The sequence below is a fragment of the Syngnathus floridae genome, chromosome 12 (genome assembly GCF_059516105.1).
Source record: "Syngnathus floridae isolate MCC-2025c chromosome 12, RoL_Sflo_1.0, whole genome shotgun sequence".
NCBI lineage: Eukaryota > Metazoa > Chordata > Actinopteri > Syngnathiformes > Syngnathidae > Syngnathus > Syngnathus floridae.
The window spans coordinates 7801654-8090011 of record NC_142424.1 but is presented as its reverse complement, the minus strand read 5'-3'; the positions used below and the strand labels follow the sequence as shown (position 1 = coordinate 8090011).

The following is a 288358-nucleotide window of genomic DNA, read 5'->3' as shown; positions in this document are numbered from 1 at the left end:
TTGAACATGTACTTGTGCACAACCTCAAAGTCGCAAATGAACAACAACTAAAAATAATTTTGTCCATTCTAATCTTAAGTAATTCCATTTACTGCTTTTGTAATTGACAAAAATACCAAGACAACTTTTCCATTACGCTCTGGTCTGAACAGCTTCATGCTATGATGCTGCATGCTCCATGTCCGGAAATACTGTCAGCGCTAATTTTATCCCACTGCTTCAGATGACTCATATGATTAATTATTGTTCTTCACCTCCGCAGTGTGTGTATGTGTATGCATGTGTGTGCGTGAATATAGCACTATTATCTATGTTATCTAATCTATCTATAAACGTATATACATATATTTTTAAGTACAAATACATAAATTGAAACATGCTTGACATACACTGGCTCTTTATTAAACTGGTCACATAGTCAATACTGAAAAGGTAATGGTCAAAGTTCTGAGGGAAAACACTGAAGTCACAAAATCTCTTGTTTCTTAGAAATGTGTAACATCTATAATACTGTAATACTTACCACAATTTTATCAATGGATTACTGCACGCTGCTTTTTTTGTTACTCTTATTTTCAGATCTTTGTTTTTTATGTATTTTCATCGACACAAAAAATTAAGGAAAGCATTTACATGTTTATATATGAACAGAATGTGCATGACCAAGAGTGTGAAAGTTGGATTTTTCCTGTAATAGGACATCAGAATATTTCACTTTTATTTACATTGCGTGGCGATCGACAAGGGACAGCTGCAAGCCATGTTTTTGTTTATTATTATTATTATTCCTATTATTATTATTATTATTATTATCCATCAATCCATTTTCTATACCGCGTGTCCCCACGCAGGAGACACCCTGAACCAGTTGCCAGCCAATTCCAGGGCACACAAAGATGAACAACCATTCGCACTCACACCTAGGGACAATTTGGAGTGCTCAGTCGGCCTACCAAACATGTTTTTGGGATGTAGGAGGAAACTGGAGTGCCCGGAGAAAAGCCACGCGGGCACGGGGAGAACATGCAAACTCCTTACAGGGAGGGCCGGAGGTGGAATGGATTCCGCACCCTCCTAACTGTGAGGCGGAAGTGCCACCGAGCCAGAGTCAAACAACCATCCCCCAACCTCCTCGTCTTGTCATTTACCGCATCTCCACAATAGCCTTCTAACAACAAACACAACTGTAACAGTGTTGTTCATAAAACATAATACGCAGTACACACATAGAAACCTAAATAAAATATTATTTTCCAAATTAGGCTGTATAACAGCTCGCTTTACTCTGGCATTTCGCACATAGGAGGGACCGTTTTATACCCTGTATAAAGCTGTTAAATAGGCGCAAAATTGAAATCTTCCGAGACCAGCATAAGGGCTCGGGAATGATAGATGTCGATGGCTATGACACTAATATTGTAATCTTGCGCTTGCGTGTGGTATCGCTCACGTTTGTTTGCTACAAGCTGAGGTTGAAAGAAAATGATAAACTAGTTTAAGGAAAGATTTGTTTAATTCCCCTAGCCCATCTACGTAGTTGTCCCTCTTACTTCATTTACTAGATTTTTGCATCAGAAGATGAGCAGCATTCTTGTTAACGGGCTGTCAATTTAAAGGCACCATCATTAATCCAGACAGTAAACAATAAACATACAAGGTTGGGCCTGTTAATTTAAGTTTCAATATTTTTACATGACCTCACAATTTTTTTCCACACCTAGAAATATCAGCTATATATTTCACATGAAATCAAGAAGTGTATGAACCAACTCCCACTAGTGACAGTGACTGTCTCATCTGTCGCAGTAAAAGGTGTGAATGACGCCCGAGGCTTCCCACAGATAGACAAACACAAGCAGTGGCTCGCAGTGCTCATCTATGCCCAGATATCACTTTATTGAGGTAGATCGCAGATGAATAACTGCACATTTTTGACTCATAAATTCATTAGGTCACCTCCTACTCCACGATTGCTATGGAAACCATTGAAATGATTACTTTGCCCACCAGCAAAGTGCTTCTGATAGTGTCTGATCATTATGCATGTAGTAAAATGGGATTTGGTACATGATAAGAAGTAGTGCAAATTGACTGAAATGAAGTACCACTTAAGGTTTTTGTAGATGCATATTTTTTTTGAAGAATATTTATGTGCTATATGCACAGTATTTGGCTTCATTAGATTAACATCTATCATTAATTAGAACAAGTAATTAGATGAGGCAGGTTTACATATCCTGATATTTATGTGCTATATGCACAGTATTTGGCTTCATTAGATTAACATCTATCAATAATTAGAACAAGTAATTAGATGAGGCAGGTTTACATATCCTGATAAGTATGGGAATATATAGGCAATCATTTCCACACTAATTTACACCTAGTGCCAAATTTAGAATCTTGAATTAATCTAACTTGTTTGGTAGCATCAGAAGAAGATGCAAACACCACACGAGAAAGCCAAAACCCAGATTTGACTTTCAGATCTCTGGATTAAAAGGTTGACGTTCTAACCACGACTTTAGCCTGTTGTCGTAACTGATGTTTGATATGTGTTCATTTTATTAACAGAAAATACTACTGATTCATTTCCATAGCTGCTTCTCAATGGACAGTGGACAAAATATTATTATTAGTTAGCATCGGTACCCTTCTTGATAGCACATGACCATATTGTGTTGATTTCATTAGCTTAAAATGGATTTCACACACAAAATTGCAAGCATATTTAACCGAAAATAACATTTCTTCTCAGGTGTACACAGCTTCCAACCCCAATGGAATGACAGCAGGAAAAACCTTCAAGGTTCACCTACAGCTCTGGGACACAGCTGGACAAGAAAGGTGGGCTTCTTTATTTGTCAAGATTGAAACCGGTTTTAAACCAGAGCAGATGACTCATGGATAAATGACTAGATTTATAAGTATACATCATGTTTGCTCGTCTATGTTTATGTTATGTTGTGTTTGCTTGTACACAACTTCATTTATCATTGATGGCCACTATCCATAATGTATGTCCATGGTCTTTACTCAATAAAAGGCTTGGATCAGTTAAACCTTTACCCCTCCCCCTAAGGATGGATGACTCACATTAGGATGACTCAGACACTTATATAAGTTTTTAATTTTCTTTTGTAGAGCTTTAAATCAAGAAGACAAATAGCTAAACTAATCACATGGAATAAATACACCTACATACAGTATGTGTCATTTAGTGCACTGGCTCTGCTTTAGTGTTTACATTTAATGTATCCAAGACGTTTACATGACATACAGAGTTTTTCTGTATGTAAATGCACTTTTTATCACAGTCTATTTGCATTTGAGAATATAAAAGTCCTTGAATGTCAAAGATGCACTTTAATACAGTGGCGTCTTGAGATACGAATGGCCTGACATACTTGGTTGTTGTTATTGAGAGACCAACAATGTTACTTTGCCTTTAAGCCTGCTGAAACAAAGTAGGAAAACAACATAGGCATGGGCTAACATTTTGCATCTATGTTGCATCTATTTTATCTTAACCCCAATGGCTATTCAAACACAAACAGCGCAGTAATTAATGTACACAATAAAATGTATTAATGGACAATATAAAAATACTCACAAGAATTTGTTATTTATCCTCTGCATAGAATTAACATTGATATTACTGCTATACTGAGAAGCAGTTGTACACTACACGACAGTATAACTATACTGCCCCCAGGTGGCCAAGGTGCACACACCACAATAAGTGGCACAGACGTGAACTGAATCAAACCAGACAAATAGAGCAACATTTATTTTTGCTATCAGATTTTGAATTTGAATTACTAACTGAATTGCGTTACTATTAACCTTAAGCCTAAAAAATTCCAGCTATGAACTCAACATATGGTCATGGGTTTATACACGAACTGTTTTATTTGATTATTATTACTGTCTGCTTTTAATAAGTACAGATAGTTGAGTGCATCCAAAATGTGAACATTTATCATAAACCCTTATTATGTTACAGGTTCCGCAGCCTGACAACAGCATTCTTCCGAGATGCCATGGGGTTCCTACTGATGTTTGATCTCACCAGCCAGCAGAGTTTCCTCAATGTCAGAAACTGGATGAGTATGTTGTTGATGTCACAGTTATATTTATTTAAAAAAAAACAACAACAGCAGCATTGCCTTTGTGTATAATCCCAGTTATTTACATAACTGCAGACAAATGTGGAAACGCTTGATGGATCATTGAATGAAATGAGAGCTCAGTAGGATGCTTTTTGTTGCCTTCCAGGCCAGCTACAGGCCAATGCCTACTGTGAGAACCCGGACATAGTCTTGGTTGGAAACAAGGCAGACCTGGCTGACCAGCGTGAGGTCCAAGAAAAGCAAGCAAAAGAGCTGGCAGATAAATACGGGTATGTCTAGAGTACGGCGCTCAGTAGATGTACATTTGTAGTATGTACTTTGTAGTTGATTATATTAATTCTAACACAATTACAAGCTTTATAGTAGAAGTAGAAAACTGTAATTAACTGCAAAATACATTTTGCTTGACCGTCTAAACTTGACTTCTTGCTGAAAGGATCCCATATTTTGAGACGAGTGCCGCGACTGGGGTGGAGGTGGAAAAGGCGGTGATCACGCTATTGGACCTGGTCATGAAGAGGATGGAGCAGTGTGTGGACAAACCGCCTTCAGAGCCATCTAATGGCACGGGGACCACAAAGCTCTCCACTACACAGCCCGATGAGAAGAAATGTGCATGCTAGAGCTCAGCAGCTTGTTCAGGAAATGACCAAGTGTACTCACCACTCGCCAATCTTTCCTCTGCGGTGTTTCTTCGTCTTTGCTTGCATGCTTCTTGGGTGTCATCTTGTTCGTCTCATTTTCCAGCCAAAACTAAACCGTTGTTTAGCTTCTTTATTATCTTTTCCTCCATTCAATTATGTTGCCTCAATGCCTCCAAAGGATTAGGGCAACCCAAGGTCTCTCTCTAAGGGTTATTCAAGGAACTGCAGTCTGATCATGTAAATTCTGTGTGTGTGTGTGTGTGTGTGTGTGTGTGTGTGTGTGTGTGTGTGTGTGTGTGTGTGTGTGTGTGTGTGTGTGTGTGTGTGTGTGTGTGTGTGTGTGTGTGTGTGTGTGTGTGTGTGTGTGTGTGTGTGTGTGTGTGCGTGTGTATGCGTGCGTGCGTATGTGTGTGGAGAAGAAAAGTGATACTTTATACTCTATAATGACTACAGATTGAATGGTGGCCTAAGCCTACTTATTTACATACATACAGTTTATATGCAGTTGCATTCGTTTGGATAAATTGTCAAATAAAAATCTTGTTTTCATTTTTGGAAATTGTACCAGGGGAAAAGAAAAGAAACATTTTTCAAAACAAACACACATACATTTGAAGTTAACATAGTTTATCAGTGAAGAGGTAAAATTCTACTTTGTGCTTATAACTACTGGCAATGTATCTGGATTTTTGGCTATCTCAAACAGCTGCAGAGTTGTTCATTTCTTTTTCTTGTTTGCCTTCTCATGCCAAATCTAGAATTTCTTTCAAATCACTATTTACTCTCTGATGCTTTCCATCAGCCAATGTCCGTGTCTCACAACCACTTGCCCAATCTTTTGTGCAAGTCAACCATGTACCTAAAATCATATGACACCTCTATCTGCCTTACATTTTGGAAAATGTGTGTTAAAGCGTTGACTTGCTCAAGAAACGAGAATCACCTTTCTAGCTTGTGATCTTTTTATTTATTTCCCAATGAGTCTGCAGTTTGAGTATGTTGCTGCTTAACATGAGTACTTTGACGCTAATGACGATACAAAACAGGTTCTATAATCATCAGTACATGGTGGTTGGTGGTACATGTTTTTTGTTTTTTTTGTATTGTACACAGTGGATCTGTTCAAAAGGTTTATGTGCCCTTAAGCTTTGTCACCTTTAATCTGCCAATGTGCCAAATCCAAATAAAAGAGAAACTTCACCCACCGTTCACATGAAAGCATTTTTATTTTCAACTAAATTAAACCTTTCACATTTTGTGTGTGTGTGTGAGCGTGTGAATGCGTGCCAACATCTGATTATGAGTGCCATAGAAAATGAACCTTTCTGAGCAGATGGGATTCTGTAGTTTCCTAAAAATCTGCTTTTATTTTATCTTTTAATTGGCCAAAATTTGCTTATGAGTCATAATAAATGTCCTGCTGCATCTTATAAATTCCAGTATCTTTTTGGTGAGTTATTTGTGTGAGCTTCCCCAATTGTTTAACTTTATCATTTTAACTTATTTGTCAAATACTTTTAGTGTAGGCTTTTGTAGTTTTACTTTGTCCCACTCATAATTGAGAACCCCACTCCCCTCCCCCAACAAATCTGTTCTATCCAAGCCTTCTTTCATGTATTACAGTATTTGTTTACTTCTAGTACCTTCATCTTATTTGTCTTCTTCTTGAGTGATGTATTTGATGCATGTTTTCCATACATATCAAACTTAAGTGTAGTTGGAATATCCACTTGAAAAGTTTACAATGTATAAGGAGTCATTTTGTGCCTGTTACTAACTCTGTTCCCTCAGTTTCTCAGTAATGTGTGTGAGCTACTCAATAGGTTGATGTATTATTCGTTTTGAAGTACAACACAGAAGGAGAGGATAACATTGTTTTATGTGACAGATTTAAAAAAAATAATCAAAGTACCTCTAAGAGCTTTTATTTTTGGAACTCTGTGAAATGTCTCAGATGACTGCAATTTGTAAGTGTTTTTGTTTGATGCTTGTATGTGATTTCTTTCTATTTTCTTTTTAGGTTTGTGGCACCACCAGGCAGCATGTTTGAAACCATTGAGAATGAAATGACTGTGATGCATTTAGTGTGGCAAATAAATCTGTTAGTTTTAACCTGGGTGTCATTTTTTCTTGTTTTTTTCACAGGCAAAGTTCCTGTTTTATTTTAAAACTACACTTACACGTCTAAAGTTAGAATTCAAAGTTAGAATTAAAGATAAACATACCCCCCCCCCCAAACACAAACACACAGAGCTGGTAAAACCTGTTAAACCACACTCATTGTTTGTCTTGCGTGGTACAGGTTGCTAAAAATGTATGAAGGGTGGAAGGGGGACAAAAAAACAATTCCAGTCATAACTTGTTCACAGATGATGAACCATGCACAACATCCCATTCATCTTACAATTGTCTGGTTGGATACATCATTTGGATAGATCATTTCATTGAAGCAGATAATAAAATAGAAAAATGACCAGTGATTTGATTATTATATGAAATAATAAAACGATATTTTATATATATATAATTGCTATTATAATTATTATAACTATTGCATATAATTTTTCTCATCAGCAAACAACAACGATACATTTACAATGGAGAAGAATTTATTCAGGAAACTTCTCACCGAAGACAGAGAATGTGGAAAAACAACAATAAATATCCAACATGAACAGCAAAATCTGAATATATGTTTCCTAGAAAAAAAAACAGTAGTATGCTTTTTTGTTGTTGTAAATATTGGTAGTAGTTTCTGCTAAGGCCAGCAATGAAATACAGCAGCAATGCTATAAATCAAGTTTACAGAATTCCTAACAGCATGTAAAGTAAATAAACCAGCAAATGTAAACAAAAAAGACACAATCTGATGTTATCTGAGTATCTTATTTTTAATTACGGCTTACATACAAAACAGCTCAAAAGAGCCCAAAGAAGGCAGTAAGTTAAAGTATTAAGGAACACAAAATACAATGGCCAAGGTTAAAATACAAGAATCGTCATTTTCATAAGATTCAATGGATCCATGCAAGCCTCCTCGTTTTTTTCACGTTATTTCCGTTTTAAAACTTCATGTTACAGTCTGGATGTTAGAAACATCAATAAGCACATTACGCACGTTGATGCTTAAGGCACAGCACGTTTTTTTTTTTTTTTTAAATTATTATTATTTTTTGCATTCAGCAGTACACCTCCCAAAACACTTAAGACACAGCATTAGAAATCTACTTTTCACTTTTTACAAACCTGTTTTGCCCAACAAGTAATTAACAATGCAAAATGAACACAACTTTTATTCAATATAAATTAATTTGTAAAAGCCCTTGGGTGACTCTTGGGCTCTACACTTTTATAGTGTTTTGTCATAACCCTGTAATGTGGTAACAACCAGTAAGACCAATATAGTGACAATATATGAACCACTTTTTAACACAAAGCTTAAAGATTGTCTGCAAAACTCCATAAAATCAACACAAAACACTTGTATATTATTTATACTGAGCTCATTATTTTCTGAGACAAATGTCAAGTTGCAAATGCAAATTTTACTCAATTGAATGAACTATTAACATTTTCATGGTGACTTGTTTAGTTATTTTTTCAAACCTTCCAGCAGTCAGTTTGGTGATCAGAACTGTAATAATGAGACTTTTCTGAGAATATTATTGTGCTGGTACTCAATTTGTCATACATTCCCTTCCCTACTAATTACCCTTACCAATTAATCATAAATGAGTTGGTGGTCTTAAACATTCAAATGTGGCTATAGAAGAACATAAGGAGAATAATTTTAATGATAGTCTTCTCACACTTGCCACACTCACTGGCCACCACTTTAGGGGCACCCCCTCAAAAGAACTGTATGAACAAAAGAGCTCTGTTCAGTTCCTCACCGTTAGAAAACACAACCACAATAATAAAGATGTTTTTACCTCACTACTTTAACAATCAAATTTTTCAATCAAAACTCAGCATTGTAGCCTTGTGAAGTAGCTCATGTGTTAGAGTTTGTTCTGGTGTACCAATTCAAGCTTGTGAGTTTATGGGATGATTTCTTTTTCCTAACAAATGATATTTTAAAGATAATGATCTGTAAACAAAGTTACTGATAGTGATATGGAAAATTAAAAAAAAAGGCATATTTATGGTACATGTTCAACATGTAATATTCTGTGCAGCTGACTGATTTATAAGACCTGTGATTAAACCATGCGGTTGTCAAGAATTAGCCATATTAACATCATACATTTTACTCTATCTGCGATACAGCTAGAGTTTGTTTACAAATGTTACACATAGACAATCTGACTGTGCTGTCTGTGTGATTTTAATTGGAACACATGTGTGCTTGCAAAGATGTAGAATAAAGTCCGCCCTCCCCATAAATATGCATAAACTTGATTCAATAGAACATGTAATACGATGTTCCGATTGTGATACGTGCTTACTCTCTAACATATTGACGGTGGTCTTTTAAACCTCAGTGACCTTATTGATCTGCCCCGACAACTGCTCCGCCACCTTCTCTTCTTTCACTTCTTTCTGTTGTGGCACTAGTTCATCTGCATCATCAACGCTGAGGTCCAGCCGCAGGTTATCAAGAGTCTGGCGAATTGTCAGAGTCTCCTTTCGCCTAAACAGGGCGAATACACAATTGTACTTTTTTCGTTTGTTTCAAAACGTGTAGAACAGTCATATAAACCAAGCGGCTACAACATTTTGACATATGGACAAAATTGTTCCTCTCTGTGAATGAAACATACTTTGTTTGCAGGTGTTGGTCAAGCAGCTGTCTCTGAAGCCGTCCGTTAGATTCTCTTTCCTCAGCCAGTTCCCGTTGACAGTGACGGAGTTGAGCGTCCCTCCTGCCGGCCTCCTCCTCGCCCTCGTTCAGCTGACGTTTCAGTGAGCGGATTCTCTGGGCCAACTGCATGACCAATCACAGAGATATTGAGCACGTTTGTGTAAAAGAGAGTGAGTAGGTCTTGACTAAAGTATGTTGGAACTAGAATTAGACACATCTTTGGTAAAGCCAGCACAGTATAATGAGAAACAATCGAAGAGCCAATCCTGAGTGTTATTAGTTAGTATTTTGGTGGTTGTATTTGCAGTGGTTTCCAACTGCAGTCATGCCATGTGGTGTTTGCTGGTGGTTACTTTATCAAGTGAGAAATTATAGTGCCACATATACTGCATGTTGGAAGTTTGGAATGGCAAAGAAGTATGTTAGAGGAGGACATATATGAGGGTAGGAGAACAGTGGAGAGGTAATATGCAGGTATAACAGAGGTGGAGTGCACATCAGAGTTCCGCTTAAAGCCCCTTCCTCTTTGCAAATGTCATTGATAGGCTGACAGACAAGGTTAGACTGGAATTCCAACAACCATGTTGTTTACAGAAGCAGTACTTTAGTTGCATAGGATCAACAGTTTAGATTGGAGAGCAATGGTGAGTGCAAAGAACAAACAGGTCCAATCTGGTTGGTATGGGTCAAGTGTGTTACAGGTATATGACGGACTCTACTAAGGTGAAGGGGAAATCATTTTTCAGACAGTGGTGAGGCCACTGGACAAGACAAAAGAAAAAAGAACTTTCAAAATATCAGACTCATCTTTTGAAATAAAGCAGTGCATAACTGTTAATGTGTGTTTGGGCATGTGCGTGTGTGTGGTTGTGTTACCAGGTCATTCTGCTCAGCAGCTATCCTGTGCTCTTCCTCCATCTGATCGTTCAGCTCACTGATCTTCCTCTCCAGCTTACCAATGGTGTTCGAAAGAACGGCTTTGTTCCTGTTCATAAGACAAATTTAAAATAGGAATCACATAAAGCTCTAGCCACATGCAAACACACAATTGATGCAATTCTTTTAGGGCGATACAAATCCATTGGTACCTTTCTGCGGTTATCAGAAGGTTCTCCAGCTCTTTGACACGACTTTCTGTCTTGGAGATGACATCCTCCAAAGGTTTGGTGCTCTCAAACGCATCCAACTCCAAACGTAGATCACGATACTTCAGATAGACACAGAGACTTTTGGTAATGACTTGCCTGAAGCACACACATATATAGCCCCACACACACACACCTGTCTCTCAATGATGGCCTTCTCTGTTTCCAGTTGGTCGTTCAGATCTTTCTCCTGAATGAGTTTCAGCTGCAGCTGCTCAGTCTTGAATGTGTGAAGATAAAAGAAAATTCCATTCACCAGAGCAAATACAATATAATAAATGGTGAACTTCTTTCCATGTGTGCAGTTTGTGTACCTGTTCAATAGTTCTCTTGTGCTTGGCGGCCCATCTCTGCTCACTATCATGCAGCTCCTCAACATCAGTTTCTAGGTCAATTAATTTCTCCTAAGAGTAAGAAATAAATAACAAGTTGCTACACGACAAACCTTTTCAAACTAACTGTGTTGCGTTCATGACATGACCTCATCGACAGAACACACCGATGTTCTAAAGAAATGGGACAGATTAAATATGTTCAGAAATAGCCACATGATGAATTTTAAATCTAGTGGACATCTTAGTTTTGAATCATTAGGTCATGCATGAACAGAATGTCAGCAGAATCTCATGTCACTGTGCATGGCATCACACTGAATCTGATGTGTATTAATTACATCAAACATAAAAGTGATCAGAATACCTGGGCCTGCTTGAGTTGTTTTGCCAGGTCCTCTTTGGTCTGGATGGTGGTCTGCAGCTCCATCTGGAGGTCATCCACTGTCCTCTCCGCCTGCTTGCACTGCAGCTGGAGTCTCTCTCTCAGCTGGATCTCCTCCTCCAGCGTCTGTTCCTTGTCTATCAGCTTACCAGACACCTGTATCACATTATCACGCACAAGTAATATGGTAGTTATAGTAGCTAGCTTTTCATGTCCAGTAAGTAGTACATGGTGACTCACATCTCCCTGGAGCCTGACGACAAGTGCCTGGAGTCTCTGCAGCTCCTGCTCCTTCTCCAGCAAAGACTCTTCCAATTCTTCCATCCTCAACTGGGCATCCTGACGCAATTTCTGCTGAAGATTCAACTCTGCTGCAGATTGGGAAGACATCTGCAGGGCATCGGCCAGCTAGAGACACAAGTCACACATATCCGGATGTCATTGTATTATAATTTTCGTATTTAGTATAATGATAGTAATTGAGTAAGGGTGGACTTATATAAAATCTATTTGGCATATAGAGGTAACAATGCAACTCCATACCAATAATTTATATGAGTTGAATTTAAACTAGTTTTATGTTACGCCAATACTGTGTAACATAAAACATATTTAAATTTGTTCTGAACAACAAGATATTGTACATAACTGAACAGTTGAAAATCTATTCTGATACAGAGCGTTGGCTTCATTTCTTTTTATTGCTTAGATATTATTCAATTTATTTTGACTGGACCTTTTAACATCACCATTCGCAAATTCATTCAAGACGATTCCAACACAAGTCTCAGATTTCTGGCTCAAGAAAGATTCTTTCCCTTAATAATCAGAAAACAATTATATGAGCAAGGTATCCAAAGCCCAAACTAATACTGCAAGTGTTCAATCAGACTGGGATGTCAATCCACAACAGTCTTTTTGACATATTTTATTCCAAAATAATCTCCATAATAATTTTTGTTAGTGGATGTTGAAAGCCAGCTGATCGACAATGAGAGATAAAAATGGATAAAATGGCTACGATTGTGTCTTTAAGTTGTTACTGCACCTCTGTCTCCAGTCGGAGAACAGTGCTGCTGAGTTCAGACGTCTTCTTGCTTTTGGTCTCTTTGTCCACCTCCAGCTCCTCCAGTTCTCTCTCGGCCAGCCATAACTTCTCTGCCAGACTCTGAGAGTGCAGCGTCTGCTTCTCAAGGCTCTCCTACATGCGCACACACAAAACTATTCATTCTCTTTACTCTTTAAACATAAAACTATCTTATTTGCTTGGATTCAATTGAACAGATCTGTAGAGATTAATACCAGCACAATCAGAACAACGTAGTTCACATGGCGTTCAAGTGTACCTCAGCATCCTGAATCTTGTTTTTAAGAGATTGCTGGAGGAAGCCAAAGGCATACTCCTGAGTATTAGCCTCCACCATCATGTCGCGGGCCTGCTTCACCTCCATCTGCACCAGTGACCATCAGTCAGTCAGTCACCACAATTGTCCGTCGAATCACATTTTCATTTTGTACCTCCATCTCTCTCTGCTTATCGACCAAAGCCTGATGGGTTCGCTCCATCTCTATCATCTGCTCTCTCATTCGCTTAATTTCATTGGCCAGTTGAGTGTTGGTCCTCAGTAGGTCTTCGTTATTCACCAGCAAACCACGCATTTCAAATCTGAAGACAAAGGAAACAATGGGTCGATTTTTATTTATTAAATAGGAGTATATGAAGTGACGAGCTTGGTCACCAAATGTTATTATACAGCTATTATAAAACAAACGAAGACATTCATGCTGACAGTTCGATGACATCACCTGATCTGGTTCCTCTCTTTTTCCATCTCCACACTCTCGGCCTCGAGGAACTGGTTCCGCTGGAGAGGACATGATTTTTTGTTAGACCTCAAATACAGCAAACACCAGGAAAATGGTGCAGTGTGTTTTCAAATGAAAAATGTTGTATGATACAAATTTAACACTGTGACTGCAGGATGTGTTACCTTCAAAGATCAAAAATATTAGAATCACCTCTCAATGTGATGAAGTGTATTTTAAAATGCTTGAAATCTTTTTTTTTTTCGTATAATGAATATTCTGATTGAGATTAGGCCCACCTTCTGACAGTTATCCAACTGCTTGGTCAATTCTTCAATAAAGTCTTTTCTACTGAGGCCTCCCAGAGTGGCACTACGCATGGTGTAGTGGGTTGATATCACCTACAGCAAGGGAGATGCATATTATCATGACAAGAACTAAAATCTTATTTCATGTAGAGCGTGTTTCTTCAGAAGCATACAGGGTTAGGAACGTCGTTTCTCCTCTTCAACAGAGAATTGTAGGCAGAATATTGCCTGCGAGAGGGCATGAGAGGCACAGGACTGTCACTGCGACTGTTGAAGGTGTGCAGGTTCAATTCTGATGTGGCCGGAGATATTCCACTCTGGATGAAGAAAAAAGTGACATTAAGTCCTCAGACCTCCTTGAAATTTAGGTCATGGTGGAAAACTTTGCTTCCAAGGTTGTGGGAACAGTGCTCTTTTAGGTACGTATTGCTCAAAGCATGTTTGCTGTGTGATTTGAGCTAAAATGTAACTAACCTTAAAGTCATTTGCTCGGTATAGGGGGTTATAATCAGCAGATGCGTTCACATTCATGGTATAGGGACTGTTGAATACTCGAGTGCTTTCAACAAAAAGTGTCTGAAAAAAAACACATGCACATACAATTGTTATATGGTAGGTTTTTGACTTTCTACATTTTTCATCGAATATTGTATGTCTACATTTCTATTCATGGGAAAATGTTTCTACATTGCACTGGGAAAATGGATGAACGGGAATAGCCAGAGAGCATGTTGTGTATTTCTACCAAAAGATGGCGGTGTTTGACAACAAGTTAGTAGTGTGATGGTTAGAAAAATAACGTCGAATAACCCATCCATCTATTCTATACTGCTTGTCTTCTTGGGCGGCCCATCAGACCTGACCGCTGAGAAGCCTAAACTGGTCCACAATCAGATTCAGTCAGTTCAAACACTCACATTAACACTTTGCAAGTTTTTTAGAATTCGAATATCTGAATAAAACTCTTGCTAAAGGGCATTGAAATACAGGACTGGGTTATTGTTGTTAATAAAAACTAACAAAATAAGTAAAAGGAAAATTACATTAATATGCTTTAAAAAATATGATTGGCAAATACTAACATATGTTATCAAAACTGAAAACTACTATAATGAAGCATTTTTGAGAACAATAACTAATAAAAACTACAACGAACTTGCTTTCAGCAGCCCCACCCACCCGATCAGTTTCTAAGTCCCGCGAGGCGACTGACTCCATGGACCCTTGGAAGTTGTTGACCCCTGGCCGAGTGGTCTCCCACCGGGACAGCCTGGGGCCGTCCTCCCCCGACGACCCTCCACCTCCCGAACCATCTGCATCCTTGCTACTCAAGCCGTTGGTCTTCAGATCGTTGTCGAGGAACAGCTGATATTTGGGGCTGGGTCGCACAACTCGGGGAGTGGCGGGTTCTTCTTCTGACAGGCTGTCCGACTGCTTGTTTGATTCATTTTCAGGCTCCTGGAAAAAAAAAAAAGAGGATCCATTTCAGTCATCATATGTCTGGATGAACATTTTATCAAGCACAATGTTGCTGATGTTGTTCAGCTAAAATGAACACAGTTGCAATTCTTTCTAATTCGTTCATACATAGTCCGACTGCAGGACCTTTGTTATGGGGCTGAATCCCTTCTCATGGAGATCCTAACAAATTCAGTCATAGATAAACAGAAAGCCTGCTTTATGAAAACAGCAGTATGTCACTGCTTGTATAGGCACAAACAGGGAATAGGGATTAGAGCACTCATAAATGGATAGTCAGCGATGAACTGAAATTTAAGAATGCACCTAAAATGCACTTTTAACCCTTGGGAGGCTTCAGATCTTCTCAGATGGAAGTACTGTAGTGGGATTTGAGTGTCACAAAAGAGTTACAGAGAGACTGGAAGACTAGTCGCTGAAAGGTATTGATGTAGATGTTAGGTTTATCCCCCCACAAAAAACCTAAATATCCCTAACATTTTGTGAGTAGCGTGAATTTTAATTTAAAAACTATCCAAAATCAAAAAATGCACACACATAAAATAAAGGGAGCTACAACTTTGCGACTTCACCTGGCATTAGGGCTTTTGAAAAATATTATTCTAACATAGATTTTATATTGAAATTAATTTTCTGATGCTTTTAATTGTTTAACAAGATCAATTTGCCTCTGAGACGAGAATAAAAATAATGTACATGACATTTAACTACAATATGCATCATTTGTCTCTAAGCCACAATAAATTGATGCTTTGCCACAAACATTGATTCAACAAAACTCCAATCAGGATCTTCAAATCACAAGGTCCATTTTACCACATCATATCATGCAACAAAATCAGTCATTTGCAGATAATCTACAATAAAAACAAATCTACAGGAAGGACAGAGGTGAGGAAAGACAGATTCTAAAGTTATTTGATCAGTTTGATTACCAAAGACATGCTTGCAATTTCCTTTGTCCATGACACTTACTGCATAGACTTTCTTTTTAAATCGTGCATTTCAAGAACATGCAGTGCCATGCTGTCATTTTGTCTTCATGCGGAGAAAAACACGAGCTTTTCCCGTGCAAGATTTTTTTTTTTTTTTGCTTACCGATCCCATGCCTGAGTCCGCCACCGAATCTCTACCAGAGTCTGACGTTTTGTTTGAATCTGTCCTCTGACTGCTGCCTCCTACTGGACAATCAATTTTTGCAGTTATCTGGCTAATTCCAGCATCTTTCTGAGCAGATCCATTGGATCGCTGAATTTCCTTCTTCAATAGAGGGGTCACAGAAATGCTTGGCAGCAGACAGTCTCGACCGATAACGGTCGGACTCAACTTGGATTTAGGAGGCAGTAATTTCTGAGAAGAAGTGAACTTTTGAGTTCTTCCTGTTCCTGAATAAAGACTCAAAGAAGAGCTGAGATACAAGTCCTGCTCTGGACCAGAGAATTTACTGATAAGGTCTTTGATGCTGCCGGCTCGCTGCAGATTTGAGAGGCCTGCTTTCCTCTGACTGGCTCTCCAGTTCTGTTCTGCTTCTTCTTTGTTGGCGGTCTGCTGCGGACTAAGTGGCGATTGGGAGGAAGAAGACTCAGGTGTATGCTGAAAGAGTCCAAAACAATAACAATCCGCCAAAATCAAGTTAAGGAGGAGTAGCAAACAACACTGTGCAGCATTTGAAGTGCAGGCCACAACCATCAGACAGTTTTTAGTAAGTTAGCTTCAGTATTATTCTGTGTGTGTTTCCAATGAAGATTTGCAGATAAAAAAATAAAACAATGTTTTTTAATTATAATGTGATTTGCTGGAGAGCAGATCAGATTGTGACACTGCACATGTGTGAGACAATGATTTATTATTTCAACTTTACATATATAAAAATTTAGGGTTAAGTGTTCATTCTTGGCCACCTGCTTTAAGTAATACTCCCTCACCATTTCCCCCAAATTTTGTGTTGCTTGTTACGGTTTTGCTGTATGTACACTTGATATAAAGTTTATTTTGGCACTGGTTGGATCTTGAATGAATTTGCATTATCTATCATGAGAAAAGTTGATTCAGAATTTTGGCAAATCAGTCAACCAACCTCCGACAATATTTGAAATACTACTATTTAAATACTATTTCCATTATTTTCAGACAAAAAAAAAGAGTTTTAGAGTTCAACCTCAGATGTTGCACCCTATTGAGAATTAAAAGAAGTATTGTACTAAATTGGACAATATCAAATTTCTTAACCAGAATCTCTAACTTATTCTTTCAAGCTTTACTGTTGTTTGATTGAAAAATAAATTTATAATGACATGAACCCAAAGTGTGTGCATGGGTCTTTGTGTGTGTGTGTGTGTGTGTGTGTGTGTGTGTGTGTGTATGCGTGCATACGTGTATGTTCTAATCCTGACATAAATCCCTCTTGAGAAACTGCAACATCTGCTCACTCATCTAAAAACATCTCCCAGCGAAACAAACACCATACTGTCTCTCATGGAAACAATTAGATAAAAGATGTAGACTCCAAAGTCCACTTAACTTAATAACACAACAGAGAGAAGGATAAATGAATATAGCAAAAAAAAAATTCGACCAACCACTTGACTAAATCTAAGTTTAATTAACAATCATGACAACAAGGCCAATGCCACTTAGAGAAATGAAGTGGCGGGAGTCCAAGGGTTTAAAGCATCGTGTGGCCTTAATCCAGCGACTGGCCTGTGTTCCGTCCCCGTGGGAAGGCGAGTTGAGGCTGGGGTGGGAGAGGGGGCAAGCCCTGGAAGGACTGAAGCTGGGGGCAAAAGGGTATCTGGGGTTTGGAATCGCTGCTCAGTATTAATGTGTTTACAGGATGCAATAGGATTAGTTTGAAGCTGATTATTTTAATGTTATTATTTTCACCCAGTAAACAGAGCAGTCGTTTTAACGCGAACATGAATATGATTTTTGATGTTCAGACCCTCTCCCCCCTTTGAGAACACATATGTTTTTGAATGTACCCCATCCCAGTTGGCTTTGAGAGGCGAAGTCCACCCGAGACTGACAGCCAATCTCAGGCCACATATAGAGTTAACATATATCTTACACACAAACAATTTAGAGTGTAATATTAATCTACAATGCATGTTTTTGGAATGTGACAGAAAAATTGAGCGACCAAAAACTCTCCAAGGATATGAAGAGCCTGGTTTTCAACACTTAATCTCAGTACTGTGCGATCTATTAGTCCACATGAACCGCCAACCAATCTCATCAAATCTTTAAAATTCATCTCCTACCAATAATGGCTAGAGAAGTCAAAGGTTTATTGCTTGACCTAGGCTGGCAATTTTTTTTTTTTTTTTTTAAATAAGACCGCATTCTATTGGGCATTTTGTGGGAAGAAATTTGTGCATCTTGTCTAAACAACCACAGCCAGAATGCCTTGTACAGGTTGTGAAGAATCCTTCAGGCGATGTAAGTGTTTAAACTGCTGGCGAGCCCTGTTAACTGCATGTTCTGTCCTCATGTCGTACCAGCCGTGATTGGAGTGAGTCAAATTTAATTAGGTAGCAAAAGTGATGGGGATGTTTGCAGAGATTTCTTTTGATGGTCGACTTTGTTTACGAGGCAGCCGCAAAAAGATTAAAGTCATCTGAACAAAGACAAAAGGAACTATAAAACCTTTTTTTGAAGTTAAAAACAATCAATTTCATCAACTGTCAGGGCTCTTCCATCTGTAGCCAAATGGACTTTTCATTATTTTGGTGTTTGTGGCCACCTGACTGATCCAAAATATATTCCAACTCATAAAATGGATTTACTAAACTGAATTGATGTTGTATCTTTTTTATCAGGTTGATTTGTGTTTTATAATATCAGATATTTTATAATATAATATATGATATATATTACTTGTGATTGATGCTCTCAGACACTATATATTTTTTCTGTACTTACTTACAAATCACATTTAGATGTGTTGTATTTTATTGCATGCAACTCAAAATTCAAATGCTCACAGGCCATTTTTGTTTCTGTGTTCGTATACACACGTCACAATCAAGACTTTTGTTTTACTCTCTTGATGGAAACCTAATCAGTAATATTTGTTACCAACTAGGACAAAATCTGGTCAGATATGTTCTTATGCTATGTGGGAATAATACAAATGATTCTACGTTCATTGGATTAAACCGATTTTACTAAGTCTATGTAATGAGATGAATCGCTAAATAATAGGTTTAATAAAGATCATTTAAACGACGATGAATTTGATTACTGGAAAGCTTAACTTCACATCAGAGCACAAATTAGGAATTTTAAATAAATGAATACATTAAATCTGGTGTTCTGATTAGGAGGCGTTCTTATTGTTTCTTGTTTTTATTATTTTGGCTCTCAGCTCACAAATAATGAACAAAAGCAATTTACAACTTTGACAGAAGGATTCCTCTGACTAAAGAGGGATATAAGATGCATGTTATTTTGTCCTTTATATACATTCTTATACTTTGAGTGCCATTAAAATATTACATGTACTTGTAATATTACATATTACATATAACGTATTGGTGTTCGTGCATGTGTGATTTGAAGGCACATGTGGTCTAAAACAAGTCCACAAATGCAGAATTTGTATCACTGACAAAGCTTTCATTAAATAGAATTTTAATATATTAAGTTGATCTCCAATCACAGTTATGTGTGATTACATGAATCTTGGCTCATTTTCTGACAGATCAAGGCAAAATAATCTGATGAACTGCTAACAAAGCCTCTCCGAGGACGGGATTGGATCATCTAGATTAGTACGCGCAAGCGTGACAGTGCGAGTTCCAGTGCCCTGAGCTGCCATTTCCACTCAACTGAACAATACGGAATCATAAGGCTTTTACGTTATAAAAAGCTATTTTGGTATTTCAATACAAACATCAACAGGACAAATCATTCATCATTCTTTGTACAGTGTGTACTTCCTATGTCCTCCAAATCAAAATGACTAAGCTTTAGTTATGTATTTTTTGTTTTAATTTTTCTGAAGATGCATTCAATTTACCCTAACAAAATGTTGACAAAATAAGGCACATGGACTAAAAACATTCTTGTCTTTTGTCTGCAGGATTCACGGTGTTGTTTGTCTTGGCAGTCAGTTCATCGGCTCTTTGCCTTTAAGCTTCTCTCCTCAACTCTGATGACACTTTGACAGGTTCCTCCATTTTAATAAGACTCAAAACCATCTTTTTTTTCTCCTCATCGTTACCTGTCACAACTGTGTTAGTCTATTACCATCTTTTCGGGGAAAGATGCTAAATGCGTGCGTGTGAATGCGTGTGTTTGTTTGTGTGAGTCAGACAGAGCCAGATGAGCAGGCAGATGTTTCCTCTGTATCTACTCCAACTGTCTAAGAAAGACTGACAACAGCTGGACCCAAGCCAGACACACACGTATGCACACACACACACATTTCATTTCGAAGACGAATTTTGTGGTTCATTTATGTAAATACAATATTACTTTAAGGCAGGGGTGTCAAACTCATTTGTTTCACGGGCCGCATTGTAGTCATAGCTTCTTTTGGAGGGCCATTATGACTGTCAACTCAAACAAATGTACGAGCACCTCATATTATATACTGTAAAAGCTACAAAACAAACTAACAAATAACTTGTTTTCAAATCAGATGAGTAAAAACTGGTCAAATATTTAACAAAAAGATATTATTAAAAGTGAAGACAACTTGCAATTCTAGTATCACATGAATTTGATGCACAATTTGTCTTCGTGGGCCACATAAAATGATGTGGCAGGCCGTATATGGCCCCCGGGCCTTGAGTTTGATGCCTGTCCTTTAAGGTATTATTTAGCTTCAACTATTTGTGAATCCTTGTTCTGGTGGCTGTCAAATAATTGTGAATGTTCATTCATTTGGGGGGAAATCAATGTCTGTTTTCTGCATAAATGTGCCCCACTTATACAAAGCAAGGTCTGTAAATGCGCGATTGAATGTGTTGGTGTTGTAGTATGTGAGATACCTGACCTATGTACATCCCAGCAAACATCTGAACTACAACACAGATGGTGTGCCACAGTGAGTGACCTCTGACCTGACAATCAAGTACCTTGTTATTTTTTGCAATGAAATTCACAGACGTGATTTAACATATGATTTGAGAGATGAAATTAAATGGTGAGTTTTCCATCATACCATGGTGTTTGTCTCGTTCTTTTCTTGCATGCTGTGGCCACAGGAGCTATTGTTGGTGGAAGTCCTGTCTTCCTTTTCTGGCCTGAAGGTTGAAGATACAGAGACAGTTTCCAAAACATCATTATCAACAATATTAGCCCGAAACCAAATTGAAATTATTCATCGGACTTGAACCAATCATGTTTAAATGTTTAAGGATTTCAGTCCAAGTTATAAGACTGTTTTTTATTGGTCAACAGAGGGAGTGTGTTGAGAATCCCAACTAGCACTGCTGTGCTGTTTACCTGAGTTTGCTTATTTTCTGTGTGAGACAGGTTAGTCTCTGTGTTTCTTCCTGGTATCTTTGTAAGTCTTGTGTCAGAAGGTAATGGAGCGTGCTCAGTGCCTCCTTCTGGAACACAAGCTTCTCCAACTGGACCAGACAACCAGCAATAGAGGGCTGAAGCTCCTTACAAGCCCTCAACTGCAACTAGAATATAAGCAGTATTACTAAAAGTGTAGATTGAATGCTCGTCTCTCCAACACTTTGTCAGAGGTTGGGAGCATATGTGGTGTTACAACACTTCTTGCACTACAGGTTTACTATTCAGCAAATCAGGACAATAATAAATTCGACTGTTCTCCCAGCAATGTTCACTCACGGTGGACGTCTGAAGGGTGGGGCTACTTGAGAATTCTTGCTGGATTTGTTTCTTCTTCTCTCGCAGAACAAACAACTCAGAGGACAGCTGCTGGAGACGGCCTTCAATGTGTAGTTGTCTGACGACACAAAGAGGTACCTCAATCAATTTTTTATTAAAAAAACAAACAACTGTAATTAAAGTAGATTTTAGATAATTCAGGACCTTTGCCACCTTAATATTTGTATTGTGTGTTAATGACTTATTGTGACAAAAATCCTTTATGTAATTTTATTTCACTATACATGTTACTGTCAATAACTGTAATCTATTGCTGGAATAACTGCTATTAATGGAAGATGGTATTGTAACTGAAAGAGTTAAGTATGAATAGGGCGCGAGAGAGAGGGGTGTATTTTATATAGTTTTTTTATATCTCATTTAAGTTTTCATATGTCAGTCAAAATTGATCTTAACAATTCAAGTCTTCATTAAAAATGTGGAACGTGTGACGAGTGAAGAGGAAAATTATAAACCCCATGAAAAATGCCATAATTAACAGTGTGTGTGTGTGTGTGTTTACACTTATACGTGGGGACGTGTCAGTGTGCTGTTTCCAGTGAGATTATACGCACATTTACATGAACAGATAAAAACAGGGGCATATGCCACACGGTAAAAACAATGCATTTAAAGACACATGTACACATACTCACACACGCATGCCTAGTACGTAAATACACACACACGCATGCACACACACGCGCACATGCTCACACATGCACACACACACACACACACACACACGCACACACACACACACACACACACGCACACACACACACACACACACACACGCACGCACACACACATACACACGCTCACACATACTCACACTCTGCCAGCTGTCAGTGTGTTCTGATTTGATGCTTTCGTAAATAGGGCTCCATAATTATATGAACGTATGTGACAAACACCATAATTGCAGGTGAAAAATATGTGGGTGTTGCTTATTTCTTCATTTTTATGCACTACTGTTGGTCTATCTCACCACTTGCAGCCTGTAACAGGAATGGTTTTTACCCATGGTAAAAGCGTTGTGTGTGTATTCATGAATTTCATGCTACCGTAAAGGAAAAAAAATATTTTTTAAAAAATTCCAAGGCAGCTGCACATCTTGATAAGAATGTCTTTGCCAAGGTAAAACATTGGCTTTCCATTGTTGCTGTTTATTTCAAGTTGTGTCTTTATTTGGAGTGAATAAAAGTTGTTGCAGTAAATACCGTGCAGTTTGTGGAGATAAGCTAAAATGGAATGGGTCTCAAAATATGGCCACTCTACTATTATTACACATTGTTAGAAATATATAATAAGTTAAAAAATAATTTACTGTATTTACAATTTGATACACATCGGTCACCATGTTTTCCCGATCACATTGCATTCTCATCGCACTCCACATTGCTGCCTTCTGTTGAGCAAAGAAAAATAATTACTACAAGCATCAGCAAATAAGTTTCAGAACGCCAGACTGTTCGTCTTTTAGATGAGCGAGGTAAGCCTCCATAACTTTGCTAAAGAAAGAATATTGAGAAAAATGTAGGAGGAGGCGAGTAGAAGAATCCATCTGCCCAGGGACCCACGGATGTGCTCTCGTCAATTTAGCCCAGACACATTCGAGGACTTTCATCGCCTTCGGCTAATGAGAGAGCTCACTTGTGTGTCTGACGATAAACAACAGTTAAAACCAAATGCGGTCCCTACTATATTTCCTCACAAGGAGCATAAACACCCATGTGACGAGTGAAAAAAGTGTGAAAATATGGTTGGTATTCGGTTGGTATGGATTTGGGGTTTCAATTGCTCTTTACAGCAGCTTTCTCCGTCGGCATCGGCAAGCGACTGCCACATGACACCGCTGAAAAAGACCAACTCTAGCTTCTGGCATCTGTGACCTCCATTTTCATCACACGCTTCTCTTCCATTTTACTCGTGTCTTTGATCACGCTCTTGCTTGAATTGAAAAGGCTGAGCAGAAGAGCTCATTTCTACTAAATACAACTCACAACTATGTAACGTCACTACCCAGAATGCCTTGAGACATAAACAACACAGGCGACATATACAGTGTGAAAAAAATGTTTCTGCAAAATGTATTAAACTGGGAAAAATGCCATTATAGTTATCATTGTTCCTTTTGTACCAGAGTGAATCATTGGGACTTTAAAGAACTCACACTTTAAATTTAGTCTTAGAGTTAGAATTTAAGGGAGTATTCAGACCAGGAAAGTCCCGTAGTCCGCTTGTTTGGTCCGAACCAAAAGCGGACTTGATTTTTTTCGTTTGATGCGGTTCCTATTCAGACTGTACATTTTTCAAGTGAAGTTTATTTTGTAAAACACCTGCGCTTGTGACGATCTGTGCTCCCATTGGTCAAGAATGACCAGGGCGGCATACAGAGCACAGACCCGGAAATTGAGGAAAACATGTGAGTCCTAGGCTCTGCATTTCTGCACTGCATATTTGTGCTGTTGGTTCGGATCTACGCTGTTTGTAATCACACCTGAAGCGAACCGCACCAGAGTTCGTTTGAAAGCGTCTGCACCGGGATTTGTTTGCATGTATTCACAGCTGCACAATAGGTTCGGACCAGTGTTACAATCGAACCCTGGTTCATTAAAATTTGATCAAACAGTCAGGTCTGAATACACCCTAATAAACAGAAGCTTGATTTGGGTGTAAATTGACATAATTTGGGGTTCATATAAATTGTTACTGAATTGCTGTTGTTTCATTTGGCAGTGACTAGTTATGTGGTAAGTCTTGTACGTACTATAAACACTAACATAAGTTTCAAGTCACACAACACAGACTAAGTCACTTCTTCCTTAAGGCTTAAGAGGCCTTATCACCCCTACAAAGAAACTAAACAAAGTGACTTATGAAATGTGTCGAATGGGATGAAGTCACAGGATTACACCTGGCACCCACAACTCAAGTGCACACAAAACTCAAAATGTTCCACCCTTCCAAATCACTCTAAATAAGAACCAGGATTAATGCTGTAAATACGACTGACTCATCCTTAAATACAGAGAAATACTCCGGGAAGACACTTGAATCAGTGTATAAGGAATGGATATTCTTAGGCGGGTCATCGTTATTATTACAGTTTCCACTAAATATATCGTTATGAACTTGTCTGATCCAGTCTGAAAGATTATGTCAGTGCATTCGTTCATGTGCCAAAATTCCAGGGAAATTAGGAGATTTTCAGGAAGTGTGACATCAAACTGGGTGAGTCAGATGGACACACTTTGTTGGCACACCTGAAATCCAGAGCTGTGTTTTAGCCTGCCGTATCTGTCAAGCTCTGTTTAATTGTTGTTCTGCCAAAGTACCTGTCATGGCAGGAGCATAGAGAAAGGAAGCAAAAAGGGTGAGGCAGACATCAATAGCTAACACCAGAAGATTCCCATTTTACACAATGGTGCCAGTAAATTCAAAGTTAAATAAACATGGGTTTTACCATTTTCATTATGTCTAATGGTGTATCTGTGGTGTCTTTCATCTCCAGACTCAAACACTTGGGGCACTATGAGATTTTAATTCTACACAGAATCAGTTTTGACCTACAGTTGGTAATTACGCAGATGAGCTCAGGCCCACGGATCTGCAAGAGGGCGGGCTACGCTGCTGTGGGAATGGTCACAGGATGCTGGTCACACACTAGAACTTTAAAATGCTGGAAGCACATCTGCGCCAGTCTTGAGCTTAAAACGAAACTTGGGAATGTATTTCTTCCTATTTTGTTAGTATTTATCCAACCACAAGTGATTCCAGTTATTCCACATTGCAAAGCACCTATGGTAATTAACACAGCTATTGGCCAAATAAGGTTAAGAACAAGTATGAACATGGTTCATGCATTCAATGTGTTGCTATGCAGTGTGAAAAATGCCCAAAAGAGATGATCATGGCCTTGTTTTCCTTCCCTCACCTGGATGTTCATTTCATAATGACAGTTTGTTGGATACAAAACCGCTTTATTTTTAAAGAAAGAAGGTGTGGGGGAGGAGTGTCAGATGATCCATCCAATGTATTCTCTATATAAGTGCTAAGAAGCTAGGACTCTATGTTCCTGCATAGCACAAGCCTAGCACAAAGCTTGTCTAACTGTAAATAGAGTTTTTCTTTAATTTCAGAGACAGTCACGGTTAGAAAGGGGTGTTTGCGCAACTATGGGAGTGAACACAGCTTCCCGGCCAATGAGAGCAGCTTCTCCAATCCCTTTGAATTCAGTGCAGGACAGACACATACAATCTTTTGACATGGCAGGAGCATAAACAGCCTTGCTGGACTCCATGCAGAAGAACAAAGTGTGCAAAGTACATTTATAAGTTATATAAGATCTCCACTTGTGGATGATATTAAGTTAAGCATAGCTGTGATAGATCTCGACTACGAACTCCAGTCCACCCACATAGCAGCGCTGTGACCCAAGAGAGTCTTTTGAAAAACATAATTAAGATGAAGAGTATGATGATAAAAATAATGAGGTTAGGACAGAAAAACTTTAGGTCATGTAAAATGTGTTGTAAGAACACAATGTTCAAAAACAATATTTCACCCACTATGCTTTGTTTCAGTCAGTCAATTTTGGAGGTTCAGTTGAGCTTTTTCTTACACTTCAGTCATTCCATGTGAATTGCAGGTATTTTTGGTCTAAATTTCCCCCAGTACTGCTCCAAAGAAACAGAAAATGACATTAACAGTCTTATTAAAAAATCTAATCTATTACTAGAGGGGAAAAAAAGGAAGAAACCAATAGTTAAACGTGAAACCTGGTATTCTTGATGCACAGTTTGCTATTGCAAAATGTACCATCTGTACTATTGTTAAGAACAAAGAGGCAATAAAGGCAGCAGATGTGGCTAAAGGAATGAATAGTTTGACAAAGTAAAGACCAAACGATAGAAGAGATAGAAAACTCATTGCTGGAGAGAATAAATAAAAAAAGAGCTGGATGGTTAAAACATTGCTCAGAGAGAACCCATTATTTCTTAATAACTTTTTAATTACACACAGATTAAAAACAAGGTTAACAACTTAATCCCGATTAGGTCTATTTCCATTCATTTCAATGGCAAATGTTCCTGCGATTGTTGAATCAAGGTTTCACTATTGTTTTATATTTCTTTTAGAATGCTATTTGCATTATAAAGTGTATGATGTAAATTGACTGATGCAAAATCTTTATACATGTATACATGTTCCCTTAAGGTATCCAATATGATAGTCTTATCAGCACTACTGTTGAGAAAATACGTCGAGCTCAGAACCTAGAGAATGCTGTATGGAAAACGTGATCATTAGGTGAGATTAAGGGGATTGCTTGACGAGATAATGGAGTCTAACATTCAACCACTCATCCTGCAACGCAACAACGTCAATAGAAAGTCTGACCAAACCGCACAATATCAGCAATCCTAAAGCATTATCTGTATGGTCAGCACATGGAAAGTAGCATTTGGAATTTTAGGAATTCACTACTAGTACTTGATTGTTTCTTATGCGACAAAAGGTCTACACTAGGTGTGTCAAACTCATTTTTTTCACGGGCCGCATTGTAGTCATAGCTTCTTTCGGAGGGCCATTATGACCGAACCCAAATAAATGTATGAGCACCTCATACTATATACTGCGAAAGCGACAAAACAAACTGACAAATAACTCGTTTTCAAATCAGATGAGTAAAAACTGGTCAAATATTAAAAAAAAAAAAGATATTATTAAAAGTGAAGAAAATTTGCAATTCTAGTAATGACACGAATTTGATGTACAATTTGTCTTTGCGGGCCACATAAAATGATGTGGCGGGCCGTATCTGGCCCCCGGGCCTTGAGTTTGACACCTGTGGCTCTGCACAAAGAATAAAGACCAAGAACTGAAATTAGGCCACAGTACTTCAATTCTTTGCCTGGATTAGAACACGAGCAACTAGAATAAATGTATTTAAACTGCAAGCGGTATCCTGTTAACTTTTCCAAGGAGAGCATAAAAAATGCTGTGGTTACCAGATATGGAACTTGCCCAGTCGTGTGACGAAACCTTACAAAGCTGCTCTAAGCTGCCTCCTAACAGGTTCAAACAAAACACAACCGGTACTCATCTCAGAGAAAATAATCAGGGGTTTAACTGAAACAGAACTGTTTTCCAGCAGAATTTCTATTACCCCTTTTTCCAGAAATATATTCATGTTTAAATTCATACAATTAAAGTTATGTACTCACTGTGTCTGTATGCAGTTGAGCTCGTGTTCAGTCTCTGTCTGCAACTGCTGGAGGTGAAAGGTCAACTCCTTACTCAAGACAGCAAACTTCCACAGTCCTCCTTCAGTGTCTCCCGCAAACGCCACACCCTGAGTAAAAGAATTCATGACTTTCTACATTTCTTAATGGCAACTAATCAAAAGGTTGAACTTTTGACATTTAAAGTAGTCCATAAAAATACTTTTTGTGACAAACTCCATAGGGCCCAAGTCAAGGTCACAAACAAACAAAATTAAACATACGCTACACTAGAAAATGCAAACCGCTCATTTTCAAGAAAAACAGGAAGGCCAGGCTACAATACTGAACCAAGAAAGGAAATTGGAAAGTTGCAAATACAATTTTTGGAATTGATGACACAGATTAACATTTAGGTATACAAAAGAATAGAGATGAACACTATGAACCTTAACATAGTACACGCTCATCTGAGAGACACAACGGCAATGTCATTGCTGTAGGCTCACGCTGCTTTTTCTGGAACGGGCTTTCTTGATGATGGCAGCGGAAAAGAGCAGAAAAAATATAATTTCCTCATCATATTAAATTTACAAAAAAAACAATTGGATGACTGGCTTTGAAATCTGAAGTTATTTTAAAAAAGTGTTTTGGTTGTAATATAATTGTAAGAAGTGAAAACAATTTGCAACTTTGGTAAAGATTTCAGAAAGAAAAGTGAGGACAATACATATGATATGACTGGCCAGTATTTCACCAAAATAGGGTGATGGAATTGATCTCGAAATGAACAAAAGAGGCTTTAGGTGAAAAAGAAGAAGGATCTCAAACACACCACTTTCCAAAAACGCCTACAGAATTATTATTCATAACAGTAAATGAAAGTGAAATTGCGAAACATTTTCACAGACAAATGTGTCAGATTGCGAGACATTGGGCAACATGGTGAGTAAAAGCAAAAGCTTGCCATGAATCACCAGCTGAGGGAGAAGAGAGGAGAGGGCAGACAGACTGTGGAGGCAGGAGGTGATTGCAAAGCCCAGAGAGCAGAGGATCGAGATGCACGAGGACACGATGTGGGAGGATTCAAGTCGGTGGTGCTAGCGTGGGCGTGTCTGAGCTCGTTGCAGTGACGGAGTGCTTCCATGGCGGCTGTGCGCTGAGAGACAGCAGACTGGATGAGTCACCCTGGCAGAACATGCTGATCACGCTCAACACCTGTGACTCGTGCTCAAACATGAGTTTCCAAAAAGATCTCACACCGAAACTGATCGATTTAGTCATATTACTGGTACTGCTATTCAAATAACAAAGTATGAAAGTGTGCTTTCATTGAGGTTAAATGTGCGGTCTAATTAGATTTTATATACCAGTTGTTTTCAAAACTTTGACCACCAAAAAAGTACTTTGTGCTGTGTATTTTTTTCAAGAAATGTTTTTTTTTTCATGACAAAAATGTCATGGTACTAGTTTGAATTGTATTTTTAAGGTAGAAGAAAAAGTTATATATCTTTAGGGTATTTATTGATTGATTATACAAAAATGTCCATGTCTATTGAGAAATAAAGTTGAACTTTTATGTGTCGCCAGAGAGAACCTAAGCACCCATGCAAAAGTGGTACCACACTCGTGCCCAAACGATATGGTCCAAACATGTTTTGAACCTACTATACTTTAAGTGATGTCATCACACCACACATCATTGAATCAAGTCCAACCAAATGATAGGTGTACCTATACACATACTTGATCTGTGTCATACTGACTTACAATATACAGTTTTAATTGAAAACTGATGCGCTTAAGAATGAAAGCGATATCTTGCCCCCAGCATAAAAAGTCAAGTCAGGAAAGAGAGCCAATGAAGATACATGTCAGACACTAGCAAGTGTGACGGTGATAACCCAGTATGATCTTGCCTGAACATCCAACGCTCATAGTGTATCTCCCAGCTTTGGAGTTGAAGACAAATACCACTGAGCTAAAAGCCCGGGCCACTAGCTACGCAGCCAGGATTAATTGAATAATTGCGTAAAGTTTATTTTGCATGAAAGTGTGTTACAAAACCATTTTTATCCATTCATTGTTTATTTGGTATTGTTTAGCAATAATAAAATAGACTAGCAAATGATAAAACAATATCACACAAAAGTGATGAGCATTCTACTCAACAAACGTTTTTATACTGATTCAGTCACTGGTGCGGTTATTGTTTTCCGTCCTGAAAGCAGACATTTGCAAATATCTTGTTTTGATCTAACGCAAAATATAATCAGTTTGTTTTCATGAATGAATACAAAAATGATTGTATAATTGATGGTTAGAGAATTTGGACAAAGTGAAAAATTGTTCTAAACGATTACTTGATTATTAAAATCGTTGGTGATGAATTTGATGATTATTTATTGAGTGAATGATTGATTGATTTTCAAAGCTATTTTTATTTAGTTAAAACATAGATTCCTATAAGAAAAATAAAACTGACTGAATGACTTCAAGAAGCAGAAATTACCTGTCCGTCCTCTGTGATATCAGAATGTACAATATGCACTTTGTCTTCTATTAGCTGTCGTAGTTTGCTGAGAGAAGCTGGGAATTCCCCTCTGTTTTTTTCAAACTCTGGACACTATGAAAAACAATTAGAATACTTTATTTCAACCACATTAACTTAAAAAATACTTCAAATATTGGTTTGTAGATTGCAGGTGTTCAATCACAATTATTTCATTCTGAACCAACAATGGTTTCCGAATTCATAAAGTTGTGAACATTTCTTGTAAAGATACCTATTAAATCCCTTTGTGGTGTCAAGTTATGAAATTATAGGGAAGCTAAAATGCAGCAAATCCCTATCTCCAAATAAAATCCAATTTTAATTAACACTAAAGAGGATGTCTGGCATTAAAGACCAACTTAATAAATTGTTTACTGTCCTTTTGGTGAACTGTTTACTAAAAGACAGAAATCCATCAGGCTATGTACACAAAAGTACTAAAACAAATGCTATACAATCTTAAATGACCTATAAAGTTAAATAATTACATTGTATGCAGATAAGCTCTTGCTTTATGGCAAACATTTAATGCCAGCACAAGATCTTATTATTCTGAGTGTTGATTATATAGCTGATAATGATCAAATCACAGTATAGCCAAGAGAGTCTTCCTATAGGATCATCTTAAAGAGGAAAGTAATTAATGTTTATTTATGCAAGACCTACAGATGGCAATTCACAGTCTGAGTGATGGGATTCAAAATATGAGTGGGCCGGATAGTCGTGACACATTGAGATAATGTCCAATAAAATGCACTTGAAAGACATTTTTGGTATTATTAGGTATATATTGTGGGATACGTACATAATGTAAACAGGTATTTATGGAATAAATAGTATGTTTCTCTGCATATATTTATCTTGACAAGGAAAATAAATAGTATGTTCCTCTGCACGTGTTTATCTTGACAAGGAAAACTTTTCTTTTCCCCCAAGTAATTACTTGGATGATGTATAATATTCAAATATACGTACTGATGTCCAAAGAATTGTGTTTTTGCTTCAGGCCTGGAATTTGGATGTTCCCAGTGTGTTTTTAGAAACGTTGCCAAGTAACAGTAGAGGGAAAAACAAATATTTCTCTTCGATGGGGCTGTGTTGATAGACTGAAACTAAATACTACCGCAGAATTCTCAGACATTCGCATCAAAACTTGCCACTGAAAATACCAGTCATTTTTTAACAGATGAGAAAAATAAACTGATTCATATATTCTTGTACTACTGCTTCTTCTCATGGATGTGTGAGAAATGGCAAAAACACAGCCACTAGAGTCTGGAATCTAGTCACCCATTACATTTTAACCTACAGGATTAATGGGCCATACCTAATCTGCCTCATGCCACATAATGAAACTCGACGCAAAAGCAACCCCGACACATATTATGACAGAAATCGTTTTGCCAATAATATTCAAATATGAATGTGTAAAGTTTTGTTTCAGAATACTCACTAGACGAAATGGAGCGAGTGAAGAATTCATGGTGACAGGATGAGTTAAAACTAATTTCCTGACTGAGCTCAAACCACAAGGGGCTTGTCTTTGCGTGTGTGATAGTGGGTGGGCTGCACTACTGTGTACATGGAGATGACCCTAACGACAACCACTACTGCAGTTAGAACGGATGAGCAAATAGAACTAGAGACTAACTTGGAGTTTGTTAATATGAGAGTAACACACCATGACTTTTTCTTCACTGACAAAATCGGGAGATGGTACTGCTCATGGAAAAGAATAAGAAAACTCAGTGTTTTGTTTTTTTTGGGAGCAGAGTGAAAAACTGATGATACTCGTTTGACCATTTGTAGTTCATTATCACTCTTGCAGGAATGAGTCAAATCTGACTCATAATGAATGTAGTCTCGTCAATTGAATAACGCTTAGTTAGCATCAATTACGTAATCAAAATAGATGATAATCACTGTTTCTTTTAAAAGAGAAAACAATGGTGTGACCTTTTTGGAAAGGTTACGGTACCATGGTCAGCACATAAATAATTAAACACGCACACAAAAAGAAATCAATCAATACACAAAGTAAAGTTAAAAAGTCAGTCCAGCAACTGTCCAGCATGGATCTAGTAGTTGCCATTCAACTCAAACAAACTAAAACAAAAACTAATAAAACCATATAGTTTGTCACAAGTACACAAAATAAAGTAGAAACTATACACACTACTGTACAGTATATGCAAGTGTTCAAATTTGTTTAGCCTCACATTTGCTATTTTATGTTCACATTACCTTTCTACAGAGAGGAAATGAGCTGTACAGAAAATAAAGTGTTATATAATATATAAAGATGAACAAAAGTATTCCCTTGTTCTTTAATGACTTGGAAAGGTTACGGTACCATGGTCAGACACAGAAATGATTAAACACGCACCAGAAAAAAAAAAAAAAAAAAAGCAATCAATACACAAAGTAAGGTTGCAAAGTCACCTAGCAACAAAATGTAGTATCAATGAAAATGTTTTTAACTTATAGGCTTAAATCACATCTAAGTTATGTGAGTTCAAATAAACCATGACCATACTGGAATATAATGTGCATCACAGTTATCTAATACGCCCCTACCCGGTAATTCGGATCACCACCCCAGGGTGTGTCTTCGTGCAGCCGGATAACTGCGGCAGGACGCCAGACCTGACACACCTCAACAGGCAAGGTAGCTATGGCGTGAGCATTGCTGCGGCTCTCCCTTGCCTTCTTTGTTGATTTTTTTTTTTCTGTGCTCATAGTATCTGTCTCTTGATCAACATGCCCAATATGAAATGAATACTTGGAAGATTTTGCAAGATTATGAAAGTTGCTGCTGCTGGCCAAAACACTCACCTACAGTACCTTTCACATTGTACCGTATTTTCCACACTATAAGGCACACCTAAAAACCTCAAATTTTCTCAAAAGCCAACAGTGCGCCTTATTATCAGGTGCGCCTTATATATGGACCAATATTGAGCCACTACAGCAGGCGTGTCCAAAGTCCGGCCCGTGGGCCAATTGTATATATCTTATATATGGACAAAGTTTTAAAATGGGCCATTCATTGAAGGTGCGCCTTATAATCCGGTGCGCCTTATATATAGACAAAGTCTTAAAATGGGCCATTCATTGATGGTGCGCTTTATAATCCGGTGCGCCTTATATATCGACAAAGTCTTAAAATGGGCCATTCATTGAAGGTGCGCCTTATAGTGCGGAAAATACGGCACATGGAATCGTATTAAAAGTGCAAAATTATCTTGCTGATTAGACAATGTTTGACGGTCATTTTTGTTGGCACTGCATTGCAAAAGTGTTCTCTTTGTGAGCTTTTGTTTTGCTTGCGCTGCACTGCTTTTATTCTAGAAAACAAAGATGGATTTTTTTATGAACACAGGTGTGAACAAGAGTTTTTATGAATCCTCAAAGAAACATTCTAAACACGAAGCACTTGAATTTGGGAGGGAGTTGAAACAGGTGCCCTTCAGGGTCATTGTTAGATGACAGTACTCTTAATAATTCATACCAAATGTTCTGTTTAAGATGTTCTCTCAGTTTGAATCTAATATTTTATGTGCAGAGTTATTATTATTCATGCTTGTTTTTAAAAAAAACTCTTCATAATACAAGGAGCTTCAACAAAATGCATTTGTTGCCCCGAGTTGTCCATTCCACTGTCTTTCTTTTCCGTTCCTCATTCAACCTTGTGAAGTGTGGACGTGTAAGGCACTTTTCAGTAGTCAGTGCACACAACAAAGTTCTCACGGTTGCCTAATGACAGTTTGGGAAGGGGGGGTGCATAAGAACCTGCTTTAAGCAACACACTGTGTAGTACTTACAGACAGAAAGAAAAAGCTCTGACAGAATTTGGCTTTAGCACCTGTGGCTAAAGCCAAACTGTGGCAGATTTTTACTTTTGGGTCTTGGATTCAACATCTCTGAATATAAGATGCTGTGTGAACTGACACAAACATTAAAAGCTGTGATTTCAATCTACCGTGTTTTCCGCACGATAAGGCGCACCTAAAAACCTCCAATTTTCTCAAAAGCCGACAGTGCGCCTTATAATCAGGTGAGCCTTATATATGGACCAATATTGAGCCACTACAGCAGGCGTGTCCAAAGTCCGGCCCGCGGGCCAAATGTATATATCTTATATATGGACAAAGTTTTAAAATGGGCCATTCATTGAAGGTGCGCCTTATAATCTGGTGTGCCTCATATGGACAAAGTTTTAAAATGGGCCATTCATTGAAGGTGCGCTTTATAATCCGGTGCACCTTATAGTGCGGAAAATACGTAATCAGTTCAACTGTATTAACCAGGCACAGTATTTGCAAAGACTGACCCTCCAGAATAGGCAACAACACACCAAACAGTTGTTAGGGTCCTTAGGGTCCTTTCAATTTCTCAAACTCTGTCTAGTTTATTGTATGTTATTTTTTTAATAATATAAAAGTAATCAATTTGCGGACTAGGTGATATTGCTTCACCAAAGCCTAACAGTATGGTACAGATTTTACACAGGGTTTTAATTAAAACGTAAAACATTTTAAATATTCCTGTATTGGTCTCACTAACTCACACACAGTTTCATAATCAGCCAAAACAAGAAGTAGCGCAAAATAACTAAAAATGGCTCCACTTGGTAATCATGTTTGATTAGCAGTAGTATTGCTAATGTATACAGAGAGTGGGTTCAGACATGCATAAAAGATCTGTTGTGCATTTTAAAATCTTTCACCTTTTCATCTTTTACATCACTTCAAAAAGTAGAACATGGACAAACAACAACAACATCTACTCTCCAAGCACTGCAGCTCCCACCAAGCCTGAACCACTCGGCCCTCTGACGAGGCTTAATGAGTAATAAGCACTGGTTGACCACAGTTTTGGAGTCAAGCCAACACTCCCAGATGCCAAATTGAAGCCTGAAGGTACTGCATAATGCAAAACAACACTCATTAAAACTTGAAGGGAGGGAAAAAAAAACAAGGCGCTATAAAATGCAAAAATTCACCAAGATGCATTTCAGGACAAGCTTGGTGGCAATTTCTCCACAACGGAAATGAATAATTAGAACTCTCAAGCGTCCATTAGGAGAAGAAATTACAACACGGTAAAATGGGTTTCATAAACTATACTATATGGTTTGAGAATTATGTTGAAGGGAATAGAGAGATTGGAAATTGGGAGAGATGAAATAAAAGTCAAGGACAAGAAATTTGCAGCATTATTCAGGTTTGGGGTCAGCAGATTTTTGTTTGCATTTTCAGTTTTGCAAAGATGAATTTAAAATATTTATGCAACGAAATATAGTGTCCATATGAAAATATGTCTGAATGAGCAACTTTGAATCTTCAATCACAAAAGGTATCATCAGAACCTGTGAGTGGAGCTTGTATGTTTTCCTTGCATGGGTTCCGGCATTTCGGTTTCCTCCTACACTCCCCAAAACATGCCAGTTATTTTTATTGAAGACTAAATTGTCATTAGCTGTGAATTTGTCTCTATATATGCCCTGAGATTGTCGCATCCAATCCAGGGTGTACCCTGCCTCTCACTCAAAGTAAACTGAGATTAGTCGCAGCACAGCTACGTGATGATAAGCGGAATAAAAGACGAATGGTGTCATCAAAATTTGGAAAATGTATGTACGTAAGACCGGCTCCACGACATTCTCTACCTATGACTTGGCAGTAGAGATTGAACTTGCATCCAAAAGCCTCTATGATATCGGAGTGTCCACCACTAGGCTAATGTAGCCACGATATGTAAGATATGTAATGTATCTTAGGCCCAGATGTATCAGCCGAGGGCACGAGCGGCAGGTGACCCCACCGGCCATTTTTCAAGGCAAACTAATTTTGGGGCTAAAACAGATTATTCGTGAACTGAGGTGCCACTGTACATAAATACATACTGTACGTTTAAACAATGACAACATTACCACAGAATTTGCCAGAATTGTTGGGAAGTAATATGATTATTAACCGGCTCGCTAACTCTTATTTGCATGTAGCAAAAACCTAGCAGGAAGAAATGTTTGGCTTCTGACTGACTACATGGTAATACAAACATAATATAACAGGTTTGGTAAGTCAAACACACTCTAGGTATTTAGGATGGCCTTTTCGGAAGGCTGTCATTTATTTCCTACATATTATATTTCTGACCATGCTCTAACAGAATAAAAAATCATCCATTTGGGTGAAGTAATTACAACACAGGGAAGAAAGTATGAGACTGAAAAATGGGTCTCACAGGGTGACCATGCTCAATCAGGCAAAAGGATGAGGGGCGAGAAAGTGGCTTTGACATCACTGCACATTTTAACCTAACAAAACAACACTACGCATTTTAAAAGTGTCCCAATACTTTTGCTCGTATAATGAAACGGTGTCATGGATGTAATGTTTCCATCCATCCATTTTCTGAACCGCTTAGTCCCCACGGGGGTCGCGGGCGTGCTGGAGCCTATCCCAGCCGTCATCGGGCAGTAGGCGGGGGACACCCTGAACCGGTTGCCAGCCAATCGCAGGGCACACAGAGACAAACAACCATTGGCACTCGCACTCACACCTAGGGACAATTTGGAGTCTCCAATTGGCCTACCAAGCATGTTTTTGGGATGTGGGAGGAAACCGGAGTGCCCGGAGAAAACCCACGCGGGCCGGGGAGAACATGCAAACTCCGCACATGGAGGGCCGGAGGTGGAATCGAACCCGCACCCTCCTAACTGTGAGGCGGACGCGCTACCCAGTGCCCCACCGAGCCGCCTATGTAATGTTTCATTCTTCTCAATGAATGTCAATGAATGCATGAAGCAAGTTAAATATCATCTAAGTAATTCTTTCATCCAAGTGGCCTTGCCTTCACAGGCCAGTTAGCACATTATCACAATGTAAACAAAGTCTACTCTTGGTTGGTTTGTAGATTTGCTGCGAAAACGTTTTCTGTTGACATTAGAGACCTTTGCAGCCCTTTCTAACAAGCAGCAAACTAATCTGCACCTAAGTTATCTCCAGTGGCTTGCTTTTAGATTAGTTCTCACCTCCTAAATCCAATTCAATCTATAAACTTTTAACCTCTGCCCCACACAGAAATCCTAAATGACTCATGGGTGTTATTGGTAATAGAAATCAAATTAACTCCCTTCAGATCATTTGCCAGAGATATATAAATCATAAATTCTCAAAATGCATTACATTCCAAGAGTTGTTTCTTCAAGCTCCGCGCCGACCTTTTATTTAGAAAAGCTTTGGAAAATAGCCACGGACCTTGGGAAAGTTATTCTTTTGAGAAGATGATCTACTAATTTTGCGAGGGCAGAGAACCTTCAAAGACCGTACACAAGGATACTCACATTAGATCAACATAAACAGTGACATTACTGATGCAAAATGTGTAATGGTAGTCTGATACGTTATTTATTTGTTGGAATGCTAAATGAACAAATCGTCCACCAAGCATGAGACTTTTTCCATAAATCACTGTTTGCATAGATCACAGCGTTTAAAAGCTACCGAGCTGTCAACATAATAACCGGGTGTAAGCATTAATGAGTGATGGACTGCATTTACAGTCAAGACAGGAGGAATTTTAGCAATGTTTTGTACATACTGTGCTCTTATCTGACCCACCTCACAGGATGACAATGCTCAATCAGAAATGAGTGGCAGAGAAAGTCGATTTGACAACATCATTGTCCGTTTTAACTATATACAACAACACTTTGCATTTCATCGCGCCAGCCTTTGTTTAAAGGTGATCACATGCTCACACACACATGCACAAGTATCAACCATTCGAAATATTTGGAGGAACACTATGTGACGCTAGCGATCCAAACTATTTCATGTGTGTTACCATTCTACTCACGCCCTCATTTCTAACATACCGAGAAGCTCCATCCACCTTCCTACTTCCCATGATTCACCGTTGACTGGTAGATTGGACCATGTCAATTTCAGTCAGACTGTGATTTCATTAGTTCTCTTGTGCAAAGTCCAACAGAATAATATGAAAGAGATAAATCACATTAATGACCTGGAAAACAGTTTGGGTACAGTTGGATTTTGGGCACAAATAGACAAACAACTATTCACATTCACCCGCACTGAGTACCCGGAGGAAACCTACCCAGGCATGGGGAGAACATGCAAACTTCACACAGGAACGCCGCAGGCGGAATTGAACCCTGCACCTCTGAACTATGAGGTGGACATGCTAACCAGTGCCCCACTATGCAACCCCGAACCAATTTCAGGTTATCTATATTTTTTAGATACATTGTGCAGCCATAATAATTTGTTAATCAATAAAGCTATTTTGCAAATAAATTCATAAGAATTCAAAGTGATTTGTGTCATATTTGTGACTGAAAAACAGCAGTACTTGATGGTTGGCTTGAGACAAGAACATTCTCTTGCTCTACACGAATTCCACAGCATTAATGATTGATGGGCACCAAATGCCACCTCAGGGTGTTCCTCATACCAGAGGACTTGACATTTGCAGTATAATAGGAACTGATGCAGCACATAATAGGGCGGCTTGTTCAGTGTTCACAAAATGACCAGCTCATCTTGGTGATACGACGTATGAAAATAAGTATAGAGGAAAGTCCTTCCCAAGGCCATCCAATGATTATTGAGGAACTGCACAAATATACAATAATTATGTTGCAAACATCCTCGATGGCAGAGACTAGAACTTCCAAATTTATATGATCTAAAATTTCTACGTACATTTTGAATTAAGGTCTTTTTCTCACACTCGCAAAAAAAAAAAAGTGTATCCATGCCCATGTAAAACACAATAGACCAAGAAGAGGAGTTACAAAAGTAACAATGACACCTGAAGTCATCCTGATAGTTGACTGACACCACCCTGAAAGAAAAATCCGGAAAGAGGTAACTCTTGCACGCCTCAGCAGAAAACTGTTCGCGTCACGATTACAGCAGATACTAGAAAATGGTCACACGGGTGGCATGCAAGACAAGCACATTTGAATGACTTACTCACAATTCTGCACCAACGTTTATATAATAGTTGTTCTGCTTTACACACTAATTGGAGTTGGAGGTAATTATGACAGTGACTCCGTGATGCAATGCAGTGCAGTTGATCATCACTAACCTACAGCTACAGAAATAAACATAATGGCCACAGTTCAGCACCAAGTTACATAAATATATTTGTAAATGAATCATGTTTGAAACAGCTCTTGTGCAGGCGTGCCTAATGATATTGTAAATGTGTCCTTAAATTGGATTCTTACCTGCAACACGCGGATTGAAACCCATGTGAATTGATTACCAAGTTTTTCGTGTTCTATAAAAACATGCAGCCAGCTCAACTGTGATCCAAAACAGGGTGAAACCATTGACGAATTCAAACTGTGTAGTTTCGCAAGCCTTTTTGGGCAATAATGTGGCACGTGTGTGTGAGAAGGGAGAGAGCATGGCAGAGCGAGCAAGGGAGCAAGAGAGCGAGAGAGGACGGGAAGGACTGACATGGAGGGAGTGGAACATGAACGTAAAGAACAACAAACAACTCATGTGAATTGAGAGACTTTTTCACAATGTTCTTGCTTTTTTATAACACCGAATTATATGCAACGCTTGATAAGAAAACTCATTTGGATTAAAACACAGTGGCTGCGTGCGGGCCAACAGTTGTGCTTTCTTGTCGGTCTGGTTGGTTAACTGTCTGTACTGAAGTCAAGGGAAAGAATGCGGGCCCATTAAACACAATAAAGCGACAGTGAGAAATACTGTGAGAGAACGAGAGAGAAAGGGTGTGTATGTGTGTGTGCGTTTACGTGTGCGTGCTGTGAATGAGGACCAATCCCTGCGCATGAGCAGATATTTCAGTGACTCTTTAGATTTTACTTTAAAAATATTTTTCCAGTCTCAGAAAACAGCACTGCATGAAACAGTAAAGTGCTTCTAATGTTCCAACTTATTCAATGACGTGAATGCAAAATAATAACCTTTGATACAGAAACAGATTAACAGTGTAAAATAATGTTAAGTAAATCATATGAGCCTTATTATTTTTGTAAAAACAACTTTCACTGTTTGATCTAGCTCTTGTGTTGGATTTCAGTGGATCAATATTTCCCAACATGTTCTATGCAGAAGCCTTTGAATATTTGCTTCTAGTACTACTACAACAATTTATCCCATTTCAACCTTACACTAGTTTTCGAGAACTTGCAGTTAAGAGCCACAGGTAGAATTTTAGATGCTAATAGCTGATACTGAGTTGACTTTCAGCATTCCCCAACTTGGAAAGACACTTTCACTTGCATGACTGACTGTATGCGCCACTGTGCGAGAGGACACCCTACAATTTTTCACCAGCAGAATGCCTTTACACATAGCAGCATGTCAGCTGTTTTATGATAATCATGATTGTTTTACAGCCTTTTGTAAATTCAATCTGTGGACACACTGAAGCTGTGTGCACAGTAATTTTTTTCTGTAGCATGTTCAGACAGAACCCTGTCATGGCATCAGTCTCAAAGAAAAAAAGAAGTGAAATTAAAAATGTCAAAGATGGCTGCATTCTTGACTTGACTTGTCTGAACAACTAACCGAATTCAGAATGATTGTTTTATCTTATGTGAGTGTGCCATCAATGGCATAAGAATGGGATTATGTCTATGTGTAATACAAGAAAATACACAAGAATACATTATACTGGTGCTGATGCCAGATATCCACAATGAACTCAGATTTTTGCATCTGTTGTATAACATGTCCTTTAGTCACACGCATTTCAGCTCAAAACTTGTCACAAGCCAACCAAGAATATTTATGGCAGTTGTCATAACCTCAGTATACATATATGTATGGCTTCACGTGAGCTCAAGTAGGGGACATAAGCAACCCTCCACCCAGCTGCGATAAAGTTTCTTTTCGTTCGGCTTCTTTATCGGAGCATAGTGCATAGTACAGTCAGACTCGCCCTTTGACTCAACATAAGGTTTCGCTTTAAGAAAACAATAACCTACTGTATATTTAAGCTATTGAACAAATGGAAATGATACTTGAATGACACAATGGCCTCGGTAATCTACAACTCCTAACAGGACGTAAAAATGTGCAGTATTAAGACAAGGCATGGTTTGTTTATCTTTCCCTTTCCTATCTGTTCATTATCATTTCCCAACGATGTCCCAATCATGACCCTTAGTTACAACACAATCATACTAGTATGATTTAAAGTGTATGATGTTCTGCTCTTGCAGATAGATCTTGGGGCGGCTATTAGCTTGTTTGCTGAGATAGTCTTCCTTGTCATGTTGGAGAAAATGAAATAAGTAAACATTCCACAATGCTATATTAACACCCCATTTATCAAAACATACAACCTTGGATAACTGTGGTAATACACATCAATATAACTCTCAAGTGCCCTACAACAACAACAACAATAATAATAATAATAATAATAATAATAATAATAATAATAATAATAATAATAATAATAATATTATTATTATTATTATTATTATTATTACGTGTGGAGAAACATTAGAGTGAAACAGCAGTCAGGATTATGCTGTTCTATGTAATTCAGAACATAACAGTGTTGACTGTCAACCAATGGTGAATGTACTTGATGGGATTTTTTTTTTTTTTTAAACAAATTTCTTGCACTGGATCTTATTTCACTCTGCAGGTTTTATGGTGTGCCTGGTAACACAGCATTGGGACTTAAAATGTCCGCGTCATATTGTATTGTAAACTGTGCAGTTTATAGTACACAATGATGTAATCCTGCCGCGTAAATTGTGAACAAAAATAAGAACTTAAAAAATTCAGTAAGGCTTCTCTTGTTTTTAGCAATTTGGAAGGCATCTGCGCCTTCATCTGTACCAGTAACCAGTCATGACCACTTGTTGGACGCTGTTTTCATAGTTTGCGATTAAATACTTTTGCCTGCTCAGCAGCTGTTTATCCAGAAAACGTCTCCAAAGGTTATAGTCACGATCGAGTCACTCCAGCACTAGTTCCGCCAAAATGAACTTCAGTTGTCATGTGAAAACTTCGAGTGTCAAGTTAAAGCGTCTTCAAACTTCTTACCTGTTGCCGATCCCTGTGCGGTGCTGGTCTGCACACTGACAGCCAGCTAGCCGAGACTACTTCGCTTGTCAGGAGTTTGCCTGGTGGGTGTGTCCCAGGCTACACCTGCCGCATTCCGCTAAAGCGTGCGTAAAGTGCGTGTCCACGGAGGGTGATGACGTCACTAACCCACGCTCCGTGGTATTGCTCAACCAGGTTCCAATAAAAAAAATAGTTCTTTAAATACCGCCATGGAAGGGGAATTCCTTCATTCTCTAAATCTCCTGCAGCAGTAAATAAAACTCTCGTTTCTCCATATTGCTGCTGCCACCCTCCTTTGTTTTATTCTCTTAATCTGAATTAATGAAGATGTCAATAGTGGCAGAGAAGCTCACTCAGACATTTTCTCGTTGCCTTGCCCACTGTGCATGGTAAAATGTTTTACTGCACACTATAAGTAGTTGTGGTGATTCGAGTTATTAAGGCCAGAAAAGAAACATTCTTGTAAAGACAGTTTACAGGTGAGGTGTGGAAGCTCCTGTTGGTTAAACAGCAGCAGGTTGCTATGATGTTGGCCTGAACACAGAATTGCTTCGTGTTGCTAAAAACTGGTAACCACGCCCTCACATTCTTCCGTGCATGAGCTGGAAAACACACCCATTGAACAGGTTGCATATTGCAGGTATGGATCTTACTCTGAAAGACACCTGTGCAAAATGTTGCCTCTGAAGAAAAAATAAAAACTTGTGCCGAGGTCTTGGCAAGTCAAATTTACATCATTTTGCTCATGAAATGTGTGATTGAAAGAGCAAAAATGTGGCAGCACCTCAAGGTACAATCTTTGATGTTCTGTATTCTATGGCGACTGACAACGCCTCATAAATGACGTCACAAACTTTGAAAGTGGTCTACCGCATTTGCTCGCATAAAAATGTATTCCTTATCATTTAATTGTGGAGTTTGGTTGGGGAAGTTTGACTGAGGACTTGTAAGGACAAGCTTCTAGTGTGGTCTACACAATGTCTTCTAATGTGGTCTACGGTCATGTTTCTGGTCATGTTTCTGCGGAGGAAACAGAATAACTTATCTGAACTGAGGTAACTATTTGTAGGGTAACTTACTCTAAGATGTCAGATAATTGGGAATTATTTCAATTTGATGTGTTGATTATTTTTTCATATTAATGCTCTTAATAGAATTATGCTTATTAATTAATCATCTTTCTATTGGTTTGAAGCACACTGCTACTACACATGGCTCTGTGTCACCAGTTGTTCAGGGTGTGACTGGACTGAAATTCTGAAGATGGGAGCGTCCTACAAAGACAACCTTTACTCACACTGATAACTCCCTCTGCTGCAATAACTTAAGATGAGATAGCTGACTGATTCCCTTCAACAGTTATGCTTTTTGAGCAATGCTCAAAAGTGCTTAGTCGGTATCTTCTGCTATCTTCATCACCTCTGCGATGTAGAGTTCATCTGTTCGTTCTTGACAGTTGTTTTGGTCTTGAACTTGAACCCTACAAAAATAATTCCAGGAACCAAAGCTTAGTTCAAAATGAGACTGAACCCATTGGCATGGAATTCACACGTTCCGATCATTTATTTAGTCAGGTGTCTCAAAAGGATTGACATTTTTTCTTTGGAATTAATTCGGACAAAAGCATATAATCCGGCGACCAACCAAAAGCTACAAAATTCTATCCATCAATAATGTCAGCGGACATAAATGCTATCATAATTAAACAATGACGGCATGGTAAACCAGAAGAAAATTTGCTAAGGGTTCTACTTCTCTGTAGATGAGCGCAACAAAAAGTCGCAATGTTGTTTAATGGTTAATACAAAACAATACATTCATTTTGTTAGCTTAATTAAAAATGCCCTTTTTTTACAGATATAATAACAGATTGAGATGACTACACCTACTATTCACCCTTTAATCAAGTACTCAAGGACTGGAATGACAGTATGCAATCACTACTTGGGCAGCCTTATCTCTAACAAATCAGTTGACTGTTCAAACAAGATTTGGGAAGCAGCAGAAAAACAGCTATTCATTTGAAAGGTGAGAAGGTCAGTAGATGGACGGTAAGGCAAACATTACTCATAATGTCGGTGAGGTCACCATATTTGTACTTTAGAGTGCTTTTGCAAGTGCCTCGTCCAATCCAAACACAAACAGTCTTCCGTAGAAAACGTATTCTGTTACCGTAAACTGGCCCATTGAAAAGGGGAAGCTGTTGCGATGCAGTTGCATTCGAACAGCAGCGACATAACCCAAAGTTGTACAAAAAAAAACTGGAGTATCACTTACGTAGGCTAACACAGTAGTCAAGTCAGAAATCAATCCAAGGAAAAGTGTGTCCAGTCGCATCTATAAAACAGAATATAACCAACAACGTTTACATTATTTACTGTAAATGATTGTTGTGGCATTTAAAGCACTTGTTGCACAACGAGGATGGACATGAACTATCACATTGTTCTCATTAACACTGTAGGCCTATAGCAGATAGATGATATTGGATGTTAACTTGCTGTATTTTCCACATTATAAGGCGCACCTAAAAACCTCCAATTTTCTCAAAAGCCTTATAATCCGGTGCACCTCATATATGGACCAATATTGAGCCACTACAGCGGGCGTGTCCAAAGTCCGGCCCGTGGGCCAAATGTATATATCTTATATATGGACAATGTTTTAAAATGGGCCATTCATTGAAGGTGCGCCCTATAATCTGGTGCGCCTTATAGTGCGGAAAATACGGTATACTCACTTTGCATCCATTGCAGCCTGGGCATCCTGTGTCTGGGATCTGTGGTAGAAGTTCTCTTCTCAAGTGTAGTTGAATGGGTTTAGATCGGTGGATGTAACCCTAAAAGTTGTCAACTTGTGAAGCCCTTTGAGACACTTCTGTGATAAGAGCTATACAAATAAATTTGCTTGACACGATATATGTTTTGGGATCCTGTAAGAATGTACAATAGTATAATCTAAAGAAAAACAAGTACTAATGTTATTGACAAATTACTAAATGATTTACAACAAGCTATTTAATTGGACTTGTTGGATTGTGTTGGTGGATTGCAGCGGAACCCCAAAGGAAACCTCTCCTCTAAAATTTACCAAATACACTTGACCATTATTTTTAGTTAATCCCTGTTTTTTTCCTCACATACGGTAATTGATTACTTTAGGAAGTTTCACAGTCCCCCAAGTAAATTTAATATCATGTTATTGTTGTAATTTATACAAAAGGTTGCTTTTTCCACACCAATGTTTTCTATCCTCAGTTACTATAAGAAAAAAAATACTCAAGACTTGACTGCATGCAATTTGTATGTTTTTAGATTAACTCAATTTTCCTATGAAAATGCATACAACAAAAATCTAAATTAAAGAACCACATTTAAAATGTGATTAAAAAAAGCGATTCATATATTGTTCAGTTAAATGTTGATAAATCCTAATTAATTGTGACAACAAAGGACAATAGTGAAGCTTTTTGAATTCAACTCATTATTGCAGTAAAACTGGTACAGAGTAACAGATTACAAAGCTCTTGGCACAGTCACTGAAAAAGAGAAATGAGATGTGTATGTACAACAAGGAGGGAGAAGAAATAAAAACACATTGGCTAATAGGGTAACATAAAATGACAATAATGTGAAATGATATGATCATAAAACAAAGAGTAAATATGAAATTAAATGTTGCGAAAATAACATTATTTTAAAAAACACATTAATTGTACACTGACAGACTCAACCTAGGTCCGATTCAAAGCAGCATGGCCTTTTGACACAACAGTCAATTGTATTGGCAAACACTCAAAACAAACTGAAACTGCCTCGCACACCTACTGAAATATTTTTGGCCAAATAGCTGACACGATTGTTGGCAGACACTTGCTTCATTTATCTAAGACGACTCCAATGTAATTTTTTTTTTACAAAACTTGATTTGGAATTGTGTTCTGCGGGACTATGATTTAAATCTTGAATAAATAAATGTACAGGAGTCAGAGCAGGCCCATGGCCCTAAGAGTCCCTTGACTATATGGACTTTCTTTGGATGCACTTTTGTTTCCAAACACTTCAAGTAAATTAACATCAATGTAATTCAATACACAATCAAGGTCCTGTTGTGACAAATATGTCTGAGGGTAGCCCAATTTTACACAACAGAGCAAAAGTATGCTTTTTTGCACATTTTTTCCCCAATGCAAATCCAACTCCCCCATCCCACCAAATGCCCTGGGCTGGCTCTGAAAGAATTTGCTCCTGGTGGAGGTACAGACAATAATTTGAGTTACACTTCTGCTGGTCTGCAATCACAACAACAGTACGATGTAAAACTGACAATGCAGAGTTTGGAATGCGATGTTTTAACCAGACAAATACTATTTTATTAAAAACTGCTTCATCATCATCGTCACATCTCACAGGCATGTCCTCACCCCACCGAAACCTCACAGAATTTGATTTGTAACTATTTACAACTATTTATCTGGAAAAAATACAATTACAATGGACATAATATGAAGTTTGGGGATTTGGACAAATACCATACTGTATATGTATTTTGATCTCATCAGCATCATTGTCCTAACATCCCTATTCCATCTTCAACATGATTAAAAAAAAAAAAAAATCTTTAATTTCTCATTTTACAATGACTTCAACGTGACAAATTTTAAAAACACACTTTTTTTTTTTAAATACTAATTCCTGAAAAAAACAACACATTTCTAGGAACACAAATAACATCTACATGTAAAAATATAAATTTTACATACACAATTTCAAAATATGGGTTCGGTTTGCTGTTTTGTTACATACAATTTACAATGTCTGTGTGTCACTGCCATGATGGATAGCAGTGTTGGTCCTCCTGTGCCATTTTGTCCTGTGCGGGGCGCCATATTAGAGGCAGAGGTTGTCATGGCAACATAAGAAGAAATAAGTCTGTCGATGATTTGTAACACTGGGGGCCTGACATTTCAGTCTTTGGAAAAATAATTCCTCCCCAAGCACACACTTATTTGCAAAAGAAAAAAAAAATGGAAAAAAAATCACCCTCCTTATATATGTATATATTTTTGTACATTTATATATAAATTGATCTATTCAAATAGATTATTTTTCCAGTTTCCGTGCCTTCCTGTTGATTGAGTAGGATTTTTAATCGTGCCAAAATTGTCGCTTGTCAGAGAACAACACTAATGATAGCAAATTGTGTTGATTTTTTATTTTTATTTCTATTTTCTTACATTTTCTATAATAGACATGTAAACCAGAACATACAAATAAAAATGAACAAGAAAATTATTTTCCTTAAAAAAATAAACGGAGGAAAAAAGCGCTTTACAACATACAACCACACACGTTGTACTGGAGACTACATTGGCTCAAGGAAAAGCCCATCACATATTGATAAAAAGCGGATCAGCTATATTACAAGAAGAGACGTGTTCACCATATAAACTGGGCTGGGTTCAGGATAGTGGATTTCTTCCAAGGGGTAGGGCAAACGGGGGCGAGGGCTTGTTTTGCTAAATCAAGTGTCTGTCAGAACACGCTCTAGTTACACATAAGCATACAGTACATCAAATACACTTTTTTTTTTTTTTTTTTTTTTTATCCAAAAAATACTATTTTTTAATTTCTTTTTTTCAAACTTTTTTTTTTTTTAAATTCCCAGGTCTGGTACAAAAACCTGACTGCATAGAACCTAAAGACCAACAACAGGTTTCCCTAAGCTTGCAGCCTATAAAAGACCAGCTCTTCCTCTGGCGACTCCAATGATATGAACTCTAAAAAGGCACATTGGTAGACGTGTGAATGTTCAAATTGCATCACTGGGACCACTCTGAGGGTTGGTGGGGTGGGGGTGGGGATCCTAAGGCTTGGATCAGCAGAAAGAGTAGCACTGAGATTGAGAAGATCTAAAACCGGTGGAGGTAAAAGATATTTTTATCTTAACCCTGGAATAAAAATAATATTCTGGTTCGCTTTATCTGTCAGATTTGACCTCTGTTTTAATATTCAACCTTATACCATCAGGCACTAGCCACGACTTTTAATCACCGCTCAGACACTTTTGATGATTCTTTATGAAAGAAAACCACAGGACTTGCCCGTAAAAGGGGTTGGCTAAAAAATACAGTGGCCCCCTTGGACATTAAACAGTTTGATGGTCTAAATTGAAATTGAAACAAAATATGGTCCAAAAGTAGAAAAGTGATCTCGAAGCCAAAAAGGAAATGGAAAAAGGTGACGAGACAACAAAAGGTAACACACTATCCGCAGAGCTTTCTCACTTTCCAGTCTATATTTCTTTAGGTTTCAATATGTACTTTATGCCTCCCTAATAAACCACAGAGGCAAAATGTAATGCTGATAAAACTACGTCAATTGATCATAATCAAAGTCATTTAAAATCTGAAACGAAGCCAGAATTAACACTCAATTCATCCAGAGGAATTGTTCAACTAGAAAGCCCACTCATTTGAGGTATTCGGAATACAGGAGAGGGTTTAACTTTTGAGATTTGGGTTCTCTTATGAACCAATCAACAAGGCATGAGAATGTATTCAGCCCTGCTATAGCGCCAACAAGATGATTGTTCGTTTGTCTTCCCTTGCTGCATAACAATTGCCTCAATGTGATCTAAAATTCTCTTTTTCCATTCAAACCTATATGGAAGTTGGTCCATTTTACTCCTGGTCGGAATTCCTCAGCACTCCTTTGAGTGGCGTTTATGTGGAATGTGCATAATATGGATAAAGATACACTTCATTACTCAGCCCTATTCCATGTTGTTTTTTTTCTATCATTTAATGCAAATATATACAGTAAATTGGGATATTTTTGTCGAGACCTTGATCAGCAGCTTTTGCATTCTCATCAATCTTGATAAATGTAATAGTATTCTTTTCATGTCGGCATGATTGGTCTTTTCTTTGTGCAATTTCCAAACTGAGTGATTGAAATACCCCAGTTCCTCAGTAGATTTGTTCCTTAGTGTGTGAGCCACGTTTGCCCTTGTAGTATTGGAGTTCAGGTTAATTATGTTCAAGTGGCTAATAGATTTGAATTAACTCTTCAAAATGGTTTTCCAATTTTTCAAGTTGGATATGATATGCTGACCAATTGGGGGTTTATTTAATTATGTTCAAGTGACTAATAGATTTGAATTAACTCTTCAAAATGGTTTTCCAATTTTTCAAGTTGGATATGATATGCTGACCAATTGGGGGTTTATTTCACTTCTCGCCCAAAGTCAGCAGGACTTTGGTCCAGCTCGCCCACAACCCCAATGAGGATAAGTGGTACAGAAAAAGATGGATGGTTAGGAAATGGAATGAAACATTGATGAACATCTAGATATTACATTTGACCTGTGCGACAAGGGTTTTTTTTTTTTTTTTTTTTTTTTTAGTTCTGGTTTAATAGGGATCATTTAGTTTAAAAAGTACTTTTACCATTGCCATCGCAAAGATTTTAGAAACCTAAGAATGCCTTGTTTTGTACCCATACTTAATTTATAATCCATAACCGGTAATTTGTAAGAAACTTTGTTCGTTTTATTTTGTTTTATCTCGTTTCTACTTGTGTATCCATACATCTGACTGTTTTACTGTTTTGCACCCAAGAGGATGTCAGGCACAGCTTCATCCACAGTGTGGCATATGTTTGCCATTCAGTCAGAGACATGCTGAGGCTGCACAATGTTTCTCAAAAAAAATCTCTTTGAATACTTGATATGTTTTGTTTTGCGTAATTATTCTCTATACTCCCCACTGCACGAGTCCAGGTGTTTTGCTATTATATTTATACATAGACAGTACTACACGTATCATATCGAAGCCCAATGTTCTTAAAACTGGGAATGGTGATAGTAGAAGTCAAAGAATTTCTTAAATGACTAATCAATCCATAGGTTTTCTCTCCCTTTGCAGTAATTTCATGACAAAATCTCTCGCGAAGAGACGCTTTAAAATAGCCTCTTTGCATCGGCCATTGGGCGTCTCCGCACAAAAGGAGTTCACTTCAGGTGGAGATGCAAAGCAACCAATGACTGTGCAGTTTGTTTTCTTGATAGAAGAAGGAGGAAAAGGTGATGAGGAAGATTAGAAGCCACAAGAGGAAACACTGAGGCTGATCTGATTGGTCCGAAAATCTTGATTGGTTTGGCCAAGCAAGACTGGGTTTGATTGATTGCTAGGTGCTCATATAAACACTGTCAGAGGAAGTGGTCACTCATCATTTTGATGAACTCTGGCACCTTGGACCTGGAGAGAGATAAGAGAGAAAACTTAAAAAAAATGAGTGTATATATCTATATCTAGCTCTATATATCTATATCCATCTATATCTATATATTATACATATACTGTATAATAAATAAATATATACATGAAATGGAATTAATAATTCAGTTTTTGAAAAAAAGTGCAAAATGATTCAAGAACAGAACCATTTTAAAATGAATTTTGTCATTTTGCAATCCAACACATAAAAGCATTCCAAATCCCAAACCAATCCAAATAATTGAATTTGAAGAAATAAATTATCCGGCCAGTATTGCAATAAATATTTTAACGACAATATTTGTATTTTCACACAGGCAACCATAAATATAATTGATCTTGTTTTCTGGTTCCGCATGGCAACATATTCTTACGTCGCTGCGCAAACAAATACATTGTGTGTCATTCATAATCCCAAAACGTCGTATGGTAGCGCCGTTGTACTAGGAAGAATCCCTGTACATGTCGGTCTGTTGGACAAATCAACTTTTCATTGGACCGGGAATGCATTTTCGTAATCACTTCAAATGATTAATGTTGTTAAAAATCAATATTGGATCAATATTGTAATGTATTTCTGTATGATTTTCTTTTGTATTACTCTGGTGTTTGGACCAAGGGTCTCTAAGTCCGGTCCACTTGAGCCACTATCTAGCATGTTTCATATATTACCCTGTTCCAAAACACCTGAATGAAATAGCCTGGATAGGCTTCACAAGGACCGGACTTGGGGATCCCTGTTTTTTTGGACTCTTTCTTTTTTGTTGGTTCTTTGTCGAAAATGTGTTGCACAGCCAAGAACAGAACTACAAATAAAATAAGACAATAATAATGAAGACAGAACATAAAGTCACACATCAAAATCACACTTATACTGCCAATCTGTTGTTACAATGTACCCAGACGAGACCAAAACTAGTAAATCATGACTGGTTTCCTTTGTCCAGCTGTTGTATCATCAGCTCTGTACACATTTACTTGTCAAGAACTGGAAAGGTTTATTTAACTAAAAGGTGAGATAACTTTGGAGAATGGGCTTTTGACTACTGACTTTCCATGCCATTTTCTGGAATGCTTTGGACTAGGAAAATGCATCAAACATATTTTTACTAATTTATTTTTTGGGGGGGTATTTTTATCCCAATAACTGTCCAAAAGCCCAAAGACAAATTCTATATCAATTATAACTTTAATGATCCTTTTTCAACTTGTTGGTTTCAGATCATTCTGGACACTTTTAACAAGTATTCAATTTGGCTTTGAGTTGAAGGTACAACAGCAGATTAGTGAATAAGTGAAATCTTCTGACCATTTATGGGGGAGAAGATGTTGCTGCATTTTACATTTGTCCCAGTGGGTTTGACCCATCGCCCATGGCGGCATGGTGTGCTGCAGCTAGCGAGAGGGGAGTGCCGTCTGAAGCCACGGTGACCTTCTCCTCCTCACGGCGTTTCAGGCAGGCTGCCTTCGGGTTCAAGTTTCTCTCTGGAAATTGGAGGAGACACAAACTGTCAGATGGATTTTTCATGCTTAAACACCTCCACCAAGTCAATGGTGACCTTGAAGCTAAGGAGCAGAAACCGTGGCAGAATATGGCATTGCTGCCATCTCCTGGTACAGTGTGTGTTACCAGCCTAACCTAAGAATATTTTAGTCTTTCAAAAGACATTTACTACTACTTACTTGAGTTTCTGAGCAGCATCCCTCAAAATTTACAATCTTTGTGACTGGGTTGGAATGATCTAGTCTGTGTTATTTTTTTTTTCCTCACTGAAAATGTAATTTTACCTGGAATTAGGGAATAAATAATGACAGGAAAAAGTGTGTTACAAAACGATGGATTTTTTGTATTGGACAATTTACTTTTTAGCATAAATAATGCACAGCTCTATAGACATGCATCTCAGTAAATTTGATAAAATCAACCCGATGCAACGTGGCCACCCACAAGGACTGCATAAGTGGCTCGCAGGCCAGTTCTACAAATAGCTAAGTTAGTTTAATGTTAGTGGTTTGTGGAAATCAAATGTGATTTCCACGGAATGCGAGGATTTGAAAATAAAAACACTTGCATGGATTTAAAGAAAACAAGTCGTGCAAATTGTTATCTATATCCTCCTACTTTGTTGAATTATATGATTGTCTTTCTACAGTAGCTTTATTTTATTTTTTCAAACATCTTGGTCATGCACTGCATGTTCTGCTTCTAAGTAAACTACATTTTATTTCCTGTCTTAAAATCTCCAGTGTGTAAATGCCTTTGAACATTGTATTTTTAACTACGTGAAGCATATTGAGCTACTTTGTGTATGAAATGTGCCATAGACACAAAGCTACCTTGCCTTGCCCATTGTTGTTAATTACAAAGACAACAAAAGCATCACCACCATCACAGGAATATTTGCTGTTACGTTCGTAAATTAGTGCCTATTGTGGTCCAATTCTGTGCATACTGCTGGAAGGTACACTGACCTCTGACTTGTTGCTCCAGACTGAGGATGACTGCCACGGCCTGGTGAAGGATTAGTAACTTTGTTTGCGGCTTATCGCTCTTTAAGTGCAACTGGACCATCCTGCCCAGCTCCTTGAACGCCTCGTTGATGTCGCGTACTCGCAAGCGTTCTCGAGCATTGTTGGCCATTCTCCGTTCTCGCTCCCGCTCCATCTTCTGCTCTGGAGATAGATCCTCATCGTCGTTGTTGCTATGGTAGCCATTGATGTGGATAAAAATGAGGGGGAGGGGAGGGGCGGAAGGAGTCGGGGTATGGGAGTAAGATATGAGGATGGAAGTTCAGCTTAAAGGTAATTTCTTTTCACCCGGTGGTGAAAATGATAGAGATTGTGACATCATCGATTTACATCATCGATTACATGACCGCCATCATCATGTATCAGTCTCTGGGTTTGGGATCCAAATGGTTCAGATTTCATTTAACCTCCAGGGAAAAAAAAATATATATTGCTGGAGGCTTGAAGGCTGGTGAGCTGCATCCAGGGTGGGAAACAAACATTCAGATTTTGATTGTGATTAGTTCAATCACACTGATAATGTCAGTGATTATTGAATACTGCATTTTTTTTGGATTGTGCAAATACTTAAACAAAACAATTGCACAATTGAAATGACTTTTGTTCTGTAATGTGAATTGTATTATTTACTACCACATTAAAGAATAAATCGATCCATTCATTGCAATAGAATTCTATTCTACTTAAAGAGTCCAATACCCTGAATGCAACGTAGCACTTCTTTGAGAAAATCGGTGGTGGGTTCTACTCTGTGTGTGAGAGAAACAGTTAAAACCAGGCTCAAGACCATGGAGAGTCAAACGGGATCAAACAAGAGCTTCTTGTCCACCAGAAACCTCTGTTTTGTCTCAACCGTGCTGCTGTGGTTGTCTGCCAAAAGCACTGGCTTAACTCAAATCAATTAGCAGCGGCCATGTTTCCAAAAACAGAGCTGCCTGGTGGCTTTCGAGCAAAACGCCGCAGTATTAGCGGATTTATTTAGCTGCTTCTCGTCACACTTGGTCACTTCATCAAAGTCTAGAGGCTGGGTCTCAAAACCACTCACTACTTCAAGTCCTTCCTTGTTTGAGTCTTTTCGAGTCTGAAAACATTTTCAGAAAATACATCACAAATCAATCAATTCTTTATGCAAGATCCTTATTTAACAGTGTTTGTCAACTCAGGAGGGTCTCTCGGTAGTGAGGTGATTTGGGTAACCAGCCTAATGAGAGTTTTGATAGAAGCGAACATCTAGAGCTTGGCGGGTTACCTAGATCTTGACCTATCAAGTCCTTTGAGATCCTTGCTGTCAATGTCTTCTTTCTTTGGGTCCAAAGGTTTGGAGTCCTGCAGGAGGTTCTCATCTCCCTCGTCCTCAGACTTGATCTCGGAGCTGATAGAGGACGTGCTCTGGCCCTGAAGGCCTCCGGACAGAGCTGCAAAGAGCAAAAAAAAGAAAAAAAGAGGTGTTTGAATGATAGATGCAGACATGGATGTGTGCACAATATTTCTGAGGCTGGTCTTGAAGTTTATGTTCACATTTGCGCTTTACAGATGGATCATTCATTTTCTTGCAGTCTGCTCCCAAAAAAAAAAAAAAAATTTTAAAAACTGGAAAATTTATATTAGGCGTTATTTTAAATTAGAAATTTTGCAAAAAATATCGTCTCATCTTGTTCTGGATTCGATTTCGAGAGACCGTGGGATTTGTGTCTTGTCCCATTCTTACTGAATATATATCAATATATTATTGCCAGCACAAAAATGCTGGAAAATGAAAGTGTGAGTATAAGTGTTTATATATTTTTGGTAAGTCTTATTAAAATGATTAAATCGTAGATGTTGAATGAAAGGAGAGTATTATGAAATGGACAAAGATCTGACAGAGAGCAAGTTGACTGCATGCAAGCTGTAGTGCAAATGTAAATGCTGCTCGAGCCTCCTGTCCGTCTCTCTCCTCAGTAGAACAGTTAAGTCTTTATTTGACGTGTGTATGAATCGGTAACTGGGAGGCTGCCAACTTTTCTGTCAACACAGAACACTCTCCTCTGTTCCCACACATACACCGCCAACTGTCGGCCATTTTGAATCTCCGTCTGCCTGACTGGAGGCATTTTGTGCTCATTTTTGAGTGACAGCCTGTGTTTGGCTTGCATGTGTCCGTCAGTACAATGACTGTTAGTTTGTGGACAAATAGATGCATTTCAATGAGCTTAATGTGAAAGAGACTTTGTGTGTCTCAAAGTGTGAATAAACCCAGACATGGGTGGAGACTGAACACGTTTGTGAGTTTGTGGATATATGTTAGTTTCAAGAATTCTGTGTAGCCACTATTTTGATGAACACTTTCAGATGAATAGTCTAGGTTTTAATGGTTTTTAAGGAAACAAATGAAGTGTACTATTTTGTTCATTTTTATTATGTATTATTAAAGCTCGTAGATGGAAGTCCAGTTTTGAAACTGTGACTGCAATTTTTTTAATAGACCACTTGTCCTGCAAGACCGAAACACAAGTGCTCTTTGAATAGGAAATAGCTCAGGGTTGTTGAATCAACCAATAAAAGGATCAAAATCCTAATTCATTTCAGAATATTTGGCATTTTACATTACATTTGAGTATATCTGGATATAAGTCATACAAAGAGATTGCATTAGGAGTGTGAATAATTTATTAGATATATAATATAGTTTATTAAATTATGTAAAATAAATAAATATATTAGAAAGACTCATTGTTAATCACTGATTTCGAATTGTTGCCTGCCAAAATATTTAATAGTCCTTTTTTCCACAGCCTTGAACACCTCTATTACCACCGTGTGTGTGTGTGTATGTGTGTGCATGTGTGCGTGTGTGTGTGTGTGTGTGCGCGCGCATGCATGCACACACGTGTGTGTTAAAATGAGGCGCAATGTCTCTTTTTTTCTGCTTGAGTGTGTGTTTCACTGTCTCTCACCTCATTACACACTTGGCTGTGGTTGCTGCTTGCTGAACTTTGCTGCCAGCAAACTCATTTGCAGCCTTTAAAAAGAGCTCAGGGCTAATTTGTTTCACGTTGCGCTCATATACACTTCTCACACTTCTCTCCTCCATATTCATACCGTATATATATTTAGTGTTTTAGTACTTAGTAAATGTGAGCTTTGCTAGCCGAGCTCTCAATTATGTATGCCTACTTTTGCCTGAAATGACCAAATTACAAAGTGAGTTTTTGTTTCTTCTCATGATTTGTTGTTAAAACCAAGAATGTCACAGAAACACAAACGTTTGATGATTATTTGTGTTAATTTGTAATATGATGGGACTTACCACGATAAGGGTCTGGTTGGCTGAGGTCCGGCGAGGTGGCGGACTGAGCAGGTAACTGAGGCACCTGACCTGCAGCCATCGAATGTCCACCACGTAACGGACCCATACTGCCGTCTTCTCTATGAGAGCTCACCTGGGAGACAGACAAAAGAAGGAACAGTTTGAGATTGCTTGGTCATGTGGGCGATAGATTTTTAAACTTTTCAATAGGTCTTTGTTTTGTTTTGTTTTGTTTTGTTTTGTTTTGTTTTGTTTTGTTTTATTACTCTCACTATTAATGCATTTTACTCATGCCAACAAATACGAATGTATGCAAAAAATTCTCCAAAAATATTTCAGACTAATTTAAAAAATATATTTAACGTCAACTTTGCTAGTTTACTCAACCAGGCAAGTAACTCCTCTGTGAATAAATAGTATATGTAAATAGTGCTTCACGTTATCTAAATATTCAAAGCGTTTATTGTCACGTGTACAAAAGGAAAGCACTTTTTCTTTGTACAATGAAATTCTTTTGCTGTCCGTTAAAATGCCAGACAAGGTAAGGAAGATTAAAAGAAGATTAAAAACAAAAACAAAAAAAACCTTAAACTTAGATTTCCTATCAGAAGACATTTCTGTTTTGTAATTATGCCATAAAATGTAAATAAAACTGAGTAGAATTATTCAACATCTCTTGTTTAACACTGCGAATTTAGCATGAATAAATAATCCTCATGATTTTTCTTTGTCTCAGTTCATTCCACTATGACTGACAACATTAGTTTCGGTGTACCCCCCTATATGTATTTTCTTCGATGTGTTTCAAAACATTGACAGTTTTGGAAAATGCTAAGAACCTGCTTCTATAATTCCAAATTCTTGTAATTCTGTCATTGGCCTGTTGGGGGCATGATCTACCTTTCTAAGAGCCCAAACTAAAAAGGGCAGCGTGTGTCACTGTCCCATCAAATCTGCCTGTCAGGACATGTGTGTTTTCGACTTGTGTGTGGTCTCTTTTTGTTCCTTGGTGTTTTTCAGGGGCATATAGTGAGTGGGGTGCAATTGTGTGAATGAATATGAATGTGTATGTGTATAAGTGTGTGTGCACGTGTGCTTGACTGAATCCTATCCATCTGTCGGACACGCACGCACACTACAACACAACAACTGACAATTATCTTAATGCCCATATGTTTGATTGTGGGATTTCAAATTCCCAGGGCACCAAGCAGCTTCCAGCGGGGATTCACAGTTTTGGCACGAGATGGGCCCTCTTTAAGTGTGCCCGTGCCTGTGTACATGTGTCTATGATGCCAGCTTTGTCGGCATCCTTAAGAAGGTCTTACATCCTATACTTTTAAAGATCTTTGTTGTATTTTGAGCAGATCAGCAAAACCATTGTTAGGATTCATAAAGCACGATGTACAGTACTGTAATGCATGGAGGTGGCCCCTTCTCAATGTCACAGATGTATAATCTTGTTCTCATAAAATTAGACAGGCTACGGTGGCGGGTAGCAAACAGAGGACACTAGGACATTGTGCCACCACTCACATGAAAAATTAAAATAAAATAACCACCAATATATATGGGAAAATATTTTGCATCGTCTCAACTTTCCATCAAGACTTTAAATACTATCATTTGTCTAATTGTTTTAGGTGTGTTTTTGCATCTCATTGTAACCTTAATAAATTATGAAAATAAGAAAAACGTGAAATAACTTTGCCTTGATTCCCTGCGCACTCTTTGACAATGAGAGCGCCACTGCCACCTACTGTAGTGGATGAGCACTTAATTTTCGTGCGGGGGGGAGAGTTGGTGAGATCGAGTGACCTAAATCCTAAGGCCTATGGTGAGACTTAATATATAATAATAATAATAACAATAATAATTATAATAATAATAATAATAATAATAATATAGCTATGCCCTTATAAAATAAATATGTAGGCTAGCTTAATTGCTAAAATTCCCTAAAACATATTCATTTAGTGTGACTAATTTAGTGGCCAGCAGTTTAGGCCTAAGGGGCTGTTGCAGATGTTATCCCAAGGGCAGACTTGGCTCATTGGGCAAACCAGCCACTGAGCGTGAAGAATGGAGTGGTGAAGGAGAAAATAAGACCATTTTTAAATAATGATAATATTAACATGAATATTTTCGCTATTTCGACCACCCGGGGCATCAAGCAGATCAGTTGCAGTAGTAGCTTGGCAGATAGCTAGATTCTAAAATCTAATCAAACATATTGAACAAATAATAAAAAGGTTTTTGATATGAATAAGGATCTAATGACATATTGGCATGCAGATTTTTAAAGAGGTTAGTGCATGTCTTGCATTACAACCCAATTGTGAATAAAATTGAGGTGAAAAACAAATCCCTCTGTCTGTTTGTTAATCCCGCTGGCTAACAACATAGTCTTGCCAACCACATGCCGATGTTCCCTCGCTGCATGCACAAAATGTTTCGTAGCACAAAATGTCGGCCATGATGAGTATCTGTCACTGTTTGCGTATATTGTCTTCCATCTGTCCATCCATACATTTGCATGCTTCCTTCCATGTAATTTGCCATTCATCCTTCTTGTCTTTTCTTTCCCCAATCACTGTCTTTCATCATTGCCTGAATCCCCAAATGTAAAATGGCAGCAGTGAGGAGAAAGAGAGGGTGGCGTACATTTTTAATGGCATGCTTTTATATTTTAACAAGCCTTCCTTCTCTCTTCCTTAATTTAGTTCAACGAGGAAGGGAAGATGAGGAGACAGACGGCAGTGAGAAATATAAATAAATTACACAAACTGATCTGCTGCTTGAGAGGCGTGCACTGTTGCCATGAATTGGAGCCACACCCTCAAACCCCATCAGGTTCAAGAAAGACATCTGATTATATAAATGATAAGCCTGCTCATGCACTACAATGAAACAGGTATCATTCAAACTTTTTTTGTTAGCAATTACCAGTAAGTGATTGCACAAATGATGTGCTGAAAACAGCTAAGGTGCTAATGATGCAGGCTCAACCATTTTGCAGTTTAAAAATGTCACTTAATTGTCTTCAAACATATGTCAAAATTATATTCAAACAAATATCATTTTCATTTTTTAAAATAATTCCCAACTTTCCCTTTGTTGACCAAAGAAATTTCAACAATTCCCCTAGTATTTTTACTGAATAAAATTAAAAGGTTTACAGGAAAACCCTGGCAAAATGCAGAAAAGGATATTTGAGCAGTCAACCAGCGCAGACAAAAGTGGCATGGCGGTTGATGTTTTATTTAAAAAAAAAAAAAAAGGGAAAAAAGGGAAATTCTAGTCGCATCTATGATGAATACCACAATGTTAACCAGATAGATAGAGCCACGCCATTCTTTTTTTTTTTTGTTACTCTCTATACACATAGAAACTGTAGAACAATATGTCCTCTGTGCAACGTTGTAAACTGAAGGAAAGCACCTGCACGCATAGACACACAGACGCATAGAGACACTCATACACACCCATGCATACCCAAACTCAGGGGAGAAAAGGGCTGGGACATTTTCCGTTTATGTCATTTGGATATTTCGGTCATACAAAGTATATGTCATTTGTGTAAAAAACAAAACAAACAAAAAAATGCGTTACATAAACAATTAGTTGCCTATTGGAACTCATTGTATGTAAATATAGTATTTCTGAATATTACATGTTGGATTACGTTTGTTAAAAAATATAATAAAAATATAATCTTATATCTTTTCTTACAACCCTTTCTTTCTCAGTGTTCAGTTGTTTGCGCATTTGTTCAGAGTTAAACCCATGTTACACAATTATAAAGGCTGTGTTGAAGTTAATTCATATTATGGATCTCAAAGACTATAAGATAAAAAAATGTCAAATGACCCACACCTTCTTTTGTTTATAAATATTCATTACTTACAAATACAAAATGGTGAGTCACTGAAATGGCAATATTACAATACCACAGAGATGTATATTTACAATGTCCTTTCAAAGTATTTCTGTAAATATGGTTTAAATCATTAAGAGAATGTTAGAAAGTAGAAAGAAGATCCTAGAAAAAGCACAGTTGGACTTTTGATGAAGACATTATTATTGGCATTTTATTCGGAAGTACAATTACTGAACATACCTCACCGTGTACGGTTAAATTGCAACAGGCTTCATGGCTGCGTGGCTAAAAGTATATGGGCAACCCTTGCTAGCTTGCTTTGGTATAATTAATAATATAATCAATAGTAATTAATAATAAAACTTATAATTATCTACAGGCCCAATAGAGTGAAAATAAAATAGTTCTTCTAACGCTGCAAGACTTGTGATTGTCAGGAACCTCAAGCGGATCTCAAGACTTTGAGCAAAGGAATACTGGTTTTGCTTTTTCTTTGGCCTTTTGCCACAGCCGTTGAAAATATCCGGCAAAAAAGAATGGACAATGAAGTTAGTCTAATTAAAGCAGTCATGTGAAGTGTTTTATTTGTATTTTATTATGAAGTTTCAGAATTTTGCTATCATCCTTTGAGCTTGTCACCTTTAGGTGTCCATGTGGCCCGACAAGACCTGACAACATGAACACATTATGCCCATTTATGGGTATTGGCTAGGCATGTAGCTAAGTTAATTATGAAAATCTCACATGTGCTTCCATTCACGAGGGCAATGAGATAAGAGCACATGTGGTAACAATCATGCAGTTTAACAATGTGTCAGGATTCCATTTCTTTAGTACATTTAAGAACACATTTAAAGTAATGAAAGAAGAACAGTGGTCTTAATATTGTCCACATTTCAATACATTGTCCATATAAAAATAATATTGTGTTAATCAATATTGCATTTTGCCCTCACTACTTTTCTTTTATTGGTTTACAAGTGTGCAAGTCTATGACATTTAAAAAAGAATGGCAACGCACTGACTATTTGAGAAATAGGATATGCAGTAGTTGTGTACATGTGAAATGTAGTATAATGTATACGTATGTATCCAAGTTGCGTTAATGGAAAAGTATTAGTCCCTTGCTCTTTTCTCCTTCTCTCTCACCCACATCCGTCTGCCACCTGTTTTCCCAGAGTTATGACCTCAGTCTGCAGGCGTCTCTCCCAAACAAGGCCAAACTACATGCAGCTGTGTGTGTGTGTGTGTGTGTTGGGGGGGATGGGGGGGGGGGGTATGTGAGTGAGACAGAGAGAAAATTAAATAAAGTGGTGCCTTGAGATATGAATTAAATTTGTTCCGTGACAATGCTCCTAAATCAAACCTCTCGTATGTCATCTCATCTTTTTCCATTGAAACGAACGGAAATGCAATGAATCCGTTCCAGCCACCCACCAAAATAACAACAATAATTATTTTAATGTTGGAATGATTTTTTTTTAATGAGGGAAAACAGCACTTAGTTATGTTTCTATGTTATATAAATACATATAAATAAATATATAACTATATAATTGTTAGGATATTATTATTATTATTATTATCATTAGTAGTAGTTGTAGTAGTAGTAGTAGTAGTCGTAGAAGTAGTAGTAGCAGTAGTAGTTGTACGAAAATGTGTTGTACTAGAGAAAAAAAAACAAGGGCAGATTTGGCATCAGTGCCCAAAAAATTATTTGCACTTCAGATTAAAACATTTGAAGAACAAGATCACAGACCATATTTGGGTCCAGTGGGGAGTCATCTAGGGCTACATGGTGCCTATAGTACATAATTAATCAATGTATTTCAACCTAACCTCAGGCCTGTATTGAAAAATAGAAGGCATTGAAAAATATCCCATAGATTTGTATCCACATTTGGAAAAAAAATATACATCCAATGATATAGAAATATTTTTAAAAAAACATGTTACCTCCACTTGTTTTGCTTTTCATTAAGTAGCACTTCCTGCGATTATGTTTTAATGAACCAAAGAAAAGCAGTAAGGTAATCATAGCAGCATCCTGTCCCAACTTTAACAATGCAACTCACCGAGCGCTGACATAACATGCATGACGTGTCGTGCAAAACCACACCCACTGTGGGCAGATTATCATGCACAAACATCTGTGATGAGAAAACCAGGTGTTTGGGTGAGTCTCAAGCCAGAGCTTTGTGCTTCCGCATCATTTTAAACCTGAACACATCTCTTTAATATTATGTATGCAACAGAAGCAATATGCTTACTACTTGGAATAAACACAGAGGTGACAAGAAAATGTGTTTGTTTGTGACAAGAATGTCGTACTGGGGTCTGGGTGTCACACACAAATACACGCACACAAGCACATGTGCACGCCTCTACAGCAGGTGTTTTCTTCATTAAGAGAAAACGCTTCCAAGTAAATACCACCACCTAGACCAGTGGGACTGTGACAAAGCTCCTGAACTATCCCGTCGAGAACAGTGCGGAGTGTTGCTAACGTCACAAGTTGAATGCATTACAATGTAGAATCAGTAGGTCTGCCAAAGCTGTTGAAAAAATTGACAACAAAATTCTGTGTCTGTTCACCTCAGAAAAACAAACCTCCTTGGAATAGGCCGGACACTTCCATTTATTTGTAATATTTAAAATCAGTATAAGCCAAATCAGTAGAGATTTTGAACCAAGGCAGACAAACAGCGTTTTATTTTTTAACCGCGGTAAGGAAACTATAAGAGCGACGCTGTTATATTTAGAATTGTTTTTATGTTTGAGGTTTGCACATTTCATTTGATAACAGTGAAACGAATATGCACTAAAATTTAAAAAAAAACTCAGCCTGAATAAACATGTTCAGACATCTGAAAGTGTTTTAGGTGTTTTGTAATGTTCCAAACCCTCCCACATCCCCTTATGTCACCCAGCTGTTTTGAGTAGACATAAAAGCCAAAACTCACCCATATTTTCTATCAGCACACTAACTAGTTATGTACTGACTGGTTATGTACAAATGAAGCTTCATGAAGCATTTGTGATATTTCTGACTCCTCTAGATGGCATTCTTTGAACTAAGAGTGCCATCTAGAGGAGTAAAATATATCACGACTGCTTCATGAACCTTCATTTGCTCACCACATTACCGATGCATGATCAGTATATAAAAACATATGAGGTCCTACCATGAGTGAGTGTCTGTTTCCCGACAGCAGTCCTGTCCCATAGCCGCTTCCCAGAGACCCCATCGCTCCGTTGTGTGTGTGTGCAGCCCCAATAAGGTTATGCATGTCACTGTGCCCACTGGTCATGGCTGTTGATGGGCCTACAGCATGGCTTCGCAGTACATGGATGGCATCATCCAAACGCTCCAAACGGTCCTCGATGCGACTTTGCTGCAGGTTCATAAACGGAAGACGAGTTTAGAAACCTGACAATTTATCATAATTTTGTACCAAGTATACCAAACAAGCTTCTTAAATCAGCTCAAAATATTTTGTTTACTGTGTAAGATTTTCTGAACCAATTTTAAGTTGAAAAAAAGCTGTTGTTGGCTTTTGAAGCCTTTTCCTATTCTCTGAAATGGAATTGGTGAAAACGTTTTACTGTGAAGGTGTGCATACCAGCGAGTGCAGTGGAGCCTCATAGTTTGGCGACGATGCTCCCTGCCCGCCGTTTCTGGACCAGACAGCTGAACTGGCGGCTTGGAGAGAGGGAAACAGGAATTTTCAGGATAGGATGCCATTAATTTGAAAGTAATGCAGATGAGGTATGAGTATAACAGATCTAGTCAGTCCATGACCGCTTAATGATTTGCTGATTTGTCGATAGTATTATAATCATTATCTTTTTACAATCAATACCTCTTATGTTCTTCTAAATCTCATCGATTCTGACCACGAGATAGTGGCACACAATTTACTCTGATATGAAATTTGAAAGAGATGCATGACGAAAACCAACGAAAACAGAAGTCGTCTGCACCCACCTAGTTTCTGTTGCCAGGGATTTAATGCCATCCTCTATTATCCTGCTTTTAAAAGCTATAGGTAGCAATTGCAATTTATATATTTGGGCATGATTATTGATGTATATTGAGAGGTAAGTTATATGTATCATAAATAACTAATAATAAACTAATGGCATTCCTTCAAATGCCCATCCCCAATGTAGATTATGAATGACATGTATACAAAGAATGGTTTTGCTAAACAAAACCTCTACACGTAAGAGGTCTTGTGATGTTGGAACATAAAAGAGAGAATGACAAAAAAGACAAAAACAAAGCATCTCGTCATAGCATGCAAAACAGCAGAAGTGTCTGTCTGATTAGCATGGGTCCTCTGCAAGACAAACACCCTTTGTGGATCTATTTTGTGTATTATTTCACTTTCAAAAGGTTGTATCCAAATCAACAGGTCTCATTAGCTGGTAGAGTGAGATGAGAGACACTTGTTGAATTTACATTAACATGAGCCTTTGAGAGATGGCAAGCTTCCACAGCACTGAGTGTGAGATTATTATTCTTCAGTTCAAGTAGCCCACAAATTTATTTGAAGGGGGGAATCCAATTAAATTGCTGAGGAACAACATTTGAATTGATAAGGATAATTTAAAGTCTCCAGTTCATGAAATGTGGAAGGAAATTGCAGTACCTGGAGACAACACATATAAAAGCACAGGAAGGACATGTAAATTTCACACAGGAAGCTAGTAGAGCCTAGATTGGAACCCCAACCAATGGTTGTTTGTATCTGATTAATTTCCCATTTTTACATTGAGTGTTTATGTTGGTTACACATCTAGCTAGTAGACAAATTGATAAAAACTCTTAAGTTGGAAAGCACAAATCAGAAATTGCCATTGCAATGTCGGATGAAGTCCTAAATTTCGCTCCAATTCTTATTCCTTCCTTATCATTCATTTATTATTGCTAAAAGAGAGTTTCGGTGTTGTCTCAATAACCTGAGATGACATTTTATTCATAGTTGCAGGTTTCCTGGCACTGCAACATTCGTGTCTGGGCCATCACTAGTTTCTGTCTTAAATATTTACTGCAGCAGTATACAAAACATACAATTTTGCATATATCAAAACGGGCTGAAAATCCAGGAAAATTAGTTCTGAATTTTGGATCACAACCACGCAGACAGAGCTAAACAAGAACAACATAACACTAAGAATGAGATATCACACAGGCAGGTAAACATGTTTGCTCTCAAAATTCTGCATGACAGACAAGTGTATTAATAATTTACAGTGAAGGGAACAATTGGGTTTGAAGTTTACTTAGTGGAACTCACTTCCCTTTAATCTAAATGTTTCCTTAAATCTCTTTTATTTGCCTTGATCCATTTCTTGTCCAGCACTAGCACTGCTTCTTATATGATTAGTTGTTTCCTGTCTTTTACCTCGGTCTTGCCTTTATATCGCTGAATTCATCTCATTAGCCCATGTATCCCTTCTTCTTTACTCTCCCTTTGCCTTTATTTAGATCACATGCTAATTTCCACATGCTAATTAATATACAATCACCTGGGTATATTCATGTGCAAATACAAATATCTATTAAACGCCAGGGTAAATTGTTTTCAGTCCAACACTGTCAAACACCCTTGCAGCATTATTAGCCTTGAATATCAATTTGCATGTAGTTTGCGCTAATAGGTTTCAATTCTAATTTGTAAAAAGTAGAGTGACTTTGACACGATCATAAACACCAATTATGGTTATGCAAGTAGGAGCCCAACCGGCTATAATAGTGAAGAGGGGGAGAGAGGGAGTAAGAGGGGAGGGTGTGCTGTAGCTCATGCTCACAGAGCCTGTAGGTTTGTGAACAATTTGTCAAAGTGGTGCTCGTAATTAAAGCTATCTCTCACAAAGCTCGGAGGAGGAATATAAAACGATGTACGTCAGTGCGACAATTAGAGACAAATTCAACACAACTATTATTAGGAGTCATTTTTCACTTTAAGCAGAAGGAGGAAGCGAGGGAGAGAAAAGACACAAACAGGTAAGCTGATTGTATGCTTATTGTTTTATTTGATGCCAATCTTGTTTGTATCTGATAGAACATGATTAAACAAGTTCATGTCAATTACAATGGAGTTCTAATACTAATATAAAAATAAAGACTGAAACACGGTTTCTCCCTTGTCTGGTTATTTGTGTTGTGATGTCGCTGGTGTGTAATTGATGGATGTCAGACTTCATGTGTCTGTCTACCTGTGAGGGTGGGCGGGGAGCCCACTGGAGTTGAGGGATTGGATGAGTAGCTGTTGTTTGTGTGGTCTGGGGAGTAGATCTGAAGACAAAAAAAGAAAGATAAGTGGATTTTAAAACCTGTAAAGAATAATTAATTAAGTGTATAATTATATTATAAGATTAACGAGCAACAGAATAGGTCTGTTGTAAGGTTGTGTGTGTTTTTGTGCTTAACTTACCGATGCAAGTGCTTTCCCTAAGGCGTCTCCTGTCTGAGAACTACTGGCTGCTCCACTCTGTGCTCGGTTAGCTGTGGCATATACAAATACACGCACACACACATGAACAGGGGAGGATGAAGGATAAATTCTTGCAAATAAGGATGTTACTACATTCAAACTAGCAACATCCTTTGTATTACCTGAAAAAGATATGTATGTACGTTACAATTAACAGGTCTGCAAAACCAGAAATGTTGCTGTTGTAAGAACGGAGTATACATTTGTATATAGTCAGTTATTGAATTTTGTCACAAAAACACTTTTTTGTTTTGCACTACAATAAGCTATGATTTTGTATGATAAGGTACTATGCAAATGAAGATGAATTGGATTGAATATGCCTCAACTTTGTTTTATTTTTTAATCAGCTATACAAGTAGACTTTTCTAGATTAATTACTTTGAGCTGATTCTTGGTTTGCCCTTGTTTTTTTTTTCTTCTCACACATTATTATTATTATTATTATTATTATTATTATTATTATTATTATTATTAATTACGTTTTGGTTTAGTATCCGGGAACTATTTTCTGAAATGTCAAAGCTTCAATGGCCAAACTTAAAAACAAAATAAAAATATCTCAAAAATATTATGTGCCAGAAAAAAGTAAAGACATCTTTTTAAACCTGCATCAAAAATAGGCTTAACACATACAGCCATAATTGATTAAAAGAGGCTGTGAGCCAGGTGTTTCCAAAACAATTTTTTTTATGTGAATAAATGATGAAACCAATGACTTCAATAACATTTTTTTCTTTGCATCATAGTATCAAAATGAAATGAATTCAATTGCATTGTGCAGGATGCAACGGTGCTGAATCACATCGCATAGTGATTAGGTGGTGAATTGTAATGTATCAAATCGGTAGTATCTTTACAGTATCAGGTCATTAGTAGTTTTGAGATACGTTTGATATTGGCCTCCGACCGGAGACGCTCAACCCATACTAACGGCAATCCTTGGTGGAGGGTCTCGGTCCCTAACCCTCACAAATAGCAAGGGTTGACTGTACTACTAAATCTGTTTCACACACTTTCAGTGTGCTCATGCCAAAGAGGAAGGATGTGACCTCAATGTCCCAGATGAACTTCCACAAAACACACACACACAAACACAAGAACACACATACACAGGCGGATAGAGTTTGACATGCTCACAACTCATATCTGCCGATAGCAGATCCCCAGATGGAAAGTTTACGCTCATACACACAAGTTTGATAAAGGCTCACGCACAAAAACATACAGTAAAGAGCATTTCATGGCAAATAAATGCATTAAAAAGATTGGCAGCACAGTTACAGACTAAGAGAAGATATACGGAGAGTGAGACGGGAACAGATAAAGGAAGCAGCATATGTTTCAGGGTTAAAGCCTGTCTCACTCGTGCCACACTACTGGCCTAGTAAACCATCTGAGAGATTACCAACATAAACCTCACACGTGAACTTTGATCTGGACGATGCAAAATGTAGAACATATGCAAGGGGAAATCGTTTTTCATAAATGAGAGATTAGAGTCGCAAAGGAGGAGATGAAAATGGCATTTTTCTGTCTGCCTACCTGATCTCTTCAAAGAGAAAAGGGAAATGTGATTCTATTTCCTGCCTGCGTGATTTATTTCACCAAAAAATAAAACAAATTCTTTTGACATGACAACGTTGAATGATTTTCAAGTTTCCAAAGTACCTTAACTCATTGTTGCTTATGTAAAAATGCTGCAAAAAGAACCTTTGGGGAAGTAGAAGTTTTTCCTAACACAAGAAAGAACTCTGATGTTTAACAAACAAATGTGTTCACTAAGCTGGCCATGTGCCTTATCAATTTAAATCCACGGGAGACACAATAAATGTATAAAACAGAAATCTATTAGTCGCCCTTTTTTCTTCGTCTTAGACACAAATTATTTATTACATTGGCAACACAGCACACGTCCGTCTCACAGCTCAGAGGTGCGGGGTTCGATTCCGGCTCTGGCCTTTCTGTGTGTAATTTGCATGTTGTATGCGTAGATTTTCCTCGGGTATGCCAGTTTCCTCCCGTACACACACACACACACACAACATGTACATACTATTCTTGTTTCCTTCCAAATTACTTACACTGAGCTGTGCGTGTGTGTGCGCACGCATACTCCCGCGCAATAACTTCCTGGAATGTTGCAATGTTGCAGATGTCTTCCCATGAAAACAAACTTCTTTAAATCTGTTTCTTATTGCTTTCCTATTTGTTCTACTGGACTCAAAGCAATATGGCATGTTGAGCATGCGAGTGTGAGCGCATGTGCATAGATGTCAAGATGGAGATATAATGGATCTTTCTCGGTGCAATTAACTCTTACCCATAATGCTGTCTGTGCCGTTGGTGGGAGCGGTGGAGCAAGAGGCGGTGCTGTAGTGATTGGCCCCGCTCCCGGCTCCTCGGTGGAAGCTGGACATGGGAGGAAGGCTGGAGTTGATGTCTGCTGATGAATGTGCTGGGTAGCTCTGCACAGACATGTCAACAAGACAGGAACTCATTTGATTAATAGAGCAGGCATGTAAATATGAAGTTTCTACAGCAAAGTGAAGTTATTTCAAATATGTAGCAAGTAACCAGTTGTAGGTTCTGAACGTTTTCTTGCCTTGTGAGAAATTGTCTACGTTAAAAAAAAAAAAATCAAATTATTTTGCCGTTTTGAAGAAGGGCCACAAACGTAAGGTTCCTTTGATTTGTTGAGTTTAAAACCAAATGACAACATGAATGCAGAACACATACATGTGAAATAATAAGCTGAACTTTTTCAATTATATTCCTTCGTAGATCCCTTTTTTTACCAGGCAGAAACATTCTCTTCAGTTCACTTGACCTATTTTTGATTTTATTGGACCAGTCAAGTACCTGCAGTGTGCCATGAAAGATCATCACATGTCCCATGGAGAATTATTCAATTTCAATATTTAGTCTTAAAATGAAGATATATTTACAACAAAAATGTATCTTTTGCCACCAATTTGGATTGACAGTCACAGCAAATATTCATCCACTATAATGCATGATTAACCTGCCTATCAGAACAGGGTAGGACGAAAATTCACACTAATCAAGTTTGTGAGCAAATTATTATCTTTGTGATTTTTTTTTTTTGTTCGGCAGTGTCAGATTTTTACAATATGTGCCTTTGTTCAATAAAGATAGAAAAATACTACCCAAACAGAAATACGCTAAAATGTAGAATAGGAAAATTCCAAAGTGAACCAAACGGTCTTTGGTGCAAATTGGGCTTAATGGGTGTTTTGAATACAATGTAAGCTATGTGATGATTAGATTAGTGTCTGGAAAAATCCCGACAACTATTGTAATGTCAATAACATCTCGGCTCACCAGTCTGTCGTGAGGGTGAACCCCGCAGTAGGAGGAGCTCTGAGAGGGGCCATGGGCAGAGTTCCCCCCTCCCAACATGCTGCCGTGGTAACCCTGTTGGCTTATATTGCTGCTACTGCTGCTCCAGTGGTCGGCACTGTGGTGACCATCTAAAGAAGAGTCAAATAAAACGTGATTGTAATTATGGGCTTCTTATAATTTCAGGTCAGTTCAATCATCTATACTCAACATACTATACACAGGAAAATACAAAAAATAACTGAGGCTTACAAAATGCTTTTAACCTTAAAAGCAGTCTTCTGTAAATGTGCGCTTAAAAATGGTTTGGGAATTTTCCATGGCTGTGGCGATGGCAAATTTAAGCAAATTTCCATTAAAGAGAATATGACATTTGTTTCTACAGTGAGCATACCTGGCATAAAGAATGAGCTTGGGAAGCCAGAACTCGTTGGTTTGGAGTTGGGATAGCCCGGTGAATCCCTGTTGTAGTCGGCTGTGCTGGCAGATGGAGCGTATACCTGCAACAACAACAACACACAAACATCTCAGATATAACCACCGCCACACAAACAGTATGTCCTTTCGGTTGGGTGATGGCACATGATTGACATAGCTTGTTCCTTGAGGGAGGCTTAATGATACACATTTTCCTGGGGCCTATGCCGCTTGTACAGAACATACACTCAAGCCTTTATCCGCCGTCCGCCAATCAAGCCATCCATCAATTTTTGACACCACTTATCTTGTTCAGTGTTAAAGACAGAGCCCTAATGCCAACTGACTTTTGGGGGAAAGCTGGGTAACAACCTGGTCTTGTCACGAGGGAATCACAAGCCACAAATTTAAAAATGACTGTTGACATTGTAAGCGAGTGAGAAATATAATTTCAGAATTTCTCACTTAAATATTGCTGAATTTCATAAACTGATGAAATAAATTGATAGAATTACCTCTTACCGAAATTTAATAGTAAATTTTAATCCATAATTACATATTGGAAAGTGGCAAGCTATGACTTGAATATAATATATACAAACTCTTTTCATAGGAATTTTCTTGAAATGAATTGGTCACAGTACAATGGTATTCACAAAAATGTCTTAAGTATTAATACTTATTATTAGAACGATGCATATATGATATTTTAAGCCCTATACTATTAACAATGGTGTAATCACAAAATGCAATAAACTGTTACAGGGTCACTGGCATAAATAGGGTATAGAGGCCTTCTCCCCCTTTAAAATACACTTGGGCCACTCCAGGTGCAAGGCTAGATAATTCACATTGGGGTATTTTCTAATTTTTCCAGGATTTTTTTCCCACTTTTCCTCGTGTCCCTGTAGGGAACATACAAGGAACGTTTCTCAGTGTTTTCTGAATAATTATTTTAGGTTTTGTAAAATATTGAAATGTTCTAGGCTACTCCAGCCCCCAGGAAAAAAAATCTTAGCTCCGCCAGTGTACACATTCAATGAATATACACTTACATAAATACAAGAACAGGAATGTAAAAGTTATATGGAGTCTTCCTGAGACAAGATACATTGGTGAATGCCTCATTGTTTTTGAAAAGCGTATGGTGGGATCAAGACTGTTTACAGACTGTTTATGTCTACGGACTGTGTTGGACTGAACGTTTTTCCCTCACAGTGGGGTTTTTGTGCATGTACACTAACCACACCCACAGTGAACAGTTCAAACACAATATAGTGTTTAACTTATGATTTGCTTCAAACTCCTTTTGAGAATAACCATTCACTTGACCCACCTGACCCAACCATTACTTCTGACAAAAACTGTGTTTAACAAAGCAGTCACAACACATTTCTCCCCTCCCCTTACACGGACGGGCCTGGTTTGATGTGCAAATGAGGAACAAAGCTGTGATTTTCTTCTCAGAGGGGGAGCAGCAGCAGAGAAGTCTTACAACCAAAAATTCAGTCAAATGTGAGACTCTGTGCCGAAGTAGAGGCCTGTTATCACTCAAAACAGGTGACGTTCTTCCCCACTAACAGCGGCCACATGAGAAGACAAAGGGGGCTCCCTATTACATTCCTCTGCTTGTGCGTGTTTGGAAGTGCGTGCGTGTATATAGCGTGCAAACACTCAGCCATGACACTACCTCGTGCCGGATGACGCAAGGCCTGGAACAACTGTTAGACGCTCTCCTCTCAAAGTCACCCCCCTCCAGCTCTGACTGCATAATTCCCTCCAAATCATGAACACTTTTACCCATAAAATAAATATGTGGTTGCTAGCATTTTTAACTTTTGAATGTTTGCATGTGAATACACAACAAATGGGCTACAGATGCAACAATGAAAGACGGACACATGACCTTAAAATGAAAAAAACAAACACTTGGGGGCACTACAAAAATCTCTTGCCGTCCGGAGGATAAGTATTAAAAACAGAATTTGCTCGAAAATAAAACCTGCCAACATCTTTCCGTATTAAGAATCGGTCTCATTGTTGATGCTTAAACGTCTTGCTTTTATGACTGCAAGGGAGAACTGGTCTCAATTTATTTTTATTAGCTGTGTGCACAATGTTTAAAGGATAAACAATCTAATCGGAGGCATGCAACAGCCATACGTGCACAGGTGTATGTGTGTGTGCAAATGGATGAAACAAACGGCTCCATTAAGTTATTAATATGTGATTTCATTACGTGGCGTTGCATCAGAACCCTCTAGAGATGAAATTTGAAACATAAGCCCCTCTGATGGAAGCAAAGGAACAAAGTGAGGATTAGTGTGACCCTGACACCCAATATAACAAGCTTTAATCATGGGTCAAGCATGGCCTTGACACATCAAGGTATTGCCGGCATGCAAGGGAAAAAAGGAATGTCAAAATGTTGCTTTCAAATTGTGTTTCAAAAAAAAGAATCTGAATAAACTTTTAAAGTGAAATGTGATCATAGCATTCATGAGAGCTTGAAATACTAGGACTGCTATTACTAGTCATGATAATTATGCTTTGGATTGGATGTCACAATTACAGTGTATTTTTTTCCACTAAATTAATTATTTTACTTCAGTCTTTAGGTATTGTGTACATTGTCTGGCATTTTGGGCATACTGCATTGTAGAGAATGCAACTATTTCTTGAAAAAAACATCTATTTAATCCATCCATCCATCCATCCATCCATCCATCCATCCATCCATCCATCCATCCATCCATCCATCCATCCATCCATCCATCCATCCATCCATCCATCCATCCATCCATCCATCCATCCATCCATCCATCCATCCATCCATCCATCCATCCATCCATCCATCCATCCATCCATCCATCCATCCATCCATCCATCCATCCATCCATCCATCCATTCGAAACCTCTTTCCAGGCCTTTTTAGTTAGCATACAAACTAAAACATGCAACTGCTGTACAAGAATGGTGATGTTTGCGAACCAAACTCGAGTATATAGTTCCCATCTTGGTGCAGTTCATTTGGACAAGGTGTCAACGCAGCATAAGTCAATCGTTTAATCGACTGCCAGACAAAAACAACGAACAAACAAAAAAAACTTTGAACTGAATGGTCACATCTGCCTATTTACTGCAGTGCTTTGTTCAAACAGGTCTTCTTTTCATTGGGTGAACAATGTCTTTGAGTTGTGCTTTCAAACTGCAACCGGCCCCTTCAGCAAACCTTCCTGCATTTTACATTCTCGTAACCAATAGAAGCACAATGTCCGTTTTTTGTAACACAATATTGTATGCTTTAATTGTTGTACTGTGTGAACACATTGAACAATATTGTATGTATTATTTTTTCTTTACTGTGTGAACACATTGAACCAGGAGGACTACATTGTTCCAATTGATTTGGATCTGAGAAAGCCAACTACAGGTGTGAAGGCACCCTTAGACACAAAGCGGGAAAAAAAAAAACCTAAAAAAAATAGATGATAAAGAGGGCTGGGAAAGCTGCTGAATTGTTTTTACTTCCAACAATCACGTACACACATACAGGCAGGCACGCACATAAACACGCACACGGTCTGTAATTGAGATTAGAGCTGAACTTGAATCCCCTCAAACCCCTTCCTCCTCTTCCCCTGTGAGAACTGAAATCTCTGAACATAAAAGCACATTTATTGACATAAATGCCATTGAAAAAAAACACACAGACACACACGCACATACAGGGACATGTTTTTGCTGCATTTAAAATATTTGAATTTATGTCCCAGAGACATATTTTCCCATTGAATATGCTGTTTCAACTGGTGACGAAAGGATGTGATTTGTGTGAGTGAGTTGGACATCCAGAAACAGGTGCAGAGTGTGTTCAAGTATAAAGAATGCAAAAAGACCCAATTACAAACTCTTTTCCAATGCACACACACCCACACACAGCGGTATCAGTATTCCCACAGTAAGCGGATCCGAAGCCAGTCAGAAAGCTCTTAATAGTGTTGTCACTTCTTTTACAACTGGTGAGCGTAAGACGTCAAGGGAAAAAAAAAAAAAAAATCTTAAACCTCAATGGGAACCACTCAAAACAACAATAATAGAAATGTAGACAGATTTATCACTAAGCATTACTCTTTAACTGCAGACATTTTCTTCATGTCTACCATTCAAATTCATGTCAAATCCGGTGTGATGAGTGTATCTAAAGTATTTAAAGACAAGAAAATGGTACATTCATAAATATTGCAATAAAGAGACACTATTATAATGCTGAATATGTTCAGAGTAAGACAATTGTTTTAACAGGATGTTTTTTGTGTTTGATTTTTTTCCTTAATGGCTAATAAGGGTCTTGGGAAAAGTCAGAGTCGTGCGACAGAAGCACTATGGAAATTCAAGTCAAGAGGTTTTTTTACCCCATAATTATGCAATGGAAGATAATGAAGTTAGGGTCCAGTCAATTACAAATGAATAAAAATCAACCAAAATGTAAAATTATTTACTGCTTAACTCCAGAAGGCTGAAAGCAGGGATGAGCATCATCACTGACCAACACCTGGTTTGCTGGGAAATGACGGAAAACCAAAAAAATGCAATATATATATACATATATACCGTTTGTCATTGTTTGAGGAGAAAAAGTGTCTTGCAGTGTTTAAGAGAATTAAAAGTTTTTAAAAATCAATCTGTCTTTGCAAATACCCCATATTATAACATCTTAAGCAGCTAATGTGTGTAAAAAATTATAAAAATATTATATAAGGTGCATTTTGTAGTCTGGAATCAAGTGCTCCAGCATTGTTGTTTTGACTGTGATGTCACAAATCCGGATGAACCGCACATGCTCTGCATGTCCTGCATTTTAACAAAAGTCAGCACAAGAGCCGCTTGGACTTGAGGATTCAACCTGTTGCACTCCATGACGGACCAAGAATACAAAGCCTAATAAAAAACAGTGAAACCTGTGTTCACAGAACATCACAGATTGCATCAAAGCATCGCCCTAGGTAACGGCGGGAGAAAATAAAGACACATTCCACTGAAAACTGATTCCTCATGGGCTTCAGACAGCAGCTGTGTGCTCACTAATCTGAATCACAGGTAAAAACAAAACAGTTCCGAGTGATGCCAAAGAGTTTCACGACAGTGACTGTCATGTTTGCGTCTTGACAAATGACTCCTGTATTTTGGTCCAGAATTTGCGATCATACTACTACACTGTACTGGAATACAATAAACACAAGAGGGTGGCAACAATACAAGAGAGTGGCCAATGTCTGCACCGATATTTTGAAATAAGCCTGGTGTCGGGACCGATACCTGATATTGGTAATCTCCAAGTTCTATACCACAACTTGAATAAGCATTCCAATGCACTTTTTCCTAGTGTAAGTTCTGAAGTGAGTTTTCTGAAATACAGCATTGTTATCAAGTTTTCAACTAACATTGCATCATTTTTGTTTTGAGTCCTGCTAAATTCTTTGTGAAAACAGAAAATGTTGAAAGTGCGTGTTTGAAACTGACTTTGATGTTCTCATCTGTCGTTTAGTGCTTAAAACACGCCACATCTCGATCTGGATTCAATTGCCCTGTCCTCTTTGGATATGAAATCTATTTATCATGAATATAGGAAAGAAAATGTCTTTTTTTTAAAAAAAAAAAAAGAGGCAAAACATAGTACATTACCACATCCAGCACGTTACATGTAAATCAGGCAGATTTCCCTTCGTAACCACCTCATTCGCTGAAAAACACACACACATACACACACATATTTTACCACGCTTCATCCAAAGCAGATGTGCTGGAATGTGAACACTCAAAGGAGCAGTCACGAAACCTCTTGACAGACACACACACACACACACACACACACACACACGCACACACACACACACACGCACACACACACACACACACACACACACTCACTTGCATGCACATCCTGGAACACAAAACACACATACACACAGCCCGCTGCACCTGCACCGAACCATTTTTTTCTCTTTGTTTCTCTCTCTGCAGCCTCCTGCCTGTCCTCTGCCTCTCATTCCTAAATGGCTGCGTTCTCTTTCATCCCCCACAAACATTTCAGCACCACAGGGGTACAAACAGTGGCCATATCTGAATAGAAGTGTATTGGTTTCATGTACCATTGCAGGTAATATTTTTTTTCGAGTTGGCTTGAATATCTTAGGACACTGACCTGACCTATCTGTCTACCTGTCTGATTCACCCCCCCCGACACACACACACACACACAGACACCATAATTCTGCTCTCAGAACCAGACCTGAGGCAGACGTGGTTAAGTGACTCAAACATGCCGCAGACAGATCAAACATATTTTTGGGGGGCTTTCTGTTTTTTAGATGTATTTTTATAGAGGAGATCTGAGCCACGGTCTCAGAGCCCTCTGAAGGTTAATTATGTCCCTGATTCAAAACACATGGAAGGAAAAATTGTGTGTGCACGCGTGTGCGTATGCGCACGTGTTTGTGAGAAAGCGGAAGGAAATCCCACCGAGCCGAGCCTTTTATTCTACCAACCTGCAATTGGGCTAATGTGAAGCAGATGTATATACACACACACACACACACACACACACACACACACACACACACACACACACACACACACACACATACACACATTTTCAAGTTTGAGCATGGCTGCCTAATTGAGTCCATATGAAGGAGCCCAGAATGAGGAGGATTTTGGAAAGAAAAAGAAACAAATAAAACACAAAGTCAAGAGGCAGAGGAAAATTAAAAAGCAAGCAAATTAATTCATAAAAATTTCAAAGGTGAAAAAAGTAAAATATTAGGTGATAGATGATTAAACAGGACAGGAAGCAATCAAATACATTGAGAGGTAAAGATGAAAAACACACTCATAGATTCACACATCTGCAAAAAATACATGTGAGTAATTGAAAACATGTGTAGACTCACACACTTGCGTGCACGCGCGCACACACGCACACACACCAACACACACACACGCCCGTTCTATTCCCCTCTTCCTCTTTCCTTGTGGAGCTTCAGCTTCCTGTGGATTGATTAGAGCCCCCCATGGGAAGATAAGTGGACTCAGCATGTGTGTGTGTGTGTGTGTGTGTGTGTGTGTTTGTGTGTGTGTGTGTGTGCGTGCGTGCGTGTGTGTGTGTCTGTCTGTCTGCATGCATGCATCCGTGTGTTTCTAAGTGTTTGGCACCTGTGACTGGGGGGGGGGGGGAGTTAGAAATCAGTATGGGGGCAACGGAGCAAGAGCAAAGGAGAAAGGTGTGACACAAGTGAGAGTGAGCTCAGGAGAACTGACTACGTCATGCAGTGTACCGGCATGTGTATGCGTGCGTTAGAGATTTAGCTTGAAATTTCACTTGATTTCAGCGAGTCCATTTCTGTTTCTGCAAACACAAACCCTGCACGGATTCCTGCAACATTCCAAAGACATCTTATATTGCTAAATTGTCCATAGATGTGATTGTGGCCGCCCCGTCCGTCCCAAAATTATTCAGGATTAAATTTCAGCTCACCTGCCACCTGAGCAGGGATAGCATAAAATAACCAAATCTATTTTACTTTCAACTGATAATAAAAACAACGCAAGTAAAATGCTTGTTAAGGATCAAAGATCTCAACTCAGCTTCTCCTCGCCTTCCCCAGTCTTCTCCTCTCTCGTGAGGCAGCAGACTGTTTATCTATTATTTAGTGGCGTTCTCCAGCACCACTAACCTATTTAGCAGCTCCTCTTCCATCCCCGCCAAAAGTTATCTGGGTTCCCTGTTGAGCTAACCGAACAAAGTACTGAAACCCCAGCCCTTGATAAGCCAAAGGTAATATATTAGCATAATGTTTGAGTTGAAACAAAGGTTAAATATAAAGTCTCTATCAGGTAGAATAAAGACAATGTGGCATGTAAAAAATGGCTCAGAGAGAGAAAGACCAAAAACGAGGCCAAAAACTCCCAAATTTAAGCAACCTCCACAGATCTCTTAAAAGTCACACAAAGAAGAAACAGAAAGCGAAAAGTAATTGTGGCGTGCGTTTATATTGCGGCCCACAGATGAATTCAAGATGGCCTTTTCTCTTCCCAACCTCCACAACTTCAAAGATTCAGACAGCCAGTGACGTTGCACCATTTAAAATGACCACTAATTACACATATTAGCTCCAAGAATCTTCTGCTGCCTTCTCTAGATGTACAGTACTGTGGACTTGGATAAATGTGACTTATGCTGATGAATATCTTACTTGGCTGGTCTCTTAAGCCCTTCCAAGAATTTCATATAATTTAAACAGTTTGAACAATTTCAGTTTCATTGTATTCAATGAAAACGTCATTTATTTAGTTTGTCTTTTATGTCCTTCTCAAATGTATCTGAACAACCAATAAAATCGTTTTATTTTACAACTTCATGTTAATAAACAAGAATTTCTGCCCTCGATACTTCCACTTTAGACCACACCTCCTCCATTCACTTCATTTCGACTCACAACAGAAGAAACACAACCGTGGATAAATAACTTAACGTTTTGTGCAGATGATTGAAACAAAAACGTTTTTTTCCCCAGCATCAAGATTTATTGAATCACGTAGTTTAAGCTTTGTCATCCAAATTAACCATCCAACTATAAACTACAAAAATTTCTATTCATCCATTTTTGATAAATCTCACCCTGCTTCAGGTCAAGATGAGCCCACCTAAACATTTCAACATATTATACATGTTATACAAATACATTTGTTTTTATGTAGTGTCTGAAAGACATCCACTCATCCATTTCGTTCGCATGTGCGTGTTTATCTGTGTGAGATCATGGTCCTCCACATCATCTTTCTCAGGAAATTGAGAGGACTGTTCTCAACACACACACACACACATGCATACACACACACACGCATGCACACACGATTAAAAAGGTGGGGAATATGGAGGCTCATAGCGAACATAATGTGACTTTATAATGCCCCCCTGACACAGGAAATAGCCAGGGGTCTGGGAGTGTGTGTGTGTGTGCGTGTGCATTTTTGTGTGGGTGTTTATGTGAATGTCTGAGGAGCCAAATACCCATCAGAGGAAGGAAATAACGAATCACACTGTGGCTTTTCAGAGCACCAAAGGCTCCATTAAGCTCTCCCAAAAACATGGCAAGGTTAAAAATCTCTTCAGTCCTCTCTTGTAGACACATATTACAGTATAATTTATTAACAGGTGAATTCACATTTTAGTTGAGCTTCATTATGCTGTTTTTGCTCCAAGTAATAAATATGTGTGTGTGTGTGTGTGTGTGTGTGTGTGTGTGTGTGTGTGTGTGTGTGTGTGTAGCTGCTTTTCCACATCTGTGTATGCACAAGTGTGTGTCTGAATGCCTTCTCCATCTGTACGAGTGAGTAACGAGGTGGTTTTGCATGTCAGCCGGCACACATGAGAACCTTGCTGACTGTGTGCATGTGTGTGTGTGTGTGTGTGTTTGTGTGTACATGGTTTTTTTGTGTGTTTGTGAATTCTGCTTTTCGAGCCGGAGAACAAAAACCCTTCTCCACAGGTGATGGCTATTTACAAGTCTCGTCCGTACTCATTTTATTAGGCTTCCATTTTCCTTTCAACCACCAGGACTTTTTTTGGCATAGAAATCACACGGGTTTTTTTTTTCCACTTCTGTTTCACCAATTTCCTTTGATTTAATCACTGCCACATGCTGATGACTGCCAGCGAATGTTTGCTGGAAAATTGCTCAATACACACACGCACACAAACACACACGCACAACACACACACGCACACAAGGTGAAGTCTAGTATACTTCATACTCCTGCAACACTACCTGCAGGTGTTTTTTTTTTTTCCACTATTACTATGCTCGATACACACAGATGTGCATCGGGGCTACAGGGACTGTGTGTTTGTGACGGAGGATCAAAAGTTCAACATGTGTGACTGCTCCTTTAAAAATAGCCATGAAGACATCTGGCCCATTTTGGAGGAATTTCTTTTCCTCCTTGAGGATCTTGACCTCATAAATACCAAAATTCAAGTAAGGAAAAGACAATTGGGCCTAAAACAGACAAGACCACACAAGAAAAGTGTATGTGTGAGAGAGAGAGGGAGAGAGAGAGAGAGAGAGAGAGAGAGAGAGAGAGAGAGAGAGAGAGCTGCAAGCAAAAGAAGAACACTTTTCCACGTGTCACATTCTTTGCAAGGTCAGAGGTCTACGTTAAAATTTTAACATCAAATGCCAGATTTTCAGAAAAAGTAAAGAAATCCTGCAATTAGAAATTCTTCTCTTATTTAGCCCTCTCATCTATCTGACAATTTGCATTAAACATAAAACCATTTGAATGATGTAAATGATTCATTCATCCATTTTCTGTACCCCTTAATTATCGTCATTACGTTTATGGATGTGTTGGAGCCTACGCCAGCTGATTTTGGGTGAGAGGTGAGATTCACCCTGGGCTGGTCGCCAGCCAATCACAGGGTACATTTACACAAACAATGATTGTCAATCACATGAACACCAAAGAACAATTCATTGAACAAGAGGAAATACACACAAGCACTTGGAGTGCACACAAAATACGAGGATTCAAACCCACAACCTTAAACCTATGAGGAGGATTTGCTACCCACTTGTTCACTGCGCCACTTGATGTAAATTAATATTCAGCATATTCCTTGAGGTTGCTTAGATGCGAGACATGAATAAAAGGTCAAACTTGTGACCCTGCGATGAATAAAACTATGCCTCCTTACTCATTTGCTTCTTCTGCGTTACGGTCAAAACAGGACTCAGAAATGTGGTGCGTATCATACAAGTAACAGCACAACATAAAAAGCCGGTTGTAGGAGACATTTGCAAAATGAACAGTTACTGTGGCCATGAATAAATATGCGAGCAATGTTTATCTTGGATTAACAACAGGTGGTACATACACAGCACAGCAAACCATGTTTACAATTTGTTGTCAACTATATAGCGTGATCACACTTTACAATTAAAATGAACATATCTTCCGATAATTTTGAATAAATGTGTGTAAAAGGTGAAATGTAAATATCTGGACAGAAAAACCTAAAATACCTAACCCCTGATGAATTCTAAGAATGGGAGACAAAGGCAAACATATAGTTGCAACTTTGATGGGGCGTCACTACATTTCAAAACACCTAGACGCACACACACAGTCTTCCTCGCCATGATGACAATTGGACTGAGAACCAATCACAAAGCAAGTTACGGGGCATGCAGCCAATGAGATCTCTGCTCTCCCCAGCACTGTCAGGGTGAAAAGAAAAAGCGGCAGCGTGCACATTAACTCATTTACAAGCACATGCACAGTGTGCTGCAGGTTGTCAGTAACTTCTTCAATGACATAATATGAGTCTCGAAAAGAGGAGTCTTATTTTCCTCTAACAAGATATTCTTTCATCATGCCTTTAAAACGTAGTATATCCAACTACAGGTATGTCGTTGACATCATATACAGAAATATATGCTGAAAATGTATGTAAAAACTTCCCTTCATTAAAAAAATACAGGTTGACATTTCATTCAACATTCTCCCTGAGTGTAATGCCACTGATTTGACACAAGCATCATCATTCTCAAAGGGTTACAAAGGATTTTAATGTCTTCCGTGAATGCAAGCTCCAAAAGTTTATGTAGTAGAACGTGACCAGTGTCAGTGTTTGGAAGAACATTGTTGCCAAGGCAACACACTAGCAGGCAACAAAACGCAGCTAAGATGGCGGCCGCGACGTCAATTATTGAAGAGACTGCAGAAGGCGTGTGGGGAGCAGTGAGCTGTACCCTGGGATGCTGGGTCACAGTGAACCCATTGCCATAGTGACGCAGACTGGCAACATGTGCCCTGCTCACATTCACCATGGCAACATGGCAACCATAGAATTTGCAAAACATACCAGATGCCACATACACTAAAATGGCTGCCATATAAAGTCCAGATTAAAAAATAGCTTTGAAAACGTTTTACAATCATCTCTAAAGAAAGGAAAGGTTGATTCGGACCGAGTTTAAAGAAGCCAATTTTAACAGCAATCAATATGCATTGTTGTCATTCTTTTACCCAGCACAAGAGAATAGTGATAAACATATCAACATTTAATCCTTCATCTCCATCATTTTGGCTTGTAGGGATTTTAACCCCTGACCTGTTCATGTCGAGAGAGCCTGTCCAGCTATTAGCTCATCCGGCTGCTGGGTTACAGGAACGGATTCTTACCACGTTCATGATTCATTTCAGAAGAACTGTTGCTCACTTCAGTGGTGATGACAGACAGACAGACTAAAGCTCAAGACTGCTCATGCTGGCCGGCCCTGGACTGGAGCATTCATCATATGTGCCAAAAGCAAGAAGGTATGGAATGGAGTGCACATGTGATAGATACCACATGCTGTCTAAAATAGTTTGTGAATAAAAAACATGGGATTTGTTGTTTGAAAAAGTTTAAATTAGATTATAAGAGAAAAAAAGAACAAATTGTGAAATCTGGAATGGTACTCTTGTGTTTGTAACTATACAAAAGTACCATTCATGATCAGCAATCAACATCTGATCTGAATTTTGGAATCTGCTTCTGCAAAGCTTTATCCCAGTCCAACCATTATTAGACCGAATATCAAGCAGAAAAGACAGAAGGGAAATTGATGAACGAAAGCCAAAGGATATGACGCACTCGTTTCTCGAGAGATGCTCAAACTTTGCACTAACAGAAGCCGTTTCAAGATTTTGACACTTAAAAATCACACACACCTCAATCGTGCTCAAACATAAGAATAAATGAAAAAGTTGACTGAATGGATGAATGAATGAAAAGATAAATAAATCAGCCAGCAAGGTGCAGTGTACTTCGACTGCCACTATGAAATCCTAATAGGGAACACATGGAAGCTCACTTGCTGCCAGCAAAACAATCAGGACTACGTTATTAGGCCCACACTGCAATAACAAAGGAAGCGGATCAAAGAGCTGATTAGTGCAACACTTCTTTATTTTCTTTCTCTTCATTTCGTTCTTTCAGATCAAACCTAGACACGCATCTCGCAACGCCACATATCACACGTAGGAAGCACCTGTCTGACTTATATGCAAAAACGACATTGCAGGCCCATTTTATTGTCCCGCAGCACGTTACAGTTTTGTTGTTTTTGTTTAAAGTGTGACAGCTGTCCAGTGATTATCTGTGAGACCATACAGGCTCTGTAACTGCTTGCCACAGCATGACTGACCCATTAAACACACTCACTAACACGAAAACACACAGACGTATGCTTCACAAAACAATAAGGGGACCATTTTCCACGTCGACAATAAAAAGTGGGAATGTTTCATGTGTGCGTGCCCGTGTGTAGTTGTCCACACTGTAAACAACACAAAGAGACACACACAGCTACGCTTTGTTCTTGAGCCAAAATGTTAACTTACTTAAGCATGCCTTCCTGCAGCAAAGTATGAGCATCGTGTCCACACACTGTTCTCACTTCAATGGCAGTGTGACACTGCTGTACATTAAAAACAGCCTTTGTGTGTGTGTTTTTTTTTTAAATAATTGTCATATTGAATATATTATTCAAGTATCAAAATTATTAACATACTCGAGAGAAAAAAATGCGAGGCGCAACATTTTAACTACTAGCACATTCATACAAAAAGAGAGAATGGCAAAAAAAAAATTTCAAAGGTGGAATGACTAGATGTCCTATATTGATGAAGATTATCAATTGAAATCATTCATAGTATTGCACCAATAAAAAAACTAATCTAAGCTTTTTGACTTTGAGTGCACAAGTAATATGCCTTTCAATAAAAAGGAAAGGCCAAATAAGCAGTGCAAGATTGATAGGTGATGCCAATCACGTACAGCAGGGGTGTCAAACTTTTTTTTTCCACGGGCCGCATTGTAGTCATAGCTTCTTTCGGAGGGCCATTAGAACAGTCAACCCAAATAAATGTATGAGCACCTCACATTATATACAGTAAAAGCTACAAAACAAACTGACAAATAACTCGTTTTCAAATCAGATAAATAAAAAGTGGTCAAATATATATATAAAAAAAGATATTATTAAAAGTGAAGACAATTTGTAATTCTAGTAATGACACACAAATTTGATGCACAATTAGTCTTCGCGGGCTACATCAAATGATGTGGCGGGTCGTATCTGGCCCCCGGGCCTTGAGTTTGACACCTGTGATGTACAGGAATGCAAGTACTAGATACGTAGCCGAAAATTGACAAAAAATTGGCGGGAGGTGTAATAAATTTCTCATTAACAGTGAATGTATCTGATCACTGCATGTGGTTTAAAAAAAATCTGTATGCAGACACTTGGAGCCACCATTGAGCAGGTTAATGCAGGTGTTATGAGATCCACAATGGCAGGCACAGGGCTTGTTCCATGCCGTTAAAAGTCCTTTGTACCTTGATGGTCTGTGCGCATCTCCGGTCAACCAACCGGATAAATGAACGACCATCATCATCATCTGCTTCTGCCGTCGCCTGTCTGCGTCTCCCAGCTGACCTTGATTTTCAGAGCGAGTTGGCGGACGCTCAGTCAGTCACTGGGTATCAAACCTGTCACTCCCAGAAAGAGATTCTGTTCTCATTGGACAATTAAAGGTGGAAATTCCTAGCGATGTGAGGAATGCTGCTCTATTCTTCTGTTTAGTCTTGTGCGTCGTTTCCCTGCTTTAAAATAAGTGCAGGTCGTCTTGTCTGTGTGGGTGTGACTGTGTGTACATGCCACGCATCATTTGGCAGTAGTGACCTTACACATTAAAGTCAAACAATTGTAAAGACAGTGAGCGAGAGAAATGACCAGAAAGAATAGGCTGAAAAGCGCAAGTTACACAACCTACACATAGCAGACTGTGCACAGTCTGTGCACTTTGCATTTTGTTTGTCAAGCAATTATAAAAATTCCATTGCAATTGAAAGGAACACAAGCATAATATTATTAATAATAATAATAATAATGATAATAATTAGCTACATTACTTTACCCGTTTTCAAGCAAATTACAAAGACACGAAAATACGAAATACAAAGTCTCATTATCTCCGACATCACGAGCCATTCTGACATTGGCATTTGACAATTACTTGTTACTAATGATATTCTAATGACCCTTTTCTCAACATTACTAATAATGACAGAACAAAATCACGAGGGAGGGAAGTAATGTCTCATTCATCTATGAATAAATATTGCATAATCACCTGATTTGTTTGCTAAATTTTTTCAACTAGAACAAAAAAAGAATCTGAGAATTATATATATATATATATATATAATATTATATGTAATTATATATATATAGATATATAGATATATATACACACGCACGCATGCACGCACACACACACACACACACACACACACACACACATACTGCCTCTATCAGCACCATCACTGTCAGATAATCTAAAGCAGGAAGGATTACTGTCTAATGTAGTGTATACACACACACACACACACACACACACACACGCTAACACACACACACACACACACACACTACAAAACAAAATGAAGACACTAGTGAAAACATAAGCGACTTTGAATCAGATAAACCGAAAACTGAATTTTACATCACAACAATGGTGTAAAAACAAATCCAGAGAGCCCAGATTGCCTTCCACACACAATACATATAGTCACTAATAAAATTATGATGCACAAACAGAAACATGTCTAAAAGTCTTAAAAGTAATCTTCTTTCTTTCTGGTAGCACTGTTGCCCGATTTTTCAATTTCTAACTTGCACATTAACATTTTGAAAATTAGCTGAATATTTGGAGTGGTACACCCTGAACAAGAGAGACAGATGGAGTCAGAGGTCCGCAAACATACACTCATACACCCGCACGTACAAATGTTGCTATTTATAAAGTCTGCATAACATGCTGTGCTCTAATTCCAGCGTACCACGCACACAGGATGTCCACAAACGCTATGTACACGATGACGAGCACATGCGCACAAAAATACTCATTAATGTGAATAATTAAAACCTACGAATAGGATAAGCGGTTGTCAAAAAATTAACGGATTGATAGAATTATCAACATATGCTTAAAGGCCCATACGCAAATAATTTCAAAGGCCTGCTTTCCTTTGACTCTTTCTTAAAAATTTCAAATATGATTATACTTGTTTGTTAATTGATGTTTGTGATTCAATTAATCAATTTATTGAATAAAAAGTAATTACATGGGAGTAGTTGGACCTTGACCTCTGACCTTTTTCAGAACAAGCACATTGAGCTAAAAGACTAATGGTTCAAATATTTTCAGGTAAAAAAAAAAAAAAAAACGAGTACATAAAAAAATATTTTCAATTTGATTATCAAGGGGAGACAGCCAAAAAGCAACGGATGCAGTAAACTCCAGGCGTGTGGCATTGACAGGGAAAGTGTTAAAATTGTGTTTTTGCTGGAGCAGCACAGCGACAGCGGACTGCAGAATTTTGGCAGGCTGTTTCGGGACCCTCCTAATTAAAACTTACTGAATATTCAAATGTGGTGTTAGCATAACAATAGCCTGCTGGCCAGCCTGGTTTTAAATGAGGCCTTTTGTTTTATCCCAGCTTTCTGTTGCCTCATTAAGCTGCTGGAGCTTAAGTTAGCGAGCTGACAGCCGCTAACCGAAGCGCAGGCCTCGGCCCTCACCCTCCTCTTCTCCTCCTGGCCTCTCCTCCCCCATGCACACTCCCAAGCCAAAGCCCCAGTTCCAGCTCTTCAGTGTTTGGTCTCTGCGGGCCCGGCTTCGCGGCTGCTGCAGCACATCCGTCCAGGCATTTCTGTCTTCTGCTCTCAATCCCCCGACAACTCTGCCCCCCCTCCTCCTCCGCTGCAGACTACAGACTAGTCTCCACGCAGCCACACTGTACCCAAAACCCAAACTCGGCCTTCTGAAAACCTCCAAATACAAGACACAAGACAAACAACATTTGGTTATCACAGTGTTTCTCTCTCTGATTTGTGTGTTTCTCTTTTTGCCAACAGACATGGAGTGTAAACAAGCTGCGATACAGACAGTGAGAGTGAGACAGAAAAGGGGGGGGGGGTGTATAGAAAGGAGCTTGGCACCGGATCAAGACCGTCGGCACAATGTGCCATCCAACAGCCAGCCACCAAACAAAGCGGTGCCACACCGAGCCCTGTGGCAGCACTGAGCTGGAGAGCTCTGAATCCGAGAGAGGCCGGTGAGATAAAAAAAAGGAGGCTGGGCGCTGAAAGGAATAAAGAGGGTATAAAAAAGTAGGAGAATTCAGGAACCTGCGACTATAAGAAATGACGTTCCGATGGCTTGATGGAGGCCGAAGACCTGCCAGGCATCAAGCATATAGGTCGAGTGTTGGTGAGTATTTATACAAGCAGAGGCTTTGTGGAATCCCTTCCGAATTTACTTATGCTGGTCAATGAAAAAATGTCTTTTTTATTTTAAATACACAGTAAAATAACAAGCCTGAAATAAATAAAACTGTTACTCCATGGAAAATGTACTAATAAAGAGAAACATTAATTAGCATAAAATATTTCAATTGTCTCCTATATACTTTTTTGTTTTATTGTGGTCTCAATTTTTTTTATTATTTCTTTATTTTGGGCATTTGACAGGATGATCTCAGTTCACATTACAATGCAAATTTAAACAATTATTATTTTTATGAATGATTTTGAACATTTTACTCGAAACAATTTCCTTCCTTTTGACATGAAACACGACAATACGAAAGTGACATAAAATGCACACAGACCTGAGGAGAACTAACACTTCCCTGACAGGTGAATCTGTAGGAAATTACAAGCTTCCATCTTAATTTACACCTTGCTTCTTTGCATTCGTGGCTGTTCCATTTAAGGAAACCTGTGAAATTCATCTAGTTTCCTTTCAATTTGTGCCATGTTTTTCACGTCTGCCCCCTCCCCACTGCTCGAAATCAACCCCATCCACTTTCTGTTTTACGGGTGAGGGTCAAGGGTGAAGTCTGACAGGTTCACTAGAGTTTGAACACCTCATAACCTTTTTAGGGGCTTTATTATAAATATATATATATATATATACAGATAAGTAAAAATTAAAGCAGTGGGAAAAAAACAATGTGGATTAACTAAGCAGTATGTCTTCTTATAAAAACGTTGCAAGGACAATAATAAAATACAGTACACATTACAGACATATTGTGGCATCATTCTAACGTCACAATTATTTTTAAATAGTGCACTTTTGAGGCAATGCGAAAATATATAAAATAAAAAATAAAATAATGCATTTAAAGCCCTGATTGAATTTATTTTAACACGCAAAAATTGTCATTTCATCTTTGCCAATTTTAGGAAAAGAAAATCAAAATACGCGATATGTTTTACACGCATGTCAGTCCACTTGACAGCAACAAACGCAATACCTTCTTTGACTAATAAGGCTCTTATCTATTTTCACGTGGACATCCATTTGGATAATTTGAAATAAGTGATTGAGAGAACGAGAGACACGCAAAATAAATCTGCGCGGTGGATTATTTCGATTGAGACTTGAAAGCTTGATGGCAAAACTGCTAAATGATCAGGAGAGGCGATCGCACGCAAGCGCGTATTTTGTGTCCTGCTATACCTTCTCAGTCATACACGTGTGCGCGCACGTACACGCGTGCGCGCACGCTTGCATTTTGAGCGTGTTCCAAGGCAAGGAGCGACTGTCGCACCTTGACGCGCTCGAAGTTGGAGCGTGAACTCAGCACACTTCACAATCACACCTCATTGCTCATTCTTTCTTCCTCCTTGGATGCGCACAGAGAAGTAAAACGAAGACAGAAGAGCGCTTACCGCTTTGCCATTGTAGTAGTACATCAGTGAACTGCCTGTCATCCCCGGGATGGTGTACGCACAATACATCGTTCCTGTCCTCCGCAGAAACCCGAAAAGGTCGACTTCTCCCCTTCTCTCTTTTTTTTGCTTGCTTTCTTTCTCTACAGATTTTTTTAGTCGTCTTTAATCGTCTGCTGTCCTCGCGCCGTCTCCACCCGAGGCTCTTTTTTCTTGTGGCGCGCGCTAACTTTTCCTCGCTCTGTTGTTATGATGTCAAACTCTTTTCCGCTCCGCTGGCGTGTCTGTGCTTGCGCGCTTTTTTTTCGGCCGACAATTCCTTCAGTTGCATTTTCCCATATGGCCGAGCCGAGGCGCGTGGAATATGCAAAGTGGGCAGGGAGAGAGAGCGCGGAGTGCCCCTCCTCTCTGCCCCCCCCTCCCCACTCCTCGCTGCTTCCACCCTCCTCCCCGTCCGTCGCGCACGCACAAGGAACGAGCGGGTGGAACGTGCACGCCAATACTCGCGGCAACGCGCGCAGTTGCCTCCACTCTTTCAACTTTCCACAGCGAAATCTGGAAACCTCCTTCTCACCCCCCCACACGCCTTTGAAGTGGGCTCACTTTTTCCACTCTCCCCGTCTTTATTTACCTCGCTGCTCCGCGCCTCCAATGCCCCTTTCTCTCCTCTTTTGCTCCCTTCTTTCCTTCCACACCCCTTTCTCTTCCATCTATTACTTCGCCTATTTTTTTTGCTCTTATCCATCCACTTTACCCCCTCCTGTTTTACTCCGTCGTTCTTTCTTCCACGTTTTTCTCATTTTCTTCCAATCCCCCCTTCTCACTCCCAAAGCATCTTCCCTGAACTTCTTTACCTATTTTTTCTTTTTTGCTATAATTAATTTTATCTCACTAATTTCACAACTTGTTCCCTTTGCTCCTCAATTCTATCCGCATTAAGTTTTCAAATAAAAAAAGACTACATTCAAAGTCAATTGGCATTTTTTTTACTATTTGGATGCTAATCTGAATCCCTGTAAATGGAAAATATTCCATTGCCATTTCTAATATTTCGTAAGAATATTTGGAATTATATGTCATCAAAATAGCACCAACAAATCATATAAGAGAGCTTTTCCCCACTTTTGTTTTCATCTTTTCTTCATCTACTTGAGCTACTGCCAATGCCAGGGCATTCATTATTTACAATCCCTTGTCGACAGAAAGTGTAATTTTTCTTCATGTGATTGTTCAAGTGAGAGCAGCATGATGGCACAAAGAAAAGAATAGCTTCAAACATGACAACATGCTATTTATAGAACTGACATGGACAGTAGCGAAAAAATACACCACAATCTCCAAAGTTAATTGGGATATTCAAATTCATACCAGCCTTTTTCGGCATTATGTCTTGACACAGTTAACTTGTTTTTAAGTGGATTACTTTTAAGTATTGTAAAATAAAATAAACTGTCTACCTTTAAGGATTTTGGGATGGAGAAATTTTGATACTGGGATGCATTCATATTTCTGGTCATATTTAACATTTTATAACACCTAGAATATTATGAAGGTGCTCTGTTTGACGCTGGTTAGAAAACTAACATTAATTGTGATTGAAGCCAATGAAGATTCTTTTTGCTTATTGATTTGCTAATTTAAATCTCATTTATTGGATGAGCCGTGAAGGGTCTTGTTGGGTTCTAGCAGGGATAGGTGGGATGTGGTTAATAGGAAAAAGGTGCAGTTATTGACTTTTGAAGAATTACTCACAAAACATATTAAAATTAATTCACTGTGAGGAAGAAATAAATACTCAAAACCAGATTCAATAGTGCCATTGGGGGATGAGAAACACCATCTGTTTTTGTTTTATTTATTGAATGATTGTATTCTGATGTTTTTGTTTTTTGGCACAATGATGAGACATAGAGATTATTTTGCATGACCTTTGATTTTACTTTAACAGCTACGACAAACATTGCGTTTAAAGGAATATTTACTACGTGCTTAAGCTTAATTTCCATTGGTCAGATGTTTCTGTGATAATTAAAGGGAGACTTTATTCTAAGATTCCAATGTAATTATGATTAACATTCAGGGTTATTTATGGATACTAGAAGCAAATAACACCAAATTTACTACAACAAAAGTTTCCTGCAATCATAAAGGATTATTATCTTTTCACCTCCACAAAATGGTGGAATCTGGTCATGTATTTAACAATTAAATAAGTAATCTCTCGCATCACAACCCAGCAAACATCTTTCACACTCATTAGAATTCAGGATGGGCACAAGATTTATTGTTGTATATTTCATGGTTGATAACAGTTACACTTGTATGCAAGTTAGGAATGTACAGAGAATAAGTGTTTTGTGATGATTGAAACCTGTTATCGTCAAGAATGGGACATTCATTCATGCATTCATTCATTGAATTAAAGATAACTCTCACAAAACATAGGGCGCCCCAGTAAGCCATTAGCATAGTACATCTTTCGAAGTACTACAAGTCACACTGAAACGAACAAACAAAAAAACAGATCAGTTGCTCATGCCGTTTGTACACACCTCATTTTCTCACCCTATGTTAGTTTTGGAAAATCAGAATACTTGTTTTTTTGATCAACATCAAATTAATAGGTAATAAAAATGTTCTTCTTAGCCATACATCACTATTACAACAAAACGTCTCCTCAATTCTAAACTGGTGCAATTAACCACAGTTATGTGCACTCTCTTCCCACTATACATATCATTAGCTTTTTCATGTCCAATCATTTCCCGTTTCTCTCCAAATGCCTCTGAGAAGCTGATCATATGAATCAGATGCACTGATTTCACCTTGAGCTTCGGGGACTTGCTCAAATAGGAAAAGATGGGGTAAATTATAGCAGCAGATGCTTACTACTCTCTACCTATGCTATTATCCTACCTATACATGCACCAAGTTGTCAAATCAATGTATCCTACCGAGCCTCTATACATGGCTTACTTCAAACATTTTAATAGAAATTTTCCCAAAGGAGGTCCACATAATCCAAATCCCATTATATGGCACTGGTTTAATATCAGTCACCTCCCAAGCTTACATAATGCTGATGGCATCATTTTTACCACACTTAAGTCAAAATGAGGCAAAGGAGCCCCATTAGAGAGAGTTTCTACATCGAACATGAGTGGGTCTTGCCGACCAAAGATAAAAACAAGAAAATAAACAAAACGGATGGAATTAACAATTGGAGACAAACAGAAGACAGATGTACTTTCAGTCCCCACAACAGACAAGGCAGTGTATTAGTCTCTGTAAATTTCATTTTAATATTATCATCACTCATCCTATTACAACAAATAGTAGACTCCAAAACTAGCTAGCAAACCTCCCAAACCCCTCTTGCTCTCCTTCTCTGTCACTCACGGTCTCTATCGCTCCCCTCTCTTCCTTTGGCTTTAATTTGATTAAAAAGCGAGCTGCAGGAAGGGGAGGGAGGGCTGATGCACATCTAATAAGTGGACCATCTGTCTGCAGCACTGGCAGCCTCCCAGCATTGTACCCAACCAGACTGAATGGGAAATGAAGAGAGAGATGGAGGGAGGGAGGAATGAAGATCAAGGGGGAAAGTGTATAGAACCCAAATAAAAAAGTGAACCGGTTGAGGAAAAATAAAAAGAGGCATATTTTCAATTTGGTCTAATTGCTGCGTGGCGAACAAACCTGCGCGAGCGATGGCCACGGAAACAAACAAAAAGGGGAAAGGGACAAAAATGGGAGCAGGGAGAGGAGCAGTAAAAGAGGAGGAATGAGAGTGAGAGATTGAAATGAAAACAGCAGATGAAGGGAGTAAGCTATGTAGAAGTTTAATTAGAGAAGAAGTGATAATGAAAAAAAAATACTGCAGATGTTAAGAGATGTCGAGATTGCATTCCTACTGTATTGTCCCGCCCATCCCTTCCCTATCCCTCCTGTTATTGTGAGCTTCCTCAACATGCACCTGCATTTGCTCTTCTGCTTGCCCCTCATCTGCTTCCCAAGCTTCCTCTCATAGTCCGTCCTCTTCTTCTCCCTTCCTATTCTAGCATCCTCCACTTTTGCTCACTCTTCCTCTGCTGTCTCTTCCTCCTCACAGACCAAGACAAAAACACTGAGCTGGCTTGGCCTTGTTTATAGTGAGCTGACAGTTACTACCAAGTGATCACAGCCAATTATACTTTATCAAATATGCATTCACAGCTATAATACTGTCTTGCAGCAGGCACGTCCACACATAGTGCTCAAGCACCAGCTCTTCTATACTGGATCAGAAAAGTATTCTTTTGCCTACCCCCCTCCATTTATCAAAATTCAAAATAATTAAATAAATAACAAAAATGCTCTCTGTCGTCAATTCTCCTCGGAATCGTTCTGCTATCAAATGGTAATTTATTTGAGTTCTTGTGATCCACAGTGCACACAAACACACCCTATTTGAACAGGGGTGTGTAGACTTTTTATATCCACTGTGCCATCACTTTATCTTCTTTGTAAAAAGGTTTCTCAATTGTGTTGATTGGGTTAACAGAAAATAAATCTTCCACTGTATCTCTAATTGTGTGAATAATTTTGGCAATGGTTGCCAATTTTTGAGTTGGTGCTTGAGCACCTGCCCCCTAATATGGCGGTGTACGTGCTGGGTTTGCAGGATATTTTAAATGTGGTTTATTGTAATTCTGTTTCAATTTGTTTAACATCCCTGTCCTTTCTTTGCTGTAAAAGCCTATGCACCAATTTCCCCAGAAAACAACATAGTGAGTACAGTATTGTCTTTATTCTGTATTGGACTATGACAAGTAGCCCCTCAAATATGTGAGCACCAATCAGGATCCCACATGTGTGTCACACATTACTGGATCTGTAATAAAATCTGAAAATGTCTTAACTTTGCCTTTCTTGCATGTATATAATTTGGCAGAGTTAACAGGCTCACTTTAGCTGTCAGGTTGTCACAAGAAATCCAATACAGTATGTTAATGAGGTTCTCCCTCAAGCTATATGTTGGTTAATTAAAGTCACAAAAAACTAATGAGTGATTGTTAAGTAATTAATGAAGTTTTTACTTGTAGGAAAATTGTGTGCATAATACAAGTAAGTAATCGTCTATAATTTTCAGGAGTGCTTGCATGTCAACAGATGACATCAATTGGTAACGGAAGAATGTCTGACATGGCAAGTCAAATGAATTTATGTACAGTGCAAGATGGAGAGTGAACAAGAAGATTGTGTTTTGCTTTTTCTCGCTCCACTGTAATCAGGCTTAAAAATCACGTATGGCCTCAACTAATTTTGCTGGAAATATAAACTGAACAGAGTGGAAGAGAGTACACAAAGTGTTTGGAGAGGGCGGGTACGTGTGTCTGTGAAGTGAGTCTTTGAGAGTCTCAATAAAGTGTTTGTGTGCGTGTGTGGCATCCATCGGAAAACTCAGTAAGCGCAGAGCCGAGCTAGAACGAGGCAAACGCACGCTGCTGCACGCTAATTATGTATGCATGATTTAATCTGCAACTCAATAATATGCAAATATATTCATATGTTAGTTTCTTAATTAAAAATGCAAAGCAGCCCTTATGGTGATTTTGCTGTGATTTTCCTTTCAGCCTAACAAACGGAACATTTTGAGAAATTCTGCAAACTGGAGAGGAAATGCTACGATGGGGGTTGACAACAAAAAATGGAACACAACTTCCTCTAGCGACTTGTTGAATGAAAGGAAATGTGCCATAATACGCATGCGTCTATGTTAAGTAGAGTGCATGCATGACATGCATGATTCTTTTTTTTCCTGGCTTGTGACAACTTGTAACTCAAAATGAAATATACGCTTAATGCATAGTATGGCGCTAGCATGCAAAGTATTTTTTTCTATCAGGATAGAATTTTTGTAAATTGTCAATAAACCTTTCACCTACCGTATTTTCCGGACTATAAGGCGGACGAGACTATAAGGCACACCTTTAATGAATGGCCCATTTTAAAGCTTTGTCCCTATATAAGGCGCACTGGAGTATAGGGCGCACCATTAATGCATCACGTCAGATTTTTAATCCAAATCAAATAATTCTCCATTTTATCTTTTTTATTGCAATTTCAGATGCAACAAATTACTTTATAATCACAAAATAATGATCCATAGTCTCTTTGATTCATGATTCATAGTCTTCAGCGGGCAAATTATGATTGATTTCATGACACAATGCTTCGGGCCAGTTTAAATTTAGGGATTTTGTCCATATATAAGGCGCACTGGACTATAAGGCGCACTGTCGGCTTTTGAGAAAATTTTTGGTTTTTAGCTGCGCCTTATAGTCCGGAAAATACGGTAGTTTTTGTGTTGTTGGTTCCTTAGTGTGGGTCTGCCTTACTTTTTCCTAACTATTCTAGCCACCTTTCTCTACTGACCCAAGTTGACAAAGGTGCGACATTTTGAGTATTGTTTTATCATCTGCAATTAACTGGTGGTCAGTGTTTACCCTGCCCCTAACACAAATTCAGCTGGGGTAGGCTTGGCTCACCTGTGACCCTGATGAGGACACCCACAATTTAAATGGATGGACAGATTTAGGTTCTATCATGAAGGACACTGATGTTGTGGTTCTGAAAGCTGAATTTGAAATGATACAGGGGCTGAAGATCATTTAGAAAAAGGAAACAACACGTATGTGCGGGCGGCCACTGGCATAGAGTCTTTACTGCCATGTTGGACACGGTTTGTGTCATAGCTTCATATCTATATTTACGTACATCGACGCAATACACAAGAAATTTGCAAAATAATTCAGTAAGTTAAATAAATTCCCACCCATTGCTCCACCAACAACTTCAAGAAGCGACAATGTTAGTGTCATGTATTAGAACCTCATGCTATTAAAATTCTAATTTAAAAACGTAACTCACGCACGCACACGCACACACACCCAAAGTGATCGCCTAGAGAGTGTTTCAATTGAACTGCCACTGTTGGAGTCATCATTTCTTCACAAAAATACACTTGTCAATTATTCTTGCGGTGTGGCAGATGACATTGGCAAACAATCCCCCCCACTCCCAATTCCAAGGCGACAACTCAAATTAACATTACTATAGATTTTACTTGGTTATTCAATTTCACAATTTATGAGGCAGGCACTCCAGAGAATCAAATATTTGTATACAATACAAGCAGATTTCGTATATGTCCTTTAAAATGGTGAAACCTCGGAGGACTAACTAACAATCTGTTCAGAGAAGTGGATTGACCTCTGATTTTTGATAAAGGAAATAATAAAAACTGAAATAATCTATTCCAGGGTCACAGTGTCTCCATCATAAAAGTTTGATTAACTGTACGGCTATTCGTAAGTAATACTCTAACATTTGTGTATAAAATTAAGACCATCAATGTCAAAGTTGTAATATTCCCGTGATTTATTTTACAGATGTGGCACACATCCCATTTAAAAATGTTCTGGAGTTACCCACTATTACACGTAAAAACATCTGTCCTGTCATTTTCTATACCCGTTATCCTCATTAAGTTTGCTGGTCAGCTGGACTGGACAATTTAGAGACTTCATTTAAATCATGCACGTTTTTGGAATGTTGATTTACGTCCATATTTTTTAAATTCCAACTTGATAGGTTCCTCTGTATTTATATGCAATAATGTTCGTGGTGGTGTCATGGGTTGGTCTGCCAATATTATAGACACTAAAGATAGTGATCTGCTATGGCACTGGCCGATATGGCATTATCTTATTAATGTGTACCGTCAGAATGATTTAGTGTGCAATTTTAAGAATATAGTGGCTCATTGTTGATGTAATGTCTATTTTAGTCCAAGTAAGGAAGGAAGGAAGGAAGGAAGGAAGGAAGGAAGGAAGGAAGAAAGAAAGAAAGAAAGAAAGAAAGAAAGAAACAAAGAAAGAAACAAAGAAAGAAAGAAAGAAAGAAAGAAAGAAAGAAAGAAAGAAAGAAAGAAAGGAAGGAAGGAAGGAAGGAAGGAAGGAAGGAAGGAAGGAAGGAAGGAAGGAAGGAAGGAAGGAAGGAAGGAAGGAAATAAATAAAAAAAAAACACTGGCCACTGTAAAGTGGGACTCAAACATTTCTATGAGGAGACGTGAGCTGTGCTGTAAACATCATCAACTGCTTAACAAGTGCTGCAAATGATCTCCTGTTTTTTTCCTCGGCTCACAAATTCTCGAAAACAGCTTTTGACAGCTTGTCATGTTAAGATCACAGAGCAATTAGCTGTCAGCAGGCAACACTCTCCGAACACTTGCTGGTGTTGTGCGCCGGCAAGGTAACTCACAGAGAACTGATAATCAAGATAATCAACTGAAAGGGGGAGGAAAAAAAATACTTTCACGTTTAATGTAAAGATGACACTGCTGCTGATATGCTAACCAAAAATAATGTTGTTTAACAATACTAATAATCTGTGATTCACACTTTAATCACTTCTGAACATCCCAGAAAATAATACGATTACAGATGCATAGTCAACTAATTTATAGCTGTCATCACACATTTATTCATATGAACGTCAATTACTAAAATAAATATAGTTATCGAGTTAATGAAAACAAACAAATGTTAATACTAGTTACAATCAGCGTAAACACAGAAGCTTCAAGGCACTGCCCAGTTAGAATATGCATACATGAGGCATCATTTTGAACTAAAAAATAAAACATGCCTCGACTTTTTTTTCAGTTTATCGTGGTTGATTTCAGAAGATTACCACACACTACTGTTTGACGTACATAGCAACATGTTATGGCGCCGGGGAAGGTCAGACAGCCTCAGGCAGTGGGCTACTGGTCATGTTTTGTAATCCATCCTTGGCATACGCACTTAACCTTTACAAGACAAATACATCAATAATCCAATGTCTGCTACATAGATAGGACCGCACTAATGGGAAACAGCAAATAGAACACAAAGCTCCTACAAGCAAAATATTTGGATTAAACCAAGAGGGGGAGGGGGGGTCAAGGCAAAGAAAGTACCTTGATGAACAGTAGTAGGTACTAATGCTGTCATTATAGAGCTCACATACTCTTTGCAATTTGCAATTGTTGTTTTTTAACCAGACTGGTAGCTACACCATATCTCTGCCCCGAGTCGCCAAACTCAATTTTGGCCATGCAGTATAGAGGACAAGGTGACCGGAGCCTCATGAGACAGGACCGCCCACTCAGACTAATTTCAGACTCACATACATGTTATTGAGCTCCATGTAATTAATAGGTAACTTGACTCTCGCTCACAGTCAGCAGGGATAGGCACGAGATCAACTGTGATCTGTACATAAAAACATTAACATTTTGGGTTTCTGTGCATATTTTATTATTTGACCATTTTTCAAACATGTTGGCAGACATATCAAACCGTATCCGCTCTATATTAACTTACTTGGGCAGTTTCATACACTAAACAATAATAATTGGCACATAAAAATGTTATGATTTTTAAATTTTTTTAATTAAAAGCATTTGATTCGTGGGATTGGCGCAACTCTGCAATGCCTAGAACCGCCTGAGAGGGGCAGGGTGGCTCACCAAACAACAATCTGTCCTGCACCGCCCCGCCGACCCCCAACCCTCCACCATCCCTCATCCACCCGTGGACCACTGGGGACCCCTGGCTGTCCTACTGTGCCTTCTGCAAGACCTGGTTTAATTTAATTAACGCTGTCAACTTTAAACAAACACACAAATGAGAGAGAGCGTGAGAGCAAGAGAGAAAGAGAGAGAGAGAGAGAAAAGGCATAAGGTACTAAATTGGAGTTGTGATCAAGGTCAGGGTCAAGGTCTATAGTATGTCTTATCTTTCCTAGCTTTCGTTATCTACAATGATAATGTTTGCTTCTGGTATAATAATGATGATAATAATAATAAATATACAATTAAATCAATAATATTGGTATATATTGCAAATGTTAATTGCTTTATGTTTCATGTATTGACACTACTATCTTGAATTTTTGCTGGCCATTTTGCATGGTAATCTCAACATGCACTTTGTTTTGTCACATTTCAGTTTCAATCGTCTAAAATGAATCACCATAAGAGGAGCACAGCAAGAAAATTGTACAACATACTAATGTTAGCCTAATGTTAGCTTCATTTGCTTTTGATTACAAAGACATCGCACGCTCTCCTCTCGTGTGATTTAATTGTTTCTCAAAGTAAATCAGTGACTCAGCAAACCAAATTTGACAAACAAAAGTAAATGGGAAGCATGGAAAGAAGTGACAAAAAATGAACTTTAATATGATACAAAGGCAACCTCCATTGGCCAAACAACCAACGTGGCTTTTACCATCAGCAGAGTGTGCAGTTGACACACCTAACAGAGCTGAATCTTGTCTAAAAAAAAAAAATCAATGGCCCCCACAGGCTCAGTGTGCTGATGACAAGATGTAAAGATGAGACAGAAGCTCTTTCTTAAAAAAAATCCTGAGTATTTTTTGTCTAAACAGCAACAACGATTTTCCATAACATTATTGTCCAGTCAAGGTTAAGACCATTTCGTATGAAACCTTATCACGTTACAGAAAACAAATAAACACTGTGCTTCAAAACACAAAAGCCACCAAAAGCATCAATCTGTGAAACAATTTGTGCTTCCTCTTTGCTTTCCTACACTCAAGCGTGCGGATGCAAGCGCGCACACACATGCACACACGCGCGCACACACACACACACACACACACACACACACACACACACGGATGATGTAGGCCCAGAGAGGAAAGAGCGCAGGAAGCCGGGACAAAGCAGGCCGAGGTCACAGAAAGCCGGACTCCTGCTGAGCCAAATAGGCAGCTGACACCATGCGCATTCAGCAGTCGTTAAGTGATGATTAATGAGGTCAGTGTTGAAGAATAAAAATAACTCTACCAGCTAGTTTGATGGAGACTACAAACAAAAAATCTCTACATGCATAAATGATGAAATTAAATGATGAAAACGGTCAAATAAAACCGGTTGTTTCCAGCAGTCACCAGTCCAAATAAAACCGCTTTCAAATGGCAGACAACGGCAAATGTCTCTCAACACACACACACAAAAAAAAAAGCTTGCAGCAGCCACCTTTAGTTTCAGTGGCAGGAACATTTACCAGAAATACTTTCACTCATTGCTTACAGATTCACTCTCACATAAAATATAGGATTATTTTACCTGTCTATGGCTACAATGTTCACAAATTTGTGGAACCAAAAGCCCAAAAGCCAAACACCACAAGCTTTAAAACAATACAATCACCAAGTCTCTCTCGTAGAATTTTTGTCAATTAAATCTTAAAGTTACACCTTACTACTTCATAGACAAATATTCACACATCATAAAATGATCACATTCAATGCTACAATTAATTGAACTTGGAGAACAAAGAGACAACAGGATGCAGTTTGTCATCTGGACACTAACCTCGTAAAATTAGCGCGTGACCTTATGTGCTGTCATTAAAGGTTTTATGCAAGTAAATGTATTTTTTTCTCTTTTTTTGAGACTCATCTTTTTTAAAACCCAAATAATAATAAACAGCCTTCTCTCATCATTCAGTCATCGAAACAAGTCTGTGCTGCTCTCTGGCAAAAGCAGCTCAGTGATTATAAACCCCAGCATCAGCAGCTACTTCTCTAATAACACATCCTTCAAGTAGCAATCATACAGAGGATTGTTATCACTTACTGAGGATGGCAAGCCTGGAGGGACCTTCCGTACTTTTTTGGGATGAAGTTCTGAAAGGAAATAGCCAACACAATAAAACAAATAAATAAGAGTTTAACATCCGCATTTCTTTTAATAGGACAGCTCTTGTTTGGATTGAATCAATTTGGCAACGAGGAAAGAGCAAGGACACTTCTGCAACTGCCTGTCAATGTTATTTACAAAGACTGCAAACAATGGGAACAAAATAAGATGTGGAAAATATAAAAGACTCACTACGAAAAGGCAGGCTAGATTCCCCCCCTTTTGCTTTGATAAAAGAAAACAGGTTATGTTTATATTATTTTGTATTAGGACAGTGTTTTCTATTCTTTCAAAGGGAGCAAAGAAGCAGTCCATTAACTGGGAAGGGGAGACTTTGATGGAAAAATGAAAGAATGTTTTTTTGGAAATTGGCCCAGGACCATTTGTGTGAGTATGTGTGTGCATGTGCGTGTGTGTGTTTGCGTGTGTGTGTTTTCCGTGTCCTATCAAGGCAAACAATACCAAGGCTACACTTGAGCATTATTGTCCCGAATGTTGTTCCTTTTTCTAACACACTTACAAACTGACATGTCAGGGTAGCGACACATACAAAAAAATAAATACATGAATACATAGATAAATAAAAGACGAATCTCATATTCTGGCCCAGCATATTTAACAGGTAATTCAAATTGTATTTTGCATTGATATGGTTTTCATCTTTGTATTTCAAACTGGTCACAATGGAGTCAGCACTTGTTATTATTATCAACATTATTACTTGGGAAAACTGTAGCATATGAAATCAAATCAAGAAAAAAAATTCAAGCATAAAGGAAGTAACTATTGCCTTAAAGTCTTGACTCACTAAATGCTAACGTAAACTCAATCAGTGGTGTATTATGTTGAGGAGGAATTTGATTACTGAAGCATGCCCAGAAATGCCAGATAGATAAGATACTTAATTTGTTTTGATTATCTTTGAACGTGACTGTGATTTCAGAAAAAAATCTTTAAGGTAGAAAGAGGACAATTACAGAGTAAAACAAACACTTGATAGCAGAAATATAGATTTTTTTTTAAAAATTGTTTGCCATTAATATCTATGTTTTTTGCAGATCTTTTTTCTTATCCAAATGGTGATATTTTCCTCCTATTATTTGAAGAAAATGCAAGTAAATTTTTCTACTACTCATGCATGAGAGACCAGTCAGTTAAGTGATTTATGGTGATTTTTAATTATTCTTGAATGTTTTTTTTTGTTGCTGACACAATCCTTACTTTATTTACACAATTCACTTTACGTTGTGTGCCCCTAAATTCTCTACCCTAACCCTAAAATTTCAGGTAAAAAATAGTTAGACTAGATACTGCATAATGTTAAAAATATAAAAATGTCAGGCTTCATTTCAGTGATATACGATATACGCGTTTAATTAATCACGAGCAATCTGAAGGTAACCATAGTGACAGACTTTATGCTACACAATCTATATGTTGTTTTTGTTTTATGTAGAAAAAAAGTAACTTATGTGTACAAAACTCCTTTATCAAAAGCACAGTCTTACCCATAGAGTCCATATGCAGTGGTCTCCTGCGGGGGTTGGTGCCGTAATGCTGGTAGTACTGACCAGGCGGCTTGGTGGGCGACGTGGCACCGGGACTCCCCAAACCCATTTCACCGCCCAAAAGTGTCTGGTCCAGATGCAGAGTGGGACACAAAGAAAGGCAGTGTTAATCCAACCATTTTGTCTGCAGTAAAAAAAACAAGTCTGCATAACACAAAACAACCAGACAGTCCAAGCAAAACAAAAGTGTACACTTTAAGAATTGTATTAATCAGTGCATAGTTATTTGGGCATGTGTTCTGCACTTCTGTATGATTGTCCTCAATGTTATGAATAAATTTCAGCTTTAATATAAATGTGCAGACATCTAATCTCACAAGTTGTTTATTCAGACAATAACAGAATACCGAGAAATTGGACATTTCTGACCCATGACTAGCAAAAGTTCACCGGCGCTCTGAGCTCATAATTTTTGTAAAGCAGCCTGAGCTACTGCTGCACTACACTTGGGGGGAATCTGACATTGCGACAATAATGGTAAATTTTAAATTTTAATGAATATATCAAGTGTATTCATCTGTGTAAGTGATCCAAGACACCGACAACGATGCACAAAAGGTCCGTTTTTGTTTTGTTTTTTTCTTTTAAGCCTGCCGTCTCAGCTAGAAGACTTGGATGTTGCTTAGAAGTTCTAAAGGGGCTGTTTTTTAAATTGGACTGGTTGCTAAAGAGATTTTAATCTTTACCTTTAGTACTTTTAAGTTTTCATTCAAGCAAAAACATCAAAGCACTCAAACCACTTTATCTAATGCTGATATCGTTCCCTTGCCAGGACTTTCCCCCGGCAATAAAAATTGAAATCATACCACCAATACAATTGGAACATAAATGGAACAAAACAAAGTCTTTATAGTAATCTCCATTTTGAAAGTATAATAGTAATTCTATGACACAATGACAACAACTACTACTACTGCAGCTACTACTACTAATAATAATAATAGTAAGGATAAGGCAAAAAGCTAGACAAAGAAACTATAAACAACAGGAAAATACAGTCGAGCATTTTGAAACTTTTTACAGTACCTCCATGGATGGAACATCATTGCCGAGACTCAGAATCTAACTTCTCCTCTGTGCTGCTTCTTCCCTCCTCTAACTGTGACCCTGTTTCACAACTCAGACTTTCCAAACACCTCTCACATTGTCGCTCTAATTAAGTTCAATCATTCTGCAGCAACAAGTGCCGGCTGGGCTGATCAGTGGAAGAGCGAAGGCACAAATAAGACACAGAAGGAAAGATGGATGGGAACTTTTTTAGAGAGGCATAAAAAGTTAGTGAGGAATAAAGAGGTGAAAAAGTGACCCCCCTCCCTTCTGTAAATAGAGTGTTCCACTACTCTGTTAAATTATAGATCCCCCTCCCGAACGCCCGGCTTTGTCGTCAAGTAATTAGCGTGCAGTGTGTATAAAGCAGAGAGTGGAGGACTGTATTTGTGAGGTAGCAGTGGATGTTTTTCAGACTAATCTGAATTCTGATCAGCACATCGGTCCTCTCTGTGGTTGAAAACAAGAGTTAGCTTGGCACCGATGAGCCAAGAAAGGCTTTTCTCATGCTAAGCAGGGTCTAAGTAGGCCAATTACAGGGCCAGCCTCGGCCTCCGTGCCATTCTCCTGCTTAAAACAAAAGGGTCCTTGTCTTAAATAAAGTCAGCCTCACACACAAGAAGGAGTCAGACACAAAGGCCCGAACACACACACACGCGCACATACACACACGCCATCTCGGTCATCTTTCGCCGTGAGACCGTGTGTCATCTGGGGGTAAAAGGGGGTTCCCATTAAAACAAAAAGAGTCTCATTGATTGTGGTGCTTTTCTTTCTTTTCTTGCTTTTCTCCTCTCGTACTTGAGCGCTGAGCCAGGCCAGACGGTCGCCCTGGCAACTAGACGAGCTGGAAGAGAGACAAAATACCCATCTGTCTGTCTGACTGTCTCTCTTTACCTGCTTGTCTCCGTGTCCTTACTTGTAATATACTGTACTCAGTGATGTCACTCTGGATACCAAGTAACAAAAGCGAGTTAAGTGCTAAGTCAATACGTAAGTATGGCTTTCATTCACATTCTGACCAGGGGTGGTGCTAAGGGGCTGGGACAAGGCAAGCGGCTATTACTTATGGAAGCACCCCAAACGGACAGTACAAGCATCAATTGTATTTTCCCTTATGGAGACAGCACTTCACCACCAAGCCGCCAAATATCAATAAGCGTGCAGATCCATGTGAAGCACCCAAATCAATCGATACCTGGAAAAAAGGCTCACATTGGCACCAATACGTGATATCGGTACTCATTCATCACTACTCACGTATACAAAATGGACAAATTTCATATCAATAACTGTAAAAAAATAAATGATTTTGACACGGGGATCACGCAAGATAGTTACCATCTGTTAGCATAAAAAAGACATTTGGACTGTGATTGCTTGCAGTCGTTTGTATTTGTAGTCGTCGTACTTTTATAGATCCCATTAGTTTATGTGCACCACTTGCGCTGGTTCATTTGTACATGTAAATGACATCAGTGCAAAATGTTTGAGCAGTCTCCTTGTTTGACATCTAGTGCTCCAAAATATTTAGTGGAGATTTGGGATGTGCATGCATGTGACACTCATGCATATGCACATAATACACACACAACAGTGGAGTCTGTTTCTTGCAGAGCTGACTGGGCTTTTCGTGGCCAGCTGCTCACAAAGAAGGAAAGAACTAAGATAGATTACCAGAGAGTCCGGGAGGGAAACGCACAAATACAGACGCACTGAGAGGGACACAGATGAGTGTCTCTGCCATGACACTCATCAAGACATATGGCTGAATGCAACTCTCAGAGTTCTGTGACTCTGACCTTCAGTGATTAGGCTTGTCATCTTGCTGAAGCAGTGAGAATACTTGATGGGTGTGGTTAGAGGAATAACAAAAAGAAAATATCCGGAAATCGCTTTTGGCGATACTTAAACTGATGAATTTCTCTCTGTGTTTTAAGAAGAACAGAATTACAATTTGCCAAAAGCAAACCTTTTGGCAGCTATCACTGTAATGACTGCGGATGCACAAATTTATCGACCAGACCTACTTTTTTTTTTTTAATGTCACCTTATGTTGAATATGCAGATATAAACAAAGTCATTTGTCAAGTTGTGCAGTTCAAGTAAAAATAATGTTGAGTCTTGAATTCTAAGTCAAAGTAAAGTCTAAAGTCAAGTCATTCATAAATTTTAGCCAAGCAATTTGAGTCCGAAGATTTTCTGACTTAAGTCAAGTAACGTGTGTGTGTGTGTGTGTGTGCGTACGTATTTATACTTTTTTTTTTTAATGTTTCCTTATGTTGAATATGCAGATATAAACAAAGTCATTTGTCAAGTTGTGCAGTTCAAGTAAAAATAATGTTGAGTCTTGAATTCTAAGTCAAAGTAAAGTCTAAAGTCAAGTCATTCATAAATTTTAGCCAAGCAATTTGAGTCCGAAGATTTTCTGACTTAAGTCAAGTAACGTGTGTGTGTGTGTGTGTGTGTGTGCGTACGTATTTATACTATATATATTTTTTTTGCATGAAATGTTGAGAGTGAGAGAAACATTTCAAGGAAATACTGGTAAAGCATCAGCACACCTGTATGCCAGCTTTACTCCAGCTGACACACACTCGCGCGCACGCCCCCCCCCCCCCACACACACACACACACACACACCAGCACACACACGCACACACACACAGGTTCCTGAGGGATCCAAACCCTGAGGCATACCAGAGACATTCAAACCAGCAGAACCCAACAACTCACCATACTCAGGGCAAAGACTGTGTAACCACAAATCGTACCCAATTTGCCACAACCGCAGTTTAAGAGCTGATTTAAATTAATTGAATTCAATTGATTCAGTTGATTCAATGACAGCACAGTGTGGTAGCAGTTAGCACGGATGCCTTACAGTCAAGTGGTCCTAAGTTTAATTTTTGGCTGGGACAAGAGTACAACTCTATAGTATGGCAGCCTGACTCACATCTGAAGCGGTCTGGTTATTTCTGGTTCCTGCTTTACTTGCCTCCTTCTCCCCTACCACATCTACCTTCTCCTCTCTCTCACACCAGCACCACCTCATCACTGTCATGACTATGGTCACCCAGTCCCTCAAAAAAAAAAAAAAAAAAAAAAAAAAAAAAAACTATGCTAGTTACCTTCATCACTACTCGCACTGCTGCTGCTTCCAATTATAACAATGATGGTAAAATACTACATATTACTTCATCCAAACATAAAGGCAATCTATGTAAGAAACTTAAAAAACATAATAGACCAAGCATTTTTAAAAAACATTTTCTGTACTGCTTGATTGAGTTATTTTGCTTTAAATTATATGTTCAACAACCAGTTCAAGGCGGCTTGGTACTGGTTAGCACGTCTGTCTCACAGTGAGGAGGGTGCGGGTTCGATTCCACCTCCGGCCCTCCCTGTGTGGAGTTTGCTTGTTCTCCCCGTGCCTGCGTGGGTTTCCTCCGGGAACTCCGGTTTCCTCCCACATCCCATAAACATGCATGATAGGCTGATTGACCCGTAGGTGTGAGTGCGTGTGTGGATGGTTGTTCGTCTCTGTGTGCCCTGTGATTGGTTGGCAAACAGTTCAGGGTGTCCCCCACCTACTGCCCGATGACTGCTGGGATAGGATCCAGCACACCCGTGGCCCCCATGGGGACAAGCGGTACAGAAGATGGACAACCAGTTGAAGTTTCAAAAGGCTGATGAAGACTTGCAGCTAGTAGTACGGAGAGAAGTAACTTTTTTTCAAACCTGTTGACACAAAAGTGACAATTTGTGCCACCCCTAGCTAACACCCACAAACACACACATGCCCCCCCCCCCCCCCCCCCCACACACACACACACACACAAGCATCAGTTCAAAGCATTATCCTTAATAAGCACTCAATGCTTGGCTTGACAAACACATAGCAATAATTTAAGAACACTTAGAGAGGAATCAGACAGCACATTACACCTCACCATATCTGGCAGCTTTGTGCATGCAATTACAACTAAAAGAGGAGGCGGGGCAGTGGGAAGTGAAGGAGACAATATGGGTATCGAGGCAAAAAAAAAAAAGAAAAAAATGAAGGGAGTAAATGTAAATGAGCTAAGCCTAAAATGTTTGACTTTATTAGTGCTTCGATTTGAGTTACACAATAAGATATATGCAATTTTGATAATGACTCAAAGAGAAATGATCAGTACATAATGTATAATAAAGGTGGGTTGGATGAAACTTGGAACCTAAGGATCAGATTCATAAGAAAATCATATTTAAACATTATCTTAATAAAATATTAAGATAATATTTATCTGTTTTTTGAAGGGGCTTAGATAGCAATAATCACTATATATAAACGTTGCTGCATGATTAATTTAATGAAGATAAATGTTTGTTACGTGGTTGTAACCGAGACTAGATAAACAGAATTGCTTCAACCCGCTTCCCTTTTTGAGAAGTCATGTTAAACATAATGTGAAATGAAGCTGTAATAAGTCTGTAGTTTATGTACTTGCCAAAATAAACAAATCAAATCAAATCATAAATGTTTGTTTTAAAGTCTTACATACTGGAGTTCAAAGGGCATTCTAAACTTTACTCCAATCATCCTTTCAGTAATGCTTCTCCAAGCCAGAGTTCCATTTCTGAATTTAAATATAACATGCACTACTCAGTACAAAAAGAAAACAGCGGAAGAACTTTTTGGTTCGAGCTGTTTTAAACCAAATTTTGTTTCGCATGCAGTTTGTCTCTTCTGTAGAAGCATAAAAAGGACAGTGAAACTCAACAGGGAACTGGGTGGCCGTGACACTCCTAATTACCAATAATAGAGAACATATAAATGTTGTCTTGTTGTTCTCTGTTTTTACCATTTATGTGCTATCTAGTAGGCATGAGCATGTTTGCAAACATCCTAACCCGAGAGGTATGAAAATAGAATGGTTGGACTCGTGGAATCGTGACGGTGAAATGATTTGTGATAAAACAAAAATAGAAGTAAATGCTTGGTTTGTACAAAATCAATGCAAAAACAAAGAGATAAGGTTAAACCATTTTGACAGGGTTAAGGGGGTGGGGTACCTTGTTTTGGCAGAGGTTCAATTTTCCCAGCCCCAAACAATAATTTAAAATCAGAGGACTGTACTATACGTATAAACTCCAGCATATAATGAAAACTGATAAAAGCTGGACTTGCACTTTGGATTGTAAATGACACATGTAATCTACTGGTAAATCTTTTACAAAGTGATTTCATGTAAAATTGGGTCCAGCGAAAAGCTTCAGATGAAAAAGAGGTTCACAACATGAAGCAGAAGACTGCAACCAATAGAGCAATTTTAAATCACAATTGACTGGGTGTTTTTTTTTTGCCTTTGTTGATGTAAAATTGCTTATTGTGATCACTCAGCCATTCATGTTGCAATCATTCAACATAAAGTATTTGACAGTGTATTACGACTGCAAATGCCGTATCAGGCGGAAAATAAAACAAACACCAGTCGGAAAATGTCTCACACTGAAAGTGATTAGGAACAACTTCAAAAGATCTACTGACACCTTTGCACTTGTATAAGATGAATATTTTTGAAACACTATACTCATTTGTGCCACTGGAGTTTTGTGGTTGAATGCATTTGTTAACATGAATTTGATTATGTGTATACATTAATACACAGTGTGTATAGCTTGCCAAAAAAATGAAATAAGCTTAGGAGCTTTAAAAAACAAAACAGAATTTAGTAGGGGTTAGATTGACCTAAAACAAACAACACAACTTTTAATGTGTAAAAAAATAAAAATAATAACTTTCACAATCTTCAACAAACACCGAAGCCAAGTGCGAAACTAAAAGCTAAATTAACCCAAAACTCAAACAGTACAAATCTATTTGACTGCAGATTAAACTGAAGTCATTTGAATCTGCCAGCTGTCACCATGTGAGCTCATCTTCTCCTCTAAATGTTATTTTACTGTTTTTTTTCTTCCTTTTATTACAAGGACAGAATTTTCACTAACAGCCAAGGATGAAGCCAAAGGATTTTGGACTTCAGCCCAGCATGTAAATTTATCTGCCATTTCCAAACAATTTCCATCAAGAGCCATTCAGACTCTGTGGAAGGATAATTTGACTGCAGCTCAGCAGGAAAATGGCCAGTGATGCACTAATGTTTGATTTAGTTCATATTTTTGTCCTTTACCATTTGTTGTAACCCCACATAAAGACCACAGCTGCATATAAGAGGAGGTCGTAAATAAAATATCTGGGAATCTATAACAAAAGGCGAGATTAATGGATGAATGGTCTAGATGGATGGATAGCCTGATACATGCACTATGTGAGTGCTTGGATGGATTCATTGAAACCATCCATCCATCCATCCATCCATCCATCCATCCATCCATCCATCCATCCATCCATCCATCCATCCATCCATCCATCCATCCATCCATCCATCCATCCATCCATCCATCCATCCATCCATCCATCCATCCATCCATCCATCCATCCATCTCATCAAAACAATCTAGGAATAAAACAAATGTGAGTGACGAGATTCAAGACTGTTAAGCTGAAGTTAACATTTAATAATTTATTCAACTGAATGTAGTTGTCAGCAGTGATATGTGAATATGATTTTAGACTAAAAACTTGCCCCAAAGCTTGTTTCTTGTGTTATGTGTTTGCTTGTGTATTTTCCTGAGCTTGTCAAGGCCATCCTTCGTCCTCGCTACACAAAGGAAAAGCTCAAATCAAAGGCAGGAAGCTTTTTTTTTTTTTTTTTAAAAGAAAACCCAAACAAGCCCTTCAAAGTCCACATAGGGAATTAAGGGGTGGGAAAAAAAAAAGATTCTTGGATGAATTCCAATTCAATTGTAAACAATTCAGACTAGGTTAACGCATATTAGTAATCAACTGTTAAAAAAACGTAAAGCTGGCTGAAAGAAAGAAAAAAAGCATATTGTGCCTTTTTTCATTATATAATTATGTAATACAGTACTATTCTTATCTAAACACAGTACAGTATATTCTGGTGAATAAAGATGTCAGAGTAGAGCAGGAGTATACATATATCAGCAACCAACAACAACTACAAATCTACTCACAGGGAAATCAAGCCACTTTTGGTTGCTACACTTTTATACTTTTACAACAACTGTGTTAATGAAAACCAATTTGATTGAGACATGTAAATTACTTGGTCATATCTTCTCAAATTTGCGCAATAAAGATATGTTTAAGGCTGTCAACTGCGACGTGAGCTTTAAATAGTTAACCAGCTAAATTATAAAATACAGTTATCTGCACAAAATCACAAACAATTGTTGTGAGCCAAACTGAAAATGAGAGGATGGCTGGAGTATTTTTTTTTTCATTTGAAACATGCAGAATCCATTGGCATGGTTTATCTTATGAAGGCATTACTGCAGGTTTGTGTATAATGGCACCCTTTCAAATTACCACCACTTTCCCAGAATGGCATTCCCGCATTAAATAATTGCAATGAACAGATCCATTTTCTTGACATAGATTCATAATTTGTGTGCAATTCACTCACTTTAGGAGACTCATGATGCCAAAATGGTGCACGACTCCTCCAAAACCGAACGTAACCAAAGCAAATGGTAAATTGTCAATACCCTAACCAAAGTTTCCAAAGGAAAACAGACCTTTTGTGTGTATGTTTAAAATTCAAGTAGCATCTGTTATATTGGCACTGTTATTGGGTATAGTATTATTCTACTTTCAACCATAAAACGCTCCATTGCAAATGAAAGGTGTAGTGACTAGAGGCATCTGTATCTTTCAGTTACCGAGCGGTTAAATAAAACGATCTAATGTCCCTCAGGGATCAATGAAGCTTCATTCAAAGCGCAAACCACTGCTGAAAAGGGAGATATAATACATATTCATTACGCTTTCTAACATCTTTTCATTCCACTGACTTTCACAAGGACATACATCCCTTTGATAAGCTTTAATTGATTAAACCCATAACGTCGTTCTCAGGCAACTCAGCGGACAGCATGACTATGATGAAACCTGTGTAACATCAAACTAGCATCTGTACATTTTCTGAATTATCAGCTTGTATTTTCTAATGGGTGAAGTATAGTTTGTAAGCACTGAGCTGAATTGATTTTTCAACATTACAAGTCTTCACACCAAGAAACGGTCTTCAATAGTCTACATACAACATAGTTGCTTTGTAGTTTATATAAAACTTTCACTTATTACATAGAATCAGTGACTTAATACATAACTACAATTCAAATCTGCATCTATAAAAATACAATGTCATTTATAAAAACCAATATCTGACATGTGCTTGGCATGTTTACCTTAACATCATTAAGTCTTTAACCACTTCCATTTAGCTGTGTTATGTTTTCTTGTGAGCTTTCTTGTAATCTGTTTAGTCTATTGTGCCTTGTGTAATAGCCATTCTTTTAAATTGTTCTAGGCCTCTTGTGTAGTCCCATTAATTATTTGTGATCCCACCTTTCCAACTTTAAAGGTTTGTCTTTGTCACTGACTTTCAGATTGTGCACTTCCTTCTATTTATTTATTTTCCGCAGCAGTGCTTTAAATGATAGCTTTGGAAGTTAAGCTAGATGCAATATCCTCAATTAACAACCACAACAACAACATGTGCAATCTATACTTTTTCATACAGCATAAAATACTAAATTTGATCTCTTTTACTGACCTGGTGGCAGTGCGGGTTCGATTCTCGGCCATATGAGTAGGAACTCCTCTCTGATTTACCTGCAGACAGGATAAAAACAAAAAGAGAGTGTACAGTTAGAAGATGACACATTTTATTGTACAAAATGTAAACAGAGTGCTCTTTTCAAGTCACTATACAGTTAAAGCAGATTGACTCATTCTTAATTTAACTAAAGGGGAAAATCAGTCAAAAGTACTCCTTGGTTCCAATTTTATTATTATTTTTTAATTATTAAATAATATACTTTAAAATGCAGCAATGACAATGTGTATTGTATTTGTTGATGATCAGGTTCCAAAAGGTTTGACCTGCCTTCTCTGAATATTTTGTTGACATAAAAAATGACAACCACCTATCCCTTGGCTCCTCATATGCAGGCCAAGTCCTGATCACACGTGACAGGGAGGCACACCATTGGCAGGTAACCGACCACCATTTTTATACACAATTTCACTATGTGTGGCTGGGCAAACAGAGGCATCTGCAAACTGAGAACATGTACAGACCACCGCAGCGTATTGCCAAAAAAAAAAAAAAAAAAAGATAATTTCCCCTCAAGCTTCTGAACAGGCGTTCCTGCTCTCGTCGGAACTGTGGGACCACTTTAAGCCTATTTTTACCACGCAAACCTTTTTGGATAAAGCCTTAAATCTTCAGCCAGTCTAAATATCAAACCACTGCTAGTGTGTAATTACATTCTGTGGTTGGTGCAGCCATACGCGATGAAATGAAGGCGTTTTATAGTGAGCGTGTGTGGAGGAAAATGAAGCGTGTACATGGTGAAGGGTTTGAATCAGGCATGTATGGATGGGGCTGAATACACGCCAACATGGTAGTCGATGCAGAAGAGGTTGATAATTAGAGGCGTAGAAAGTGGGGATGTGGTTGACAGTGTGTACACGTGTGTGCATATGCGCTGCTGTGTATGTGACTGATCCAGGGGCCTCAGCTTCAGCTACCACTGATGCCAGCTGGACTGGTTTGGCACATATACAAAGACCCCCCCCCCCCCCCCCCCCCCTTACCCCCCAGCCCTTCCTACCACACACACATACTAACAATCACTGGTACACAGACCCACACATGTAAATGTGTACAATACACAGTATAGCCTGATATACAGTGTGTGTGTGTGCGTGTGTGTGTGTGTGTGTGTGTGTTTGTGTGTGTGTGTGTGTGTGTGTGTGTGTGTGTGTGTGTGTGTACATATATATATATATATATATATATATATATATATATATATATATATAATATTATTACGCATTTATTTATATTTATTCATATATACATATTTCCGCGTGGCGTAGAAATATATAACACGAGGAATCAGAGGAATCTAAAAATGCCAATTCAGGACCCCCCTGCACACACACACACACACACACACACACACACACGCACACACGCACACACGCACACACGCACGCACACACGCACACACGCACACACGCACGCACGCACACACACACACACACACAAACACTGCTATACCATAAATATTCAAAAGCATTAAAAATTACATCATTACTACCAGTTCAACACAAAGAATACATGGACCTTGAAGACAGATGTCCACATATTTATTTTATTTAATTTCTTTGCATTATTTAGATTTTGCCAAATGAATTATTTTTATGCCTGTATTTTATTTTTGCCTGCAAAAGGATGTGGTCTTCAATGTACTTATTGCACATGTGAGCAAAATAAACAACAAGAAAAAAACAAATACAAGGAAAAAGCAATTGGCAACCACCTAATCACACCCTCCCTCACAAAAAAAAACTTGAACCAACCAGACAAACATCAAAATGGAGAAAACCGATCACAGTACAAAAAAACTGCATAAACTTTGAGTTGTTTCAGTGTCAGTCACTCTTCAATACAAAACACCTGGGGAAGTTTTACCGAACTTGTTTACTACGTAGACATTTCGCGGTTCCTCCGGCTTCTGATTCAGCCTTGTTCATAATAGAAAAAAAGTGCGGTGGATTTAAAACTGAACAAAGAGTATAAAACCTCAGAATGTTCTTTGACAGTTCAAGGTCAACTTTGTGAATTTCACCCCGAGAAAATAATCCTTGACAACAAATATATAAACATTTACTGTAACGTCTCACCCTGAACGTCTCACACCGACACAAACTCAGAAGGACGACTCCAACAACTGAAATGGCTTAGGAACTTGTCTGTGCCTCTGCCAAAACCTAACACATAACAACTTAGTGCAGTCAGAACACAAAGCACGAATGAATCATGTTCCCCAATCAAGAAACATCATCATCTTTCAATGACAGACTCATCCATCATAGACTTGGCAGGACTTGTAAGAACACAACACAGATTATAAACATGCTACACTGGGGGGGTCTGACCTCAAAGATTCCTGAATAATTATCCATGGAAAAAGATTTACAAAGTGTGAGGTCCTAAAAACAATCAGGAAGTGGTTTCACATTAAAAAGCTGACAACTGTCAGTGCTTTTACTTTTTCCTCAAAGTCCCTTTATTTTTTTTTGCATGTTATTGTGACACTTCCTACCCTGTAAACTTAAAATGTATTTTGCAATTTAATTTGGGATTCAGGGAAACGATAGTGCTGGGAAAAATTCTCTTAGTAGGGGCTCAAGTGACAAGAGAAAAGTAGTTCTGTATGAGATAAACATCATTTATTTCAGTTTAGAATTTGTTACTGAAATCCAAGTTTGACGACACACACTGATCCCCCTTCCACACACACACACACATAAACACACACACACACACGCACACACACGATATATGTCATCATCATAGGTGTGCTTTCCTTTTGGGGATTCCTGGTGTTTTCCATCTTTTGACACAAATTAAAATAAAAAAATAATTAGAGCTAAGATCATTTATGAACCTGATTTTGCTAATCTTCTCGAGAATCCAATGGTAACATTAGACCGAAACAAACTCTCTGGTGAACACCCCCAGACAGAGCACTGCTTGAAAAGAGTGTGCTGGCTGCAAAGGTACAAAAGATGGAGGAGGGGAGGTCAGTCCACTGGGCTGCATAATGCCCATAGAGAAGTCGGTGAGCAATGAGGACCAAATCCCCGCTAATCCACAATGCCGGGAGACACATAAGTTCCCTGGCAAGTTGAGAGGAACCATGATACTCAGCTCGGCTATGAGCTAACACCAGACGCTCCCTGAACAGGCCTTAATTTACTAAAATGCTTTCATAAATGTGCCACATCCTCAACATAGAACCACAACAAACAAAGCAAAGCAAATACTTGATGTGTGTGAATGTTTTGTAATGTTTTCCTTTTGAACCTCAGACCATCGTCTGATATAATAATGATAATAATGAGAGAACCTGTGATGGAACTTATGCTTGTACCTTTTTCCCCCCATCTTAACAGTAAAACAGAAAATAAGTACAAATAAATCTGTTATCTAACATCTCGTATTCAGTTTCACTCCCGAAAAATATTGGTTATTGTAAATAATTTATTTTAATGGAAAAAGGGCAACAATCTTTAATGAATGTTGAAAACAATATTATCTGTATTTTACTCAATCATATTGGACGCATCTAGTTTTATTTTAAAAGTACACTTTTTAATTTCACAAGAACGCATAAACTGCACGGTAGCCCCCTCCACCCCCTTGACATTCATTGCTCTTAATCAGAATGAAGAAAAAGATGCTGCAGGATGGAATTGCTCACAGAATCAATGCCAATGTCTAGGCTCTTTCTTTCCAAGCTTGAGAGATACGTCAAGTCTTTGTTGGTGTGAAAGGAATCATTTAGAAGACATGATCTCTTTTGACATGCATATAATGAGTCGATTTGAATAAACAATATGACTAATAGTGTGAGTTGCCGAAGTGATGGCAAAAAAATAAAAAGAGTAGAGAAGAGAGATAGGGTGGTAAAGGGGGGAGGAAGATGGCTAGAAAAAGGGTTTAACTCCTTGTTTCGGTGTGTGTGTGTGTGTGTGTGTGCGTGTGTGTGTGTGTGTGTGTGTGTGTGTGTGTGTATGTGTGCATTTGTGTGTGTGTGTGTGTGTGTGTGTGTGTGTGTGTGTGTGTGTATGTGTTATGGGGGAGGGTGTGATGGTTGCTCTACGCAGACATGAATCATTCCAAGCGATTCAAGCGTTTCCATGACATCGCTGGGCACCGGTCCAGAAGTTTCCCCAAAGTCTAAAAGGTAGTGACACACTCACACGCACACACTCACACATGTGTCACGCACAAGCAGACAACCTGAAACTCTTTTGGCATTGAAATTGCATCTATGTATTCCCACAAAAAGCATAACATTTATTTGGAATCAATATTAATTTAAGAGACGACGGCCGATGAGTAACCCTCGTCTAACAGACAGCACCCCTGCACCCCCACCCCCCAATACTCCCAGCAGGCATTTTTCTCTTGGCACTGGAGCGACTGAATACATCAAACAGGAACGTATACGAGCGTCGAGAACGACTCGAAAGATGCGGCCGTTCCACGCCGTAACGACGTAGCCCCAGACTGCTGCCACTAGCCACACAGTATTATTTGGGAGGATGTCACTGATCTAGCCGATCAAATATTTCCAGTCCAGGTTCCCGGGGACCCGAAGACTGTTCCAGCTGACTGGCAAAAGGCGGGCTACCCCCTGTACCTCTTGGCAGTCAATCGTGTTATAGACTGCATTTATACTTTTTCATATACTTCCATAAAACATTTTGATCTTGTTAGAAATTGAAGTGAAAACTGAAAAGTTGAAAGGAATTAACATATATTGTCAATAAAAAAGGAAAATTGGAAAATTTTGCAGCCGCCAAGACAGTTGTTCTCTGTTTGTGCGAGAGGTACCAAATAGCAGTCCCCCCCATCCTGGATGCCAAAGAGTCCTCATTAACCATTCCAAACCTCATCCGAACACATAAAATCGACCCCTCCTCCACACCGGCAACAATAGACAAACAGCACAAACAACAAACGAGGCCACACTACACCAGCTTCCAACTATTTTCAAACTAATACTTCCAAGCTCTATTGTGTATTTTAAGAATGACAGAAAACACTGGTAAAAAATCCCCATATATTTTTTTTTTTCAAATCGACAAATATTTTTTATCTTAATTTGAATTACACATGTTTCTTACGTTAAAACAGTTTTGTGAAAATTATGTGAAAGCAAACCGTAATTATGCAGAACGGGTAAAAATGTGTCGCTGTGTGTTGCTCTCAGACAAAACAGGGCTGCTGAAATGCGGCAGGCACTGCAGATTTTTGTTGGCGGGCTGACAGTGGTGTGTCGGTGCCAAGCCCCGGCGGCGGAAACGACTAAAAGACGCATAAGGCTGGCATTAGAGCCCCAAATCTTCTCCCCCCCCCACCCTTACATCCCTCCTTCCTTTTTCTCCTTCTCTATTCTCGATCCATGGCATGGCATTTACTTTGGTTGGGGCCTGACTCCGTTTGGCATCACTCAAAGTAGTCAGGAAATTTATCAATCTGTCTTTGGTTTGCTCTGATCTTTTGGGAGGTGGGGAATAAACATGGCACCTGAAACTCTGCAGGAGGTTTAGGCAGACTATTGTGTTGCTATATATATATTTTTTTTAACTACCTTGTTTTTGGTAAATGGTAACCCTCTAGTCCTCATTTCATAATTGTTTCTGAATGAACATTTCACATGATTCCAATATTTCCAGGCTGTATATTTTCCTCACAATAATCATTGTCTTTGTCTTAAGGATTTTGGGCAGCACTTCCACCCAAACCTTGGACGCAACAGCATCTGGAGTTAACATCCACAAGGCACTAAGCCTTTGTTTCTCCAAAAACAAACAAAGAAAACATCATACTCTAATTATGCTCGCAAGACAATAAAACAGACCCAAAAAAAAAAATCTGCCATAAAACATTCAGGATTACCTAGAAATAAATGTCTGTGTGTGTTCGGAGTCTTTCTATTATTGATGAGACAATATTTAGCAGCAGAGTAAAGAAAAAGGATGCTAAATTGTGTCCTCGTATTGTGTAGCAAACAGATGACAACTGCTAATGCCGAATTGAAAAGGCTCTTAGAGATGGATTTAACACATTTTCCCTTGTCTTCGGGCTTGCGACGAATGGGAAATGATGCAGGCAGACAAAGGGAGAGGTAGCAACAAGAAGAAAGGTGTGAAATTTTGAATTAGCAGCACAATATGGTAAGTATTAAAGTGCGGCACAATGAGCAGCGCAGGCGACACGGCAGAAGGCAGCACGCTCACACAGTCTGGCTAAATAAATACACACACTTGTGACCTAGAAGCTTTTCATGTCACTAACGGGAGGCCCGAAACACGAGCGGAGCGTGTTAAACAATGAAAACAAATTCCCTTCTCATTTCATAAAATGTCCTTCTTGTATAAATCACTATGGCAGGAATTAAATCATCCATTTGTTTGCCTCGTATTCTTAAATAATATTTTTATGATTTAGGATGTATTTATTTAATATTTATTTTGTTTTTAAATGTAATGTATATTTTGGTGAACATGCATATATTTTTTGGGGGGTAACAAAGACTAATTCTCACACTTTCAAACTAGATTTTATGGTATATAGACATTATGGGGGGAAAAAGTGGTGATTCACAAAAACAAAATAATTTTGAGAAATGTACAAATCCAGTATTTTCACCCATTTAAATCGTTAACATCATTGACGTGTAATGACGCATCAATTCCTACTACCAGCAAAAGTTATTGATGCTCCCGCCAAAGACAGAAATCAATTTTTTTTAAGTTGGGGCTGACATTGTTTAATTGGCAGATGAACTTGTACGCATCTGTCCACTTATGGCCGCGTGTCGCTGGTTAAATGAGGTGTGGTCAGGTGCATAGTGGGCTCATTCTTCTTGTAATGCAAGGCAAAGCCTTCATACCAAGCATACAGTACAAAGGTGCATTTACTGTTAATTAAAGGGCACCTTATTAAGACAATGAGATGGAGCTGCACAGGCGGGTGCACAATAAGTATACACTATTTTGTTAACAAGGTCGTATAATGACTTGAGCCAGAATTTATCGGCAGAGCACACAGTCCAATGTCGTCCTGTTTAAAAACAAACAGGACCCTTCTGGGACATTTGAGTCATTATGAGGCAGAGTGACCACTATACAGGCATTTTTCTAAAAGAGGACAGGATGAGCAATGGAACATCGAGCTGACTTTTTGGAGTCCCTAGAACTAGATTATTATCATATTGTCAGTTATTTAAAGCAAAGACAGCAAGTCAATATTACACATAATTACTGACTATAGTGACAGTTAACCTACTGTGATGTTGAAAATGTTCCTCTGTTACTAATAACTTACTCACATTGTACACAGTGCAAGTCAACGAGTGAGATAATTCTAAGAACAAACACACAAATGGATTAAATTTGCATTCTGAACAGAACATTTTTGTCATAAATGTACGATTTAAATTCTAGTTCAACTAAATTGTGCTGTAGTAAATGTCTTAGTGATTACCCAGTAAATTCGTATTTGACAGTGAAAATAAAAGTACATCACAATCAAAATGGAGTTATAATGGCATCATTATGTATCAATGTAACAATACAGTATCAGTATATTTCACTGCAGCTGAAATACCAAACTGCATTTTCTTTGTGACTTCAGATGATAAAAAGAGCCTCCTTTCAAATTATTTTGCCATACTGCAAAGTATATTTTTTCATACATTGAATTATTTGGATTGTTCTATTTAAATCTTTGACCTTTGCAGTAAATCGATAATAACAAAAAATAGATTGAAAGTGCCCCATGATTCTGCTTTTTAGGTCTAAGTGGAAACAGTAACTATAGTCTTTCTTTCTCATTCAACCTGTCTGTCTATATGTGAGGAGGAGGAGGTGTGACCCAATAGAGATGGATGAGGGGTCAGGTGCTGTCAGACTAGTGGGTCAAAGGTCAGAGGATATCAGGGTTCAGCATCACACTCTGATTTCTAGCTGTCATACCTGTCTGTGTCTAAACACGTGTACTTCTCTTCTCTTGTACTTTCTCGCTCACACTTACAAATGCCCCTTTGCAATTATATTTTTACTTGCCTATTTCTTGTTTACTCACATTATTTTGTAGTAGCAGTGTGAAGATGTTATTATTATTATTTTAAGTGGTTGAAGCAGTTAACCCAAACAGTCCTTTAGTTTGAAGGTCAGATTTCACTTCACATTCCTTACAGTAAGGAAACAAAATGCAAAACATAAAATGGCTTATCTATTGAGGATCTATTTTGGGCATGTATAAATGGAACATAAAAAAACATTCCTTGGAGTATTTTTTTTTTAATAAATGAACAATTCTCAATTAAACAACAAAATAAAGTAATACAAATAAGTGACAGTGTACATCTTATATACTGTAAGTGCAACATCAATAGTTTGTCGCCTTTTTATTTAATGAATGTTAAATTAATCTTTCCTTCATCTTTTGTTGCTTCACGTTTCACGATTAAAATAATCCATGCTTTGACTTTATTCTGAAAGATAAAATTGATTGTTTCTTATGGAGTCAAATTCAACATGGCCTCCTGGAAAAGACTAATTGCAACTTCCGGTTGTCGAATGTGCAACCTAACTTTCCTCCACAATTTCAAACCGTATTGTCTCTACTTACACGCCCAGGTGCATCGGGCCAACATAATACCTGTATTTAAACTATTGTGACAACGTTCAAACACCTGCATGGCTGTCACTGGAGTTGCACATCCTCTGACCACCGCGTCACTGATATGCTTTGTGTGATTTCAGTGTGACCACCTGGCTGCACATAATGACATATCTGCTCCCACACACGGCTCGGGAGATGGTGATCAGAGTGACTTCATCGCGGCAGGATAGACTCGCCTGACGTTGTTGGACAAGTGAAATGTAAAGGGCGGCAATACACAGAATTGTCAGGGATGGAAGCAGGAGGACAGATGTCATGGAGCACATTTTAAAACTCAGGGAAGATGGTCATCACCTGATTTCAGAAGGATGCACACACTTTCTGCTTATTATTATTACTTAGTTCCCAGACCTCTCAGGTCATTTGGAACTGGCTTGTTGTGTGTCCCAAGAACAAGAACCAAGCAAGGAGAAGCAGCATTCAGCTATTATGCTCCTCACCTGTGGAACAAACTTCCCGTAGATCTGAGGTCTGCTTAAACTGTCAGCTCCTTTAAATCAGGGCTGAAAATGTTACTGTTTACCCCAGCGTATTCTTAAATTAAATCCTCTCTCCCTCTCTCGTTATGCTCTTTGTTTTTTAATACTTTTTAACTATTTTTTTATTCTTGATTTTGTATGCATTATATTCTGTATGTTTTCCCTTTTTTATGCTCTATGTTCTTTGTTTTTTAATCCTTTTTATGTAAAGCACATTGAGTTGCCTTGTGTATGAAATGCGCTATATAAATAAAACTGCCTTGCCTTATGCCGTTCATATTTTCCATTGATGCTGGTAAAGTAAAGCAAGTGGTTAAGTGGCAGTGTCTTCCTCAAATTTCTTTGTGTGTTGTCCATGTTCCATAAACATGAATGTTAGGTCAATTGAAGACTCAGGGTGAATTTAGGTGTTTTGTATAACACAATAAAGCTTTGATAATTGTTGAAGAAATCAACTATTTATTCAGTCGCAAACCAAGGTGTGAAATTAACCATTTGACTTTCTCACAGAGGGCAAAATGTTGTCTTTAGTCTTGCAGTAGCTGACCTCCCTGATGGTGTCACACTGCTTTTTTCAACCTATACAGGCATAAATCGGGAATTAAAGCGCTCAGCCACAGTCTCATTCAGAGTGTGCCAACAACTGCCATGGCAGTGCCCTGGATGCATGGGAACCATTTTACTCCCGTCGGCTACCATGGAAACTAACGGCCGGGACATAAAGGCGGTGATTCCGAGTGAAACATTGCATGCAACCGAGTCAGCATGATTGCTCTGTTGAGTTTCCTTTTCTGAGTGACTTTTTCTACTAAAATTCAATGGCACATCTCAAGGTGAAAAATAAAGAAACAATTTGAAAAAATAAATATGAAAAAGGACAAATGTAATGGTTAAATGGAGGGGAAAAGGGGTGATCTAAGAGATCATTGTAACATGTTTGTTTTCGGTCAAATTATAAATGTTGCGAGTGTGGGTGGGTGAAACTTGGCTTGACTTTGGCACCTCGGTTCTTGCATTTACACAGTACAGTTGAGACAAATTGGCATGATTTGTTTAAGCGTAGCTCAGTGTTCATGATCGATCAGTATTTTTATTTTGTTTTTGTTTATTCACATCTTTTGGCACGCCTACTACATATTCTATAATTATAGTCTGTGTGCGTGTGTGTGTGTGTGTGTGTGTGTGTGTGTGTGTGTGTGTGTAAGGGGGAGCAGGTGATTGGTTGTAACAGCTGGAGAGAAAAAGGAGAACACAGCTGCAGGGAGAGAGGAGAGGCAAGCCAGAGGAGGAAACAACAGAGGAGGAAAACCGAGCAGTGGATTGAGTTCGAGTGGGTTTAAAAAAAGAAATACAAAACAAGAGAGGTGTCATCTTGCATGACTACCATGACCACTGTCATTGACGATGTCAACGACTCCAAGTGACAAGTCACTTTTTAGCTCAAGCATTATATTACTTACATCCTGCTTTCAATGTGTATTTTGGACATAAGAAAGTTTAGATTTCAAAGAAAGCAAGTTGGATGTTGTGATGTTTAAAAGTTATATGCCATACCACAATTATATTTACTTTTTTTTGTTAGCTTCGATGATGGTTGGCAATTGTAACCATAAAAGTGTACAGCAGTCTAATTGTAAAATGGTTTTAAATATATTGTAAGTTATCCCTGTTTATGATCATCCTGAATAATCTTTTAGTGGTGTATATAATTTTTAATACTATGATGTACTAAATGACAACAGAGCCAAAATCTACAACTGAACAGTCAAGGCCACATGTTTTGTCAGTTACCCTATTAATTGATCACAAACTGCTGCTTTGGCATTTTTACACAAAATATTTGAAATGGTATTTATATTGTTGTAGGATTATTAATATAATTAATTTATATTAATATAATGAATTAAGAATCAGCTATATACTATATATGTAAATTATTTTCATATATACGCACACATATGAAGGCACTTTGTTCACAGTCTCCAATAATAAATGAAAAAGAAAATTTATCATATTTCTGAAAGGAAAATGAAGGTCGTAAAACGTTGCTCCATCGTTGATTTAAATATGCGAATGGAGTGGCCACCCAGAAGTGAGCGCCACATGAAGGAAGACGAGTGACACACGGCGTGTGAGGGAATTTTTGGGGTTGATTTTGCTTCATGATTTCTCATCCCACAGTCGAAAGCATCAGCAGCCATCATATAACACACGCACGCGTACGATGCTAAGGCAGCAAGCAGCAAGCTAGTGCTTAAAGCAAAACTGGGCTTCCATGGCCATCCATTATCAGTGACAAGCTAAATGTACCATGGTACACCATATGGTACAGAGAGAGAGAGAGAGAGAGAGAGAGAGAGAGAGAGAGAGAGAGAGAGAGAGAGAGAGAGAGAAAGAGACAGAGCGAGAGAGACAGAGTGAGACTAAACAAACTGTGGACAGTGAGTTAGATTTGAAAAAAAAACTACCAAAAAGAAAAGAAGAGACCTTAAAACAAAATAAAACAATTGACCAGGATGCTTATTATTATTATTCCTGTTTGGCTGACTGTTTGTCCTGTGTTGTTAATGAAAATAGAGCATATAGACATAGCCTGAAATTGACAAAAGTTTAGGTTTTTTTTTTCTTCTGAAATGTACAAATCGTTTGAACATTAAAGGAAATGACAGTAGTAATTGTCAGTTTGGGAGTCCCTGGCATCTTTCATTTTTTCCAAGAAGAGCAGCTCCCTGAGCTTGGAGTAAGGCTGCCACCTGGCAAACCTCGACAGGCAATCAGTCCAGTCAGTACCTGTCACTGAATTTAAAGCAGCCAGCTGGACATAATAAACGGAATGGTGCAATATGCAGCAAAATCTAAAGCGCAGAGTTCTTCGGATTGTTTTCTTTCTTTTCTTTTTTTTTACTTTGCAAACTCACACACACAAACACACACGCACACACGCACACGGTTGTTAAGACTGTTACCTAAAAGCCTCCAGCAGGAAACATCTGTGCAGACAAAACAGACATATTCAGTTTAGACAAAACCACAAACAGGACAGCCGTGTGCAAGCATGCACGCACACACATACAAACACACACACACACACACACACACACACACACACACACACACACACACACACACACACACACACCAGTATAGTGGATTTTCTGCTCAAAAAATGATCTTTGGTCAATAACTCGCATCAAAGACATTAATTTCTAGAGGGATTCGAATTGGATTGATATATGTACTAATTGAAAACGGTGTATTGTACAAAAAGTCACTTAACAATGGAGGTCAAATTTTAACCCCGTAATAAACTGATTTGTCACAATGTAAGAATAAGCTAAAGGTAGCGGAGAATATGTTTTGTCTGCACAAAAAACTACCCTGAACTGTATTGTATACAAAGACATAATGAATCTTATCCAAATAATAACGGCCAATCATTTGCTATTATCTATAAATTAAAATGAAGGAAGGAAGGAAGGAAGGAAGGAAGGAAGGAAGGAAGGAAGGAAGGGAGGAACGAAAGAAGGAAGGAAGGAAGTAAGGAAGGAAGGAAGGAAGGTAGGAAGGAAGGAAGGAAGGAAGGAAGGAAGGAAGGAAGGAAGGAAGGAAGGAAGGAAGGAAGGAAGGAAGGAAGGAAGGAAGGAAGGAAGGAAGGAAGGAAGGAAGGAAGGAAGGAAGGAAGGAAGGAAGGAAGGAAGGAAGGAAGGAAGGAAAACAAAGCCAACTGGAGGAAATGAGTACAAGTATAGGAAAGACCAAAACAAAGGACAGGAAGAATGGTTTCATGTCCAAAACTGTTGTATATAAAAAAAGACCAGTCAAGAGCAATCCAACACACACCCCCGTGGAAACATATGCACACAAATATACATACGCACGCAGTGCATTTTCAATTCCAGTACAGAACTACATTTCTTGCACACTGACACACGCAAACACACACACAACACACTTAGTTTCATTACAAAGACTGAGACCGTGCCATTCTACTGCAAAGGAGGCAATGCCACATTGGCAAGGCCCAGGGGGGCAACTGCTATCTTGTGCCAACACTCTCTCTCTCTCTCTCTCTCTCTCTCTCTCTCTCTCTCTCTCTCTCTCTCTCTCTCTCTCTCTCTCTCTCTCTCTCTCTTTCTCTCTCACACACAGACACACACACACACACACACACCACATCAGTATTCCAATACTGTTGCAGCGGCGACTCCGCCGGCTTAGTGTGACTTTATGTTCAACGTGGCGCGTTGTGTTTTCAAAACCTCTATTAGAATGTTTATATTCCACTGTACTCTCCAACACAGGGAAATATATATTCTAATATTTCCCACAAGTATGAAACTGTAGGATGAGCTTCTAATCTCTGTATTGACTTTCACATTGCGCTTCAGGATAAAGTAGCATGACACATGAAGCTCTATCAACATTCACTAAATGTCGGTAAATGACAGTAATTATTATTACAATCATTACTGTGCACATCGTTAGGGTTGTCTGCGTACTACATTCATTTTTTTGTGATTGCTCCTATGCTAAGCAGACATTACGAGGGGGTTGAAGGCCACAATGAAACAGCACTTTACTGAGATTATCCGGCTTTAACCTGAACAAACCCAAAACCGTGTAATCTGTACAGTTTTATTCTTCCTATGGATTAATATGATGACTCCACCACCCCCACCTTGTTTTATCTACTTAAACCAAAGTCTCCACATTTTAAATACACTATGCTGCTCTGTTTTCAGAAACAATGTAGATTTATGTAATTCCATGATTATTTCCTTGATAAGGACACTCCCAATTTATTTAAATATATATATATATATCAGTGTCATGTGTGTTTCCTTAGGACTATGGCTAATCATTAATCATGAAGACATGAGCGCATCCCCCCGTGTCTCTTCATGATTGTTTGACAAAGGAGACAGGCTGAAGATGATAGCAACTCATTATGAGCGAGGTGTCAGCGGTAGCAGCATTCAGGTGACACACCGCAGATACCACAGTGTTATCTGTCAGGATCATGTACAAGAACCACACACACACACACACACACATGCACGCACACACACAAATGTACACAAGCGAGCTGTGGCGTTTCTCTTTCTGTGTTACACATTCTGTATGAGAAAGTAATGCATACTGTTTGAGTCACATTCAAAAAAATTATAATGTCAATTTTTTTTATGTTTGATATCAGGTCTATCACTCCACAGTACAAAACAGAGACTGCTGTCATTAGAACTCCTTGCAAAAACTCATCCACTCAGACATAGGACAGATTATTAAGATAACATAAAAGTGTTTAAAATTAATGAATGATTGAAAAATATGGAAAAAAAAAACCAAAGTGAGATTTTTGTGTAAATCTACTGAAAATTAAATCACATATATATATATATATATATATATATATATATATATATATATATATATATATATATATATATATATATATATATATACACACACACACATATGTAGTAATTGAACCTTATGGAACAATATGAACCAATTGTATTTTTTTTTTTTTTAATTCCTCAACAACTGGTTCACAAAGCAGATTTGAAGCTTCGTTTTCCCATCACTAGTGTACAGATACACAACCACTGCCAGCAGACCCACTGGTAGCACCAACTGACCAGTGGCTAGAATGTTCTCTACTTCTTGCCCAAAGTCAGCCGAGAAACATTTTAGCCCACGAATGGAAAGTTGTATCAAAAATGGATACATATGGATGGATAGAGTGTGAATATGAGTGTATCCACTTATGATCTGATGACAATGAATAGTCTGTCTTTCACAACTTGTCCATCTTTACATCTCATCTTTCCTTTTTATGACTTTTTTTTTGTCCGTATATGTCCCTCTGTGACTGTTTCTAGTTGCGTCTCTTGTTTATCCGTCCCTTTCTTGCTGCTCGTCTTCCTTTCATCTCGCGCCATCTGCCTTCCTCTTTCTCCATTTTATTCTCTTCTCGTTGTCCTCCTCTCGCTGTGTCTGTCTGACTGTCTAACTCTCCACTTGTCTCACTCTCTCAATATGACTCCCCCGCCCCCTCCCTCTTATCTCTCTAAAAACTTGGCAGTGATCCCCGTCGTGTTTTTCTCCACTCCTCGTTTGGGGGATTGCGAATGAATGCGATCCAATCTAGGCCTCGGCTAAGAGACATGAATTTTCATTAATTACAACCTTGTCAGCAAAAGCATTATGGGATCTGAATATGAAAATGCTAATGAGTGGAGCTCATTTGCATATTTTTCTTTGTTGGAATGTCATTAATTATTACGTTTTATGATGATGAATGCAGCTGTCGATGGCTAGCCCTCCATGGCTAATTAGCTATCAGAAAATGCTCTGATCAAAAAAATGGATAGGGATGCTAAACTACTTTAATGTATAGCATTTTAACACATGGCTTACGGACTTATTGTCAAGGTTTTGAACCTGCACCTTGAGCTTTTACACTCTATATTGTTCTTATTGTCCACTTGTCCTGGAGTAAATGATCATGGTGAGGAGGGCTCCAAGTGCCCACTTTGGCCCACACAGCAAAGATAAACAAATTCAGAGGAGCTGCTTTGATTGGCCACGATTGAAGTCGGATGTGACAGCTCCCACAGTGTCGCAGCCTTCCCTCTCCTAGATCCACCATAAAGACATTTGTATGCCATCCACCACGCAGGATTACAAAAATACCATACAACCCATAATGTGATGAAGCTCAACAAAGATCTCTAAATGTCAGCTCCTTTCAAATTTTGACTTTTGGCAAAAGGAGTGTTAATGAAAATACACAAAGAGAAACAACAGCCATTCATAGAAATTCATAGAAAGGATTTGAACCCAGAATGTTAAGATTGAGGCAGACGTGTAAGTCACATCACTCTTAAATATGAACAAAGGATTGGTTTACCAATGTCACGCAGTGACGTTTTTTTTTTTCCCATAGCTTGATGCATTTAGTCACTATAGATTCTGAATAAGCATTAACCAAACGACATAAAGAAAATGATGAACATTTTATATTTGTACAGCATCTAGCTTCTAAATTCATTGAATGGTTCTGCATCAAGATGATCAGGTGTTTATTGCACAATTAACTGATCTGCTTTGCTCAACATATATCATCCTCCCGATGGTAAAGGTAATCTGACAAAATGATGACGATGCGGTATGATCTTGTCAAAGAAAGAAATGGCTGGTTCTGTAGGGAAAACTAAAAAGGTAGTCACTATGGTTTTCGAATATGAAGGTCCTTCAACATTACTTCAATGTACTGCACGGTACTGTTTCACCTCACACAATTTTGTTGCTCTCTATTGTTTAAAAAGTGCATCATGAAAAAATCTAATAAATCCCCCATTCCCCCAAAAAAATAGACCCACTAACTAACACCCCCCCTCCCTTCTCTTGGCTTAATGAATGCCAGGCTTAATTAGAGCACCATGATGTCAGAGCATTAATTATCAGTTGGCTTCATTTCAAGAAATAAACACTGTCTTTCTTTCAGATTTTTACTCTGTCTTTCTCCATTTTGCTCTGGACTATTCCTTGTTTCCTCCTGTCTATCCGTCTTGTTTTATTTCTCTCATCAGAGTAAAATTTGAAATGACTCGGTGGGGAAGCATTTCATATTTTTGGACACGCTCCTAAATCTGATATATGGATGTGATTCATGGTAATTTGATGAGAGCGGTCGTTAATTTATGTGACTTTCGCAAAGTTTAAGCAGCATTAGTGAGATGTTATATGGATAAGTGAATGACTTCTACAATCCTTCCTGTATGATCCTTGGCTTTGTGCGAGTGTCATTTGTACACCGAGCACCAGCGTTACTGTAAGAATAAACTAAGAATAAACAACACAATCCAAACACATCTGTGCAAAAGATTTCTAGGCACTAAAAAAAGAAAGCATTTTCCTTTGAGGCATGCAATGTAAATGTAGCCTCTACTCTGCTCAGATGATGAAATAAAGTTCATCGTTGGCCTTTGGGAGCCATGCTTATAAGTGAAGAGCTCTCTCTCCGTCTCTCTCTCTTGCTCTCTCTCTGTCGCTCCCTCGCCTGCTCACGCTCACAATAAACATACTGTTTCAGGCTGCACATCTCTATATTTCTCTGTCACCTCTTACACACAAACAAGCACTTTCTCTCTGCCACACACACACACACAAACACACATACTGTAGCGTGGCTGGCCAGATGGGACTCTTCCACATGACCAGGCCGATCAATCAACACTGAAGGGCCCAGGTGCTACTACGCACCATTTCACAGTCTGTCACACACACACACAAACACACACACACACGCACACACACACGGAGGCACACAAACACACGTTGTACACTCACATAACAGCACAGACATGCATAGATAAAGATAAAGGACACACACACACACTCACAGACACACACTGAGGCAGCTAAAACTCACACCCATAAACACACAGTGTAACATGTATGACCCATCTTGGTCTCTGGGGGGCCTCATCTGGATGGATGACAGACAGAAAGAAACACAGACTATGTAAATAAACAGAAATAACTTTGATTAGGTCCAGTTTGCACCCTAAAAATCATGTGATGTGATAAAATGTTTATAATGGACACTGTTGCTGTGCTGAAATAAATAATGATTTTAGCCAACAAAGTGGCAGAAATGGCAGTGAGGGTCAAGAGGACACCCAAGATTTTAAAAACTATTGTTGGACTTTTAATTTCATTTCAAACTTTTGGAAGCATCTTTGAGGATGAAACAAAACTTTCCCAGTTCCTCTTTGTTGTCTTCTTAACAAGTGTGTCTAAGGTGGCACTATGAGGACTCATATTCATCTTTGATTGAAAAATTGGTAAGACACTTGTTGCCTCATGAACACAGTAAAGGCCACGAGTTTTTTTAAACACACAGGCAAATGTCAAAGCTAAGGATGTGTCACGTCATGAATGGCACAGTGCTGGATTAAATAAATCTCATGAAAACAGAATTAAACCTTACTTAGTATATCATTTTAAGTGAATGTCCATTATCGTCCAATCAAAGACTAGTAGGGTCAGTCCTGGTTAATAGTTGGACGGAGACCACCTGAGAATGTTAGTCGAGGTTATATCACTTCCCCTAGTGAGGGTCGTGGAAAGGTTGGTCACAGTTGATTTTGAGTTAAAAGAGGTGGGGCACATCCTGGACTGGTCGTGAGCCAATCACAGGGCATCATGTAAAATGTTCCAAATAAAAGCTGTTCTCAGTATACAAATGAGCTCTTCCTCCCTTTCCTTTTTCACTCCCTTCAAAAACGGGTTATAAAAGTTCTGCAACAAAGCAAAAGCAGCTCTTCCCCGAATATCCCAGGACGTGTGTCCCAATCAAGTGATGTTTTCACGTTGTAATGTTTTACATTTCCGCCCTCCACCCTGCTGCCTTGAGAAGACCTATGATTAGGATGTCAGATCCAATTACACTGACAATTTCCATGTGAGACACAGACCCACTTCGTCATACACTACAGTGACTTTTATGGAGACTATGTTCAAAATAGCATGTGAGGGACACCACGATTGGATCATTTCAGTCAGAGACAAATCTGAATCATTTAATGATGTAAAACAACCATTTTTTTTCGAGTCACAAGTAATCATGCATTACTACTTACAAACTGATGATCCGACTAAAGTTATTTGTCCTGGTCACCGCGTTACAGAGCTGGCAAGATTCCACGTATTACCCAAAGAAAGTTATCTGTACAGTATGTTGTAATTTCATGTACAGTTGTTAAGTTGGCAAAGTTAATTCTGTAGCTTGCCTACCTTTCGTGTGCTAAATTAGATAGAATATTATACCAAATTCTGCATATTTTATATATTATCTTAGCAAGGGCCACAATATCTTGTTTTCTGATCAGTTTTTGTTTTTTAGTTTTGTTTTAGTTTTCATATCGCCTTTTTTTTATTTCTCTTTAATGATGAAATTATTTAGAACAAAAATCCCTCATTTTTTCTCTATGCAACATTTTTACACGGACCTCCTTTCAACTATTCAGATCACAAAGACCCAGACTCAGCAGGGAGTGACAGGAGCTTGACCTTGGCACCATACCTAGCTGAGCTAAGGTGTGCCTGGGGTAGAGATGGAGACAGGTGAGCCAGTTTAACATGGAAGACAGGAACACCGTGGAATGAAATAGAAGTAGAGCGAGGAAGAAAAGAAATGCTAAATGAGGGAGAGAGAGAAATAGAGAGCGAGTGAGCGTGAGAGCGAGAGAGAGAGAGAGAGAGAGCGAGAGAGAGAGACTGAGAGAGAGAGAGAGAGAGAGAGAGAGAGAGAGAGAGAGAGAGAGAGAGAGAGAGAGAGAGAGAGAGAGAGAGAGAGAGAGAGAGAGAGAGAGAGAGAGAGAGAGAGAGAGAGAGACTTCTATATATAAAGTGTCCAGATGTGACCTCTGCAGAGGGGGTCCGGCCTCTTGGCTCAACACTCATTAATAAGGTCACACAAAGGTGAGACAGGCGGCTGACTCACTGCATTTCAACAAAACAATAAGGGGAAGAGGATGGAGTCAATATCAACAAGCGGGCTCAGGTTTTTTTTTGATACGTTGCCCTTTCAGGCTGCTTTATGTGCTAGTTATAGAATATTGATGTTTGTATTCATGAAACTTGGCCTTTAAGAAATCTTAGGGTCACTTTTGAGACACATCTTAAAGAAATGGGGGAAAAAAATAGAAGAATCTGAAAGCCAGAAATTTGTATTATTCTAATAGAATTCTAATAGAAGACGCGAGACTCAGTCATCAGGAAGCACTTCAGATATTTTCCTTTACAGAATTACTTGAACATTGAAATTACTAACTGTTGAGATGCCGTTGAACAAAGTTCCATCCCCAGGCCCTCCAGCTCAGCGTGGGAATATTTTCACATTTCATTAGATAATGGAATCTTCCAAATAGGTGTTCCTAACAGAACTGTATCTAAGATAAAACCACCAAGTTTACCAAGTCGGTGGCAGTTAGGGGGTAGGTTGCACCTGTTTCTGTAGCAAGTTCACATATACCGTACTCAAATATGGTGTAAAACCACACACAAACAGGAACATGAAGTGCATCCACAAGTCAAAGAACGAAAATGCAAACAACAAAATCCAACATGTGTACACACACTCATACAGCAAATAACAAAACAAATGATTAGGTGCACACATATACATACACGACTGCATAACGACTTTCTACTGTCAAAAGTGTGACATATAGATAAATCAAAGCTCATGAAGTCCCACTTGCCCACAAACCACAAAATGATGCAACAGTCAAAAAATCCCACACAAAGACCAAATAATAATAATAATAAAATAATAATAATAATAATAATAATAATAATAATAATAATAATAATAATAATAATAATAGTAATAATAATAATAATAATAATAATAATAAAACCATTTATTCACAACGCATCACAAAACACTTGTGTATTTTGTATGACTTGATGCATTTCCACACATCGGTTTCAACGCTAGATCACTAGGAGTTTTTGTGTGTGTGTGTCTGTGTGTGTCTGTGTGTGTGTGGTGTGTAAGGCATCAGATTAATCTAGTAGGGTCGCTGAGATGACACTAATCCCTTCGCTGATTATCTAGAGCATAACATCACTCTAATCTGATGGGGGTTAAGAAAGATAGACAAGGTTAGAGTGGGTAAAGCAAAGAAAGAACAAGAGGAAGAGACTGTATTCACATTTGCAACACACAGGTTGGTTTCATTAAATTCTACAGCATTTCTCTTATTCTAGAAATATTATTTTGGGCTCAATACCAAGCACACACAAAATACAAAATGAGAGCACTGACAACCTGACTTCAGTGCCAGACATCCTTCCCTAAGCCACACCCCTTAAAGTGCACACATACTAGTGGATCTAAGTGACTGGGATTGATTACATTTTATTATCTTTTATTATGTTCAATTATACTTTTATACAATAGTGTGCCAATGTGTTTGGCTTTAGGGTACGAAAGTGAGAGAAAAGCCAACAAACTGAATCCAATCCAATATTGCAATGAAGTTATTCTGTTGAACCAGAGAACAGTCACAAGTGGAAAGTGAGGAGGATGTTTTCTATACAAAGTCGGTCGAAACAGTCTGTGTGTGTTTTCTATATCTGCGGCTGTCTCTGTCTCTTAGTGTTATCATTATCAAAGTAAATTGAGGTCCCCGTGTGCGAGATGAAGAATACAATATTTCCATTTCTAACTCGTGCTCCTCCTCGCTGCAGCTACATAGTATAATCACAACACTGTCAAAACACATTGCGCACACAATGGATCATTTCAATAAACCTAAAAGTTTAGATTTCCGAGTTGCATAGGCATTCTTAGCCATGGATTTGTGGCTTTCTAAAATATTTCAAGAATGATCATTATTACATGAGTTGTTTGTGTCACGTAGATCAATATTCCATATAGTGAATATTATTTATAATATCTACAAAAAAGTAGTATGTGACAATGAAAGGAAAGTCTCTATTGTCTCATGGTCCATGACAGAACTTGTAATAAATGTATGTTTGTAAACTACAAAATGATAATCACTGGGATTGAGCCAAAACCAAGAAAGGCAATTAACTGATGTAATGCGGCTATAAAGATCATAAACATTTGATATCAATGTTATGTGTCAAGATCATGACTTTCTGTGGTAGGTTTATGCAAATAAAATTATACAAGTATTAATGTTCATAACTTTAATCTGCAATTAATAAATGTTAATATTATAGCTGTATTAACAACTGTGCCAGTAAAGGAGAAGCGCTCAATTTGGAGTGACCTCGTCAAAAAGTATCAACATTAGCTTTGCTTGTAGAAGAGGCTTCCAGTATTATTCAGTACAGTTCTGTACCATTGTAAACTTCGGCGACAGCAATAAACTTATTGTTATCAAAAAATATTTTTAAAGACAGGTTTATGAAATGTACCAAATATTTTGGCCAGCGACTGAAGCAACAGTTAGAGTACTGTTGTTGCACAAGCATATTGCTAACATCAGGCTGAAACCACACAAAGTCACATTTTAGTGCATTTCATCTTTTTTTATTGGTCAGTCCACACACATGGGTGTTATTTTAACAAATTATCGACAAATTTAAAGTGTTGGTCGGCACTTTTTCAATGCAATGTGTAATTTGGGGTGTCCTGAAAAGTGATGGTTTTGGAGATACGAGGATTCCTCCCAACGCTAGCAATATTTCTCTTTGACTCCTCTTTAGTCGACTATAACATAGTTTCAAAAAGGCAAACAGCTATTTACCATTTCTCTCATCCAAATGTGAAGATTTTCAACACCGGACCACAAACTAATTACCCAGAAATGAGCGCATAAGAGCAATGGCAGAAATAGATGGCTGAGGACTGACATCTTCCATATTTTATGAATCCAGTCAACGCTAATTAAGCTCTAAGTGTGTGAGGGAGAGAAAAGAGAGATCGACATGGAGAAAAAGAAGGCGGGAAAGAGAGGCACATTATCTGTGTCAGTGGCCATTTGCTCACAACTGGCGCCACATCGGCAAGAGGGCCAGAGGCACGATGCATCATGGGTAAATGAGCACACACTGCACGCCGCTTTCCACACGCCGGGGCCAAAGGGGGTACGGGGCAGGAGTCAAGGTGGAGCAGAGTATGAGTTGACTTCTCCATTTGTGCATAAATCATTCGCTATCTGCACTCAAAATAATTACATTCCAAATTTTGATACCCTTGCAATGTACCTGTTAGCCTGGAGTTAGCGTACGAAGGTGAGATGCTGTCATGTGATGTAATGTACTGAGATCCTTCTGCATAGCTCTGGATAAAATGAAAAAAAATGAAAGATAGTTTAAGTAAAAGCTACATTGACAGAACACGTAAGCAATTCAAATAATTCCAGCTACACCAAATCTATATCTTGTTTCTGATGGAAAAAGGTTTTGGGGAAATGTAGCTGAGTGCCTTTACGTCAACATATTTTTTTTAATTCTAATCACATCAAACTAATTTGCAGAGTGTCTTTTTGGAATTTTGGTCCAGTAATTCTAGATCTGGATCAAACTATCTGTTCTATTTCATTCTACAGGTGTTGATTGGGGGTCAGGGCCAGGGAGGGACCTGAAGTTCTCCCATACCGAATTCACCTATTTGCATGGCCATTGCTCTGTACACTACATGGAGCACATCTGGCTAGAAAAGTAAATTGCCTTCCTCAAACTATTCCCACAAGGTGTCTAGTACACAATGTCCTAAATCCCTTGCAATTCAAGAGTGAAGATTCAGGAAAATAGGGGAAGAGGTTGACAATGCAATTATTTTGCCCATTAAATCCTTTATTTGTTTTTAATGGAGGTAGGTTCTTTGGGGTTGCACTCTTATGTGACACAAGGCAAACAAAGCATAAAGTGTTGTAATAACAACAGTCAATTAAATAAAAATCTGTTTTTCTTTTATTTATTTTTACCTTTGAAGAACGACTTCCACTCGCCCATGACCCTGCACTCGTTCTCTCCTCCATATCTGTAGCACAGTAAAAGAGGGGAGAAAAAACAAAGTTAAACAGAATTTTTTTTTTCCACTTAATTGATATGAAGAACTGCTCAAATATGCAATATTTTCAATGAGAAGACAGTAAGAAAAATCCACGGCGCATTTGGTTGTTGTTATCCAGTCACACAAATAGTCATCTGGACATTAATCCCACGTAATCAATATACCTCAATGACTTTTATCCTAAACACTCAACAACATTGCACACTGCATGTCATGTGTGTACATTTTGTGTACAGACTGAGTGTAATCAACTACATCAGAGTAAATCATCATCCCTCCTTTCTCCATGTCATTAAACATTATTGATTATGATTGCAGAGCCTTTAATGTCTCTATGAAATGTAATGGACCTTTAAGCCTCGCACAGACCACTAATCCTTGCTGCCATCACACTGTATTGCAAAGGTCAGTCCCTTGCCTGAGAGGTCACAGGTTTGAATTCACTGCCACAAGTGAATGATGCCGCAATGTACTACTTCCAGATAAATACTAACCTTGGAAACTAAAATGTCTTTCATTATACACACTTGCCGTAGTCTTTTATTCTAAATTGCTCATTTGTTTGGGCAGACCGAAATGATTTTTTAAGTGAAATAATAATAATATATGTGCATTATACATTTTGTAATTAATGGGCCAGTTGATCTGTGATTTGTATTTTTCTTAGTTGTACTATGTTCATCTTGTTTTCAATTGTCAATTATTTTACTGGTTCTTTTATCACAAACACATTATTTAGGTTTCATTATGTTTTGTTCATCGTATTTTTCTTTCTGATCTACTTCCGAACTTTTGTGTTATGACATAAAATTGACTGACACTACAAACATACAGAAAATAAGTGTGACGTATGTTAAAATTTCACTAATCAGTTCATAGCTTGGCATCAAATATACATCCATCCATCTATTTTCTGTACCGCTTTGTCCCCACGGGGGTCGCGGGCATGCTGGAGTCTATCCCAGCCGTCATTGGGCAATAGGCGTGAGACACCCAGAACCGGTTGCCAGCCAATCGCAGGCCACACAGAGACAAATAACCATCCGCACTCGCACCCACACCTACGGGCGATTTGGAGTGCTCAATCTGCCCAGCATGCATGTTTTTGAGAAGTGGGCGAAAACTGGAGTGCCCGGAGAAAACCTACGCAGGCATGGGGAGAACATGCAAACTCCACACAGGCAGGGCCGGAGGTGGAATCAAACCCGCACCCTCTGAACTGTAAGGCTGACGTGCTAACCAGTGCCCCACCGTGCCGCCTTCGAATATACATATCACCAAATGACCAAAAGACATTTGATGGGTTGAGGGTTGGGACTTAGTGGCTTTTGAAGCAGAAGCCATGTTGAAGAGGATGGGGAGGTTTACAATTAGAGAGCGATGCATTCAGTAGGGCAATTTGAGAGGATGGGAAAGCAGATTGAAGCAGAAGGACGAGTGCAAAAGAGGTGGGAGAAAGTGTGCAGAAGTTAAAAGATGTGGAGGAGGAGGCGGTAAGGCGTCCATGTGTCCTGCACCTGATAAGGCCTCCGATTGAGGGCTATAAATTACGCGAGCACAAGGGAGGGGGAACGGAGGGGGCCACACAAATGGCAAAATACAAACGGAGATTTTTTTCCCCACTCCCTATTGCCATGGCTAACACACGTGTGTGAACACACACACATGCATACACACACTTTGTGGGTGATCTATCATCAGCTAATGAACTTAGACTGACAGACAGCTCCATGTCTCACACAATGATCATATTAAGACCTGCCTGACACAAAACAGACCCTTATTAATGCTGTTAGCTAGTGTGTGTTGTGTGTGTAATTCGTGTACTACCACCGAGGAAACACAAATTCTGGCTTTTACTCCTCATCATTGCAGAAAAAAAACTAAGGTTCATGTAGGAATGTATAATAATGACTTTGTGAGTTTGTTTGGCAGCTGTAGCTGGTAGGCTTGCACGGACATGGTGATAATTGTTACTTTTCAAATGACATACTTTACATAAACTATTTAATATTTCAGCTATCAAATTGTGAGAGAAGGTAGATTTTCAGGAATGATTACCCCAAAGAAATGTGAATGTTTGAGGTTACATTTTCAACTTACCACATATTCTGTATTTTTTCAATTGTACTTAAATAAATTAAACCCACAGTTAAAGCTAGGTGATTTGATTACATAGTCAATATTAAACAACTAAGTTAGATTCACAAAATCTTCAACAAAAACCTCCCACAAATTGAGGACCTCAGTAATATTTTATCTCAATGGTTCTCTGTTTACTATGCCACTTGCGACAAATTGCTGGAAATCTGTCTTGACAGTTCACTTTCATTTAAAACACATATCAATTTGTTATTTTTTAAGATGCATACAGCAAACTTATTTTTGCAATGGATCCACTTATGCAGAATAAACACCAAGTGTAGAATCAAAAGCTAATCCTCTTTCCTCCTGTTTTTATTAGAATTGAGGATGAGCTTGAGCCTGTCCCAGCTAACTTTGTCACAGGCTCACAACTCGACTAACCATGCCGCCTGTAATCTAACATTACACCAACCGTGAGCTACGAATTTTTTAAAGCACGGCTGGGAATAAAAGAAAGAATTTCATTGAATTTTAAGTGAAACTTTCACTGAACCGCATTCACGTTATTCTCTTGGGTTATCACATACAAGCTCTAACACACAGGAAGATGAGACAGTAAGAATTAAGAGCCAGATTACGTTTTTGAATCTTCTTCTTTAAAGCCGCTTAAACTGTCTGACACCCACAATCCCACTCTTAGTGTGTGTGAGTATAGCCAAACAAATGAAGTGACGTAATGCTCAGTTCAGAATGTCATTCTTTGCCTTCTTATCTTTGCAAACTCAAACATTACCGGCTACCTCGTTTTGTTCTTCTGTGTTCTGTGTTTTTCTATTTGAGTTTCATTTTACTGTCAATAAGCAAGATACAGTATGGATATCATCTAGGCTCCTAGAACTAAGAAAATGAGATGAAGGGTGTTTGCGATACAAGTGTTAATAATGTTGCTGAAGAAAAAAATATACTCAAGAGGAAGTGATATTACTGGCTAACTTTAAAAGTAATACAAGAGCAGGCTACCAAAAGACATTATTAGTACAAGCAAACTTTTTGCTTCTGTTTTCATGTATGTCGAACTATTTATTTCATTATTTTATTGACACTTGAGAGTTATTTTGGGTGTGCAGTCATAATGCCGCTTTGTTTATGATACTTGCTCTATAAACACTATAAAATGGTTATGGTTGAATTTGTCAGTGGTGGTTTTGCACAAGCATGATTCATTTGCATTCTAGATGAGGAGGATTGATATCTTTAGTTATGATGAAAAGATAAGAATCTTCTCCTTGTTGAGAAAGTTAGATGGTAAATCATTGTAGTGAATGACCAGCCACTTAATGTGTTCCTAAAGCGGACAGTTTAAAAGAGGCAATGGATTGGAGTGGGTAGTAACTGTTTGGACCAAATTCATTGGAGGACTTATTCATTTGAGATAATATTTACAAAAAAATATGAGCTGTCAAAGTCATGCGGACTTCTGGTGACTTATGGCGGAGCTAGCAGCCGGCTAGCCTCTGTGCACGTCATGGTTGTATAAATGCTGTCGAAAGCTATGCGTGTCAAATTCTGAAAGCGATTGAGCTATTTTGACACTGATTCTAGTTTTGTGGTTTACTGCTTCTTCTTTTTTAAGGTTTCTGCTGAGGGGTGCACTGTTTAACAATCAGCATCAGTGTTACATATTGGTATGCAGAAATTATTCAAGTTTGAGGAGAAAAGTTACGAGATATGTTTGCCTGAGGATATTCTTTCCTCTTGTGAGCCACTTGCTGCAGTTCTCCTTTGATCAAACTGATCATATTCTGTTGATCAAAATATTCCTCAAGGGGATGCAAAAAGCAAATTGATATTTGACTTTCATACAGCTGTGAATGTTTTCCTTATTTTTTCCTGAGACTACTGCTATATCTGCTACTAGAACAAACTATACTATACTAACTATACTACTTCTAAAAATAGAAGCAAAAATAATTTCTGCATGTAAAATTACTGATCTAGAAGAAACAAAAAAACAGAACCTTTACATAATTTGGCCCTCGGTGCGAACTAACTGGAGAACAATGCAGTACATCATGAGGGATCAGTGTTGTTCATTTCATAACAAATTATACACACAATGCAAGCCACATTCTTGAAATATTTTTAATGCAATTTGTGATTTTCTATGAAAATTGAGCTTTATTGTCTTGTTGTTAAAAGTTGTTATGTAGACTCCTCTCAAATTGTGCACATAGTTTTTCAATTAGCAAACTGGAAGAGAATCCACGTGAATCATTTAGGACCGCAAACGTATTATGTTAAACAACATAGGTAGTTAGAGAAGAATTTTAGGAGGAAGTTAGGGTTCAAAAGGTTAATGATCAGAAACGCTTCTGTCTGATGCACATTCGATGTGTTACTATGCCTATTGATTCTCTGCACACATAATCCCGCACAACCACACACAAAAAAACACTTAAGATACACACACACACACACATGCACTCTCACACACACACAAACACACACACACAGGGGCCAGTGTTTCCTGTCATTAGGCAGCAGAGCTGTTCTATAATTAGAACATCTGGACCCAAGTAAGTTTAGTGCCAATGGCCTCACACACACACACACACACACACACACACACACACACACACACACACACGCACACACACACACACGGACACACACACACACGCACACCCTACACGTTATGGTTTATTTTTTTTACTTGTGCCATTTTATGATGCTTGTTTTCTCGCTTTTTTGTTTAGAAAAAAAGCACATTAAAGTAGCAAAACAAACAACAGCTTGGAGAGCTAATGGCACACTAAATGAATAGAGAGAGGCGCTTGTGAAGTAATAGAGGGAACGAGAGAATGGGAGGGAGTGACAGGAAAAGTAGAGAAAAAAAGATTAGCAAGTTCAAACATGGTTTTCTCGAATCAGCAGAGTTTTTTTTTCTTTAAATACTCATAGCCTACAGATGTCTTTCCAAAAGGAGAGATTAATATTGATTATAGCAGGGCACTTCCCTTTCTATATTTTCCCCTTCTCTGCAGTAGAGGAAGAATAAGAAGCCCAGCCGATTCCTTTGACAACCCCCCTCGTCTCTCCACACAAACTCATGTGAAGCCGAGCCAACTGTGGCTTAGATCTCTACACACCATTACCACCGGAGGAACAAAAGGAAATAAAAAAAGCTAAATTGTCGGAGACTAAAAAGCAGCAGAGTTAGCAAACTTTTAAAAGTGGAGAGAACAATACTCATGAAAGCACTGAGACAAAGTACTGCCTAAGAGCAATTAATAAGATAGCAAGTGAGAAAACAGAAATCATTTGCATGGGTATGTTCAGAAACAGAAATTGCAAATGCATTTTGTTCACTGTGACATTTAAGGTCAGGCAATGCTGGTCACCCTCCAGTTATGATTCAGATTTTTGATAAAATATTGTGAGCTGTCCCATTGAGAAACCTATTGGGTAAACTGTTAAAATACAATTGTTTCAAAAAAGGGTGTGAAAATAAGACAGTCACTGGTAATAAAAAAATAATAAAAAGAATAAAGAATTGCTTGCTCAACCCAAGCAGTTGTAGAAAATTCCCTGGACGCCAAAAGGGCATCCAAAAGGCAAACCACAATACAGCCAGCTAGTGATTGGTCCAATTAGTCAACTAATCATTAACTTCACTTTGTTATAACAGTGCCAAAATGACGGGTTACAAAATGGAGTTATTCATTTTCCAGTGCGGTGTCTCTTCCAAATTCACTTTGGGCTTGCTGAGCACTCCCAAAAATTTGAATAGTGAAAATACTACTACTACTACTACTACTACTACTACTACTACTACTACTACTACTACTAATAATAATAATAATAATAATAATAATGATAATAATAAAAATAATAATAATAATAATGAGCCACCAAAATTGCAAGACTGTTTTTTTTAATATGCCACCATTTTTACACCAGTTGCCAACAGTTCACGCATTCTGTCCCCTATTTAGTTAAATCTGATTCTCGGTTTTTGGGCGGCTCGGTGGCGCACTGGGTAGCACGTCCGCCTCACAGTTAGGAGGGTGCGGGTTCGATTCCACCTCCGGCCCTCCCTGTGTGGAGTTTGCATGTTCTCCCCGGGCCCGCGTGGGTTTTCTCCGGGCACTCCGGTTTCCTCCCACATCCCAAAAACATGCTTGGTAGGCCGATTGAGCACTCCAAATTGTCCCTAGGTGTGAGTGCGAGTGCGGATGGTTGTTTGTCTCTGTGTGCCCTGCGATTGGCTGGCAACCGGTTCAGGGTGTCCCCCGCCTACTGCCCGTCGATGGCTGGGATAGGCTCCTGCACGCCCGCGACCCCCGTGGGGACTAAGCGGTTCAGAAAATGGATGGATGGATGGATGGATGATTCTCGGTTTTTACTTGGTGGGGGCACAGCCAAGGTGATCCCCTTCCGAGATGCGCCTAACCCATCTCACCGGCGCATAAAAGCATCAACATTGTGGGACACAACATCAGCTGCTCATTATCTTCCTTGACGTGCTTTTTGAGAGAAACGCAACCAGTAATCTTGCAAATCCCTTAGCCAAAATGAATGTAATTACATTATTACTGTCTCATGTTATGTGTACGTCAATATCGGTTTTGGTTATTTTGAACATCATAAAGTAATCTAAAGTAATCAGTTAATCCATTAATTAATTCAAATTAAGCACCAGTCAGACAAACAGGTAAACTAGCAGACAGTGAAAGAAGAGTGAAAGAGAGAGAGAGAGAGAGAGAGAGAGAGAGAGAGAGAGAAAGAGAGCGAGAGAGAGAAAGAAAGAGAGAGAGAGAGAGAGAGAGAGGGATAGAGAGAGAGAGCGCAAGAAAAAGAGGTCTCTAGGTAAATTTGTCTTTGACAATTCAATTAAGTCTTCTTTCCCTCTAATCCTTAGAGTCTAAGGAGTTTTTTATTTTGTATATGATGGTTTTGTAAAACTCTATCTCAAAGACACCTGCCAGCTCTGAGATACTGCCAACAGAAGCATAAGTAAGGCTTAATCATTGCACAAGAGAGGAGGGGAGACATTTTCCCAAACTGGAGAAAGTCCAAGGGTTGGATGAGGGGCTGCGTAATGGTCTTTCAACAAGTGCAGAAAGTAAATCGACAAACAGTTGGGCTGCGTTAAACAAGCTCAGAAATTCGTACCTTGACATCTGCTTTTAATTACCAGTGAAAATAGAAAACAGCCCTTTTTATTTATTTATTTTTTGACTCTCGTGCTTTCATCCCGCTCTCTTCAAATGTCTAGAACCATAAACGTACATTTTTGCAACTGCTGAAAACTGTATGCGGTTTTTAGTATTTGGGAACCTTGAGGGGTCCTTGTGGAAATGATGGATCATTTGGTTTGAATATGACTAAAAAGAAGAAGATTGCTCCTGTCAGGTGTGAAGAAGAGGGCCGGTAAAAAGTAGTTCAAACTAGATTGCCGACAGTCAGCACAGATGGTGGTCATGGCTTAAAGAAACGGACTAATTTCTAAAGAAAAGATATAAACATTTATCCAAAACAAAATTTGTGCAACTGAAACATCAGCGCTACTTGCTTTTCCTACACAGATATTTCCACAAAAGAAAAAATCATGGAAACTATGAAAAGTAATTTCAGATCCGTCTCAGCAATCACAATTTAGATAAAAACTACCTGCCTTAATAACAAAGTTGGTGTTTGAGGCATGAACCAACATACAAGCATACAACCAAATATATATATTACATACGTACATATGCTGTAAATAAAACTCCCTACATCAGTGACTACATTATCTCAAAACTTCCAAACAATCACTATTATCATCATCACTCATCATGCGAAACAACAAACTGCTTTTCCCTTTAGAGCCAGCCTTAGGTAAACACAATTTCAATTTCCTAAATGGCCCATATGGAAGAAGCAACCTGAAATTGCTTTCACAAGAAAAAACTGGCCGTGTCAGATTTAGTGAGTCACTTGCGGTGTCGTGCAGGGCTGCCTGAATCTGGGCCTCGAGAGTCTCCAGTGTAGTCCACTGGCGGACCTAGAGGGGGGCCGCGGGGACACCAATCACCCCCAGAAAATTGCCTTTTGGGTATTTTCTTATTTTTCTGGGAATTACTTTTCCACATCCACCCAAACCAGCCCCGTAGGGACCACTTACTGAATCTTTATTTTATCAGCATTTTCAGAAGAATTTTTGAGGTTTGTAAAAAAAAAAAAAAAATGTTTTGCAAACCCCCCGAATTATCCTTGGCCCGCATATGCTGATTATCCACAGTATGTTTTATTTCAAATCCCTACTTGAATCAAATAAGCTAAATAAGTATGCTTCAAATTTTCCTTTCCATTAAATTCAGTTGTCAGTTCAGTGGTGCTTGATACAGTGCTACTGTGCTGCATGCACACAATCTACTGCTGGATCTACATGTCACAATAGTTGTACAAGAAAACACTTCAAGGTATTTCTGATGAATTCCCCTGGACAAAAAAAAAAAAAGTTTCCGACTGTGCCATTCTGAATGTGAGGCCAAAAGGCAATCTTGGAATGGAGCAGATACATAGCAATGCTCACACACATTAATTCACATGCACCTGTACAGGAAGAAGAGCAGACGCATTAGTTGGTTTTAGTCGGCGACAAGGAAGTGAGAGTGGGGCTCAGGTGAATTCCATCAACTTGCGCCCAAGCTGCTAATAATAGATCACCGAAACCATCACAGCATTAACAGCCATTTACTGAGAAATCAGTCACGCAGTCACTCGAAAAAAAAAAGACGAAACAAGATTCAGCTTCCTCCCACTGAGTGTCTCTCACTACCAACTGTATGTGTAAAGTGCCTTTGGACAGCTAGAAAAGCGATAAATAAATGTTAGGTGTTCTAAACATTATGATTATGATTAGAAATAGCAGTAGTAAAAAAAAAAAAATCAGCTACCATGTCTTGAGCTAACTTTGTAAATCCTTTTAAGCATGTGATATATTTATATAACACAATATATTCATTTACTTGAGACAATAGAATTGGAGCAATTTTAACTTCAACATTGCAATTGTTTGAGTAAACACTGATCAGTAACTTAAGTTTGTCATTTTTTAAAATTATTTTTAGGAGTGATTATGTGAAATAAATGAAAAGGTCCATAATTTATCCCCTGACGTAGTTGTTACCAACAGCGACCGTTATTACAGACTGGGGAGAGGTTCATCGTGGGATATTGCCACCTGGATGGCACCTCCTTTTCTGGAAGCGAGGAGTGAGAAGCCGCTAACGAGTTAGCATGTCTGCATGGGTGCAAGGTTGTAGGGACCCGCACACACTCACAAATACACACGCACACACACTTGCACATGCAACTTGACAGTCACTGACAAACAACCCTCTTGACACACACACAGGCCAACACAGCTAAACACACCCACACACACATATATATACACAAAGCAACAAATAGCGACACACACAGATAGCGCCTGCAGATATTCTCACAGTTTTTCAAGACTTGTTGATTTTATTTTTTTGCAGGAGAAAGTCCTAAGATTCATAAAGGGCATGACTTGTATTGCGTTCAAGGATTGAGACAAATCAGTTTTGTATGATTGTATGGTAAGGACATACACGTATGATGCAGTGGAAATAATAACCAATTAAAAAATTGTCTTAAAACCCTTAAAGCAAAGAAAACATAGACAATTCTACCTGCTGCTGACTGCAAAGGCTACGCTAATTCAAAATTCACGCTCAGACCTGTCACTCTTCACAGAACCCTGCAAACCTCCTCAAGTTACAAATTCCTCCATGACAGACTTCAAACTAGTGTTTGTGAGAATCCTACAAAAAAAAAAAATGGAATAGCCGGTCCATTGAAAATGCTGTCAAACTCCAAATTAATCTTTAGTTGGCTTGAAGGCTTTTAGAGTGCGACTGCAAACTATGGGCGATGTCATCTTTGCTTGTGAAGGTTTAGAATAGAGTTGCAACTGCACCACAACCCATTAGCATGAGAGACATTAGCACATCCCACTTATAATGTGGCTTAATACACAACAACTTATTTTATTTAATTCAAAATGTCGTCGTGACAAAATGTGTATAATGTACACTGCATCGTATTTAGCAAATGTGAGAACTCGGCTTAGTTATGTCACTATTCTGCCATATTACAAAGAAAGCATTGCCATCACCAGAGGTGATAAAAGATGTCAATAGTAAGATTAGAAAAGGTCAATATTTCAAGATAATTCTTTTAATTTGTGAATTTTATTAACGGGTCAGCCATTTTCATGTTCCTCCCTCCGACTGCCAAAGTCCTTGCCTTTCATTCTTTATTTACTTTTTTATCTTCCTACTGCTCCTCCTCCCTTCAGCCTTCCTTCCTTTTGTCCTCGTCTCCCTCCAGTCGCCGAGCCTTCTGTCCTCACCTCAAGAAGAGGAGGTTGCAGCTGGTGTAAAGTCACACAAGAGAATTATGACAGGCACCTGCCCACACTATCTTCAATGCTTCTAGTGTGGACGGGTAAACAGCAGAATGAAACTTGTGACAGATCTAAAAAAAAGTTATTCCCGTTTGCGCAGCAAGTCCCTTAAAACCAGCAAAAGATCCCATAGGACTTTTTGAAAAGCAACTGAAGCTGAACAGCATCGACTTCACAAGGACTTAAACGTCTTTTTTTCTCCCAAGAGAAACCTACAAGAAGAAAAACTTTCACAGTAAAGTTATTTTGAGGATATTTAATTAATAACTAACAATTTTGTTGCTATAGCACCAAATCACAACCCTTAACTAAGACCACAAAACTGAGCCCCAACTAATCCCCCCAAAAAAATCATACTTATATTCACACCTAAGAATGATTTTAGAGACTTCAAATAAACTAGCACACAAGTCTTTTGAATATGGGAGGAAGCCAGTGTACTCTGAAAAAAACCCACACAGACAGGGGCGGAGCTACGCGGTGGCCAGGCCACCCCTTGTCACTTTCTGTCCTATCCCGACAAGTAATGGTAACATACGATCGGTCAAGAAACGGTTTTAAATTTACTTTGATGTGGCAAAAGATATGACGTGATGGTCCCAGAGGAGTGACACATACGACATGCTGAAAGAACACAGCGACACTTTTGTGTGATTGAATCAACCGAGAAGAAACTGTTCAGCAGAGTGAGAATGTAGCTTGTTAAGAAAACAGGTAAACGTCTTCAGTGATAATTTGCTACACTTTGTTTACTACCAGGCCAATTTGTGTTGCTAAAAGCTCCCCACCCTGTCCCACTGCAGATGAGAATCATAAAGTGTGTCTGAAAAGACCGGCAATCCAATTAATTCACTTACAAATGTTTCATCATTTCTTGAAAGCCTTCTGTTCTTCTTACCTTATTGTGTTATGCTTGTTTCCACTTTAGTTTACTGTACCAAACAAAGTCCCTTGCCTTATAAGTGTGTGAATGTCTGGACACAACGAAAGATCTTGAAGTTCATTTTAAGAAAATAAATCTTGCTCTCTGACTCAAATACCGTATCATGGAGGCCAGTCCAATATTGGATTGTGTTAACAAATTACATCCACATCACTGCGTCAAAATGCCATATAATTTCAAGTTGTCACATTTGACTGACATTCCTTTGTGTCCATATCAGCTTGAGGGCAACATGGTGAAACCAACCAACTTGCTGACATAGCAGCCTTGTTGGGCCATTCCCCAATCAACCAGAACTCCATGTTTACCTTTCAAAAAAAACATTCATCAATGAACAAAACCATTTGAGACCACTGCAGTATGCACTTTGATATGAACATGTCTAGTTGTGTGGCCTAAGAAGTACAAAATACAAGAAATCATATCAATCAGGAAAATTAAATTGAACACACACATACATGCACACAAGAAAGAGCCCTCCAGAGAGTTCAGTGACCAGATGTCAGGAGGGCAGAGTGCGTCACTTGACTGAGAACAGGCGTGCGTGCATGCATGTGTGTGTGTGTGTGTGTGTGTGTGTGTGTACAACTACTCCATAAGTTCATTGATCTAAAAAAAAAAAAACACCCACCCACATGCACACTGGCAAACACTAAAGTGAAGGCTTCCCCTTTGAAAACCACATAAGACATGTCAGGGCACGCAGTAAGGAAAGCTCCGCTACTCTATCTGCAAGTGTGTGTCTGTGTGTGTGTTGGGGCACAGTTGGGTAATTCCCAATTCACACACTCACCTCATTCATTATTTTTTAAAAGTTAATCTGATGTGGCTTTACACAGTTTGCACACATTAATACTGTTGTTTTAGAAAGTCTTTGACTTTCTGCGACATTAATCTTATTTGTCTGTATTAAGCTTGTCTTATTTCATCACTTGACGGTTGAGGTAAGAAGTGAGGCTGAGGAAGGAAGAAATAAAAAAAACAAGAGATCGGAAAAAGGGTGCGCATTAATAAAATATGCAGGGCAAGGCGATTTCTCTGCTGCATGTGCCGCATGCATGGATCCCCCGCATCTTTTCAAATGCTTGGCGATGAAATTCCGAATGAAAATACTGTTGATGATTTACTGCCTTTACGGAGGCTTACTTCTTTATCGTCAGACTCGGGGCAGCCACTTGAGCGCAAGTAACCACTTACGACCTCCCCAGCTCCATCCTCAAGTCATCACGGTAATGATAGGATCTGAACTATACTCACAGTCGAGGAAGGTGGGGTGAGCTGCGACTTATTTGCATAAGACAGGACCACCCCCCTCAAAACTTTTTACATTACTCCAACACAAACCTTAACATGTGCCATCATTTTTCTCTTTTAACTTGAGGGTACTGTTTAAAATTTTAGGATATGGGGTAGGTGACATTTTTCAGTTATTTAGCTAGCTGTTTTGAAGAGACGTCCTCTGTAGCGATGGAAACTGTGCATCTGAGTGAATACAGCTGTCAAAGTCTATAACTGAAGTTATTATATTAACAGAGAACAGAACTTGCTGCTTCACATTTCACATTGTTACTATTCAGAGAACCTTAATTTGGCTTGCACACAAGAAAGAGCAAATGACCTCGGAGAACAATAATTGCATTCATGTGAGTTCACCACATACAAGCACAAACATACCAAGGATAAAAGAGCAGCACAAAAAGCATAACGTCGTATACTGCACAGTACGTATTCACAGTAACCAAACAAGCAGTAAAGCTGAAAGATCTTTGACGGAAACCCATTGGAGGGAAAATCCCTGACATGGCAAATAAAGATTTTCTCAGCGTGTTTTTCCCATTTAAATATGAATCAAATCAATTCCTTCTCTTTAGAAATGAATCACAAACTTAGTCACTGTTAACTGTGATGCACATGGTCACAGCAGAACATGTGCTGGACAGCCAAAGTAGCTTTTAAGAAGATCTCCTCCCTTGACTGTGCATCCTGAAATATTACAATGAGTTTCAGTTTGGTTTTCGAGCTTTTGGTTAGGTTACAGCAGTTTGCTTTCCAACGCTTGTGATAAATATGGCTATATGAAACAGCTGGTTACTCTCCATTGCTTATGTGATGAGTCAAAATCAGGAAGGAGCCAGCTGGATGGAGTCTGCAAAAGTCTCATTCTAGACCCGTAGCAAGGAGAGAATACCAGATCACAGCAACATCTGGGTTTGTCTGCCAGTAATTAACAACAAAAATACTATGGACTAAAATTAACACAGTGTCAGTGATACAGGTGGTTGACCAAGGGAAAAAAATCAGCTTGGGACATAATAATAATTGATGATTAAATTAATTGAAAAATAATAATCATTCTAATCCTGGTAGTCACACTTCAGAGCGTGAATATAATTTTTGACTAGTCTTTAGCAGCTATGTGCAATAATAAAAAATATAATGTCCAGCGGGGAGGGTGTCTACGAAAGCATTTATATGTAATATGAAATTAATGTAAATATTGTGGCATGTGGGCAAGAAGGGGCAAACCAGGAATCCATATGTGACATCTTAATCAGTTGTATGGGAACATTGTATTTTGTATCTGTGTTTTAGCCTCTTATAAATAAAAACGTATTCCTGTACATAGATGTGGAGAGAGGGACAATAGCATCTGAAATTTCCCTTAGGATCAAAACAAAACTGGTTCATAACCTTTGTGTCTCCGGAAAAACAAGCTCGAATGTCAGCTATATTCAAGTTCATCTCCCATGCAGGAAAATTCTCTTGATCTCATTACTCCCATTGACAGCTTTTAGATGATTCAGAATGCTGTCAATATTCCAGACAGGAGCAGCTTATAAAGAAAAGGCAATATAAACCATATATCCCTTGTATATTTAGAAAAAAGAATACTTTATCCGCAGTGGGTTAGTCTTTTCTATTTCATACACAACACAATTCTATGCATCTCATCGCTATCACTGACAGCTTTCAGATGATTCTGGTGCACGTGAATGAATCCAAAAGCGTAAGAAAAGGAGCAAGCAGCCTAGCCACATTTATTACCAGAACAGATGGTACCATCCTAGTGCATACTATCTTCAGAACAGAAAAAAACAAACACATTGCAGAATAACCCTCCGATTTCTACACCCACCGTACTACTATTTAGGTGAGGTGCCCTACACACTGAAAAACAATCTGACTTCATGAGTACTGCTTCAGTCCGTCAGTATGTGCCTGCAATTTTTCTTCATTTTATTTTTAGCTATAGCGCTATACTTGTTCACTGCCCTTACAATGTCACCAAAGCAAGCAGATTGTAATGACAAAATGTGCAATTGAACATGCCATGTGCTGTCTCTTGTTCTTGCTAGCTAACAAACTAAATTGGCGAACAAGCAACTCATTCAGAACATATGTGCCTGGTAATAGAATAAAAATGTCGCTGAAAATTGCAGCAAAAATGTATTCATAATTTTCTACCAAGCTTCTACCCACATGTTGGATTAGAAGTAATTGAAGACTAAAGATAAAAGATATTCAATGGTCATGATCAGGAGAGATTTTTCCCATTCATATTCTTTTTACACTTGAAAATCATACACTCAAGCATGCAGAGCCTCAAATGAGAAAGAGCTGTGTAAATGTGGAGCAAGGCTGGGTCTCTGCAGCCTTGTGAGTCTGGGCCACAGTAGGGACGGAGAACAGTCACTACTTGTTTTATTGCCTCATGATGAACACCTGCAACGACTGAGGGGGAGGAGGGGAAAAAAAAGGTCGAGGGCAGACAAAAGGCTCACATCTGTGTGTGTGTGTGAGAGAGTGAGGTACTATGGGAATGCCTGTGTGTGTGTGTGTGTGTGTGTGTTGTGTGTGTAGGTCTCAGGTTACATTCTTGTGGACAGGCTGCCAAATGAGACCGTCTGTGCACATGCTGCTCACAGCCTCCGACATATACACGCCCTCGTATGCTGGTAACTATGTTGGTAAATGTACCACATGACTAACTGTGTCAGCTCTTTCTTGCATAATTTAGATTTTATGAGTTGACATAAGTTTAGGCAAAAGGAAAAGCTAATGATACAGTACGTTTAGGCAATATTAGAGCTTATTATCTCAAGCGAAATAATCCCCCCCCCAATACCGGACCACAATGGCTTCCGTTACCTTGACATTTAGGGATGCAGCTACTTGCAGAGTCTTGACCCCAAAATGTCATTTAGATCTCGGGAACCCTAACCTTGGTACAAAGGTACAATGAGTTATTTGGGAATCCTCGAATAACACAGACAAATATGGACCCCAGCCGGACAACTATTTCTCAATAAGCATGTTTCACAGAACCTTTACTCAAATATCTGGAACTACTATGGATCTACGGAAGTGACAGTGGTGATAAAAGTAGTCTCCTTGCCTATTTCTTGCAGAATTTGTCGATGCTCTCATAGCTATAAAAGGAAAGAGAGACCTGAAAAAAACGGTCCTCATGTGGGTAAATATCATGCCATACATTTCTGAATCATTATTCTGAAAGGATGGGTGAGTTTCGAGCTTTATTTTAAGGTATCGGTACTCATGGAGACTGCCAATACCATCCACCGATACTCAAGGCAAATAAAGTCTGACATTAAGTCTACAGTAGTTGACGCCATTCTATGGCAACTCATCATCGGCTTCTCCTTTCCTGCTAAATATGGTATCATTTGCTGTTGTTTTATTTTGTGCATTTGTGTTGAATTCAAAACTTGGGGCTATCCCGTAGACCAGGGGTGTCAAACTCATTTTTTTCACGGGCCTCATTGTAGTTATACCTTCTTTTGGAAGGCCATTATGACTGTCAACCCGAATAAATGTATGAGCACCTCATATTATATACAGTAAAAGCTACAAAACAAACTGACAAATAATTCATTCAATCAAATGAGTAAAAACTGGTCAAACATTTAAAAAAAGGATATTATTAAAAGCGAAGACAATTTGCAATTCTGGTATTGACACGCAAATTTGATGCACAATTTGTCTTCGCGGGCCACATAAAATGATGTGGCGGGCCATATCTGGCCCCCGGGCCTTGAGTTTGACACCCGTGCCATAGACCAAAAGAATCCATCTCTACAGGTTAAACATCCATTCAGGAAACAGTTTATTGAGGAAACGGTGCCTGTTTTCCTGGAAATACAGCTGTGCCCTACAGTGAAGATATATTGCTGCTACCTTTTGACTTCGGCTTCTAAAGCAAAAAACCGAAAATGATTCATTCAGGACAACAAGCTATTCTAAATCACCAGTGACTATTCAAACACATTTTTCCACACATTACATCACGCAGAAGGCGGACCCTAATACAAACAGGTGGCTGAAGTAACTGACCCCCCATTATTTTGCAGACTATAAGGCACACTTAAAATTTTCTCAAAAACCATCAGTGCGTCTTCAAATCAGGTAGCCTTATGTATGGATGTTAAATTGAAGTTGAATAAAGTTTGACTTATATGCTGTATTGTTTGTTTCCTTTAATGCGCTTTATAATCATATCTGAAAAATACAGTATCTTCTCGAAGAAAAAGTCACTGTAGCTCATTAATGTGTTGCATTCACACTGCAGCCTAGTTCCAAAAAAACATTTATGTAAATTAAGCTGACACAGCAGACGTAACTGCTCTACACTCAACAATGTAGGTGGCAGTAGATAATAGACTTCTCCCCAATTTGTTGTGACTGATCTCTTGACCTCCAACCAACATTTTATGAGGCCAACTTTGCTTTCCAGACATTGAAAAGAAATGCCATGAAAATACAGAAGCCAATTCTTTTAACACAGGAAAGGTTTTTTGTCATTGTCATCAATCAAATATATGTGCCAGACTGTCATATGCACATCAAAATCCAACCAACTTTTAAGGCTACAAAATCTAAGGGTGTTTTCCAGTTGTCTTGTTTAGTTTGGCTGAACTGATCTCTGGTTCATGCAACCCCTTGGTGTGGTTTGTTTGGGCAGGTGTGGACACAGCATTTGAACTTAGATACAGACCGCTTGAAGAAGTGGTCCTGAAGTCCAGTGATTATTTGTTGTGTAATGTGATTCAGCCTTGATCTGACCAAAAAGTGTAAATGTTCAGAACAGAGTCAGACATATGCACATATTGTTTACTTACTTACTTCTGTGCGCATAAATCTTTATTTATTATTTGAAATATTAAAAAATAGTAGCAACCGTTTGGAAATGGTCGATGAATTCTTTTCAAAAGAGCCTATCATGATTGAACGTCAAACCAAGCTAATAACTCGCCATTTCGTTTTACATACGTATGTACATAACAGAGTGTGTTGGGAGTTGGGGGGGGTTAACATTACAACGTACCAGCTGGTTTTAGTATTCTGGTTTGTGGTTTATATTGACTGACCAGTTTCAACTCAAATATTTTGTAGTTTATACTAAAGTGTTCCAAACATTTTAAATAACAACAAATGATGTGTTTCATCACTGTCGACATTTGGGTCAATTGAAAGTTGTAAATTTTTAGACAAAGTGATTTCAAATTTAAGATTTAAAAAAAGCAACAGGTCTAAGGGATGCGTTTTTGCTTTGAATAGAATTGTAGCATCAGATATCAGACATCAACAATAACATTTGTCAGGAAAAGGATATTTGAGGATTTTGTTTTTCCTAATGTCTGTGTAACAACTCATACATCAACTGAGGATGCCCTTAAACGAGATGCTTTTTACGACCACTTTTGCCGTGTAATGTAAGATGGTGAAGGAGACATTTGATTCATGTTTCCGAAGTAGGTGTTATATTCTTTTGAATTATTATTTGGTACGTCTCGAGTGTAAATCTATAAGATCTACAATCCTTGGCTTTCAGTAACACAGCAGCAGGGAAACAACTTCATTATGCTGCATTTATTGGATAATTGGTTCTTCGAATGGCTCCAAGCTGCCAAACGATGGCCATCCAACAGACAGCAGGCAAGAAAAGTGGGAAAAGAGATGAAAGCCTAGAAATTGCCCCCCCCCCGAAAATAAAATCATGCCTTCTTAAATATGCTTTTAACCAAAGGCAAAAGCGCTCGCAAGTAAATGTTTCAGCCTCAAGTTATCGCCATTAAAAAAATACACCACGTAAAAAATGCCCCAAAACATTATACATTATACTGTAAAACAAGAATAGAAAAAATAAACAAGTGCAATAAGACTGGACTAGTTGAAAACGGGTAAATTAGCCAAACGTGATTTTTTTTTTTTTATAAATAAGTATTCACACAAACAGGCTACACAGAAATTGTGCAAAACTACAAATTTTTCACAGGGAGAGTTTTTAAGGGTGTAATGGTTGAAGTGAAGAGGGGAAAGCGGGACAAATGTTTATAGTGAGAAGTTCTTGCTATTCAGAGCCTTGAAAGAATGGAATGTAGCGGGAAGATCAATGTGTCTCTCTCTGTGACACACACACACACACGCACACACACACACACGTTTGCAGATGTTCAGAAGCTATGAGGAAGGAAACCTTGGCTTTCTTCAGGACATTATGAACTTGTCACATACACACACCCCTAAGATGTAAGCACAAACTTGTCTTTAAAAAACTATAGACAAAAATATTTTCTTTTTAAACATTTTTCACTTAATTTAAAAAAAAAAGGCCAACATCAGGATAGTAATATTGGTTGTTTCTTTTCTCTTTTTTGTCCACATGAGAACTATAATGCAACACACAAACCATAAAATGTATACACATATGCATATACGCAACCTTTTCTTTTCTCTCACTCCCACATGCACATACACACGTGAGTGCGAACACATACACACACACTGTCTGGCCCATCACAGGACCAGATGGCACTAGGGGTGTTCCAGACAATTTACAATCTTTGTGAGTGTGCATGTATGTCAGTAAATGTGTGCGTGTGTGAGATTTTCCAAGCAACCCCCTCACCCTTTTTGCCACACACACACACACAGGGAATTGGCACTGCCACTCTGGTGCCAGTGCAGCCAAAGCCTTAGACTGAAACAAAAGCTGGGAGAAACCATTGTGCAGCTTCCCTGCTCCAACCCACCTCTCACTCTGAACCAGATGGTTTCATCTGCTAGTCTCTGTAGTGTGAAGGTTCACTGTGTCTCTGGCAAGTCAGCGTACATCACATTAGTACATTTAACACACTCAATGAACAGATTCTCCATGCAACACACACTCTTAAATAAGAATATTTGCTTCGTGGCTGACTTTGAAATGAAATGTAGGTTGTTTTATTTCCAGCATCAATTTTCGATGCCGCTTGTCCGCGTTAAGTCATAAATGAACTGTTCACTCTGCATTGATCCCCAGCTAATCACTAACCGAAATATTTCAAGCTATAAGTATTTTTATAGAACGTGCAAAATGGAGTAAAATACAACATCTGTGCAAATCAAAATGATCAAAGTACATCTGCCCCTGTGGTGGACAGCATGTGATTTCTACTCCATTCCTTCTTTCACTTTATTTTATTCTGCTTATTTTTCCCAGCAACAAAATTTAGAATGCCACACAGTAATAAGCCCTTTGAATGTTAGCATATGTTTTGTTGTTTGTTTGCTTTGACGTTTTAGATTTTGGTTCTGTCTTTTTTTTTTTCAAATTATTCTTTTAGACACAGAACATAAACTTATGTTCCAACTAACTAATTCTAAACTAACATACACTGGCAAACAAGGTCAATCTAAGATCAAGAAGGAAGTGCAGAATAATAAGAGCAGGAAGAAACAGTTGATATTGATGGCTAGAAGGAAATGTTAACTAAAAATGAGTAAAAACAAAAACATCACATGATCACAGGATGTTTTGCACAGAAAATACCCCCAAATTGTGCTTTCTAAATTTAGAAAGGAAAAAAAATGCCCACAGAAACTGCTACAAGTATAATTCTGCAACAGTCTGGTAGTCAAGGAGTTCAAGGAAAAAATTATACTTGGCTGAGAAGGACTTGGAAAATGCCAATTATAAAAGAGATTTATTTTTTAATTAAAATAAAGAGGGAGTTGTAGGTAGAGCACACAGTAGGAGTCAGCTGTTTTGGTTATAATATTTCAATGTATTTTGAAATACACATTGTCTTTCATTTTCATCTTATGTCAGTGTAATATCGAAAAGATCGCACGTACAATTGTTCATGCACATTACATCCACCTTCCAGAATATGTTCCATTGAACTGAAGGAAAGCTGCAGTCTGGTTGAGCAGTACTGTGATTGCAAGCTAAACTGTTTGACGTTGCCTGTCTCTTTATTTTCTAAGGATTGGGTGGATTAGGCACAGGGACTACGTTTCTATCACTGCTGTTTCCGTTAAATCAAACAGGTGCAAAATGTACACCTCAGCAACGTCACATATTGACTGCAGAGCGAGGAGGACAAATAATGCGGCCTTGAGGTTTTGCAGTTTTACATATGGTGAACGATGAAGGGATACAAAGGTTAAGTAGATCAAAAGCTCAAAAATGTAGAATGCTGACCTTAAAAATCTACATACAGTAATTAGCTACAAAGTTTTAGGGTACATTAAAAGAGCTATATAATGCTACTTTTAACATTCCACAAATAATTATAGGCACATATATGATTATATATTACCTTTCCACAATCTAATTTATGATGAAATAATGAGTTATATTGGTGCCCTAGAAGTTAGAGGCCTGGTTCTCTAAAACGTCGCCTCTGCTGTACTCAAACGTTCGGCAGTAGATTCACCTAAGCGCAATGACAAGTACTTGAGCACATTGCAGAGGATACGTAGAAGCGTTTTATAATTTATTTGATGCACCAAAATCAGAACAGCCGCACATCAACTCAAGTGCAGAAACAACTGCTCTGAGAAATTGGTAATTGGTGTGTTTGGCTTGTAGGGGATGGCTCCTCACGTTGTGATGTCACAACGTGAGGACCTGGTCTCTTAACATCGCTGGAGTGTATCTGACAATTTAAAAAAAAAATCAGCACCCACTTCTATCCCAGAAAATGAAGAAATGAAACGTGAAGTACGTTACTCATAAACAAGACATATTTACCCTAAATTGTAAAGACATCTATGCACTCAATTTCTGTGCCTGTCTTTCATTCCTAATCACTCCACAGTTAATGATGGGCTTGCGTATAAATCCGACAGATTACCTGCTGCAGGTGTCCAACAGATGACTCTAAAATAGGCACTTGTGACACCAGAAATAAAAAGCTGATGAAGACCAGTAATTAAACACTGACAGTTTGTCAGACACGAGACGTTTAGTCGACTTATTACAAAGCGTATCAGAAGACAACAAAACACATATGATTGACGCAATAGGATCAGACACCAGAAAATGACGACTGAGTCTGATCTGAGTCACGGAGCAAAGTGAACAAAAAATAAGCTCTTCTAACTCTAGCCGAGCCCAACTAGTCTTAGCTGTGCCTTTAGGGAAAACATATGGAGTGCCGACTCGGTAGTAAGTCGGCTTGCCGAAGCAAGAGCTACGTCTATCTCCTGAGGTTTGTAAAAAAATAAAAAATAAATAAATGAATCCCTGCCAAATATTAACAGACGTGAACATTGAAATCAGCGCCATTATTAGCAAGTCATTATTAGCGTTTGAAAAGCAAATGGAGCTCATAATATTTGCCATTATAGCTAAAAAAACGCCTATTAATTCTTAATCCGTACCCCAATTAAGAGCATGGCTGGGAGTTTTTGCCAAGAAAAAGACAAATTAAGAGCCTCCAAGGCAGAGAGAGAATGTAGGAGGGCAAGGTATTGAGCAACCGGCTTCTGCTCGCCACCTATTTTGAAAGCCATCATCTTGGATGAGTTTGAGTGACGGGTGGAACGAAGGCTGATTTGACTGAATAGAGACAAGAGGGTGGCGGTGGGGGCGTTGTTCACCACGTTGAGGCGCATTATCTGTTTCAGTACAAGTGTATCAAATCAAACGTGAGAGGAGATATTATTAAAACGAACCCTTTTTATTCCTCTCAGCTGTAAACTGTGACTGAATAAGCTATACCAATTAGAGGAACAAAAATCCAGCATGCCGACGCGGTCGTATTCGTGGCTGCCCAAATTTCTCTGCAGATGTGTGAAGAAGCAAACACTGCTGCGGGGGATGATTTAAAAATTAATTTTCCCCCTAAGATAAAACAAAAACAGAATTAATCTGTTCCACGAGTGGAACTTTCACCACCGAAACTGCATATTCTGCTCAGTCATGGGAAAGCTAAAGTTTATCCCAACTGACGAAAGGCGAGGTACACCCTGGACTGATCGCTAGTCAATCATCGGGCACCAAAGCAACAATTAACACTCATATTGTGACTATTTTAAAATCATCCACACAGACATGACCTTGATTCAAGTTTCAGTGTTTTGTTGAGTGTGTCGGAAACTTCGATATAAGCCACAATTTAGTTCCAGCACTTTCTCAATTGATGATGCAGTCAATATAATTTCTTTGTGGATTTTCTGTGCATTGAACCAAATTTAGTAGCCTCACAATACATTCAAAAATGTCTTTTAACTCTTGTGCAATTTAACTGAACAAAGAACAAAAAAGCAAACTTTCCAACACACACTCCCAATGACCACAATTTGGACTGCAGTGGGATTTGAACCTTGAACCCCCAAAGGCAGGTGCTTATGGATTGAGCTACTATTGCCCACACTGGTTCAGTTGAGAACGTTTGCAAGATGTCGTAACAAAAATCATTCCGATTACTGTTTGCTATCTTCATCTGCTCTCTTCATCCTTTGTTCATGTATTTCACAATGAGTCTGTCCTGCATCTTTCCCTCCTGTACCAATACATTTAAACCACAGACACATGCACTATATACATGCACATGCATAATTTTGTGAAATCTCCCCAAATCTCTCATTTACACACTATCACACTCGCACACCTCAATCCTCTTCCAACACCGTTGACAGGAAAACAAACAACACATCTGAAGGGTTCGAACGGTGTTGTAGTGGGGGGGGGGGGTTCACCAAAAGCAGCCAAGACCTGAAATAGACAAGTGGCGCTGGTGACAAGCACAGTGGAGCCTGCTCTTTGAACGGCTTCATCCAGGAGGAGATTAGAAACACACACAGAGTTTGATGTGTGCATTATCTTTCCAGGGATGATCCCAAAATAAACAACAACTAGGCAAAATCTCCCAATAATTAAAATGGTTAATCCACTTCCCGTTTGCTGATGACCGTGGGCTGAGCATGTCAAGTGGGACTCTTGCACCGTTCTTGTTTCTACGCTTTTGTGTCTAAAGGTGAATTGATTTCCAAAAATATGAGGATTTAGTATCCACTAAGCTGTCAAAAATCCAAACAAATATTTGTAGATTTTTGGAAATGTGAAAAATGCATCTTTAACAAATCTGATAAGGTAAATTTGTTTGACAGAATGACGTTTTTTTATGTTTTTTCTTTCAGTGTCGCTGTCCAGAAATGTGTGACACTGCCACAAAATTCTTTACATTTATGATTTGACTTTCTGCATTCTAGCAAAAATATATTTGGTAGCTGTCAATTGGTTATTTGTTAAATGCAATAAATGTGTTTATTCATTCAGCTGTGGTGTAATATGCTTTTAGAATATGAAATATGTTCCCTTTGTCATTCCGTGTAAAGCTAAACAAAGCAAAAAAAAAAAACAGACATGAGGCAGAAACTCTTCTTACAACCCAAGCTAAATTTTACTCCAACATAAATGTTTGTTGAGGTTAGCGGAATAGAAATACTGCTCATGTAATAAATTAACCGTATGCTTGGAGCTCAAATACCCATGCAGTAAATTTTTAACAGAATATACTGTAAATATTTTTAAATACTCTCCCAAAATCTAGACCAAAGTCCTGACTGCTGAAAATAACCAAAGTGAAAATAACCAAAGATACAATGTGAGGACCAGGTTCAGCGTCAGCATGTCCGGGCTTCTGGCCTCATCCCTTCCTTTGGAAACTGCTGCTCTCATGGCTGTGCGGGTCTATAGAGTTCTAATTAGCTGCATTCACAAACAGCGCCGGGCTCATCAAAATGCCGAGGCCTGCAGAACGCCACAGCAGGGGTGAGCAGAATGTGTGTGCGTGATGAATCTTGTACATGTGGGTGGAAAAATGCGATGTTGTTTGTGTAGTTTCAAGTTTATGAGACAGTGCCGTGTTTCCTTTTTTGGGAGGGGAGGGGGTGCATGAAAATCATCACAAAGTGAAGATACACATTGACGCAGCAAACCAAAGCTTGCCAGCCATTTAAAAGTACAAAAACTGGATACTTTTTTTTTTCCCTCTGCAAATTCATAACATTTGTTGACCTGCTTCACATTTGCATACACGGCACGGGGGCAAACCACACCATGGCACACAAACAAGCAGTAAACAAAAAAGATGTTTGCAGTGTACTGTTTCTAGGAGAATAACAGAACGGCTCACAAATATGAGCAGGATCAACGGAAATGACCTACGTGTTTCTCTGCAAAAACCCCGCAGAAAGATTTTAAACCAGACCGACTGCTTCTCCTTAGATGATCGTGTATTCACTTTGGCTCATTATGGCTCAGAGGATAGAGCTATTACATGTACATTGCACTAACTAACTACATTAGGCGGGTCAATATAATATTGCATACGTTGTTTTGTAAAGGTGGTTGTATTTAGTTCAGTATTTCATAGGTAACATTCATAAGAACCCCAAAGATCCTCAACGTGTCCTTAAGTATAATATTGAACCCCAAAATGCTCCTGAAGTCACTGACATCCGTTTCCCACCATGCAGTAGGGTTACCAACTGGATTATGCAAACTTGTGTAGAATGGAAAATATTTTCAACCCTAACTTGTGGAACAAATTATGACTTCACACTTTACAATTGACTACTATAGGAAACAATGAATAAATACAGTAAGCACAAGCTAGCTGATGACAACGTCACATTTGACTTAGTACATGTGACTGCAACTTTCTACAGTATGTTGAGTTTTTTTTTAATATATCTACACGTGTGATATATCAGTATGCACAATATATCTTATTCATCAATCAAAACATTTTATATAGCCCTAATTCGCTCAATAACTGCCTCCAGGAATTCACACATGGATGTTAGCATGCTGTGCTGCTTTTGTGCATCCAGGTGCAAATGAACTGGAAATTCCCACGCTTTAAAACTGACACAATGTTAGCAATACAGAGGCAAGTATAGGTAAACAATTTGGAACCTGTTTTTTCACGTTTCTTAATTTTTCTACGATTCAGAAAGTTCTTAGTGCCAGACCTTCAATGAACATGATTCAACAAAGAAGTCAAAGCGTTTTATGAATATGCTTTACGGTGGTTGAGCTCACCAGGATGCATGGAAGGACACGTCAAGGACAGATTATTTGTGTGTATATGTGTGACAGTTGTTCAGTGACTCCCAGGCTGGTCCTTAGTAGTAGTAGGGCTTACTGAACAACTGTCACAGATATCGCTTCCCTCTCTTCTCCTTACTGTCTTTCATGTGCCAAAAAGTGTCTTTATTACAGGTAGAAATACTGGTAAAGATTAATGTATTCATTTCATATTGTTTTCACATTGTTTCATAGATATTCTCTGGACTGTTTATGTGCTTGGGTGTCTGGAATGGAATAGTTTACGAAAACAAAAACGGAGGTTCCACTCTAATTGTGTTGAATCACTCAAGTACATCTAGCTATACCATCAGTGATATCCACTTCAGGTTCAAAGGTCAACAAGAGCCTACTCCAGCTACCTGCAAGCTAGCTAATAAGCAGCTGTTCAAGAGGTGTCGTCAGCGGGGTACAAGAACCGGCACTATCTGCACTCTTATTGAGCTGATCTCAGCATGCGAACTGTTTAAAGCACAGGTGTCAAACTCAAGGCCCGGGGGTCAGGTACGGCCCGCCACATCATTTTACGTGGCCCGCGAAGACAAATTGTGCATCAAATTCGTGTGTCATTACTAGAATTGCAAATTGTCTTCACTTTTAATAATATCTATTTTTTAAGATATTTGACCAGTTTTTACTCGTCTGATTTGAAAACAACTTATTTGTCAGTTTGTTTTGCAGCTTTTACTGTATATAATATGAGGTGCTCATCCATTTATTTGAGTTGACAGTCATAATGGCCCTCCGAAAGAAGCTATGACTACAATGCGGCCCCCGAAAAAAATGAGTTTGACACCCCTGGTTTAAAGCAAGCCAAACATATAGCACATAGCCCTCTGTTGGTAATGTGCTGGAAACATCCTGAATCAGTAAATGATACAGAGGTCACGCATTATGTTTATTGTGTGCCACTAACAAAGTGACAACATGAATAAGTGACTTAGGGTAAACTCTGAAGTACTGGCACACATGGAGCATCAAAATACTGACCGCTATGGTATACCTGACTGACCATGGTGACAAAATGTATGAATGGAAAACACATTAATTAAGGAAGTAACCAACTCACTCACTCACTGACTAAAAAACCAAATAGGATTAAGGGAATAAATTACACACTCTGCTGGCATTATCTCATTAATGTCAATCACACACACGTTCCCTGACAAACTCCCCAAGTTACAACCTGCCTGTCTCGCTATCGACAGTTCAGTTCAACTTTCAATGTGACTATGTTTCGCTACTGTTTGACACCACAAGGTCCACACTGTATAGAACCACGGTGAGCTAATCCCCACAGTACATTCATAGGCAGGAAAGAGTGACATCACCAAATCAGAAAAACAGGAAGTCTCTCAGGAACGAACATGAGAAGCAGAAAACAAACTTCAAACTTACCAAAATAATTTTTCTTTTTGATATGACAATATTTGCATTCTTTTCTAAATACCTAGAGCACAGGTGTCAAACTCAAGGCCCGCGGGCCAGATACGACCTGCCACATCATTTTATGTGGCCCGCAAAGACAAATTGTGCATCAAATTCGTGTGTCATTACTAGAATTGCAAATTGTCTTCACTTTTAATAATATCTTTTTTTTAATATTTGACCAGTTTTTACTCGTCTGATTTGAGGACGAGTTATTTGTCAGTTTGTTTTGTAGCTTTTACTGTATATAATATGAGGTGCTCATACATTTATTTGGGTTGGCTCTCCGAAAGAAGCTATGACTACAATGCGGCCCGCGAAAAAAATGAGTTTGACACCCCTAGGTCCTAGAGCATCTTGTTTTTCCAAAGCATTTGGAAGAACCTACAGAAAATACATAACACAATGGGTGGAATACAGAGTACTGCTCAAAGTAAATTGCTAAGCTACATTGCCGAGCAAATAAGGCAACTCCTTCGCACCCACAAATATTGCGAATATTGTGTGTGGTTACCCACACTGAGAAGTCGTAGAGCGGCAATAAACAGGTGCATGGGAGGATTTCAAATTGAGAGAAGAACATATAGCTCATTGAAAAAAAGAGAGAAGAAAGCTGACGTACTTGAGCCGGAGAAATGTCCACTCCCCAGGGAGGTCGGTCCATTCTTTCCACTGCTAACAGGAGGGGAAAACATCTAAAAGACAAATAGAGCGCACATTACCTTCAAGAGCACAGACAGGGGTACCAATAAGAGCAGACAAAAATGACTGCAGCTACATATGAAAAGCTTCATTCCAATACACCAGGGAGACATTTGGCTGGAAAATAGTGCCGCGAGAAGTGTATCACTCTTTGCCTCAAATGTAAAGGTGACATCTGCTTTTCAAGAAGCATTCATCTTTTTTTCACAGCAAGGCCTACATGTTCACAACTGTGACAGAGGATTATCAGGTCTGATCTAAAACTTGAAACATGTTTACCCCCAGTATTGTATAAAAATAATTCAGATTTTTTTTTTCAGATTGTCCATTACCTTACAAACACTGTATTTAGGAATGAAACTCATCATATTTACAGTATATAATATGTGACCTAAATTGCAAGAGATGTCTACATGCATACTGAAGGTGAAATTGACTGCTATTATATTGCGAGCAGTCTCAGTTGTGACTACTCAACTTCACCATATTACCATGAAGTTACATTTTGCATCTGTGTAGACCAGAGTGAGCACTAACTGAGCATCAAATCTTCACATAGATATTTTACTCTTACTATTATTAGAAATTCAAAGTTATAATTGGAACCAGTCGTTGGTAACGATGAACATTGATGTCATTGTGCCTCCGATTAGACAAGAGATGTGTGTGATGGAGGTCGCACTGGTGCTGCATGGCTACAGAGATGTGATGAATCGACAAGATTTCATCATTTTTTTATTAGTGCTGTAGCAATATTTAGGAAAAGCACTTTCAGTACTCTGTCCAATGGTGGGCATTGACAGAGCTACAATTGCATAAATTAATGTTCAGCCTGCTTTAGGAGGAGACACACTGGTAGGCTTGCCGCTCTTTTTGGTCAAATCTTTATTCATATTTTTAATTAGCAAAACACTTTCCTTAAATGTTTTTAATACAACTCATTGTACATCTTAGTGAGGCCTTAAATCACACATAAAATGATAGTGAAGCATTTTAAAGCATAAACATAAGATTAAGTCTCCTGTGGTTATTTGAAAATATTGTTTGAGAAAAAGTCTTGACTTTTTATATAATAATAATAATTAATCTATTGCAGCCAAATGAGCTTGGATGCATCACTATAATGCTCAGACCATTTGACAATTTGTGAACATGCTGTTGTGTGAACCTTTACAATGTAACGTAATATATACCACATTCTATATTAAAACTATTCTTCAACTGCTGTTTTTGTCTGTGTGTAGTTTATAATGTTTACTTTGCAAATACTTCACAATAACAGTCCCACAGGACACAAAAAATTGCATTGATCCACAGCTTCTGCACTCTTATATTGGTTTTGACAATAATTCGGTTCAGAGTGTGTGTTACGTTTGACGGCTTTGAAAAAGACTGCCTTGTTTCTGTAAAACTCAGCCATGATATTTTTATGCAAGAATATTCCTTAGGGGAATTACATAAATGTCTACCTGTTTAAATAAATTAAGTTAAGATATGGAAATAAGCTTGTTATTGTCTAGGTCATTTGCATTTTTTGCTGTTATTAAGTACTGACGTGCTTTTTTTTTCTTTTGTTCAAGGATTTCCTGTCATGTTGCACCACTGCCCTTTTTTGCACTTTCTAATCTGACATATCTTCCTTTCATAGCAGGATTAATGGGAGTCCGTTTATTCTTCCTCATTGAGGGCTGTATCTATTTTCCTCCTTCTCATCCCCTCCTCCTCTTGTGACCAAACTTGCTCCCAGAGGGAGGTAGAGGCACAGAAAACATGGCCGAGAGCATGGAACACTATTTCCTGTCCCTCAAGTTCACACCACAGTCTTTTATTCCTAGGGAATGTGGGGAGAGAAAAAAAGTGTGCTACATTTAAAACGGGATTAGCACTTTGCGCTTGTAACACTGAAAGCTGCACGGGCGGGACATGCGCAACACGCAGGTTCATGCTGAGAGAGTTATTTATCCCTATCTGTCTATTTTTCCACTTATATAAATATTATAACTATTCTTCACACTGTGCACTGGACACTCATTGCATTAAATCACATTTGTTCTGTCATGGGCAAAAGGCTACACATAAAGGGGGAAGAAGGACTTAAAATGAGATATACTACCATGGATGATGGGAACATTTTCAAATCGCTGTTTCGCATCTATAAGACAACAAAATTACCAATGCAGCATCAAAAATATCTACACATACAAACAAAATAAAATTACATGAATGCTCTCACTTTTCTTTTCACTTACGCTAAATAAACACACTTTATCCAGTTAATGTTTAAAGATAGGCAGGTTATGCGCCGTCCAACTCATTAATTAAACATGTAAACTGTGAAAGCCTAACAGGACGTGCTTATTTACTTCCAGCTTCTCCTATCATCACACTCATTTGTTCCAAATAATAATAAATGAATGTTCTTACCGCGCTAAAATCCAGTAAGTCACTCAGTTCCTTGTCTGTGCCCAAAGCTGCCATCCGTTGTTGATGATGCATTTTAGCAAAATCACACGGACCTACAACATGGAAAACAAATGGAGAAATAGATGGACAGAGGAGGTAGACAAATAGACAGAATTGTTGCTGGATGGCGATGTAGATGAGAAGAGCGGAGGAAAAGACCTCTTTTGCTGTTTTACGCGCAGCTCCGCTCTGCTCTGGGTCTTCGGTCGCCACAGCCAAAATAAATCCAGTAAAACAAGCTCAAAGCCTCGATTAACACGTCTAATTTCCTCTCATCTTCAGCGCGGGAGAAAGCTCACAATCAGGTTCCTGGTTTAAAGTCAGTGGACAAAAAAAAAAAAAAAAAAGAAAAGAAGTGACAGAAAGCTCTGCGTTTTGGTGTGTGTGTTTGTTTTTTTTTTTTTTTTCCTCTCGCCCTCCAGCCAAAGAAGTCCGAGCTCTCCGCGTCAAGACGCAGTTAGTCCGCCCCGGTTTGACTGTCAGCGTCAAACAATCATACAATAAATAAAGAAAAGACCAAAACACCTAAACAAGCCCGTCAGAGAAGAAGCAAACCTCCGAAGAGATAACGACTTTTCACTCTGTGCGTGCGCCTGCGAGTCAAGAGGAAGACTGCAGTGGAAGCAGCTTGGAAGAGTCCGGGTGGAGTGTGCGCTTCTTGCGGCCGGGTGAGGGCTCCCTCCGCTCGGCTGCAGGTTGTGAAGATGCCCGGGCGATCGGCACCGTACCCATGCGCGTGTTGCTGTGAAGCCTCGGTCGCTGTGATTCATGTGGTGGTGCGGCCACCTAGCTTACATCCTCGTCTAACACCATCGCACCACTGTAGGCACTGATAATCTGCAAGAGAAAAAAACCATCAAAGTCTTTAATGCTACGTAAATTTACACAAAAATTGCCGGCCACGTTCAGTTCTAGTTGTTTGTCCTCTAACTTGTGTTTTTTGTGCAGTGTTTGACCTGATTATTAAATATTATATTATTTTTACTGTATGCAATTTTAAAGAATTTTCATGGAATTTATATTCTCAATTCTATCTTCATGACAGCAGTCACGACAGCCGCTATGAAATGTTTTACTTTTATTTTAAAAACATTTAAAAAACAGTCAATCTGGAAATTTGGTTTTCATGTACTGTACCATACTGTTACATTGAAACTTTTTGTTAAAGGTATTTGAAAAATTGTTTTTTCAGGATTTGGCAGTTGCCCATAGAGCTATATCCCACTAGACAAGTTCCGCCCCTGCACTGAGCTGGAGCTGAAAATTGGATTCTCATTCGGAACCAAAATGACAACAATCTGCAGTGAAATGACAATTTTAGATTTTTTTTTCCCCATGAGGATCATTACCTTTCACGTTTGTAGTATAGCTAGAAAAGCTCCATGTAAAACCAATTTATATACATTAATAGCAGTTGTCATAGGTGTCAAGGGCATAGCACCCATGGTTGATATTTGGGTGTCACAATCTCCACTATTTGAAGCCACTCCCCCCTTTTTTAAAAAGTAGCATTGCAGGCTGTGTCAAATATTTCTACAGTAGCATATGCCGCGGGCTGCTTAAATTGGACAGCATTTGAAAATGGCCCACAGGTTGTAGTGCGAGAACCCCTGCAACTGGCACAAGGTTATTGAAGGAATAAGCTGAAATGATAATTTGTTTGCGATTATATCATTTCAAAATAAAAAAAAGGTGTGCCATGTTAACAAAGGCAGTCAAGAGATTGCATTTGTAATAGTTACACGCTACAAAATTTGATCATTTCTGACTCAAAAAGTGTTAAAATGATTATCTTAAGTTAACTAGACTGACCAAAACCAGAACTAAATTCCAGGATATTGCCAATTTATTGAGAAGAAAAAAAAAAAAAAGAGGCGAGCAGCAAAATGTTTCAGCGGTTGAGCAAGAATAAAGAAAGTTAGCAAAAAAATATTTGGCTCATATTGCAGGTCAATTTAAATTTCTTGTCATTAGTATCTATGTATCTGTGTGTGTGTGTTTGTGTGTTTGAGTGTGTGAGTGTGTGAGTGTGTGCGCGTGTGCGCGTGTGCGCGCGTGTGTGTGTGTGTGTGTGTGTGTGTGTGTGTGTGTGTGTGTGTGTGTGTGTGTGTGTGTGCGTGCGCGTGTGTGTGTGCATGTGCGAACAGCACAATTCCGAAATTTCCAAAGCCAATCGTATTTGTTCGTATGTGGATATAAATCAGACATGCGTGATGCAAATGCAGTCTGGACGCTCACGTTGCCCTCGTCAGAAACATTCATCAAAAGTCCAGTTTTACAGAAAGCTGCAAATTTCTCTTAATAAAAAAACTCAAACAAGCGCAACCTCTTTGTGGAAGGGCTCTTAATGCAAATCACAGTCAAATAAAATAATCCAAATGATTGAAATCCACTGCCTTTCCTGAACATGGTACAACCTTGGTCAGATGTGCTTTAAAAGACTTTGGTTTACTCCAGATGAAACCTCACAAAGCTTTGAAGCTTTCCGTCCAAAGGGTAATTTTTCATGGCTTCATGTGCACACAAACTTCCTTGCTGACCAAAACCTAATATCAAAATATTATAATTACAGGTAGCTCTCATGTCTATTTATGATTAATGATACATTGACTTATATTATTGCTTTGGTTTTACTGAACCCAAATAATTATTGAACTTCAAATCATGAAGTAAAAAAAAGTGATGTCTTTGAAATCGTGATGGTCAGACAAAAACTAATCTTGGTAGTCTGTAGGTGGGAGGTGAAGAGGTGTTGTCACACCAGCCTGGTCACCAACAGCCTGCAGGTAGAAAGTGACTGACCTATTTCCACAAATTACTCTCTGCATGTGCATGTTTTTCCGACAAGAAAAAAAATGGGCACCATAAAGACAGTGCTCGTTGGTATCATGTGAAGAGGATGCACTTGTACTTCCGAGTCCCAGTTCCAGTTTTGAACGTGAGAGTGAATGGTTGTCTGTTTCTACAGTATGCGGCCTGTGTTACTGACTGGTGAACAATCCAGAGGAGGAGTATCATCTGGTAAATTTTGGAAATAGGCAATTATATTGCTTTGCATTGCATTCAGTTATGTCAAGCTGGTTGACAATATGACACCCATACATACCACTGTCCAGACTTTGCTTTCTATGGCTTTGGTCCCTGCACACTTTCTCTGTGGACCAAGAAAAACAAGTCCAGTGTGAAAATGCCTTAACACTTCAGAACAACAATGCTCTGAAGTCTCAACGCTTCAGAACAACAACGTGCTCAACGTTTTGGTGTCACCAAATGATAGTGCACCCTCTGACTCTAAGAAAGCCCTTGAGATACTTGTGCCGTATGTTATGCAATAGGACAAAATTGTTGGTACCCCTTTGTTTATGAAAAAAAAACTATAAGATTAGTAAAAAGAGGTTAATAGTACAAAATAATAATGTTGTCATAGATAAATAAATAAAATGTAACCAATGAAATGATTTGGAATTGCAGTTCAACAGAATTTTTGAACAGGCCTAAGCAAAAATGATGATACCCTTCATATTTTTCTTCTCAAACGTTTTCAGCAATTACTGCATTCAAATCAAATTTTCGCTTTTAATGAGACGTCTGCAACCGTCTGTGGGCCAACTCTTCATTAAATAATTTGCCCAATTGAATCAGGTTGTGTGGGGTAAATATTTTTTACCTATAATGTAGTTGGATTTTTACCAGAACCGGATTGTAAAAGTTGAGGTTTTTACGGTACTTTCTCCAGATCGTATGTTTTGCTTATCCTTCATAAATCTGAAATTTACAGATGAAAAGATGACAGTTCATTGGTCAATTTTGTCTTTTTGACTTTTTGTAAGAGGCACAGCCACCCATGGTTATCTTGGCCCTCGTCCTTATTTGTTATATTGTTTCTATTTGTCAGTAAAGACAAATTACACACACTAGAGGAGCAGGTGCAGCTGCACAATACAAATAATTGTACTTATCATGCATTAAAGTCACAGAAAGAAAATAAGGCAACTGATAATGAGGAGCTGTGCATAAATTGGTAGTTGTCCATATTGATTCATTATACAATGACATTTTTCCACTCATGTTGACCATTTGTATCAAATGTAAATCGGAGAGCAATAGGGTTTTTGTAATTGGTCTTTAGTTAGTGAGCAAGTGATGACAACATTTAAAGGGGAAGTCAACTCGGAAATTTTCTTTGTAATAAAAATGCAGCCCAACTAGTTCAAACATAGTGTTCTCATTAATGTGTCCTTTGTGGAATATGAATTAAACAAGCAAAATCCCCCTGATTTTATTCATCCCGGCAGGAGGACATTTTTACCACTTGCCGTCACCAGAAAATGACATCACAGTTGCAAGGTCTCAAGTCACATCCAATCACGGCTCACCGGTTTTCTGAAGCTGAGCCGTGATTGGTTGTGTTCTGAGACTTAGCGAGTGTGATGTCAATCTCAGTCGACAGCAAGTGGCAAAATGGATGCCCCCTGAGATGCATAAAATCAGGTGGATTTTGCCTGTTTCATTTATATTCTACAAAGGAAACAATCACAATGCCGTGTTTGGACTAGTGGAGGCACATTCAATATATTATTGTATAGATAATTTTGGGGTTGATTTCCTCTTTAGGATTTTATTCAGCTAATATGACTCCCGGTGATGGATTCTGCAAAATAAAATAAAATTTCACTTAGCCACTCATTTGATTCTATTCATTATCAACGTGCGAATAAGGCGAAGAGTTATATAACATGTAAACAATTTATTCTCGTTTAGTCTGTGTGCCACGTTAACCTTGCCAAAGAACAGGAACAAACAGTTATGATCTGACACAGAACAAAGTGTCTGTCACATCTGGGTCACAGCTGAGCAGCTGAAAATCATCCTTGATAGAATTTACTGTATAACAAAATTAGCTAGAGAAGAGAGGTCTCGTGGACTTCTAGTGGTCATCCTGATATTGAAAGCATGAGCTTTATCATCATCTAATTCATTTTGTAATTTGATCATTTAAGGAAGAAAGCAACTGAGTTATTTATTGATAAGCAACAGATTTATTGACCACAGGTTTTAGTTTTGATCACAAATAAAGTGGATATACAAAGTCTACACACCCTTGTTCACATGCCACATTGTAGGCCTAAATTATGATGCATGTCATTGTTGGTGCGGTGTTGTTTTGGGGAGGAGGAATGTTGCGTTTGCACCAAACCTAACTTTTGGAAGAGTGGCCAGAAATTATAACCTTCAGATGAAATTGGAGCCTTGGAAAAGCGGTGGAAATTATAAACAGTTTGATACAGCAGACAGTCTTATAAATACTAATAAAAGGAGAGCGTGTGCTGCCACGCATTTAATATGAGTTTAAATAAAATTGGTTAATTCTCATCATGGCCAATAGGCCAGTTATGAGCGGGTGTTCACACTTATGCAACAATATGGGTTCAGTTTTTGTTTGGTTTTACTTTCCATCTTGAAAAGATGTTCTAAAACACTGGTGTCAAACTCAAGCCCCGGGGGCCAGATACGGCCCGCCACATCCTTTTATGTGGCCCGCGAGGACAAATTGTGCATCAAATTCGTGTCATTACTAGAAGAGCAAATTGTCTTCACTTTTAATAATATCTGTTTTTTTAAACATTTGACCAGTTTTGACTCGTCTGATTTGAAAACGAGTTATTTGTCAGTCTGTTTTGTAGCTTTTACTGTATATAATATGAGGTGCTCATACATTTATTTGGGTTGACAGTCATAATGGGCGTCCGAAAGAAGCTATGACTACAATGCGGCGTGCGAAAAAAAAAAATGGTTTTTTTGGGTTTTTTTTTTTTTGGGTTTTGTTTTTTTAATTCAATGTTTTACCAGGTAAGCCAATTGAGAACACTTTCTCATTTACAATGGCGACCTGGTTTGACAGCCCTGTTCTAAAAGATTGTACATGTCACTTAAAGTGTGAAAAACATTTTTAAACTACAAATAATCTCAGTGTCATTTTTCAGCAAAAGAATATTCTTGGCATTTGGACAGGGTTTGCAGAAATTGAAAATTTGTATGTGTACTGAGTCAGAGGAAGGTCAGTCTGACCGAAATGTTGCGACATTAAAGAACTAAAGAATGAGACAGTGTGCGGGAATTTTCCTTGTTTGATATGTCTAGTGTATATAACTTGCCACAAACCTTTCAAATTTACTTTATATTTATCTGTATGTGAAAACACGTTGCCATGCCATTATGATGATTTCACACTGTTTAGTAGACATCTTACCGCTTGGATGTGTTATGATTTATCTAATTATACTCCTTAGGTGCATGGATACTTTATGTGATGGTATCTCATTTAGTTGAATTGCATGTGATTTACTTGTACTTGGCATGTAACTTGACGCCTTCTTGGCCAGGTCATTACAACTGGTCTTTTACCTACTTATATAGTAATAATAATTAAACCGCAAAACAATAGTCCAAAACAAGTGATTTAACCGTCGAGCAGAAATAATTCCTAAAACTAGTTCCACATTGGCCCTGAATCCTTTTTACTGAGTGTGGCTCCTTCACCTGGCTTCAAATGAAGTCACTGGTAGCTAGATGGAGGACTGGAGTGGGACAAACAATGTTTCATATGTTTACCGTATTTTCCGCACTATAAGGTGCACCAGATTATAAGACGCACCTTCAATGAATGGCCCATTTTAAAATGTTGTCCATATATAAGGCGCACCGGATTATGAGGCGCATAGAATAAATAACTCAACGTTGCTCAAACGTTAATGCAATCACAATATAGTAACACTCGAAATAGTGAAAACAATAACAATATATCCATAACTCAACATTGCTCAAACGTTAATATCACACAACACAAAATAAACACGTAAAGCTTACTTTAATAAGTTAGTCCTCATCCACGAACCATATTGGTCCATATATAAGGCGCACCGGATTATAAGGCGCACTGTCGGCTTTTGAGAAAATTGGAGGTTTTTAGGTGCGCTTTATAGTGCGGAAAATACAGTAATTATATTGCGTAAGCTGTTTTTTCATGATCCATGCTGTTTTTTGTTCCCCCCGTGGTCAATCAACATGCACGTTTGTCTTTCAATCAGCACCCTTAGCCATTCGTGTCTTGTCTAGGTGCTCTTCATCATCTCGTCCTTTCCTTGTATTTAGTCGCCTAGTTTCTTGCGGTCTTTCTCAGGTACACACACAATGAGGATGTTTTTTACTTGATTTCAACCCTTTCCTGACAAAGAATGTCAAATAAGTCCTTTTAGATAGTAATTGTGAGATAAAGCCCCATGAATAATCGATACTTTCAGCCAACAGCCATCATGGTAACATCATATAGAAATGTATCCTTGAGTTTTCATTTTGCCGTAATAAGATGTTCCACAATGCCGCAATTCAAGCATGGCACAACTCTTACTGCATAGCATTCTCAGCACATGGAAACATTCCTCTTGGCCATGCTCCTGATGGTAGAAGCCATGTCCAGCAAAAGAAAAAAAACAACATTTGGGAAGCTTGTGCAGCTGTTTGCTACAACCACTGGGACCTCGCTATGCACTTCAGAATAAACTCTTACAAAAACACTTGGTGGTTTTTCAGTAGTTAGCTGACTCTAACATTATAAAAGGCCATACTGCATGATAAAAATCACACCAACGGCTTCCACAGTTGACCCCCAGACAGCCATACTTGAAGTCCTCAGCTATTGATTCACAAGTGTGAGATGCAGTACAAAGATGGACGGTGAAAACTATAGCTGGATCAAGAATGATGATTAAAAATCACAGCTCAGAAAATAGAAAACACCGGAAGGATTGAATTTTCAGAGACTACATATACAAAACAGATTGCGTCAATGCATGCATACAGACACACACATTCTCCCGCAGGAAGGTTTTACAAGCGCACACAATCTATATATGCAACCACACATGCATATTAATCCTCTCTCCTCTCTCTCTCTCACACACACATACACACACACACACACTCAGCCCCTCTGCAGTCGCTAACAGTGTGTTTTTGCCAAACACCTGTGTAATCGTACAGCTGTGGAGAATGCTGGGAAAGGACCGGGGGAACTGAACACCGCACAACTAATACCCTTTGATTCCACCCGGATCACCGAGTGTGCGTAAATGTGTGGGTGTGTATAAGTCTGTGTGGAAGTTCATGAGTGTGCACAAGTATGAGCGGGTTTTGGAGATCGTGAGAGAACTGAAGAGCAAAGAGTTAATGAGTGTTGGCTCAACTTATGTGTGTGCGTGTGCGTTTTTGTGTTTGTGTGAACATGTTTGTGTATCAGTCCCCAGTATCAGCATTCTGGAACATTCCTCTATCCTCCCTCCACAGCTGAACTCATCAAGCCCCCCTCTTTCTAAAAACACTCAGACCATCACCAAAACTGACGAATGGACTGTAATGGTTGTCTTCAAAACTTTCCAGGTTGAGAGCATTTTTTAATTTTTTAATACTATTTCTATCAAGTGTAGGAGCCCTGAAGACAAATAAACCCTCAAGTGATGAGTTTTATGGAATTATTTACAATAATTCCCATTCCATACATTGCAGCTACATTATTTACTACTGCCATTCAGAGAAGCCATGATTTTAAAGGTTACTTCAATTGCTTAATATTAATGCTTCCACTGTCCGGTTACAGTCAATCCCTAGAGCCTGAAACTGAATATGTTAAGTGGAGTTAAGTGGAGGTAGCAATATCTTCAGTAATTACATCGTGCCAATTAGGCCTGCGGCTCATCTGCATCATCTATCATCGCTCACCACTTTTATTCATCATACCAACACTTTTACAGTTTCATTGTAATTTAAAGTAATTTTCATGAGCATCTTTGGGATCCGGTTATCAGGTCATCCCTGTCTTTAAATATAGTATCTTCATTGTCATTATGATCATCAGGACGATAATTAATGTCATAATTGACCTATACTTTGCCATTATTTATACCGTACGTGCATAACTATAACAGCATCATTGCTATCTCCGTGATCATCATCATCATCAATATCATCATCGTCTCTGTTCATTTGTTGTCATGACGATCACTATCGTTTGTATCCTTCCTCAAAACCGTCGGCCTCATTTTCATCAATATCACAGCCAAATGATCCGCAGTCGTCATCATCTCATTAGGATTTATAATGTCCTTTGTTATCAGCGCTATCATCATCGTCAGAAGTTGTACAACCTCCGCAATTATATATTTGTTCTCCTGTGAAAAAGATTCTGTTGAATATGTTGAAATGCTTTGTCTCAATATTAAAAAAAAAAGCATACTTGCCAACCCCATCCATTATGTCTGCTGAGTCCACTCTAATAATGATGAAATGAGCAAATAAAACACTGAAAATGCTATTTAACCCAAAGAACAGTTGACTATTTTTACCTCCTCTTGATTTATTTACCTCAAATGTAGGTTGCTGTGTTCGGCTTCCACTTCTGCTGACTGGACGAGGAGCTCACGAGAGGAAGTAACTACTACACTGCAATCAGATTAACGTGAAGGAAATTTCTTGGATATCAAGTCTTAATGTGAAACATGGAAACAAATGTATTGTTAAATTGAAATGTCTGAGGTGCGGCAAGGTGGCTGATTGGTTAGCATGAATTCTAAAGTTTGGGGTTTAAATCTGGACTAAGGCCTTTCTTTGGGGCATTAACCACTTCTCATGTTCTCCCATACTTGTATGGGTTCAGTTATCTCCAGGTACAGAAACTATGGATGAATTATGCATCTCTGACATAATACCTGATGATTATTTTCTTTCTCAAGTCTGAATTCTTTTTTAGGACTTTTAGGATATATTGCTCTGTGCTTGTGGTTAGTGGATGCAAATCTGATTTAAAGCTACTCAGTTTGAAAATGTTTGCATAGTAAACACTTCAGATGTGTTTCTCTCAAGAAATTAATGGAAACATGGCTTTTTGTGTATGGTTGAGGAATTTTAAAAGGGAGGTAGTGGTGTTGAGTCAGCAATTGCAAAGGTGAGATGGATAGTTAAGAGATATTCTGGGGAAAAAAGACAATGAGGCAAGTGTGGAAGAGGGAAAAATGATCTATGGAGTGAATAAAGTAAAATGGGAAGGGGGAGGCTAAATCTGGCATTGGTTGGAGTCTGTTACCGTCAATACACAAAAAAAACTCACTTGGGAAACATGTAGACATTCTGTAAATTTTTTACTGCAATTTACAGACGTACGGTTATACGGGCTGTAGAATGTTAAATTAGCTTGCAAAAAAAATGAAGACACAACCCTTTTATCAAAAAAAATCATCTATCCCTTTTCACACTGCACTTGGTGTGGAAGGTTTCAGTTGCCACTGAGCTCATATTTGGAACTGCTGATGTAGCGACTAACCAGGAAGTAAGAAGTGACGGTATCTTGTTAAGTGCAGTGTGAAAAGGGATTTCCAATATCAACAAAATATAACTATTAGAAGTATCTCTACTTTTGCTACGTTATACATGAGCTACACATTTACAGTTGAATAAAGCACATTGAAGTAGCATTGGGCGTCCGCTCTTGGACACAGAGAGAATATATTCATTTGTAACTCATCTCTCTCATAAATGAACAGCCATCTTCGTCATGATTTGATGATTTTGGCAACCATGAGTATGATCACCTTCTGTGTGTTGATATTTCAACAAAAGGTCATTTACTATTGAAAAGCTTAGCTCCCTAAATTTAATCAGATCTGTGTGTGTGTGTGTGTGTGTGTGTGTGTGTGTGTGTGTGTGTGTGTGTGTGTGCGTGTGCGTGCGTGTGTGTGTGTGTGTGTGTGAGAGCATATCCGTCTGTCTGTCATTGAGCAGATTGAAATATAATCTGCTGTTGATCCCCTTTTCGGACCATGCGTTCCCACATTCCCATAATACTTAATTTTTATTTTGTAAACAATATTCAGTATTTTTAATGACATTGTGTTTTCCAGTTTTGTGATTCAATTTTGCAAGTGGTTGAGTTCTGATGGAGGACAACAGACTTGTAAAATACATTTTTGAAAATTAATGAGATCACAGCACGTCTATATGATGAAATTGGACCTGAGCTCCCCTTGTAATCTTGGTTTAGATAACCTTTGAAGGTCCAAAAGGTTATTTAGGAATAATCATCTCTGAAAAAAGTGAAAAGATTGTTTAAAAATACCATACCATCTTCCATTGATGAGATAATCTCTGAAGAAAATGTCATATTTTAATATTGATAGCACTTATGATAGCCTAGCACATCTTCATTCCAGTTACTGTCTGCGTCCAACTCTCATTGTGATCATTTTAAGTGATCAGAACAATCCAGACCACCCCCAAGACTGCATTCATGTCACTAAAATAATAATTGCTCTGTCTAATTATGGATTACAATTGAATTAGTTTTATAAGCAAAAAAGAAAGCAATGGAATAGAAATCCTCAACAATTCTTGAAGTCTAATAGATGGACTTTTTTCCCCTCCCTGCAGAAGGGCTAAGAAAATAATTTATAAATATATTTTAAAATATCAAATATGACACTGAGGGGCCTTAACTAGCACTATACAGATTTCTGAGGGGGGCTATAGTGTAGCGCCAACAGGCTGTTGAGTACCTTCCCTAAGAAGACCGAATCAGGGTCTAAAGCAAAGAAAATAAAAATGGGGGCTGTCTATTTTTTTTCCCAATCGAACAACATATATCGCTTGCGTCATTTATTATGTGTGAGCCAGAAAACATTTTTTCATCCTCCTGATCAAAACTTGACGTTGTCAACCAAGACAATATGTGTATGAAGTACACAAAAATAGTAACCTCAAAGTAAGGCAGGCTTGAGTTTAAAATATATATTTGTTCCCAATTCCCCTCCCTATCCACCACTCATTGCTCTAAGGCAGTGAGTGGTGGTTTTATGGCAACTAATGGTTTTAATAAAACTGTGTTAGTATGAGTTAGTGTACGAGACACCAAAGCAATCGAGAAATGCACATAGAAACGCACACACACACACGTACACACACACACATATGCAGGCCTTTGAACAACCAGATGTTGTTGAGCTGCAGGTTGGAAACATCAGTGAACTAAAAACAGAGTCAGAAGTGGGCCGAGTCTGTGGCTAAACCAGAAACTGTAATAGAATGCAGATTTCTGCTGCAACCTCACACACAGACACGCACGCACGTGCACGCGCACGCACACATGCATACACTGTACTCAAAAACCAGCCATGACAATTTGCTCAATGTCAAAATTTGTTGATATGGTGTTTTAGTGGTTAACATACCTGCAAGCGGTTCTGGATTCAAATCTCAGCACAGACTTTCCTGTATAAGATTACCTCCTTCCTCACACATTTCAAAAAAATGCATGTTGGGTTAATTGTAGAGTCGAAGTTGTAGCTGTGAATGGTTGTTATTATGTCTCTTTGATTGACTGGCAACCTGTTCACTACCCTGCATCTTGTAAAAGTCAGCTGAGCAACATCAAGAGATGGGCGTTATTGAAAATGGACGGATAGGTGATTTAAACTCACTGGTCAAGTGAACTGCAGAGATCAGGCAGTGACAGTACTTTACTGAAAACTTTGGGAACTCAGCGGTGTATCTTATTTTGGTAGCGTCCAGTCTGAGTGAAAAAAAAAATACCATAATTACATGTAACTTTTTTTTTTTTACCTCTGAGACTTAATACGGTTGCCATGGGTTGCAACTGACCCTTTAATGGTAGAGGGAGTGATGCAAAGTGAAAAAGGTTAAATGTAGGTAGGTGATGATAGGCCAAAGTATATGATGCTTCAGATCTCATTCTTAATTTTTAGGGTTCAAAATGACGTCTGTCCATCCTTTGCATCAATGATATTTTCACCACTTTTGGGAAGTTTTTGTGGTACAGTCATGCGTGTGTATTAACCACATAAAGACAATTTTTTCAGAAATATTAAATAATGTTCAAAATGGTATGACTGACCTGAGGGGGTATTTAACTTGTTTATGAAATTTACAGTACATCATATTTTCCTGAAATGTGTGAAGTTCACCTGTAAATCGGAATTCAAACACTTTGAGCAGGTGATAGAATCTTTTTCATAACTTGTTATCATTTCCCGCAGCATGCGGCTGCACATCTTAGCGGGAAACTCTGAAGAGCTGATAGGGAATGTGTGAAGACAAGAGGAGGTGGGTTGGAAGCAAGAGAGACTCCCTTTGGGTATATTTTCACCTTTGGCAAGGGAAGAGGGTGAGAAAAGAAGAGAAAGAGAGAGGAGTGTCTGATGATAATAAAGAAGGAAAAGATTAAAAAGCTGTGATGTGAGCTGCTGGTTTGAGCTCTACCACATTTGCCTACCAACTTTCATGTTGTTGTGAAAGTGTCAACGGACCTCAGTGCTCTTCTGACTGGCAAAGTGCTTATTACGCTTGAAGAAGGCGATGACACCTTTAAAAGCATAAACACATTTAGCGCAACAAGCATCTGGCTGTGAATTACTTTTTGTATTTATGGTAACGACAAATGTGTCACATGTTGGAACTCACGGATGCATGCGTGTCCCTTTAACACGTATGGTATAATTGTTTCGGGCTGGTAAGAATAGTTAGTCCAATAATTAATTCAGTTTCAAACTAAACCTGAAGTTTTCGCAATCAAAGCATGTTGAAAAATTTAACAATACCGGTTTTGGGAAAATGGAAATATGGTCATAATTGTGTCAATCATACAGTTTCTCACAATGTTTTGAATGTTTATAAGATGGTTTGCATTTCATCAAATATTATTTGAGCTGTTAGACTGTTTTGTGTTAAACTGGAGAGATTTTAGCAGTACACATGGACAAGATTATGGGACCCTTCCAGTAAAGAAAGAAAAATCTGGAATTGTCTCTGAAATAAATTAAGAGAATTAGACATTGAATAGTAAATAGAAAACAAAGATGAATGAAATTTGTCTTGACAGTAAGCAGGGGGAAATGCATGCTGTCACTTATCTGTAAGGCCAAAAACTGAATAAAGTGAATAAAAGAATCGATGTCCCTGCCAATATAAGTGAATTTAGGGTGGCAGGAGATGGATGGATGGATGGATGGATGGATGGATGGATGGATGGATGGATGGATGGATGGATGGATGGATGGATGGATGGATGGATGGATGGATGGATGGATGGATGGATGGATGGATGGATGGATGGATGGATGGATGGATGGATGGATGGATGGATGGATGGATGGATGGATGGATGGATGGATGGATGGATGGATGGATGGATGGATGGATGGATAGATGGATGGATGGATGGATGGATGGATGGATGGAATTTTCTTGTTCATACCATTCGTTGCATGTAGAGATATTCAATCCATAATGTATTTAACTATACGGGGATGTTAACTCTTTCCTGACGGACCTCTGAGGAAAGCACAACGAATTAAGAGGGTGCGTTGGTATAGTGAAAGTATAGTTAAAGAGTGTGCTTGCTTGCATGCGTGTGTGTGCGTGTGTGTGTGTAATCTTCCCGCAGTCTCCCAGCCTGTATTAGTCATGAAGCCTCTCATCCTAGACGTCACCTATATTGGAGATCTCATCTGGTATTCGCATCGTCATCATCATCATCATCACACAAACCATTTTGAGACCTTGAACCCTGTGATTCAACATCTCACTTGTGGTAAACCATTTTCCAGCAAACAAATTTAGGGTGAGGAAGCACAGTGGATGAGTGGTTAGCACATCTGCCTCACAGAGGTTTGAATCTTGACCTTCTTATGTGAACTTTGCATAGTCACCCTGAGTTTACTTTGGGTAGCTCACATCATTGAAAATTTAAAATTGTTGATAGGGCTGAATGCGTGTGAATGGTGTTCTATACAATTGAGAATTTAGTATTACCAAAATATTATTACTGATGCAATTGCCTTTCCATCCGTACACAATGCTGCTAATTTGAGCAATTCAACAGTCTACCTTTAGTTTGGCATTTTCCATCGTGGCTGTTTGGTCCAGTTCATAGCTCCCAAATAAAGGTCATTACCCGTCAAAGATCAAAATGTGAAACTATGCATGATAAAGAGTTTTCAGGGTTGTGATAGTATCTGGTCCATGAAACAGCTACAGAGAGAAAGTACTTTGCACTGGATAGTGACCAGATGGGACATAAAAGTTGATGTGTGTGTGCGTGCCTGTGCGTCACAAGTTACTGTTTCCATGTCTTTTTGAAGGAATGGACGCTTTGAAAAGAACTCTAATGGGAGAAAGACGAGTCGATGGTGGTGGTGGTAATCGACTGTAGGGCTGTGTGTGCGTGCATACGTGTGTGAGGTATGTTGAATATGTGTGTGGAGGTGATGTCAGGTACGCAGGTGGGAAGCGGGGGGAAATGGATAAAAAGGTCCAAGATAAACACAGCTGATATCACTGGATTTGGATTTTGGGGAGGTAGTAGCTCATCTGCAAGGATTTGGGCTTTGAAACTGTGTAACAATTATATAAAGTAATTATCAGGATAATTATAATAAATGTAAAAAGGAAAAAAAATGAACATCATCCGCAATTGGAGCGCTTCCTGCGAGTCTCTCCTATGCTCAATTTAAAGAGAATTTAACGAGAGGAGCCACTCTTGCTTTATAAAGCATTAAATATAAGACAATGAAGACCAGTCAAGCTAAGAAAATATGGCACAGTTGTGACTTTACCAAGAATGGGTCATCCCTCCAAAATTGATGATAAGGTGAGAAAGATAGTAGTCATAACATCTACCAAAAAGAATTAGCTGCAGGATTGTCTGCTAGTATTTAGGACATGAAAACTCCCAAACAAATAGAAAACTGTGTTTGCCCGTAATTCCAAAAGATATGTTTGGTACAACCTCAACATTGGTCCTCACTGGAAGGTGCACTGAAGGCTGGTGGTAGTACCATCAGTCTTTTTTTCGTTTTCTTTTTTCTTCAAATGGGGTGGGATTATGGTCACGATAGCGGGAATCAAGAACGGTTTGTACCAGTCAAGCTAACAACTGACAGGAAAAGCCTGCTACTACAACATCTGAACTAAATTTGGGGTTCAACCCCAAATATAAGAAGGTCTACACTCCTGTGCAATCACATAATCTCATGCTTGATTTGTAGGATATAGAATCACGTATAGGAATAGTTTTTATAATAGAAACTGTTATCAGTCTTGGTCATTTAGTGTTAATATTAAAAGAAAATGAACGGTGTGGACTTTTTTCAATCTACTGTTTGCTGTCCACAAACTTAGCTTCAGTAAGTGGAAAGCAGCTGTCATAAATGATTGAATTTTTTTTTTTTCTTATCTTCTTTTTTAGCAATATATATTTTTCATTATAAAACTAGTTTTCATTTAAAACTTATTAAATGGTCTTGTTAGATTACATATCTATAAATGTCGCATCTAATTCATAATACACAGCAAAACAGATATAAATTGGCAGATGATTAGTTCTTGTTTCTTTTGTTTCTGTTCCTTTTTTGTGATTTTATTTTTTATTTTGGGAGGTATTTTATAGTCCCTATGACTTTCAGAATAAATACCGGCTGCGAAATTAAGTGAGAATTTACTTTAAAATGTTTTGTCTTCTCAATTGATTGTCCATGTTAGTGTGTGGTTTTCTAAGGACAAACAGTGCCCCCTTGGGATGAGTCTACTTCTGGTTTGCTCCTCTGGAAGTGACACCCCACCACAACCACCACCCCACCCCCATTGCCTCATCCATGTAAAGGAGTGAACAGCAAGTATGAAAAATGATTTTAAACAAAATTGCTTTTCAATAGCTCCTCGTTATTTGTGCTTTACAAAACTTGTCAATATTCCATTCATTTAGGAATCTTATGATTATACGTCAGATGTTACCTTGGTCATTATTTAAACTTTTAATATAAATAAGATTTGGGGTCATTTTTACACATTGGTTAGTAAGATGAGAATGAAATAGTGCAGTCTACCAACCAAAGTAAAAAAAAAAAAAAATTCTGGGCCTGTTTGTTGTACACTCTCTTTGCAAATGATGGTAATTGTTTTGACTGAACTACATGTGGAACATGAACAGTTACAACCAGATTTTGGGCAATGACTAAGAAAGGCATCAAAAGGAGAGAAAGTGAAGGTGCAGTTAAAGAGGAGTGACTCCCCTCCGCTAATCCCTGCTCTTCCACGTCCTCTTGATTTTAAATATATTCCACTGGCATGCATGTACATTTTTATTTTTGTTGTGTGGCTGCTGCTTTTTTGGCTGCGGGCCCCATCTGTCGGCCAGCTGCTAGATGTTTGTAAGGAAGTGTGTGTGCATGCGTGAATGTCTGCGTGCGTGCGTACGAGAGAGTGTGTGTGTATGTGTGTGTGTGTGTGTGTGTGTGTGTGCGCGCGTGTGTCAGGTTAGGAATGAAAGCAACTAATGCAAGGAGATTAAATGCTATTGGATAGTAATGGTTGTTGGTTTATGAATATGTATAATGTGGAAAAGAGTGTTAAAGGATGGAGCAAAGAGAGAACTGAAAGAGTTGGCAGGAGGTTGAAGAAAGGAAATTGTTTGACCAATAATAATCCACAGGCGGACATCCATCCATCTTCTAGAGCACTAAAGGCAAAGTGGAGCCGAACCAATTTGAGACTTAGGCTGAGAGGCAACAGAGCTTACTACACAACCTCTTGTAAAAATGCCATGAAATGTTGGAGTATGGAAAAATGACTGGAGCTCCTCCAAAAATGATGTTGAAAAGAAGATGGAAGTGATGGAGGTATAAACTGATGGATGGATGGTGAATAAAAAATGAAAGAATTGGGACAAAGGCTTGAAATAGAGCACAAATGGAAGGATGGGTGGTTGGATGTTCAATGGACAGATGGGTATGGATAATAAATTTTTCTCTCCAAATTTACAAGAAAAATAATTATTTTGCATAGTAGTTCCTCATCAATGCAATAGGTCGGACCAAAGTGGGGCGTTACAATTTGTGAGCTCAGGATCGACTGTACCGGGGTGGGGGGGATCGTTTTATTTTAATTTCCTATTTAATTTTCATGTATGTTATAGTGCTATTATGTATCTGGATCACTTTAGGTTATGTTATGCATTGGGACCTCCATTAAAGTAGGTCACTCTCAAACATACAGTAATCACACCAACACACCGTCCTTTCTCTCACTCTCAGTAGGTTGATAAATCTGTTGGGGCTGATTCTTTCATTTGCTCGTTCCTCTTGTTGGTATAGATATTAGTGGACATGGTGTGTGCCTGTGCATGTGCGTGGGGTCCTATTTACGGGGACAAAGCCCTCAATGACTCAATAAAGCTACGAAAAATCTGAGCGTTGCATTGTAAGTAGCTTCTTTCATTGGCACAATGTGTTTCAATAGAAGAAGCTCCTTCACAATATTTCATAAATGATTTGCGTACTGTAAATATATATATTAGAGCAAAACTGGTAAGCAAATTTGCAAATTTTAACATAATGCAGTACACCAAAGAGCTCTCGAGGATTGATGTACATATCAAAAGGAAAAACTTTATTCGCAGATGTTTCTCTCAAATTTCCTTTGTACATTTCTTCATTAGAAACACTTCTTTGGAATTCTGGACTTTCAGCCTTGCTTTAATTTCTGATCTCCCAACAGAGATGCCTGAATGAATCAATCAGAAATCCATCCGCATTGCCAGTTTATCTGCTAAAATGGATAACCCTATGGGTGCGCTGACTTGGCAATACTATTGCAGTCATTTTATTCCAGTTTCCCTCCTTTTATCCTGCTTCCCTTTCACTTAATTCAAATCCCTTGACAAGCAGGAGGCTGCCCTAATTGAAGGAATATTAGAAACTATTATTCCTAATTAAACATCATAGTACACGCTGTCAGAGCAGGACAGGCAGAGAGATTTAAGATGTGCTAAACCTCTGGCACACTAACAAAGTCTTTTGGCAGAGGGAGATGAGGGATTTTTCAATTTTGCCAAGCAGACGCATAGGCACCTCCAATCGCTGCCAGGTTTCAACCGTGAAAGGTGTGACTGTGTGCATTTAGTGACTAAAACACTTACACACGCAAACATGTATCTGCTCATTTCTTCACTCTGGCTTGCTGTTAAAAAGTAAACATTGACTAAAATAATTAACATTTAGCATGCATACACTGGAAGCTCTAAACTAAAAAAAAAAAATGTTAACTATGCCCAGTAATTGTGTTGTGATAAAAGATGGACCCAAGTACAGGGAAGCAGAGAGACCAGAATATGGAGACGGAGTAATAGAAAAAAAAATATTGACTCGATTGGTTGACCTGAGGAGCAGGGTTGAGAAGAACAGGTGGAAATTAAAACCTTGTGAGTAGATATACAAAAAAGGGAGAGAGCACAAAACATGAAACCAAACCACAGAGCTAATCGAAACAAAGTCAATGAAAATACAGATCATGGCAAAAAATATGGAAATGCAGTAATATTTCGGTTTGTAGTACTGCAAATCATATTTATTTCAAATATACATTTTAGAGCAAATTTGAATAATTCAGCATCATAGTTTCATCAAAATCATGTTCCGGAATACAGTGTGGCTTGCAACAGAGTTTAATCCCAAATATTGTTGACTCTTATCTGAGCTCACAGGTATTTACAGTGAATAGTGACAAATGTTAAAATATCGGTACAGTACATTAACAAGAGTACAGCATAGTAAAAGTACTTTTTAAAGTGTGCGATGGGTTTTGTACTAGGCTGATGTTGTTGTTGTTCCACATTACCCCTCTGTCGCATCGTGATGCCCCCTCGGTGTCTACTAGTTTGTGTTTACTGGTGCTTTATAGTTTCCTACCTTCTGCCAGACACATTAAACGCACACTGGCTCATTCCACGTAACAACAATAATACACTCTAACCCACTGCTACACAGTATACATATTAAATTAGAAGTGGGCTTCGTTGTTAGTCACTATGCCAGGTATAAAATGCATAAAAAGTATAACAACAGCAATGCAAACTATCGGAATGACAAGTTGGAAATACACCTTATTACCCTCAAGCTGTCATTTTAACAGATCGCATCTTTTTTTCTTTCGTCATTTGCTACCTGTCATTTATTAATAGACGTGTACCAATTAACAGCGATCAGCAGTATGGCTAAGAAGCAGCAGGAGATCTACAGAAAAGGCAGTGAAGAGTTTCAGCGTGGAGATAAATTCCTACACACTGCACAGCAAGATATGTGAAAAAAAAAAAAAAACTTGATATCAACATGGTTCAAGGGGAAGGTTGAGCAGTGTCTGGTAAAAGCAAGGAGCTGACCTTGGGCTGAGTCATTACAAACATTCTATGTCATAGAGCATTCAAAAACTGGCAAGGTTCTTCCGATGATATGTATAAAATAAAAATTCAGGGACGACCAAAATAATCATCTATTCATCTGCTTCAATGCCCTTTGGATTGTTTTAAAGCACAACTGGTTTTACATGTTTCAAATGACCAACCACCAAAAATATTATCTGCCATTACATCAATACATTCATACACATACATATCAAGAATCAATATTGAAACATCCATTCATCCATTTTCTGTACTGCTTGTCCACACTGGGGTCGTGGGCATGCTGGAGCCTATCCTACAGGCAATTTGAAGTGCTCAATCAGCCTACCATGCATGTTTTTGGGATGTGGGAGGAAACCGGAGTGCCCGGAGAAAGCCCACCCAGGCACGGGGACAACATGCAAACTCCACACAGGGAGGTGGAATCGAACCTGCACCCTCTGAACTGTGAGGCGGACGTACTAACCAGTGCGACACCATAAAAAAAAATATCATGCAACAAAGAGTTTTTCAAATGGGATACAAATTTAAAAGACATTTATATGTCCATATGGGGGGTTTTCCACATTTCCCACCCTGTTTGTAAAATTAACTGCAGAGACAACAAAGTTGAGCAATTGGCTCTCACACATTTCAAACTAACGCTCGCTTAAACTCAATTTACTGTTCTTTTTTTTCTCACTTTGCTGAACACATTTAAACAGAAAGCTCTCATATGGATCTGGAATTTGTCTCACATCTACACCCACCACAAACATAAACTGTGCCCCTACTCACTCACATGCACACACATGCATACACATTTAAACTGACCATTCTCTTGCCATTCAGCCAATTATGCAGTCTGCTTTTTTATTTAAACAGTATGCTGTATTAGTGGTGGGCTGTGTGTTTAAACAGGACTAATAGTTGAAAAGTTAATTAATGATGCAGGAGTAAGCAGTCTGGAGTAATCAGTGGTCGCTATGACCTAAGGCTGCTATTACTCACTGAATTAGTAAAATGGAGAAAGCCTCTAAAATTCATTTTTAGTTTTCAATTACAGGGGCACCGACCACTTATTTGGGCTCCCTACTAAGAAAACGAATGTACTTTCTTTTGCTCATGTGCACTCCTAAATCCCAATTTCTCTTGCACAAAAGCAATGTCAGAAATGACAACACAATCATCAGGGAGTGGAATCAACTGGACTTTGCTACTTCACTAACCGCCATCTGTAATCGTTATGTAATGACAAATTGCTTTTTTTTCCCTATAATTCAAGTCTTTGACAGGCTTCTGTCTGAATAAAAAATAACAATAATCAAGAATTTCAGTCAAATGAGCCACTGGTCATACTGCCTACTCAACGAGAGTACACATTTATCATGTCGATGAATGGCAGAACTAGATAGTGGCTACTTATGCACAAATAAGATCCAAAAAGCCAAGAAAAAAGATGGTGTACACCTAAAATACAGTAAAAACATGTATTTTCAGTCACGGTATGTGTGATTCTGCAAATGCAACACACGGCGTGGACATCGTCATATACAATTACTCATACGAAGTTTACAATTTCTATTTTCATCCAGTATAAAGAATCAATTGGTTTGTTTTGACTATCATCAGTAAGTCAAGATTTTTTGGGTGATTTTGTTTAAATTTGTTTTTATCTTGTTTTGGTAAAAAAAAAAAAAAAAAAAAAATAAGTGTTAAATTTGATTCTATGTATTCTATTCTCTTGTTCTTGAAAAAATATGGAATTGTGTATCAAGGCCCAAATTCCTTCACTCCTCTGTATTAAATACAAAAACAATACATGATGGGCTTTATCTACACGATCAGGATCTCCTGTCCATAATGCAGAGTCGTAACCTGGTGGAATTTGACGGAATGCAAAACTAAATGCACAACTTGAAGCAATAACTATTACTCCTCTTGACTTCAATTGATCTAAAATAAATAATGTACTTAAAACTAAGTCACAATCTCGAAGTCTGTGAATTGTAGGTCAGATGTAACATTTAAGGTCGTAATAAAATGAAAATCCTTCAGGTACTCCAAAAGATTTTAATGATGTGGTTGCATCTCAGTGTTCACTTATTGACTCCATAAATTAGAATGAAATGAATAGTTAAATATGAAAATATGACAGCGATGTTCGTTTGACATTTGCTCACATTGACAAGAGACATCTGCTCCTGCCTGTGGAAAGCACAAACTCTGTATGTGTGTATTTGTGTTTTCAGTGAGATTGTTGCACATTTACATGCATTGCTGTGAATTTAAAAGACAGTCTTGCATGTGCACGCTTTGCGTGTGTGTGTGCGTGCGTGTGTGTGTGCATAACAGCTTCTGTCACAGGACAGGATGAAAGGATGAGGAAGTCTCGAGAGTAAACGGATGAGCAGCCAGCAGCTGATGGCATGAGAGGGACAAAGCTCAGCTCTCTGCCACAGAGCGCGCCGCTGCAGCAGCAGCAGCAGCACGGGTCGGATTAAAAAACACATTCTTTCGTCTAATATTTTAATGAAATATTAACGTCACTAAGTGTAATTACATTAAAATGAGAGCCAGAATAGACATTAGCAGCCCTGTTGAAATAACCTAATGAGGATAGCCTCCCTCCTAATTAATAACAGAGTACGAGATTAGCGGTGCTGTCTAACACACAGTCAGAGTCAGTCAGCAAGCACAAAATACATTCCCAAAGGTTACAAAAAAATTTAAATATGACAGTAAATATATATATACTATATACAGGACTGTCTCCGAAAATTAGAATATTGTGATAAAGTTCTTTATTTTCTGTAATGCAATTAAAAAACAAAAATTAAATTAATAAAAGGCTTGCAATATTTCAGTTGATTTGTAATGAATCCAGAATCTATGACATTTTTGTTTTTTTTTAATTGCATTACAGAAAATAAAAAACTTTATCACAATATTCTAATTTTCGGAGACAGTCCTGTACATCCATACACACAAACAGTATTATTTTTGATGGAGGTAAAAATCGAAAGGAGAATTAAACTGTTGCGTTAGTCTGGTTTAACAACATTATCATAATTAATCAGATAAGAGTGACAAAATTGTAATTTCAATTACCATTACACTCATCTGTGGCTTTGTGCTTGTTGTCTTTGATTGTTCTGTAATCATCATTATCATGTATATGCAAATTAGTCATATCAGCAATTAATTTTATCTCTCAAGAACTTGTCCTAGGCCCCTCTTGAGAATTAGTTTCTCGGTGTTGAGGCATTTACTGTCTTCAGTTGTAATTATTATGTCAACGGCTAATGAATGAAAGAAGACGCCACTGATATGTTGAACTGACCGCAGAACAGATATAAATAGCTGAGATGTGTGAATAAAGCTGTTTTATCCTCCCAATTGTCAGGGTCAAGGCTATTTAGGGCAACAAATTTCCAAATGAAAGTCTTCTTGTCTTTTGTTTCAAAAGATGCTTTGCTTGAGTAAGGGCTGTAACAGGCAGCACCAGGACAAGAAATTATTTCCTTTGTGTCCAAATGAAGCTGCGGTGGAGTTTTTTCTATCTACTTACAAATCGTCCACCTTGTTTGTCCCGGTAAAGAAGAATGTAAATGTCTCGTGCTATGTTTTTATTGGTGGGAGCAGATTTTTTTTCGCCTGGCGACTGGCTGGTGATGGATGATGATTGGCTGGCCGGATCAGGGTCTTCCGTGTATTTCTATACATCATCTCTCTCCCTCTCTGCCCCCGACCATCCGCACCTGTGTCGCCTTGGTTTCCCTGAAAATACCTCTGATTAATGTCCAGAGCCGGAGGGGGGGAACAGAGCGGGGAGAAGCTGTGGTATTAATTACATGAAGCACAACACGCCATCCCTGTCATATGAGCAGGTAGCAAAATGCAATGAGATACAGTTTCCAAAATAAATATTAGATGAAGTGCTTGTGATGTAAAATAAAAAAATAAAAAAAAATTTAAATATAAATGTGAGCAAACAGGATAAAGAATTGAATCAGAATAAAAATAACGTGGCATGAGATCTGAGAGGAAGAAAGATAGCAAAACAGATTAGATTAATATGAAATTTGTAATAATAAAAAAAAAAAAAAAACAGAGCCATAATGTTGATATATGATGCTACATGAGATCACACTTGTTTTTCTTACTCACCGATAATGGAAGCCGCTGCTTCGGCTCATATAAATCAAACTTATTGTAAACCCACAAGTGAAAGTTGTGTGTTTGAACAATTCTAATGTGGGCATTTGTTTTTGCCTAATTTGATAACACAAGCATGCATGTAAGCTCACAGAGACAAAGAAGACAGATTTCCGCTACTTCCCTATTTGTCGCATTTTGAAAAGCCTTTGTTGTTTTGCACTAACTAGCAAAAAGTAACCTCATCACCTCAACAAAAAATTGCCCAAATATACTGAGTCACATTTCAAGACAGAAATATATGATCATCTTAATGAAATGTTGAGAAAGTAAACAGTTTTAGAGTAAAATATGAACAACACACACACGCACACACACCCCTGCATACGCAGACGCAGACAAATGTTTGTGCCGCAGTTTGGGATTCTTCATAAATATATTAAAGATGACAATACTAAGAATAATATATTCAATAATTTGATTTATACAATGATCCAGAGGTTTTGGTGCAAGCCAATGTCATATTTATGAATGAAATATGATGACATCCACCACACATTTCAGCAGAGCACAAAATATGTCTTCCTGCGTCTGGATCAAATCCACCAAAATCGCGTTACACCACCTGCGCCACAACTTAGACCTTCTCTCGCGACCTCTTTTTTACGCCGAACCCAGGTACAGTTCAGTTTTATTTACTATTCATTCTGGAAAAGTTTCAAATTCACTTGCAAGCCTTACAAGCAGTACAGGAGAAGATGCATGGATGGAGATGTTGAAAAGGCAAAGTCATATTACAGTACATTACAGTATTAACTATTAAAAAGTGACATTTTATTAAATATAAGACCAAAACTCCAATGCATGTTGCATCTTGCAGCCACAGGAAACGGGAAACACAAAACGCATATTTTTTAGATGCATTATTTAAAAATGCAAATAGATGCAATTACACTCGCTCTGTTTATCAGCAGTTATTAGCAGTAGTTTGGCGTCGCCACTCTGAAGAGGAACCATATTTCAAAGTGTTTGCCGCTGGCCTCTTGCTACACAGATAACAAGTTCCCCCTTGCAGGTGTAATTACAAAACAATTTCTAGAAAACAGCCCCAATATTATGAATAAACACATCCATACTACCACCACATCACAAATATTGTACATTTAGTGTAGATAGTCGTATTGGATTATTGGTTTTATAGTGATGACAGCGCAAAGAATATGTGCAATAATAGAATAAAAATGTATATGTACGCACACACACAAATTTGATAGTGATGAAAAAGCAAAGAATATATACAATAATAGAATAAAAATTTATGTGTATGCACACACACCCTCACAAACACACACATATATATATAAAATATATATACATATGTATATATAATATATATATATATATATATATATATATATATATATATATATATATATATATATATATACACATGCAGTTTTTTTGACCGCCTTTACTCCTGACTGCTTTTATCAATATTAAAGGTAGACTATTAAAAGTTTTTCAATGTGAAAATGAACTGGCATTTTTATTCCTAAAACCATCAGATGACAACAAACAAGATTGCAATTGTTTATTTATTTATTTATTTATTTATTTATTTATTTATTTATTTATTTCCAACATTTACTTTTCTTAGTTTTACATGCTATCCATGCCAATATCAACAGGTGCAATTCAATACCTTTCCCACAAGCATACTCATTTTCCTCTCAGCCATAACAACTAAATCATACAACTCAAAATCGTTCCTATTCTAAATGCTTTTAGAATGAGCTCATCACACTGCCAAGTTAAATTATATGTTGATCTTCCAACGTCTGTGTAGCCATCAGTCTGTAACTCTGACATACCAAATGAAAAAAATGGCCACACAGAGCACATATCAGTACCTACGCACTAACAAACACACACCTGCATGTTACAATGCATATGCAGCACATGAACATATGTACATACCATGCGTATGAAAGCACACATGCATGTTTGGTGCACACTGCATATGGACAAACAAAAGGAAACACATGCTCCTTCTAGAAAGAAATTACTGTGCAGATGTGTGTTGAATGCACAGGATGTGACTCCATACATGAGTGGTTGTCAGGGCGTTTGGATGGCAGATGTATGACGGTCTAGGCTTGATTCCAGAAGTTAACACGCACTCACACAGACACATACACACATGCACACACACGCATAGATAACAGACACTCTTCATTTACTAATAATTGAATTTTAATTCCTTTTGGCAGCTCGTAACGAGGCTTCAAACAATGACAATAGCATTAGTTACTTGCAAATTTTAGAAGGTCCTTTATTTTTTTATGTCGATTGAATGTTTTTTTTCTAGCATGTTTTTTTTTTTTTTTTTTAGATATTTTCATTTTTATTTTTAAATGTGACATACAAAAACATTTGCAATATAGATCTATCTGTCCGTCTATCTATCTGTCTGTCTGTCTGTCTGTTGGAGTTTGCCGGCTGGTCCAGCCATCTGTCAATGTATTAAGCTACTTTCAATGAAATTAAAGCAATTCCCATGTTTCTGACCAGGATAATATTGTGTCATATATTGATGCTATTTGTCTATTGCTTAAAGCAAACACAGTGTTTGTTTGAAAAATTGGTCAAAATTGTAAATGCATATACCAAAGACATGCGGTTCTATTTGGAGACACTTAAAAATCTCATAATTCATCTCGTCCTTTATGTAGGGCAAATTTGATTTCATATCAATTTTGCACTAAAAACAAGTCATACTTTTTCTTCCAATATACTGCAAAAGACAGTTATTTTTGACTTACATACTGGATGCCTGACACTAAATGAATCCAGTTGTTCCTAACGGCTACTTTAATTAACTTATTAAGAGCCCCACAGGCCTCCCTTTATTTTGAATGTCAAAATAGCCTGAACCTGAAAGTCAAACACAGCTTTGAGCAGATCTTGTTCTTTTTTTATTTTCCCACAGTAATAAATAAAAAAAAAAACATTCACAAAAATCTGCGCAAACAAAGCATATATTCTTTTAAGTTTATACAATGAAATGAGCATTTCTTTATTCTGTGGATAATCACTGATCGTTTGTTCGACATTCTGGCTAAAGGTTAACAGTAACTCTGGCACAACCATTCTCCATGTACCAAAGGTATTTTTCTACTTTCTTTACATAGTGCACATACTATGTGCATCTGTATGCACGTCTGTGATGGCCTGCCACATCTAACTGCTCCTCTGTGATTGGTAACCATCTTCTCTAAATCGAAAGCCATCCCTAGTTAGCACAATAAAATAATAATAATATGCTTCATTATTTTTTTTTTTTGTAAAGAGTAAATTTGGAAATTTTTAGTCATTAAAAAAAAATCATTGTATATGTGTGCTGGTATGTGTACACGTGTGCATGCGTGTGCAAGTGTGTGAATGTGATGGGGAGTCCTTTCACAGCAGTCGGGCCAGATGTTCGTGGTGAACACCCCCACCTCCTCGTGGTTTTGCTCCTCTCCCCTTGCTCATACATAACCTCATCACTTCATCTCTCCTGTGATTCATTGTTCATTCATTTGGATTTTTATTCTTGCTCATTCCTGTTAGGAGTTTGCATGTTCTCCCTGTGCTGCCATGTTTTTTGAGGGGTTATTTTGGCTTCCTCCCACATTCCAAATACAAGTATGTTAAGTGAATTAAGTTTGCTTTCTTTTGGTATTTTGCTGTTAGAAGATTAACGCAGGTAGAAGATTGCGTTTGCGCCATTGTGCGCTGTTGTGGGAATGAACACAGCCAATTCCTTGCCAATCGAATCGGATCCTCTTATTACTTTTAAATGGTTGCGTTTTATTTATATGCCCTACGACTGACTGGTGACCAATCCAGCATGTTCTCCACATCTAGCTCTAATTCACCTGGAATAAGTTTTTTTTTTTTTTTTTGTAATTAAGCTTCAATAACATACACAACCAAGTTCTGACGGGAACACAACACAACACATAGCAACACATAGCAATACACCTAACAATATACCAAGTAAACACACGGTATCCTGGAATAAGTTTTAACTTACCAAGATACAAAGTTTGATGTGCATATTTGCACTTGCTTCCCCTATAGCCTGCCCACAACATTACAGGCACACAGATCATTTAACACCTGATGTTTGCTTTATGTATACAAAGTAAATGCTGTTATGATACAGAATGACATGAAGGATATAGCCATAATTTAAGTCACTGAAGATATTTTCATTTTGTAACTCCAGCAAACAGATGCCTATAAACAAGGACTCAAAAAGTGGAATCACTGAAATCAGAAAATCCAACTACAATTATGTGAATATTGGAACTTACAATACAGCAAGAATGAAAACATTTTACAAAGTGGGTGGTAGGCTGCAGTCAACTTTCCCATTGTGTTAAGTGTTATTTTAAATGGATGGCATTTATGACCAGTGTTATTTGAAAATATACATAACTTGCTACAAGAGTTTGGTTAATGGCTCAGGAGACTCAGACAGACTGAGGTCACAAGGATGAGAGGGAAACCTGAACCATCAGGTCTACACTCCTTATTCATCCTAAAATATTTACTGGTTGTCATGACGACTGGCATTGTTCTTGTCCCAACACCCTGACATTTGGATTTCCCCTCATCTGGAAAAATTGGACCCTGATGAATAAGCATATCACATTCACATCCGACTGCTGGTGACGTAACATTTTTTTTTTTTTGTCTCATTTTCCGTTTTATTGTTTTTCCTTCTGTCTGTGGCGGAAATGTTGGACGTTCAAAGCAGCATGAAGGAGATCATGTCTGACTGAATGTTTGCAGTCAAGTTGCATAATTTATAGATCCTCTTAAACTTTGAATATTAAGCATACAGTATAGGTGTATCAAATAATATAAGACAATGTAGTCTATATGTATTAATATTGTACAAATTGAAGTACTACATGTTTTATTAAGTCCTCTTAGAATGTTGTGAGGTACACTGAAACCTCTTTGAGGTAAAAGAGGATGAGATTAATGTTTCTACCTGTCGCTAGAGACTACTGCGGAAATGCTTATTATCAAGCCACATGCAGGAAAACCGCACTCCAAATCTCCATATGCTGACATCAGCGTTTCCATTGTGTGATTAATGCTAAATATGCAGCTCTTGATTGCATTTGTCAAAATAATTAGCCAGTGTATGTTTTTATCGTCTGAACAAACACCTTTTTTTAAAGGACAGTCAGTCAGACGAAAACATAATCCTTGATTGTCAGTTGTTTCGGTTTATGAAGTTTAAAAAACAGATTTATGAAACAGTTGTAATAATTGGAAAACAAACATCAAAAATTTTATTGGAATCAACGCAATCAAATGTAATGACTCATTCATCCCAATTCAACTTGAATGTATCATTCATGGTCTTCCTCTATGAAAGCCATGATTATAATGACACACACAGTATGTAAATATAATGGTCTGGGCACAAATATTGCTTTAAGGTTGGATTCACACTGCAGGTCGGAAGCATCCAAAGTACACAATAATATCCATCCATCCATTTTTTTTATGGCCCGTGTCCTCATTAGAGTTGTGTGTGAGCTGAAGCCTATTCAAGCTGACTTTGGGTGTGCACCCTGCGCCAATCGCCAGCCAATCACAGGGCACACACTGGATAGACAAACAACCATACGATATCCGTGCTCACATTCACACACATGGGCAATTGGGCAAACACACACATTTTGTTGTCAATTGACCTAATATGGATGCATTTGGCGTGTTGGAGGAAACCCACACAAGCATTAGTGCATGCTCTAAACACAGGAAGGCCGCAGCCAATATTTGAACTTTGAACTGTGGGGCAAACCCTTAATCCACCATGCTGACATGCTGTAAGCAATCAAATTTAAATATTACAAATATTAAACATTTCATACCGTTTAGTTGACCTGATTAACTTTTTCATCCAATGATTTAATTTCAGAAATTGCTTTAAGGTTAGTTTAATTAAGTTCTATGAAATTTAAAGTTGAATGATCACTATGTATTTACACTACGATGACCCATTTCCAAAATTGGGAATCATTTGAAAATTATGTCATTTGAGTAATGTTGTGTAACTGCTGCCTAAATCTGCGAAGCATAAACAAGGCGAAAGTGGCCCATTGTTTTTAGTGATGCAGACCTGCCATCTTCCATCTGAACACAAGTTAATGGCTACCTCACGTGGTCACCGCTGGCCTACTTTAAGGTCTTTTAGCTTCACTGGGCCGCCCACCATTCACACACTATCCTGAGTGGTCCACCTTAACAACACTACGCCTGGCACTCACACAGGCTTTGTTTACTGACTGGATTTGGCAGTCAGCCATTTTGTTTTTGCACATTTACATAAACACCAAATGGTGCCTGTTTCCTTTGTGTGTGTGTGTGGGGGGGGGGTGCACAGACCTTAGCTAACGCTCCCTTCCTCGCCACTGTTGATGAAAATTAAAGGCAGTTTAAGATTCATTAAAGTGCAGTGGCTTTGTCGATTTCCTGCAAAAGATTTGACACAAATGTTCACAAGCTGAAAGTTCATCACTCCATACCTTAATTTCGATGATTACTAAATTATGCAATGACCCAGCCAAAGACACGGGGAGGGGGGTTGCTGCCAGAGATTTTTCTAGAATTACCCTGTTTTTAAAAATACTTGCGCACCATCACCCTTGAGTAAACCTGTGTCAAGCAACGTACCGGAAAATAAAAATGTAATTTAAAATTTTACGGAGCCCCCTCCTCTCCAATTGCATAATGTCAACCAAACAATCTACCCTTGTCAGCTATATTTACATACACCAAAGCAATATAATGAGATCTAACACAAAAACGTCACCAGCCATTCATCTGCCTTCAGAAAGATTATCCACAATTTTGACTGACTATTTCACATAGAGATTCATTTAACAAGAGTAGAAGTGTAGAGAGTGTATCTTCTATTTCGCCCATCTTTGAAAGCAGGGGTGCAAATGGGATTTGCCCACTTGGGGCCATGGGCACCATGTTTTGGACATATTTATAGATTTGCTTGTCACTAATGTTAACCTTTTTTTTTATTCTTGTCAAAATAGAGGCAATTCTATTGGTGAAAATGCAAGATATTAAATTGTATGTAATGTATCCTCTTGTTTTTTTCTTTTATTTGCTAGCCTCCTTGAATCCTAGCTCCTTTTTTGCTTCCTCAGTTTCCACTGGGATGGAGACTGTCCCTTCAGGCTGTAATTAGGCAGCTCAGCCTCTCTGCGTTCAGTCATGGCTGGCTCATTGTACACATCGATTCCTTTGCAACGCTTAATTGGCTGAACATTGTTTAGCTTTCTTCGTCATTCCTCCTCTTATCCTTTTTATATCACAATTATTACTACAATTCTCATCCATCGTCTTTTCCATGCACAGACAAAACTTGATATTCCGTTGCTTTTTGGAATCTTATTTTTTCACGACTAACTTCGGCTATTCTCTCCCCAGTTCTCTGATTTTAAATGTATCTCTCTCTTTTTCTGCCTGTTAGTTTCTCCCTTTCATTTCCTCCTCTCATTTGGCCACGCTCCAGATCCGGCAGGGCTTTAGCCCGTGGTCTTAATTGTCAGGACGAGGGTAGATTCTGTATGAGACGGCCATATGGTGCCTGGCTACCAAGCTAAACTCCTCGGGCATTTTAAGGTTACTTCAATCCAAAGAGTTTGTTCTCTTTATGGCAGACTGTTTTCTACATCACAAATTATGACTCGGCACGGCAGACTGGCTCAGGTTCACTAAATTCTTCAACCTGAATACGTAACGTTGTAGTTGTGCATGTTTGAGCGCAGAAACTGTTCATAATTATAATTGCTTTGTGCTTTTTCTTGAATTTTACAAAACATATACATCACAAAACTAGATGTAGAGATTCGCAGTTTAGCAAATCTCATGCAACTCAAATTTCTGAGGTCGAGGGTTTTAATCTGAGCTCTGGCTTTGGTGTTTGACATTTGTAAAAAAATATTTAAGCCTACCAGTATGTTGCATTTGATCAAGACTATTGATTGAATGCGAGCGTGAAATGAATTTGTTGCTTTTTTATTGACTGAATTGTGAGTTTGGACAGTCTTTGTATGTAAGAAAAAACAAGTTCCTTCCTATTTTCTAAAAATAATCTACTAAGGAAATTCTGCACCAGGTCCAAAATATTCAAGCTAAACAATGAAAACATTTTGAAGTTGTATTCCAGAATTACCTGCATTTCAAAATTAATCGATGTGTAATGGACGTTTTGCACTTGAACTTAGTTTGCAAAAAAAAAAGGGCACAAATTTTGAGACTTTACAGAAATTTACACCAACACTCTTTGGTTTATAAATTATTATAAGAAAACCTACTTCAGTGAATGTCAAACTCTCATTGAAAGTAAGAGTTTGACAAAATGTCTGAATAAATTGCATTTATTAATTTCGTATATGGGAAAAAATTTGATGGTAATATTGCACGTATTAACCGCAATAATACCAGCATGGTGGGGCACTGGTTTGCACGTCCGCCTCACAGTTCAGAGGGTGCGGGTTTGATTCCACCTTCGGCCCTCTTTGTGTGGAGTCTGCATGTTCTCCCCGTGCCTGCGTGGGTTTTCTCCGGGCACTCCGGTTTCCTCCCACTTCCCAAAAAATAAACATGCATGGTAGGCTGATTGAGCACTCCAAATTGCCCCTAGGTGTGAGTGTGAGTGCGGATGGTTGTTTGTCTCTGTGTGCCCTGCGATTGGCTGGCAACTGGTTCAGGGTGTCCCCCACATACTGCCCGATGACTGCTAAGATAGGCCCCAGTACACCCGCGACCCCCATGGGGACAAGCGGTACAGAAAATGGATGGATAGCAGATGCCTTCTTCAGTTTGAATCAACGTTGTTGGCTTTGTGAGGACAGAAAAAAGTCATGAATTAGCTTTGCCGTTTGAACTTTGCTGAAGTTTCCTCTAAGGCTTGGCTCAACGTGCGTGTGTATGGAGCCTGTGGTTAATATATGCAGGTGATCTTCTCCATATGTTAATGGTCAGCAGATCAGCCAAGCTTAATATCCATATAAACCCAATATCTATACACGTACCAACTCACCAGCACTTTACCTGCAGGTGTCATGTCCGTAATATCTACTCGACACGTGCAAGAGTGCCTGTGCATGTGTGTGTGCGTGCGTGCATGTGTGTAGACAAAACACAGGTCCCACTGGGAACTTTGGATCCAGCTGCTGACTTCAGAACAAACGGCATCTGCTTCCCGCACATACCACCACCCTACCACCACCAAGAGTATATACAACCACGTAAGCACATGCTTTTGTGGTGCCACACACACACAGGATGTATGACAGATGCAGTGTGGGCCTGAGACACATGCTCGCCCTCCTCCAGCTCAGGTATTGAGAGAGCTAAGGATGTCAGTCGTCGACGTGCAAAAACTCATCCATTAGTAGCGAAGACATACACTGACCTAGCATTATTTATGTTGGTATTAGAGGATTAATGCGTATTATTATTGCATTTTAAGGAGACTTGACTTTTTTTTCCTCAAATGTTTTTCCTCCACATGCATTCAGAAAGTTTCCTTCCCTCCAGCCAAGAAACATTTTACTACTCACTGCATCGTTTAACGTTCTCACATTCAACTTGCTTTCAATGGACTGCGTTAGGCATATGGAACAAGAAGGTCTGTTTAAACTAGTAAAATGTTCCTGAAACAATGTCATTAAACAATACAGTAAAAAGCACATTTGCACAAGAGGACAGATTTTCTTCTCTCTGTGAGTCCTTATTTGACTTTTGCTGCAAGATGTGTCTAAAAGAAATTCCCAAGACTGATCTCACAAAATATATATTTCACATCCAAACCAAAACTAATCCTAACTTACCTAACTTATTGGATGCGGACTCAGTACACTATTTTTTTGTCACTTTGTGCTCATTTATTATGCGTCTGGAGGTAAAATGTTACTATGTTGAACATATTTACTTGCAATGCAGTAGAAGAGCAAACCGTTGTTCTATGTAACATGATAGGAAATATAATTAAATATAATACATTTTGTTCAAAAAAGAAAATGCTATATGTTTTTTTAATTTTTGACTTAAAATAAAATGATATTTATCAGTCTTATTGTGAAGGCTATGATGACAGCTGACTTTGCTCCAGGGTCACCAATGTGGCACCCACGTTCCAAAGTATTTCATAAGGACCAAATAAGTAGCCCGTGAGCCTGTTCTTAAAAAGCAGCATTATTGTCACAGTATATGAAATAATTTACATAATCAAATTAATATCACCATATACTTTTAACTGTTTTACGCCAACTTAGTGTGTGTGTCCAAGAAACTCACCAGTGATGGGACATTATGATTTCCTAAGAATGTTGAAGAAGTGATCATTTGAAAATGCTAACACTTGCAGAACCATATCAAAATATAACGTTGTCCGTTAATATTCATCTGTTGCCTACCTCGTTAAATCATTGTTGATAATTATTCTCAGAATTCAACTGAATCATTATACTACATAGATGAACGTCATTAATTATTAATAACATACACTGCACTGTACTTGGATTTAATTTGAGGCAATTAGTTATTTCAGAAGTGTGTAAGTCGCTCTCACTTTAAAAAAGATTGGTGACCCCTGTTCGACCGAGTGCTATTCTTGTGAAGGATCTGCGTTTCTCACTCTCAAGCTTTATGTATGCGCATGAATGTGTTTGTGTGTGCACGGGGGAGCGGGAGGGAGAACGGTCCGCGGATCAGAGTGGCAGGTGCAAGGATCGTGGCAGAGCCCCCAGGCCAACCACGGGGCTTGAACGCTCACCGCAGTGTTTAATCACCCGGCAAAATGCTTCTGACATGCTGAAGAGGAAAAGAGAGAAGCTTCATGTTTCTGCATCCTTCACTGAACATGTGTGAACATGCGCGCATGTCTGTGTGAGTGTGTGTGTTTGTGCGTATATGTTTGTGTGCAATGTGTGTGTGCGAAAGGAAAAAAGATTGGATAAGGCAAAGAAATGGTGCATATAAAAGTATATGTATACTATAATTGGATTATAGGCGAATGATGGCTTATTTCATTAGACTTTTGGAACATTTTTACTTATTTTCCTTTGTTTGGTTACATTAATAAATTGTTGTAAAAAGTTGCTGACAGCAAGTCACTTCATCACCTTGCACTATAAGAGCAAACCTATAAGAAATGTTTGAAACCTGAACCATGCAGGCATGAGAAAAATGGTAAATTTGACATTTACAACCGTTTTATGGCAAAGAAAAGGAAAATACAATGTGAATAGAGTCGATAAAGGTTTTATTCAATGTGGTTCATTGAGTGGCACTCTTATTTGATTAGTTTTGATTAGCTGTGTGCCAGAAAAGAGGCCTTTGTGTCTGCTCTTAAAAAAAGAGAAAGAAAAGGGAAAGTACTCGACAGGTGAAAAAAACTGTCTCACTATTAATGATATAATTTGTCACAGGGCGTCAAAATGACCACAGCCGCCAATGATATGCCACCAGGCCTGGCTCTCAATAAAATGGCTGCTTGACAGCATGAGCCTATAACAAGATTCCCTTACAGCTCCAGACCACACCAGTGTGCTTATGTTTCGTTGGTCCCCACAACACGCTCCCTGCGTGTCTGCAAAGTGTCCGAGCAAACACTACCAGGCCCATTACCGTGGCCCCTAAAGTGGAGGCAAAAAATAAAAGCCCCACAGTGCTCCACTGGTGATAAAAGAGTCACTTTATTAATGGTTTAATTCGATTCGGGGATACAGAATGACCACAGCCACCGATGCCAAGGTTATGATTCGACCCTGGTTACTAAGTCTTGTTAAAATAGTCCTCAGTGTACACGTGTGTGCGTGTGTGTATGCAAAACTACTCCAAATTAAAGTGGCCCTGTGATGTTAAAATTTACATAATGATCCAGTGTCAATTTGATTTATCCGTTCGAATCTAACCTCTTCTTTGTTTGATAAAGCTTTATGCAGGCTTTTTTTTTTTTAATTGTGTAAAAAAAATCTAAAATGCAGCGAGCGTTCAATTCCCAATGGGGCCCCACTTACTAAAACGAACGCTAACAGTATTGAGGTAAATGGAACAAAATGCTAGCGACATTTAATCATAATTAAGCAACTAATGTATGACCAAAAGAAACACAAAGGAAAAAAAGACCAATCTCAAGGGACAAAACATACCCAGGTCTGTATTATTTTTAAAATGAGACTTTATCTAATACATTTATAGTTATTACTGGATAAACATAAAGCCTTAAGTATCATTAGCATGTAATGGGCTGTGTTGAAGCAGCTATGATTCATTCTCATTGCAAATTTTCTCATTTGGAAATGAATATACGACTGCAATCGATAATTGGACGGAGTAAATCGTTGCATTTTATTGATGTCCAATTTAAAATCAAGGTCAATGTGAGCTTTTGGAAAATGGACGTTATGTGGAAAATATGTAAAAATAAATACATAAATACATACTAAATAAAATGTGTTTTCTGCATCTATTTGCTCTGTAGTCGGTGTATTTATCATGCATTACAGTTTGTAGTTGACTTCACATCCAACATACTCATTTAATGCATTTAATCACCACTTTAGTTCATTCATCTGTACATTCGTGCCTTCCTGTAAGGCTTCCATACACTCACAGTCAAAGCAATTTACATTTTTCACTTCTGATCTGTGCAGGTGTCTTCTATGAATATCAAATTCACCTCAAAGAGAATAATGCACCTCCTGTGGCACTCACATACAAACACGCACATTCAGAAAAGCCGTGCCGTGATGGATGCGAGTCACATGACCACATCTGTCACTGACTGTCATCTCTTTTTTTTTTTTTAAACAAACAAATACAAAAAAATACTAATCACACCTTCTGAAGGGTCTTTAAATGGGACATGTTAAATTTATCAAACAAAATCATTTTCTATTATAACGGTTGCCCTCTTTCTGGAATCAATTGAAAATAACGGTTGTATTAATGCCGAACATTTCAAACTGTGTCATTTCGTGGGGATTTTGTAGGCCTTCGGAGGCCCGTTTTCATTACCGTGAGCCAGCCCTCAGCACTTCTCCCTCTGTGTTTCTATAGTAACCCTGGCTAAAATCCAAACAGCCAGTAGGGCCCTCTGAAGGGCACTACACAGGGAAGATGAAAGATCTCCACCAGGCGACTGCAGCTTCCAATAAACAGATAAATGTGAGGAGGGCATGGTTCCACTGTGCAGAGGAGCGACGGTGACTGTCACAGTGTTCTCGCCGGTATTCTGATATGAACAAATATTAACACGGTTCTTTGTCAGCCATGTTCACTGCATGCTCCACCGCCTTCAAACTGATCATATCATGGAGAATAACAGCAGTAGGGTAATACAAAATGCTGGAAAGTTGTTCAAACGCCCGCAATAAAGGCTGATTGACATGACAATGGCATTTCATGACAGATAACACATTTGTTCATTCTGAATCGACTTTTTTTAAAATCCCCTTCCAGTGGGTTCAATGCACAGCAGCATCTAGTGGCCATTTTAGTTGGCGCTTACAAAATAGCAAATAGTGAGGCTGAATATACACAATACCTGAATTAGAGTACACACAGTTATCTCCGTATATTCTTTGGCCATATTTTCAATTCCCTCACAGCGAGCATTTGCCGCAGCAGCCATCCAGCAACGTTCAAAGCGTCAGTGTTTCTGTTTGTTCTTTGAAAGATTCATAAGTGCCACATCTACATGAATCATTCACTAAGGAAATGATTGTCATAAACATAAAGTGCCATCTCTGCCACTGTGTGTTGAAAAATGTATGCTTTTTAAGTCATAAATTATGACATGGCACTCATCTTCCTTTCTGCTGGAGGAGGGGTGCATGACTTTCTTGCTACAGTGATAAGACTTAACATGGCAAATGACAATTCCTATGTTAACTTCAAATCAATGCCAAATGTTATGTGGTTATACATACATACATACATACATACATATATATTTAAAAAAAAAAAAAAAAAAACAGTGTTGGGCTGATGGACCCACGGAGAACTTCAGGTCCAGGATTCATGGATCACACATACGAGACTCAGGCAGTCATTGCAAAAATACACAATGCTCTTCAATCATGGATGCTCACAGTTACAAATCAAAACATTTAACCTAATATCTTGTACAATTTTAAGATATGTTAATGGGGTTATCAAATTATGTATTCTCATCAAATCTAATGAGAACATCACATCATCATAAGACACAAATAGAAAAATGGACAGTTATCTCTGCTGTTTCACTTTCTTGATTTTTCATTGTAAAAATGTTCACATGCATAATGAAACTACCATGTGTCAAACTGTGAGAGCATGTCCATGTCTTTGTGTGTGTTCCTCTCGTTCTGCCTGTACTGTATAGATGAGCCTCTCACCTCGAGGCGAGCCGATCCTCTTACTATAATACCTTTACCTAATCTCAGAAGCGAATCAAAGGGAGCCTGGGGCACTAGGCACTAATAGGTTCACACAAATGGGATCTAGTCAAAACCGCTTAATCCTCCTCAAACTGTAAATATGGAGAGCATTATCGATGCAGGCCTTGAGGCCTCTGATGCGGTACTGATGCAGATTTGACGGAGTCTGATAGATGACTAAAAATAATTTAACATACTGTAACAGTGTTACACCGGTAAAATGATGAAATACATTTGAAACTTTTAAAATACAGATTAAGTGTAATGTCATGAGTTTGTAGATTATGGGGGGTGGGTGATGGGTACATATAACAATAAAGTAGAAATGCTTCATGAGATTAAAATAATAATTTTCCAAGATAAAAACGTGCAGACAATATTCGCAAATTGTGAGATTTGTAAGAATTTATTCATAACATCAATGTCAAGCACCAGTGGGAGTGGCTCCTCACCTCAAACTGTTGTGTTTATGTACACAGAGAATTTTATATTCACTTATTCACTTTTGTTTTCTTATGTCAAAAAAAGAAGTTTTAATATTAGTACTTGGTTGGCTGTCAAAATCTATTTTATTCTAATAAAAATTTGCAATAGCAATAATCATTGTGGCCTGAGGTTATAATGAAGCCTCGGAGGAGTGAAAAGGTGTTTTATTTCTCAGCCACTGCGCTAACCAATCAAAATAAAATGTTGTCTTGCAGTGACACCCAGCGGTTGTAATTATTGCTGCCAGACAGAAATACAAACTAAAAGCAATTGCATCTGTATGATGGATTGATAGATGGATGGAGGGATGGATGGACAAAGCAGCCATGCTTTGGGATTTCGACAACACAGAGCAAACTTTTCGGCCCTAACCGCCGCCCAACCTCAACCCACCAAAAAAAAAAAAAAAAAAAAAGACTTAAACCTCCCTGTAATCTTGAACACAAGGCAACAACCACCCTACTACTGTATCAAAAGACTTTTTTTTTTTTTTTTTCATGGAATTTCACAGGTTTGACCAGAACGGCCTACTATTAACCTAGCATTGAATGAATGGATTTTGGTAGGCATGGCCAAGGCTGGCCTTTTTTTTTTTTTTTTGCTTCACCTGTTCCACATGCAAAGCAAATGACTCAAAGGTCACAATATGTTGCATCACATACTGAAGGAAAATAGACTTACTTGAACAAACATCCTGTTACAGTGAGAGTTGGTATCAATCCCAAAGGAGAGATGTTCTGCTAATCCACAGTTGCATTGTCCTAAATTGCTCAATTGTCTGTAAAATGTTTTCTGCAAACTAACACATTTTGGGAGTTTGGGCATATTTAATGGATAAAGTCCAACCCCGAGCCTTCCTTGTGTCAGCTGTAAGGAGAAGAAAGATGCTGTTGCTCTCCAGCTGTACCTGCATGGTATTTTGTGTTGAAACTTTGGCAGGTGCAGAGATTTAAAAAATTGAGGGTGGAGTTAGGTGGCATCACAAATTGAAAAAGGCGGGGGTTAGTGTCATCACAAACTGAAAACAGCTGATTTCAGAGTCGTGTTTTTTTTTTTTTTTTCATACAAAGTCATAGGCAAGGGAATTATGGGTCATTCTTCCCACAACTTTCCAGAGTTATTCATGCTGGGCGATACATATTTATGATTAAAAACCTAAAAAAATAGAGAATTTGATGTCAGGGCGCTTTTAAGTGAAATACAAACACATTTCACACACAAAAGAAGATGAGAAGAAAACAGAGTTCCAGATTGATACATATACCCTTGACTTTTATTAACAACACTATGATAAAATATCAACTCAACCCAACAACCACACTGCCTTAATCATTAGGTTAAAAACACATCTGCAAACAGTAACAGAACAACAATGTCTCAGTTTTGGCTCAAATGTGTGTGGCAGATAAATAAATTGTAGGGCCAATGAAATGACAATTTAATGTAAACAAACATTTGCATGTTTACACACGAGGATGCACATTTTTTTAAATAAGGGGAAGATTAAGATTTTTTACTTCTGGGATTTTTCTTAGGCATGATAAATATGATTTGGACTGAATTACATTTGAAGTTACAAAATGAGTGATTGTGAGAACTGTCAGGCACTTGATTCAGCAGAGGAGTAATGTTCACAAATTAAACGAAGTGACACTTGACAACAATCCACCTTGCATATATGACATAGTAACATCCCTCCTTAATTCATTATAAAATATTAGAAGTGTGTTGAAAAATGACCATCAATTTAGAATTTCAACAGACAAAAACAGATGTAACAATTAAACCATTAATTATGGAGATAAAATGTGATAGAAACGTTAATTTCAAGTACAGGATGGAGCTGGAACCATATGGCAATGGTGATAAGGGGGAAAGGTGGGTTGGGTGAGATTAACTAACTTAAAAAATAAAGCTTTAGGTTTTAAAATCCTGAGTTAAATAAATGACATTGGGAGTCACACTGTCGGTGCATAACCAAAAAATGTCAGTTGTTTGTCTTTGGTTTAGCATATAAGAGTCTGTGCATAGAGGATGAAAAAAGTGCCTTGGTTTTTGTGATGTCACTTTCAAAAGCACTTAGACATCCATTTGAAAATATACCTCAACTTAAATGTCTTTTCTATGCTGAGTTTCCAGTCTTGACATCAGTGTTGTCGCAGATTGGTCCCCTTCGATGGTGATCCCAGAAAAGGGAATCCCAGCATATTGTCACTAGTCTCCAATCATCAAGTGTTCTCAGCTCTTTCAGAAACCTCCCTGATGCTACTCTGGGGCCTAACCCGCGACGCCGGGCGTCTCCGAATGCTCCGCCCAGAGGCGATGAGGTCTGCATAGCCTCGGGAGTGGGAGAAGGCATAGCCAGAGCGGCGGGAACGTCCGCCACGTTGGAAGGCTGGCGCCCTTTTATTTGCCTCCTGTTGCATTTCCAACTCATACCTCTTCCTATTTCTCTGGATCTGAAAAAATATGAAATCATTCAACTCCAGCTCACAGGCAACTTTGATTGGTCAAACTAATCCCTCAATTTTTCTTTTCATTTAAGGTCTACAAATTTGACCTTACCTTATCTCCCACGGAAGGATAGATAACTTTATGTAGGAACTGGATGCAGATGACTGGCAACAAGCTGATTCCCACTGTGAGGATTATGGTTAACCACAAGTAAGGCTGGCGGAGAGCGTTTGATGCTGCCCCTATATAAAATGGAATATTGTTAACATGGTTAGTGACAAATAACATCTGAGTTTGAGCACTTTTTATTTGAGCTCCTATTATGGCATCCAGACACATATACAGTAATCCCTCGTTTATCGCGGATAATTGGTTCCAAAAATCACCCGCGATAAGTGAAATCCGCAAAGTACGGTCACCCTCTCATCTGTACATTTTTTGTGTGTCAATAAATGTATATGAAACCATTTAAGCGCATATTTTATTATTAGAACATCAGAATATGTTTTTAGAGCTCTTATTATAAAAAAATATATATATAAAAATGTACAAGTGTACGCACTTCAATTGTGTGGGCACTCCTTGGTTTCTGACGGCATGTGAGCGAGTTTTGTGCTATAATTCCTCAATTTAGAAGTTTAATTTTGACTTTTAAATGTTGTTTTAATTTGGAAAAAAAATCCACGATGTAGTGAAACCGCAATAAACGAACCATGTACTGAGGGATTACTGTATATTCATTTTTACTAAACTGAGGTGGGACACTGAAGAGAAGGCGCTAAATGACTGACTGACCTGTGAAGGTAAAATGGCGAGGAAAGATGACATGAATTCCAGCACTGTGCAAGTCAAACATAATGCCAAAATAGATGGCTATGCTTCCTAAAACAGCAAAACAGTTGACAAAGGTCCAGTAAGAGGTATCCAGGGAGATCTAAAGGCAGCAAGAATGATAATGTTTTATATTATTTCAGTTACAACACTGAGCAAAAGTATCTAAACATTTCTCAATGACAGAAATGTCATCGTAGATATTCAAGTAGTCGTCATCAATAAAGTCTGCTGTCAAAGTTAATTTTGCTAAACAATCCGGCCATTGTGCGAGTGACTAACCTGTAGGTTGACGGTAAAAATCAGTGATGAGGCGGTGACAACGGCGAAAGACTGGTAATCTGAAGGCGCTTCTCCATCTTGCCCCATGGTTCGCAGGAATGCTCCGTAAGGAATGAAGAAGATAATGAGGGAGACGAAGATGCCGTGGAACAAGCTGATGAAGAAGTTTTTGTAGTTGAACAAGGTTCCTTGCTGACCAGGTTGATATAGCTTGGGAAATTTGAGGCTCAGTCTGTCATTAACGTCCTGCAGCAAATGGAAATGGAAGAGGATCACTTGTAGATCGACAGATTGATTTGCCACGGATCAATTTGAAATAATACATCCTAAAAGCGGACAATTTCTGGATTTGTTGACAATAGATTTTTTGTGTGTGTGTCAATAGGAATGTTATGGGAAGAACACAAACAGTACAGTAGCACACCTTCAATTCAATCATGCGTTAAGCTGAGTCATGCTAACTTGATGTCATTCTATTTACATAGCTGACACGCCCCACAATGGAAACTAGGTTATGGTTCCTAACTGTGAGATGAAATGTACGGCCTGGTGGGTAAATATTTCATTTCAGAGTTAAACACAATGCATAGAAATATAAAAGTTGAACCTTCAGATGTCAGTATATCATGCTGAAGTATGACTATGACAGGGTTTTATTCAATCCAATTTATTCAGGGTTGTTTTTACCTGGTCGAGGAGTCCAACTAGAAGAACAGGTAAGCTGCTGTAAAAAAGATTGTAGAGCGTGATGAACCAGTCCTCATAGGCCACCTAAAGACAGAGAACAATTACAATGAAACATAATACAGGGCCTAGGATCACATTTATTGTTCAGGAAGGCATGATTCTTACCTGTGCAGAGTATCCGCTGAAGAAAGAGTACCAAAAATGGACCAATGTGAACGCAAAGTTCTTGAAGAAGAAGAACCGAAGGAACTTGCACATTCGAATGTAGGACCAGCGTCCGTGCACAAGCAGGAGTCGTTGCAAGTAACGGAACTGAGCAAAAGCAAAGTCACTGGACATCACAGCCTGCATCCCCTCTTGACCACTGATGCCAACACCGATATCTGCGGCTGGAGGAACAGCAGATGGGGGAAAAAGATGTTGACGATGCAAAAGAAAGTGTGCCGTGAAATTGTATGTACAGTGGATCCTCACAACGTAATTGTTCACTACTTGCAAATTCATTCATTAATGGATTTTTTTGTAGGTTTTTTTGAGGAACAAATTCGGCATTCATGAAAAACTCACTTGTAAGCGTTTTTATAATAATAATAACAATAATAATAATAATAATAATAATGATGAACCTACTGAAGATAAAAAAGAGTCAGTACATGAAGTCTGAAGAAAGCTCATAATGAGTTCTTTCACAGTCTGAAAGCACATTTTCATATTTTCTGTGTGGGGCAACTGGCATGCTTTTATTTTAATGGCCTAAAATTACCGCCTACTGAATGTTTCGTGTAATTTTAGGAATGTTCGAAGATGTTTTTTTTTATGGATTTAACTAGGAATATACGTAATTACTAAAAACTTTTAAGGGAACATTAATTACTCACAGAAAATTGCTATTCAAAGTCAGGCTGAATAAACATTAGTGTGGGCAAGATTAGTGATGATGAAATGTTGAAGATATATGATGGCATACATACTCTTAATCATGTTGACATCATTGGCCCCATCACCGATGGACAGCGTCACTGCCTTCTTATACTTCTTCACCAAACTGACCACATTAGCTTTCTGCTTTGGGGTCACCCGACAGCAAATGACTGATTCACACTCACAGGCCATGTCCACAAAGTCAATCTGGTAAGAAAAAAAAATGTCATCAATCAAATCATTTTATTGAAACTCAACTGGGAATTCTCGCTTTTTTTCTTTCTTTTTTTTTTTTTACTTGTCTCATCTCCTTCTCCCATTCGTTCATTGGCTGTCCGTCCTGAGGGTTGTTGTGAGGCGGTCGCTTTCCCAGACGACGAAGACGCAAACGGCGGCGTTTTTTCTTCTTTTCGTACAGAATTTCGTTCTGAGAAAGTAAAAACAAAGTACAAGTTGAATGGACGTTGAAATCACCTTCTTCACCTGCATTTAAGTGTACTGTGACTCTTTCTCTTCCTGGCACCAACTCACTATTACATAATATTACTTCAAAAACATATATATCTTTTGTACATCAGTACCTTTTAAAGACTAACACTTAAACAGAGAATTAAAATAAAAGAGAATATACAATTAAAACAAATCAACAATAAAAATAAAAATTACCAGCCATCCTCCGGTGATAATGAGTGCATTTTTGCCTGGTTCAGGGAAAAATGGCTCTGCAAGTTTCTTTCTACCTCGCCTCTCAGTGGGAGGCTCGTGTCTTCGCTTAGCCTGACGGAGACTCAACTTCTCACTGATGACAAACAAATAAATACAGTGACAATGAGTCTGAGACACTGGCCTAACAACGATGACACTTTGCTTTACCAAGCAAGCAAGTCTTCTGAAGCATATTTTTACACAGTTGACACTACAATAATTGAATCCTTCACATTTTGCTATTATTTGATGATGTTTGTAGAGAAATGCAAGAAGATGATTCCTTAAAACATGACTCACTTGACATTCTCTCCATAATGGATTTGCATGTCATTCGTCAAAAGGGAGCATGAAAATCCAATATTCTCCGCAGTTTCTGGAAGAAGGAAATAAAACAAAATACAGAAATCAGTAAATTGCTACTCAAACTATTTTTTTACTCATTACTTTAGCATAATTATCTGTTCATTATCTTTCATTGCTTCTTCTCATGAGTTTCTAGTACCTTTCTTATCTCCAGTCAAAACCCAGATCTTGATATCAGCCTGTGCCAGTTTAGCGATGGTTTCCGGTACTCCTTCTTGCAGTTTGTCTTCGATGGCTGTTGCCCCAATCAGCTATACAGAAAGGCAAAGCTTTACATACTGATAAAAGGATCAAACAACAAAGCATTTTCTACCCACCATAAGGTTTTTCTCAATCATCTCATACACATGATCGAGGGCAGCATCTCTGTTGTTCAAGGTGACCTGAGCATCCATGTGTTTCCTGGACCAGGCTTCATACTCACTACTGCTGATGTCTTTGTAGCACAAGCAAAGTGTTCGCAAAGTCTCGTTGGCAAATTTCTGCAGGGGAAATAGCAAAGTGTTCAAAAAAGTTTGAGATATTTTGGGCATTTACTATCGCTGGCGGAGCTAGTGGGAGATCCGCGAGGGCACTGACTCCTTCCCATCTGAAATATGCTTGGAGCACTCAGGTGGCAGACCAGATAAGTGTGAGTATTTTTATTATTCCAGAATTTTATTCTCATCCCCTATAGGAATCATACAGTATTGTTTAGTGTTCTTTGAAGAATTTTGGGGGATTTGTAAATTTCTGTTTGTTTTGCGGAGCCACCTAGATACCTCCCTAGGCCCAAAATGCTGTTAAGCAAAATGAGCTCACATCCAAAGCAATCTGAGTTGACTCCTTGTGCTTGGAATTGGGTGAAAGTCGCTCGTAGATGACCGTGTCAGCTCCTTTGCAGTATAGACGAATACGACCATCTGGAAACTTCACTGGAAGACCAAGAGATTAATTTCATTAGATTCAACGTTCTCTGCTTAGTGCAACATTGATGATCAAAATGATGTGTTTGCGTGAGTCCTCATACAGATGATGGACATGCGTTTGCGGTCGGAGTTGAAGTCGAGCAGCGCTAACATCTCGAAGGTTTTCTCCTGTTCCATTTCTCTGATAGTGATTGTGTCCTGAGTTCGGGAAAGAAAAACAAAGCCAAAGTTCCGAGCTGCTGTCACCAGTGCGCCCTCATCTGGGGACGCTGCTTGGTACACCAATTCACCTAAAAGAGGGAACAAAAACTACATGTTAATAGTTTGACATAGAACACTTGCATATAGATTAGATTTCACAAATTAAAATGAATATCATCATTAATTAAGTCATCATTAATAAATTATAATTACCATCCTTGTTTTCCACCATGACAGTGTGACAAAGGGAGAGGAGTCTGAAGAACTCGATCGCCTCTTTATCCTTCTTGGCTCGCAAACAGGCGACAAGGGAATTGTCCATAAACTGGAACTTTTTGTCAGCATACTGATTCCAACTCCAGTCCACTGGCTTTTTGGAGAGAAGAGGTAACAAGTGCTATACGTTTTCTTTCTAGACACTGAGATCCAATAAATAGAACTAAAACAAATTATAAACTGATGTTTTTCAGTATTACCTTTCCGCGATCCAGACGCACTCCCTCAGCAGTGGTTGGGTCACCTGTTATGAATAAGGCAAAATTTCAATGCAATATAATTTCAAAACAAAAAGTCGATATAATAAGTTGAAACTTTACCATAGCTGCGCCCAGCGATAGTGCACTTTTTGAACTGCATAATGTTTTGCGTCAGTGTTCCCGTCTTGTCTGAGAAGATGTATTCAATCTGTCCAAGCTGCTCATTCAGGGTGGTGGTTCGAGCCTGTCGAGAATTGCATCAGAAGGGATAGTCACTATTGAATCTCACAAGAAGGGGACTAATCCCAAAAGCAAAGAGTCATTCCAAACATTCGCCATACTTAAATAATTGAAGTCAGAGTAAACTTTCAGGCGACACCTACTGTAAGAAAACAATGCCCCGATATGTTTTGTGCATTCCCAATGTACCTTTGCTGGTGTATCTTTCTCTGCGTAGTACATCTGCAGGTCCCAGTTGATAAATTTACTCTGGCCTAGACGGATCACCTCCACACTAAACACAAAGCAATGAAAGAACACTTTGACACATTGGAATGGTGACCTTTTAGATAAACAATAATTTACTTCAGAGCTTATCAATTTGAAAAAAAAAAAGATAATCATCCAATAAAATACCACCCAAAAAAAAATCTCGATTAACTGTGATAGATTGTACGGGTAGCACTGTAGCAGCAAGAACAGAAACTCAATTTCACAATTTTCTCTTATCTTGTTACCACAACAAAACTCTTAAATATTATTATTATTATTGATATTTCTCTGTATCAACAGACTCAGATCAGGGATTATTCCTTTTACTAACCTGACATAGAGTGAAATCGGTACCATGGTGTTCAGAACAATGAGGTAGCCCCAGAAGCTGAGGAATCCTCTATAGGAGGTACCGTCCTCTCTCCCATCATACAAATACCAGGCCTTGGACCCGATTTCCTCATACCAGAAGCTGTGACCAATGGCAAGTCCCGCTGCCACCAGGATCAGGAGAACAAAGATCTATCGAGTTGTCAAGACAAAAATCACATTTTTAACACACACTTCTAATAAGGACAACCTGATGACCATGAAACTGCATCTCCATATAAGGTTTAGGGAAGCATTCAAATGAATGCCACTTATGTTATTATGCCTCAGTGGCATCAAGACCATAAATCAACGATAAAACCACACGCTTGTTTCATCAATTAATCAATAACTATGCTAATCTATAGACAGCACACCGTGTCTCTATGTATCAAATCAGATGATTACAGTTTATTTAAGTTTAACTCACAGTGTAGACCATATAGTTCATCAGCTCATCAATCTTGGTCCTCTTGAACCTTGATTTTCCACCATTTCTCATGATTTTTGTGTCAGCACCTTCAGAGGAAAAAGGAAAACATAAGAAATATGGAAGGGACAGTACCGATCGATACCAGGTATCAGTAGCTATGCCGATACTAGCCTTATTTCAATGTATCGGTACTCAAGACTTTTGTGACTGTATGATCAGGAACTAGAAATAAGACATGAAGAAATGAAAATTGCCATGAATTTAATGCAATTTTAAAGAAAATTCTATATTGGGATACAGAAGTACTTCTTTAAAATTATCTGTCATTGTTTTTTGGGAGACATTTTATGGCTCAATAAATAGTACTAGTGGTATTAGTGCATGCTATTGGCGACTTCGCTACTAAGTTGACTCTTCAAAAGAACACAAACCAACATTCGAACCTGCAAAGATGACAAGTCCATGACATTCTTCAGTATTTCTGACTTTGCAGCCTCGGAGCAGGATGTTGTCCAGGTCCAGTGGATAGCGTTCTCTCTTCCAGTGCATCACCCCAGTGAATTTATCAAGACGGTTATTGGGCTCCTCACACTCAATCAAAGCTATAAAAGAGATGGGGTCGAAATAAATAGTCCAAATAATTATTAAGAAATAGTCCAAATAATTAATTACAAATTTAAAAAGAAATAAACATCCTACAGCTCTCTAACATTATTTGCATGTATCCTAATAAAAAAGTAGATATTCTTATTTTTAAAAAACATTTTTATCGTTAAAATCATTTGTATTGCTTATGAGTTCATGAACTGAAATTCAAAACAAATACAAGTTACACAGTATACCATCAAACTGAGCCATTTGACGTTCCTCCTGCAGTCTTTCATCAGTTACTCGAAGTCCCAGCTTAAACTTTAGGTTAGTTTCTCTGAAAAGGAAAAAAAGACACACAATAATTTATTACCAAACATTGGGATGGGTGTTGGATGATGATCAGAACAGATGTTCTCAATAATAATAATAATAATAATAATAATAATAATAATAATAATAATACATTTAATTTAGAGTGCCTTTCAGGTCACGCAAGGTCACTTTACAAGAGTTAAAAAGTTAAAAACAAGTTAAAACCAAATTAAAACGATAGCATACAGTAAAGAAGATTGTGAAAACATGTTAAAAACGGATAAAAAGATAAAATGGATAAAACAATCCACATACAACAAGCACTTTGTTTCTATCACTTTACTAGGTTTCCATTATTATTATCTGAGCATTTGTAGTTTGATTTTAAATATTTGAATAAATGTTCTTCCTTTCTTTGTCATAAAAAAGTCACATCAAAGAGAAAAATATTTACTGTTGGCTTACTTGACAAAGAGTAATGTGTTGATAAAGAACACTTGGGGGGAGAAAAAGGCAAGCATTTGCTTCATCGATCAAATATAGTTTGATATGTGTTGACATTTTAAATTCTTGACTATGTATTATTGCATAAGCATTTCCTTGGAGTTTTATTTAATTCATTTTGATAAAAGATAAAAATAGGGGCCTCACCCATCAAGCTCTGCTGTTTCCACATAGCAAAGGCTGTTTGGGTTTGAACTTGACAAAAGCAATATGTCCGCCTGTAACACAAAACAAACAATATAATCTGACACACTGGACAAGTCATACAACATGCCTGTACAACACAGTCAGAGCCCATTTGAATTGTGAGCAGATAAAGTAAAATGGGTTAAATAGAATATGCGTTGTTCATTTATTTAGTTTGTTTGTTTAATTATTTGTATTACAACTGTAGCACTGTGACTCAGACCTTACTTATTGGTTAACACAAGCTCAAGAAATAATACCAATGCAAATTGCAGGCCAAATATAGACAAACAATCACACATTTATGCCTATGAGCAAATTACACATACCGGAATGAAATCATTTTTCTTCAAGCGAATGACATCTCCAACCTCGATGTGTCTCCACTTTGACTCTTGAAACCTGAGCAATGAATATAACTGAATATTGTCGCAATTTGTCAATACAATAAAGAAAAGCTCATTTTAGTCTTAAATGGGAAAAAAGATACTATATAAAATGAGATATTTGTTTATTTTTTCTCCACATGGAAAAATTATATCATGAAATGACAAACAAGAAACTGGTAGTCTTAAAAATTGAACAGAACTAAAACAATTTTAGGGAAGCTCTTTTGATTAATAGTGCAGTTTACTTCAAAATTCACCCCCCCAAAAAAATAAAATAAAATAATGGCAAATTAACATGAACAAGTTCTGACCTGCCATCCAGCAGAACCTCACATTTCCTATTATTAATCTCCTTGTCCATCTTGTGTCGAGCCTGAAAGGTAAATCAAGCAAGAGGGAACGTGATTTTAGCTAAGTCAATATATTGACTATCAAATAGCATCAGAATTATTTGCAAATTCCATATTGTTTCAGTAAGCGCAGGAGGCTGACAGTAGGTTGCTTTTCTTACAAGATCGTCCACCAGGTCTTTGATGGCAGTTACTCCCAGAACCACAACCAGAGGGATCAAGGTGGTGTACCAAGGTAGAGTTGTAACTTGTGGAATACTCTAAGAAAACAAATTGTATATTTGATTAATTGACAATTTATAGTGACAATTCGATTATAAGATAAATGCTAAGACTACTTCTCACATGCTATTGTTTTATTTTATAATCTATAAGAATTTTTCGGCCACTGACGAGGCACGGAAATTGTACCTGTAGAATGAGCAGAGCCAAAAAGTAGACGTTGGCAACCCTCTTAAACTGCTCGTACAAGTTGAGGGGAAGGAACGTGAAGACATTGTATTTATACGTCTTGATGGCATTCCCCTGAAAGAAGAAATATCTAAAATGATACAACAGTGATGACAATAATTTTTATGACCTTGCACCAGTGAGATTTACATGATGGTTTGAGTACCATAAACTAAGTATCATGTGGACAATTAGACAAATCATTTTGTTTCATGTTGTATCGTGATTTGTGCACTTACAGAGTATCTGCTCTTCTTGATGCACAGGAACACTTTTTTTTCAAATTCTGGCAGGTGGTGGAAGCCTCGGTCATTGGCTTTCACCTTCCAGCCAATTTCTTAAAAAAAAGAGAGTATATTAATAATGTTTGTGTTACTCCTTACACCACTTTTGCAAAAAAATTGTCCCAACTACTTAAAATTAAGCAATACCCCCTCATACTCAATACGCAGTGTATCATTTTTGTACTTACTACATGTAATAAGTATAATCAAAGCATAGCCACATTATTATATCTATAACTTGGAAAAGATAATTTATTAGCATAATTTATTATATATCCTGCTCGTGGCGGTCAGGCAGAGAACGGATGGTCTCACCAGCGGGTCTAACTTCCACAGGGGGAGGTGGGGCTCCTGGCACCGGTTCTTCTTCTTCCTCATCTGTGCTCACATCCAGCTCATCGTCCGTCTCATCATCACTGTATGGCATGACCTCATCGTCGGGCCTCATAGACCCGTGGGTGCCAGCCTGGCGCGTCGTCATTTTGACGCTGCAAGTATCTCTGAGAAACAAAAAAGGATTTAGATTTTACAATACTAAACGCTGTTATGCTCCTAGTAAATAAGAGTAATTAATTGCAACAGGTACTCAATTTCATTTTCATTCAAAAAGTAGGTTGGGATTGAAAACAAGAGCGGGGTGATGGGTTTGATTGGTAAGCTGTCTCATCCATCCACACAGATGTACTATTGCTTTAGTGAGGCGTAGACATGTGGTTCATTGCAAAAGAAAAGCTTGTAAGCAGAGTAGATCACAGGTGTCAAACTCAAGGCCCAAGGGCCAGAAACATCATTTTATGTGGCCCGCGAAGACAAATTGTGCATTAAATTCGTGTCATTACTAGAATTGCAAATTGTCTTCACTTTTAATAATCTTTTTTTTTTAAATATTTTACCAGTTTTTACTCATCTGGTTTGAAAATGAGTTATTTGTCAGTGTGTTTTGCAGCTTTTACTCTATATAATATGAGGTGCTCATACATTTATTTGGGTTGACAGTCATACTGGCCCTTCGAAAGAAGCTATGACTACAACGCGGCCCGTGAAAAAAATGAGTTTGACACCCCTGCAGTAGATCATAGCTGCTGACGACTTTTGGTGCTATGTTGCCGCAGACTTAGTGATAAGCCCTGCTCAACATCATAACAGATTGACACATGGGTGTTATAATTGGACTATGGAACCGACTAGAGTGTGGCCTGTTTTCTTTTCATGGCAAAATACTTGCACCTTCATTCATGTTCAGTATGGCAACTGAGACGGACAATCTTGATTTAAAAATGCACGTTATTTTTAAATCAAGCCCCTGTCATCATCCAGTTAAACAACATACCATTTGTGAGGACAAAACAATCTTCCCGCACGGTTGTTACGTCAACTCTTAAAGCACATCAACAATTGAATATGATTTAAAAAAACAAAAAAAGAAATGAAAAGAGAATGGCATTAATGTTACATGACTTGTTTTCATTGGCGGTCTCAAATTTCTTTTTCAGAATGTACTGTGCCATCAGACTATGAATACTATTTCCTTCCAGGAGTGAGAATGCAAAAACACCATGCAGCTGCACAAGCAATAAGAAATGTGAAGCAGCATGTTGTTGTGGTGTACAAAAAGTTGATGAATTTAATTATTCGAAAACTGACCTAGGTGTAGTTTAGCGGGATTGTTTATGACTGATAGAAAATAATTTTAAGGAACATCTAAAACATAAAATTACTTCATTGGTGGCATCACCTGACTCAGAAAACAGGTTTGCTGGTATCTGGCTAAGGGATGTAACTATGGAAACAATGAGGGAGGGCGGGGTAAGTGATCTACTGAGTGGGTGACGACAGTGAAACCTGAGAGTATATGTGTGTGTGTGTGTGTTCGTCTCAGCTCTTGCTCAGACGGGTAAGGTGAAGTACACCAAAAAAAAAAAAAAAGGGACGTAAACACTATTTGTGGCAAAAAAGATGTCGCTCCGTGAGCAAATAAAAAATAGAATGGATTGGTCGCCAGCTGTCATGCAACATAATGGCACCCAACTATGAAACAAAACAATACAAGATAGAAGTTCAAAAACAAACATACGGGCGGGCAAACATATGCACAAATTGCATTTAGATCATATATCAATTCCATTCTACCGTATCAATGACTCAATAATAATGGAATCATAGAACAGCAAATAAAAGTCGATGATTTCTCAAGTGATAGGGTTCCATAATGATAGGTCTCCATGGTTTGTGTGTCTGTGGTTTCCTAAGGCCGGTGACAACTGACACTGTCCATGAGGGCGACACACAACTCACCATCGCTGCAGCACCTGAGGTTCCTTTGCAAGTGTTGTAAATAAATAACTTTCAAATCTGCGCTACACGCGTGAGCAGTTGCTTGTTTAGGATTTATTTTGTAATAGAGGCTAATTTATTGAATTATCGTCAAACGGATGAAAGGACAGCATTGTATGTAGGGCATAGATTCTCTTCTTGCTTTTTTAGAAACTGTTTTTCAATTTTGATGTACAGATAAGATGGACTCCCTCACTCTGCTTTCAAACCATCTGTTTTGTGTATTCACAAGCATGTCAACAATTTAAAGCAACCGCATGTACATGACAGAACAAGTGCCTGATAATAAAGTCAACAATTGGCTTGGAATGAAAAGCTCATCAAACAAAAAGGTTTTCGGATGGAGATTGGTCCAGACCGTCACAGACAACATTTTAATATTTGGAGCTTTCTTCTTTTCCCATATTTGAAAGAGTAATTCAACATAATATTTTATCTTATTTTTAATCTTATCTTTCATGACTGGTTTAGTCACCTTGTATTTTAGTAAATACAAATTCTGATTTACTCATATCAGAAGATGAAAGGTTTTTTTTTCTCGGGAGGATTTATGAACCAAATCCTGTCCAATGTATTGCCAATTTATGTAAGCCAGGAAAAATAGCTGCATCTTTAAGTCATACACTTGAGAAGGTGACAACAGGCAATTGAATGATGGCATCAAATGAAAGCTATTGACTTGTACTCAAGTCATAATTGAGATTCTACAGCAGTTGGCACAGCAGGACTTAAACTAATGAAATCCACTTAACGCCAGTCCACAGAGACCCCATGCTGGCTTATCTCCCGTGCATAGCACCAATAAATTACTATGCATATTCATACTCAACTCAACTCAAAAAATAAGTTCTTTATTTACAGAGGTCTATTTCAGTTATAAAACTCAATCAAGCCATGGAATTGTCAGTTATAATGAATTTGGACTCAAATAATTAATTTGTTAATTTGTTTATGTTGATTTTAGATGGCAGAAAGTAGTAAATTTGAGTTTAAATGATGTTACAGCCTTCCAGAGTAATTAATCTTGCCCTAATTACTACAAGGCGCCCAACAATTTATTCAACATAAAGGACTTTTTTTTTTTTTTGTCGCTGCCCAATTTCTGGGTGGCAGTTGAATTGTAAAACGTTGAACATTAACTTAGCTCGTCTCCATCCCTAGTGGTGATTCGGTAATTGGGTTGACTTTGGAATATACAGGAAATACTATCAATGAATTCAACTAAATTTAATTTAAAAATAAATAGAAAAATATTGATATTTCTCATGATTTATCTTTTAATGATTTAATTATTTCCAACAGTCCCTTCACATTCTTGTAGTCATAAATCATCAATGTGAGCGCTTTGAAGAAAGAGTATTTCCCCAATCAAAACTTTGGCTCATTGCTTATTTAAGGTAAACAGTGGGAAAGCGTTAAAGGGCTTCACCAAGTGAAGATTAAACCTTTCGAAACATGTACTGTAAAACTATTTTTGGTGTGGTCTGTGCTGTTTTAAGAGATTCTGATTGCTGATTACACTATCTTGCTACAAAATGTTTGAGACAGCCGTGGGAAATTATGTCTAGTCATCCACAGAACCATTTGTGATGTCATCGGCATTTAACCTGGCTCACCTGGTTCCAAACAGTGTTTGACGGAATTGACGTCAGGGTCCTTTTCAAAGTCATCCACACCAAACTAAAAAAAAATAACCTTTGAGTTCTAGGGCACAGTCATGATGAAAGAAAAAATGGCCTTCTCCAAGTTGTTGAATCTGGTTAATAAAAAATGGCCAACATGTTTTAGTAGGAGGAAGAATCAGAATTCAGGGGGAAACGTAAGGTTCTGATCGCCAAAGTTTTGTTCATATATTGTAAGGGATAGTAATGTAAGGGCCTATGTGTTCCTGTTAAAGTGGAAACTCATCAGTAATCCCAATTCAACCTTCACTAATCACTATTTGGGTGAAATGATTTGAGGATTATTCTCAGATGTCTAAGTAATACAAAAGGTCAAAATATTTATTGATCTCACATTGTATGTGCAGTTTGTAAATAGACACATGGCAATAAAAGTGTAAAAAAAATGGACAGAAATAAAATTCTGCTTTTTCAGATGGTTTTAATCAGTAATTTGTTTATTTACTGTAGTTGCATTCTGTAGTGGTGGTGTACAGCATCACACTGTGACCATCTAGAAAGGTTTGCTTGTATCAAGTAGATAAACGTAACCAAATTCATCTTACATGAAGCATCACTGCAAACTACAACATTATTGTTCACTTACTAAATTGTGCATTGAGATATTTGATGTTGTTTATCCTATGAAATATTAGGATATTAGGCCTGTGCGTGTCTTTATCGCAAGGTCAACCCAAAAAATATAGGTATTGTTTGTTGAAAAGCACATTTGTGGCTTGAAATGTGATAATGGAATTTGAACTGTTTGATTTTGGCTCAATTACAACTGCACAATTCTGATAGGGCTAAAATATATTTTGGATACAGATATAATTTTGACAGAAAAAAAAAATGTGAATGGAAGAGTAATCGCTCAGGTGGAAGCACTGACACTCCCTTTAAGAAGTCTCGAACAACAAACTGAAACTTGACCGAGTAAGACTGTCTATGATTAGAATAAACTTATACTTACAACGTGTTCTTTACTGATGAGTGGTAAGAAATTAAAAAATGAAAGAATCCAGCTCTTTATGTGTGGGTCCGACCGCTCTGTCACCACACCATGTTTCCTTGTTCCTGTATGAAGAAGCTCCACCGCACCCCGCCCGTCCTCCTCCCACACGCAACTACCTGCCCGGCCCTCACCAACCCACGCGACCGGTTTGACACGTACCACACACCACATGCACTCGTGCACACACAAACACACATTTGCTCCGTGCAGGGGGGGAAGCAGTGCGGCATTCAGGGACTGCAAGATCGGCCTCCTCAGAAGTGAGCACCGGGCAGGCAGGTACTGACAAGGTGTGCTTGACACATCACGTGGTATACGAGTGATTAAATTTGTATTCTTAATTAAGATCTTCATTGAGAATAAGTATTGTAAAATATGTGAGCTTTGCAAATCAGTTTGCGAAAGTTCTCTACATTTAATGTTGAAAAACAGACGTACTTGCAAATACGTTTGAACATACTTGCATTAATAATTACTCCACATTGGTAGTTCCACGCTTCTGCTTCTTTGCCTTTGAGTCTATCGATTATAAACAAAAACATGCATACATGTCAAACTTAAACCAAGTCACAAAATCGTTTTGACCAATGTTATACATAAAATAGTGGTAAAAATTGGATATTAATGACCACTGTACAAATCTGTTTTAAAAATCACTTTCCCAGTCCGTTAAATAATATAATATTTATATAGGTTTTTTTTAGCCTAATAATAGCTGAAGGTGCAAGAAAAACAAAGTTACAAGTCTTATCAAGCCGAAATAAATGTACTGATTTGTTGTGTTCACACTCCAATGCTGAAGGTGGCGGTAATACAAAAGTGAATGTGCGACGGCGAAAAAACAAGCCGTGCCTTTCTCCACTCCTATTGGTCAATCGGAAAGTGACGTGTTGAATCGCTTGCCCTGTCTGGAGTGTTCCTGAAAAATAGACAGCCAATTTGAGCTACTTGTGCAAAGCTAAAAACACAACAATATTATTTATAATAGTCAAACATAGTTGTCTTATTTCAGGAATATATCGGCAGTCACAAGACCACACTTGCTCCATCGTCTGCAATTCTACCATGGTCGGTGTTAAAGTGATTGGGAGTGATCCGGAATTTCTACCGGAGCTAGCGGCCGCCGGCTCGAGGCTCGCGGTGGTAAAGTTCACAATGGCCGGGTAAGACCCACGTTGGAGTCCGTCCTACAATCAGCTATGTCTCTTTAACACAGACCCCTTGTTCACGAATGGTCAGCATTTACTGTTTAGAAGAAATGCCATTAACGGTGTAGATCTGTATCTGAAAACTAAAAACATGTATGATGTATCTATTGGTTAGCATTATGCTAATGTTAGCTGTTCTAGCTGAGTTGCCTACAATGACATTGCACTATTACGTTCGGTCACTTGTCTTTGGGACATTGTGAAATATACTATAATGGCTAATAATGTATAATGTATATCGAGAATAGAACATCAGATTGTTGATCACCACTTAAAAGGCATGGACTCTACGAAATTGCCAAATTTGCTTTAGTTGTCCAGTATTTTGACACTTGGTAACGTGTTTGCCAATCAGTCATTCTGCCATATTATACATGTTCAATATTTAACTTCTTGATTTCATGATGAGAATTGACTGCATATTTTATGTCACTTAATTAGCAATGACCCAAACTCTAGTTTTCAGAGAAATACTAATAATATTAATAATAATTTAACTGTGGTCACATTAGTCAGATACTCATATCAAGACTAGGATGCATTCAAAAGAGTACAACTTTATTTAGTTTGTAACAAAATGTAGTTCTGCTACATGCAAGATAGATATTTTATTGTATTAAGTGAGTTTATAGTCATCAACATTCACTTGAGTACTTCTTTGTGACTACAACATGTTAATAATATGTTCTGCTTGCCCCTCAGGTGCCGGCCATGTGTCAGAATAGCTCCAGCGTTCAACATGTTGAGTAATAAGTATCCCCAGGTTGTCTTCCTTGAAGTTGATGTCCATGTCTGTCCGGTCAGTCTGATCTCAAACACACCAAATATGGTGCATAATTTCTTAAAATGATGAAATAATTCCCTCCAGATTGAAATAGCAAAAAAGATGTGGTTTGCAAACATTGAATCTGTAAAATTCTTTCTCCTCACACCTCATCCAACCTAGAAGTTTGTTTGATTTTTTTCCTTTTAATCGGTGATGTTCACACATTAAATAATTACGTTTTTTACTAGATGAAGTTTTCACATGTATTGTGAATTCTGACATTTGTCAACTCAAATACTCTCTCTTTCCTAGACAACAAAGGAATCCAACAACATATCAGCCACACCGACGTTCTTATTCTTCAGGAACAGGGATCGGGTCGACCAGTATCAAGGAGCAGATGCAGCGGGTCTTGAGGACAAAATCAAACAGCTCACAGAGAACGATCCAGGAAACAGCGAGGACTCTGACATTCCAAAGGGATATGTAAGTGGGCATTGTTTTGTCACATATAAACTATTTCATCGCAAAGTTGCACCATTATTGCCGGCTTTTATGCTGACTTTCCAAATAAAGCTAAAATGCAGTATAGTACGTTATTTTGGTTCCAGATGGACCTCATGCCTTTTGTCAACAAAGCCGGCTGTGAATGCCTCAACGAGAGCGATGACTGTGGCTTTGACAACTGCTTACTGAAAGACTCATCCTACCTGGAGTCAGATTGTGACGAACAGGTAAGAACCCTAACCAAAAACAAACCAGAGCAACAGGTTAATTTCACATTCTCCGGGTATTAACCAAAACCGGCCATCATTGCTTGTCGATGGCCGGTTTTGGTTAATATCCGGAGAATGTGAAATTAACCTGTTGCTCTGGTTTTTGTGTTGATGTGACCGCTATAAGGACGTGGTAATATTTGAATGATCACTCTGTTTTTTGCAGTTGCTGATAACTATTGCCTTCAACCAGCCTGTGAAGCTCTTCTCCATGAAGTTGCAGTCCTCAGACTTTGGTGAGTATGTTTGTACTGATCTCCAGTCAATTGTACTATCCTCAATAAACAATATTTTCAGAGAACTATTTGCCTTCTTTTCTGTCTATTCATCATTTTTCCACCCATGCTTAATGTTGTATGCCTTGTCTGTGTACCAGCCCAGTCCCCTAAAGTGGTGAAGATATTCATCAATCTCCCACGCTCGATGGGTTTCGACGACGCAGAGCGAAACGAAGCCACCCAAACTCTGGAACTGGCGGAGGAAGACTACAAAGACGATGGAATCATTCCACTGCGCTATGTCAAGTTTCAGAATGTGCAGAGTGTAACGGTAAGAACCAGAACACTGTAGGTACCTCTATGTCTTACTGAAGCTTGATATAAACACAATCATTCCCACTTGACTAGAAAAATGCATTTCCAGTACATGTTTGTCTTTTTTTCCACCCATTCACCAGTTGTTCATCAAATCAAACCAAGGAGATGAGGAGACAACAAAAATAAACTACTTGACATTCATTGGTACTCCAGTACAGGCCACCAACATGAATGACTTCAAAAGGGTATGTTTCTATCACAACAAATAGAGCAATTGTGTAAAATTGTGTAAAATCTTTAGTAATAAATGGATGGTCTATTCATGCAGGTTGTGGGAAAGAAAGGAGAGAGTCACTGATGGTAGGAAAGAGGAGGCTTCTGATATTTTAAAGGACTTTTCCCTTTGCCAAAGCTGCCACACTTCATGCAGACATCAACACGTACCACACAAAAACGCACTCACACTCCTCAACTCGTGAATTAAAGAATTATCAGTGTCTGGGGACTCTCAGTCTATAAACATTTGTATTGTAATTCAAATTAAAAATCCTGTAAATAAAACAGTCCTTTTGCAAAGGCATGTGTGTCTTTTCTGATTTTCTGGCAACTCTTCATGATGCAAGAGCTTGTAGATCCTTTAGTTCGGCAGATCCTTTATGGATCCTAGTACAAGTTCAGAAAAAAAATTAACATGTTGAAATTCATGATGGAATATCAAAATATTTATCACAGGAGCAAAACTGCATCAAAACGATGTGTTCTGATTTTGTTGTTAATAATATTGGGCGGGTATTTAAGAATGCAAAATAAACACGCATGATTTTTTAATCAAATACGTTTGGAAATATATATAGAATCAACCTTGAAAATTGCTCAAGTACAACCAAAATAAGAGCTGGTTTTCTTAAAAAAAAATATTTAAAATTATTATAAACCACTGAAACCTTATGCACATTTTGATCATTACACTGCACTTAAAGAAACAAACTGATACCAAAATGTTTCAGTGCACACAAAACGAGCTGTTCAAAAACGTATGGAAAGTAAAAACTGAAGTACGACTGAACTGCACTCATCAAACATACTTTACTTGGTTAAAAAAAAGTAATAAAACACAGTGGAGGACAAGAACTCAATGATGCAAACTGTACACTTTTATTTTGAAATAAATACCCGGATGCGTTTGGGTTCTTAGCCTAACTATGTCTCGTGATCATCTGACTGACCGTCACGCAAAGGATTGCCAGAGCTAAAAGCTCAAAACAAGCAGCGATTTTTTTTCGTTTTTATTTATTACCGACTGAGATCTTTTCGCCTTAATTCAATACGAAGGAGATGCACCAGTGATCTGTTGTTTTGGGTGCGTATCCACGACCTTAAGCGCTACATTTTATCCTATGAGCTGCGCTTTAGCAACCCGGAAGTCCCGACATAACAGTTTGGCTTTAGTGCGGCATAGCATCTTTGTAGCCGATCAGCTGTTGTTTGTATAAAACGCATAAATAAGGGGGCAATGAAAACTGAGTAATGTGTAGTGGATTGAATCACTTACGACATCCCTTTAATATGCACGTCTGCCTTCGCTGCACTTCATTGATTACTACTGCCACTCAATTATTCTGTCATCAACATTCCTCTGATTAAACATAATTCTAATTTCTATCCGAGTCAATGGATGCAATACATATGTAACGAGTATTGCGCAAACTAAATTGAACTGACGGTACGTCACTTCAACAAACCCTCTTGAATTTGTGGTCGTGCTGCTGCATGCTATCTCTTTGGGAGCTATAAATCGCTTTATATGTATGCGCTAATTAAGTGAGCGATCAATGTGTGTTTCTATAACGGAAATGCGATGACTATTGTTAATAATTCCTGCATGCAACTGAGCATGATCATGTTACTGACAGCACATAATAGCACTGTTATTAGTGTTGCAGGTGGTGGTGACAGTAGTGTGTATGTTATGTACAAGTTTCTGTGTATACAGTGATCCCTCGCTACTTCGCGTTTCGTTTATCGCGGCTTCACTACGTCGCGGATCCTCCCCTCAATTAAAAAAAAAAAAACATTTAAAAGTCAAAATAAAGCTTCTATATTGAGGAAACATGTGTCTAACCTTTAGGACAATGTAGTATTGCTCCAAATGTTTGTTGACATTCCTTTTAAAGTCCGTTTTCGCGTGTTAGCACGATCGCGAATTAGCATCTTTCCGCTAACTCTTTGGCCTGCCCAGTACTTCTTGTTGGTGACCGTACTTCGCGGATTTCACTTATCGCGGGAGGTTTTTGGAACCAATTATCCGCGAAAAGCAAGGGATTACTGTACTTCAGTCCCCCAAAACAAATGTGACAATGTCAAGCTTTTTTTTGTGTTCACGAACCCTTTTAATTATTGAATGCTAGTTGTCTATAATGATCAAATCCTCTGAATATGATGTATGTGTTTACAAGTAGTTTTATTTTGGCCAATTTTCCATAGTGTAGTGAAAATATCCATTGGTCAGCATATATTTGTTGGATAGTTGTTTGAAATGTGCAATTTATTTACACTTTTTGTGTGTTTACTAACATTCGTTTCAACTCAACTCTACCAGACAATCCAGCACAATGTCAGGGAACAACCTGGTTCTACCTATTGTACTATGGGGCCGCACCGCTCCAACCCACTGTATCAGCAGCCTGTTGGTGATGGACGACTTTAGCACAATCATCACTGGTTGCCATGACGGACAGATATGCCTTTGGGACATGACACCGGAGCTGGAGGTAGTGATAACATCACATACTTTATTCTTTCTCTGTTGTTTGGTAGGGAAATCTGCTCCATGGGTGACAACGATCGAGAACCACGGTCATAGATGATGCAAATTATTCACTCAAAATTGCTCTCTTTTTGCAAAAACTCTAATAATGTAGTGACCCAAAATCAAATGTTGAGCAAAGCTGTATTATTAGCTTCTCATCAAGCATACAACCACAATAGCAAGAGATAATGGGTGTTGTACATTGAGGTACTCCTTCAAAACATTCATTTGGTTACAATTTTAAATTCAAACTGGGTGTATTATACAAAACCGTGGACATACGGCAAGCTACTGATTTTAATCAATGATTTTTGGAACAAGATTGTGTCCTTACCATCGTAGCAGTTATTGCTGTAAGCCAGGATGGGCACACCGATTAACACACACTCGGAACGAGTTGAGTCAATGTTGTTTCAGTGGTGTGTCCTACTGACAGAAATTTATCAAAATATCCCCCTAGAGCAGGGGTGTCTAACAAATTTTTTTCTCGAGCCGCATTGTCGTCATAGCTTCTTTCGGAGGGCCATTATGACTGTCAACCCAAATAAATGTATGATCACCTCATATTATATACAGTAAAAGCTACTAAACAAACTGACAAATAACTTGTTTTCAAATGAGACTAGTCAAATATTTAAAAAAAAAAAAGATATTAAAAGTGAAGACAATTTGCAATTCTAGTAATGACACATGAATTTGATGCACAATTTGTCTTCGCGGGCCACGTAAAATGATGTGGCGGGCCGTATCTGGCCAACCGGGCCTTGAGTTTGACACCTGTGCCCTAGAGACTCAAATTTCCTTCAAAATCTATTTGTTTGCAAGCGGTCTTTTGCTACAAAGCCAGACCTTCGTTAGCCCTGCAATCATGCTGGATTTAAGCCATTCCTTGCTGCTTACAGGTTTAATTGTCTTTGTTTCCATTTCGTCAGATTTGTCCCAGGGCCATGTTGTTTGGTCATACGGCCTCCATCACGTGTTTGTCTAAAGCGAGCGCCTGCAGTGATAAACAGTACATTGTCAGTGCGTCAGAGAGTGGGTGAGTATTTATTATTATTATTGTTTTATATTTATTTATTTATTTGTTTGTTTGTTTTGTCTCCAGGGAGATGTGCTTATGGGATGTAAATGATGGCCGCTGTATTGAATTTACAAAACTGGCTTGTGCTCACACCGGCATACAGGTAAATGCATTTATAATACGCATTGTGTATTGTCTAAATAGACAAACATTCAAAGATAAGTCTTTTTCTAACTGTTACTATTAAATTCTCATGTCACAAAAATAGCATGGAATGCACTAGTGTTGAATTAACAATCATTAATAAGATGCCTTCCATTTCTTCATCTTTTGTTCTGTTTTTTTTCCTGTGACTTTTCCTCTGTGATTGTCTAGTTCTATCAGTTCACTATCAGTACTCAGCGAGAAGGTCGCCTCCTCTGTCATGGTCACTACCCAGAGATTCTTGTGGTAGATGCCACCAGTCTGGAGGTGTTATATTCGCTGGTGTCCAAAATCTCCCCAGACTGGATCAGCTCCATGAGTATTATCCGATCACACCGCACACAAGGTTTAAAGATACTATTCACTTATTCTTATACTATGTCATTTTGTCCTGAATGAAATATCTGTGCGAACTTGCAGTGTTTTTTTATAAGGTTACGGAGAGGTGTTTAAATAAGTAGCTGTCTTCTGTTTAATCTGTTTAATATGTTTTCGGTGTATTCGGCAGGTGGTTTTACTTTCTGCTTACTCTATCTGTGTTGCACGACTTTGCACTTTAATCATGCAAAATTTGTTTTTGATTGTAACACTTCCTTGAACTACATTTTCTAATGTTTGTAATTGGTCATCATTTGCAAATGTTTACTAGGACTGTTGGTAATTGATTTAATTTGCTTGCAAAAATGTAATTTACACAGCAGATTAAAATTACAGTACTACACATTGGTTGTATCTTTATAGAGATCCAAACTTGCATGATGACTGATTGCGTTTTTTTTCTCCAGAGGACACAGTTGTGGCAGTGGCAGTAACAGGCATTTTAAAAGTCTGGATCATCACAGCAGAGGTCAACAGGATGCAGGTAGGCGTCATTGTTCATTCAAAAAGTGGAAATCCCTTATTTTATGTTTACAAAAACATATATATATTCATGAAAAACATACTCTCAGGACCTGGACCCGGTGTTTGAAGAAGAGTCCAAACCCATTTACTGTCAGGGTTGTCGGAGTATTTCCTTCTGTACGTTCACTCAGAGCAGCCTGCTGGTGGTCTGCTCCAAGTTCTGGAGGGTAAGAGATGCCCCTCTAAACAAAGTGTTGATCATGCGGATTAGTGGAGGAAAAACACCATTTAGCCTTAAATCGAATCCCAAATATCTTTTTGTTGGTCAGGTTTTTGATGCAGGAGACTATTCACTGCTCTGCTCCGTGGCCAGTGACAATGACAAGGCCTGGGCTGGAGGAGAGTTCATTGCAGCAGACAAAGTCATCATCTGGACTGAAGACGGCTGCAGTCACATCTATAACTTACCGGCCAGGTATATTTGCAATTAACCCAACTTCATCATCATCTACATCATCGTCGACCAGAAAATCGCATAAAAGACCACTATAAATAAAAACAATTTTTACCTCCCTTTTTATTTTAATCTCCATCTTTTTTTCCAGCTGTCTCCCTGCTAGTGTGCATTTCCGAAGTGATGTGGGCAAAAAAGAAGGCTCAGTCCCGCCATTGATCTACACCATAGAGAATCTAACAGACAATCAGGTCAGTTATTGAGCTTTATTGATCAACACAAGTTAATTGTCTGATTGGTCACATGTCTCTAACTTCTGCTACTTTCCAGCTCCTGATATGTCCTCCTGTGACTTGCTTCTTTTTTGGTCGACGGGAGCCTTTCCACAAGCTACTGATCCAGGGAGACTCTGCAGGCAGACTGTCTTTGTGGAGCATCCCGGACTCTTCGCCTCCACGGCCACTGTCAACTCCTGCAGGTAAGGACGAATGAGAGAACTACAAAACTACACCTGAACGTGCAGATATATGAGAGTGGGCGAGAGTTCACATCCAAACAACAGCTCTGAGAGGCTATTCTGATTTAATGGAATTAAATTCAAGTAGAAGCTGTCTCAAAAACTCAGAAAACAATCGAAAAGTATTTCTTTGTGGTTGAAAATGTCAATAGCTTTTTGCAAATTCATTTTGAAGACCCCCCATGCTTTTGCCGGAGCACTCCTGTGTGTCCCGGGACCATCATTTGAGATTTCTTGCTCTACACAATTGAATTAGCAACTTCAAATTATTTTATAACGTCTGTCTGTATATCTTCCTCTCTGTAGAGTTGCAAGTCTCATCCACCATCAGTCTCCAGGAGGCGTTTAATAAATTGATGCCTGTTTCTTCTGGTATCATTGACCAGCTCAGCATTCTCCCCAACAAAGAGGAACCCATTAAGGTGGGACCCAGTGCGGGAATGTTTATTTTCATACAGGAGTTTGAAATTTAAATATGTGATGGAGTGTTAGCTTCTGTTTGCTCATTAAAATGCATGTGCTTTCCTTCTTCAGGTGACGGCTAGCGTCTACATCCCCTCCCAGGGTCGACTAGTGTGTGGAAGAGAAGATGGCAGCATTATTTTGGTTCCGGCTACTCAAACTGCTATCGTTCAGTTGCTGCAAGGAGAACACATGCTTAGGAGAGGTGAAAGAAGAGATTTTTTTGGGGAAGGGGTGGACTGCTCGCACTGTATTGAAATGACAGAATTGATGGCAAACTTTTGCCAAGGACAGATTTTTTTTTTTTAGGAAAGGCAACACTCCACCTTTGTAAGATTTATTTGCATGTTTTCTGCAGGATGGCCACCCCATCGTACTCTACGAGGTCACAGGAATAAGGTGACGTGCGTCCTCTATCCATACCAGATATCGCCCCGCTACGACCAGCGCTCTTTGGTGTCGGGTGGGGTGGACTTCTCTGTCATTGTGTGGGACATTTTCACTGGAGAGATGAAGCACATATTCTGTGTCCATGGAGGAGAGATCACCCAGCTCATTGTCCCACCAGAAAATTGCAGCGTGAGTCCTGCTTCAAGTGACTTTGTCTTTCAAGATCTTTTTTTGGTTTGGGAATTCTACTGCCTTATTCCCCGCACACTTTTGTTTGATTTTAAAATGAATGTTTTGATAGATTGAAGATCGTGGGTAGTGACATTTTTCAAATAGATGGCTTTCATGCAGCTGGCACTGGTTCAGTGCCTGGTCATGAAGCCCATTTAACAGTCATTCACTACCAAAGGATATATATGTTTTTACAGACTTCACACATTCAATCCCAGGTACTTACTTATATACTTTTTCCCCCCCAAAGTTAGGAAAATGTCTGGTACTGAATGAGTTAAAATAACAACATAACCAGTCCAGTTTCTGCCCCTGGCTCAAGTCAGCAAGGATCGAGTGAAGTCTATACACAATATTAAGGTTGAAAACTTTTGGTTTACACAGTTTGTAGTCATTAAGTGATTTGTTTGGCACATTTGTTTTTTATTTGAGCGTGGTTCTGCAATTGGCTGGGTACAAACCTGTGCTGTTTACCTAAAAGGAATCAGCATCACCACATCACTAACAGTGCAGGAATGTGGTACTGAAAAAAAAGATGTTTGTCCATTATTGAAAAATCTTTGGAACTTGTTTTCTCTGCAGACTCGGGTGCAACACTGCGTCTGCTCCGTTGCCAGTGACCACTCGGTTGGCCTGCTCAGTCTTAGGGAAAGGAAGTGCATCATGCTTGCATCGCGGCACTTGTTTCCAATCCAGGTCATCAAGTGGCGCCCCGCTGATGACTACCTTGTTGTTGGATGCTCTGATGGCTCTGTTTATGTCTGGCAGATGGATACAGGTGAGAGTTGTCAAACAGTGAAACCCCTTTTATTGCGGGGGCCAGACTCCACCAAAATAAATGAAAATTGAAACATATTTAAACTTATGAAAACAAACTTAACACGCAGGTATTTTTTAGGGCATTTTCTGTATCGCTCGCACAATTCTCCAATTAAAACATAAGGACCGCAAGTCTAAATTTGGACTTCTCTGTATACTGTACTGTAAATACCCATTAAAACAATCTCTTGGGTATAGTTAAGCAGTGAGCAATAAACTGCAATACAGTGGCGGAACACTGTGTTTGCATTGATTAGGTGGCAACTTGTCTGCTAATGAAATTTTAAATGATTACTTTAGTGCAGTAACCTTTCGAATGTTGTCAGCTAATTCCAAAGATAAATGTAATACATATTCCAATATAATTTTATATTATAGTATATAATTGTATATTATAGTATATACAGATATAGTATATACAATTATTATACATAATTAGATATAATGTTATTACTAATGTAGCTAGCAAATTTTCTTAATTTAACATACTATTTAACATGTACGCGCCAGCCTAAATGTGAAATTGGTTTGAATGCAGCTATAAAATGATATCCCTGTGTGCGTGAGTGTGGACATGTATGTGTGCGTGTTTGGGGCCTGAGTGAGCTGTAGTGTTGAGCGATTGCAGGGTAACTGAGTGTGAAATGAAAGAGTGTGTATGAGACAGCGAATGAGAAAAAGCGCATGTGTACACTATGTGTATGTGAGAAAGAAAGAAAGAAAGAGAGCCAAAGCGCCGTCGGAAAAAAAGTGTGTGTGTGCGCCATGGCACCATTACACGTCTGATGCCTGAGTCTACACAAAAACACACACACTATCAGACACTCACTCTCTCTCTGACACACACGCGCACAGGATAATGGTGCCACTTGTCTTCTCACTCAATACTTAGAGCCAATCCCGATATCAGGTCTGTCTGCAGCTAATGGGGTCTCCTCTAAACCTCTCTCTTTTGTAAGTGCAGCCAGTGATAACTGTGACCTGAACCACACTGAAGACAGTAGGTAATGGTAGTGAGTATTATAAAACCAAGGTCTGGGCGGTGCAAAATACTTGGTATTGATAAAAATACGGTGATAAGAGCTGGTAAATGAGGTGATTGAAACATAAACAACAAACACAAAGTGTGTGTCCCTACAACGGAACATGATGGTAAATTAACCTGCAACAAGCGTCCTCTTCTTATCATTTTAATGTTCTGTTAAGCTTCCCAGGTCTCCTAACTTGCTCACTATCTGAAACGTTAATGTTTGCAGGAGCCTTGGACCGCTGTGTGATGGGTATAACAGCCGTAGAGATCCTCAATGCCTGTGATGAGCTGGCTCCGGCCACCGTCGATGCCTTGAGCCATTCGGCAGTGAACCTGAAGCAGGCAATGACTCGCCGGAGCCTGGCGGCACTCAAGAACATGGCTCAACACAAACTACAAACACTTGCCACCAATCTGCTGGCAGCAGACAATGCTGACAAGGTAAAGTCATATTTCAATGAAGTACTGCAGTGTAGCATCTAGGAAGTAAGCATTGTATTGAAATTTAATTAGACAAGTATCTGTTGTCTACTTATTGTCAGAATGCTGAGACAATCTTTTAGTCTAGTTTCAACCCAAAAAAAAAAAAAAAAAAAAAGCTAAATGCTTACCTTTTTTGCAGCATCTAATAGCATTGCTCAAAGTTTATTTGTATATACAATACGCGATGCAATCTTTTTAGATCTCATTATTTAGGACATGTTAAGGTTATCAATACATTTCTTAAAATAGACATTCCACTTTTTCAACTGATATTTTCTCATAAATATGCTTTTGCACAATGTACAAACCCCACTTGAAGATGAAGTTTCAACATTGTCTGAAATAAAAGGAGAGTACAAAGATTTTCAAATCCTCCTATAAAGTACACAAAGAGTAAAACAAAATAACATGAAATCATAGAAGAAAGTTTGTACGATTTGTCCCAAAATGACTAATTAGCTTCCTTCTTTTTCAAGCTCGAGATTCGTTAGAAACCAAAACCAAATCAAACAACCAAAAGCAGAATCATCTAAATTCAAACCCGACTTACAATTCTTATATAGTTGACCCTGAAGTTGTTGAATGAAATCTTAGCATTCATGGTTGTCCTTCACATACCTTTTGCTTGGTATATTTTTTTTTATAGTTCATCCATTGTGTTTTATTGGCGCGGTCTCCCAGGATTTTCCTCGTATTGCCTCATAATCACAGCTCTTGAAAAGGCCAACGCACAACAACTGCATTTTCCCTCCCTTGCTAGATTACAAATACATCACTGTTATTTTTTGTTGTTGTTGTTTTTTTTTTTTTCCTCCTACCCTAGGGTTATTTCTCTTGTATAACTATAGGCATTACAGGTCAAAACCATCCACCATCCCCCGCGTGAGTGGCTTTGTATACTCCCCTGCCGTGTGTGATGAAAGATAATGACCATGAAATGTCATACTATCAACACAAACACTACACCCAGTCAGCTGCAAGCCATCATCTGTGTTTACAGTTACAGCTTGTAGTCAGGTGTAAGAAAGTCAATACGTGACTTTGAGTTTGTCCTCTGGCGTTTCTGCTGAACCTTGTTTTTGTTTGGTCTTTGTTTCAAGGAGATACAATATTGCCCGAGTGAGGAAAAAAAAATCTAAATAAGATAATTGTTTTTTTTTCTTTTCTGGGTTTAATCTATTTAAGGTTGATTTGATGTTTTACTACTCTGTCACTGTCCAATAGACGTGATTTATTAGGTGGTACATGCGTGGCTCATATTGAAATTTGGGTGCGTAAATCATGATTATGAGCTTGCTACAAAGTCAATGGTCATAGTTCAATTAATCTCGTAATCATAGATTCTGAGTTGGTCGGACTTGAACTCAAAATTGGGAAAGAGCGACTAAGCAAGAAGTCATGAAAATCTTCTGTGCTCTCGCAGTAATGTTTTATGTTTAATTGTATTTTGAGGTCTCGGTCTGGATTAGATTTTTTTTTAACGTCTTAATTTAGATGTCATACTTTTCATACTCTTTTTTTTTTTTGCATTTAAAGTTACCGTAATTAGATTTCAACCCTTATATCCAGTTATCACAGCGTTACTTACATACTCTTTGAAAATAATTGTCCTTTTGGATGTTTTCTGTTTCTGCTGTGTGTCAGAAGGACTCCACAGGGTAATAGAGCCGTTCCCAAATTATTTTTGAGAAGTAATTAATTCTAAGTCCCATCTATATAGAAGTCAGAGGATGTCATGACATACTAAGTGTAGGTCTGCAAGTTCCTGCAATGTAAGAAGAAAGAGTATCAATTTGAATTAATAATCAATTTATTAAAGTCAGACTGGCTAATTAATACATTTTAAAAAAATAATCTGTAGATCATTATTTTGATACACTAAAATTGTGAGGATTTGTGTGGAAACTAATTTAAGGGTGTCATGAGGAAAATGGAATGACTGAACTATGGTAAATTATGCTCGTATTATGTAATATTTGATACCCACAACCACAAAAGGATTTCTTCTGATTTCTATGTGGAAAGAAAAAATAAAAATACACCCTGTGCGTTAATTTGTACATTTTGTTATTATATACGCTTGTGTGCAGTGGCGTCCTTGACCCTTAGGTGGCAATGTTCATCCACTTGAACTAACTGACATTGACACAAGTGCCAGAAGGAGAATGCTGTTTTATTTATTTTCAGTTTTTCTTCCTAAAATAATTATTCTAAAATGTATGAGTTTTTAAATATACATTTTCATTCATAACAACTGTAAGATAGATGATTTAACTGATTAGCAATTTTGCACATTCTGCTGTGTCAGTTATGATTGTTTTCTCCTCAAAATGTAATGTAAAAGGTGTGTGTGTTAATTGATTTATTTTTTTGAGTGGTTTAAAGAAAATAAATTACAATACACTCTAATTCTGATTTACATTTTTCACCATTCTTCCTAATCTTTAGGGAAACCTGCCCAAATACTCCCACAATGCACTGGTGGTCCAGTCAATGAAGACCAACCTCACGGACCCTGACATGCATGTATTGTTCTTTGACGTGGAAGCAGTGATCATCCAGTTGCTGACAGAAGAAGCTCAGAGGCCAAATCCCATGCTGGTGTCCCCTGAGACACTCCAGAAAAGCCAGGCCGGGGCCGACAAGGGCGGCTCTTTCCTTGCCAACAAGATTTTCAAGCAGGTCAGGCAAAAACACCCAACAATTCACATTTATTAGTAACGATGGCTTCTATTTTTTAACACTTGTGTGGACATTTTTTGAAAAAAAATAGGTAAAGGAGACAATGAAGGAGACCATCAAGGAGCACCTGCTGGATGAAGATGAAGAAGAGGAGGAGGAGATGAGGAGACGCGAGGAGAAGTCAAAGTCTCTGAGTCTTCTGGAGTACAACCTGACAATGGACACAGCCAAACTCTTCATGTCCTGCTTGCATGCTTGGGGTCTCAACGAGCAGCTGGACGGGATCTGTCTAGAGAGACTTGGCATGCTCAGACCACACTGCCCCATCTCTTTTGGCCTCATCTCAAGAGGTGGTCACATGTCTCTCATGCTGCCCACCTTCAAGGTATGGATCAATGTGTATGATTGATTAATGATTCCAACACTCATATGCAAATTCCAAAGCTGATTTTTCTTTCTAATAAGCGTTCACCCAATTTGGGGGTATGCTTTGACCCGCTTTTGCCATCATCACTGCCTTTGGTTCATTTCTCATCCTCCATTTGTCAGGAGTCTTTGCTGCGGCAGTTGTCGCTTGCAACAGGCCGGAAGCTGACATTGTCAGACATTGTTGGCAAGGGGACATACGGTGTGTCAAGGGCGGTCACTACGCAGCACCTCCTGTCTGTTATTTCTCTGGCCAACACTTTGATGGGCATGACCAATGCCACCTTTGTCGGCGAGCACATGAAAAAGGCACCAGCCAGGTAAGAAATACATAATCAAATGAGGCTCTCAAAGGCAGCGCTGTCTCCTATGCTCTGGGTGTGAGTTGCATCTAAATCCAGCAAGCACCCAGTCTACTCCGTTGATGAAATTGCAGAAGGAAAAATAAATGTCTTCGCTCTCTTGCCTAGACACTGAATTGATGGTATACAAGCACAGGCTGCGCACATATACAGTTGTAACAGCAGTATTCATTCAGTCAGAGATTGCATGAAGCTGCTTGAGCTCTCATTGTGCTGTAAAAAAAAAATTAACGCTAATGGTCGTGGTCTACCTGCTGGAACACAACTAGGCAATTTCATCAACCCTACACAGAAAAATGCCCTGGTAGAGGAAAAAAAACACAAATTAAATAGAGGGGGGGAAAACACTCAAATTACTGTTCAAATGACATTTTTATGATAACATTTCTGTAGATTAATCCCAGCCAGCCTTTATTTATGGAGTCTAAAGACCTAACCTTTGGCAATAAAATCTTCTCCAGTTATTTTGGACTCCAAGGGCCTGATTTTCTAAGATCCCAATAGGAGTTGCGAAACTGCGTATTTACACTAACAGATTTTGTGACCTTTATTGGATCCTCTTTGTCACATCACTATTATACTGGTAATTTATTTATATTAATGATTTTCTAAGACTTTTTATTAATTTATTTGACATTGATGATGTATAAATGTGGTTCATATGTTTTTTTACGGCACTATTTATGTGCATTAATGAGATCCGTGCAACCTGCTTTGTCAATTGTCTTTTTGGGATATTTGTGTCTCTCTAAAAGTGAGTTTCCCGTGGTATGCTCAGACACAGGATTGTGCCTTTACTTAAAAATTCAACAGACTGAGCATACAAATGCCCTTTTGTGTTTGTGTCTTTTTTTTTTTTTTTTTTTTGCTCTTCCACCTTTCTCCTGTCCGTTCCTTTAATATTTCATGCCTTGTCTTTGTGATTTCTCCTCCAGGCCTCCCAGACCAGGAGGAACCCCGGAGAGTCCTCGTAGGATGCCGGCCACACCCCCTCAGCCCTCCAACCCGGCGCTACAAGCGCAGATCAAACAAGGTAACTACAAAAGGAGGGGGTGCTTGCTTCACACACCCATGGGGCCCATGCGGGGACATTGGGAGAGAGGTGGGGGCTCATAATGTAGCCTACTGGCAATAAGTCCCGCAGAGACTTAAAAAAAAATATATCACAGAAGGAAGCTGCTGGTGTTTTCTTGTTCAGTGGGTCTTTTAAAGGACTCTTTTGTCATTTTTGACATGGTAGAGGTCTAACAGCTGGAGTTCAAGCTTCTTAAAAATTAATTGTTTCAATGCTGTTTTTCACCATCAAATGCTACTGAATGAATTGTTCTTTATGAGGACGTTTTTACAAAAATGATTTTATTCATTTAACACACTGTCAAACACTAATCAAAACTATTTCTAAAAAGATGAGCTCTAGTATTGTTCATCTATTTACATTGAATTGTTTATGATTATACCTCTACAAACAATATTTATTTACACTATCAAAAATATGACAACAAAAATGAGAAATATGTGTCAATGTAATATAAGGAGAATATTTTTACTGAAAGGCAGAAAGACAAAAAACAGAGATACACTGACTTCACATCTAAAGGAAATGTTGAAACTTGTTTGGGTTCACCGTAGGCGACACTGTAACCATCTGTCACCATCTGCCTTACACGCTCGCACACTTATCAAACACAATACCTGCAGATTTGTTTATACACACACTTGTCTTGGACGGCACACTTGTTCTCGGTGGGAGGGAATGGGGTTCTGTGCTATTGTCATGCTTTAATGGAGGCGAAGCGTGACAAGCGTGTGGGCTGATTGGCGCCACACTCCATCTATTCATGTTCATTCAGAGGGACTCCTTGGCCATGACCTCTCCTCAGTCTACTTTAACCAGGTGTGTGTGTGTGTTGTGCACTAATAGCTGCTCACAATCTCCCTATGGAGCGAAAAGATAGATCCCTAAAATCCTGCATCAATACAGGAGATAAGCAAAGAGCAGTGTTGTTTTTTTTTTTTTTTGGTAGACTGCTCACTGTTAGTTATACTTACTGCATTTGATGGTTTATTTCATTGTTTTTGTTTCTTTATATGTCACTTGCATGGCTGCATAGCCTGTTGCCTGCTCTGGAGAAAAAAAAAATGCGTAAGAAGCACTACCGTTCTTTGTGTTTTATTCACGGCACTTTCATTTGATCTGTTTTTAATATGTGCAGCTTTCTATATTCTTATGTTTAGGCTCTTCAACAACGACGAATGTGATGGTAGTTTTCCCCTTTTGTCTCTTTGCCATGTCTTTTAAACGGTAGCTCTGGCAAGTTTACGAAACTTACAGCATTTTGCTGTTAAGCTTATTGTGCACGTGTTACCTACAGCAGCATTTGAAAATCACATTACAGTATTGTCAGTAACTGTTTTATGGGTGGTTCTCAGAAAGAGTGGTTCTGTATAAAGAAAAAAATGCTGTGTATTTTGTTTTTATTGTTTTTTACAAATAGCGTGCAGCCCTTGCATTAACTATACAAGGAAACAATGTGTTTTGTTAAAACCACAAGCCTTTATTTATTGTTTTGATTCATCAAGTTTCGTGAAAGTTGGACTTGACGGATTATATATTTCGGAAACTGACTTAATTAATTAATCAATTCATTTGGTCTGTGTGTATGACATAAACATAACGTTCACTAAATACCTGATGAAAACTCATCAATTTAACATTGTAGGGCTGTTTGTGGTAAACTATTGTAAATCCACTGCCGTATTGTTTTTCTTGATTCAAGTTCTTGCGTGGCAATCAAATGGTAGTGCCAGTCGGCTTTATTATCCAAGATATTTACAGTCTTTTATTTGTTCTGATTTTGCCAGTCTTCATCTCCAAAGTAACACAAGATATCTATTTTCCTTTCTTTCTGTGACATTACATTACTTATTTCTCCTACAACAAATTGTACTCAGTGGTTTGTTTTTTATTACTTCTTTATTTCGTCATATGCTGAAGATGACTTTATCCAATATTCTCAAACATCCCGGAACCTGACTTTTTTGCACCTTGCTTTGTACTTTGTACCCCCCCCCCCATACCCAATCAACTGATTTTATTTTAATGTTTTATAATTTGCTTGCTTCCATTCTTTTCTTTTGCGGTTGTTATGTAATTGAGTGTATAATATTCTTCCCTGCTACTTGATAGCTTCTCTCCCCCCGCCCTTCTATGTTCTCTGTGTGTATGTACTATACAGTTAAACATTCTAACGTCTTCCTTCACTCTTTACTATTTTTCTCCTTTTCTTCCCTTCACAAGCTGCGGTAGCCAGCACAGCCAGCACCAACGTTTCTGCTAGCGCTACAACTGCTGGGCCCAAGGGGGCCCCTGGGGTTCTTTCTCAGAGGACCCCTGGCTCCCCCAGCCCAGGTCCTGCTTCTCATAGCTTCCCTTCAGTCAATGAAGGTACCGACTGAACCGATGAGTTCAGCTTCAAGGGAATCTTACGGCCCTGCTGTTCTTTATTCACCCACTTATCCTCGGAGATCCTCTTCTTCCTCTCCTATATTACCCGCTCCATTCTGTTCCTTTTCTGATGTCTGTATTCGCCCTCATATGTAGTAGTTTTATTTTTGAAATTATAATGTCATGATTGGTTTAATTTGGATTTTTCTGTCTTTGTGTTTATTAGTTTGTGACATCCCCAGAATCAGTTTCCAATCCTCTATTACTGTTCATGTTTTTGTTTCTCATGCCTTAGTCTTGACTTTTACCTTGCCCTTCCCGCTTTTCTCGAGTGTCCATGTAGGTCATTTCCCCCCTTGTCTTTAGCACTGTTTGGGTCTCCAGCACTGTATGTCTACCTATTTGTCTGTTATACGTGTGTTCAATTCACTTTCAGTTCACTCAATTGAACAGCGATGAAAAGACGTGACTAATAAATAGTTCAAATATTTGTAGGCTGCTGTTTTCAAATTCCCTTCGTTGTGGAACTTGCAAACCAAAGCTGTCTTACAAATTATTCATCTGAGAGTGCATTGACCATTGTCCCCGTTGACCGGGGTTTTGTCTTTTGTTTTGTCTAGGTGTTCATGTGCAGTGTTACTGTTGTCCTGTGATATTTCTCTTTCTGTCTTTTGCATGTGTTGATCTTTTCTGCTTCTTTTTTTTGCTCAGTTTGCATGCTTGTTGTTTTTTTAATCAGACACCGCCAGCAGAAGTGATTGCAGACTCACTTAGCAATCCAGGCAGTTGCGTATTATATCCTTTTCCTTGAGCAGTGCTTCATTGACATGGGCAAAATACGACTCGGCCAACTAAATGAATGTGCTCAGTTCATCGGCATCTAAGTGTTTTAATTCTATCAAGTAATGTCTAGTTTTTCAATTTTCAGTAGTACTCTGCCTCCCAAACATGAGATGTTTTGTTGGCACTCCAACCACAGTACGCTGCCACACTTAGGCAGGGGCCTTGCTTCGAAGTGGCATGTTACACAATGACCAGGTCAATCACCTGACCTGCATTGGATTGAGCGTGCATTTCACTTGCAGTAGAGGCCTGGCTGAGTATCACCACGGATGAAATCCAGCATCTGGTGATGTCTGTGCGTTCCAGACTTCTGTCTGTAATTGAATGGCAATTGATTTGCAACAAGCTTTAAAACGTGAAAATGTGTTTAATGATTTTTAATAATCTTCCATTACTTTAGGTCCATAAAAAAGTGAGAAGCATATTTACAAATTGTTTTCTACAACATTCTTCTGATTTGGATGTTTATACCTTCAAAGGTGTGATGAAAGTTGAGAAGCATCTTGTTCATTTAATTCCAAATCTTTTGTGGTGGTGCTCAGAGCCAAAAAAAACATTAATTGATGTAACTTTAAGATGGTCATTTTCTATATTATAGCATTTGTGAATGATACTATAGCTATATTGTGGATTCCCACTATTTGAGGAGATAGGGTCCGGATATATTTGCAAATATTTGACACCCGTTATAATTGAATTTGGGGGAAAAAACATTTGAAATGCTTGTATAAGCAGGGATGTATTGCCAGTCAGCGTTTTCCACAAGAAAATGCGAGTTGTTGCTAGGGGTGCATTATTAAAATAGCAATTCAATCTAAAGTGAAATAGTGGAATAGTTTTTTTTTTTTGTTAACAGGTAAGTTTTTTTTCACATGGATACACATGCAAATCTCAGCCTTTCTTGAGATTTCCATTTTCATTAAAACCCCTGTATGGTCTTTGTTTCATAGTTGGTACGAGCGAGTGTTGTAAAAATTTGAGAAAAAAAATACATTTTCAATCAAAATGTATTTTTTTTGTTTGTTTTAAGTATTCGGTAAGTCTAACATCTGTCTTGTCTGATAATTGAGCGATGTAAAAAATCGGACAATATATGAACAATGTTTTGCTCATTTGATGCTGTTTTTTTTTTCTTTCCTAACATTTGCCAGTACAAATTCTATGAAATTACCTTGTATGTATATGCAGGCTGGAGCCAGCTGGCAGCTATGCACTGTGTCATGCTCCCTGATCTCTTGGGCTTGGATAAGTTTAGACCTCCACTACTAGAGATGCTGGCAAGGAGATGGCAAGACCGCTGTCTAGAGGTGAAACACAAAGTTTTGAACAAAAGTACAAAAAATGTTTCTAATATGGATATTGCATAACATATAGTGTTGGAATCTTGGTTAGTTACTTGTTTTTGCTGTATTTAATTCCCGTTAATGATCAATAAATAGTTACCACGTTTTTTATGTTAGTTTAGTTTAAAAAGTGAGTTTTTTAACACAAGGCTCCACTTTAAAAACTTTGCAAAAACGTAAAGGTGCCTCAATTTTCACACCAAGTGAAATGTCTATACTTTTTCGTAGGTGCGTGAAGCAGCCCAAGCTTTACTGCTAGCCGAGTTGAGAAGGATCGGCCAATCGGGACGTAAGGACACCATTGATTTGTGGGCTCCTTACCTGCCTCAATATGTGGACACAGTCAGCTCCCGTAAGTACTCAGATATTATATGGCATTCATGATGATGATGATAAAAATATGTTTTTTCGGTGTCCCCAAACTGGCTTTACATAACATTAGAAAATATTTATAACAATATATGATTAAAATGAACAATGCGACTTCAATTTTATTGATTGTTTTCTTTGTTTTATGATTGGTTTAACTTTTAATAGCGCCTACTACTTTAACTATAACAGTCTTTTTGCCGCACTTTTCACTATCCAGCTGTTTCTTTCTCTCAGGTTCCCCTTGCACACTTCCCCTCTGTCTATAGTTAGACCTTATGATGGGAAGAAAGGTGGATCTCCACCTTCTTTTACTAGAAGCAGCCTTCTAAAATACCATGCCTGCATGTGTATCTGTTTCCTGGAGTTGCCTTGTAGTTGTGGAGGATGCTGGGGGGGTTCTCAGGGGAACAGTTGCCATGGAAATGGGTACCGGTCAGTGTTGTGTTACCACAGAAGTACTGCAGGCGGGGGAGGTAGAGAAGTGATGGAGGGGTGACCCCAGGGGAAGAGGGAGGACAGATGGGGGAGGGAACACAGAGAGCAAGATAGAGTGAGGTTATAGGGTCACTGAATTTGATCTATGCACATCACAAAAAGACTGACAGACAAAAAATAAGGTGGGTTCTTCTGGTCCTGCAAATCTGGGTTTACGTGAGAAAGTCAATTATTTATTGTACAGTGCAGGCAGCTGTTAATTTAAGCTCCCGATATTTTGTTTCTCAACACTTCTTGTTCGACCCTCGCATGAAACTTGCTGGTCAATATTAACATTTATATACATCAGTCGACTTTGTTGAATATCATCCGAAATAGGTTTCTTTAGGATGATCACTCTGGTTATTGTATAGCATGACTTTAATAATAAGGAGAGTTGCAGGTCTCTGACATTGTTGGCACATCTAATTGATAATCTGTAGTACACAAGTCTTTCTTATAGTTGGCCTCCAGGCCTCCACATACAGTGACCTCCACTCAACCCTTAGCTTTCCGTGCCTCCTCCATCTTTGCAGTGCATGGCTGATGTTTGAAGCAAAACACCTGCACTCATCCGTTAGCTTTTAGCATTGAGGAATGGTGGTCAATGTCAACCCTTGCTAGCCAGACACGCTATAAAGAAATATAATAAAATTGCATGTAAAGGCTAAATCTTGGAGGTGGATGGATTCTGGCACTGCAGGCAAATATGACAGAAGAATATGGAATGGTAGCCCAGGAGAGGTGGAGCAGGGGGAATGGAGTTAAACTCGAGTAACCACCAATAATCCCACTCACTTCATTAAGTGAAATCACCAGCATTATTCACACCTACACGCTCATGCACACATGCAATTTGGCCCTCAGAACTGTGTGTGTGCCATCTGTTTCTTTGATCACTGAATAGTAATCACCACGCCCTTTCCGTTAGAATATTTCACATCGGGTTGTTTTTTTTTGTTTTTTTTCGTTCACCTGCTGCTCTTGGTTTTTGCCCATATGTCCTCCTTTTGTGTGTTCATACAAAATAGGGCAGTCTTAGGAAACTTTTATAAGTAAAAAATAGAGTATCAGTGAGTCCAGATAATGGCTATACTTCATAATCGAGTGGAATTGGTCAACTACAAATTTACAGAAAGGAAGTGTGTTTTGAATAGAGGAAGCGAGAGCAACAGACACAATAGAGTAGGAGGAAAAGGTCCAGGAGGTTAACAAGGCATGCTGGGAGCTATGTGTCATGGCTGACATGACAAGCTTGACCTTGGAGCAAGCTAGAATACCTTCTTCTCCCTCTCCCCTCCCATCCATCCTAACCCCCTCCCACCTTCAATCCTCCGTTGTACCAAGCACCCCCTTCTTCTTTCTCCCGCAGCGGGTTTCAACTCTTTCATTCTCCAGTAGCTGACTTATAGATCATAGGCCCGGTTGGATGCGTTTTGTAGCGATGTGAAAGTAATGGTGTGGAAGTCCCAGTGGCAAGTGGTTCTGTATATCAGATGAATTAAATTCTCTTGCTGAAGAAACTAGCTAAATACATTTTACTAGACCTCCAATAAGTGCCATTTTTAAATTCATCATAACATTGCTTACCCAAGGACTATCTACTACAGCCAAGATTTTATAGATTGACTTAGATACGCATTTTAAAAACCATGTATCATTTTACTGCCATTTCACAATTATGTGACACTTTGATGGTTCTTCTTTCGGCTGCTCTCGTTTGGGGTCGCCACACCAGATCAATCGTTCCCATCTCACTCTGTCCTCTAGTTAATCACATGAAATCCCAATAAAATAAAAAACTAAATAAAGTAATACAATTAAAAATACAATTAAAAATCATATAATTTATAGTAAATTAAAGTATAAAACAAAACAATAAATTACTATAACATAAGATGTGAAAAAATATATATAAAATAAAACCCGATAATAAAATAAAATAAAGTAAAATATAACAACATTTTATATTATATAAAGCTGCAAAATCAGCCAGCACAAGATTATTGAATCACATTGCACATGCTAAATTTATCAGTTTGCTTGCAACACACAAAAAATGCATGGTTAGTAGATCAGCTTTTACTTAATTTGTGCTCCTAAAATGTGCAACATGATTTCCCTGGCATTGTTCAGGGTTGTGGTGTGCCTGCCATGCACCATGTGTTTCCTGTCCGGTCCATCTAATTGAATTCAGCAAGTGTTCTATCAATGCAAAAGCATTCCTCTGCCTTCATATCCATCACAGCGAAACAATTGCGTTTTAATTAAGTCCAATTACATTTTTATCACTGAAATGTATGCACCACGGGTTGTGTATCAGCTTCGTGTCACTTTGTAGACATGTTTGTGATACAAAGCTTTGCAAAGTGGTAATGGAAAATAGCCAACAGTGCGCGTCAGCAGGTTAATCGGAGTACGAAGCCGAATGTTAACTTGGATGAATCACTGTAATTAAAAAAAAAAGGTGTAATTTTTTCTAATAATGCATTTAATGTGATCACATGGAGATGACGAGGCATTGTCTCTTCAGCTCTAATTGACTGCGTTGCTTTCTTTTGGGTGAGATAACGCATTTGTGGTGTATTTTTTTAACTATTCATACTTATCTGCCCTGTTTATCTTGTTTTTCTCAAATTAACAAATAGGAATGATGATTATTTTCTTGCATGAGTGCCTGTTTGGATTTCATTAATGAATATATTTAACCATAGATTAGCCTAGCATCAGTTCAATTACCTTTTGTCACTCCATTCATTAGGGAATAATCATTCATTAGCCTGGCTAATGAAAAGCCCTGTTAATTGGCAATGGAGCGATAAGGGTTTAATGAAGGCACTAAGTGTAGCATGTGTGTTTGTACCGGTGTGTGTTTCTATTAATTCTCTTGATAACGAGAAGGTCCAATAAACCTTTATTAGCTACTTAACCAGGACAATAAGGATCAATGTGAAACCTGTTGTGATGAGAATACTAACGGCCACGCAAATTGTGAAAATTCAGACCCATGCATTTTAATTAGGTGTGGCTCTATCTTCTAGCCGGCACATCCACTGAACCCTCAACTCCAGCCCCACCTCCTCCTGAAGCTCAACCACTTGAGGTCAAGGCTCCCGAGGAGGAAATGGATACGACGGATGATGACATCACTGCAGGTACGAAATCCTATTTAAAATTAACACAAAGTACTGTACCTCACAATGCCTTTTTGGGGAACACTTTTGTTTGATTCCCTATAAAAAATCTGGTTAGAAAAGTATAACAGTATAATTTCATTTTAACATATCTACACAAAACTTCACGCATTGTTTAGGCCATATAACATTTCTTTAACAGTTTTTATTTTTGTCTTTCTTATCTGCTAACTATTTTAAAGCAGCCTGCTTACATTGACAGTAAACACTTTCTGTATACTTAATGCTAGTCATATTATAGTTTTTTTGGGGGGTGGTTGTAATTTTTTTTGTATTATACAAAATAAAATGTGTGTGGTCATTACATTATTGGTTAAACATAATTTTTTCTGTAGCCCAAATCTAAAACAGGAACATCTTAGACTGTCAAGCATCCATTCTGCCACCAGACAATCAATTGCGCATTATTTACTTACAAATATAGACACATCTAAATTTATCACTTTACACAAATTCAAGTTCTCTTATAACGTGTAAATTTTTCTTACGACACTAATAGCCACATTCATCCAGCCTTATTAACTTATTTAAAAAAATAGTTTGACACCTTTACCCTCCCAGCTTCCTTCCTTTCTACTTTTCTTCCCATCCTTCTACCAGACCAATCAATATTACATACACAGCTAACAATTTGTCATTTCACACTGGTCATTTTTATTTTTTTTCCCTCTATTGACAGCAGTATTTTTCATTTTCTGTCCAGCATTAAATCTTTAAAATTGTTCAAACACCAAGCATGGCTAAGTCTTCTGTTGAGGAAAACTCTGCAAACTTTCGTCTTGTCTTTCCAAAATCATACTGTCCCAACATGTAATATTTTTTTCATTGAACACTGAATTCACCATTGTGTGGAACTGCTTGCAAGGAGAGAAAGGCAATCATGCAAATAAAATGTATTATTATTATTATTATTATTATATACTACAAGATGCTTGTAGAAAAGGAAATTAGAGGTGAAAAACGTGTTAAAAAGACAAGGAAAGGGAAAATCCTACTTGAGAGCAACAGAAATTAGAACAAAAAGAAGTAACTAGGAAGAGAAGACAAGCATGGGAAAGAATGGTGTTGACAGCGACAGAATTACTTGGCTTTGGGCTGTTACCACGGCACCTGAGTCTACTCTTCTATCCCCCAGAAACACACGCACACACACACACACACACACAGACACACACACACACACACACTTGTCATTGTGCTATCGTCGTTCCCCAACAGTAGCAAGTGATGTAATTAGAATCAGTGGCATTACTGCGGGCTTTCGCACTGCATGTGAAGTGCCTTTTATTAGTATTAACTTTTTTCTGACGGGAACCATCAACATACATTAAAAATGTATGTGCATATTAGAAATTGGATCTAAATGGTCGTGCATCTTGAGGGAAAGTAAGGCATGAAACACCAAAACATATTTTGAGTCATTCAAAGTGACGTGGTTAAAAGCGGCTGAATTGCGTGTGAACCTGTGTTCTGCATTTAGCCACTATTGTATTTATATTATACCAATTGATTTCTGTTTTGTATTTTGAATGATTTCAAGACTAATTGTATAATGTCGATTTTCATAATGTAACAAAATGATTTAAACCATAATATCAGTAGTTACTTCACACTAAAGGAAATGCAGCCACCACAAACTGAGGGCATCATGTCTCCGTTTCTGTTGATGGGTGTTACCTCAAGGAGGTCAAAGGTCTGTCTCCCTTACACAACACCTCATCACCCCATGTCTGACACCCAAGAACATCATCAATGTATTAACAAATACTTGAAAATCTATTGATATTTCCATTCAATCATAATTATATTCAGTTTTTTTTGGTGGTATTCTGTTTACAAGGTAACAATTCTACACCAATCCAAACAAAAAACAAAGTGAAAAGGAATAAATTGGCCTTTCTTTTCTCAACTCATCCTTTTTGTTTTCCAGTTTCCACCTTTCACCCCCCTCTCGAGAGGGTTTGCGACAGCACAGATAGAGGTCAAAGGTGAAAAGTCAGGCTGACCCTCACCTCTGTGTCATTAGCCTAGTTGTGATTGGGTTAGCCGAAACGCTAGCCTCCCCTGCTAATCTAATATCAGAGCCTGGAGGTTGTTTGGGTCAGATCACATTTCTCTTCAGCACAGATTTAATCTACGATGAGATGAATGTTCTGAGTGCTGACTCTAAACCCTCTTCATTGTTTCTGATGATTGGGTTTGCATGGTTTTTACACATTTGAGGTACATGCCACTCTATGGGACCGGACATATTTTAGACTAAAGTTACGGTTCGAAAAAATAAGTTTGTAAATGTGTTGCATTGTTACTATTCCAGTTACGCATTATTGCCCCTAGTGGAGGGTAGTGGTATCATAAATAAGTTTCATTGGGTAATCACAATAATAACAATCATAATAATAATTGGGGTAATTAATTTTTCTCATAGGGTCACATACTGTTTGGAATTTGGAATTTGTCTCAAATAGCCTGTGAGCCATTTGAGCTTACAGTCACTTAACATGTCAATTGGCCAATTTCATGACTTGCTATATTCATGATTAAGCCCATGAGTAAGCTGCTCGTCAGTCACTTAACACATCCCCCACAACACCTTTCTGTACTCCACAACACACACACACACACACACACACAACACAACCATTGCTTCCTTATCCGACCCATTCATGGCACACATGCACACAATCACATTCAATTTGCCCATCCCCCATTATGTGAACGTTATCACTATGTTCATTCACCCGTATGACGTGTGTGTGCGCACATATTTGTATTCAATAGGGAACACATGAAAAAAAAAAAGAATGGCAAATGATGAAAGTAGGATTTTTGCTGGGTGAGAAGATGATAATAAATCTCTGGCAAGTTTAAGTCAACTTATTTTTTGCACAGGGGAGAAGTGGAAGGGAGAGTGCACATCATTACTATTTAACTCAACGATAAAACACCATTGGAAAAGTCTGGGATTACTAAATTAATCAGATGTTTTTCTCCCCCAACATGTCGACCATGTTTTCATTTTTGCGGTGTCACTAGTCGACTTGTTTTCGATTATTACCTGTTTAAAACTCATTAGAGATAGAACCAGTGTTTCCTTTATTTACAAGTCTATAAGTTGTTCTGAGTATCTCAATGTCACCCATGACCCCCACATCATAATCGAACACCGCCTCTTCCCTTCATAGTTGGGGTTTCTTGTGAGCACAGATTCTTGTCTGTCAGTTGTAAGACAATGAAATGCATTTAACCTTTAGACCGGCTTAGGCAAGTTCGAAGGGCAATGACCACTTTAAGATTTCCAATTGTCTTTTCTGTGCCTCTTTTCTTTATCATCTTAATTGTGTTTTCAATTATTGCCCGAGCTTTACTGTCCCCTGACATTCACTCTAAGGACGGAGAGTATCCTTGACCATCAATATATTCCATACCTGGAGTACACTTCTGTTTAAAGGAATTTTCTCTCGATTGTTCTTTCTTTTCCAGAATATTTTCCATGTCCTACTCTTTCTATCTACTGTTTGCTTTCTCCTTTTAGCTGCTTTCGTTCTCACATCGGTTTCCTGCTGATATTGATCCCCTTCCCTGAGTCCCGAGTGATCAAGTTTTACCAGCCTCATATTGATTACCAATGGATGCAGCGCCATGACGTAGGATTGGAGGTTGATAGGGTTACCGCTTTTGAAGTGGGGTTTAGCAAGCTTGTTAGCAGGATTCCCCCAAAAGGAAGATAATTTAGTTGTTATTGTCATATGTCCACAAATCATGTATAATTGGTATTTTGTATGAGTATCCATAGCATGAGGTAGATATTTATCATTAGTCCAATTTGACTGAATTACCCCAACTTGTTTATTCACATTTTAATATACAGCCGAGCTTGCTTCGTTGCCAGAGTTGCGAAACTATGAAAAATAGGTGTAACTTGTAGTCCAAAATTATAGTCATGTCAAAATGATATATTTTTCCCCAATAAGCCACTAATACTACTTGTGCCAGTCTTTTCTGGATTTTCCTCCATTCATCCATTGTGCCATTCCTTAACTTGCCTCCCTCATACTCTCTGTCCGTCTGACCTTAAAAAAATATTGTTGCATTAAATCATTTTCTTTCTCTTAAGGGTAATGTTATTTAGTCAGATGTTTTTTGTTTTTTTTGTCATTCCAATCCTTTGACGATTTAGCCAAACGTAGGCGAGTGGAGATGAGAGCTTGTTCGTGCCCCTCTTTACTTTATTGGGTTATGTTTGGGAGCAGGTTGACCAAGAAATAAGATTTAGATACAATGTCATTATAATGGATCTTTCAGTCGTGAAGGAAGGAGATCGATGGCCTTCAAAAATCAGTCATTCCTTCCACACCGGTCGAGAGGCCGCAGGTAGGATGAAAGTCCCCCAACAACTGTCCGCAGACATCTCATTTCATAAATGACATTCAGATCATCTGCCACTCTTAAGAAAGAAAAAAAAGCTTTTACATGATCAAAAAGTGTTTTTTTCTTTAAAATGACTACTACTGACCCAACTGTAAAGTTTAGCACCGATTTTAATCTTACGAGGGCACACAAAAGAAAGTCTCAATGTACATTTTAATTGTGTAGTTTAACAAATAAAGTTTGCACCTGTTCAGTCAGACAGTATCACGGGATATTTTGAGCAAATAAAAAAAAAAAAGCGCTATTTCTAGGTGAACATACACTCACTCACCTTAAGTCTAATTAAGGCATGCCCGTTAATTTGACAACTGCATGTTTTCTTGAATTACACATAATACCTTTAAATATATAATGTCATCAAACCTTTAATATATTCTGCCATAACTTTTTTCCTTTCTGTAAATCAACTTTTTTTGTGATTGTGGTTGGAAGTCTATCTGTAATTCTGTTATCAACTGGCCCAGTCTGGCCCAGGGAATGGATGCCATCTGTAATCCATTTATCAGAGCCAGCCGCTGGGCCTTCTTCCAAATGACAGCTGGCCTTTTAGCAATCTCATTATAAAGACCACCAGGATATAGTATGAAAATATGGGGGAAGGGGATTCGGAGGTTCTAAAAAATTTAGTAACTAACAAACAATGGAAATATTACTTGAGCTCTATCAGAAATTTGACCTCAAAGGAAATTATGTTTGATTTGATAATTTAACTTCACATGCTTTTGCATGAGTTGTCACCCGACCCGACCTTTGTGTGGAGTTGTAGACATGTCGAAATTTATTGCATCTGGTGTATGACAGTGCCACCAATTTCTACTCAATGCCCTGTTCCAAGTCCTGTTTCGTTTGCAACTGAATACACACATGCTATTTGCCAAATCCATGTTTTCTACTCCACTGTGTGAAATCACAACCGCCTTTGAAAATTCATAATATCATTGTGATCTATGCGTTATGATAAATAGTTGCCAGAATCATGCAACGTTAACAAATCTCGAAAGTCAACAGCAAGACCACACTGCAGGGACTACCTCTCTCTTTGTATGTTCATCTTACAACCTCCTGCTGCTAGTGTGGGAAGGGAGGGTGGCGTGTGGGTGGGTGTGGTTAGCAGGCGCTTTGTTCCCTTCGATATAAATTAGTTGCAGTGATTTGCTCACTCACCCAAAGACGGAGAAAATCAGAAATAAAAATCATACGTGTTGGTGGTAATAGGCAATTGCATCCACTCTTTCTCTCACTCGATCTGATTCTCTCTCTTTCAGCCACACATGGCATGGCTTACACACCTACACATACACACACAATTTATATGTTGCTCTTATTGGCCATGTGAGCTTTTTAACCATGTGTGTAAGGAGCTCTCATCTCCTGCTGTGATTTTGCCACACACACAATCTTCATGAGGCTGCTGCTGCTGTTCCCCGTTGTGCAGGTCCTTTTAGGTACAGTACACACATACACACAAGATTCTTGGTAGGTGTTTGCGAACACAGTAGGAACAAGCACAAATACTCAATAGATAGAAGTGGCAAAAGTGTGTCTTATTGCATGTGTCAAAAAGAAGACAAAGCCCTAAGAATGATTGTGTATCCATGCACTGTGACAAAATGATTTCAGTTGAGCAAATAGGTGTATGCTTGCATTTGATTGGTTGTAAGTAATGTCCAATGCCTTGACAGTAGAACCATTGTATTCCATTTAGTTATCAGCTTCATGTTGATTCATGATTTTTAACAAACTTCAGAGCGAGAAGAATTACAGAATTTAAGTTGTACCTTTAGTCTTAATAGCGAGACTCGGCCGAATAAAATGTGTTTGAACCATTTTGCTTTCTGTTTATGACTTTGTGGTTTCATTCTCTGAATGTTTATTAATCAAAACTTAAAACGAAAAGTAGATTGTAAGCATTTGGCCACTACCAATGTAAAAAAAAGTTGAGGTTCTTCATTTAGTTATATCACTAGAATATGTTTATCAATTGAAGTATAAGCATCTAACAGTTTGTATGAGAGATGCTAAATTTCATAGGCTTTCTTTTCCTTGAAACACTTCTGTTTGTTCTGTGCAAAAGGGTGCCTCTCAAACCTTCCACCAAATGCCAAGAAGATCTCCAACTCATACGAGGAGCGCCGGAAACAGGCCACCGCCATCGTGTTGCTGGGTGTCATCGGAGCAGAGTTTGGGGCCGAGATTGAACCTCCAAAAGGCGCAGCACGTACTCGGGCCGGGCAGGTCCCCGAAGGCTTTGGACCAACAAGTGGCGGTTCTTCTAATTATTCCCTGGCAAGACACACATGTAAGTAACTGGGACCACAAACATTATTAGTGTGGGTAAAAACACCTTGTCTTGTCTTAAAACACAACTTGACCTAAGATGGACCTTGTTTCTGTGATCATTTGAAAAAAAAAAAATTCAGTTAGGCAGCAGTTAAAGTTTACAAACTGTTGATACCATTTTCTGCCCACATTTTGCAATTCTAAACCAAACTTAAACATGACACTCCTTTTTCCTGAATTAAGTAGATTGTTATTAATAAAATCCCTCAAAATTCAACCACAATTCTTGCTGATGCAGGTCGAACTTTACGTTTGAAATGTAAAACGAAATAAAAAAAATTTAAAAATCACAGATGGATTATAAGTGAGGTGGAAGGTTGAGATTGATTTTAATCTGCCAAGCTTGACTCTTTAAAGAACTCACTGAACACACACATACACACACACTGATTGATCTGAGTCTGTGCCACGCTGTGCCACGCTGAGCCTCCCACACTTTAGCCGCAGCGGGCATCAAACCTGCACTAAGTAGAGCTGCTCTTCCGTCCTGCTTCTCCTGAGCTCTGATTGGTTGTCTCTGGGGGGCATCCAACCAGACACGGAGCCTGTCGGTTCACTGATAGGCTTGTGAGTCATGGTTATTTTAAGTTAGGTCTAGGCACAGTGATTCGCTCACCTGGACTTAACATTTACATGAACTCCCTACAGATCTCATAGTTTAGTCTTTTTTTTCCCCCCGAGAACAATACTGGTACAAGTACCTGGAATAGTCACTGATCCCAATACAACTAGTACTTTTGATACATGAAATTTCCCAGAAAAAAAAAGTGAGAGATCATTTTAAAGACCAATACATCCCAATATAGCAACGTTCCTAATTTTCATATAAATAAAATCTCTCATTCCTGATCATAAAATGGCCGTCATAAGTATCAATGCCTTGAAATAAAACTGGTATTGGTACTGAAACCTGGTGTTGGTACTCGCCCATCACTAATTGGCATAATAAAATTCAAGTCGACTACTCGCCAAAGAAGGCTGATGTTTTCATTCAGTACAGTGCTCCAATTAAAAAAAATGTTTTGCAATCATACACCATGTTTTCACAAACAATGGATTTTTCAAACACGCAAAACATACACATTAGAGCACAAGATTCCAGAAGAATGTGTACTGGTGCTGGGCCCACCACAGCATGATGGGATTTTTTTTTTTCTGGCTCTCCTTCCACTTTGATTGTTCGAATCCCATTTGAGCCTGGCTTTTTTTGTTCCGCCCTCCACTCCTTCTACCTAAGTTACCAAAGCTGCTCATGGCTGCTTACTCTGAAATATCCAACACAATATATGATGATTCTTATCTTATTCAAGTCATGTTTGGCCTAAACATCGGCCAAAAGAGAGCAACGACGTAGACGGTTGTTGTTTCCATATTTTCATTCAGGTCTCCTCAGGAGTTTTAGCCTCATTCAATCAGTCTGTCCTTCAGCCCCTTCTCATTCAGTCTATTGTTTTTCTCTCTCCGTCTACCCCATCCCGTACTTCACCTGTCTCTGTCATGAAATTGAAAGATGGATTGGTGTTGTTGGCATACAGTGCTCTGTGTGTGTATGATAAATGAGAGCTGTCTACCCAGAGAGAAGCCAGGTACAGTAGTCTACGCGGCAGGGTATGGATTTATGTTTTCATATGGTGAGAGAAGAAATGTGAAGGATAGAGGGGGAAATTGAGCCTAGGATGGAAGGAAAGACAGACAGATGATGACGACAAAGGAATGGTCGGACGGGTTACGAGACAAAACGTCCATCGCGGTCTTTCTCTGGACAATTATCTCTCCCGTAAATGTCAAAATACTGCAAGTCCCTGCAGGGGTCCATTCATCATGAATGGTGGCATTTTGAAACATTCATGAGAGCTGATTGGAAATTGAGGGGTTTTTTGTTGTTGTTTTTTGTCAACAGCACTGAGCACAAAAACATAAGAACGATTTTACAAAATACATTTGAATCATTTTAATTTCATAGAAGTCATATTGTTGCACGTAACTAAAATTCAATTTCAACTCACCTCGTCTACGTCTTATAATTTGGAGCACATCATTTATGCTTAAAAGATGCTTTCAAAGACAATGCAAAAAAAATGCCAGGCTTTATTCATGAATTATAAGTCAAGACATTTACTCTTTGTCGTTGGATCGAGACTTTATCCACCAAGTCCTTAACATTGATTTACCTTCACTCAACTAAAACAAACAAAAAGAGGTTGGCTGGTGTAGCAAAGAAACTAAAACCTCTCTTGTGCAGGCAGTTAAGTTGGCCCTGTGAATTAAAATGTACTAGTCTATTGCTATTGCACTCTTTTTTTTCTCCCCCAGTTCTTCCTTCCTCCCTTTGTCTTTCCTCCTACCAAACTTCTCCTCTAATTACCCTCTTGGTGTTAATGTGACATGTTTACTACTCTAACGAACAGCCCATTATGGCCGACTGATGCTTTGTCAATAGATATTGAGTCATTTGAATCTAGAGCCTTCCTTTAAACAAAGATGTCCACCAAGAGAAATAGACCTCAGTGGAGACTACGCTCACTTTTTCTTCACTAATGTCAAAAGAGCTCAAATTGAGTCTCTAGTCTTCTTTACTTGTCTTTAAAATAAAGCAAGGCTGCAAAATCATGACATCATGACAAGAATTCCATATTTGTGGGTTTTTCTGTTTCACTATGAGCAGAGCATCTGCGTATAAAATTCACAGGGGTTTGACTTGGACCAGTGATCTTTTGCTCTGTGACCTCAGCATCACGCCCCTCCCCTAAGTTCTCTCACACAGCCACACATCCAGTTTATATACTGGTTATCAGTTTATGTGAAACTAATAGCTCTCTAGAGCTCACATTGATTTACTATCCGAAGTAGGAGAACAATTAAGTTAGCAAATGACTGTTTGCATATTTTACACCCAGACTACAACGGCATTCAACAAAATCGTTGTTGTATGAAGTGCAGATTTGTTTTTGCATTCATTGATTCATTCTTGTTGCATCCCTTGATATTTTGGCGTTTATGTTCCATTGTCAACAAAAATATGCATACCATATATATAATGATATACGTATAGTAAACATCATATAACCTCCTGAAGATGATTACTACAGTGGCTGTAGTTGGAATATTGGAATATTTTGGTATCTTTAATTGGACAGTTTTTTTTTTAATTTTTTATTGGTTTAATATACTTCTTGTGTTCTATTAACATTTACCAACAGTTTAAAATCCTGTTCTGGTGTTTGAGCTGCCTTGTTTTGACCATTTCCCCTCTATATCACTGCTGAGGCTTGAGGTTTCCTCTGAGTGTGATCTACAGGCAGTCAGTCACCTGGGAGATAGCCAAGGGGGGAGGATTATGTGTGTTTGGGGGAGGTGGACGTTATTGAGGGTTGGGGGTGGTTTTTGGAACCTTAATGGTCAGTGGGTCCCTAAAGAGACTGGCTCAAATGTCAGGTCAGCTATGAAATGACCTCCATCTCACTCACTTGGTTCTTTCTGTGCGGGCATGTTGTAGTTCTACTCGCAGTTCAATTTAATCTTAAGGAATTTGCCATTTTTCAATTATAAAATGTAGTTTTAATGTATATGTTTTTGCCCTTTGTGATGTAACATCCTGTCTCCAATGCCTTGACCAGGCACGCTAATTGCTTATACTAATCCAAGTCCTATGAAATCTCAGTGAATTTTATTCACTGCGAACATATTAATATTCAGTGATTGACTATTTCAGGTAAGGCGCTGACCTTCCTGCTACTGCAGCCCCCCAGCCCAAAACTGCCACCACACAGCACAATCCGTCGCACCGCCATCGATCTGATCGGCCGAGGCTTCACCGTGTGGGAGCCGTACATGGACGTGTCTGCGGTGCTCATGGGACTGCTGGAGCTCTGTGCTGATGCTGAGAAGCAACTGGCTAAGTGAGTCCTTATACACATACATTTGAGAAAGAGAAAAAAAAAAAAAACTTTTTTTACATCCATACGGTTTTGCAAATTTTGCCCTCATAGTGCTTTGTTTTTTTAAGTGTTTATTTGTGTTGCGTAATTTGTTGAAATTCACATTATTTTGTATGCATTGATAAATATCAATAGGGCAATTTGTTGGTTTAACTTATTTACCCTGACTTATAGTTTTGATTTTGTATTTCTCAATACTTATTTTAACAAGGTTTAGACTTACCCCAACAAACACTTTCTAACATTAGCTAAAACTGCTCCAAATAAAATTCTGATTGATTTGAGACCTTCTTAATATTAAAGTAAAAGATGTTTGAAAAAAATATATACAAAATACGGGGATATAAAATATAGAGAAGTGATGTGGTATGCTATTGTACTAAAACGCTGCACTCAAATGCAACCCAGCATTTGAGTAACATAGAGCTGACACAAAAACATAGGATCTAGACTTTAATCTGATTGCAAGCCATTACCATGATGCTGCATCGTCTGCATTGCACTGACATGACAACCGCTTTCTGTGTTCATCAGTTTAAGTTAAATGACCACTTCCTAAAATGATGTACATGCTTTTATGTTGAAGGAAACCTTATCTAAAGCCGGCATTCATCGCTCACAGTTGTACAAACCTGTCAACACAATTCTTGTCAGATTCTGGAAAGTATGATTCAGAATTTTAGCGAGGATATTTATCATACTCGCAATCATTGTATTTATAAATAAAGCTTGCAGGTTTCCTTCAGATACACTAGCTTCCCCAATGTTCCGCAAAATGCCTGTAAGGTTATTGAAGACTCCAAATTGTCCTCAATTGGGAGTGAGAATGGTGATTTCCAATTTGTGCCGTGCAATTGACAGCCAGTCCCAGATATGTCCAGCCTCTTGCCAAAAATCATAAGGAGGGTAAGCGGTGAGAAATGAATGATTGAATGAAACGTTTAGTAGAAAAGAGACTGCATTTCACAGAGCCTCATTTTGTGTATGATGCATCATACATGCGATAAGTGAGTGTGTCAGAAATCGCTATAGTCTCCATGAAGTGATTTTGTTAAGTCTGAAACCCGAGATGCGCAAGTCTGGTTTAATGAGTATGGATATGTCTGCTGTCTGTTGGGCGTGAGTGTGTATTTGTGTGTGTTCGCTGACAAGCTATAAACACATTTCAGCGTGTCAATTTCTTTGCAAAGTGAAGACAGCTTCAAAATCAACAATGTTATCTTTTTCAAAGCTGGTTTATACATGGTTTAGTTGAAAAAAAAGATACAGATTTTTGGACTGATACTGTGGCCATTTGCAAACCGTTCTTAAGGTGCTTTAATTACTCGCGCTATGTTTAAAAGGGGAAGGCAGCATATGAGGAGTTGAATGAAAGGAAGTGCATGTGCACACAGAAGCTTGTATTTCCATGCAGCTGAATCGCAGTGAGGCTCTTTGTCCCTGTTGCACACTACTGGTCATCAATACAGCTCCTTACAGAGCAGAGCGCCTTGTGTGAGTGTGCGAGTGGAAGTGATAATCCTTTATTCAATTCGTACAGAATGGGAAAAGCCTCTGTTGTGGAAGACTTGCACACGTTTTATACATTTTCAATGTCAGGCCCAGACCACTGTTTTACCTACTGCGTTCATTTAAAAATAAATAAATAAATAAATAAATAAATAAATAAATAAATAAATAAATAAATAAATAAATAAATAAGATGGTTTAGAAAAAGACTTAACTTAAAAAGTAAAGCCTCTCACCTCAGCACAAAGGTGGACATAAGGCACATGCTCACATTTGAAATTAAATCTGTAGTTATAAAAAATGTAAAAAAAAAAATTAAAAGTATCTTTGAAGTTGAATTAGTAGTTTTATGCCAAATGATATAAAAATCTAATTCCATCCATGCTTTTTGATTCATGTGAGACAAAGCAATTGTCAACTTTGCAGCCTTATAGACCGTCGAGGTTCAAAGGAACGGCACACGTTAACGTTATGTTTATAAATTTTTTGTTACAAAAATCTTTGGTAAAATTATACCTTCAAATCTCATGTCTTAGTTTTATTTCACTTGTCTCTGCTAATCTACTTATATTAATTTATTACCAAACCATCGCTCCAAATTCCAAAGGTTTGGATGTTGGATGTTAGTCAGTACATTAGGTTGATTGTGTGATTTTTTTTTTTTCATTTTTCCACTTTGTTTAATACACTAAAAAGCGAGCCCCAATAATTTTAGTCCACCGTAAACCCAACCAATCCGTAATTTATTCAGAAAGTCAAACGTTTAACCTGTCAAGTCAGTTGTGGTGTTGATTTCTGGTTGCAGTGACTCACACAATGTGACTGATGTTATTAGCTCCTTCCTCACACAAAACAATCAATATCCCCCTTTTATCACTGTGTGCGTGCATGTGTATTGGGGGACCCATTATTGAGTGGATAATCTCAACCTTGTATTGGCTATCAAAGCACAAAGCAAGATGGCTCTTACTTTGAACTCAAGTAAAATGGTAATTTAATATACTTCCAATCTGTACTTAGATGTACTGTACATGAGTTTTTTCATTTTACTCCTTCCATTGTCAGAGTTGATTTCCATTATGTTTTTGTTCAGATGCATTAGTCTAATAAATATACAAAGTGCCTCTGAATGTCTAAAAGTAATTGTTGACAATTGTGTGCGTGCGTGTGATTCCCAGTGATAATGATAATTCAGATTATTTCATTACATGGATTCAATTCAATTCAATTAACCTCATTGGTTTTCATTCCAATTAGCTCCTCGCACTCTTGCCTTCTATCAACATCGTGACTGTTTCCAATTACAGCCAACACTATAAATGAAATGAAACATTTCAGCATTGCTGATTTATTGCTAATATATTACCTGTGTTAATCTGTAGTTGTGATCTGTAATCAGGGGAGATGAATCGTGCAAATCATCCCCCTCCCCCCCTTTCCTCTCTTTTCCTCCCTGACCCACTCATTTGTTAACACGGCTTTGCTCGCTCTCCCTTGCCCCGCACCCCGCCACCCATGTCACACGTCTCCACTCGGCGAAGTGAGGGGCCAGCTGTTAGGGTGTGTGCATGTGTCGTGTGCGTCTAATTCCTGTTGCATTGTGGGAGTCCATTATGCCGTTGTCTGGTGAATGGCTGCCATTGACTCAGCCTTGACATTATAAGCTGCCCGCTAATCTCTTCACTTCATATATTTGTAAGTCTTTCTCTCGATCTCTCTCGCCCCTCTTTCGCTCTCTCCTTCTGCTCTCACTTTCTCTTCGTCTTCCTGTTGGACTCCATTCCACTCACACCGTACAATCTTGCTGTACCGAAGTAGCCAATTTAAAATTAACCACCTCTTAGAAACAGTTCCCAGTTATCACTCAATCTACAAAATATATATCATCATTCCATGTCAGTTTTCTGCTGAATTGTGTTGTCACAAATCCTGTTGATTTTCCAAGAGATCAGGTTTGTTTAAATCCATCTTTACCGTCTGATGGAGTTGAAAAACAACCCGTCCCAGTTTTAGCATCTCACGCAAAGCAACGTTTCCTCTCTCTTCATCCATAGTATTACCACGGGGTTGCCGCTCAACCCACCAGCCGATTCAGCTCGCTCGGCTCGACACGCCCTCTCTCTTATTGCCACCGCCCGTCCGCCAGCATTCATCACCACCATTGCAAGAGAGGTGAGCTCAAATGTATTCAAAGTGCCTAAAAATGTTGACAGAAATATATTTACAGTATAAAGACACATGTATTGTTCTTATCAAATACTAACTGTTGAAATAGAAGCACCTTCTCTGTTAAACAAATACTATCATTTATTATTTTTGCAGGTCCATCGATTCAATGCAGCCCAGGCTAACTCTCAGTCGCAGCAGAACGTTCACACCACCACTCTGGCCCGAGCCAAGACTGAAATCTTGAGAGTGATTGACATCCTAATAGAGAAGATGCCTGGGGATGTTGTAGACTTGCTCGTCGAGGTAATCGTGTTCAGGAGTTTTTGAATTTCAAACAATAATAATAGGCACAAAATTGTACTTTTCTAGGTGGCTGTGACGATCACCAATATTATAGATGGGCACCTCCTCACCATTTTACATTATCTTCTCATCCTCAGGTGATGGATATCATCATGTACTGTATTGAAGGGTCTCTGGTCAAGAAGAAAGGTCTGCAAGAGTGTTTTCCTGCTATTTGCAAGTAAGTTGATGTGGGACTAAATGTAAATGCATTTGTTTCAGTGTCACAATGTTTGATTTTTGGGAAATCTTTTCAGGTTCTATATGGTGGGTTACTGCGATCGTAGTCACCGCATCGCTGTCGGAGCTCGTCAAGGTTCGGTGGCCCTCTATGATGTTCGCACTGGGAAATGCCAGGTACGTTAAAAGAGACTTGTTTAACAAACAATTATTGAAGACCACAAAAATAAGCATTCAATAAACTTCCACCTCTTCATCAATTCCTTCAAATTATTTGTTAACTAATCAGAAATTATTGGATTTTGTTTTGGGTCTTTTAGTTTTTATCCATATTCCATTCATTCCTCTAATTCACGTCAACACCATAAGCGTACATCCAAATGATATAGCACTCTGGTAATTAAATTGTTTAATTATCATGGAAAATATCCGCGCGTTCAAAGGGTTTTGTGTGTGTCCCGCTGTTTTGACATAGCATAATTGATCACGTAAAAGAGCTGAAGGGATGAAATGGGAAATAGGTCTTGGGATGTTGCCTTAAAACAGGCAATGGAAGCCTCAGACTGAATGATGAAAAGACGTGGGACTTGTGTGTGTTTGTGTGTGTGTGTGTGTGGGGGGGGGGGATTAAGAATCTTTGAAAAGACTGAGATTGGCCTGGAAGACTGAGGGGGAAAAAAACCAAATAATTCAGACAACACAACTGGGATCTAATATCAGGGAGAGAACCAGGTAAAAATATAAGATTTTCATTTCATTGTGGTATTATATTTTTCTTCTCTATAACCACAGATGGGCTATAATTTCAGGGTCTTGGGCGCCCAAGGCGACATGCCTTAATCTCATCTAGTGGTGAGCGTTTCTAATCCCAGTCGCAGGCTGGGTCGGTCGGAATGGAGATTTCTGTGAGGGCCTTTATTGTGTTACACACCTTTCATCTGGTGGGACACTTTATTTGGTTACACACAGTGCAGCGTTCCATTATTCCGTCTCGCGAGTTCTGGCGGCGAATGGCAGCATCTGTTGGAGCCCAAGCTGCACCTCGCCTGATGGAATTATTTTGCTCAAACCAAACACTTACTGTCAAGAAAAATCCTGAGATTTTTCTGCTTTGTCTCAATAAAATTTCAGCAAAGATCAACATTAGTTCTTCGTCATATCTTTATTATCACAAAATCAAATTTATTGAAGTATGATGTTAACATGGTGTGATAGCATCCAAAACCCAGAGAAATTATTGAAGTTAGAAGTCAGTGAGTGAGACAAATATTGCAATGCAACACTAAGACGACAATGTCCTTTCCTCAACTGGGCCGCTTTTGTATATTTTTTTTTTTCACAATTGGGGTGAACCAAGTCATCTTTCTGTGATACATGAGTCCTTAAATGTCATTAAAAATCCTTGTTGAATTATTTTATTTTATAACACTGTGGCACAAATTACACATCAAATTTTACATCTTCCATTGCTAACTGTGATTTCCTTTCTATTACTATTTAGAATATCCATGGCCATAAGGGCCCAATCACAGCGGTGTCATTTGCCCCTGATGGCCGTTACCTGGCAACCTACTCCAATGCTGACAGTCACATCTCCTTCTGGCAGGTAAATACCATTTTCCACACATTTTGAAACTGTTTTACATGACTGCATTTTCCACCCAAAAATTGCATTCAGCTATTTTTTAAAACATTTTGTCAAACAATAACAAATTATGATATCGCTAGCCAAAATGTGCAAAATTTTTAGATTGTGATTTTATTTTGGATGATGAAAACAATGAATGATTTTCATGTTCATTCTGTTTGCAAGGTAATTCCACCGTTTATTGTCGCACAAAAGTCTGACCAAAACCTTCAATGAATTTTGATCAATTTTACTAGTAGACATGCAAAACTTGCAGCCTGCATCAGAGCTGATTTCAGATACATGGTTTTGTGTTTCAGCCATCGTTATAAAATATGTTTTCATAATGTTTATTATGGTTCATTAATGTACTATCAAGCCTCACTTTATGTGGAATGGTTAGTACTACTGCCCTGACCAGCTGGTAATTAACATACATTATCTCTGTGAATGTGACTTTATTTGCGTATATGTGTCTGAGGGAAAACCTTTTCTTAAATATTGCCGATTAGTAAAGAGGAATATATTTTTAAAATACCCAACTCAGATGAATACCAGTCTGCTGGGCAGCATTGGGATGTTGAACTCAGCCCCTCAGCTTCGCTGCATTAAGACCTACCAGGTTCCTCCGGTCCAGCCGGCATCTCCTGGCTCCCAGAACCACTTGAAGCTCGCTCGCCTTATCTGGACCTCCAACCGAAACGTCATCCTCATGGCACATGACGGCAAAGAGCACCGCTTCATGGTTTAAATGAGATCAATACTATGAAATTAAGCTGCAGTTCATGTGTAGAGCTCATCGGCGTCCGGCTTCTTGGTTTTTGTGAAGTCGCTGTGATAAAGATAGTAGACTGGGCATTGAAGTTTTATTTTCAAATAGACTGAAATTGAAGGCTTAAAAGCAATGAAACCATTTGAATTAGAAATTAGTGGGATTCTTTTTTTTTTTTTTTTATGAGAACCCAATCTAAATTTAGGTTTATATGTGTATATAGTTTTGTTTTATCTCCCACAGTCAGGGTCATGAAGGAATTCACTTGCTAATATATTTGTTGGCTGAAACATAAGGCCATTTGTGTTATGTTTTAGTAATTTATAACTCTAGTCATTCCTAATTATTTGTTAGTTTTCTTCCTTAGTCACAATTGAAGCCATTAGCGGTCCACACATTCATTTCTATTTATTTAATGTTGGCCCCTATCATGCCAGTAAATTGGGTGTTGTTCATTGTGTTGATTTTTTTTTAGGACACGATTTAATTTTATTACCAATAAATCACTTCACTTGACATCCCTGAGCAGATTTATGAGTGGGCGCTGTTAAAATATGACTTGTGGTTTGATTCTGCATCGATGTCATCATGCGTCGCTTTGGCAGTCATTGTGCAGTCGTCTATGGAGCAGAATGGGTCAAGAACAATGGTCATCTCTGAAATTAATCTTAAAGGTCACCCCGATTGCTGTTAACAGGGCACAATGTGAATTAGTTCGCTTTTCCTCCATGGCGGTATCCAGAGTCGTCATTGTGTAAATAAGAAAATATTTATTATTATTGCCATTAATTGGCATTTCATTACATGCAATGAAAACATGAATTAAAAGTGTCCTGTTGTAGTCTTTAGGGTTCAAGACGTTGATATTTCAGCCCCTTTTAAAAACATGGCTCACATTTAAATTTATTCTCTTTCCACTGCTAAACCTCTAATAAATTCAACAGCCGACCTTTCTTCCCTGTCATGATTCAAAACCAAAATAGTCCTGGGTGTTCATACATTTCAAGGAAAACAGGAGATGGTGTTTTATCATGTTGATAACACATATGTCCCCTTATTCCCACATTTCTTCATTTTCCTAGATGAAATCCCCACGTGTACAGTATTAATATCAGAGCTTCCATGGAATGTAGTCTCGTATTAGTCTTGCACGATTTCTTATTTTTGGTGTGTTTGACTACCTGAATGCCTGCATGGCAATGACTTCCTCTTGTTATCTACGCTAAAGCAAACAAATGTACTAATTTGACTACAGTGCATAATAACAATTAAAAGATCATCTCATCATGTCTTTGTCCGTTACCAATGTAGGTTTGCGTACTTGCTTCTTGAAACATTAACATTTTATAAACACCTATTATGGCAATAATTCAATATGTGTATCGGGGAGAAGTAATACAGATTTAAAATATTGTTCTCCTAATGCTGTGCTTGTTAAAGAGGCTATTGACAACATTCCCATCTCATCTGTTGTGAGGGAAGCAGATAAAAGGAAAAAAATAATCACGCTTAACATAAATCTATGACAATTACAGTATGTGTCGTGTGCAAATTGCATCACTGCTGTTTCTGGCTACAAGTTCCCCTGGGCACAATTTTTTTTCTTATTTTATTTCATGCAGACATTTATGCACAAATAAAAATATCCATGGATTATGAAAAGGTTTTAATCTCATTTAGGCAGTGCAAATTTATTTTTACAAACTATTTCTTATTCTATTTACCCTTCCACTCTCCCGACAGTCTCTAGTTTGCTTCAGTTTTCAGTGATGGTGTCAGAAAGCTTCTAACAGTGATACGCACCTGTAAACACAAGTGTCAAAGCTTTTCACAAGTTTTGTCCCAGTTTAGATGGGAAAAAAAATCCCGTAGCTCATAAGACTGCCCTTGAGACTTCCACTACACTGGATATAAAAAGTCTACACACCCCTGTTCTAATGTCAAGTTTCTGTGATATTTATAAAAAAAAAAAAAAAAATCTGAGACTATTTTTAATTTCAGAATCATTTCTATTATTAATGTGACCACTAACTGGTATAACTCAATAGATTTTTTTCTTTTCATTTTGAGAACTTTTTTTAATCACAGTCTGGCATTTCAACAGCGATGTGGAGTCTTTTTATGTCTACTGTAATTCTAGAGAGCATTGAGATCTCAATCTTGGATTTTCTCCAGTATGCGCAAGGGTTTGACCAAAAAAACTGTTTTTGTCGGCCTCTCGAGGGAGAGAAGGTGAGAAAACGAAGGCAAAGAGAAAGAGTTGAAGAGTAAATAACAAGTGAGGAAAACCAGTCATCCAAAAAAATGAGAACATTCCTTGATGGAGGAAGTGAACCGAAAAAGCCTAAGTGGCATGATGCAATGTGGTAGAAACCTTCAAGTTTACAACATGTGATATCACAATATTTCCATTCAGCTGGATTATAATGGCATATTTTGTCATACTTCTCCTTTGTGTTTTCAAATGAGTAGAGCAGTAAAATACAATAGCCCCCTCTCAAGCTTTTTAAATGTTTAGTTTTAGTAACTTGGCCTGAGTTGCTGTAAGATGAACAAACATACTCTAAAAGAAATTTTAATTATGGGGCATTGTATTATACTGTATGGCTGTACCTTATCAAATGGTTTGTGAGTGTATATTTCTGGGTATTAGAATATTAACATATGTATGTATAGTGCTTGCATGTGACCTCTGTAACACAGTTTGAGTCCACTGTGTATGAAATAAATGTGTAGTGGTACGCTGTGTTCTTGTTTTCACTATGTGACTAATAAAGATGGAACTAAGAAAAACAAGTTTCTGCATCAATTATGTTCTTGTTAGATGCTGTTCGGTCATGTATGAGGATATTTTTCCCCTCTTTCTGAAATAATGAAAGAACACACATGTTTTGCTTATACTGGTACCGCTGCACCAGAATTGAAAATGGTTTTGCTGTCTAACATCAACATGGCCTGACAGCATGTGGATTGAGAAAAGAGTGTCTGTACCTCATGTTTTGCATGCTTGGTACATAGAGCAGACCAAAGTGAGATATAATTTTGTTTTGGGGCGCCCACATTCAGTGTTACTGTGTGGAGTACTTAAATATGACGTTACATCACATTACGTCTTATTGTCATTTCGAAGGAAACTGTCCCGTTGACTCAACTTTGGGCATACAAAAGGATTGTGGGTACTGTACGCATTGCTTGCACTCCTGGTTTTTCGTTAGACCGGTAAAATTTGAGCAAAGCATCCCCAATTTGCAACATTCTACAGGATGGGTAGGCAACTCCGGTCCTGCATGTATTTTATGTCTCGCTAATTTGCAAAACTCCTGTTCGCTAACAGTCCTGATCTTTTGAATCAAGTGTGTTGCAACAAGGAGACACTAAATGTGCAACCGTGTTTCCCTTATGCTTATGAGAGAGAGCATCCTTTTTTTTTTTTTTTTACTTAATTCTTTGATAGTTCCCACCAGAGAAGCCCGTTCCCACCCTTTGTACAATTTGTCACTAAATGATGTGATGCAAAAAAAAATTGTTTGTCCAATTCGTAGTTGTAATAAGCCAGCTAAATCTGAAAATACTACGAGTAATTAAAAATAGTGTTTGATGCTTTTCCTGTATGTGTAAACTCTTAAAATGAGCTTGTGATCAAGTAATTCAAAAGGCACATAAATACTAAATATGGGTTGTCTCAGTAGAAGTTCTCCAGCTCTCCATTCTTCTTGAGTTGATGACTGACTGCATGTGTACGGCCAAGTGTCAACATATATTGATTAGTACACAAGTGTATCTGCTCCATCACACGGGCATTCAATGAACAACACAACTGAGTGTAGACAACATGTAGGACTCTTGACTGTAAAGGGTGTTAAATGAAAGAAGGTCGTGGAGGTCAGTGTTCCTCATCACACTATCTCATCTTTTACTGTTGAGAAGGTTTCACCCTTTATTGGAAAGCCCTAGATGATGCGTGCTTTGCTTAGCAACCAAACCTGGTCATTTCCGCACTCAGAATTTGTGGGATATTATTGCAGTGGGAAAACAGGCTTTTGGTTATAATCCAAAATGCAAGTTGAGTGAGTTGGTGTATTTTTCAATTATTGATATTCCCAAAGTTTCAGCATTCCAAATTATTTTTGGTGAAGATAAAAAGATTAGCAAAGGATCTACGATTAATCAATGCGATCTCACAGCTATTTATTGGTTTACAGGGGTTTGTATGGGTAACACATTTTGGTGGGATAAAATAAAAAAAATAAAAAACTGGTTTGTGTTTTGAAAAACATTTGGATATGAAGTAAATCAATTGTTCTTTTTCTGATGTTTTCACAAATAAGATTAACTTTTAAAAAAAAAGTTTGTAACCCATCAGTATAAAAGCACAAAAACTCAATGTTCACATGGAGGAGAGAGGTGTTATGTGAAGGTTAACATTACTAAACTAGCCAAGTTAATGCACATGAGGACTATTTTTAAACTGAAGTCTCATGAGCCACATGAAGTTGCATTTGACTCTTTCTGTGAAACTTTTCTAAGAAAGCAGTTTGAATTCCAAATAATATTGAACTTTTGAGGTTCTATTTAATAAGCCCCTCCCCCATTTGTTGCTGTGTTTTGGACTCAGCCTGAGGATTAAAAGCCTCACGGAAGCCTACATGGAGACCTTTATAGCTACAAACTATTTTAAGTGCAGCACTTATCTACTATTCTCAGCGCCTCCTGACCCATCTCCACATGACAGCCAGTTCTCTTGAATCCTGAGAAAGAATCCGTGCATATTTAAACGTGGGACAAAGTCCTCGTGTGTCAACGTTTAAAACGAATACGAAAGAAAGTCGATGTTAAGTGCCGGGCGAGAAGGAGATCAAAAGGAGACTATATGTGTGTTTAGCTCCGACAAGCTCGGAGTTTGTTCCTAAAGTTGGTGAGGATGAAGAGAAAGTGGAGCGAGAGGAAGAACAGATGGGAGAAGTGGAGCGGGTGGGCTTTAGATTTCGATTAGTTAAGAGCAGAGAGGCTGTGATTCTGCTCAGCTGGAAAGCAAAAGTATCGACGTGGAGTCAGAGAACCTCGGTTTCCCCTTGCTTCCCTCCCCTATAGTCCCTCAGGTGGGCATTAAAACCTAGCCGAGCGATGGAGGATGGACGGGTGGAAACCCCGAGAGCACAGCCGGAGCTTTGATTCACCGGGGTTTCTCACATCAACTGCTGGGAGGACGAGGGCCGCTGCCTTCTTTTAAAACCACCCTGCTGTCAAAAATTAATCACTGCCGCTTTACTTTTCAATTATCAATTCTTTGTCTGGCCACACTGCAGCTTACGCTCGGCTTAACGTTACTAATAGCGTTTAAGGTGCTGCCGTGTTTTCGGCCGTCTTAAAGAGGCTCAGGCGCTTATTACGTGTCGTCAAAGAGGTGATGTGGCCTGCAAGAACATAAATGATACAGTAGGTTTGAAGTGTTTTGATGCAAAGATGGGTTGAACACAATCGTGGAACAGCCTTCCCTGACATACGTCCTTGTACCCCCTGGGGGTCAAGATTGTGACCCATGACCTGCTCATTATGTCAGCATATATACTGCGTGTGTGTGCGTGCGCGGATGTGACTGGCATGTTCCAAAACAATATATCTGTTCCTCCACACATTTTTATCTTCACTTATGAATTCCACCACCCAAAGAACTCAACCCCAACATTGCCTAAATGAAAGCAACAAAAGATTAAAAAAAAAAAAAGATTTGAACTATTTCAAGGTTAAACTAGCAGCTGTCAAATATTCTGTCAAACCAAAACAAGGTTCATTCTGGATGTCCACGTTGGTGTAGAAGTGTATTACCACGCTGAAGTATTATCTACGACACAGCTTCATTAAAGGGGCCAAATAATTAAAGATTGGCATTTTTAAATTGCTTTATCCTCCAAAGACTTGTATCGCTGAAGTTCCTTGACCATTTATCCTTTGTTTTCTGCTTATTTCAGAAAACGAAAGGGTGAGCAAATCATTGTGAATTTCTAGCCCACTATTATGTAACAGTGTGGCTAATTTACATTATAGCGGTGTCTACACGGTGTTCTTCCAAAAGTGGTTTACCAGCTAGGCAATCGATGGAGAATGTTTAATGTGTACAGTAATTCTTGATAGATAATTGACACCTGATCTGTCAAATCTTCTGTCATTGATTAGTTGATTTTCCTCAGGCGTGGTCTCCTTTGAAATCCAAGTGAAGGAACAAAAATGAGGCCAGAGAAGAAAAATTTGTTTTTTCCACATATAATTTTATTGATATACTACTTTCAGATTATGTTAAAATTTTTTGACAAAACATGACTAAAAAAAAAAATGCAATTTTCCTCTTAAATCTTCTACTAATACTCTGTAATTATTCCAAATGAATTCTAGTCATCATATATTTCTCCTCTTTTCCACTTTATTTATGTTCGTGGTTTGAATTTGAATTCAGGACTAAAATACTCACCGCCCACTTAAAGATCTTCATCCCTACAAACGGTTTTAAATGCTGCCCTTATCCCACCCGCTTCTTTTCTCAGTGCCTCTTGACACATCTCAACATGGCAGCCGCCAACCTGCTAAATTCTCATTAATCCCGAGAAAGTATCCACGCATACATAAACGTGGGACAAAGTCGTCGTGTGTCAACGTTTAAAATGAATAGGAAAAAAAAAGTCGATGTTAAGTACCAGGCGAAAAGGAGATCAAAAACGTTACTGTCTGTGTGTGTAGCCCTGACAAGATTGGCGTTTGTTCTTGAAATTGTGTGTGTGTGCGTGTCCGTGTGTGTGCGTACATGTAGCCCCTCTACCATTTTTAATAACCAACAAGAAACGGCAAATAACAAAGATCTGTGTCCACAGACAAAGAAGAAAAGCAAGCTTGTTACCTCCAGGTTCTAAATGTCCTGTTGACTAGATTCCTCAGGTCTATTAAACCCAAAAGCTCAGCAACAACGACGGTAGCCAGCAGGATGTGACTGGCGTGAACATTGACTGGTTAAGGTTGAAGATTGGTGAGTGTATGGATCAATACACTCTCAGCTCAGAAACAGAACTGAACGCATAACGAGAAACTGAGACAGGGGACAAAGAACAATATTTTCCATTAAACGTGATGGATTTACAGTTACTGGAATGATAATGATAAATTATTTTTACATATTGAAACAATGAAATGAAAAGGCAGGATACAGATAAAGGATGGTGCTTTTTTGTTTGGGAATTTTGGTAGATAGGTGCAGGAATGGGCGTTTGTGCCATTGTGGGAGTGAGCACACACAAATTCATTTCCCTCGAAAGCAGAGCAGGACCCCTCATTCCCATTAAATTCAGTACAGGAGTGGTACGTATTCTACATGACAGAAGCATAACAGACTTGCCGGAGTCCCTATGGGAGATTGATGCAATCAAAGTAAATTCACAAGGAAATGCAAGATCTCCACTTGCAGATGGTGTAAAGTTTGTTTGTACGAAATACGACATTCAATAGACATATCGGTGGAGCTCAGAAACTGTCTACCTGTAAAAATTGCAGTACACCAACTGCGCCACAACTTAGACCTGGTCTCACCTGGTCTAAAATGTACTTTTTGACACAAAACCGTCAGGGGCATGAAGTAGAAAACACCCTCGGTGTACCGTAACGCCGAGTGAGCAGTGTGGTCTGCCAAATTGATGATGATTTTAGGATTTATTAATTATATAGGACATAGGAAACGAGAGAAATATCGAGTGAACAGTTTGAAAAGAGGAGTAACAGGAGGGGAAAATAAATGAGGAGTGAGATGTCGGCAAGAAGGATTAGATGTACTGTATCTCAACTGTGCATCACAATGGTGGTTTAATGTGAGAAGGCAGGGGAGGTGCAGGAAGTTAAGAGAGGTCCATTTAGGGAGCATGGGAGCGCGCCAGGAAGGAAAGTAGGGAATGCGCAGAATGAAGAGATGGAGGATGGACAGTAAAAACAACAGGGAGGGAAGTGAAAGCCAAAGGAGGAATAGATGGAGGGAGGAGAAGTGAGGTGAGAAGACAGTTTTTAAAAAGTCAACTGGCACTTTGGATTCCCCAGACTGCATCTCATCGTTACACACACACACGCATACAAGTACGTTATGGACTAAGTGAGTCCGACGGCCCCCTTCCGTGTCGGTCTAACACTTTGATTCCTGTCCTTTGAGACGTTTAGAGAGCTGTGTGCGGAGTTTTTTTATTTTGCAAGGCTGATTTTGACAACATGGGAATGACAATGCGAGTAATGGTCCCGTTAGACAATACTGTACAGTATATGTACGTGTGTGTGTGTGTCTGTGTGTCTGTGTGTGTGTGTGTGAGACTGTGATGTGGTTGTGTGTTTGTCCATTAACAGCTAATAGCATCCCTGTTTCTTCATTATCACTAATGGATGGGACTCAGCGGATACACATACACACACAGGCATACACACACTATCACGGATGTATAGTCGGGTATAAGACAAAGAGATCTAATTCCACTAAGAATCTCTACATTAGTTACATAAGAAGTGTGACCCATCTAGCACTAGTAGTCTAAATCAAGGGAGTTTGATAGTGGCTGCCATATTGATAATAGAACAAGAAAACAGCATTGGAACCTTCGAAGTTCGAATTACTAACTTGATAAATCATTGTTCGCCAACATCAGCGGAACGTTACGTGTCGTCCTGTTACCCGCCCCACTCCCCATCTCATGGCACCCACTCTGCAGCAGCTCCACAGGCTCCTGATCCTTCAACTTAGCCATTCATTCAATACATTATTGCAAATTACATTTGCTATTACCAACCTATAATGCCATCCACAACGTTTGCATTCTAAGAGCTTCACTCTACGCACTGAGATGAGTGTTAAAATGAAATCCTCATTATAAAAAACGGAAAAAAATAAGCTTGATGGTGACATGACCCTGTCTTTGCCTGTGTTTAAATAAGGGACAATAATAATATAAAATGTTTAAATTGCTTCTGGTTTATTTGTCAGTTTCACAGTAAGTTTCAACTGGGAGTGGCAAATAGTCTGAAGCAGGCAAAATTTGCATCTAGTATGGAAATTGTGAAAACAATCATTTCTGATTTATGGACAGGCACTCATGAATACTTTAAAAGTGTGTTTTAATCAGTTTGACTGTGGTTGAAGTGTGTGGGATAGGCAAAACTAAAAGAGAAAAAAAATGCTATTTTTTTTCTATTGTGGTTAGGTCTGGAATGTATCAAAATAAACGGGGTTCACTCTAAGCACTTTGTTGTCATCCCATGGGTTTGTTTCTCGTAACCCTTGTTTGCCTCATCTTCATTCTCAGTGCTGTGTCTGATTTCTCATTTTGCCCATCTTTTTTCTCCTCTCCATATTTTTCCTCCATCCCTACCTCCACGCCTCCCGCTTTTTTAAGGTCAGGATAGTGCTAAGTGTCTATCAGTGATGATGAGGCTCAGGAGACTCCTTTGTTCTCAATGAGGGTGAAAATTTGAAACAGCCATCAGAGCAAACGGCGTACCCCCCCTTCCTCCTAATCCCTGACCTCCATCGCCTCCATCCCGCCATTCTTCATCCCATCACCCAATCAATCACTCCGTCTCGCTAACAACTTTATTGATCAGATGCACTAACAACATCTTTCATTTATTAATTATGAGAAAAAAGTCTTTCTTGGATTACTCTCCCATTTGTTCTTGGTGGGTTTGGCATAGGGCTTTGACTTCTATGTATCTAAAATAAGATATCCTCACTATATGCGCGACTGCATCTTTGAAATATTGTCTTTAAACAAGGTTCGGGGTATCGTGTTTTCATTGTCAGATGCTCATCGTCAGTTATTTTACTTTATTATGCTTTTGTTTTATATAATATGGTTAAATAAACACTCCCCTCTCGTGGAAACTTAAACGTGTGACCAAAGCAGAAAACCCTGAACCCTGAGAGAGGTGATTTAGTGATGTGGGAAAACTCATTTCCTTTTAGAAAAGAAAGCGATTCCATCACAGTCCTGCAATCAATGCACCTCCTTTTTTCTTATTAACGTTAAACATCTGCCCCTAAGCCTTCCTTGTTATGATCGTAGGTTGCTTTTTAGACTCTCATTTTGTGAATGGAATGTGCTTTTGAGGTGTTTATCTCAATAAGACCAAATTGCAGTAGAATTCAAAGCTACCTTTCACAAATAAATCCTTTGCATACCAACAATCAAGACAGACTGGCGTTTAGTACAGTTAGGAACATTTTTTGTAGTCGGGTGCACGTGCTTGATTTAAAATGGCAACGTCTTGTTTATCATGCCAGGGCAAGTCTACTTTACTATGTTTTGGAATTTCTCAGGCCATGATGCGCCATGCTCGATGTTCCGGCGGACCATGCGAGTTTTCTTTCACATGCCCACAATGTACCTGACAAAGTAGGGTTTAGACAAGGTGAAACCAGGTCTAAATTGTGGCGCAGATTATGTAATTTGATTTAGGAGGATTTGATTGAGGTGCAGGCAGACCATTACTGTACGCCAGCTTCTCCACAGCTTTGAGTCTGGATTTGCAAGTAACAAATCAGTTTGAGTTCTGGATCTGGACTCTAGTTTCCACGGTGGACAGGCAAGTGAAAGAGAATCAGGCAATGTAGCGGTAGGAGGTTGGAGTCAATCCATAATGAAGGAAAGAGGAAGGGTAGAGGTGGATTTGATGTAGAGGTAGAACTGGGTGTCAGCTGCAAAGGGGTGGACATAGATTTAGGAATTGGCCTTGCGGTTGGATGAATATAATGAATAGAAAGGGCCCCAGAAATGAGCCATAGGTAACGCCAGGAAAATGCAAATGCAAACCACAGAAATTTAAACAGTACGATGTGAAGTGTGCTTTGCTATGGCATGATATCAGTGATGGTGTGTTGCTCAGTTCTGGGAACATATCGTCTGGTGATTAAGAAATAAATATGTATGAATTCCAGGAAGGAAAAAAATGATTAGTGCTTTCATGTTGGCCTGCTGGGATGGCCGATTTGTTTCCTTCTTTTTTGTCTCCTTGTCGTCTGAATGTTGTAAGAGTCAAGCATTCACATGTTGTTTTGTGTACTTGGTGTCCTAGTCTTGTGTAGAAGAGAAGACTCTTAAGTCTTCATTGATTTGAGCGACGAGTGCTGACAGCCTGACAAATAGCCTTTTTATTAAGTGTCTGTCTGTGCCTGGTAGGTCAGACATTGCGGAGAAGAACAATTCAATTTGATTGAATATGCTTTTCATTCCCCTCTGGGGTCTTTTTGATTACAAGCATAAAAACACTGATTAAAGACAAAACATAGATGTTACTCCAATAAATTCAGCCTGCAGCAACTACGCAGCAATCTATTTGTGTGGTTTACATTGGTCCCTGGCTTCATGCAGTCGAGAAGTCTGTTTTCACAGACAATTAGTCTGAAATGAAATGCAACTTTCTGAGGTACTTGAATATACTTCCATCACAAATGTTATATGACTATAAATAAAATTAAACACAATGATAGGAACCAGATAATAACACTGAACGCAAACATTCCGAAAATCACATCTCAAGCTTGTTTGCATACCAATGTGAGAGAAAGTGAAACTTTTTTTTTTTTTTAATTATACTTTGAAAGTACAAATTCACAATTTCCCCTCACGTGTAAATTCTTTTGGACTTTGTCAGTTCTTCATGAAAGCAAACAAACTGTCTTTGTGTTTTAGGCAAAAGAAGACATTTATGGACATCAGCTTGGACTGACAACAGCTTCACATTTTTGCGACTTGGTTTTTAATCAAACAATAACCCAGTCATTCCTAATCTTAGAACGTACAACGCCTCAATTCAAAATCTGAAAATAAATTATTTTTGAGACTCTTGCACTTGGGTTCTGCAGCTTTTTGCCACCAAAATTCTCAATCTTGACAGCGTGCCATTAATCCAAAGCATAAAAAAGTAAGAATTTGGTAGTCCCTCAGTGATCTCTCTGCATTTTTTTAAAGAACGTACTGTACCCTTTAAAATATAGATTTCCTTTTCACACTTAATATTATGACGTACTGATTGGTGCTGTTTTTTTTAAACTTCTCAATGACACTCGTTTGCTTCCTGGCTCTGGTGTCCTCTGCCTCACCGCCCTTACTGTCACTTGACTGTACAGTGACATGACAACCAATTAAAGGCTAATTAATCAAGCTCCAATTGATAGGTAATATCCTGAGTTACTCTGGGTGAAACTGCGTGATGTGTATGCAAGAGATGAGAGAGTGCGTGTCTGCTTTTTATTGAAACAATCTTAATTAATTAATTTCATGCTCAATACACGTATAAAAGATCCAGCCTTCAACTGCAAAGACTTTGAGCGATTAAAAATTACTACACCTGAAGTTTTTCTCCCCAGTTTTTCCATGGTTATTTTCCACTTGCATAAAAAAAAAAATACTTTTAAAGTACGTCAAAAAACAGCAAACAAACATTAAGTGCAAGAACTCATTTTGTCCATTTTTCCCACAAAGGAAGCATGCTTATATACGTCTGTACCTATAACTTCCCTTTTAGCGTGTAATAAATGGTCCGACACGTTTCCTTCACTGAGCTTTGCATTGACTGTTTCTATTACTGCTACAATAAGAACACATGCAGCACTCATCTGCCCTGCAGTGAAATTTGTCAGCCCTCTAAAAATAAATGTGATCACTGTGGGGGGTCCTGGAGCCTTTGGGCTGACTGAATGGATGTAGTATTGATGAAAAAGGAAGAGGGGGAAACTCTCTCTCTCTCTCTCTCTCTCTCTCTCTCTCTCTCTCTCTCTCTCTCTCTCTCTCTCTCTCTCTCTCTCTCTCTCTCTCTCTGTACATACACAAACTCGCAGCTCGACGTTAGAGCTACTGGCTAGAGGCCACAGTAAACCTATTGATCCTGTTGTTTTCTGACCATCTCTACACGCACACACACATGCACGCACGCACGCACGCGCACACACAAGGTGAGAAATGCTATCACTGAGGCTCATTTTGTATTCAGTGTTCATGTCCATCTATGCCAGGGGTGTCAAACTCATTTTTTTCGCGGGCCGCATTGTAGTCATAGCTTCATTCGGAGGCCCATTATGACTGTCAACCCAAATAAATGGATGAGCACCTCATATTATATACAGTAAAAGCTACAAAACACACTGATAAATAACTCGTTTTCAAATCAGACGAGTAAAAACTAGTCAAATATTTTTAAAAAAAGATATTATTAAAAGTGAAAACAATTTGCAATTCTAGTAATGACACAAATTTGATGCACAATTTGTCTTCGCGGGCCACATCAAATGATGGGGCGGGCCGTATCTGGCCAACCGGGCCTTGAGTTTGACAACTGTGATCTATGCCTTCATTTAACCTTCCTTAAAATCTAATAGATGTGCAGTACTCACCTTTAGAATGGGAAACACACACACAATCAAACACCCACACACACATACGTACACAAAAAGACGAAGAATTTGAACCCAGGGGTGAGGATTTCTGAGATATTTGTTTTTTCAGGGTGATTAAGTTCTGCTTTGCTAAGACACTTAAAGTTACAGAAAAAAATTCTTTTGTACACTTCCCCAACAGATGCAACCTCCTAACAAACAGATTGCTGTGTGTGCGTGTATGTGTGTGTGTGCATTTGTGCGCGTGTGTGCGTTTGTGTGTGTTTACTCGCTAATTCCCTTTCAGTGTGTGAGGGCATGGGAACAGGGCAATGGAATCAAATAGAGCATGAGGGCTGACTTCCCGAGGGTGCATCCGCATGACTGACAGCTCAAGCATCCCCTCGCAGAAATCACCTGAAAGGAAAACACAGGTTAACCTTAGCCAGTGTTTATCTGTTCATGTCAATTTCATATTAATGCACGTTTGCCTATACAGGTCTGTTGCCACACATCAGGGCCGTTTCTATATTAAGCTACAATTATTATTATTTATTTTTTATTATTATTTATTAATTATTACATTTTATCTCACAACTCAATTTCCATGGACAGGTTGCTGTCAATTGTTAATGAATACGTACTGCACGGCATGGCTATAACGGTATTGGTTTTGCAATTTCGGGGTCAGGCGCCACCATGGTATAGAAAAGAAATTAAAAAAAAAAAAAAGAAATGAAAGGATGGATAGTTTGCAAGGCTATAGTCATCTTCAGGTAATTCAAACATGAGTATCAACAATGAGTCATTCCAAACACAGGTTTGATTCTCAAGGTATGGCGAATGAATGCAACTAGTGAGTAGTTAAGATACACGTTGTTCAAATTATTTACTTTGTGTGTGAATTTGCTCTCCACAATAAAGAAATACTGCTGTATTTCTTTTTTTCCTCCTGGAAATAGTGTACCTATTGGAATCATTTGAAAGAGTAAAATTAGTCGCAGTTGAAAAAAAAACTCTTGAATCAGCAAGTATTTTTTTGAACCTCTACTTTATCACAGAACAATTTAAAGTCCAGAATCCCAAACCGGATGTTCCTCAGTGTGGAAATGCGCTGTCCATATATGACCTTCACTATAAGATTGTAGTGGACTCATGATGACAATGTCACTGTGATATAATTTGTCGACAGAGCAATTATGTGGTGCCTTTTTTAATTACTGGAGCCAATCTATAAGATCTTTGTGGCCTGACCTTACAATGTGTTAAGGAAGGCAGACAGCCAGTGCCTGCTCTTCTAAATGTAAGGACAGGTATGATGAAGACAAGCAGGGTCAGAAACTAAATCTTGAAATTAAAACCTGGTGTCCTTAAACCTTGTGTCCTTGTCCAAGTTACAAATCTTTTACAAAGATGTTGGGTTATACAGCATTAAAGAAGTCAGTTGAAGTCCATAAGTCCATTTTGATATTTTCAACCTTTATGAATAGCTTCATGCATGGATGATTTTGTAATACTTCTAAAGTTAATTGGCATCAAGTGAACGAGGACACCCTACGCTACAATTCCATGATTGTGGATGGCTTATTGGACTCGTGACTGCATATTCTGGACATTCAGGTGAAGAAAATGGCGGAGTTGTCAACTGATCATATAGTGGGGACTGGGTTCGCTGGCGGAGCTAAGATTTTTTTTCCATTGGGGGGGACCATGGGGTAGCAAAAGATATTTTTTGTTTTGAGGAAACACAGTTTAACATTCATTACAGTATGTTCCCTAAGGAGGACGAAAGGAAATATGAAAAAAAAATCCCAGAAAATCAGAAAATACCCAAAATCAATTAACTAGCCTGACCCCTAAGCTTTGACAAGAAACTGGAATTGGCAGGTGGTTGAAGTGGCAGATGAGTTCTATCACACTTATGCTATTCTGAGATCTGAAATTTCAGACATTCCAATTTGTTGGAATGCTGCAATAAATAATGAAGAAAATCACGATCACTACCAGAATAAGTGCAATTTGGGTGTACCACTCACATTTTGTATGTTAGTTCTCATATTTTTAGCACTTGCAAGATGATACTATGAAAGAAGAAATTACAGCAAACGATCGTGGAGGAGGAGAGTAAAATTGACAAGCGCTACAAGGCTGCAGTTTTCATAGATGGGTTGCCAGACAAGATACAAACGTATGATTTGCCCTCTCCATCCATGTCCCATAATTCACCATCACGCCTGCCGTTCGCTGTCACCACGCAAGGACCACTGCCAGTTTACGATTGAAATACAGCTGCCTAGGTGTCCCTATGGCCCTCTACAAAACAACGTTAGCTCGGAAATATGGCAGGAGGAGGCGCGGGGTTAATAGAGTAAGCTTCCTCTTTTAATTGGAAAAGTTAAACGAGGCGACGGGGCAAAGATGTTATTACAACAAATGAGACAGGAGCAGAGAGAGGAATCGTGGCCTCTGAGGAAGGGTTAATCAGCACACAAGGGAGCCGGGAGGATACTGGACAAGAGGGTCACTTTTTAAAGTAGGTTCAAATGGAGGAACGGATGGGGACGAAAAACAATATGAGCAGAGGTGATATTTGCTAACTATTTCATTTAACAACCTTTTATGCTATTTTCTTATGTAGGGTTTATTATAGCCTTACACTTGAAGTCATGCCATCCATATACAGTAAGTCCTCACCACACACAGGATGCTCCATCCTCTAACCATCCTACCCCAGTCCTTTGTTAGATAAAAACCAATCTATGGCGTTGAAATCTGATCAAATTCTGCTGCAGCTCATATACTTGGTTATTTTTGAACGCATTATGCAGGGTAGGGCTGTTGGAGAGTGGCACTTGGGACATACAGTACTCTATAGGCCTATATGGCAAGCACAGCTGAAGCAGCCTTAACCTGTAAAGTAGTGAAAATGTACCGTATTTTCCAGACTATAAGGCGCACCTAAAAACCTAAAATTTTCTCAAAAGCCGACAGTGCGGCTTATAGTCCGGTGCGCCTTATATATGGACCAAATTCCTAAATTTAAACTGGCGCGAAGCATTGTGTCATAAAATCAATCATAAGTGGTCCGCTGAAGACCATGAATTATGAATCAAAAAGGCTATGGATCATTATTGTGTGATTATAAAGTAATTTGTTACGTCTGAAGTTGAAATAAAAAAGATGAAATGGAGAATGATTTGATTTGGATTCAAAATCTGACATGATGCATTAATGGTGCGCCTTATAGTTCGGTGCGCCTTATATAAGAACAAAGTTTTAAAATGAGCCATTCATTGAAGTTGCGCTTTATAGTCCTGTGCACCTTATAGTCCGGAAAATACGGTAAGTGGGATTAATTCTCATTTCTCAGTTTTGGAGGGAGCAAGGTGCAAGGCTATTAAAATGGAGCTCAGAGTATAGTACTGAATTGTACAGCGTGAACCTTGTTTTCGATAACATTGAGCTGAGCTAAAATTTTAATTTTTAATTGAGAGGTTAACATTGAGTTCTGAAGGTTCATCAACAGAAATCAAACCTGACCAAAATATTTTATCCACAAGTGCTACTTTGCATGGCCCAAGTGGCAAGTCAACCTTTCCTAGCAGAGCACAGCCTGATTAAACAGATCTGATGACATCATAGCCACACAAAATGGGAGCAAATCAAGCATTTCTTTTTCTCTCCTGTTAAATATCTGAAACGGATCCAACTGCCCCTTTTGGCCTTGTCAGCTTTCAAAGCACCCCACCCCAAGCGCCATCATTTATTAATGGTAAGAGGTCTGTCTGCATCAAGCATTAGCGCATGTTTGTGATAAACCATTAATGATGTATTTCATTTCTCAGTAGGAAACAGAGGAGCATTGGGGGCCGTTAATATCCGTTAATGTTAAAAGGCGGCGGAAGGAGAAGAGGTTCCTCCCCGTGAGGTGATTAGACCCCTCCATTTAGTTAGAACACGCATGCACACATACACGTGCACACACTCACACACACAATTTATCGTATTGTCCAGTGTGCATATTTGTAGGGGTGCGAAACACATGATCGATGGATATTCACTTACTTATATTGAGGTAGGTGTTGCATTAAAAATTGCCTGCAGAATACATAACTATTTTAATAGAAATCATGTGTTTTACATTATGGGCCGTATGTACACGATGATTTGTTTGCATGTACGTACCGGAATATTATTTTCTGACCACATGACAAACATTTTCAACAACCAGCTACCACTGGTGGAGCTACGATATTTTAAGGCAAGGGGGTGGGGGCAAGGCAAGCATATGTGTGTCCACAAAACAATATTTTATTTTATGATAAACCCCAAAGATTCTTCAGAAAATGCTAATAACGATGCATTATTTTTCCCCTATGGGGGAATGGGGGAAAATGTGGAAAGAAATTCCATGAAAATTTTTGAAAATACCCAAAAGTCAATTATCTGGTTTGCCAACTGGGGAGTCCAAACCCTTCTCGCTCTACCACTGCCATTTAATTTATTTCGACCACAGGTGTCAAACTCAAGGCCCGGGGGCCAGATACAGCCCGCCACATCAATTTATGTGGCCCACGAAGACAAATTGTGCATCAAATTTCTGTGTCATTACTAGAATTGCAAATTGTCTTCACTTTTAATAATATCTTTTTTTATATATATTTGATCAGTTTTTACTCGTCTGATTTGAAAACAAGTTATTTGTCAGTTTGTTTTGTAGCTTTTACTATATATAATGTGAGGTGCTCATACATTTATTTGGGTTGACAGTCATAATGGCCCTCCGAAAGAAGCTATGACGACAATGCGGCCCGCGAAAAAAGTGAGTTTGACACCCCTGATTTAGACCATTAGCACTGGCTGACACCCATCGCTACTCCCTGGAAGTTGGTTCCTTGAACTTGTTCTACTTACGCATCATTTCCCAATAGGTTCAGTTTTGTACCAAGTACAATTCATTTTGTTTTAAGACATTAAGGTGTCATCTACTGTGGGTTATTTATTCCCCTACTGTATGCAGTTCCTGATTTATGACAAACCTGAGTTTGTCTATTGTTATTTCAGCACCTTAGATTGTTGAGTAATCCACACCCATCCATTTCTTAGCATTTTGTAGGGTTAATGGTAGTTCAATAATAAATATTGAGAATAACAAAGGGCTTTCATTTCCTTTCAGTCAGTGTCTTAATGCTAAATAGCATAATCTCTAGAAATATGGCCAGAATAATTTAACTGCAGGCACATATACAGGCCCATCAGTCATGTGTTGCTTGTAGCTGTCAACACCTCAGTCTCAGTATAGTAAGTCAAGTGTTAATTAGTGAACAAGTAAGATTATGCCCTGAGTGTATTCCAGCAGCCACCTTCTTGTCAAACATGCCGAAAGCAGAAATCAATAGGTCATCATCTCTACATATTACAACATAGGAGGAAGACAAGTGGTTTGGTTGTTTGCTGTATATGTGAAAATGAGCAAGCAAAGCAAAGGGGAAAAAACAGTCCATGAGATAAGGCAATTTGCTGGAGGCAAATTCCAAGGTCTGTCCAAAAGAAGTCTTGAACAGCTCTGTAGAATAACAAGAAAGAAAGGACACCAAACCTAGTCTGATTAAACTGCTGCCATGACTGTATCCACCTTTGGGAAGGTCGCCATTGTTTAGAAGCTTGTTACTTTGTTTTCCTGACATCTAAATCATCCCGTAACCTGACATCTCGGGCTCCTCAAATGAATACTGATTGAATCTTGCTGACTGATCACAGTCATTGTCAAGTTTTATGAGATTTCAAGACATTACACATAACTGTTGATGAATCGCAGTGTGTATTAGAGGCGAAAATATCACAGTAACTAGTGATTCGAAAATTTTGTCATTGAAATAGTTTAACCAACCATAAATAAAAACAGTACATGCATTAATAAATTGGAAAGTTTCTTTAAAAAATGCCTCTCACTTTTTACCTAATCGATATCAAACAGATGTACCTTACTTCCAGTTTTATTAATAGTGAATGATTCATGATGAAACAACCAGTTGCCAAGTCACTATCAGGTGACGCAGTCAGCGGAGACAGACCGGAAAGTGTCGTTCATCATATCTGCTTTGATGGTCGCCATTGTTCTCCAATCCAAAGTGATGGGAATAATCAGAAAGTAAACACATATGACAGTGATGGCTAATCTCGTTAACTGCAAAGAAACAATGGCTTGTGTGTCAGAGTGAATGATTAGATTAGTCTACAATAGTTATGGTATATATAAAACTAATATTTGTATAGATATTGAGTGTAATGTTTGCAGTCCACTTTGTGATTCCTGACTAATGTGTATCGTGTTGTTTTTTTATTTCCGAAATAAGTCCTCTGCACCACACCCTTGAATAATTCAAAATAAATCAAATCAATTATTTTGATAATTTGTCATTCCTAAATTCTTATCTTACATTATTGTGCATTTTACTATAATTAGGATGTATTTGGAAATGACTGACTGAGACAGTTTATTCACAAATATTTGTCAAAGCTGAGAAATGTTGATTTATAGTTTTAAAGGTAGTTTACCAGGTCCATTTAAATGTCTATTTTCTTACTTGTTCGGTTAACCTTCTGTTTTAAGACTACAGTTTCGCTCGGTTTAATTTAAATTCTGTATCTATTCAGGTGTAACTAACAGAGATTGATTATGTGTTCCTATAGCAGATGATTACTTTTGGGATTCTGGGTAATAGATTAGTTGATGGAAATGAAGTAATATGACTTACTCCTCTGTTCCCGTGCTAGTGGCTCTTATCTATAAATTCCCATCACCCATTTGGTGTCAATCACACCCTCTCCCTTGAACACATTTACTTTCATTTTCAGTTTCATCATCCCATAATCAGCAGCATAGATTCTCATTTTCAGAGATGAAGGCTGGGATGCCTCATGTGTCTGACTGTCCTTGTTTATTCCGTCTGATGAGTTGGGAGGTCAGTACAGTGTACAAGAGAAACAGACAGACAGACAGAATCAACGGGTGCTTATAGAAATATGCGATATTGATAAGTTCCAGGAGAAATGTCCAGTTATTATTCGGACAAGTGAACACAATGAATCAGATTTGTTTTTGTTGTATGTTTTTATATTTTCATCAGTGCATTTTTTCTACACTGCCTTTCTAGATGATTCTATTTACTTTCAGCCATTACATATGTTTTAGCTTTACTTATTTATTTTTATATATACGATACAATGTTATTTATATAGTCCAGCTCACGTAACAGTAATCGACTTTTATTTTCAACAAGAGGTTTATATCCATTTATTAAAGTCATTATTACTACTATTATTAGTATTAGTAGTAGTAGTATCATAACAAAAACAGCACGTGAATAAATAATGGTGGATGGAGAAAAATTGGTTGTGAGACTCATGACATTTTACATAGGCTAAAATCATCTAAACAGATGAATGGCAGTTTGCATCAGGGCAGATCAATAGTGTTTAGGGATAGACTGATCAGTGAAACAGCTGACTTCTGACATCTGGGATCCTCAGAAATAATGAAGGAGACAAAGACAGACCAGGAAGCTACAGGGTTTTTTACATTTTTTTTTTTTTAATTCAACATATGAAAACAGTTAATGTAGGTAATGGTTTTTATTTATTTACATTATTATCACCGCTGCCAGGCACAGAATGCGCAAAGATACAAGTTATTGTTGTTCATCATTGTTTGTTTGTCAGCAGGATAGAACTATTCATAATCATTTACTTATTACCTAAAAATCGCAAGACTGCATGCCAGTGGAATAGCCGCTTCAAAAAGAACAAACTGGTTTGCTAAAGGAATTTTCTTGTATATCTCAAATGTTTGGCTGAGTTGTCTTTGAAGAATTTCTTTGCTGGGTAATAACTATTCATGTGACGAAAATGTCAAAAAATAGACTCCCGCTGATTAAGAGCGAAATCGGATCCAAAATAGCCTGGCGATACGACAACTCAGGAGGGCAGGGCTGCAGGCCCGGATCATATCAGCCCCAGGGTCCGATAATCCTGTTTAAAATCCCAGCTGTCAGCGATCCTTCATCCGATCTATAACATTGGTCTAATGCAGCAGTTGTCCCTTGTAGGAAAACATGATTTAGCTAAGGATGTGTTCA

At 38.5% G+C, this 288358-nt stretch overlaps 6 protein-coding genes across 22 annotated transcripts in view; 3 read left to right on the top strand and 3 right to left on the bottom strand.

The window, feature by feature from the left end:
* rab27b (RAB27B, member RAS oncogene family) overlaps positions 1-5986 on the top strand; it is a 28091-nt gene extending 22105 nt beyond the window's left edge. For all 5 annotated transcript variants that reach the window (XM_088392373.1, XM_088392377.1, XM_088392376.1 and 2 more), the window contains 4 exons: positions 2759-2847; positions 4007-4110; positions 4279-4402; positions 4570-5986. In XM_088392373.1, the coding sequence (XP_088248499.1) occupies positions 2759-2847; positions 4007-4110; positions 4279-4402; positions 4570-4756 (504 nt within the window). In that variant the 3' untranslated portion in view covers positions 4757-5986. The remainder of the gene's footprint in view (positions 1-2758; positions 2848-4006; positions 4111-4278; positions 4403-4569) is intronic.
* Positions 5987-7368: 1382 nt separating this feature from the next.
* On the bottom strand, positions 7369-42789 carry LOC148389921 (uncharacterized). 4 transcript variants are annotated; one of them, XM_088392189.1, is made up of 23 exons: positions 42753-42789; positions 30628-30741; positions 28119-28246; positions 21847-21964; positions 21490-21674; positions 21206-21287; positions 16135-16629; positions 14737-15015; positions 14032-14133; positions 13731-13874; positions 13549-13650; positions 13250-13308; positions 12962-13109; positions 12790-12894; positions 12492-12644; positions 11684-11851; positions 11426-11599; positions 11041-11130; positions 10863-10946; positions 10670-10788; positions 10458-10566; positions 9541-9704; positions 7369-9410 (listed from the first exon to the last, which is right to left on the bottom strand). In XM_088392189.1, the coding sequence occupies exons 6-23, from the start codon at positions 21233-21235 to the stop codon at positions 9251-9253; spliced, it is 2685 nt and encodes an 894-aa protein (XP_088248315.1). In that variant the 5' UTR covers positions 21236-21287; positions 21490-21674; positions 21847-21964; positions 28119-28246; positions 30628-30741; positions 42753-42789; the 3' UTR covers positions 7369-9250. The 4 variants fall into 4 exon arrangements, with proteins under 4 accessions (XP_088248315.1, XP_088248313.1, XP_088248316.1 ...); XM_088392187.1 differs by lacking the exon at positions 42753-42789 and adding an exon at positions 32123-32167; XM_088392190.1 differs by lacking the exon at positions 30628-30741 and having other exon boundaries at positions 42753-42766.
* A 3444-nt stretch (positions 42790-46233) lies between these two features.
* On the bottom strand, positions 46234-207740 carry tcf4 (transcription factor 4). 7 transcript variants are annotated; one of them, XM_088393018.1, is made up of 22 exons: positions 207319-207740; positions 167362-168039; positions 167164-167255; positions 166853-166891; positions 164660-164732; positions 136631-136686; positions 135909-135984; positions 112948-113006; positions 103154-103280; positions 101583-101632; positions 71010-71115; positions 70598-70746; positions 69576-69720; positions 67193-67263; positions 66975-67053; positions 64373-64452; positions 63935-64144; positions 56870-57002; positions 54830-54995; positions 53524-53753; positions 52361-52536; positions 46234-51033 (listed from the first exon to the last, which is right to left on the bottom strand). In XM_088393018.1, exons 3-21 carry the CDS (start codon positions 167233-167235, stop codon positions 52391-52393), a joined length of 2067 nt encoding a protein of 688 aa, XP_088249144.1. In that variant the 5' UTR covers positions 167236-167255; positions 167362-168039; positions 207319-207740; the 3' UTR covers positions 46234-51033; positions 52361-52390. The 7 variants fall into 7 exon arrangements, with proteins under 7 accessions (XP_088249144.1, XP_088249142.1, XP_088249145.1 ...); XM_088393016.1 differs by having other exon boundaries at positions 52395-52536; XM_088393019.1 differs by having other exon boundaries at positions 54842-54995.
* A 141-nt stretch (positions 207741-207881) lies between these two features.
* atp8b1 (ATPase phospholipid transporting 8B1) lies at positions 207882-224046 on the bottom strand. Of its 2 annotated transcripts, XM_088393015.1 has the most exons (31): positions 223797-224046; positions 222779-222842; positions 219144-219328; positions 218784-218881; positions 218506-218619; positions 218256-218354; positions 218056-218117; positions 217685-217757; positions 217317-217387; positions 216605-216687; positions 216206-216364; positions 215760-215848; positions 215292-215482; positions 214898-214982; positions 214589-214712; positions 214469-214512; positions 214206-214362; positions 213893-214081; positions 213685-213797; positions 213201-213365; positions 213023-213134; positions 212818-212893; positions 212479-212611; positions 212111-212239; positions 211863-212019; positions 211057-211280; positions 210892-210975; positions 210205-210450; positions 209887-210025; positions 209203-209333; positions 207882-209096 (listed from the first exon to the last, which is right to left on the bottom strand). In XM_088393015.1, the coding sequence occupies exons 3-31, from the start codon at positions 219307-219309 to the stop codon at positions 208866-208868; spliced, it is 3744 nt and encodes a 1247-aa protein (XP_088249141.1). In that variant the 5' UTR covers positions 219310-219328; positions 222779-222842; positions 223797-224046; the 3' UTR covers positions 207882-208865. The 2 variants fall into 2 exon arrangements, with proteins under 2 accessions (XP_088249141.1, XP_088249140.1); XM_088393014.1 differs by lacking the exon at positions 222779-222842 and having other exon boundaries at positions 223797-224042.
* On the top strand, positions 223962-227704 carry txnl1 (thioredoxin-like 1). Of its 2 annotated transcripts, XM_088393023.1 has the most exons (10): positions 223968-223984; positions 224049-224117; positions 224851-225001; positions 225749-225845; positions 226125-226298; positions 226424-226546; positions 226755-226824; positions 226965-227137; positions 227265-227369; positions 227453-227704. In XM_088393023.1, exons 3-10 carry the CDS (start codon positions 224904-224906, stop codon positions 227480-227482), a joined length of 870 nt encoding a protein of 289 aa, XP_088249149.1. In that variant the 5' UTR covers positions 223968-223984; positions 224049-224117; positions 224851-224903; the 3' UTR covers positions 227483-227704. The 2 variants fall into 2 exon arrangements, with proteins under 2 accessions (XP_088249150.1, XP_088249149.1); XM_088393024.1 differs by having other exon boundaries at positions 223962-224128.
* Positions 227705-228331: 627 nt separating this feature from the next.
* wdr7 (WD repeat domain 7) lies at positions 228332-269632 on the top strand. Of its 2 annotated transcripts, XM_088392025.1 has the most exons (31): positions 228332-228484; positions 229724-229895; positions 230866-230972; positions 231039-231117; positions 231330-231504; positions 231944-232020; positions 232109-232228; positions 232331-232476; positions 232607-232706; positions 232786-232933; positions 233279-233394; positions 233507-233639; positions 233793-234013; positions 234638-234833; positions 236131-236345; positions 238836-239069; positions 239161-239454; positions 239619-239815; positions 240793-240890; positions 243156-243302; positions 245334-245452; positions 245717-245840; positions 249376-249489; positions 256034-256258; positions 260012-260198; positions 263801-263918; positions 264069-264218; positions 264356-264438; positions 264515-264614; positions 265939-266043; positions 266612-269632. In XM_088392025.1, the coding sequence occupies exons 2-31, from the start codon at positions 229737-229739 to the stop codon at positions 266813-266815; spliced, it is 4491 nt and encodes a 1496-aa protein (XP_088248151.1). In that variant the 5' UTR covers positions 228332-228484; positions 229724-229736; the 3' UTR covers positions 266816-269632. The 2 variants fall into 2 exon arrangements, with proteins under 2 accessions (XP_088248151.1, XP_088248152.1); XM_088392026.1 differs by lacking the exon at positions 243156-243302.
* Positions 269633-288358: the final 18726 nt, after the last annotated feature.

Excerpts from the sequence above, each read along its gene's own strand:
- LOC148389921 (XM_088392187.1), bottom strand. The coding sequence starts at position 32,152 with ATGAATTCTTCACTCGCTCCATTTCGTCTA. Across the intron at positions 13,875-14,031 it reads ACCGAGCAAATGACTTTAAG|AGTGGAATATCTCCGGCCAC; the intron begins GTTAGTTACATT and ends TTCTTCATCCAG. Across the intron at positions 9,411-9,540 it reads GACCAACACCTGCAAACAAA|GCGAAAGGAGACTCTGACAA; the intron begins GTATGTTTCATT and ends CGCCCTGTTTAG.
- tcf4 (XM_088393016.1), bottom strand. The coding sequence starts at position 167,235 with ATGCATCATCAACAACGGATGGCAGCTTTGGGCACAGACAAGGAACTG. Across the intron at positions 67,054-67,192 it reads TAGGGAAAGCACTTGCATCG|ATCTACTCCCCAGACCACAC; the intron begins GTAAGTTAAGCA and ends TTTTGTCTTCAG. Across the intron at positions 53,754-54,829 it reads CTTGATAGGTCAAGATCTAG|CAACAACGACGATGAGGATC; the intron begins GTAACCCGCCAA and ends TGGCTACCATAG.
- atp8b1 (XM_088393015.1), bottom strand. The coding sequence starts at position 219,309 with ATGACGACGCGCCAGGCTGGCACCCACGGGTCTATGAGGCCCGACGAT. Across the intron at positions 216,365-216,604 it reads TCAAATGGCTCAGTTTGATG|CTTTGATTGAGTGTGAGGAG; the intron begins GTATACTGTGTA and ends TCTCTTTTATAG. Across the intron at positions 210,976-211,056 it reads TCAGCGGATACTCTGCACAG|GTGGCCTATGAGGACTGGTT; the intron begins GTAAGAATCATG and ends CTCTGTCTTTAG.
- txnl1 (XM_088393024.1), top strand. The coding sequence starts at position 224,904 with ATGGTCGGTGTTAAAGTGATTGGGAGTGATCCGGAATTTCTACCGGAG. Across the intron at positions 226,547-226,754 it reads AGTCAGATTGTGACGAACAG|TTGCTGATAACTATTGCCTT; the intron begins GTAAGAACCCTA and ends TGTTTTTTGCAG. Across the intron at positions 227,370-227,452 it reads ACATGAATGACTTCAAAAGG|GTTGTGGGAAAGAAAGGAGA; the intron begins GTATGTTTCTAT and ends CTATTCATGCAG.
- wdr7 (XM_088392025.1), top strand. The coding sequence starts at position 229,737 with ATGTCAGGGAACAACCTGGTTCTACCTATTGTACTATGGGGCCGCACC. Across the intron at positions 232,021-232,108 it reads CAGAGGTCAACAGGATGCAG|GACCTGGACCCGGTGTTTGA; the intron begins GTAGGCGTCATT and ends ACATACTCTCAG. Across the intron at positions 232,477-232,606 it reads ATCTATAACTTACCGGCCAG|CTGTCTCCCTGCTAGTGTGC; the intron begins GTATATTTGCAA and ends CTTTTTTTCCAG.